A 279679-nucleotide genomic window follows, 5' to 3' on the forward strand; every position below is an offset into this window, starting at 1 on the left:
TAATGGTGAAGGGATTAAGTCAGCTCAACCCACAGGGCTTTTTGCTCTCACCTAGACTTGTCATATAGCTAAGGACAAATTAGTAAATATTTACACTATATGCTTTTGGAGTAGTCCACAATTTTGTCATGTTATGAAAACAACAATGGCTTTTCATTTCTAGAGGGACCCCTGACAAAAATATACTCCAAGTAGATGAACTTTCTGCTATTCTGCTACCATGACAGATTGCCCATTATTAACATTGAAGCCCATACCTGTAAAACTGAACCTGAATATAAAGAGAAAGCCCTAACAGATTTTTATGCTAAATCAGCTAGTGCTAAAACTGTTAGGATATGCAATTTGAACAAATTTCATGAGGTTGAGCCAAGTCAACTCCCTTGTGATGGCCTATTTAATAAACAGTGCATTTTGCAAAAAAACAAAACAAAACAAAACAAAACAAAACAAAAAAAACAAAACTGGTATCTAAAAGTGTGTAAATTGAATCTTAAGTGTGAATACACAGAGGGCCTGGATGGCCACCTGGTTCTTCCTGAGTCTCTGAAGGCTTCATTGTTAAAAGCTCTGCCTTCCACAGATCATCATGGAACAGAAAAATGAACCAAATTATAAAAAGAATATTAGCGAAGTGACTATTCCAAAACTGCTAAAATAGTTTATAACCAATGTTTGGTTTGTTAAACTCATAATTCTGGGAAAATAAAAACTTCAGGCAGTGTATTTCCACCACCTGGTGGACCATTTGAACACATACAGATGGACTTCTTTCGATTGCCACCATCAATGGCGTGTCAGTATTTTCTTGTAAGTTTGTATACTTTCTGGTTGGGTTGAAGCTTTCCCATGTAGGAAAGTTGATGCTGTGATAGCAGCTAAGAAATTATGAGAAAATATGTTTCCTTTATGGAGCATTGCTGGAGAACTCTCCAGTGATGGGGGAACTCATTTAACTGGGCAAGTTATAGAGCAGTTAAATAAGGTGTTATGGGCACAATGGCATGATCAACCTCAACCTTCTGAAAAGAATGAAAGAAAAATGGCATCTTAAACCTGAAACTGGCAAAGTTAACAGAATCAATTGGGCTGCCTTGGCCAAAAGCATTAACATTGGCTTTAATGGCAATGAGACCTACTCTCACTGGAAAACATAAGTTGACCCTTTTTGAAATAGTCACTGGAAGGCCTATGATCCTAATAATAGAACTTGATGCATCTCCTGCTATGACTAAATAATGCAAGGCTCTAATGCATTATGCCAGAGTGTATTTTCATCAGGTAAAAGAAGTTTTCGGTGCTCCACTGACTAAGGACGATCAAACTTTTTATGGTCTAGAAACCAGAGGTTGGGTCTTCTGGAAACCACATCAGAGGACGACTGCCTTTGAACCCCACTGGAAGGGGTTATACCAAGTTATTCTTACTACTTACTTGAAGTATTTATTTACTTGAAATAAGACTTCAAGGTCTCAAACTTTGGAACTACATCTCACAACTCAAAAAGGTATCTTCGGACTTCTGGAACTGTATGTCTGTTGGAAAATTTAAGGTAAAGCTGGCCAGAAAAATTTCCCAGAGGCAAATAGTACCCTCGATGTGGACAGCTTTCCCAAGATTATGGATCAAGACTTCTCTGTGATTAAAAAAGCCTTATCCTTTTTTCTTTTCCTTCTCATTTCCTGCTGTCCTAATCCTTTCCTTTTCCTTGCAGGAAAATCCATAGAGCCATAATCAGTGAATGGCTTTAGCTACAGTTTATGCTATAGTACAAAATACAGAGCAATCGATGGGTTTGTGGGCTAATGTCAAAACAAACAAACAACAACAACAACCAAAAAAAAAAAAAGCAGGAAACAATTCCATCAGTGCCAGTACCTCTCCATCTTCCCAATGAGAGTAATGCTGAAATTCCACAGGAAGTATGGAAAGCTATCTTTGATGTTCTAAACATCACTGTGACTTGCTTTCCTACACTCAATAGAACCAACACTCTAATCTTTCCAGTTAACCTGATGGTTACCAAATGTAGAAAACCTATCTGAATGGTGCATGCAAAAGATATACTGTGCTTCCAGACATCGTGCACTTAAGACCTTGGAATTACCTTTGTGGGTACAAGTAATTGTTTGTATAATGTCACTAGATTAAATTCAATAGGGTCTTTTATCATTAAATGTGATTATATTCCCTTACAGTATGTTATAATGGGGCCACCAAAAAGTAAATTTTCCACTAGGCCTTGTTTGGAAGCTATCAAATTTAACTGACCCCTGCTCAAACACAATTAGGTGGCCTTTTTTCCAACCCCCAAAGACCTATATCAGATCTTCAGAAAATCTGCTTATTCTGTTCTGTCTCCTTGCTTGTTTGGATCTTGCCATTTGGCGTAGCTCACTCCTACCTTTCAAATTCGTTCCCCTAGAAGTCTCCACAATAGCTCTTATAATCAGAGGCTAAAATGGTCAATAACCGAAATTATCATCAACCTTCAAACAGACAAAGTTAAGCTAGTTTCCACTGAGGAAAGATTCTAGTGGGATCTCTGGGGGTGCACTCTTGGTGGTAGCAGAGTACTAATTGTATGGAATTTGAAGCTAATCTGTAAATTGGGGAAACTCTTCAATTTTGTGGTCAATCACATCTACCAGGGTTTCAGACAAGTAGAAGCCACTCTCTAAAAGGTGAATAATAACATACATGTTCAATAAACACCACTTAATAAAATATCATAAAGCTTTAAATCTCCTTTTTCCCTCAATTTGGGGCTTATGATTGGTATTGAATAAAAATGTATGCTGTAACCATCTCTCTGATTTTGTTATTACAGAAAGCTTAATTTAAAAGGTGGTTGATACTGCTGTTTCCATAGACACTGCCACCAAATACATTAAGGAAATTTTTCAAGAGAAAGAAATATAGGATATGTTTACAAGAGCAACTAACATTTGGTTTGCAGGCATTCTAAATGGCCGATAATAGGCTTGGGTTTCCCAAGGTTTTCTAATCTTCGTATTTCTTCTAGTGGGTCTCCAAGTTGTTATGACTTGTGTTACCAGGCTAACAACTAAAGTCAATCCCTCTTTAAATCAGGCCATTTTACAGCAAACTATGGTCCTTAATCACCATAACACCCCAAAAAAGGACTATAACCACTTAGACGCAAATACTGTAGAGCTGCCTCTGTTGCCTGAACTTTGACTTGTTTGATTTGATTTGATTCATTTCATAAGGACTCTTAAGAAGTATGCTTTGGTCTTTTGGTATTATCTTCTTGATTGTCATCATATTAGTTCTGCTGGTATGCTATATCCTCTTAAGTCTTAAAAATTTTGTATGCAGCCATTCATTGAGTGTTGAATGGTCTCACTTTGATTAATTCAGTAAGAACATAATTATTCAACTGATGTGACACTGCGACTTATGAATTTCATACTGTGAACAAATAAGACTTGTGTATTCCACACTGAGACTAAACAAGTCCACCTATAATGGTGACAGAGGGTGGCATCAATGCCCAAAGTTTGAGTCAATCTCTCAAAATGGAGATGTTGACCAAAAGGAGAAAATTGTTAAATCAAACTAAGTTTGGTCTCAGACAAATCCTCTGTACTTGCATGCTTGAGTCCTTATGTAACAAACTGCAACCTAACTTTGTATGTAAATAAACTGAAAGCCTCATTTAGGAATATTCTTCTGTAACAAATAGCTGTGTCTCAGTCAATCACAGCAGTTTGACTTTAGTCAATCACAGGCGGCCAACTCTTCAAATCATGTTGAAATAAGCAAATGCCAAAGTGTAACCAAGCCAGCTGTTTCTATACCTCACTTCCATTTTTCATACCTCCCTTTTCTTTTTTCTTTTTCTTTTTTTTTTTTTTTTGAGACAGAGTCTCACTCTGTCACCACACCGAAGAGCAGTGGCGTGATCTCAGCTCACTGCAACCTCCGCTTACTGGGTTCACGTGATTCTCCTGCCTCAGCCTCCTGAGTAGCTGGGATTACAGGCATGCACCGCCACGCCTGGCTAATTTTTGTATTTTTAGTAGAGACGAGGTTTCACCATGTTGGCCAGGCTGGTCTCGAACTCCTGACTTCAGGTGATCTGCCCACCTTGGCCTCCCAAAGTACTGGGATTACAGAGCCACCACACCCAGCACATCACTTTATTTTTTCTGTCCAAAAATGGTGTATGACCATGTTACAGCCCCAGAGTTTCTCTGAACCTGTTCTAATTCTGAGGGCTGCCTGATTCATGAATTGTTCTTTGCCCAATTAAACTTAAATTTGTCTGAAGTTTTTCTTTTAACACTTATATCCAAAAATCATCATGACATTTTAACTTTGTTATTTACAGTTACCCATTTAAAAGCAGTATATATGAATTTTAAAGGTCCAGTGTTTTTATTGCACTTATTAGAGTGGGGGAGGGAGGAGGAAAGACAGAAGGTAGGAGAAAAGGAGAGAAGTAGAGGAGATTGAAATTTTTTAAATCTCAAGAGAATAACAATGAAATCATCAAATGCATCCTGCTAACATTTCTACAATGTGTGAAATGTGTGAAACATATCTAACGCCCATTTTTGTTAGCTAATGTGGAACAATACACAGTCTAAACTGAGTTAACAGAGACCAGTTTTCTCCAACAGTAACACAAAGCTCAGTGTGTCCCTGGCTGGATATCTGATTTGCTGCTGTCTTCACCTGTTGATCTTTTCTGGACCTTGACTCCCTACGAAGTGATCCTTGGCCCTCTGCCAGGAAGTTATTTGTAATTATCTCTCCTGCTGCTCTCTGCTTGTCCATTCTTTAAAGAGGTGTGAAATCATGACAGGCTGCTCAGGACTATATTAGGCAGTAGGACATTAACTCAAATTGCCTAAATGGTTAGGGTAGTTACACAAGACCCTCTTCTTAGTGGAATGCTTTTTGTTAAATATTTTAAAAACGTCCTCCACTTCACTATTGAGGCTTCTTATTCCCCTGTCTAACCATACAGACATGTATTTAGGTGCAATATCTATTGTCTACAATTGCCTAGAACGTGGTAGATACCCCCACTCCAATGGGCAGTCCTTGTCCCAATATTCAGGGTTACCCACGCCCCATTAAATCTGGTTTCTAGACATCCCCATTGTCTGGGAAGTATTCCCTTTCTGTTAGCTGAATAACAATTATTAATAAAACAGACCATTAATGAATTAGCCCTAGTCTTAATTGTTTGGGCAAGTCATGACTGACCAAGTCACTTCTCATATTTGTGACCCAACGATTCAGTGCCAAGGTGAAAGAAATATTTTCTCTTCTTTGTGGCTTTAGAACCTGCATTAGTCCATTCTCACATTGCTATAAAGAATACCTGAGACTGGCTAGTTAATAAAGAAAGGAGGTTTAATTGGCTCACAGTTCCGCAGGCTGTACAGGAAGCATGATGCTGGCATCTGCTTGGCTTCTGGAAACTTTCACAAGCACATCTCACATGGCCAGAGGAGGAGCAAGAGAAAGACGGAGGAGATGCCACACACTTTTAAACAACCAAATCTCACAAGAACTCACTATTGTGACAGCAGCACCAAGGGGGATGGTGTTAAACCATGAGAAATTGCCCCCATGATCTGCAATCACTTCCCACCAGGCCCCACCTCTAACACTGAGGATTACAATTAAGCATGAGATTTGGTGGGGACACAGATCCAAATCATACCAGAACCAAAGGCTTAGCCAACTGGAATATGAAGTGAACTATTGACAGAGATAAATTGTACATATATTTTCAATACCGATCCAATTTTTTATTTAAATGAAATTTCAAATTGTTATTGCTTATAGGCTTTTATAACTCTTCAACACTTCATTAAGGCTCTTCTTAAGGTCCTCCATGTCTCCCCCAACCCAACCTTACATTGGATTTTTATTCTTCCCAGACATTTCCCTTCTGCTCTGACACCTAGAATACTAAGCCATCTGGCCCACCTATCCAAAGCTACCCCAACACCAAGGTCCAATTCACATTACACGTCCTATGAAGCTCTCATTGATGTTTGCAGCACACATTGATTTCCCCTTTCTCTTCATATTTGTAATAGTTTCATGGACAGCCCCAGTCAATTTACGCCACTTTGTGCCACTCTCCAATGACACAGAAATCTTGGAAGAGTTTAATATCGTGAGCATATTTGCTTTGACCATTCCACCAAACCCGACATTCAATACCATACTAGGTATTTATGAAGTTACATTTAATCACATATTGGAACTGTGACACTGAGGTTGCTAGTTTCTGTTGATTAGAGAAACTGTGCTGCCATGCCCAGAGGAAGTTTCATATGAGAAAAGTACAATGTTCCTAGAAACAATGGCTAAGCCAAGAACAAAACCAGGTTACACAAGACTTGAAATTTATACAAGTTGGGTAAGTAGGCTCTCTTGGCCGGGAGCGGTGGCTCAAGCCTGTAATCCCACCACTTTGGGAGGCCGAGACGGGCGGATCACGAGGGCAGCAGATCGAGACCATCCTGGCTAACACGGTGAAACCCCTTCTCTACTAAAAAATATAAAAAACTAGCCGGGCGAGGTGGCGGGCGCCTGTAGTCCCAGCTACTGGGGAGGCTGAGGCAGGAGAATGGCGTAAATCTGGGAGGCGGAGCTTGCAGTGAGCCGAGATCGCGCCACTGCACTCCAGCCTGGGCGACAGAGCGAGACTCCGTCTCAAAAAAAAAAGAAAAAAGAAAAAGATCTCAAGCATACATATATAAAATTAGGTAAGAAAGCGAATATTCAGGAGAACAGGAACAACTAATTACTTGAGCCTTAGATATGCAAGTCCCTTTCTTCTAAGAGGGTTTTGGACAATTCCCCTAAAATATTTACATAGAAAACACTCCCTGGTTGCCACCTGGCTTCCATCAAGAACATTCTGTAACATGCAAATGAGGCTGAAGCAGCATTAGCTCATGGTAAGCTGGGTTCTGAGGCTGAAGCAGCATTAGCTCATAGTAAGTTGACCTCTGAGCAGAGAAAGGATTTGGCCTTTTCCAAAGCCTAGATCTCAGGCACCTCTTCCCAAGGGCCTGGTACAGTGTTCAGCACATATTACGGAGCTGTGCCTCTGTATGCTGTCCACCTTCCTCACTCTCTCTCATGCCATACACTTAATTTTCTTCATAATGTCTAATATTACCTACAATTATCTTACTTGCATGTTTATTGTCTGTTTCTCCCAAACTCCATGAGATCAGGGACCTTATCAACCTTTGTTCCTCATCGTATCCTCAACATTTAAACAGTGCCTAAGCCTAATTCACAGTATCAATGAAGATCTGTTGAATAAATGAAATAAATATTGGCTAAAGGAATACATTAAAATGCTTTTGGTTTAAGATAGATCAAAACTTAGGGAATTCATAACAGAAAAAGCTTTAATAACAGAGCTTATAGTATTTGATTTTGTTTTGAGGCAGGGTCTTACTCTGTCCACCTAGGCTGGAGTGCAGTGGCAGAATCATAGTTCACTGCAGCCTTGACCTCCTAGGCACAAGTTATCCTCTCACCTCAGCCTCCTGCATAGCCAGGACTACACAGGCATGCCACCAGGCCCAGCTAATTTTTTTTTTTTTAACTTTTGTAGAGACGGGTTCTCACTATGTTTCCCAGGTTGGTCTTGGACTCAAGTGATTTTCCCACCTCAGCCTCCCAAAGTGCTGGGATTACAGGTGTGAGCCACCATGCCCAGCCAGAGTTTACAGTATTAGAAACAATGAGTTCATGTAATCTTCTTTTTTTATTATTTTTTATTTTTCTTATTTTTTGAGACAGAGTTTCACTCTTGTTGCCCAGGCTAGAGTGCAATGATGCAATCTTGGCTCATGGCAACCTCCACCTACTGGGTTCAAGTGATTCCTGCTTCAGCCTCCCAAGTAGCTGGATTACAGGTGTGTGCCACTATGCCGGCTAATTTTTTGTATTTAGTAGAGATGGAGTTTCACCGGTTGGTCAGGCTGGTCTCAAACTCCTGACCTCAGGTGATCCACCCACCTCGCACTCCCAGTGGAATCTTCTTCGAAGCAAATTTACATTTTGTACAAACCATGCATTATATTTAGCTTGTTTTCTTATAAAAACGTTCAATATTTCGAACCCCCAGTGCAATGAATGAATAGTTCTTCAGCAAGATTTATTAACTTTTGCTTATAGTAACCATAATAAGGTTACAACCTAAAATAAAAATACTCAAGAATTATCTTTATTAGCATGGTAATCAAAAAGTCACACCCCACATGCTTTAGGAATCAACAGTCATCTAAAAAACAGTAACTTCTTTTTTCCAGTGGTAGTTTCTTTATATTTATAGAAATGTAAATTTTGTCCCTTCATGGATTATTTATCTTAACTTAAGAAACCACTGGGAAATCAAACAGGAGAAATGTTTGTTTCTAGGCTATGAATCATAGGAGAGAATTGTACTAACTCTGTTTTTTTGTTTTTTTTTTTTTTTCACATTGGCCTACTTGAAACACTATTTCATTTTTTGTCCTCATTTTACATTTAATGAACTTGATTAAAATTCAAAATAGTACAGTTTTGTTTCCTTAAAGTTACATAATTGTTTTTGAGGAAAAATACAAACTACATAAAGTTATTGCCTGAGATAAATATTTGAGGTTAAAACGTATTTTGTTTTCAGTTCTTCTGAGTATGGCAAAAAAAAAAAAAAGTCCTCAATAAAACCATAGTTAATGTTTCATTTGGTAATGGTTCACTTCCCTGTTGACTTTCCAAGCATCCATCTTGGAAAGAAGAAACAAGCCTCTGTTTCTGTTTCCTTTGGTTAACAAGATTTCCAAATCTTCATTCAGTCTTCTGTTAAGAGTGTACCTGCAGTATCAATTTATTTATATTGCTGTCAAATGTATGGGGTTAATATAACTGGAACAATTGACTGGCCATCTGCAAAAGATGTTAGATACCTCATTGTTTACACCAAAAAAAAAAAAAAAATCCAGAAGAATAAGAAACTTAAATAGAAAAAAAGAAACAATAAAAGTGCAAGAAGAAAATATAAGGGACTTCTACTTCTTGCAATAGTAGATTAGGTAATTCAACCAACTATCCTGTTTAGAACAAGGAAGGATATTTTAAAACATGTACCTGCCATATATGATACAACTATTCCATTCTCAGGTATTTACCCAAAAAAAAATAAAAATGTATTTCCACACAAAGACTCTTATACAAATATTCATAGAAATTTCATTTGTAAGAGCCCAAACTGGAAACAATCCAAATGCCCATCAACTGGTAAACAGATAAACAAATTGTGGGTATAGCTATACAACAGACTACTACTCAGTATTAAAAAGGAGGGAACTACTGATATATGCAACAACACAGATGAATCTTAATATAATTATTTTGAGGGAAAGAAGCCATACAAAAAAGAGTAAACACTGTATGCTTTCATTTACATAAAATTCTAGAAAATGCAAACTAGTTTATCATAACAGAAGGTAAGTCAGTGGTTGCATGGGGATGGAGACTTGTGATGGGGCAGAGGGTAGGGAAGGAGAGATGACCAAGGGCCATGAGGACACTTTTGGAGGGGTGGTGGATATGTACATTATTTTGATTGTAGTAAAGGTTTCATGGTTAAATACCTGTCAAAACTCATCAAATTGTAAATTTATATATGTACACTGTATGTGGACTACACTGTAATCATTACCTCAGCAATATATATAATAATGACTTCAATCATATATCTCAACAAAAAAAGTCTACTTGAAAGTTTTGGAGAGCCTAAAAAGGCACTAAAGAATGACATAGCCAAGATCCAGGAGAAAAGGAATCCCAGAGAGGTGAACCTGGCATTTGGGGTCATTTCTCCCTTTGAGAAGCCCTTTAAATGTTTACCCTAAAAAGAAGAAATACTCAAAATGAATGGGGAAGGTGTCCAACTTAAAGGCTTCAGAAGAGAACAATAGAGCAACCCCAAAGAAGTGTAAAGAATGAGAAAATAAAAATGAGAGACCAGACACAGTAGCCTGTAATCCCAGCACTTTGGGAGGCCAAGTCAGGAGAATCACTTGAGGCCAGGAAGTCAAGACCAGCCTGGGCAACATAACAGGAATTCACTGCTACAAAGAAAAATTGTTTTAATTAGCCAGGAATGGTGGCACACACCTGTAGTCTCAGCTACTCAGGAGGCCGAGGTGGCAGTATCACTTGAGCCCAGGAGTTTGAGCTTACAGGGAGCCATGATCGCATCACTGCACTCCAGCCTGGGTGATAGAGACCTTGTCTCGAAACAAACTAACAAAAGAGAACAAAAATTAATGAATCCGAAAACAAGAAATAACTAGTGCAACCAACAAAATCAAATGTTGATTTTTTTAAAGACTGATAAAATACATTCCAGTAAAATTTATCAAGAAAAAAGAAGAAAAGTAAAAATAAATGTGCTAGGAATACAAAAGGGGACACAACTACAGAGAAAATACATATATTAAAATAATAAGAAATAAATAACTTTATGCCAATATATTTTTAAATGACAATTTTAGAAAAATATTACCTATAAGGAGAAGTTTTTTAAAAAATAATAATAAACCAATAACCATGAAAGTGTTTGTGTTTAAAAATCCACCTCCTTGTACACATACACACAGGTGTGCACAGCATGCACACAGGTACCACAAATACCAAATCGAAAGGGTTTCATGGAAAAGTTCTAGCAAAACCTGAAGGAACAGAATCTCAATCTTATGTTCCAAAGCACTAAAAAAAAAAAAAAAAAAAAAAAATTCCATCAGTTTAATGAAGCTAATAGTCATTTAATGAAACTAACGTTAACTGTTATACCAAAACTAAATAAGACTACATAAAAGGAAGATTATAGGCCAATATCACTTATGAACATAAATGTGAAAGTCATAACTAAATAAAATGTTTCTTAAAATCTGAGTATATAAAAAATTCCTCTTCTCTAAACTGCATTTATCTGAGAAATAGAAATTAGAACAGTATATTAGAAAAAAATTAATGTAATTTACCACATTAACAAAGCAAATAAAGTTATGCGATTCAACAGTTGGAGAAAATACATTTGATATAACTCAAAACCCATCCATAAATTTTTTAATTGTAGCAAAATAGTAATAGAAAGGAAAGTCCTTAATCTGAAAATGGGAACCAGCCAAATTCCTAAATCAAACATTTTGTTTAATGGTAAATGTTCTACACATTCCCTTTAAAGTAGGAAAAGTAAAGGATGTTCATTGTCACTGACCAGTGCAGAAAAAAAAAAAGAAAAAAATTACATAAGGGTTTCAAATAAATAACAGAATTGTTATCATTAATAGATGATATGATTGTGAACACAGAAAATCCGAGAAAATTTACAGATAAACTCTTAGAGTTCAACAAGTTATTGGAATACAAGACCAATAGGCAAAAATCAATTATTTTTCCATATACCTGGAACAAACAAGTAGCAACAGTAAATTTTAATATCATGCTTTCACAAATAATAAATACTATATAGTACCGAGGACTAAATCTATAATTTATCTGCAAATTTTTTTGTGGTAAAAGTCACAAAATCTTGCTGAAGGACAGTATAGAAGACCTGAATAAATAGAGATGCATTGCTGTTCACAGATGAGAATACTCAATATCGTTAAGAGATCAAGTCTCTCAAAGTAAATCTATAAAGGCAGTGTAAATCCACTCAAACTACTTGTGCAACTTGACAAGCTGATTCTCAAATTCATATGGAAAAGAAAAAGCAAAAAATAGCCAAAGGTTGTTGAAGAAGAACATATTTGGATATTAAGCTACAGTGATTTAATACAGCATAGTACTGATGCAGGGATAGAGATAACAGAGCCTAGAAACTGAAGAATAATATAAAAAACTAGATAGTTGTCAGACATTGCACTAAATATCATGGGGAAAGACTCAACTAGTCAGTAAATTATATTGGAATAAGTGGTTATTCTTAAGGAAAAAAAGTAAAATTAGAATTATATTAAACAGCATAAATGAAAATAAATTTCAGATTAAAAATCAAAAGAGAAAAGCAAAACATTAAGTCTTTTAGATTAAAATATAGAAAAGTATATTTATGACTTTAGGGTCGGGAAGAAAGTTTTAACCAAAACATAAATGAAAACCACAAGGAAAGGCCAAATTTTAAAACGCTGTACCAAAAGACACTGTTAAAAAAAGAAAATACTAGTCACTTGAAAAAAGATACTTGCCATGAAACTGACAAAAGATTAGTATTCAGAATATATACCAAAAAAATAAGAGCAGGAGAAAGTCCAATGTTTAAAGTGGATAATTCTCAGAGGAAAAAGTCTGAACAGTAAATAAAAATATGACTGTATACTCAGTTGTGCTTATAGTTAAGAGAATGCAAAAAAAAATTAAGATACAATTTCACACTTACATAAATTGGCAAAACCACTTTGGAGAGTAATTTTCCCATAAACATGAGCATACCGTATGGCCAAGCAATTCCACTTCTAGAGAAAGTTTTGCCCGTGTGTACAGAGACCTGCGTAAGAATAAATTTGGGAGGATTGTTTGTAAAAGCAAAAAAATGGAAAACAACCTAAGTGTCCATCAACAGAAGAAAAAAAATGAATAAATTGTGGCTCATACAATTGAATAATGTTCAATAAATGTTCATAGAATTGAATGGAAAATTAGAGCTATGGGCCAGACACAGGCACGGTGGCTCATGCCTGTAATCCCAGCACTTTGGGAGGCCGAGGCGGGCGGATCACGAGGTCAGGAGATGGAGACCATCCTGGCCAACACGGTGAAACCCCATCTCTACTAAAAATACAAAAATTAGCTGGGCATTGTGGCGCATGCCTGTAATCCCAGCTACTCAGGAGGCTGAGGCAGGAGAATCACTTGAACTAGGGAGTCGGAGGTTGCAGTGAGCCGAGATCGCGCCACTGCACTCCAGCCTGGGCAACAGAGTGAGACAGCGAGACTCCATTTCAAAAAAAAAAAAAAGAAAAAAAGAAAAATTAGAGCTACAAGTGTCAGCATGGATACTTTGAAAAATATATGTAGTGTAGGAGCAGGTTGAAAGACTACAGAATTATAACACTTACATAAAGTTTTACAGCCTGCAAAACAATATTGTAAAAACTTTATGAACAGAAACATGTACAGTAATAGGATAAAAACATGCACGGGGATGATAAATACCAAATTTGGAACATTAATGATTCCTGGGTAGAGAAATGAAATCAGAGTGAGGTTCACCACATTTGTTAGCTTTCATTTCTTAATGAAAGAAAATGCAAAACAAACACAAGATGTTATGATTGTGTAAAGTTGTGTGATAGGTACACAGGTAGTGTAGGGGAGGCAAAATTTTATCACTACTTGCAGGGTTTTCCTGCTGAGCCTGAGAATTAAATTAACGTAAGGCAGATCAACAAAAGAAAGCATTCAATTTTTAAATTTTATTTTATTTAATTTTGAGACAGGGTCTTGCTCTGTTGCTCAGGCTGGAGTGCAGTAGCATGATCATGGCTTAATGCAGCCTCAGCCTTCCGACTCAGCATGCCACCCCCTGTCCCCAGGCCACCCAGTAGCTGGGACTACAGGCACTGGCCACCACACCCAGCTCAAATTTATTTAATATAAATTTTACATGGCACGGGAGCCTTAATGAGGAATAAAGACTCAAAGAAGCAGTTAGTTAGAGTTGAATGAACACTTATATACTGAACTGGACAAAAAATAGTAAATTATGAAACTGAGACAAGGCAAAGAGGCTTGGGCAGGGTAGTTAATTGGGTAGAGAAGCCCGTCCTTGATGATAAGAATATTTTCCTTCTTATGTGGAGAGAACATCTTTCACATGGGAATTGTGTCTCTTCCTTTAAAGAAACGGAAGGAAGGGCTGGGTGTGATGGCTCACACCTGTAATCTCAACACTTCGGGAGCCCAGGGCGGGAGGATCCCTTGAGGCCAGGAGTTTGAGACAAGCCTAGTCCACACAGCACAACCCCCATCTCTACAAAAAATAAAAATAAAAAAAAAATCCAGCTACTCGGGAGGCTGAGGTTGGAGGATTGCTTGGTCCCAGGAATTTGAGGCTGCAGTGAGCTATGATTGCACTACTGCACCCCAGCCTAGGTGACAAAGCAGACCCCTTCTCTAAAGAAAAGTTGAGTGGGGAAGGTCAGAGTGATCTTACATCTGCTGTTTTTCATGTGCCTTTAACTCAAAATGGTCAATGTACCAGGACAACATATTTTGGGGTGGCAGGTTGTTAATTCCTTCAGTAGTTACTATGACATTGTACTATACACTTCTTGTATGTTTAATGCATTTCATAATTTCAAAAAGAGAAAAACTTGCATAAACAGACACTGAATACTTGTCTGGCAATGAAGTAGTGTGGGGAAATAGACAATGACCCAAGTGATCAAGTCCTCAGTGAATGAGGAGGTATGAACTAGGAAGAGTAGAGGGCAGCAACAAAGAGGGCTATCTGGCACCATCGTCTAATGGCATGTGCTTCACAGGGTCTGGATGGAAAAAGGAGCATGCAGCCTGGTATCAACAATAAATTTAAACACCATTCTTTTCATTTACAGAAGTTTCTGAAGCCCAGGAACCATCAAAAGTCTTTACATAGGCATCAGTTAATCAACTTTGCTAGCTTGGGGCCCAAATAAAAAGATCTGTGTTGACATCTCTGCTCATGGCCACAGGGCATGGTAGTGCTCCTAAAATTGTGGTTAATGGTGCAGCAGCCTGAGATTTCCAACCTGAGTCAGTGGTGAAAGAGCACATTGTGGCAATGCTGTGAGGAGAAAATTAGATTCCGTTCTTCTGGGTTCGTTCCAAGGGAGACACGGAAATCCTCTCAGAGGGAATGAACCTGAGCCAATCTGATTATCAGAACACTTGGCCTTTTCAGTAGAGGCAAGTAAAGCTCTGAGTCCCAGAAGGAGAGCTCATTTCCAGTGCAGCACCCCCCAAAAATATAAGTTTGGTATTGGCTAGCAACATCTTGCCAGGACTTGTTTATATTTCCAGACTTCTGTGAATGTTATCCACATTATAAAGTGTGTTCCAAGCATCAGCTAAAATTACATTTTTTATTTAATGGAGGTAGAAGATACCAATGCTGACCTATACAGAAAATCCTGGAACACTTGACTTCTAAGAAGTAACTAAAAACAAACAAACAAATCCTAAGACACAAGGTAACCTCATCGGCACTTGGAAGGAAGGTAGAAGTTTTAAGCTTTTTTGTAGTATTTTATTTTTGTAGTATTTTATGGATCTGTACAGCTAGCAGGCCTACTAATGGCCCAAAGAGACAATTATAGGGTAATTATAGGGTAAGACAATTACCCTGAGAATTATGGCATCTCAGGGTAAAAAGAAACTTACCTCATTGTACAGAAAAAACACTCATCAAAGATGTAATGTCTCTCAGAATCAGTGATACTGTTTTACTCAAGATTTGGGAAAGATGTTGGCACGATATTAGTCTAAAGATTATGTCAGCTCAAAGGATCAAACAAAACATTATAACATGGTTTCATCCACTACGATTTGGGAGAAAGGTTGATGTGGGCCATTTTTAGAAAATCTATAATTAAACAGCGGCAAACAAAGATTTCTTGATATAATTCAGAACACTTGGTGGGGTTGAGCTGTTAAAAAATGTTCAAAGATTTACTGAAGCAGAAAGAAGAAAATTAAGGGGTCAGGGACAACAGTGCAGGACAAAGGAGGACAGGAGTAAGAAACTGTCCTAGCCAGGAAGAAACAACCATGCTTACTAGTAAAAATCAAAATTCAGGATGGAAAACGGAATCTAAGAAAACACACAAACACATAATGCCTTTTGGGGTGATAAGATCATCTTTTCAAATGTACTTTTACTACATTTTTATTACCATTAAAACTGACTAAAATAGAGAACAAGTAGCCGAAAAACAATGTCAATGATTCTTGTTAGTTTCACAGTTGAAATTCACTGTGCTCCAGCCTGGTGACAAAGTGAGACTGCGTCTCAAGAGAAAGGGGGGAAAAAAAAAGCCAAAGACCAAGAACAAGTGAGTACAAATTATAAGTCAAACAGCTAAGGCCTTCCACTCAAATATCAAGGCTTATTATAAAGTCATGCTAATTAAAAGAGTGTGGTATTTTGTCAGAGTTAGACTAATAAATCACTATTTTAAAAATACAAAATGTGGAATTTATCTGTCCAACTGCAGAAAATTGAAATACGACAGAGGTAGCGTTGCATTCCAGTCTGGGGGAAGGGATACATTTATTCAGTAAATATTATTAGGACAATTCAGCCGGGCGCAGTGGCTCACGCCTGTAATCCCAGCACTTTGGGAGGCTGAGGTGGGAGGATCACGAGGTCAGGAGATGGAGACCATCCTGGCTAACACGGTGAAACCCTGTCTCTACTAAAAAAATACAAAAAATTAGCCGGGCGTGTTGGCGGGCGCCTGTGGTCCCAGCTAATAGGGAGGCTGAGGCAGGAGAATGGCATGAACCTAGGGGGCGGAGCCTGCAGTGAGCTGAGATGGCGCCACTGCACTCCAGCCTGGGAGACAGAGCAAGACTCCGTCTCAAAATAAATAAATATTATTAGGTCAATTCATCATTCAAGCAGGAAAAAAATCCAGATTCCCATTTTATGTCACTTGGAACAATAAATTCCAGGTAAATTAAAGAACTAAGTATGAAATATAAAACTTAAGTTTTCAAAGAAACTATAGAATAATCTCTTTATGACTTCAGAGCAAGAAAAGATTTATTCAATAAATGAACAAATATATAAACAAAAAAATCCCATACTCTAAAAATATATACAAAAAAAAATGACTATATTAAAACTTAAGACATACATAAAAAACAGACTTCTGGAAGAATATATAATATCTGTATTAGTAATGAAATAAAAAATATTAAATTAATATTAACATTAAATATTAAAATTAACAAAAACTTTGAATTTATATATCAATCAGAGAAAGAAAACAACAAGGAAATGGATAACATAAATGAACAGGCAATTCACAGAAAAGGAAATCCAAATGACAAATAACACAGAAAAATATACTTATCCTAATTGGCAATCAGGAAAATTCAAAAATAAGGTTTCCTTTCACACCCATCAGACTGGAAACTGCAAAGTCTCTCAGAGTTAAGTGTTGGACTCATGTGGAGCAACAACAGTTCTCACATCTTTCTGGGAGGCACCTACTTCACAGAGCAAGTTGGCAACATTTGATAAAAATGAAGATGCACAGTCAATTCACTTCTGATATGTACTAGTATTTTCAGTGCAGCATTGTATTTAATAGCAGAAGAATAGGAAACAATCTAAATGTCCACAAACAAGAGAATGAATAAATGAATTGTGGTTTATTAGCCCAATGTCAAAATGAAAGAACTAGAGCTGGGCAGGGTGCAGTGGCTCACACCTGTGATCCCAGCACTTGGGGAGGCCAAGGCGGGTAGATCACAAGGTCAGGAATTCAAGACCAGCCTAGCCAAGATGGTGAAACCCCATGTCTACTAAAAATACAAAAATTAGCCAGGTGTGAGGGTGGGTGCCTGGAATCCCAGCTACTCGGGAGGCTGACGCAGAGAATTGCTTGAATCTGGGAGGCGGAGGTTGCAGTGAGCCAAGATTGGTACATTGCACTCCAGCCTGGGCAACAGAGAGAGACTCTGTCTCAAAAAAAAAAAAAAAGAACTAGAGCTACATATGTGAAAAAGAGGTGGGAAGGAACACAAGGAAAGGAAAGACATTGGTCAGTGGATACAAAGTTATAGTTAAGAGAAATAAGTTCTGGTATTCTATTGCATGGCAAAAGGACTAGAGTTAGTAATAATGTACATTTCAAAACAGCTACAAGAGAGGATTTTAAATCTTCTCACCACAAAGAAGTGATAAACATTTGAGGTAATGGATATGTGAACTACCCTGATGTGATCCTTCCATAATGTATCAAAATGTCACATTATACCCTATAAATATAAATAATTATTATTTGTCAAATAAAAATTTCTTTAAAAGACAATTTGCAAACACATATATGTATCACTTATTTTTATATACACATTTACCATGAAATTTAAAAATAAAAGCAAATAGTTCTAGTTATATTACATAAATGTGAAATAAAAGCATATGAACATTTATAAAGCTGTTAAACATTAAACCTCTAACAGTAATTCACTCAGAGAAGAAAAAAGGGTAATACGATTGGAGATAAATACAGAGCAGTCTTCAACTCTATCTGTATCGTTTTCTTTCTCTCCAAAAATCTATAACAAATATGGCAAAATGTTAACATTTGAAAGATACGAGTAGTGGGTATAATTTATTCAACAAATACTCACTAGAATGTGTCGGACACTGTTCCAGGCTGGGGATACAGCAATGACTAGGACATGAAAGTCTCCAACCACACAAAGCTCACATTGTATTGGGAAGATGGACCACATAAAAATAAAACAAATTTCTATGACAGATAGTAAGTGCTATGAAGAAAAATAAAGCGCAAAAAAAAAAAAAAAAAGTGATTGAGGGGGAGGATTCTGGAAAAATGGCAGAGTAGGGAGCATCAGAAATTTGTCTCCCCACCTGCACAACAATTATACTGGCAGAATGTGTCTGGTTTAACCATAGCTGAGAGTTGTGTACGTGTTGCTGGAGCAGCTTACACACAGCTTGTTGAAGCCAGAATGGGCAAAACAAGCCTTGTTCTCCAAATACTGGGGATCTGTGTTCAGATTTCTGACAGCTGCTTCTAATCACAGATGTGCAGACAAAGGGCAGGTGACCATTGCTATTTCACCCTTTCTCATTGTTGTGAGCCCCTCCCCCTCCAGCTGAGGTGACTTTCACTGGATTTAAAAGGCCAGCACCATTTTTTCCTCCTTCCTTCACTTTTCTTTTTTGTCTTTTTTTGGATCCAGACTTTAAAAGACTATGACTTTCAAAAACAACTGCTTGAGAAAAATGATAAAGTGACCACACATGTCCAGGGAAAGGTAGAAGCTCAGAAAAGACCTGAGAAAACCTTAAGTCTGATATTCAGGATGATCCTTGGTAAAGAGATGACCTACCACAATAAAAAAATAAATCAACAATAACAGAAAGAGCAAACCCTGGCAAAAGCAGTTTTCCAGAGAATCTGATTTCCAGAGTTACCCTATTATTAGATTCAAACGTCCAGTTTTCAACAAAAATATCACAAGAAATAGAAAGAAACAGGAAATTTTATCACATTAAAAGAAAAAAAATACATCAACAGAAATTGTTCCTGAAAATGACCTGATGGAAGAGCTACTAGACAATGATTAAAACAATTGTCTCAAAGATGCTCAAAAAACTAAAGGAAGATGTGGAGAAAGTAAAAAAAATGATGATAAACAAAATAGAAATATCAATAGAGATAGAAAACCTAAAAAGATACCAAAAAGAAGTGCTGAAGCTGAAAAGTACAATAACTGGAATAAAAAGTTCACCAAAGGGATTCAAAGGCAGATTTGAGCATGCAGAAAAAAGAATCTGTGAACTTGAAGATAGAACAATGGAAATTATCCAGTCTGAGAAACAGAAAGGAAAAAAAAAGTTTGAAGAAAAGTGAACAGAGCCTAAGGGACATGTTGGACACCATCAAGTGGATTAATATACACATTGTCAGAATTAAAGAAGAAGAAAGAGAAAAAGGAGCAAAGAGAATATTTGGAGAAATAATGGCTGAAAACTTCCCAAATTTGATAAAAGGTACGAATATAAGCATCTAGTAAGCTCAATTAATTCCTAGAAAGATGATTTCAAGACAGAGAGAATCTTGGAAGCAGCAAAAGTAACTCATCACATAAAATGGATCCTTAATAAGACTATCAGCAGATTTCTCATCTGTGACTTTGGAGGCCAGAGGTAGTGGGCCAATATAGTCAAAGTGCTAAAAGAAAACAACCTGTTAATCAAGAATCCTATATTCAGCAAAATTGCCCTTTAAAAAAGTTAGAAATTATTAGGTTGTTGCAAAACTAATTGCGGTTTTTATTATTCTTCAAAAAGAATAACAATTACTTTTAAAATGGCAAAAACCACAATTACTTTTGCACCAACCTAATAAGACATTCCTAGATAAACAAAAGTTATGAGAGTTAGTTACTGCTAGATCTGCCATACAAGAAATGCTCAAGTAAGTCCTGCACGGTGAAATTAAATAGTTCTATACAGTAAATCAAAGACATATGAAGAAATAAAGATCTCAACTAAGGTAAATACACAGGTAATTAGAAAAGCCAGCATTTTTGCATCAATGGTTTGTAACTTTTTTAATGTATTATTTAAGAGACTAAAGCATTTAAAATAATTATTAGTTTATGCTTTGGGGCACAAAATGTATAAGAACGTAATTTTGTAACATCAACAACTGAAAGGGCAAGAATGGAGCTATAAAGAAGCAGAGTTTTTATGTCTTGTTGAAGTTAAACTATAAAAATTCAAAATAGTGTTATAACTTTAGTATGTTAAATGTAATCCCCATGGTAACCACAAAGAAAATAGCTATAGATTGTACACAAAAGGACATTAGAAAGGAACTCAAAATTTTTACTACTAAAAAAACAAGTAATTACAAAAGATGACAGCAATGACAGAAATGAGACAAAAATGCTACAGGAAAATTGAAAACAAGTAGCAAAATTACAGAAGTAATTAATAATAATTACTTTAAATGTAAATGTATTAAACTCTCCAATCAAAAGACAGATATTAGCAAAATGGATCAAAACACATGCTCCAAATATATACTATCTACAAGAGACTCACTTTCAATCCAAAGGCACAAATAAGTTGAAAGCGAAAGTATGGAAAGAGATAGTTGATGCAAATAGTTACCAAAGAGAGCAGAGGGGGCTATGTTGATGTCAGGCAAAAGAGACTTTAAGTCAAAAAAGTTTACAAGAGAGAAATATATACATGTATGTATATATTCACAAAGCTTCAATACAATTATAAGCATTTACACACCTAATAACAGACCACCAAAATATGAAGCAAAAACTGACAGAATTAAAGGGAGAAATAGACACTTCTACAATAATAGTTGGAACTTCAATACTCTACTTTTAATATTGAATAGAACAATCAGGCAGAAGATAAGTAAGGAAATAGAGGACTTAGACAACACAAAAAAACCAATCTATTGAATATATATATATATATATATATATATATATATATGTATACACACACACACACACACAGTATTAGTCAATTCTCACATTACTATAAATAATGACCTGAGACTGGGTAGTTTATAAAGAAAAGAGGTTTAATTGGTTCACGGTTTCACAGACTACACAGGAAGCATGACTGGGGAGGCCTCAGAAAACTCACAATCATGGCAGAAGGCAAAGGGGAAGCAGGCACGTCTTACATGGCAGGAGCAGGAGGAAGAGTGAAGTGGGAGGTGCTACACCCTTTTAAAAACAACCAGATATCATGATAACTCATTTAGTCTCATGAGAACAGCAAAGGGCAAGTCAACACCATGATCCAATCACATCCCACCAGGCCCCTCCTCCAGCATTGGTGATTACAATTCAACATGAGATTTGGGTGGGAAAATAAATCCAAACCATATCACGCACACTATATATATGTTGTATTATACATAATATTATATTATCTATTAGATTAATAAACCAATAGATCTAACAGATGTATGCAAAATATTCTATGTAACAACAGCATACGCATTCTTCTCAAGTGCACATAGGACATTTCCAGAATAGACCATATGTTAGGCCACAAATTAAGTCTCATATTTAAAAAGATAGACATCATACTAAGTACCTACTCTGACTACAACAAGAAGTTAGAAATCAATAACATAAATTCATAAATTTGCGGAAATTAAACAACACACCCTTAAATCACCAATGGGTCAAAGAAGAAATAACAAGGGAAATTAGAAAATATTTACAGAAGAAAGAAAATAAAAACACAATATACCAAAATTTATGGGATGCAATGACAGCAGTGCTAAGGGAGAAATTTATAGCTTTAAACACTTACATTAAAAAACAAGAAACATCTCAAATTGACAACCTAACTTTACAAATTGAAGAACTAGAGGCCGGGTGCGGTGGCTCAAGCCTGTAATTCCAGCACTTTTGGAGGCTGAGGTGGGTGGATCACGAGGTCAGGAGTTCAAGACCAGCCTGGCTAAGATGGTGAACCCCTGTCTCTACTAAAAATATAAAAATTAGCCGGGCACAGTGGTGGTCGCCTGTAATCCCAGATACTCAGGAGGCTGAGGCAGGAGAATCGCTTGAACCTGGGAGGCGGAGGTTGCAGTGAGCCGAGATTGCGCCACTGAACTCTAGCCTGGGCAACAGAGCAAGAGTCCGTCTCAAAAAATAAAAAAGAACAAACTAAACCCAAAGCTAGCAGAAGGAAGAAAACAATAAAGATCAAAGCAGACATAGATAGAGAAGAGAAAAACAAAAGAGAAAAATCAATGAAACCAAAAGTTGGTTCTTCAAAAAGATGAACAAAAATGACAAATCTTTAGCCAAATAGACTAAGAAAGAAAAAAGGAGAAGACTCAAATTATAAAAATCAGAAATGTAAGTAAGGACATCACTACTGATTCTATAGAAATTTAAAAAGACTGAAAGAGAATACTGTGAACAATTGTACACCAATAAATTGAATAACCTTATATGAAATGGACAAACTCCTAGAAACACAAAACATACCAAGACTAAATCATGAATAAATGGGAAATCTGAATAGACCTATAACTAGTAAGGAGACAATCAGTAATCAAAAATCTCCCAACAAAGTACAGCCCTGGACCTGATGGCTTCAGGGGTGTATTCTATCAAACATTTAAAGAACTAAAACCAACCTTTCTCAAATCTTTAATTTTAAAAAATTTTCTTTAATTTTTAAAGAAAGATTTGAGAAGGAAATTAAAACGAAAGGAACACTTTCTAATTCAGTCTATGAGGTCAGCATTACTCTGATGTCAAAACCCAGACAAGGACACTAAAAGAAAACTACAGACCAATATTCCTTATGAACACTGATATAAAAATATTCCACAAAATATTAGCAAACCAAATTCAGCAGCATCTTAAAAGTATTATACGACATGACTAAGTGGGATTTATTCTTGGAATACAAGAATGGTTCAACATACAAATATTGGTCAATGTAATATAACACATTAACAGAATGAAAGAAAAACAACACATGATTATCTCAATTGATGCAGGAAAAAGCATTTGACAAAATTCAACACCATTTCATGATTTAAAAAAACACACACACACTGAAGAAAACTAGGAATAGATGGAAACTAAATCAATATAATAAAAACCATATATGAAAAACCTACAGTGAATATCATATTCAATGATGAAAGGCTAAAATCTTTTTCTCAAAGAAAACAAAGAGGCTGAGCATGGTGGCTCATGCTGTAATCGCAGCATTTTGGTAGGCTGAGGCAGGCAGATCACAAGGGCAGGAGATTGAGACCAGCCTGGTCAACATGGTGAAACTCCGTCTCTACTAAAAATACAAAAATTAGCTGGGCGTGTTGGCAGATGCCTGTAATTCCAGCTACTTAAGAGGCTGAGGCAGGAGAATTGCTTGAATCCGGGAGGGGAGGTTGCAGTGAGCCAAGATCGCATAACTGCACTCCAGCATGGGCGACAGAGTGAGACTCCATCTCAAAAAAAATAAAAAAGAAAGAAAACAAAGAAAGGATGCTTGCTTTCACCACATTTATTCAAATAGTAACATAGTACTGGAGTTCTAGCCAGACAATTAGGTAAAGAGAGAGAGAGAGAGAGAGAGAGGGAGAGAGAGAGATCAAAATTGGAAACAAGAAGTAAAATGATCTCTGTTTCCAGATGTTATGATTTTATCTGTAGAAAATCCTGAAGATTCCACAAAAACACTGTTAAAACTAATAAATGCATTTAACAAAGTAGCAGGAAACAAAATCAACAGACAAAAATCAGTTGCATTTCTATATACTAATAATGAACTAGTTAGTTCCTTTTGGAAAAGGAAATTACAAAACAATTCTATTTAAAACTGCATCAAAAAGAATAAAATACTTACGAATCAACCAAGGAGATAAAAAACTTATGCAACAAAAATTACAAAACATTGCTAAAATAAATTAAAGGAGACATAATAGAAACACACCTCATATTCATGGATTAGAAGACTTAATAAGATGTCACAATACTATCCAAAGTGATCTACAGATCCAGTGCAATCCCTATTATCCAATGACTTTTTTGGCAGAAATAGAAAAACCCATCCGGGAACATATTTTCCTCTATCCTCCCTAGGCTGGGGCTGTCTCAGGTCTTGGGACTCTGGCAGGGGACTGACGGGCAGAGGCAAAGGGATTGCAGCCTCTGCAGTTGGCCAGGCCAGGCTCTAGGGAGAAAAGCAAATGCTGGGCTAGGGTGGGGGGTGGGTGGGGGCAGATCTGGTGTTGCTGGCAGGAAGCACTTTATCTCTGACCTGGCCAAACATCCTCCAACCCCAAAAGAAATAAGCATTAGATGTTGGATGAATTAGCCAGTAAGTTTGCTCCTTGTACATCCACTGGTCCCTATAAGCTGAGAGTCTCTCATCATTTTCCTAAGGAACCGACTTAAGTATACCCTGACAGGAGATGAAAAGATCTGCACACAGCGGTTCATTAAGATTAATGGCAAGGTCCAAACTGATTTAACCTACCCTGCTGGTTTCATGAATGTCATCAGCATTGACAAGACCAGAGGGCATTTCCATCTAATCTATGATACTAAGGGTCACTTCGCTGTTCATCCTATTACACCCCAGGAGACAAAGTACAAGTTGTGCAAAGTGAGAAAAATCTTTGTGAGCACAAAAGGAATCCCTCATCTGGTGACTCATGACGCTTTCACCATCTGCTACCCTGATTCCCTCATCAAGGTGAATGACCCCATTTAGATTGACTTGGAGACCGGCAAGATTACTGATTTCCTCAAGTTTGACGCTGGTAGTGTATGTATGGTTACTGGAGGTGCTAATCTGAGACAGACTGGTGTGATCACCAACAGAGAAAAGACATCTTGGATCTTTTGATGTGGTTCATGTGAAAGATGACAATGGCAACAACTTTATCACCAGGCTCTCCAACAGTTTTGACATTGGCAAGGGCAGCTACTGCTGAAGAGACTGGCAGCCAAATCAGTGGGTGAAATGATCTCTAAGTTACATGTTAGAAAGGTCTTTGTACTTAATTAAAGATAATACAGCATGAAAAAAAAAGAAAGAAAACCCCATCCTAAAATTCAAATGGAAGCTCAAGGGTCCTGAATGGTCAAAACAATATCAAAAAAAAGAACAAATCTGGGAGACTCACACTTCCTGATTTCAACATGTACTACAAAGCTACAGTAATTATAACATGTGGTGATGCCACAGGATAGGTGTATAGATCAATGGACTAGAATTAAGAGTCCAAAAATAAACTTTCACATATATAGTAAATTGATTTTTAACTGGGTACCAAGACCATTCAGTGGGTAAAGAATAATCTCTTCAACAAACAGTGCTGAGATAACTGGATATCCACATACAAATGAAGGAATTTGGACCCTTCCTTACCTTATATTACTTACAAAAAGTAACTCAAAATGTATCAAATACCTAAGTGTAAGACCTAAGATTATAAAACTTTTAGAAGGGCAAAAGCTTCATGACACTGGATTTCACAATGATTTCTTGGACATAACACCAAAGGCACAGGCAACAAAAGAAAAAAAAATAAGACAAATTGGACTTCAAGAAAAATTTTAAACTTTGTGCATGAAAAGACAAAGAGTAAAAAGGCAACCTACAGAATGGGAGGAAATACTTGCAAACTATATATCTGACAGGCATTAATATCCAGAATATATAAAGAACTCCTAAAGCTCAACAACAAAAGATTCAATTAAAAAATGGGCAAAGAACTTGAATAGACATTTCTCCCAACAGAGATATATAAATGGCCAATAAGCAAATGAAAAGATGCTCAACATCACTAATCATTAGAGAAATGCACATCAAAACTGCAATGATATACTACTTCACACCCATTAGAATGGCTACTACTTAAAAAGAAAACAGAAAATAACAATGTTGGTGAGGATGTAGAGAAATCGGAACCCTTGTGCACTGTTAGTAAGAATGTAAAATGGTACAGCCACTGTGAAAAACAGCACAGCAGTTCCTCAAGAAATTAAAAATAGAACTATCATATAATCCAGCAATTCCACTTCTGGGTATATGCCCAAAATCATTAAAAACAGGGTCTTGAGATATGTGTAAACCCATGTTCATAGCAGTTACTCACAATAGTTAAAACATGGAAGCAATCCAAGTATCCATCAACAGATAAATGGATAAACAAAATGTGGTATACACTACAATGAAATAATATTTAGCCTTATAAAGGAAAGAAATTCTGACAAAACAGAGATGAACCTTGACAACATTATGCTAAGTGAAATAAGCCAGTCACAAAAAGACAAATGCCGTATAAGTCCACTTATATGAGGTACTTAGAGCAGTAAAAATTATAGAGACAGACAGTAGAGTGGTGGTTGCCAGAAGCCGAGGGGAGGGAGAAGTGGGGAGTTGTTATTTCATGGGTACAGTTTCAGGTTTACAAGATAAAAAGAGTTATGGAAGCCAGGTGTGGTGTCGTGTGCCTGTAGTCTTAACGACTTGGGAGGCTAAGGTGGGAGGATCGCTTGAGCTCAGGAGCTGGAGGATTTAGTGCACTATGATTGCACCTGCAAACAGCCACTACACTCCAGCTTAAGCAATATGAAACTCTATCTCTTTTAAAAGTTTTAAATTTTTAAAATAAATTTTAGCCTGGGTGTGGTGGCTCATGCCTATAATCCCAGCACTTCGGAAGGTCGAGGTAGGCAGATTGCTTCAGCCCAATAGACCAGCCTGGGCAACAGGGCAAAACCATGTCTCCACAAAAAAACACGAAAATTAGCTGGACATAGTGCTGCAAGCCTGTAATCCCAGCTACTTGGGAGGCTGAGACGGGAGGATCGCTTGAGCCCAGGAGGTTGTGGCTTCAGTGAGCCAAGATCATGCCATTGCACCCCAGCCTGGGTGACAAAGCAAGGCCCTGTCTCAACAAATGAGAATTAAATGAATTTTTAAAAAAATTTTAAGAATTAAGGAAATGGATGGTGGTGATGGTTACACAACATTATGAACATAATACCACAGAACTGTACACTTAAAATGGTTAAGATTATAATTGTTATGTGTATTTTAACACGATAAAAAATTACAGGTATGGTGGCTCATGCCTGTAATCCTAGCACACTGGGAGGATCACTTGAGCCCAGGAGTACGAGACTGCAGTGAGCTATGAGCACGCCACTGCACTCCAGCCTGGGCAACGAGTGAGACCTTGCCTAGAAAAAAAATGGAGGAAAATATTTATGCAGGGGTGGGCAGTATGCCATTCAAATAGCATGGATTCAGCCCAGCATACTGACTCATGCCTGTAATCTCAGCACTTCAGGAGGCCAAGGTGGGAGGATTGCTTGGGCCCAAAAGTTGGAGACCAACCTAGGCAACAAAGTGAGACCCTGTTTCTTAAAGAAAACAAACAAACAAACAAAACACAAAAAAAAAATAGTATGGTTAACGGTTAGGAAGGCTACTCTGAGGAGGTGATGACTGAGCACCTAGATGTAAACTAATTAAGGAAGCCAGTAATGTTTAGGAATGTTCTCTTCTACATGAAAATAACACATTTCCTAGAAACATAAAAGAAGACATGAATATCTAGACAGACATTCCATATTCCTGAATGAATACTCTAAATTATCTCATTTTTTCTCTAAATTAATTGACAAAATAATTCTAAGATTAATCCAGAAAAAAAACTGATATAGAGTAACCAATAAAATACTGAAAAAGAAGGATACTACAGAGGAATTTGATCTCCTAAATAATAATAAATCTTGAAATCCATATTAAAATACTGTTCAAGAACAGAAAAGTCAATAGGGAAAGAATGGATTATTTAAGTGTTATTACAATTGGGCAACTGTTTTCTAAAATTTGCATTCCTAACTCATTCCTCACACCAAAATTATAGATGACAGAACCTGCAGAAATGAAAGTAAGCATCTCTGAATTTCAGCGTTTTGTAAAAAACCTAGAACATCGTAAGTTCTCAAACACTGTATGGCAAATGAATTAATAAATGAATGAGATGAGACATAGAGCTTCTTACCGAGGAAATGAAAGGAGTTATCCTGCATTTTGTTATTTGTTTAATTCACTTGTTTATCCATTTAATTCACCTCTATCGAACACCCACTTGGTGCCATCAACATCTCAAGGTATAGGAATGACTGAAGTCTCAACGTGTCCAGGAAGGTCGATCATATTTTTCACAATAAAGGGCTCCACCCAGGTCCAATTTTCAAGCAGATCCCCTTTTACCCAAAAGGTACTTAGCATTCTGGAAGCCTCAGTATTGTTCCATCCATTAGAGGAACCCAGATGTGGTTTGCTGACACAGTACTAACAAAAAGAGTGGGTCTTTTAACTCATCTTCCTTAGCAGCACAAACTCTTCCCACCCTAGGATCAGAAACCAGGCTGAGATGTATGGAAGCCTCCACTACTAGGCTACCCAGACAGAAAGCAACATCCAGGTCAAAGCATCACTGTCTGACCACATGACCCTTCTACACCTGGGCCCCCAAGGCACTGCTAGGAGTCGACAGCTCCACCTAGTGACCAGAGTCTGGCCTTCATCAAAGGCTCAGGCACTGCAGCAGTTGAGAATTTCTCTTTATGGATATTTCCTCCGGCATAAATAATGCAACTAAAACATACGTTTTCATTTTCTACTACTTATGGAATAAACATTAATGTTTTGTGTTTTCAAAGCTATGTAAGTCAAAAAAAATCCTTTAATAATGTTTATGGAGAACTGAAAAATTGTTACCTGAGGTCTCGTAAAAAAATTCACAGTGAAAAAACAAATAATTCTGTGTAAAAGTCTGTTTATTAAACCTATATTCATCTTACAACAAAATCAGAAGTTAATAACTAAGGTGTCACTGATTTCAACAGACTATTTCCAACAAACTTTTAAGTTTGCTCATTTTTCATTTAATTAATAATTTAATACCCACCCCCCTCTACCAACACAACCCATGGGGAGAAAATAAGTGTAAAGCTCTGACAATATAAAATGCTGTGGAAAATAATCCTGTCAGTCATATTGATAGCTAGAATGATTTGCCAGTTTTTATAGCCATCATAACAGCAGCCTGTGATTTGAAATCTTATAAAAACAGGAAGCTGTGTGCTTAAAGACATGCCTAGAATTCCTGATGTGATGGGAGACAATTGTTGTGATCTGTTGCTGCCACCAGCAGGCCATTCTCACAAAATGGTAGTTTCCCCTTTGCTTTTTGTTTTGTTTCCAACTTATCTACCGATATTTCTTGACCATCACATTCTTTAATCAGGATAATTAGATAAAATAACAAATCTTTTTCATGGGTATCCTCAGTAACAATCACTTCTTTAAAATCTACCATATATAACCTTTTTAAAATTTATTTAACAAACAGGTCTAATCTTTCTGCCTATCTTTTATTCTTTTTTTTTTTTTTTCAAAAGCTCCTAAATCCTTGCATTTTCTAAATCAGGTTCCTGGTAAATATATCTTAATATGAGAACAAGTGATCCTGGCATAAAATGTAGAAGCCCACAGTTCCTCACACTGATGACTGCTATAAGATATTCTGCCGGGCGCGGTGTTTCAAGCCTGTAATCCCAGCACTTTGGGAGGCCGAGACGGGCGGATCACAAGGTCAGGAGATCGAGACCATCCTGGCTAACACGGTGAAACCCTGTCTCTACTAAAAAAATACAAAACACTAGCTGGGCAAGGTGGCGGGTACCTGTAGTCCCAGCTACTCGGGAGGCTGAGGCAGGAGAATGGCGTGAACCCGGGAGGCGGAGCTTGCAGTGAGTCGAGATCCGGCCACTGCACTCCAGCCTGGGCGACAGAATGAGACTCCGTCTCAAAAAAAAAAAAAAAAAAAAAAAAAGATATTCCTTAAATTTTCATTTAGCTTGTGAATTTAAGCCTGGTGCATACAAACAAGTTCTATAGCCACATCAACCCGGGATCAGATCCAGCTCTTAGCATTGTGCTCTTGGGAAGCGTTTAACCTTTCTAGGCATCAGTATCCTCCCTGTAAAATGAGGATAATAAATAATACCCATGTCCTAGGATTGACAAGAGGAATAAATGAAATGATGCATATAAAGCATTTAGGAAAATGTCTGGCACATAGTAAGCCATCAATGAATGACTCATTATTATTATTATTAAAGTGCAAAAATTAAGAATTCCGTATAATCAGAAGCCAAATCAATGGCAGAGTTCTGACTAGAACCTCCAAATCTGCTGATTCCAAGCCAAGGGCTTTGAACATCATATTGCAATGATGCTGACTTTCTATTTATCTAATTAAGATGAAGACTGTGGTTCTTTTGGGATAGGCCAAAATTGCTGCAAACATCACTTTTCAAATATGAAGTCCTTTTTAAGCCCAGAATTATACAAACCATTAGGTTCCACTGGACATCTCTCCTACATCTGAAAACAGCTTTCTCTCCCTTGGATGACAGAAGTGGTATTTTTATGGTAATATTCTCATAAGAAGCAAGTACACGAGATTCCTCTCTAAGCTCTGAAATTTCTTTCTTTTGCAGAGCTTCTGATAAATAAAGCAGCTCTCCATTATGTGTTTCTGTCTGGCAATGCTATTCAATATGTTCATGGTGGAGCACAGCCATGAGGGGCGCTCTCCAGCAGTTAGTGGAAATAATTTCTAGTCTAGTTCAAAGTGGTAACCAAAGCCAGGTTCCTTTGATGTCTTACTGAGAAAGCTGCCATGCAGCATAAGACAGGGCAGTCTGAATTCCAGTCTAGCCTTGTGGCTAAGTTTTGTGGTGGGGAAAACCAGAAATGCCAAAGGTCTACTTTGCTACACAGAAAATAAGTGAAGTGACCATGTCTCAATGGTAAGTCTTGCACAGGTACCTTTAAAACATTGTCCTATAATTAGATTCTTGTATCTCCCTTTCAACTTGAATGAGTAATCATTCTGGACTTGCTGTCTCATCAAATGTTAAAGTATATATTAATTATTCCTATGTCTGCAATGCTTTCTAAACAAGGATTTCTAAAAATTTGTCCACCCTTTGGAGGTTAACTTATTGCATGGAAACTAAATACTGGAGGTTACTGAGTTCCAAGATTAGAGGGGGAATTTACAGTGTTTGCATCCCAAATTAGCTTAATTAAAGGGACTAGAAAGTTTTATAAAGGGTATGGATTGTTAACAAGCAATAGAAAAATTTATTGATCTCAATCCCATCTCAATACACAGGCACCAGAGCCTTCTTTATTGCCCATTATATTTTTTAAGGCTCTAGTTCTGCATAGTCAATGGTGGTTCACAGTGTATGGGAAACAAATGGACAGCAATGCTCTTTGGCATTTGGTCAACCCTCTGAATCATGTAGCTCTTTCCCATCTTTTAAGGGCGTAACCACTTCTAAGAATCTTATCGCCAAAGACAATATGACAATATAACTAACTGATCTCAAAGCCACTTTTTAGTGCCTCCACTACAGAGAAAGTGTTTGTACTCATCCAATGGTCTTTCCCTGTCCCACATTTCCCTTTGTTTCCATAGAAAGGTTGGACACCACGGATCATTCTTCAAGCCCTCAACAACTTGCTAAGCAGGTACTCACCATGGGCCAGCCTCTAGGACACCATGGGAAAAACTGAGGCAGGAGCACACTCAGCATTTAAGGTATAGCAAGGGGGACAGTGGGAATGTTAGTGAAGGGGAGATGAGGTCAGAAAGATAATAGAGCCAGATCATGTTAGGCCTGGAGGCCACTGTGAAATTTTTAACTTAGACTCTGAGCGAGAGAAGACTGAGGGGAAAAGGTAATAAATAATTTTTTCCTTTGGTAATTAAGAGTAAAATTACCAAATAATCAGAAGTAGATACCCTAGTATTAGGTACCATGTTTCCATCACCCTAGGCTTTGCCAGAGGGCCTTCCACACACACACCCAGGCACCTCAGGATTGAGCCAGAAGTTCAGAGAGGCCCATAACCTGGTTTCATAAATCAGCCCATGAACTGGGGTCTGAACAGGGGCTTTGGCCACCCCATTCACCTTCCTCTTGCTTTCTTACACTTGCCCACTCCTAATTTCCCTAATCTCTGCCCCAGGAACTTCTCCTTAATCACTAGACTGAGCAGGATAGTGGCTGCTCTGTGTGATAAACCAAGTCCCTTATTCCAGCTGGCATGCCCTTGACTTGGCCAGAGCTGTGGCCCCTCCTAACTGCCTCTGGACTCTGGTGTAATGCGTGAGCCAGCTTAAGTTAGTTTAGCCACTGAGAAGAGAACATAAAGGCCAGGAAGGAAAAAAAAAAAAGCATCACTCACAGCTGCCTTAGAGCCACCTTGTTTGATGCCCCCTGAATTAGAAACTGATTTCCAAGGCCAACCATCGGGGGGAATCTGGCTACATTCCACCCTCATCGTGTTTAATGAGGCCTCATGATGAAAACACAAGGCTTCTCCTTGATGGTTCCCTCCTAAGGTAGAGGTCTGAATAAATAAAGGAAGAAAGATTAGAGCAGCTGGTTTCAGATAATAAAGCTAGCAGCGTATGCTTTGCTAGTGATTGAAATTTAAAATATGAATAGGATTCAGAGGATAAAGGTTAATGTGACACACTATTGCTACGGTTATTGCTAACAGTAGAAAATAGTCATTACTTGTTAACATTTCTAAAGCGCTGATATAAGCCACAGGCTATCAGCACTACTGCTGCTCTCATTATGACAGATTAAATAACAATCATATAAATAATCACTCAGTCCAAAACTTGATAACAAATTTGACAATGCCAAAAACAAAAACCAAAACCATAGCCTATAGGTACACCAATGTTCTTTGCAAAGCTCTTATAAACTACTTTTTCAAAGCTTATTAGGTACCACACTCCCCACCACACCCAGTATCTAGTGAATGGCTTTACATCCATTGGTGTCATTAAAATTGTGCTGACAGTCCATTGTCAGAGGGAAGTGCTTCTTCACCTTTCTGGTGAAGGGAGCTCAGTTTATTTAACTCCTGGCCTCCCTTTGCAACCTGTTTCACCCTTGCCCTTGGGAGATAGTGACTTCTCTGACTGGTAAATTTATCAAGAATATCTCCACCTTGCCACGTGGTTAATTTGATCAATGGGATGTAAATGAAAGTGTGGTATGCAATTTTGAGAATAAGCCCTTAAGAGGAAGTCTTCTCCTTCTCTTTTTTGTTGGCTGAAATGCAAATGTGATTGCTGGAACCAGTGCATAACACAAGGTGGAAGCTGCATAATAGGGACTGGGGAGCCACAACAAGCTAGGAGTTGGGGTCCCCAGCGACTGAAATTACCACACCAGCCCAGACTGCCGTCCCAGACTTTCACCTGAGAAATAAACTTCTACCTCACTTAAGCCCCCGTATTACAGGTTTTCTGACAATTACAGCCACAAAATAGGAGCAGGGAGTCCAAGAATGCTGGGAGAAAGGGAACAGCCCAGGAAAAAGTCATTAGAGGATACCCAGGGAAATAAGTCCAAATAAAAAGTTTAGTGACTGAGATTAAGCATGAACAAAAGGTATATAAATAAGAGGAAAAAACAAGTATTTGGTGAACCATACTAACAAGTCATGAACTTGTATTTATACACTAATATTTGTATTCAAGTACATATAATGGGTCCTTGTTAATAAGCATATATGTATATATTAAATGAATATTCATAAAGCACTTAGAAGAGTCCCTGGCACGCAATGAGTATTACACAGCTGCTATTAATTTAAAATAAAATAAATGAGAGTAAATGATGTGATGGTTAATTTTATGTCAACCTAGCTAGACTATGGTGCCCAGTTGTTTGGTCAAACAGTAGTCTAGAGGTTGCCATGCAGGTATTTGTGGATGTGGTTAACATTTACACTAAGTTGTCTTTAAGTAAAGCAGATTACCCTCTATAATGTGAGTAGCCCTCATTCAGTCAGCTGAAAGTAATAAAAGCAAAGACTGAGGTTCCCAAAAGAAGGAATTCCTCAAAACTGCAACATGGAAATTCTGCCTGAGTTTCCAGCCTGCTGGCTTACCCTACAGATTTTCAATTTGCCAGCCCCTACAATCCCTTTAGCCAATTTCTTAAAACAAATAAATTTCTAAGTATATAGATAGATATAGAGATACAGAGATATAGATATAGACATATAGAGAGAGACCTCATATTGTTTCTGTTTCTCTGAAGAACTCTGACTAATACAAACGGAAAGTGAAAACAGGCCTGCTGTAGAAGTCACTGGAACTCTTTGTTGACAACCAGCAGGTGGGATAAAGGACCTACTAGAACCTTGCTCAGTGCACTGTCACTCCCCATCCCAACCCTACTTTCATGGCCCTGAGGAACAACCTCTACAGAACCTCAAAAGTTCAGTCACCCTCCTTCCCTTGCTGCCGTTTTACAGCAGAAGATGAAAGGGACCTCGATGGTCACAGTTCATCCCAGAACTAGCAGTAAATGCTTACAGGTATGGGGTTTCTTTTGGGGGTGATGAAAATGTTCTGGAATAAGACAGTGGTGTTGGCTAAACAACATTGTGAATGTACTAAATTCTACTGAATTGTTCACTTAAAATAATCAATTTTAGGGTTTTCTGCGGTGGCTGGAGAGGTGGTCGGGGAAGTAGGAACCTCCTGCCAGGCTCATGGCGGCTTCTTTCCGCTCCGCGGCAGGAAGCACCTTCCCCACAGGACATCAATGCAAGCTTGAATAAGAAAAACAAATTCTTCCTCCTAAGCCATGGCATATCAGTTATACAGAAACACCACTTTGAGAAACAATCTTCAGGAGAGCCTAGATGAGCTCATACAGTCTCAACAGATCACTCCCCAACTTGCCCTTCAAGTTCTACTTCAGTTTGATAAGGCTATAAATTCTGCATTGGCTCAGAGGGTCAGGAACAGAGTCAATTTCAGGGGCTCTCTAAATACATACAGATTCTGCGATAATGTGTGGACTTTTGTATTGAATGATGTTGAATTCAGAGAGGTGACAGAACTTACTAAAGTGGATAAAGTGAAAATTGTAGCCTGTGCTGGTAAAAATACTGGCTCCAATACTACAGAATGAATAGAAAAAATATAGCTTTTTTATGCCATCTTCTGTTATTCATTGCTTTTGAAGAGAAGCATAGAAGAGACTTTTTATTTATTCTAGAACTGCAGAAATGACTACACTGTGCTATACCAGAGAATTCCAGTAGAAAGAAACTTACAACTCTGTAGCCTCTTACATTACCTTTATTATACAGCATGAAAAAAATAACTTTTTTTAATGACAAAAGTTGTTGCCTTCCTAAGAACCTTCTTTAATAAATTCATTTTAAAACTCTGAAAAAAAATAATCAATTTTATGCTACATAAACTTCACCTCAATAAATTATTTTTAATTATGATTTATAATATGTGAATTTTACCTCAATTTTTAAAAACTGCAAGATAAAAAAATTTTTTAAAAAAAGGGAAATATCTCCACCTTCTTCCTCCTGGAAGTGAGTTTGCTTGTAGAAAACACAAGCTCTCAAGGCAGGGTGCAGTGATTCTTGTCTGTAATCCCAGCATTCTGGGACACCAAGGTGGCTGGACCGCTTGAGGCTAGGAGTTCAAGACCAGCCCTGGAAACATAGCGAGAGCCTATCTCTACAAAAAATAAAATAAAGTTAGTCAGGCATGGCGGCACATGCCTATAGTCCCAGCTACTAGGTAGACTAAGGTAGGAAGATACCTTGAGCCCAGAAGTTCGAGGCTGCAGTGAGCTATGATAGTGCCACTGAACTCCAGCTGGGGCAACAGAGCAAGATCCTATCTCAAAAACAGCAACAAAAAGAAAACAAAAAACACAAGCTTCTTCTGTGCCTCCAAACCCTGAAGCTTACCTGGGAAGCATTTCCTCATGGGTAGGACAGAGCTCAGTATTAACAACCCACTTGGGTAACAGATGTAAAGTCAAGTCAATCAAGTAAGCTATTATAAAAAATGAAAGGGATATTTTGACCTCCATGTATACTTTTTGTTTCCCACCTTAACAGAGTATGAAAGCTGAAAGAATCCCAGAGCTGACAGCTCCCACTAATGGTGGTTTTCCACACACATTCAGTCTTGTCTCACATGACCACATGTATCCTCGGTACGGAGAGACTGAGATATTTGGAAGCCTAGCCTGGACTCGTAAGACTTCCACTCTGCTTTTGCAATCCATGCTTTCTCGTTGCTTGGTGTGTATGCTTTCTTAAAGATGAGTAAATCTAAAGCTGGATGCAGCCCACAGTGTCTTGTGACCTTGTGTTTTTGTCTTGTGAGTTGTCGGTTTGAGCAATCTGAGCAGAAAGGGTAGTCAATCAAATCAACTGCTTCGATATTAAAATACCATGTCTATTGTTCCGTGAAAGGATAAACATAAGATTCAGATCTCATGAAATTCACACACTTTAATCCAAAACCCAATTCTTTAATTAATTCACTTGAAAAGAGAACATGATATGAAACACTCATATTAGTTCATTTTTTTCTTGCATTTATATCTGTCTCAGGAACCTGGCATGGTGAAATCACAGAAAAGGCAGGTCAGTGCACTGGAAAGAGCTTCGGATTTTGAGTTAAAAGAGAGGCTGGTGTTCAAATTTCAGCTCTGTCACTGAATGATCTTGAATAATTATTTAATCTCTGTAAGCCTTAAATCTGTAAAACAGAGATAATAGAGTATTTGCTCTGTTCAACTCTCAGCATTGTTGTGAGGAGCAAACCACTTAACTTTAAAGAGATAAATAAATGTAGGTTATCACATGTTTCAAGCACCTGATTTTCACATGTTCATTTTGGTCTGCTTCAGAAAACCTTTGATCCTATCTTATCTCATTTATTTATATTAGTCCATAATGGCTATACTGCATACATAATAAACAGAGGTTTATAAATACTAAACTTTTACTTAGCACCATTATATTTATGTAAGAGATGGAAGCATTAGATTGACATTCCTATAGGTTTTCTTTAAACAAATGTAGCAGTTGTAATTTTGTTCCACTCAGATGCTAAACAGCGGTATATATCTGTATTGGTCAGAATTGTCCAGAGAAACAGACCAATAGAAGATAAATAGAAAGAGATATATAGATATATATAGAGAGAGTTTTTCTGGGAATCGACTCACATAATTATAGAAGGCAGGAAGTCCCAAAAATCTGCTGTCCCAGTCTGAGTCTGAAGGCCTGAGAAGGGGATAAGGGGTTGCTATAGTCTGAATGTTCGTGTCCTTCCCAAATTCATATGTTGAAACCACATTACCAATGTGATATTAGGAGGTGGGGTCTTGGGGAGGTGATTAGGTCATGAGGGCAGAGTCTCATGAACGGAATTAATGCCTTTATAAAAGAGGCCCAAGAGAGACTCCTTGTCCCTTCCACCATGTGAGGTCACAGCTACACGGTGCTATCTATGAAAACAGAGAGCAGGCCCTCACCAGACACTGGCTCTGCTGGTGCCTTGTTCATGGACTCCCCACCCTTCAGAACTGTAAGAAACAAATTTCTGTTGTTTATGAGCTATCCAGTTTATGGTATTTTGCTGTAGCACCTCAAATGAACAAAGACATGGGTGATAGTTTAAGTCCCAGTCTGAGTCCAAAGGCTCGAGAACTAGGAGCTCTGATGTCAGAGGATAGGAGAATATGGATGTTCCAGCTCAAACAGAAAGTACTTTTACCCTCCCTGCCTTTTCATTCTATTCAGGTCCTCAGAAGATTGGATGATACAAACATCGTTGGTAAAGCAAATCTCTTCTAGAGGTAAAGGCTAATCTCTTCTGGAAACACTCTCGCAGACACATCCAGAAATAGGAAGGATTTTGACTCCCAATTTCAAATTCTAACTTCATCTATAATTACTACATAAACTATGCATACCCCCAGAGATGAAATTTTTAATAATAAAACAGGGAATGGGTACAGTGGCTCACACCTGTAATCCCAATATTTTGGGAGACAGAGGCAGGAAGACTTCTTGAGGCCAGGAGTTTGAAACCAATCTGGACAACATAGCATGATCCTATCTCTACTTCAAAAAAAAAAAAAAAAAAGGAATACGTGAAAATAAATATGTTGCAGGTACAAAGGATTTATTTTTTATTTGTTTATTTATTTTTGAGACAGAGTCTTGCTCTGTAGCTCAGGCTGGAGTGCAGTGGCATGATCTCGACTCACTGCAACCTCTGCCTCCCAGGTCAAGCAATTCTCCTACCTCAGCCTCCCAAGTTGCTGGGACTACAGGCACATTCCACCATGTCCAGCTTATTTTTGTATTCTTAGTAGAGATGGGGTTTCACCATGTTGGCCAGGATGGTCTTGATCTCTTGACCTTGTGATCTGCCCACCTCGGCCTCCCAAAGTGCTGGGATTACAGGTGTGAGCTACCATGCCTGGCCGGAATTTTTATGCTGTAGATATCTATGATGTTGTTTTTTTTTTAACTACTCAAAAAAAAGTCTTCAGTATTTTGTTTACATTTCCTCAAAAAACAAAACTAAAGGAATTGTTAATTTTGGTCTGCTTTGGAATTTGATTACCTTCTTACTCAAAAAAATAATTTTTTAATAAATCTTAAAAAAATTGTAAAGATTAAATTACACCAAACACTTCAGGTTTTCAAGTAAGTGTAACAAACTCCAACAAACTATTGTCTGTCAAGGCACTTTTTTTTTTTTTTTTTTTTTTTTTTACAATTTTTACATCATAAAAGCTATATTCTGAATTAGTATTGGTTTTGTGAACAACAGAATATCTTAGGGATAGAAGTTTGTAATGGTTTGAAGCAAAGATCACAGGTTAGCTATAGAAAAGTGCCATAGGAAACTGGTCTAAACCAAAAACATTTATATCATACAAGGTAAGACAGAATAATATCCCTTTCTACCAAGTCATGTTGAAGCCTTCCTTGAATACCAAAATAGCATATCTACAAATCCCTCTAGGATACAATATATTAATTTGGGAACAAGTCAGAAAAACAAAGCCATATGCTAATTATACATGTTGTTTGCTGTGAGTCACAGTCAAAATTTTAATCTTGCCAACATAATATTAAGACACAGTTGCTCAGGCAATGTGACTGTAGGCCATAATTGAGCCACTCAAATGAAATGCCAGCCAGATTTTTTTCACTCGCTCCTTTGTCATACACCATTTTAAATGGATGGATAGACTGTCTAGAAGTTTAATTCTGCAGATCAGAGCTGCTCATGTTTAAATTCACCTTTAGTAATTCAATCCTAATGAGAACGTGATTGAAATGTATTTACATTGTCGTTTAGAGCCAGAACATTATGACATAAAGCTGTGTGAAAGGTGTATTTGTGTAATTAGAAATGAATTATGTATGTGACTTACATTATTACCTATTGCAGTGACAGCTCCTGTCAGCTCATGCAGCAGATTGACAGATTGCAGAAGCAAAAAGGGAAGTCTGGATGCTGTCAGATGCAAGAAAAAAACTGCTGGCTCTGCTTTCTTCAGTGTTGAGCACAGCTCCATGCTCAGCAGTTGGCCTAAATAAATACCTTGAAACTGAGATCTATGAGCAAGGAACATGATCATGGTGGTTAAAGAAGTAAAAGAGGTAAAGTCCCTCATTCATTCATTCAATTACTAAATAGCTATTCTATGCCAGGTCCCATACAAGGTCCTGAGAATATTAGGAAAAGGTTAAATCCCCATCCTCAAAGGATTCCACCGAGAGAGAGAGGGAGAGCGTGCGAGCGCATGAGCATATGGACTGGGAGCATAGAGAAAGGGAAAAAGGGAAAATTTTTATGAACAGCACCTCTCATAGAAAAGTTGCTTTATATGTGCAAACCAGGTGTTAAGGTCCTTTAACATGTGGATAAAATGAGTCTAAACCCCAACAAATCCCTGGCTTGTCGAAGTCCAAAGTCTTCCTCAATTCCCAGAGGGCTGTCTTCTATACTTCTCAGCCTCTGAGATCCCATGCCACATATGCTACCTTTATTCCATGTGACATGGGTTCTCCCATGAAATTCAGCCTCTTCTGAAATTTCTACTGCAAAATCACTCATGCAGGATACTGGAAGATTTCAGAGTAAGGCAGAGAGATGGATGGAAGGTTACTTCCCACATTACTTGGCAAACAACTTTATGGAGAACAGCAGCTATCTACTATAAAAATAGGGCCCAGCACCCTTACCTAAGGAGCTGAAATGGTCCTTTGACAGATTTGTCTTCAATTGAGATAAGGGTGCTGGGTCTTTCTACCCAGCATCCACCAGTCACCAAATGTCAGCCAACCAGGGGAGGAGCATAATCTTGGGTGAGGCAGATCCTCTCAGCTGAGGGCTATTCTTGGGGAAGATTTTGGTTATAGGTGGTCCACAGGTGATGCTTCTTCTGGCAGCTGGGGAAACACGCTCCTTGGTTCTGAAAGAGGCAATCTGGGCAGCACACCCTTGCATCCACCACAGTTAAGACAGGCAGCAGTTGCAGAGTGGCTGGAACTATGTGAATTAAATAAATAAATAAATAAATAAAGTTTAAAAAAAAAAAAAAAAAAAGACAAGCAGAATTACCTGTCCTTTATCAATGTTTTTTAAGTACTTTATGCCTGAAAAGAATATGATGCAAGATAGATATTGAAAGTTTAGTTCAGTCCAGCAACATAGTGAAACCCTCTCTCTTAAAAAAAAAAAAAAGTTATATGTAAAGCCTCATATATGAATTCTACACATGGGGCCAAGAAACACCATTTTTACTTATTATTAGTTGGCTACTTCCTCACTGACAAATTTGGTCCCAAACTGCCTGTTCATGAATCCTAGATGTATAGCTAGCTACCCAGGTATGGCACTACAAATTAAAAGAATTCATCCTTGATTATACATAATTGAGTATTTCACACCTCAAGACAACACAGGTATAACCCATTTTATTGTGGTTCCCAGGATTTTTTTAAATTGAAGGTTTCTGACAACTCTGCATCAAGCAAATGAGTGACACTTTTCCCCAAAACATGCTCATTTCATGTCTTTGTCACATTTTAGTAATTCTTGCAATATTTCAAATTTTGACATTATTATTATATCTGTTAGGGTTATCTGTGATCAGTGATCTCTGATATTACTGTTGTAATTGTTTTGATGCACCATAACTTATGCCCATGGAAGATAGCAATCTTAATCAAGAAATGTTGTGTGTGTTCTGACTGCTCCACCAACTGTTGGTTACCCCATCTCTCTCCCTCTCCTTGGGCCTCCCTATTCCCTGAGACATAACGATATTGAAATTCAGCTAATTAATAATCCTGAAATGGCCACTAAGTGTGCAAGTGAAAGGAAAAGTCATGTATTTTTCACCTTAAGTCAAAAGCTACACAGAATTAAGCTTAGTGAGGAAAGCATGTTGAAAGCCAAGACAGGCTAGAAGCTAGGACTCTTGCATCAGTTAGCCCTAGGACTCTTGCATCAGTTAGCCAAGTTCTGAATGCAAAGAAAAAGCTCTTAAAGGAAATTACAAGTGAACACACAAATGATAAGTGACGCAGCTTTATTGCTGATATGGAGAAAGTGTTAATGGCCTGGAAAGAAGTTCAAACCAGCCACAATATTCCCAAAGCCTAATCCAGAGCAAGGACCTAAATCTCTTCAGTTCCATGAAGGCTGAGAGAGGTGAGGAAGCTGCAGAAGAGTTTGAAGCTAGTGTAATATTTAAGGAAAGAAGCTGTCTCCACATCATGTAAGTGTAAGGTGAGCAGCAAGTGCTGATGGATAAGCTGCAACAAGTTATCCAGAAGTTATCCATCAATGATCTAGCTAAGATCATTGATGAAGGTGGCTACACTAAACAACAGATTTTCAATGTAGAAGAAACAGCCTGCTATTGAAAGATGATGCCAGCTAGGACTTTCATAGCTGGAGAACATAAGTCAATGTCTGACATCAAAGCTTTAAAGGACAGGCTGACTCTGTTTGGGACTAAAGCAGCTAGTAGCTTTAAGCTGAAGCCACCTTCCAAAAATCCCAGAGCTCTTAAGAATTATGCTAAATCTACTCTCCCTCTACTCTAGAAATGAAACAACAAAGCCTGGGTGACAGCACATCTGTTTAAAGTCTGGGTTACTAAATATTTTAAGCCCACAGTTGCAACCTACTGCTCAGAATGAAATATTTCTTTTAAAATATTACTATTCATTGGCAAGGCAACTGGTAATCCAATGGTGCTGATGGAGATGTACAAGGAGATCAATGTTGTTTTCATGCCTGTGAACACACCATCCATTTTGCAGTACATGGGTTAAGCAGTAATTTCAACTTTCAAGTCATATTATGTAAGGATTGCATTGTGTAAAGCTAGCTATGACCATATAGACAGTGATTCCTCTGATGGATCTGAGCAAAATCAATGGAAAACCTTCTGGAAAAGAAACACCATCTGCAATTCATGGTAGGATATCAATATAACAACATTAACAGGAATTTGGAAGAACTTAATTCCAATCCTCATAACTGACTTTGAGGAGTTCAAGATTGCAGTGGAGGAAGTAACTGAAGATGTGGTGGAATCAGGAAGAGAATTAGAATTAAAAGTGGAGTCTGAAGATTTGACTGAATTGCTATAATCTCATGACCAAACTTGAGCAGATGAGGAGTTACTTCTTATAGGGGAGCAAAGAAAGTAGTTTCTTCAGATGGAATCTACTCCTAGTGAAGGTGCTGTGAACATTGTTGAAACTACCACAAAGGATTGAGAATATTCATAAACTTAGTTGATAAAGCAGTGGCAGGTTTCAAGAGGACTGGCTCCAATTTTGAAAGTTTTTACTGTGGGAAAAATACTATCAAATAGCATCGCATGCTACAGAGAAAGTTTTTGTGAAAGGAAGAGTCAATTGATGTGGCAAACGTTGCTGTCTTGTTTTCAGAAATTGTCACAGCCGCCCCAGCCCTCAGAAACCTTCACCAGGTTCCTGATCAGTCAGCAGTCATTGACATCAGTGTAAGACCCTCTACCAGCAAAAAGATATCAGGCCGGGCATGGTGGCTCATGCCTGTAATCCCAGCACTTTGGGAGGCCAAAGCAGGTGGATCACCTGAAGTCAGGAGTCCAAGACCAGCCTAACCAACACGGTGAAACCCTGTCTCCACTAAAAATACAAAAATTAGCTGGGCATGGTGGCGGATGTCTGTAATCCCATCTACTTGGGAGGCTGAGGCAGGAAGAATTGCTTGAACCCAGGAGGCAGAGGTTGCAGTGAGCCAAGATCGTGCCACTGCACTCCAGCCTGGGTGACAGAGCAAGACTCCGTCTCAAAAAACAAAAAAAAGACATCAACTCACTAAAGTCTCAGATGACCGTTAGCATTTTCTAGCAAATTATTTTTAAATTAAGGAAAATACATCATTTTTCAGACATGATACTGTTGCATACTTAGTAGACTATAGTATAAACATAACTTTCATATGCACTGGAAAACCAAAAAAATGTGTTACTCGCTTTATTGTGATATTCATTTTATTGCAGTGGTCTGTAGCCAAACCTGCAATATCTCCAGGGTATGCCTGTATTTTCTGTCTAAAGGAAATTTTCCTAAATGGAAACAAAAGCTAATTACAGAAGCCCCAGTTGGAAATTAAATTAGTAACTCCTTTCTCTTTGCAAGCTTCAGTCTTCTAAAGCTTGCTTTGTACATAAAACCCCTTTTTTTTTTCTTTTAAAATGGGGTCTCGCTCTGTCACCCGATGGATATTGAATCATATCCAATCATAGTTCACTGCAAACTCAAACTCCTAGGCTCAAGCAATCCTCCTGCCTCAGTCTCCCAAGTAGCTGGAACTACAGGCATGTGCCCACCATACCTGGCTAAGTTTATTTTTTAGAGACAGAGCCTCACTATGTTGCTCAGGCTAGTCTCAAACTATTGGTCCCAAGCAATCCTCCTGCCTCTACCTACTAAGTAACTAGGATTACAAACTGGAGCCACTGTGCACAGCTAAAAAACACCCTTTTCAATGTCAAAAATTACTCCAGATAACCCTTAAATGATGGTATTTGAACGTTTATGCAGTGCATAAGCAATATTTGTTGGACATGGCTTTATAAACTGCCTTAAGTCTGAGGTCCCAAACTAGGAACTAGTACTCTAAAGTGTTCCCAAACCCTTCATCTCCTGCACTAACCTACTGACTTTTCTTACTCAAACTGCCCTGCAGCAACTATTACATCCAACATCTTTAGCATTTGCAATCCTAGCCTCTCATTCTCTTTCTCCTTTGAGCTACATTTTTAACTTACCAAGTTTTTCAGTTGTTTCAAACATCTGTCTAATATTTCTAATTAGATTAGTTTTCCCAAAGACAGAGACTAAGTATTTTTACCTTTTTATATTCCTCATAACAATTTCTCAGTAAATACTTAATGAAAGTATATTAATCAAGGAATTATTAACAATTATACAATGATAGAAGCACATCTTTAATTTTTCATTTAAACGTTTAATATTTACAAAAACTTAAACCACTCAATTTTGACTGTTGTATCAAAAGTAATATATTTTGCAACACATATTGTAATTTAAATAATTCTATTAATTTTCAAATAGTACATTTAATTACCATACTAATTTTCAAAAGAAGAGCAATGGAATGTCATGAAGTAATCTTTCATTATGTGCCAGTAGCTTGAGTGGTTATATTCTGAAAAATGAATGACACATTTTCTGTTATTCTTTCAAGAAAAGGATCTGTAAGATTTAAATGATCTCCAGAAAAATGTTTCCATTGCTTCAGCTGGGACATAGAAAGAGGTTTCAGGGAGTTAGATTTCTGGTGATGTGGACCAAGTTGACAATCTCTAGAGACAATGAATTTTTCCAACGAATCACCTGCAATAAGTAAAACAATGAGAAAATCCTTAGGCAAGCCAATATCCTACTAAATACAATACTTTTTTGTTTCATGATACTTCGTTTATGTGATTTATTACATTTGATCACCATGGTTCAAGTTAAGACAAATTCATTCATTCTTTTTTTTTTTTTTTTTTTTTTTTTTGAGGCGGAGTCTCGCTCTGTCGCCCAGGCGGGAGTGCAGTGGCCAGATCTCAGCTCACTGCAAGCTCCGCCTCCCGGGTTTACGCCATTCTCCTGCCTCAGCCTCCCAAGTAGCTGGGACTACAGGCGCCCGCCACTTCGCCCGGCTAGTTTTTTGTATTTTTTAGTAGAGACGGGGTTTCACTGTGTTAGCCAGGATGGTCTCGATCTCCTGACCTCGTGATCCGCCCGTCTCGGCCTCCCAAAGTGCTGGGATTACAGGCTTGAGCCACCGCGCCCGGCAATTCTTTTTACAAACATTTATAAATTATTTACTATGTACTGAGTTAAACAGTAAAGGTAAAATGATGAAGAAACACAGGCATGGTCTCTGACTTAAAGGACCTTACAGTCTAGTGGGAGAGATATATATTAAATAAATAATCATCCAAAAAAATGTATTACAAGTTCAAAATCCCTTGCCTAAAACCTGTGGGGCCAGATATGTTTCCAAATTCAGAATATAATTTGAACAATCTGGGTCAGCATTCCATAATGAAACTCATCAACATTCTGTAGCAAGTCACAGTCTTACAAAATGAGTTAAATAAAAACTATCGATAAACTCACATCAATTTAGGTAAGGTTTTGCCACAAATAATTTTGTCACAAATTTATGAAGAAAAAAAAAATCTTTTGAGCTTTCTAGATTTCAGAATTGAAGATAAGGGACTGTGGAGCTGAATTACAAACAGAGGTAAGGGTATGAAGGAAAGATACAGGGAACTACCTTACATATGACAAGAGAAGTTGACTTGGTCTGGAAGGTAAGTGAAGGGCACCCTGAGGAAATGTTCTATTAAGATCTGAAAGATGAGGAGGAAAGAACTAGATGGGGAAGAAAGATAAAGCATTCCACGATAAGCACATTAAAAAGCTATGAAAAGGAAGGGGCACTGGCATAGTCAAGCAATTGATAGGAGCCTATGCAATTAGAGCCTATAGAGTAAAAGCAAAGAATAATGCAAGAGAAGTTAAGTAATGCAAGGTGATGCAAGTATTCAAGGGCTGGATTATGCAAAACATGAATGGCAGAGGCCAGCCGTTATTCACCAAATCCATTTCTCTTCCTCCAGGGCACTTAGTCACCTTTCCCAGCCTCCCTTACAGTTAGAAACTGCCACTGTGTCTGGCCTATGGAAAGCAGCTATGTCACTTCCAGATCTGAACTATAAACATACTTCAAACTGAACAATTTTCTACTTTATCTCTTCTCTCATTGCTGACTGACAGATGCAGGGGAACCCAGCAGAGGACTCTAAGGTCCAAAGGGATGGAAGAGCTCCAAGTGGAAGAACCCTGGATCACAAAATTACTTTATGAAAGGCTGTCCACTAAATGCCCACAATGACCTGTTACACAAATGAGAAACATATTTCTATTGTGTTAGACCATTGTGCTTTTTTAGTTTGTTACAGCATTTAGACTGCCCTAACTTAGTATCTATCCTAAGAGCAACAGGAAGCTATTGGAGGTTTTATTTTTTTAACCTTTTAATTATGGGAAATTTCAAATAAATATAATATATATATAGCATGTATCATTTCACTAATAAACATTTCATTCTACATTTCTAAAAGATAAACACTTCTTTGAAATTTTATCACACCTAAAAGCCTCAAGTCATTCCTTAATATCATCAAATCCTTGTCAGTATTCATAATCATTGAGGTTTTAAGAAAACAGATGACAAGATTGCTTCAAAAATTAGAAGACAATAGAACAACACCTGCAAAGTACTGACCAAAAAAACCTCTGGCTAACTAAGAGCCAGTATTAGGCCCTTGTTAAAAATAAAAAATGAAAAGAGAGTAGAAATAAATAAAAATACCTTAATAATTATAAATGCAAACAAACTAAATATTCTCACTAAAACAAAATATCAGACTGGACAAAAAATAAAATCCAGCTTTATGCTGTTGACAATAGATACCTAAAACATAAGAACATAGACAGATTTAAGGTAAACAGATGGGAAAAAATAGACCAGACAAATCCTTACGATAAGAAAGCTAGTTTAATATGTTAAGACAAAATGAAACAAAAGGCATTAGGGATAAGGCAATCACTACATAACAATAAAATAGAGAAACCATAATGAAAAACAAATTTCACAAGGAAGATATAAAATATATAAAGCAGAAAATGATAAAAATAACAATAGTTTTGTCTAATCCACCATCATAGTTTCATATTTTAATATATTTATTTGAATAATAGATATATCTAACAAAAAATTAGGTTGTTAATGTTTTAAATGGGCAAACAATATAAAGAGATGGTTCACATAAAGGAAGTATGGTTCTCAAACTTAGGAAAAGCTCAGCTTCATTCATAATAAGAGAATAGCATATTAAAACTATACCAATATATTATTTTCTTACTATCAGATTGGCAAAAATACAAGCATTTGATAATCCACTAACCTGGCAAGGCTATGGGAAAATAGACATTCTAGTGTATTTCTGGGGGTGTGTTTATTGACACAACATCCAACAAAGGGCATTTTGGCAGTATCTATCTAAATTACAAATGTACATATTCTCTGACTCAGCAATACTAAAAATTTACCTTATAGGTATACTTGAAGATATTCAAAATGATACATGAATAAAATACACACCTATGGGAAATAACCTAATTGTACATCTGTGGATGATATGGTTTGGCTCTGTGTCCCCACCCAAATCTCATCTTGTAGCTCCCATAACTCCCACGTGTTATGGGAGGGACCCAGTGGGAGATGATTGAATCATGGGGGCAGGTCTTTCCTGTGCTGTTCTTGTGATAATGAATGGGTCTCATAAGATCTGAAGGTTTTAAAAATGGGAGTCGCCCTGCACAAGCTCTCTTTTTGCCTGCCACCATCCATGTAAGATGTGACTTGCTCCTCCTTGCCTTCTGCCATGATTGTGAGGCCTCCCCAGCTATGTGGAACTGTGAGTCCAATTAAACCTCTTTTTTTGGTAAACTGCCCAGTCTCAGGCATGTCTTTATCAGCAGTGTGAAAACAGACTAATATAGTGGGGGATAGATAAATTATGATATATCTATACACTGGAAGATTATATAGCTGAGGAAAAAAAAGAATGAGGAAACTCTGTAACAATACGGAAAGATCTCAAGATATGCTATTGAGTGAAAAAAGGTACAGAAATGTACGTATAACATGCTATAATTTATTGGGAGGAAAACTGGGCAAGAATATATATGTAGAGTGGCTTATATATGCATACATATATATCTGGAAGGATACACAAAAAAACTAATAGTGGTGGTTTCTTTTGATGTAGAAGGCTAAAAATTAGGGAGATAAGGGTAGAGTGGTAGGAAGAGTTTTCACCATGTACATTTTATATTTTTAAATAATTGAGTCATGTAAATGTATTACCAATTCAAAAGTTAAATTAGTCATTTTTGAAATCTATAAAAGAAAAAATGGATTATATAACAAAATCTGGCTAATATGACAGAATTCTGCACTTGGCAATTGAGAGGATATACATGATTTCCATGCACAAAAGAAACATTTACAAAAAATGACCACATACCAGATCATACTCCAAGTCTCTATAATTACCAGAGAATCCGTATCATGGATTCTATTTCTGACTACAGAGCATTAGCAAGAATTTGGTAACAAAAACTAAAATACATTTTAAAGCATACTTTTAAATAACTCATAAGTCAAAGAAGAAATCATAATGAAAAAACAAAATATTTAGAAATGAATAATGAAAGACTGTATATCAAAATTACGGGCAGCTTAGAGAAAAATGTATAGTCTTAAATATCCACTTCTTTGAAGAGAAGACTGAAAAATCATTAAGCTAAGTATTAACCTTAATTATTAGAAAAAGAACATTAGAGTAAATACAAGGAAAAAGGAGAAGAGAAATTATTAAAACAGGAAAAAATTTAATAGGGAGGATAAAGTGTTAATACTTTTAATTACCAAAATGGTTATGAAGAGAAAATCTGAAAACATTTCTCTGAAGTTTAAATTCTACCCACTAAAAAATAAAAATATATACATATTTTAGCTACTATAAATATTATATATTGTTATAATTATACATTGTGCATGATTATATTTATTATATTTAGTTATTAGTTATATATTTATATATAAATATGACACATAACTAATAAATATAATCATATATAATTTATATGACAAATAACTAATAAATAAGCTTCTATTGTACCTAAAGAGAAACATTTATATAAAGAAACATTTACATAAAAAAGAAACATCTATATAAAATATATTTTATGTTTACATAAAATCTAAATTCTTCCATCTTAGTCTTACATAGTCTAACTTCTTCAACCTATCTTAATATAATTTATCAAGTAACTTTCAACTACTAGACATTGATTGCTGAAGTCCTACTCCTGATTTAGTTCCTTTTTGAATGGTGTCTATTCTGGAGGGTAAATTTTCAGCTTTACTTAAGCAGCACTAGCAGTTACATGAAGTACTGAGAAGTATGGTGGCCCATGCTTCTGAGTGCCTCAGAAAATATGACCCCATTATGAATAAATTCTGTACAACATAAACAACAAGATTATTCTGTCAACTGCATTTTTTTGTGGAAGAGAAATAGGGATTAAAACTATTTTTCTGGCTGGAAGCGGTGGCTCACACCTGTTAATCCCAGCACTTCGAGAGGCTGAGGTGGGCAGATCGCTGGAGCCCAGGAGTTCGAGACTAGTGTGAGCAACATGAAGAAATCTTGTCTCTACAAAAAATACAAAAATTAGCCACGTGTGGTGGTGTACACTTGTAGTCCCAGCTATTCAGGAGACTGAAGCTGGAAGACTGCTTGAACCCAGGAGGCGGAGGTTGCAGTGAGCCATGATTGCGCCACTGTACTCCAGCCTGGGTGACAGAGCAACAGAGCCAGACCTTGTCTCGAAAAAAAAAAAAAATTCTAACTCCAAAGCCATTACATCAGGATTTGAAAGATTTTCCTAAATAAGTTCAATTTTTCACAAGTGAGTCAGAAATAAAAAGCTAAAATTGAGAGACTAAAGTTCTACTGAATATTTTCACAAATATCTCTATCTGGCAGCTGCCCTATGAGCTGAGAAAAAAATAAAACTAACATATGCAAATAGTAAATATTATAAAGTTATTCTTTAAATATTTTCAACTGCTAATGAGAAATAAATTAACTTTACTACATAGTTACAGAATTAAAATATAACTAACCTGTATGAACTTCTCCTGTACACTCACAGTCAAGCAGGTCATGAGTAACACAATCTGAACTTTCATGTAATGTGAACAAATTTTTAAGTTCTTCTACTGAAAACTGAATATGTTCAGATGTCTTGGTGAGGTCGACAACTGCCCCACAAAGACCTTGCTTACTGATCTGCCTTTGATAGATCTTTTCTTCTATTGTACCTAAAGAGAAAACATTCATCAGATTTCCTTCAGATCTTTATGTTCATTGTTTTTGTTGGGTAAAATGTTTATTAACATACTAATTAACAAAATAACAATATATTCCTGACACTGAAGCACAGGCTAACAAAAAATAATTTTAATTATTCAAAGGGTATACATTTTTTGTCACAATGAAGGGTTGTTACCTGTGGTGAGGAGTCTGTAAATATGTACAGGATATTTCTGACCGTCTCTCCATACTCTAGACATTGCCTATAGAAAATAAGTGCGAATTCTGAGAGTACAGTAGAAACTGATGGCCCTTTCCACATATGCAATTTGCAGAAATATGTTTTAAATAAGGAATTCTGTATTTTACATATAGCTTCAAAAAACATCCCAGGTGTGCCAAGTATGCCCTACTTCATAGCTTTTTCTTAGCAGAAAGAAAGGGATGAGTGAACACTTACTATGATACTGTAAAATAACTACAGGGGTATCATGCAACAGTGAGAGAATATATCTTCATCAATGGGACAGTGAGTATGGACAGCAAGAATGGAAAGAACCAAGTGTAGCATGGGCTTGGTGGTTCATTCTCAGTCCAAATAGCTAAAGATTTGCCCCTGAAAAGTACCTAGGATACAAGTAATCAGCTAAGGCTCTAGGTGGATTCCTGTGGTTTAAAGATTTATCAATGATACTGTGCAATAAAGTGTTGATGTTCAAACTCTGCACATTTCAAATAAAAATCTGGCCTTCAACCAACTTCTAAGAGATCATCTCTAGGCTTTTGGAATGTCCTGCCTGATATGAGTGTCTGTTTACCGGAAGCCTTGGGCCACACTAGATAGTTTATGCTAGCAAGGTGATATGGTGGGGCCTTAGGCCATGTAGTTCGATTTCTGGAGGCTAAAGACTGATTAACTAAGGTCAGTCATGCAGGTGTTCCATGTCTACAGGACTAACCCCAAACAAAATTCTGGACACCAAGACTTGGGTGAACTTCCCTGGTTGACAATATTCTATATGCACTGACACTCACCAATGCTGACAGAATTAAGTGTTGTCCATAAAACTCCACTGGGAGAAAACAACTGGAAGCTTGTGTCTGGTCTCTCTTGGACTCTGCCCTGGACTCAGTATCTTTTCCTTACCGATTTGAGTATCGCTTACTATAACGTAACGTAACTGTGAGTATAGCTGCTTTTCTCAGTTGAGTCCTTCTAGTGAATCATTAAACCTGAGGGTTGTCTTGGGATCCCCTAATGCACATATCGACTGAGGTGCAAACCTACAGGTAGAAAACTCAAGATACAAAAAGATGGTCTGTACTCTAAAGAAAACCAAAGGCTTCTCAAATATTTTCCTAAATACGTCACTTTTATACCCTCACTGTAGCCTGCATAAACACTAATCATAGCATCCATAACACTTTATTGTCTTCACCTGATGGTCATGAACATCCTAAAGGCCCAATTCTGCAGTAAACTAGAACCTGGAGGCATACAGGTTTAGGTCTGAATCCTGGCTCTGCATCTTACAAGCTGTGGGATCCATATCTTCATCTGTAAAATGGGACTACTAATATCCATCCTTGTAGGCTTGTTAGGAAGATTAAATAGATGGAAAGCACTTAGCAGAGTGCCTCATGCAAAATAAGGGCCCTTTATATAGTGGTTATTATATATCATCATCATCTTTGTATCCTCAATAGGCATTGTATCCTCAGGCATTCAATAATATCTATTTAATGCATAAATATTCCTACCTGAATATCAGTGGCTGGATTCCAATCAATGTCATAGAGAATTAAGTGAGATCCTCCAATAAGGTTAAGTCCTACACCACCAGCTTTCGAACTTAACAAAAAAATAAAAACAGAAGAGTGTTGACTATTAAAGCCATCAACAATCTGCTGCCTTTGAGAGATTGGTGTTTGTCCATCAAGTCTTGTATAAGCATATCCATGACGCTTACATACTTCTTGTAAAATATTCAAGGTTTGTGTATAGTTGGATACCAACACCACCCTGTCAATCAAAAAGAAAAATTCTTTAGATAAATTTAAAGGCAGCATTAGATTTTCTTAGTTGAAAGAAAATACCACAATATTATCACTGACATCGAGAGAACATGCAACAATGACCTAGTACAATTAAAACACAGGTACTCCTGCATATTCCATTTAAAGTCAATATCTAAACTTCCAGTTTTAAGATAGTGTGGCAAAGACCTTTCTGCCTTCTTCATCTCTCTGAGGTTCACTCTAAAAACTGCAAGAGAATGAGTAAAATACAAAAATGAACAGAAACTAACTCTGAAGATATTTGAAAAGAAAAAGCATAATGAAGCAATCACCTGCTTAGGAGTATACAGGTGATGCCTACATGCCCAAAGAGGGAGATTCCAATAAGAAACAAATGAAAGTTCATTTGCACCACAGAATCTTGCCAAGGTACCTTAGAAGGAAGGAGTTTAGACTGGAACTATTAAAACATTGGTACATAGAACCCAGGCCCTGCTCCTATCTGATCAGTTGACTTTTCTTTCTCAAATACAGTATTTATTATCTGGAGAAAATAAACCAAAGAAACTTAGACCAGGGAACTGACTGTAGAAGGCAGGAGAGCCAACGTAGTGGCTTATGCCTGTAGCCCCTGCTGCTCAGGAGGCTAAAACAGGAAGATCACTTGAATCCAAGAGTTTCAGTCCAGCCTGGACCCTGTCTTTAACAACAACAACAACAACAAAATGTGTTAATGAAAGACTAGATACTGAATAAGATCCCTCTACCCTTTTCCTGTCAACTCTCAGAATACCAACAGCCAGGCACCCCACATGCCAGTCCAAGGAAGACATTACTAAAGGATTCACCTATGGAAATACTTAAATGATTCCACAGAAAAGATCCACAGATAGGGAGTCCCCAAATTAAAAAGCCAGCTTGTTGCCTGATTACCCAATGATGGTTATTAGTCAATGAGCCCTGCCTATCCACAGTGTTCAATTAATGTTTTACTGCTTCACTGTTAACTGTGGACACCAAGGAACATCAGCTATTTGAAGTAAGCTTCAACATGAAAAGGAAAAATCAAAATAAACAAGAAACCTGAATTAAACAGAACAATGAAAAAAACAGAAGATAACTCTCTGAAAATAATTAATGTCCTCAAACAAGAGCTATCTATCATTCAATGGAAGAGGATGCAATTTTTCAAAAGGAACAATCAAGAATTAGAAAAATATCTTAGAAATGTAAAATGATAGACAAAATAAAGTTTTAACACGAGAGCTTTAAGATAATAATATGAGAGTTTGCCAGGAAATACATTAAGAAGAAAAAGTGATGACCAGTAGGAGAGAAAAAAAGAATTACAGAATCAACTCATGAGGTTCAATATCTGACTGACAGGAATTCCAAAGAAAACACGAAATTCTTTTAAGAGAGAGAAAGGATACTCCCCAGACATGGAGCCTTCAGATAAAAAGGACCTACTAAAAAGTTCCCAGCTCAATTAATAAAATGAAGACTCATATTAAGGCATATCAAGATTATAACTCAAAGTATGAAGAATAAATAAAAGTTGCTCAATGTCTGATGAAAAATAGGTCATATGTAAAAGAATCGAAATTAGAAAATCATCAGAATTCTCAAAAGCAACTCTAAAAACTAGAAGACAACATGTAAAGCAATGTCTTCAAAATTCTAAGGAAATACTATTTTGATCTAGAAGTTTATGACAAGGGAAGTTGTCAGTCAAGTGCTAGGGTAGAATAAAGACAGTTTCAGATGTGCAAGAAGTCAAAAAGATTAATCTTCCATCTTTCTTTCTTAGGAAACTACTGTGAGATGTGCTCCAGCAAAATGTGAAATTCAGAAAATAGAAAACCAACACAGAAGAGGAAAAAAGTGAATTTATAAGTTAATATGATTTGGCTCTGTGTCTCCACCCAAATCTCATCTTGAATTATAATCTCCATAATCCCCATGAGTTCAGCAAGGGACCAGGTGGGAGGTGACTAAATCATGGGGGCAGTTTCCCCCATGCTGTTCTCGTGATAGTGAGTGAGTTCTCACCAGAGCTGATGGTTTTATAAGGCAGTTTTCCCTGCTCTTGCTAGCTCTCTCTTTCCTGCCAGTTTGTGACGAAGGTCTTTGCTTTCCCTTTGCCTTCTGCCATGATTATTAAGTTTCGTGAGGCCTCCCCAGCCATATGGAACTGTAAGTCAATTAAACCTCTTTCCTTTATAAATTACCCAGTCTCAGGTATTTCTTTATAGCAATGTGAAAATGGACTAATGCATAGGTGATGGCTTTTTAAAAGTCCCAGGGTGCCGGGCGTGGTGGCTCACGCCTGTAATTCCAGCACTTTGGGAGGCTAAGGTGGGTGGATCACCTGAGATCAGGAGTTTGAGACCAGCCTGGGCAACATGGTGAAATCCCATCTCTACTAAAAATAAAAAAATTAGCCACGTGTGGTGGCATCTGCCTGTAATCCCAACTACTCGGGAGGCCGAAGCACGAGAATCACTTGAACCCAGGAAGCAGAGGTTGGAGTAAGCCGAGATCACGCCACTGCACTCCAAGGTCAGGAGACCATCCTGGCTAACATGGTGAAATCCTGTCTCAACTAAAAATACAAAAAATTAGCCGGGTGTGGTGGCGGGTGCCTGTAGTCCCAGCTACTCCGGAGGCTGAGGCAGGAGAATGGCATGAACCCGAAGGCGGAGCTTGCAGTGAGCCGACATCGCGCCACTGCACTACAGCCTGGGCAACAGAGCAAGACTCCATCTCAAATAAATAAGTAAGTCCAGGATGACAGCTGTGTAGCAAGATTAGAGATCAGTTCAAATCGTAGCAGGAAGACAGAGGACTCACAGAGGAAAGACAAAGAAAATACAGAGGCACCTAGAGACCACAGTGGTAACCCGTTATCTGCAGATCTGCTTTTCACTGTTTCAGTTACCTGCAGTCAACCTTGGTTCAAAAATATTACACACAGTAAGGTATTTTGAGAGAAAGAGAGAATGCACATTCACATAACTTTCACTGCAGTATACTGTTATTATTGTTCTATTTTATTATTGTTGTTGTTAATCTCTTACTGTGCCTAATTTATAACTTTATCACTGGTATGTATGTACATGAAAAAACAATCCATATAGGGCTTGGTAGTATCTGTGGTTTCAGGTATGCCTTCCGGGTCTTGGAATGTATTCCCGAGGATAAGATGGGGATTCCCAAGGATAAGATGGCCAAAAAGCACATTAAAAGACGCTCAATATCACTAATCATTAGAGAAATGTAAATCACAACAACAATGATATACCACCTCCCACCCACTAGGATGACTATTATCAAAAAAATAGAAAGTAACAAAGATGGTAAGGAGATAGAGAAATTTGAACCCTGTGCACTGTTAGTGGAAATGAAAATGGTGCAGTCCACTATGAAAAACAGTATGGCAGTACTTCCAAATATTAAAAATAGAATTACCATATGACCCAACAATTCCACTTCTGGATTTATACCTAAAAGAATTTAAAGCGGGGTTTTGAAAAGTTATTTGTACACCCATGTTCACAGCAACATTATTCACAACAGCCAAAAAGTGGAAGCAACCCAAGTGTTCATCAATAGATGAATGGATAAACAAAACGTGGTATATACACACAATGGGACATTGTTTAGCCTTAAAAAGGAAATTCTGACACATGCTACAACATGGATACACCTGGAGGACATTATATTAAGTGAAATTGGTCAGTAACATAAAGAAAAAAAAAACTATATGAATCCACTTACATGAGGTATCTAGAACAGTCAGAGTCAGAGAGTAGAAGGGTAGTTCAGGTGTTAAGGGAGGGGAAAGTAAGGAGTTGGTATTTAACAGATACAGCATTTCAGTTTTGTTTGCAAGATGCAAAGAGTTCTGAACACTGGTTGCACCAGAATGTGAATGTACTTAACACTACAGAATTACACATACAAAAATGGTTAAGATGGTAAGTCTATGTTATGTCTCTTTTACCACAATTTTTTTTAAAGAAAGGGCCATCTCTTCAGATAATGTGAAGCAACAGAACAAAGATCCAGCCTAAGCCACTTATGAAAGTGTAGCTTCTCCTCCAATGAAACATGGTAGGATTTAAGTTTCTTAGGGACCCACAAGGAGTCAAAATGACCATCACACCTATAATCCCAACACTTTGGGAGGCCGAGGTAGGCAGATTGCTTGAGCTCAGGAGTTAAGAGACCAGCCTGGGCAACATGGTGACCCCATCTCTACAAAAATAAAAAAATTAGCAGGGAGTGATAGCACATTCCTGTAATCCCAGCTATTTGAGAAGCTGAGGTGGGAGGATCACTTGGGCCTGGGAGGTCAAGGCTGCAGTGGGCCGAGATCGCACCACTGCACTCCAGCCTGTGTCCCAGAGTGAGACCCTGTCTCAAGATAAAGAGAAAATACCACCCCAACTTCAATCCCCGAATATTATTTTTATTTTTCTTAATCATTATATTTTTCTTTATTCCTTTCTTCCTTCTTGCCACAAGAGGGAACTTTCCCCTATGACATCTTCAAAGATACATTCTCACATCTATATTCAAACTGTATCTCTTCTCATTTCCTCTAAAACTCTTTCCACTCATTATCCTTTGTCCAATAACAACCAACTATCCCGCCCACCCTTCAGAGAAGAGAAAAAAAAAATCCAGTTAAAAAAATAATAATAAGATAATAAAAAGATATAAATAGAAGCTGAAGTGAAAGTTTGCACTCTTAAACTGAGTCACAATCTGCATATATACATCTCACATGTCCTTTTGCACATATCAAATATTATCTAATAAAACATGTGAGAAGAGCTCCATTAGAGGTAGGTACAGCATGCTATGAGAGTACAGAGGAGGGGAATCTAAATCTGAGACAGGAGAAAGCATGTGAGCTGAGTCTTGTTGTTGTTGTTGTTATTGTTTTGTAGAAAAGGGGTCTCACTCTGTCACTCAGGTTGGCCTCCAATGCCTGGCCTCGAGCAATCCTCCCAAGTTAGCCTCCCAAAGTGCTGGGATTATAGGTATAAGCAATCACACTTGGTCTGTTGAGCTGAGTCTTAAGAAGGAGAAAAAGTTGTCCAGAAGAATGAGAAGCAGAGGTAAGCCAGACACAGAAACCTGCAACATGTAAGAGCAGAGCAGAAGTGGGCAAACTCACAGGTTCTGCAGGGGGTTTGGTATGACTGGACCACATGGTATGTGTGAAGGAGTGATGAGAGATGAGGCTGGAAAAGGAGGCATTAACCATATCATGAAGAGTCTTGCCTAATGTGCTAAAGAATTTAGAAATTTCTGGAAGACAAGTGGGAGTCTTCAAATGATCTTTTAAGAAAAGGAGTGACATGTTTATATTTATATTTTAGAAATATAATTCAGGGCAATGTTGAGTATGTCAGGGGGCTGAGAGTAAGAGGAAGTAGCTTATAAGAGACTATTGTACCCCAAATCAGTAATTTTAAGAATCAAAACAAAAATCTTGGTACCAGAAAAATGAGGATGGATTCTTTAAATTAAAAAATAAAATCAACAGAATTTAGTGACTGACATTGTGGGATAAATGAAGAAGAAAAGTGAGTTTATAATAATTTCCAGGGTTTTTGTTTGCATTATAGTACCAAGGAATAATGGGACAAGATCAGGCTTGCAATAATGATGGTTTTGTCACATGGTTTTGGACATGGGAAGTGTGAAGTACTACAGGACATCAAGATAGATTTAGATGTCCATTCAACACTTAAAAATAAAGATGTAGAAATTAGAAGAGAGGACTGAAGTGATATAAATTTCCTTCAATATTATATGCATTTGGTATACAAGAAGATATAAAATATATAGTCATTCTAAAAAAAATACACACACACACAGAGGACCACATGGTATGGTCGTGTGTATGTGTGTGTGCAATAGTTGAAAGTACAGGGAGTAGAGCACTCAGGAAATAGGTTAAGAGTGAGAAAGTTAAAGAGAAAATCCTAAGGTGTATCAATATTTAAGAAACAGTAAAAGAAGAAAGGATTCTGAAGAAAATTGAGAAACAAGCATTACATATCGGAAAATATCACTAGGTTTTTAAACTACATATGTTTAGTTTTTCTTAAAACTTATAGACACATTGTTAATTACAAGTTTACGAAATACTAGAAGCTAACCATATTCCCAAAGAAGAAAACAACTTATTTTTTATGTTTTCTTATTTTAAAAGGGAAGTAGGAAGTAAAGACATAGGGCAAACTAAAACTCTATGAGCACTTATAAGTTTGTTAAATTGATCTTACTTTTCAGTAGGTCGAAGTTCGTGGATAACCGCTAAGAGCTTGGACAGCACCTGTAGTTTTCCTGACTCCTTTTCAGTAAACAGGAGAGGGTTATAGTCAGCAGGAAACACACTTAGCAAGCCTTTGTATAGACTCTTTTCTTCATTTTTATCACAAGTTGAGCATTCTTTTTCCTATTCAAAATGACGATTATTAATGCTGGCTCATGTTTTTTTTTTTAATTAGGAGGAGAAAATGCTAAAATTATAGAGGGAAAAAGGTGAAGATTAACAGCTATCTGAAAAGTCCAAGAAACTATTAGGAAATCTTTATAGGTCATGACTTGATCATTTTTGAAAAAAGTAACATGCATTCTACTGAGTTAGTTACAGAGCAGTTCTAACACAGTCTCATGATGCCTGCTACCTTCACCCTGCAAGTGTAGTATTAATATTTCCCACATGTAACTACAGGAAGTAGGAGCAGACAAAGAAAGGAGAGGGAAATAAAGGGCAAATGGTGATACAAAATCCATTCTCTCCAAACGCTAACATTTTGCATCTTTGATAAATCTTTTTCTCTTTTCCTCTTTTCCTCTCTCTCCTTCCCTCCTCATTAGTATTCTCTCCTGAATCGTGGGCTTCATACAACACCTTTATATCCAAAAACAAGCATGATTGTTTACTTAACCTTACCAGTTTCTTCTGTAAGAAGGAAGAAGTTCACCAATAAATTAACAGATAAATTTATTCTTACTTATAACAATACTTTTTGTTTATTTCACCAGTAGTTGTAGAATAAATTTATTCCAAGGTGATTATCAGCACCTCTGAAATTCCCCCTCCAAAACTGCCTAGCTGATATGTGATCATATAACTAGAGATCAGAGATATTAATGATTAAATCACTTTTTCGGTTAAATTCCTAGGATTGGCAGGTCTCTTAACTCTCTCCCATATTTACCAGATTTATCACTGTTTCTGAAACTTTGTTCAACCTATACCCCTTGTCTGGAATACTTTTCATTTTGCTGCTCAATTATCCCAATCCTATAAATTGCTGCTCAATTATCCCAATCCTATAAATCCTAAATAAAGACCCAGTGCAAATTCTGATTATTCATAGCCTTTGTTTGCACTGAGTTTTAACCTTTAAGGTTACACAGTACACTTCAGCTTTGACCTTATCTAATTGAGCAGTTAATGATATGCAGTTGACCCTTGAACACATGGGTTTGAACTACGCAAGTCTACTTATATGCAGATTTTCTCCCATCTCTGCTACCACCCCTGAGACAGCAAGGCCAACCCCTCTTCTGCCTCCTCTCCTCTTAGCCTACTCAATGTGAAGAGCTTTGTGAGGATCTACTTCCACTCATTGAATAATATATTGTCTCTTCTTCATGATTTTCTTAATAACATTTTCTTTTTATAGCTTACTTTAGTGTAAAAATACAGTATATAATATACAAAATATGTGTGAACTGACTTTATGTTACTGGTAAGGCTTCTGGTCAACAGTAGGCTATTCGTAGTTCAGTTTTGGGGGAGTCAAAAGTCATACAAGTTATAAAGGGATTTTCAACAGTGCACACAGGGGTCAGCACCCCTAATCCCAGGGTTGTTCAACATCGAATGACTTTTTTATACTTCACAAATGTTTTCCTTTGTGTTGCACCCCCCTCTTTAGTAATACTAGAAACACCTTCAGGGCAGTGAATCCTATGTGAAATGTATAAAAATGCTGGGCACAGAGTACTAATTTTAATTTGGCTTACTGTCAAAATACAGCAATATTTAGGTGTAGTCATTTGATTAAAAATACTAGGAACTTTAAAATATTTCTATCACTGGGACATATGAGGAGAAAGTAGTTGCTGGTTGCTTTAGGTTAGCTCTGCCTACAACTTGGAAAGATCATCAAAGGACCACAGGCCCAGGGTCTAGTACACAGTTTTTCATCTTCAGAAACTTGAATATGCTTAAACTGTAGGGAAATTATTCATATTAACCAAATTAAGAGACTGAATAAGTCAGAAAGAAAATTTATTGACCTATGAGACCTGCCTATTTAGACCAATTAGTCTATGCACATGCATTCTGCCCTATGAAAGAATGTCCCCAGGGAAAGTCAAATCGCTAACAGAAGGTGCCTGGTGAATATTAAATCAGAGTACAGGAAGATGGGTGATCTTTTTTTTTTTTTAAAGAGACAGGGCCTCACAGTGTTGCCCAGACTGGTCTCGAACTCTTGGCCTCAAGTGCATCCTTCCACCTCAGCCTCTCAAAGTGCTGGGATCATAGGCGTGAGCCACCACCCTGGCCAAGATGGGCGATCTTAATGCACAAGTTCTTAACAAAGAACACGTATTAGAATTACTTGAGAAGGCCTTTTTTTAAATGCTCATGCCTGGGTCCTACTCTCAAACAAAACTCTGAATTAATCCATATGTGTTGAGGCCTGGACTAATGTAATTGTAAGAGCTTCCCAGGATATTATAATATGTACCACTAATAATTGACTAATAGATAATATCTTTATACTGTGACAGCCTGATGCAGCATCTCCATCATAGAGATTTACCAGTTCGACTTCTCATATCAAGCTAATCAGGACACTGTCTCTTCTGACTCCATGTAACCCAACACACTTCAGTTATGAGTTATGATATTGTTACTGGTTACGTTCCACTCACATTTCCTAAAGAAAGACCTAACATCTTAATTGAACTTGGGAAACAATCTAGTTTCAATAGAAACACTTACAAGCCATTGCTTAAAGGTTACTTACACATGTAGAAGGCTCATTTCTGCCCTTTTATATCAATCCTTATTTGCTATGAAGTTAGAGAAAAGGCTTTTCTGAATAAATGTCAGACTATAAATTATGTACCCTATTTGAAGTATCCTATGCGTATTATTAGTGACTGCATGGCAACAATGGAGAAACACTCAGAGCCCCCTGCTGCTTTCTTCAAGAATGTACAAACATATTCTAAATTAACTGGTATATTCTGAGCCATTATAAGGTCTTCCTTTTAATGAAGAAATTTTTGGCTATTTTTACTGGGCTTCATGCCCAAAGCGTTTAATTTTTATCACTGTATATACAATTAGTTTTTTTAAAGTGGCGGCTGGGCACAGTGGCTCACACCTGTAATCCCAGCACTTTGGGAGGCTGAGGTGGGAGGATCACTTGAGCTCAGGAGTTCAAGACCAGCCTGGGCAATATAGTGAGACCCCATCTCTATTTTTTTTAATAACTTCTTTTTAAAAAATAAATTAAAAAGGCCGGGTGCAGTGGCTCACACCTGTAATCCCAGCACTTTGGGAGGCTGAGGTAGGCGGATCACCTGAGGTCAGGAGTTCGAGACCAGCCTGGCCAACATGGTGAAACCCTGTCTCTACCAAAAATACAAAAATTAGCCAGGCGTGGTGGCAGGCGCCGGTAATCCCAGCTACTTGGGAGGTTGAGGCAGGAGAATAGCTTGAATGCGGGAGGTGGAGGTTGCAGTGAGCTGAGATCGTGCCATTGCACTCTAGCCTGGGGGACAAGAACAAGACTTCATCTCAATAAATAAATAAATAAATAGCATCAAGTTTCTCTAGAATAAGATTATATATATCTATCTCTGAGCCCCTATTTCCCCACCAAAAAAATGGGGATGGTAATAATATTACTTATTCCATAGAGTTTTGTAAATAATAAATAAAATAACACTAATAAAGTACTTAGTGATTGGTACAGGTTGACCATCCTTTATCCAAAATACTTGGGAACAGAAGTGGTTCAGATTTCAGATTTTTTCAGACCTTGGAATATTTGCATATATATATCTTGGGCATGGGACACAAGTCTAAACATGAAATTCATTTATATTTCATATATACCTTATACACATACTCTGAAGGTAATTTTATACAGTATTTTTAATAACTTTGTACATGAAACAAAGTCTGTGCACACTTAACATCAGAAAGCAAAGATATCAGGTATGGAATTGCCTACCTGTGATGTCATGTTGGCACTCAAAAAGTTTTGAATTTTGGAGCACTTTGAGTTTCTAATTTCCAGATTAGGAATGCTCAACCTGTGTATAATGAGTGCTTAATAACTGTTAGCTAATATTATTAATACCAAAATGTGATTTTTCCATGGTTTGAGCTTAAGATGATTTTATTTTCTTTGTGATTTTCTGAATTTTCTCAATTTTATGCAACAATCATGTATCACTTTCAAAATGAGGAAAAAAAAATTATTTTTAATGGCAAATTTTGCATTTGTTAGCACCAAACAAACAAAACTGACAGACTATATTAGCATAAAATAGGAAGGGAGACCATGGCCAAGCATTAGATAAGGTACCAAAGGGGATTGGCCACAAACTGTAGAAGGCGGTACCTCAAACCCTTCTCTTCCCTACTTCAGCTCTACGAATGTGGACATGCTCTGAAGAACAAGTGAAAGGCTGGATAAGCTCTACAGCAGAACCATGCTAGATAGCCTGCAGAGCTTTTTGAAAACCCACAAATGCAACCTAAGAAATTAGCCCTATCTGCCCTCTTAGATTCATATACTATAGAACCCTCATATCCCTGACATAGTTTCAGACACTATGCACTTACCTTTATAGAGTTGAACAAAAGGCAGGGGTGATTGCACAGTTTTTTAAGAGCTCCTATACATATTAGATGGGGACTATTTTCCAACAACCCTTGAAGACAGAACCTGACAACCTGAGAATTTAACAGCTTTCGATAAAGCTCAATCTGTAGTGCTCCTGGTCGGCAAAAGATAACATTCTCTATTTTAGGTGGGAGATATTTATTTATAATTTCTTGGGTTCTTCTAAGGACAAAGAGTCCAGTGAGGCAAGCAAGTTCAGTTGCTCTTCTTTCTCCTAACTCCTTTTCTTCCTGTGGAAAAATAGCAGACTTAAATGAAAGTGTTATAGACAAAAATACACTTAAAATTAAAGATTTCATAATGATAAACCATTTACTAATTGCTTCCCAACAAATTTTAAAAGAAGAAATAAAATATGAGTATAGGGACAGAAAAACCAACCATGATCTATTTATATGTTTAGCATAACCATTTAATTAAGTGAAGTCACAGTCTCCTAAATAACATAAAATAATGATATATAATTGGTAGAATCTTAGATTCAATGAAATATAGTCTGTATACAACATGTAAACCATAATTTAACCATTGTCTTACCTTTAAAAATGTTTGTTTCCCATTTGTGTTTCCCTTAGTTTGCTTCTTTTTTTTTTTTTTTTTTTTTTTTTGAGACAGAGTCCCGCTCTATCACCCAGGCTGGAGTGCAGTGGCACGATCTCGCCTCACTGCAACCTCCACTTCCTGGGTTCAAGGGAACCTCCTGCCTCAGCCTTCTCAGTAGCTGGGATTACAGTGCACACCACCACATCTGGCTAATTTTTATATTTTTAGTAAAGACGGGGTTTCATCATGTTGGCCAGGCTGATCTTGAACTCCTGACATCAAGTGATCCACCTGCCTTGGCCTCCCAAAGTGCTAGGACTATAGGCATGAGCCACTGTGCCCAGCCTGTTTCTAATATTTTATCCTTACAGCTAAGTTTTTATTTCATTTTTTTTTTTTTGAAACAGAGTCTCACTCTGTCACCCAGGGCTGGAGTGCAGTAATGTGATCTCAGCTCATTACAATCTCCACCTCACAGACTCAAGCAATCCGCCCACCTCAGCCTCCCCAGTAGCTGGGACCACAGGTACATGCCACCACATCTGGCTTTTTTTTTTTTTTTTGGTAGACATAAGGTCACCCTATACCTTATAGCTAAGTTTTTAGTTTTGGGGGGTTTTTTTGTTTGTTTTTTGAGACGGAGTTTCGCTTTGTCGCCAGGCTAGAGTACAGTGGCATGATCTCAGCTCACTGCAACCTCTGCCACCCAGGTTCAAGTGATTCTCCTGAGTAGCTGGGACTACAGGTATGTGCCACCATGCCCAGCTAATTTTTGTATTTTCAGTAGAGACAGGGTTTTCACCATGTTGGCCAGGATGGTCTTGATCTCTTAACCTCGTGATCCACCTCAGCCTCCCAAAGTGCTGGGTTTGCCAACACACCGGCCAGCTAAGTTTTTAAATAAACCTACTATTATTTCTTTATAATAAATTCCTAAAAGGAGTATTGTCAGGCCACAAGATATACACAATTTTAATGCTTTTGGTATACATTGCCAAACTTTCCCCATGTTGTGCCAATGTACATTCCAACCATCTATTTACATTCCAAATAGGAGACTCTTGTCTACAATTGCTACTACTAGTAAATCCAAGTTGGGGAGGTGGTGTACACCTGCAGTTCCAGCTACTCGGGAGGCAGAGGCAAAAGGATCACTTGAACTCCAGGAGTTCAAGGCCAGCCTGGGCAACACAGAGTGATACCATCTCTAAATAAACAAACACACACCAATAGAAAATTACAAAAGTCACTTTGGTTATTTTGTTCTACTTTTTTCAAAACTAGTAAGGATGAACATTTTTATATGTTTATTGTCATAATTCTTTGTGAAGTTCCTATTCATGAATTTTAGACAAATGATGTCATATTCTAAAATAAGGAATGCAGGAAATGAAGGATTGTGGAGAAAAAGAAAGAGTTCACACTACTGATTTTTCTAAATCAAAATAATATGAAGTTATGGATAATTCCCTCAGACATACGGCTTTTTAAAAACTTATTTATTAGAGTAAATTATACCTCGGAAGCAGAAGGTTCTCTCGATAAAATGATGGGTTCTTCATATATTTTCCTATAAGATGACAAAGAGCCTAATATTCCTGGATTTACAAAATCAATTAATGCAAAAAATTCTTGCAGATCATTCTGAACTGGAGTACCTAAAGAGAGACAAAAATGAGGAAAAAGTCAAGTTTGTGTTTTACAATCACAATCTCAGGTTTATAACAAAACCACAATGGAAGTTTGGAGAAATTTATTCCCTAAAAGGAATAAATACAAGCAAATGGCCTAAAACTAAGAAAGAGCAGTCAAAGCAAGTTAAAAAAATATTAATCACCACATAAATTTTTAACTCTAGTTTTAGTTGCATACTAAATTCTTACATAGTAGTATAGCATAATGATTGAGTGCAGGCTCAGTGGAGTCTGACTGCTTAGGTTCAATCCTAACTGCATCATTTACTCCCCGAGTGACCCTGAGAAAGTTATTTACACCAATTTATTATCTGTAAAATGCAGATAATAATAGTCTTTCTAGGGTTGTGGGGATCAAAGTAGTCAATCCATATAATATACTTTGAATGGTGCCTAGAGCACAATAAATGTTCTATAACTTTAGTAATTGTTACTGTTATTATAGCTATGTGACTTTGGACAAACTGCTTAAGTCTTTTAAACTCAGGGTTTTTTTTCATTTATAAAAGTATGAAGATAATAAATTCCCAGAATAATTATAATGAAAAGTAGAGACAATGGATATGAAGTACCCAGCAAAATGCCTGACACTCAGGAGACACTCATTGAATGGCACCTATTATTACTACCTTTCAAAGTTATCAGATCAAATTAAGATCTTCACTGCCCAAAGGGTTAATACAGACTGTAATGGATTAATATACCCTCTATATATTACATATAGTATGCAATAGCTTTTGGCTAATTTTCAAAGAAACATTAGCATGTTTCAATAATTATAATAGTGCCAAAAGAACATATAAATCAGCACAAACAATGTAATTTCAGCTGGCTTTCAAATAACAGATTAGAAAATGTTGTCCAAAAATATAAATAATGTGAAAAGTAAATAAAAATGCATTTATTTCATTAAGATGGATGACATAAATTTTTTAATGTCAAGGAATTTAATAATCACTCCCCTAAAACTTAATGGGTCCCCTACCCCCAGGTTGGACCAACAATTGCTAATTTTTTAAAATTTAACACATCTAGTCAGTTTTAAATTTTTAGACACATCGTTGAAAGAGTTGGGAAAAATACATTTATGTTGGTATGTATTCAGTTAAGCCTCTAAAAGAATGTGCATGATGATGATAAACAAAGATTGGGGAGTATAGGAAAGAAGAGAAAAAACGGTAGAAGGATAACTGTGGTTGGCTTTCAGATATTCATCAAACCCCAAATGATTAAGTCAATCGTAGTAATTCTATCCCCTCCTTTGCAAATGACTGACATACGCAAGAGTTCTTGTCTCATACTGGGTTCACTGGAAGCAGAGCCTAAGACAGTGATTTGTTTGCACGTGATTTACACGTGTAATTTAGCTTCAGCTAAATTACAGGGAGGTCTAGAGCATAAACTGCACCATAACGTTGGTCCCGAAATTACTCTAAGGCAAGGGAGCTGCCATTTGCCGCTTACCCCTAAATCAGTCAATCGTTGATAGCAAACTATAGAGAATACAGCTCTCATTCAATCAAAGATAATTCTCCAGTAAGGGAAGGGGCTCCTCTCATTTGTTTAATCAATAGTACCAGCAGCTAAAGAATGGATACAATAGCCCAGAAAAGGAGAGCTAGAAAGGGCACCAAGAGGTTCCATCAGTAGCATGTGACCCATCCTGGCCAATGAGACATGAGAAGTCATCACAGAGGGGCTTTTAAACATAGAGAAACACTCTTAAACATAGAGAAACAAGAAGAGCCAGTCCTGTTCTCCTTTGCATATCATCACATCTAGCTGTGATGTCTGGAACGGCTGCAGTCACTTGCTACCAGCCTGAGGATGAAGCCAACACTAAATATGGCAGAGCAGAAGATATAAAGAACCAGAATCCTTGATGACAATGTTGGGTTGCTGTAGCCTGCCCTACCTTTAGACTTCCAGTTATACGGGGAATAAGCACATCTGATTCAGATCATCTGTTACCGGCATCTGAAATCATCCCAACTGATATATGAGGGGAAGAGGCAAAAGCAAAACTGGACAAAAGAAGAAAAGAAGAACACAAGAAGGGAATAGGAAAAAGGATTTAGGGCAGAAAAGAAGAAGAAAAAAGAGTAAGGAAGGGGAGAAAAAAGATGAGAAGGGAAATATGGCTACAAGACAGAACCAATAGTATAGTACAGCATCATTGTAAGAGTCTGTCACATTGCTTTCTAGTGATAATTTAGATCCCCATTTGCTATTTCAGTGCTCTAATTCTAGACTAGGTAAAACCTGTAGAAGAAAAATAGAAAAAACTAAAGATTTTTCAAGTCAAGTTGGTGTACTTACTAAGACTATGTTCAAGAGTATGGAAAAGAAACTTTTGAGAAAATGAAAGGATTCTTTATCTTCCCTACCTCTACCCTATCCCTACCAAAAAAAAAAAAGCTTTTTCTCTGTTTTTTGGTTGGTTTTTTTTTTTAAAAAAAGAAAGAAATCTACCACCCAACCCAACACTGTCAATAACCTACACCTATATCCTCCTATAACCTCCACAGAAAGTTCTGAGAGCTTTTTATACACATTTATATTTTTCTTTTAATCCTATAAGCCCACTTACACAAATCTATACAGAAAGAGTATATGCTTGTAGATATTCATCACCACATTATTTATAACAGTAAAGAATTAAAACCAACCTAATGTTAAACTGTAAGAATAGTTCTCAAGATTATGCGTTATAGAAAAATGCTTATATGAAAGATATTTTGATGTACACGTGTATGTGCAAAAAGATGTATTTTGTATGTACGTGTAAAGAATTTTAAAATTTGCATGTATGCTCTCTGTGTGTATGTACAAATAATAAAATATGTCAGGTGTTAACAATTAAGGAGGTGAGGTTGGAGGATGATTTCTGTTCTCCAGTTTCTAAACATTCGATAGCAGTATGTGTGTTTTTAAATTTTCAGTCAGTAAAAAGAATTTTGCTTCAAATCTCAGATTTATCTTTTCTATGATATAATGAAAGGGTATCTAAGATCTTATAATAATCATTCAGCTCTTATTGTGGGCTGAACTGTGTCTCCCTAAAATTCCTATGTTGAAGCTCTAACCCCCAATGTGACGGTTTTTGGAGACAGGACCTTTAAGAAGGTAATTAAGGTTAAATGAGGTCGTAAGAGTGGGGCCTTAATCCAATATGACTGGTGTCCTTATAAGAAGAGAGGGAGATACTCCATGAATACATTTGCACAAAGGATAGAGTACAGGAGGACATAGGGAGAAGGCAGCTGTCTGCAAGCCAAGTATGGAGACCTCAATAGAAACCGGCCGACATCTTGATATTGGACTTCCAGTCTCCAGAACTGTGAGAAAATAAATGTCTGTTGTTTAGTCTGTGGTCTTTTGCTATGGCAGTGCTAGAAGACTAATGCCCCTCTATCAGTCAAACTGAATCCTAACCATTTTCCAGTAAACGTTAACTCCAAAGCACTGGGCTAGATAATACAAGGAAACGAAATCAAAATCATTTTCATTTGATTCTTAGTTATTGAGTACCTATCAATTATATGTCACTGTACATAACTCCTATACAAACATGTACTTTCATAATAAGGAACAAATCATCTTGGGGTAAAATATCCTGCGCATAAAAGCAAAGACTTCATTCAGGCAATTCTAAGAAGATAGAAACCAACTATGAGTATTTCTAAATTTAAAAAGTTAGTTAGGGCTAGTTTTTACCTAAATTCATAGCTCAGGGGGTGAGAGTGATATGGATAGCAAAACAGAAACAAGCTAAGATTGACAAAGGACACAGAGGACAATACTAATGTCTCAAATGAAACTATCTCACTGGTCGCTTTCGAGACATTCTTGTTGAATGAAATCCTAGATCAATTTTCTACTGCAGATTAAATTTAATTTGGAATGTTAGTTAAATTAGTATTTGCTTATCATTGAGAATATCAATAAAATTATATATTTTTGCTACAAAAAATTATCTGATTTTCAAGTGAGGAAGGGAACTACTTTTATTTCTTCAGTACTTTCCAGTAAATTTTATTTCTCACTCTTCTTTTTTCTTTCTTTTTCTCCTCCCTTCTAGTGCTAACCATTTTTACTTTATATCTGCAACTATTATTTAAATAAGTAATACTGACCCCCATCTTAAGCAGTAAGAAGAAACAGTCGTTTTCTCTTCTAACTCAGTGTTACTAAATTCAGCTAACTCATTTTTTTTTCCCATTACTTTTCTGGCTCCAAGGATCTCAAGATCAAAGGCCAGTAAAGAAATCTGAACTGCACATTGGAAATCAAGTATAAAGAATCCACTCAGCTTCTCAAACAGCCAAAGATACAAAAATCATTCAGATTATTATGGTTCCTATTTCCCTGACTCATTTTTTCCCTTAAAAATGGCATTTTGTAAATATTCAACACCAGTTTTCCTATTCTTTGGTTTCCACTTCACTATTATTGACAAACATTTGTTGAGCATCTAGTAAATCCTGGGGGTATAACTATGAGATTTGACCCTAGTCCTTTTGTCTTTATCATTGTGATTAAACTCAAAAAAAAAAAAAAAGTCACTTAGCATTTCCCAAAATCATTTTTTTAAAGTATAGATCATTTTAAAAATCACTTTTGATAATGGTTAATACAATCCTCCTATACAAATTGGAAGTCAAATGAAGAGGAATTTCTTAAAGGTGGATAATCTTCCCCACCCCAACACAGTAAGAACAGAAGAGGAGTAGTTTTCTCCTCTCTGTTGTTCTGGGACATATTTCCACCTATCTGTATAGGAAAGAGGTACAAGTTGTTGGTCACATTCCTTCTCTCTCCTCATTTAACTTCAGAGGAGAGCTGTGACATGCATAAACAACACATGAAGGAAAAAATGATGATGACACAGTAAGAATAATTATATCCTGACCATTCCTTCCAAAAGGGTTGAAGATGGTAGGGAAAATGAAGCCCCAAGTAGAAAATAGGGTAATTTTAAATATTAGTAATGACTACAATTCTCTTCTTTCTTCTGCTGACACAATGGCAGATTGGAAGGGCCAGACAAAACCAAGATGAGATATGGGAGAAAAGCTACATTGCGCTAGTCTAGGCCTTAAATAACAAGGTAGAAGAGGATTCTTGTATTTACCATCCATCCCACCTTTCCAGACAGTTGGGTCCAGAAGCTTTGGTCAACAATAAACCATGCATATGTAGCACATACATATAAAAATAACTGATATTTATATTAAACACTCACCACCTGTCAGTTGGTTTCCCAAGAACTTTACATGGATTAACTCCTCTGACCCTCACGAGAACTTAAGTTAGATGGTATTATCATCCCTATTTTAGAGATTTTTAAAAACTGAGGCACAGAGACACTATATAATTTGCTCCAAGTTGTTACAGCTATGTCAGACTCGGGAACCAAGCACAAGCAATCCAGTCTGATCTCCGAAATTCCTTATCATGATATCATTGTGTTTATTGCTAAAAAACCCCCAAGTCTGGGCTACAAAAAATTACACATGGATTTGAAGATTCAGAATCCTACTAAGAATCAATTAACACAGGTTTATTAGTATAAATTCCATCCAATACCACCAGTTATTTGAATGTTAAGCATCATAGTACAAGTCTGTATGTTCACTAGGCAAAAATTCCAAAATATCTTCCCCAAACTGAATACTGACCAGTTAGAATTATTCTTTTCTCACAAGAAAGGCTAATGAGGGCTGCAGTTGTCTTAATGGCACTGTTCTTCAAACGATGCCCCTCATCACAGATTAGAAGATCAAATTTTATATTCTTAATTTGATCCAGGGAACGAAGTAACATTTCATAACTGATAATAAGAACAGAATAAAATATAGACTTGATGAATTCTTCAACTTTGTGGTCCTGAGGAAAAAAGATAGTATTTTAAAAATCAGGAAGAGAAATGATATGAAATCAAATTTAAGCAGCCTATTCCTGACAGTCACTTATTAAGAATCGGAATATGTTAACTCTTTCTGTCTTAGTCAACTGAGGCTGCTATAAACAAAATACCATAGATTGGGTGGCTTAAACAACAGACACTTATTTCTCACAGTTCTGGTGGAAAGTCTAAGATCAGGGTGCTAGCATGGCTGGGTTCTGGTGAGAGACCTCTTCCTGGCTTGCAGAAGAATGCTTTCTTACTGTATCCTCACGTGGTAGAGAAAGGAAGTTCTGGTGTCTCTTGCTCTTGTTACAGAGGCACTAATCTCATCACATGGCTCTACCCTCACCACCTCATCTAAACCTAATTACCTCCCAAGCCCACCTCCTAATACTGTTATACTGAAAGTTAGAGTTTCAACATATGAATCTGGGGGACACAAACATTCAGTTCATAACAACTCAAAACCAAAATGTAAGCTAAGACTCCATTTTTGTGCAAAAGGGTTAGGGAGTTAACAAGTAAAAACTGAATTACTGATTTGAAAAACTAGATTTTTTTTTTAAATGACTAAGGCTAAATTTTCAAGTTTCTTACCTGATCAACAGTAAATATCTTGATCCTTTCACTTCCTAGCCACTTTTGAAATTCTTTCTTCCAATTATTCACCAAGCTTCCAGGTGTGACAATTAGTGTCTTCTTTATTACTGGCTTGCCTCCATAGGGTCCCTGACACTGCAGGGTCCAGATGAGCGAAATACATTGCAATGTTTTCCCTAAACCCATTTCATCAGCAAGAATAGCTCCACATCTGCCATTCATTCTGTTAGAAATAATTTTACTTCCTTTAATCACAATAGAAAAATATTTTATGCCCTTAAAATCATCAAGAACCAGAAACTGGTATTTTTTAACGACACTGAAGACTCTTTTAGTACTTTATTAGCTGATTTACAACACATCTTTTGCATCTTTGATAATTATATCCATTACATATTGTCAACTAAATTACCAAAACATAAATCTGAAATTACAGAGTTGAATGTAAATCATCTGCTACTATTACATGTACATATTTAGAGGCTAGAAATGAATTCCAATTTTATATCGGCATATGGATAATTTAACTATAACTGTGTTTCTCATCGCTAAGAGTTGAGTGATTTTTATTGGTTTCAGATATCAAAACAGTTTAAAATACATTGTTGTATTATATTTAATCAGCAAGACCTACTGAGCTGTATTTTATGATTCTGTCAGTAAATGAAGTCCTCAACAAAAATAGCTCCCTGCATCATAAAAAAATTAAACACTAAACACTTGATATAATACACATAATTTAGTAAAAGTTGTTATCCTACAGACCTACTATGTTATATAATTTAAAATTAAATGTTATTAGGGATATTATTAGTAAGATCATGTATTTTTATGCCACTTTATATTCCTAAAGACCTTAACAGTGTATGTTTTATATTTTTAAAGTTAAGAAAGTCCAAGGGAATTAAGGATATTACAAAAATGCATAAGTATACAGTTGACCACTGAACAAGAAGAGTTTGAACTGTGAAAGTCCACTTATATATGGGTTTTTTCAATAAATGTTATGTGAGTGTGCCTACCTCTCTTGCCTCCCTTCTATCTCCTCCACCTCTTCCGCCACCTCTGCCACTCCTGAGACAACCAAACCAACCCTTCCTCTTCCTCCTCTTCCTCAGTCTACTCAACATGATAAGGATGAAGACCTTTATGATGATCCATTTCCTATTAATGAATAGTAAATACATTTTCTCTTCCTTATGGTTTTCATCATGCATTCTTTTTACTGGCTTACTTTATTGTAAAAATACAGTATATAATACATATAGTATATGAAATTATGTGTAAATTGAGTGTTTATGTTATCAGTAAGGCTTCCAGTCAACAGTAGTTTATTAGTTAAGTTTCTCCCAAAGTTATATGCAGATTTTTGACTACAAAGTGGGTCAACACCCCTAATTCCTGAGTTGTTCAAGAGTCAGCTGTAGTTTGTTAGCTAATTGCATTTCTTCTTAGTAGAAATTAAGAACCAATATGTAATTTTGTATTTGTGTTCCATTTCAAGGTATAGAGAAAAATATTACCAACATAAATTACAGCTACTATTTAGGTAGCTGTTTTAGATCAATAATTTGGCAACAAAGGACCAAATGTCAGTCAAATGAGATACAGTGAATAGCAAAGAGAAAATACAGATTCATCTTTTCATGGTAAAGAGAAGGGAGCAAACAGGAAGCCTTTATGGAGAAGACGTATCTTGAACAAAATTTGTAAAGGGTAAATAATTGCTACACTAATGAGGCAGTTGAATATAGTTGGAGCTTGAACTGAAAAATATGAAGCTACCATGGTAGGTAGAAGACAAAAGATGAGTATACTTATCCTTGAGAGTTTAGACTGTATCTTATAGATCAGCATCTCCCAAACACTAGGATTTCATGACTACTATCATGATTTGTTGCCATATCTGTGATACTATATGTTATTATTTTTCTTCAAATCAACTCATTTTTAACTTAAATTTGAAAAGAAAACTCATTCTAAGCATAATTTATCTGTGAAACCAAAAGTTTAATATGCTATTTTTCTTTTTTTTTTTTTTTCTCAAGACAGAGTCTTGTTCTGTTACCCAGGCTGGAGTGCAGTGGCGTGATCTTGGCTCACTGCAACCTCCGCCCCCTGGATTCAAGTGATTCTCCTGCCTCAGCATCCTGAGTAGCTGGGATATAGGTATCCGCCACCACGCCCAGCTAATTTTTGTATTTTTAGTAGAGAAGGGATTTCACCATGTTGGCCAGGCTAGTCTTGAACTCCTGACCTCAAGTGATCCACCTGCCTTGGCCTCTGAAAGTGCTGGGATTACAGGTTGTGAGTCACCATGCCCAGCCTATTTTTCTAATAATTAACTAAATATGCTACTATTCAAATTTTTTTAAAAGGCTTGTCCACTTGCCACCCCAAAATAGTCCCATATACTGCCAGTGGAGTAGGGATCACAGTTTGGGAAACCCTGTTCTAAGTTCTGAAAGTCTCTGAATGATTTTAAATAAGGGAATGCCACGTTCAGAACTGTTTTTCAGAGAAAACTCAAGATGGTGGCTTTAAGTAGAATACATCTGAGAAGCATCAGAAGCAAATATATAAGTTAGAAGCCATTGCAATAGTCTAGATAAAATATGATATTTTTATGATATCAGTTACTAGAGATGCTGCAGTGGAAGACAGAAAAGATTAGGAAACAATATTTAGTAGGTTAAAATAATTAAAAGTTCAGGTTTGACTAGATTCAGAATGTGAGAGAAAAGAAATCAAAGATGATTCTGAGACCAATTGGGATAAGACCTTCGAAAGAAAAAGCAGATTTGGGAGAAAATGTGAGTCTAGTTAATAGTTTCTGGAAGACAGTATTCCCTTAACTTGTCATCAGGCAAAGAGTTCTTAGAGTTGGGGAGAATTTCATTTCCAACTGCCTTTAAATGACAAATTTTAAAATCAAGGGGCTTGGCATTTAAAAACAAGGCAAAACAAAACCAAAACAAAAAAGACTGGAAGAAATGTTAGCAGGGGCCTTTGATTCTTTTTTTCTCCTGTTTTTTTGTGTCCTCTAGAATATCTTTAAAAGATGATACTACTATTCTTTAATCAGAAAATGCAAAAAGGAAGAAGAAACTTTCTTCTATTTTCAGATGTAGAGATAGGAAGAAAATCTTTTTCCAAAATTATCATAACCAAGCCAGGTGCAGTGGCTCATGCCTGTAATCCCAGCACTTTGGGAGGCTGAGGTGGATCACTTGAGATCAGGAGTTCAAGACCAGCCTGGCCAACATGGTGAAACCCCATCTCTACTAAAAATAAAAACATTAGCCAGGCATGGTGAAGCACACCTGTAATCCTAGCTACTCAGGAGGCTGAGATGCAAGAATCACTTGAACTTGAGAGATGGAGGTTGCAGTGAGCCAAGATTATGCCACTGCACTCCAGTCTGGGCAATATGGCAAGACTCCATCTCCAAAAAAAAAAAAAAAAAAAATTCTCAGAACCAGAATTAAAAGCCTCTTTCACTTGTTCTCATGACCCTTTACCATAACAGTAGTGAGCTTTTATTATACCACATTAAGGCCAATTGCATTTATCTGTTTACTCAAATACTTTAAAAGTTGCTTAAAAGTAAGACCGTGGTCCTGATTCCAGTATGCCCACCTCCTAGCAGTATGTTTGGCACATGGCATCTATCAAGAACTACTTTTGAAATAAATGCACACATTAAGCACTATTCACCTTTCCTACCAATTGAAATTCATAGTATACCCTCAGGACTCGTTTTATCAGGATCTTCTTAGAAAACCATTATTGTGTTACAGGTTAAATCAAAATTAAGATTAGATTAAACAAATGATTTATTTTCCTACCTCATTCCCATTACACATTCATAAAGGAATATGATTCCTTCTTTCTGATGTGGTCGAAGATGATATACAAGGTAAGGGTCAATCACTACATCCACAAGAGGGAAACAGTTCTTATTGAATACCCACTGGTGATTCTTATCTGGTCGTGGCATAACGAGGGAATCTTAAAAAATGGTAAAAGTACAAGTATTGTAATTTCACTTTTTCAGCAACCAACATTATCTTGTTTTCATTACCCTAAGATAGAACTGTTTGCCACCATTTGTGGCCAAAAAAAAGTCCAAAATTTACTCACAGTAATGTTACCCAAGGGCACAAAATTTAAAAAGAAAATCTCATGCCTTACTGATATACGATTTCATGCAAAGAATTATGAAGAGCCTTCCAAACTTCATATACCCAAAAGTGCTTCAAAAGCACTGAAATTCACTATTGTCTAGTAAGGAATTCAGTAAGCCATAACATTCAAATAGTTCAGTATTCAGAGCAAAGAGAACTATTTCCAGCTGAAAGCACAGGCTGGAATTTTGCCAAGATGCATTTGCCAATGTTCATAGCTTCTCATTCTGAAAAGGCTCCCCAAATTTAACATACAGGGTTTCTATCTTTTCAGTCCTAAACACACTAACAATGATCATTACTCCTATTAATTGGAACTGACAAAAAATGATAAATTTTCCATTGACTTAGCCACCATTATTTGCTTGAAGTTAATTACTACATGCATGAATATCAAGTTCATAAATCTTTTTTTGTTTGTTTGTTTGAGACAGAGTCTCACTCTGTTGCCCAGGGTGGAGTGCAGTGGTGTGATCTCAGCTCACTGCAACCTCTACCTCCCAGGTTCAAGCAATTCTCGTGCCTCAGCCTCCTGAGTAGCTGGGATTACAGGTTCCTGCCACCAAACCCGGCTAATTTTTGTGTTTTTAATAGAGGCAGGGTTTCACCATGTTAGCCAGGCTGGTCACGAACTCCTAACCTCAAGTGATCTTCCCACTTCAACCTCCCAAAGTGCTGGGATTAAAGACATGAGCCACTGCACCCAGCTTCATGAACCTCTTTAAAGGAGCACGAAGTCATCATAGAATAACAATGTAATTCTTCAAAACTGTGCTACACAATTTAAAAGATTTACTAAAATACCACCCAAAAAGGCAAAATCAAATATAACTAGAAGGCAGGTCTCAACTGATAAATCTGAAATTAGATAATAAACCCACCAAAATTATTTTGGGGATATATTTGCATGCCTACATCATGGTGATAAAAATTGAATTAGATAAAAAAAGAAAGAAGAATGAGGAGAAGAGGAGATAAAAAGAAATAGATTCCAGTCGACTATGTAAATATTCATCAGTGTGGAACTATATTTTCACAGGAATAAGAGCTTGGTCAAGTTTACCATCAACAAATACCTAGAGAATAAGTTTTCTGTGGATTTTCCTAGGGTTCTGAGTAATTGAAAGGAACTTTCATCTTTAAGGTCAATTCCTGTTAGGTAGCGGACTAAGAAGTAAAAATGGGAAATTTAGTCCTTGGCTTTCCTCTATATCACTGTAGCAAAGAGTGTACTCCTTGTGGATTTCCAATCAAGAAATGGCCCCATTATTTTTCTATCTTTTACAAAGGACAACAAGGAAAAAGAGAAGATAGAGGCGAAAAATCACATACTGCCCAAGCAAAAAGGACTATAGGATTATAAATCACCTAATAAAAGGCCCATCTTCAAGAAAGAGAACCCTAAACAGTCAAAATAATAGAACACTAGTTCAAATTTTAAGATGCTTCTTTATCTTCACAACGATAAAGATGATCATTTAACATTAACAACATGTCTCAGGCATTAAAGTCTATAGCCTAATTCTATCCTTTGCATAAGATAAATACATGAGAATAATTAACCATTTACTATTTACCCGAAGTGCTTTTATACACACACACACACACAAATATAATTCATTTACATCACATACAACACATAAATGCCACAATAAATTTACATTTATGGCCGGGCGCGGTGGCTCAAGCCTGTAATCCCAGCACTTTGGGAGGCCGAGACGGGCGGATCACGAGGTCAGCAGATCGAGACCATCCTGGCTAACACAGTGAAACTCCGTCTCTACTAAAAAATACAAAAAACTAGCCGGGCGAGGCGACGGGCGCCTGTAGTCCCAGCTACTTGGGGGGCTGAGGCAGGAGAATGGCGTAAACCCGGGAGGCGGTGCTTGCAGTGAGCTGAGATCCGGCCACTGCACTCCAGCCCGGGCGACAGAGCCAGACTCAGTCTCAAAAAATAAATAAATAAATAAATAAAATAAATTTACATTTACATATATATAATATATACATTTACATCACATACACACAACACAGAAATGCCACAATAAAATGTTTCATTCACTCACTCAACAAGTATTTCCTGGAAAGAGTATATACTAGACACTCTAAATCTCTATAGTGGTTATTAGGACCCACGTTTTACACATGAGTAGGCAAAACATTAGGAAGGTCAGTGACTACCCCCAAGGGGTCAAAGAACCAGTTAGTTCAGTGGCAAAACCATGATTCTAACTCAGATCTTTGAATAAGCACAGTATTCTTTTCAGTTCCCCACAGCCCTGTATTGTGTAATAGTAAAAGTACAAAGAGAAAGGAGAATAAAGAGGAGAGGGATTGTTAAAAGAGCTAGTGGGACAGACAAAATATTTGGACAAAAAGAGAAAATTCAGCTGCATCAGCTTCCACTCCCTATATTTCAACTAAGTCTTTGGGATAAGCTAATATAGAACTAGGAATTTTTAATTATGGGGTTTTGTTCCAACAATGCCGTTGATTATCTGTATTTAGGTAATTCGGTTCATCTTCCTAGGCCTCAGTTTCCTCCAATGCAAAGTGAAAAGACTAATCGAAATGATCTCAAAGGCCTCTTTACTTCGAAATTTATGTTTCCATAATACTTGCAATGGGGAAAAATAATCATTACTTTATATACTTGCTGTTGTTAGGAAAGAAGTCACCTCTATCTCTCAACTTTCACATCTACTACACTACACTTTCGGTCAGATTACTTGCCCTTCTCCTCACCAAATAAGCAGCTCTGTGATGACAGTTTTATCTTTAGGCCCAACCCATAAAAGGCAACCAAGAAATACCTGCTGAGTGAACAGTCAAATAAAAGAACAATCAGATACAAGCTAGGTTTCTTTTTTTTTAAATGCGATTTTTAAAATTGGATTCAGCAGTGTGAAAATTAACTGATTGAATGGAACTTTCACCAGCAAAATTTGGACTTTGCATGAAATCTTACCATTCAATATTTTTATACACTGATGCTTGTGATCAAGGCATACAGTCCTCAAACTAGAAGTATAATCGTAGTCCAGATTCATACATTTACTAATTTCTCTCCTTACTAAAAAGTCAGATTTTATTCAAAATTATACACATGTATGTGTAATATATATACATGTATGTATATACATACAATTCAGATATGTTTCCTTCAACACAGGTACAGTATTTTTATTACCATATTCTTGGGATTATTCATTTACATATGAAATAATTCCCAAACTATATTGTTATTTGACTTCAACATTATTCCTTATGTCAGATTACATATCTCAAGAATAATGTATACTTTCACCTAAAACTTTTAAAACAAAATTTAAACTTCAAATTCACACACAAAAAACATTTTGACAGTAAAAACAGAAAATTCAAATTATTTTTAAAATCTTACTTGGCGTATATGGGTCATGGCGTGGTTTGCAATTTTGGAAATCCTTCTGTCTATTTTCCTTTGAACTTGGTTTACAAACACTTTTGAAAGGGTTAGAGAAACATTTCCTGGCAGCCTGAGAAGAACGCGCAATAGCAGTACTTCCTCCTCCAAGCTGAAAACACCTGCCACTGCTGAAGTCATCTGGAGAGATTACACCCATGACTTCTATTTCTTTTCCACAAATCATCAGTGTTTGGCCCTCTTCAATCTTTTCAAGCTCTTTGAATTTATAACCAATGCCTTTAAGTTAAGAAAGAAAAAAATTAATTGACACTCTAAGATGATACCATGGTCACCTTCCCATAACTGTACAGAAAAACTGCACTTTGAATGTAAATAGTCTTGTATAATGCATTAGCCAAAATGGAAGCATAATTTAACATTTTGGTTAAAAAAAACAAAACACTAAAAATCAAAAGAAATAATACAGCTATAAAATTCACCATGCTTTAGAGAAACCAAGAATATTTTTACTATTGAAAATATAGATTATTGTACTCTATAGTTTTGCCATGTCTTGTCTGGAAAAATTAAGCCAAGAAAATAGTTTGATAAGCTATATGTATCCTCCTTTCTTGTACAGAAACACCATGGGTTTTTTCTCTATTTTCACCTCTATTTTCACTCAGAAATAGCTAGAAATGTGAAGGAGAACTAGCAATAAAAGCAACTGTTACCACAACTAGTACTGACTGTTCCACATGAGATAGCAAAGTTAAAATACAGTTGTGGCAAGAGGTCATAGATATTCCATGCTCTAACTCTTTAATAAAACATGGAATATTTTGTAATATTAAGCTTGTTTGAATTATTAATTTGATGAACATTTATTTAGTGTTGCTATGTAAAGGTGCTGATGAAATATAAGTATGAATAAGTCAGTCATAGCCTGCTTAAAATGAGTTCATTAACCACATAGATGGAATTTTAGACTTCCATGCTGGTCTATTACATGCATTAAACTATTAAATGTGTAGTCACTGTGCCATTACCAAGCGCAGGAGCTGTGTATACCAGAAAGTTTTAAGTCTCTAAAAACAATAATAAAAGACTGTCGCAATTTAGAAAATACGACGACCCTTTTCAAGTAGTTGAAAATTACTAAATTTTCTACTGAAACTGGCCTAAAATTTATAATCTGTGCCAATCTGTATTTAATATATAGTCTTAAATTATTTATGGTGGAATACTTTTTAATTTTAATGCTCTGATACAGGAAGAAATTACTTAGCTCAATGTCAAAGACCCATCACTCCATCCCAATTCAGTATTGGTCTTCACTTATCCAAATTAATGAAGATTATAGTCTTATCTTCACATAAAATCCAATTACTGTTAATCTCAGTTTTACATGGAAATGGAAGACAAGAATAACCTTTTAACTTTGAGGTACCTTTAAAGTAGCTCTAATTCCAAGATCTCTCATTTCATTTAGATCCATAGATGATCTTGATCCAAAGATGACTCTTTCAAACATCTCAGTCGCTAGATTTTCCTTTACTCTTAAACTTTGCTTCTCATACTGGTTTTTTGTTTGTTTGTTTGTTTTTAGGTATTATGCAACGATGGCCAACTGAGCCTGATGCATTATCACAAACTATTAGCAATTTTAGCATTCCAGCTTTCAGTTTTCTTAGCACCTCTATCTTTACATTAACAAATTTACATATTGTATATCCCAGTTATTTAAAAGAAAAACTGCTTATAGACAGTAACTTGCAAAATTAACTTCAGGTTCATACATTTATTAATGTTATAATTAAGCAACCAAGTCGTATGTTTGGATATTTTCATTTTGAAAACCCTAAAATATACCTATCTTCAGTCCCTCTCCCTACCATACAGGTCAAATAAATCAGAGTCTCAAAGAAAGGTCAGAGTCTGGGCATCGGCATTTCTTTTTCTTTTTCTTTTTCTTTTCTTTTCTTTTTTTTTTTTAAAGAGACAGGGTCTCTCCAGCCCAGGCTGGAGTGCAGTGGCATGATCAAGGCTTACTGCAGCCTTGATCTCCTGGGTTCAAGCAATCTTCCTACCTCAGTCTCCCAAGTAGTTAGAATTACAGATGCATGCCACCACACCTGGTTAATTTATTTTTTTGTATAGACAAGGTCTTGCTAAGTTGCCCAGGCTGGTCTTGAACTTTTAGCCTCAAGCAATCCTTCCCCCTCAGCCTCCCAAAGTGCTGAGATTATAGGCGTGAGCCACTACACCCTTAAAAGCAACTCAGGTGATTCTACTGGCATGGTCAGGGTAAAAACCCACTGTTTTAAGCCTAATTTTCATTTTTTGTTACTTGCAACTGAAAGATCATGTTATTATAAACTACACATATACAAAACCATGCATACTATACCTTAGGGGTAAAAGATATTCCAAAGTAATTGTGATAATTTTTTGTCTCTCATTGACTTTAGAATTTCACTAAAGAGCAATACCAATGCATGAACAAATTCTCCAAAAATCTAGCCCCAATCTAACTTAACCAACATAGAATGTGTACTATGTTTTTCTTTTTACTTCCTCTAATCACTATACAGTTGTTCCATACTTTCATAATAAATAAAACATTCTATTGTAGATAATTTAGTTTGTTTCAACTCTTAACACTGTCACAGCCTTTCATACACTACATTCCTGAAACACTGAACTAGTTTGAATTCCCTCCTGCTTTTGTGCCTTTATATGTGCTATTCTCTCTTGCACATGGCCCTTACCTATAACCTCCAAAACTATTCATCCTTCAAATAGTACTTTAAACGGTAACTCCTATCACGCTTACCCCTAGCCTCCTGGGCAGATTAAATGGTTCTTTTATGCTCCCACTGCATTTAGTAAAAATTCTCATTGAAACAACTGTATTATTGTTTCCTAATCATCAATTACTTTGCTTTGTTCCCACTAAATTATAAATTATAATCATCTTTGGTATTCCTAGTATACTGCCTGGCACATAATAGTTATTAAAAACTATATATTTTTAAGTAACTAAACATGTAGAACAGATTTTATAGTTACAGGTCACACTCAAAATTGAACTGAGACAATGCAAAGACACTGTAGTTGGTGTTAGCCATTCTTAATTTGTAGCCTAACTTGTATTACTACAAATTATGCTGGCAACACTTTGTAACAGAAACAATGGCAACCTCCAATTTCCATATGTTAATCTAGGTCAGGCTTAACCATTATCTCCTTGCTCTGTTTTTCAAAACATTATTGAGTAGTGCTGAAATTACATATCATTCAACTCAATATCAACATATTTTTCAATTTTAACCACTTAGCATTCTTCAAAAAAAAAAAAAGAGGGAGAGAGAGAAAGTATACCAAGTCAAATTTAGTGTTTAAGCTCAGAAAAGTACCAAAATAACTGTATATAGCTGGCTGGCCATTTTTGGAGAAAATGAAACCATAGGATAGGATACGCTTCACTGAGCTAGCATAAGCCATAAGATTAGCAGGCTCACTAATCATTATGAGATTATTTTATGTATTATACACAGTTGAAGCATGAACATCCATTAAAGAATACCTCATCATCTCTTTATAAAACCTAATTATATTTCATTTAGGTAGCCAGAGATACATACTAATTTCAGTCCAAATTGTAAACATTAGGTAGTATCACAATACCTCTTCCAATGTCTTTGCCTTCCAAATTCTTTAGTGTAAATGACTTTCCTTTTACAATAAGAACAGCATCACCTTCCCATTTTTTATGTTTTTTCTTTGAAGGCTTACACCAAACAACACTGAAATATTTAACTAGGCTATCAGATGTCTCTTCTTGTTCCTTGGACACTGCTACTTCTTTAGGAGTCAAATGAACTACAATTAAAAAAAAATTATTAAAAATGACTTTAATGTCTAAGTAGTAAGGTCATTCAAACACAAAAAGCACAAGAAAATTAGATTATATTAAGAAATAGTATGAATCATACTATTTCATACTATAGTATAGTATCATATACTATATATAGTATATGTATCATACTATAGTATGATAATACTCAATCATACTCATATTAGCATTTTATAAACTAAGAAATCCAAATATCAGGTGTTAATATTACCACAAGTACAATGACTGTAAATATCTTACTGTTCCAAAATGAAATAAACTCAATTGAAGTAGAATAACATAATAATCACTGTAAACATTTTAAAACTCTAAAAATTAAGATATTATTTCAATGTCATGGAAAAATATCTAAAAATCAAATTTTGACAAAACTGATTTAATTAAGTGACATGACAAGCTGAGGAAAGGCAAAGATTACAGAGTTCTCTGAAAGTAAAACCTGAAATTTTTATTTTAATTGATAAATAAAAATTATATATATGTAGGTGCACAACATTCTGTTTTGATATATGTACACACTGTGGGACGGCTAAATCAAACTAATTAATATTATCCATTACCTCACATATTTTCTGTGGTGAGAACATTTTTTAAAATGCTACTTTCTTAGCATTTTTCAAGTATATACTGTTATTAACGATAGTCACCATGTTATAAAATAGATTTCTTGAACTTACTCCTCCTTAACTGAAATTTCGGATCCTTTGACCAACATCTCCCCAGTGCTCCACCTCTATCCAACTCTAGGTAACCATCATTCTACTTTCTGTTCTAAGAGTTTAACTTTTTTGAATTCCACATATAAGTGAGATCACAAAATAATTGTCTTTCTGTGTCTGGCTTATTTCACTCAGCATAAGGTCCTCCAGGTTTATCCATGTTGTCACAAGTGACAGGATTGCCGTTTTTTAAGGCTGAGTAGTGTTCCACTGTGTATCTATACCAAGAAGTTTTTAATCCATTCATCCATTGATGGACACTTAGGTTGACTTCACATCTTGGCTATTGTGAAAAATACTCCAAGGAACATGGGAATGCAGATAGCTCTTCGACATACCAATTTGATTCTTTTTGTCTATATACCCAGAAGTGAAAGTGTTGGATCATATGATATGTTACTTTTTCAAATAAGAACAAGTATAAAACAACAAAGTAGAAATGAGAATAAATATTATTAAAATTATTTTGCCTCCTGCTTCTTACACCTAACTTGTACACACTAGATTTTCAGTGGTTGGATAAAAGGTGGTTTAGCTGAAGACAGCAAAATCTCATTCCCCCCATTACTGAAGAGCTCTTCCCTATGTCTTTTATCTCATATACACTTTAACCATGGAAACTGTCAAAACAATAAAATTCAAAAAACAAAATGAAGCAGTTTTTTTCCTTTTTACTATTTTCCTATTTACTTAAATAGGAATAAGGCAGTAAAAGCATACAAAGTAAAAAGATCAGAAAGAAAGAAAGAAAACGGGAGCATTTACAGATGTTGTAACTATTTACATAGAAATCCCCAGAGAATCTAAAAATAAAGAAGAATAAATTTAGCAAAGTCACAAGATCAAGGTTCATATGCAAAAATCAACTGTATTCTTATAGACTAGCAAGAAATAATCAAAAATAAAATTTTTTAAATTCCATTCACAGTAGCTCCAAAAAACAGACATATGAAATACTTGGGAAAATATCTAACAAAAGATAACCCAGATCTCTACATTAAAATTTAAAAGCTTTGTTGAAAAAACATTAACAAAGCTCTTATAAATAAGTACAGCTCCTATTTCATGAATTGGAACATCCAATTTTGTTAAGACAGCAATTTTCCCCAAAATGATCAATATATTTAACACAATACCAATCAAAATCCCAAGACACTTCCAGTAAAACTGGCAAGTTGATTTAAAAATTCATATGAAAATAAAAATAACATAGAGTAACCAAAGCAATTTTTGAAAAGAACAAAGTTGGATGTTTACAATAATGCTACAATAATCAAGATAGTTTGGTTCTGCCCCTCCTCTCCAAAAAAGACATATAGACATTCCAATGCATTGGAAGAGTAGCAAGAAATAGACCTGCTCACACATATACGGTGAAATTATTTTCAACAAAGGTGGGGAAGCAAATTCAATGAGGAAAAGAAAGTATTTTCAACAAACATTGCTAAACCAACTGGATATACATTTGGAAAAGATAAACATCAACCATTAAGTCAGCCCATATACAAAATTCAACTCAAAATGAATGACAGACCTAAATGTAAAACCTGAAACAAAAAATCTCTAATAGAAAACACAGGATAAAATATTTGTAACCTCGGGATATACAAAGCTTTCTTAGAATACAAAAGCAAAAAATATAAAAATCAAAAATTATAAATCAACTTTTATCAGAATTTGAAACTTTTCCTTTTTGAAAGATGCCATTAAAAAAACAAAATGGAAGCCACTGGCTGGGGTACAATATTCACAACATATGAATAAGATAAAGGTCTTGTGTCTGGAATAATTATTCTTTTTTTTTTTCTTTTTTTTTGAGACAGAGTTTTGTTCTGTAGCCCAGGCTGGAATGCAGTAGTGTGATCTCGGCTCACTGCAACCTCTGCCTCCTGGGTTCAAGCTATTCTCCTGCCTCAGCGTCCCGCGTAGCTGGGATTACAGGTGCCTACTACCACGCTCAGCTACTTTTTGTATTTTTAGTAGAGACAGGGTTTCACCAGGTTGGCCAGGTGGGTCTTGAATTCCTGACCTCAAGTGACCCACCCACCTCAGCCTCCCAAAGTGCTGGGATTACAGGCGTGAGCCACTGCGCCCGGCCTAATAATTCTTATAGTTTCAAAATAAGACAACAAACAAATCAATAGAAAATAGGCAAAAGTCTTAGACAATTCAGAAAATGATATATACAAACAACCAATAAGCACATAAAACAATATTTAACACCATTAGTTACCCAGAAAATACATATTGAAAACCTGAAACACCACTTCACAACCATTAGGATGGCTGGGATCACAAAGTCAGATAATAAACAAGTGTGATGAGGATGTGGATAAATCAAAACCCTCATACTCTGCTGGCAGGAGTATAAAATGGTGTAGCACTTTGGAAACCAGCATGACAGTTGCTCAAACAATTAAACAAGTTACCAAATGACACAGCAATTATACTCCTAAGTATATGCCCAAAAGAATAATAACATATGTCCACAAAAAAACTTGCATATGAATGTTCATAGCTAGGATTACTAATAAGAGCCGACAGGTAGAAACAAACCAAATGTGCATGCAACTGACAAATGGATAAACAAAATGTGGCATATGCATACAATGGAATATAATTTCATCACAGAATAAAGTACTAATACATGCTAAAACACGGATGAACCCTGAAAACACTTATGCTAAGTGAAAGAAGCCAGTCACAAAGGCCATATATTTTAGGATTCCATTCATATAAAATGTATAGAACAGCAAAATGTTACAGAGACAGAAAATAGATTAATGGTTACTTAGGCTGGAGGGTAAGGATGGGGTTAGGAAGCAAGAGGTTGGTAGCTAAAGGTACAAAGTTTCTTTCTCAGGTATTGAAAATATTCTGCAATAATTGGCTGTTCTGACGGTTGCACATGGGACTATATTAAAAAACAAAGAATTGTACATTTTACATGACTGAATCATATGGTATGTTAGCTGTACCTCAATAAAGTTGTTTAAAACACACACACACACAATGAAGTAACACCACACATTGATTAGATTGACTAAAATTTAAAAAAAAAAAAAACAAAAAAACTGACCACAGTAAGTGCTAGTAAAGATATAGAGCAACTGAAAATATCATATCCTGCTGGAAGGAATGTCAAACAGTACAACCAGTTTGGAAAACGGTTTGGCAGACTCTTTAAAATTTAAACATACACCTACTATAACCAGCCATTTACACTGCTAAGTATTCACCAAAAAAAAAAAAAAAAAAAAAAAAAAAAAAAAAAAAAAAAAAAAACACCACAAGAAGAAAGAGGAAAGAAGAAAAAGAAGACATATGTCTTGAAAAAAAAAAATTTGTACATCTCCAAGCCAAGTAAATCAACCCGCCAAAAGCCTGAAAAATCTATCACTACTAGAATTCAGATAAATGGTACCTTCATTACTGGCATTCATTGATTTACAAAGTGAATCTTGGCTATCTTCAACCAGTAAATTATACTCAGAACCAACAAAGTTTTTTTCTGAGAAAACAAATGATTCACACCCAGTTTGAGTCACCTCTGTCTGGCATGACCCAGTGAACTCTGATCAGTTCCTGAAAGGATTCAGACTGCTAGAACCCTGAGCAGGAACCAAGAAGACAAAAGACTTAAGTGCAGCTCCTCCAGTTTTCTGACCTTCCTTCCCTAATGAGGGTGTATGGGTAACAGGTCATTTTTCAGATACTTTTTTGGGGGAAATGTGCTTCTAATGTCCCAGAAAATGTAGTGGATAGGTTTTTACTCTCCTCTTTTCATATGTTATTGTGGATATATTTCTACATATTATTAGTCCCTTATTACTGGGCTTTTTTTTTAAAGCTCTATTATACTCAATCTGCGCATCTCTGGTTATTTGTAGAAGACAAAGTCCAAGAAATGAAATTACCAGTCCAATGAATTTAAAGATTTTCAATTCCTGATTTAGACTGACAAATTTTTCTCCACGAAAGGTTGTATCAGTGATATTCCCACCAAGCAAGGGTGTCCACTTCATTACACCTGCGTTAGCACAAAACTTCACCTTTATCCATTTTTAACTATTTTATTTTTTCAATTTTCATACAATAAAATAGACTTTTGGTGTACAGCTCTACAAATTTTAACACATGTATAGATTCACAGAACCACCATGACCACAATCAGGATATAGAATTGTTCCATCATCCCAAAAGACTTCCTCATGCTATTCTTTTATACTCACACCCTCTCCCTACCCAAAACCCCTGCAATTACTGACATGTTTTCCATGAATATTGTTTTCTTTTTGAGAATGTCAAATAAATGGAATCATACAGTATACAACCGTTTCAAAAATGATTTCTCCCATTCAGCATAATATCTTTAGGATTCATCCCAAATTGTTGCCTGTATCAACAATTTGTTCCTTATTATTATATAGGATAGTGACAGACAGTTGAGTTTTCAGCTTAATTTTGATAGCTTTGACTATCATAAAGCTTCTTTGAACTTTTTCTGTGAATTCATCTTTATCAATTTAGTTGGTAGAAATGGTATCTCCTTAATGCTGCAATTTGAATTTGATTAGTGATAGGACATTTTTAAATGTATCTTCATTTCCTCTTTGCAAGATGCTCCTAATTTCACATTACATGTAAAGAAGGTACCTGAGAAAAAAAGAAAAGATTCTCATCTCTTTAAAGTTTTAATCTGACCAGAAAACCCTCAACATTCAGTCAACATATTGCCAATATGTAGAATCTAAACCCTGAATTTTACTTAAAATATTTAAGTAAAAAATAGACATAAAAGAATTTCAATTAGTAAGAACTGTTAAAGCAAAAAGGTCGGGCATGGTGGCTCACGCCTGTAATCCCAGCACTTTCAGAGGCCAAGGCGGGTAGATCACAAGGTCAGCAGTTCGAGACCAGCCTGACCGACCAACATGGTGAAACCCTGTCTCTACTAAAAATATAAACATTAGCCGGGTGTGGTGGCAGGCACCTGCAATGCCAGCTACTCGGGAGGCTGAGGCAGGAGAATTGCTTAAAACCGAAGGCGGAGGTTGCAGTGAGCCAAGATCGTGCCACTGCACTCTAGCCTGGGCAACAAGAGCGAAACTCCGTCTCAAAAAAATAAATAAATAAAAATAAAATTAAAGCAAAAAATAAATCTACTGAATTTTAATATGTAAAATGCTAATAAAATACATGGAACATAAGTGTTGACTGTGCTGGAAGAATTAAGAATCCATTTAATATTTTCTTTAATAGGAGGTATTGACTAAGTTACAGGGCTGTTACAATATTTTAAATAAACCCATCTCATTTAAAAACTCCTCCCTCTTCTCTCTCAGCCTGGCCCCCACCAAAACAAAAAACAAAAAACAACAGCAACATGAACAATTTAACAGAGTGAAATAAAAGAGGTTGAAATAAGCCCACTCACTTACTAGAAATTATTAAACACTTTACTATACAGTCATGTACCACACAAGGTTTTGATCAACCACAGACCACATATATGATGGTGGTCCCATAAGATTTTAATACCATATTTTTACTGTATATTTTCTATTTCTAGATATGTTTAGATACACAAATACCACTGTGTTACAACTGTCTACAGTATTCAGTACAGCAACATGCAGTACAGGTTTACAGTCTAGAAACCATAGGCTATATACCACATAGCCTAGGTGTGTAGCAGGCTATACCATCTAGGTTTGAGGAAGTACACTCCACGATGTTCGCACAACGAAATCACCTAGCAATGCATTTCTCAGAACATATCCCTGTCATTAAGCAAGATGATTGTACTCTACATCAATATATCAACATGCTGTAGTAAAAGGGCCAAAGAAAACTTGATTTTTTTTTTTTTTTTAAAGACAGAGTCTTACTCTGTCACCCGGGTTGGAGTGCAGTGGTGTGACCTTGGTTCACAGCAACTTCCACTTCCCAGGCTCAAGTGATCCTCCCACCTCAGCATCCTGAGTAGCTGGGACTATAGGCGTGCACCACCAAGCCCGGCTAGGTGTTTTTTTTTTTTTTTTCGTATTTTCAGTAGAGAAGGGGTTTCACCATTTTGCCCAGGCTGGTGTCAAACTCATGAGCTTAAGCGGCTGGTCTGCCTCAGCCTCCCAAAGAGCTCTTAACAGGGTCACTCTTTGACTTCCTACTTAATAAACTCCTTTCTCCACAGTAAATCATGGGGAAAAAACATAGCATGGAAAAATAAGGTCAAGATTATTATGTGATATATTTCAGGGAGAAACATGTATTGCAGGAAGAAACACAAACATAAAAAGAGAAGTTTTTGGCCGTGCGCGGTGGCTCAGGCCTGTAATCCTAGTACTTTGGGAGGCTAAGGCGGGCAGATCACCTGAGGTCAGGAGTTCAAGACAAGCTTGGCCAACATGATGAAACCCCACCTCTACTAAAAATACAGAAATTAGCCAGACGTGGTAGTGGGTGTCTGTAATCCCAGCTATCACCTGAACCCTGGAGACGGAGGTTGCAGTAAGCCGAGATCACACCACTGCACTCCAGCCTAGGCAATAAAGCGAGACACGGTCTCAAAAAAACAAGAGATGTTTTCATACCATAAGAAGCTGTCTATCCCATTGTTTCAAGTATACAAACACTCCCACCCCCACACTGCCTCTGCTTCTTCAAATTCCCAATCATTCCTCAACTGCTCCAATCTGGCTTCCAGTAGTCATTCCCCTGAAACTGCCCTGTTAAAGGTTACTAGGAGCTCTTCGTCTATAAACCCACAGGTTGTTTTTAGTCCTAATCGAAGTTCTCAAAAGCATTAGACAATGTTGACTACTTCCTCCTAGAAATACTGAACTATACTTTTGTAGCTTCTCTAACATCCTTCAAATTTTCCTCTTACCTCTTTGCTTGCTTCTTCTTAGACATCTTTGCCAGTTCATACTTCACCTACCTTTTATTTATTGGAGTTCTTCAGAACTGGCTTCTAGGCCATGTTCTCTCACTGTGCACCTCTTCTCTTTAAGTAGCCCATCCACTTCAGTGGCTTCAATGCCGCCCAGGTACTAACAACCTTTTTTTCTCCAGCCCAGATTACAACTCTTGATCTGCATATCCAGTTGCCTCCCAGACATGTCCACACATCTCATAAACATCTCAAACTCATTATGTCCACGTATCTTTTCTCCAAAAATTGTTCCTCCTTTGGTTCCCCATGTCTCAGCCAGAAAACTGGAAATCATCCTTGACACTCTCTACTTTTTCAGTCCCACAGACAATCAACCACAAAATCCAGACAATTCCGCCCCCCACCAGGTTTTCAGAGTTATGTATTGTATCCTTCTCCATTGCCTCCACTTTTTTCAACTCATCTCTGATCTGAATTTCGGTATTACGGCAGGGGCTTCCCAACAAGTCTACTGAGAGCTTCTTTTGCCACCTCTATTCTCTAAAGATGTTTTCCAAATTGTAGTTATCTATTTTTAAATGTAAATCTGATAATGTATCCCTCTTGCTTAAAATCTATGAGTCTTAGTAATTTTGAAGGAAGTATGCTATTTCCAGCTATAGAGACCTTTTCCTGTCTTCTTCTAATGCCCTTATCTAAATTAACTTCTACTCTCTGTACAACTTAAATTTCCAATTGCCAAATTAGACCTAGCCACCCTATTACCTCAACATTATCTCAATAGTTATGTAACAAATTATTTAATGTCAGCCTTCCCCAGTTATAAAGTCCTGAGAGTCTGTTTCGATTTGTTCATCACCATACTCACAGAACAAGATACTTTTCAAAAACTGCTATTTTGACTCTAGGTACATTTTGACTAAATGTTTATAAAAACATCTAATTAAAATACAATTATCAACTGGGCGCACTGGTTCACACCTGTAATCCCAGCACTTTGGGAGGCTGAGGCAGGCAGATTACCTGAGGTCAGGAGTTTGAGACCAGCCTGGCCAACGTGGCGAAACTCCGTCTCTACTAAAAATACAAAAATTAGCCAGGCATGGTGGTACATGCCTGTAGTGTCAGCTACTTGGGTAGCTGAGACACGAGAATCGCTTGAATCCGGGAGGCGGAGGTTGCAGTGAGCCAAGAACGTTACACTGGCACTCCAGCCTGGGCAACAGAGTGAGATTTCGTCTCAAAAAAAAGAAAAAAAGAAAAATATATATATACACACACACACACATATGTATGTATATATATAATTATCTTTTAGTGTTATAGCTGTTTTAGAATTTTTCAGTTTTTGCCAATTCTAAGTCCAGTTTCAGAATTTTCTAGAAAGCCCCCTCACACACAAAAAATTATATATATATAATTGTTAGGGGTGGTTATTCTGGGACATAGCAAATTAGTCAATATTTTCATAATACAAGTAGTCTAGATATAGGAGGCTATGTTCCACTATCCTATGTTGCCAATGATCTTGTTTTTACCTTTTGGAGTTATTCACCCTCTCCATTCCCTGCTTTATGGCCTACATAATTTTAAAAATGGGACTAAATGGGAAAAAGAATATGTATCAATATACATATATATGTATTTATCTTAAAATTCATTTTCATTAAGAGTTGCACGTTAGAATATAACTCTGTCCTCATTTCCATTATTACCCAATTTTTTATTTTCATTGACAAAGACTTGTTACCGGCCAGGTACAGTGGCTCACCCCTGTAATCCCAACACTTTGGGAGGCTGAGGCGGGCTAATCACGAGGTCAGGAGATCAAGACCATTCTGGCTAACATGGTGAAACGCCATCTGTACTAAAAATACAAAAAATTAGCCAGGCGTGGTGGTGGGCGCCTGTAGTCCCAGCTACTCGGGAGGCTGAGGCAGGAGAATTGCTTGAACCCGGAAGGCAGAGTTGCAGTGTGCCAAGATGGTGCCACTGCACTCCAGACTGGGCAACAGAGTCAGACTCCATCTCAAAAAAAAAAAAAAAAAAACTTGTTACCATCAGGATCACTTTTGAAGTAAATTTATAACAAAGTTTCAGTCACTTGTTTATGTACCATATTATTCCATTGATCAGTGAAAACTTTTATGAACATGTTCTTTTATAACCATAATTTCTACCAAATGCAGTTTTACTGAGTCAAATTTTGCACAGCTAAATATTATCAGGATCGTATTAATCCAACAAGTTTTAGTCAAGAAAACTTACCAGTTTTTAGATAAATTTGTAGCTGTCATAGGTTAATCTTTGTTGTTTTACCAAGCCCAATCTTCCCAGATAAAGTTTTGAGGTTTTTAGCATTAACAAAAGACAGAATGCTTCCATTAGTTTTTGAACTCTAAAAAATTTTGCTGTGTGCAATTTTAGTCAATTTTAATTACTTCTCTTTTTGCATTATTTCTACCAGGAGCAGTCACTGTGCATTGAATTAAAAACTGACAAAATATTTCTGCACAGTTAAAATTTCTCTGCTTTTTATTAGGTTATCTAAGAGAAAAACATACTTCCCCTTTTGCCCTAAAGAGCGGGTAAAAAGAATGTCTTCATCAAAAGGCTGGGAAAAACATCCTGAAGTAAAATACTGTATTGTATTCCCAGGGTCTAAGAGAATAGCTGTTATGTCTAAGACCCTCCCTGCCACTATCCCACCAGCTCCCAGAAAAAACGATGAATGAGATAACTAAATTCTGATAATTCAGAAATTACTTACAAGTAACTTTGAAATACCATAAGATTCTCAGATATACACTTTTCTTTTGCAGAACAGTAGAAGGGCATGAACTATGGAGACAGATTGGCTGGGTTAGAGTCTTAAGTCTGCCTCTTACTAGCTCTGTGACCCGGGATAAGTTACTTAACCCCTTTGTGCCAGTTTATAAATCTATCAAATGAATATAATACTAACACTTACCTCACAAACCTACTGTGAGCAAGGATTAGTGAATATATGTAAAACACTTACAACAGTATTTGCCACAGAGTAAGTGCTCCCTTAATGTTTACACCATCGACGTTTGCCCTTGTCCCTTTCCCAATTACTCCCATTTTTAAAATTATGTAGGCCATACAGCAGGGAATAGAGAGGGTGAATAATTTCGAAAGGTAAAAACGAGATCGTTGGGAACATGGAATAGTAGAACATAACCTCCTATATCTAGACAACTTGTATTACAGAAAATACTAATTTGCTATGTCCCAGAATAACCACCCCTAACAATCCCACTCTGTAATTTCTTAACTGTAAACTGGGTTCTGATCTATTTTCCCCTTGACCCTGTAATGTGCTTGCCAAATCAATACCAAAAAGTGGTCAGCATAAACAAGAGACTTGAAAGGCCTATCTGCAAGATTCATAAGGCGGCTGGGCACAGTGGCTCACACCTATAATCCCAGCACTTTGGGAGGCCAAGGTGAGAGAATCACTCGAGCCCAGGAGCTCAAGACCAGTCTGGACAACATGGCGAAACTCTGTCTCTATAAAAAATACAAAAATTAGCTGGGCATGGTGGTGCACACCTGTGGTTCCAGCTACTCAGGAAGTTGAGGCAGGTAGATTGCTTGAGCCCAGGAGGCTGAGGCTCCAGTGAGCTGTGACTGTGCCACTGTACTCCAGCCTGGGTGACACAGCGAGACACCATCTCAAAAAAAAAAAAAATTTCGTAAGGGCAGGATGCTTAAAACCATGTTTTGATCAAGGGAAATAATGTCATTTAATATTAATAGTGGGCATTATCATCTTAATGAACAGTTCCTAAGCTTAGCCACTCTGGAGTTGAATGACTTAATTGTACATCTCATAAACCTAAGCCTTTAATATTCTTTTTTTTTTTTTAATTGAAATGAGGTCTTCAGGTTGCTCTCGAACTCCTGGACTCAAGCAATCCTCCTGCCTCAGCCTCACAAAGTGTTAGAAATACAGACATGAGCCACTGCATCCAGCCTAATACTCTTTTGTTTAACAATTCTAAATACATTGTTTTCAATGGCACAAATGAAATTTAAAATGTCTCATATAATCAAATTCAATAAAGAATGTAAATACTCTTGCAGCTCATGTTTTGAGTTTTAAAATTACCAAAACCTACCACAATGTTTAATATGCATTAACATATAACTTCAATATAAATTTAAGATTGAAAGTTTTTATTACACTAAAAAGCATACAAACATTAATATACAAATCCCTTCAAACTGATACTCAGTTTTCTTTATCTAATAAGAGATTGAATGTAACTAAATGTAAGTATCAATTAAGTATAAAGTAAACCTAGAAGATATTTCTTTGCATTAAAGATCATTTTCAGAATTGTTTTATAAGCATAGCAGAGACTACACATTTCGTATTTCTTCAATACCTCATGTCAAAGCATATATGCAACTAGTACTAAAATGAAAAAACAAAAAACCAATAAACTACAATATTCCCAGGTATCTAAATTACCTGCCCAGCATTTTGAATACACTTAAATATTACAAAAATTATTCGTCAATTTCAATTCTGACATTCCAATCACTGAACATGCAAAGGGGTTTTTTTTGTTTGTTTATTTTGTTTTTGAGACAGGGTCTTACTCTCTTGCCCAGGCTGGAGTACAGTGGTGTGATCAGGGCTCACTGCAACCTCTGCCTCTCAGATTCAAGCAATTCTCCTGCCTCAGCCTCCTGAGTAGCTGGGATTCCAGGTGCCTGCCACCACGCCCAGCTGATTTTTGTATTTTTAGTAGAGACAGGGTTTCACCATGGTGGCCAGGTTGGTTTCAAACTCCTGACCTCAAGCGATCCACCCACTGGAGCCTCCCAAATTGCTGGGATGACAGGTGTGAGCCACTATGCCCAGCCTTTTGCAAAGATTACAAAAAAAAAAAAAAAAAAAAAAAACCCTCATACCCTGTTGATGGAAGTGTAAAATGATATAATCACTTTAGAAAATGTCTGGCAATTTCTTAAAGCTTAAATCTATATGGTTCCCTAATCTAGTATTATGCCCATGAAAAACTTGCACAAGAATATTCATAGAATCTTTATACATAATAGCCAAAAAACATGGAAATTGCCAAGAAGTCCATCAAAAGATAATAGATAAACAAAGTGTGGTATATGTATATAACGGAATACTGCTCAGCAACAGAAAGCAATGCGCTACAAATAGGAGGATGGATAAACATGAATGAATATTAAAAACACTAAGATAGATGAAAAAAACAGAAACAAAGTATGCATATTGTACGATTCCAATTATATGAAGTTCTAGAATGGGCAAAACTTATCTATAATTTTTTTAAAATTAGGACAACGGTTGCCTGACGTGCAAGAAGACTAATTAGAAGCAGACAAGAGAGAACATTCTGAGGTGATAATGTTCTAAATCTTGACAGAGGTTTGAGCTACACAGTTGTGGATCAAAACTCACCAAATGGTGTATTTTAAATTTGTGCATTTCACTGTATGCAAATCTTACCTAAAAAACACACATGCCCAAATAAATAGTGAACGCTAGTAATACTCATGCTGAAGTACTTAAGGGTAAATTATTCTAATTCTACAACTTGTTTTGAAGTCACATTTTTCCTTTAAAAAAAAGAACTGATGGATAAATATGTGATGAAGCAAGTATAGCAAAACATTCATTGCAGAATCTATGTGGTAGGTATATGGATACTTATTGTAACTATCTTTTAAATTTTTCTGTATGTCTAAAGGGTTTCTTAATAAAATATTAGGGAAAAAAAAAAACTTTGTAACAGAGGTGAATTCACACATAAATTTTAAAACAAAAAAGACCAGCTAGCAAAGTGGAATTATAATGATATATCCTTTTAGTTTAAGTTGTCTGGACTGATATGAGCGATATTTTTATTTTTATTTTTATTTACTCATTTATTTTGCTTTCCACTATTACAAAGCAAATGGAAACTAAAAATAAATAATATGTTCAAATTATAACTACTAGCTTTAATCAATATAAAAGATATATAAAAATATATTGAACAATTTCTCAAAATCGTATACAAAGATTTTGCTTGACTGTTAATGTTTAATTAGGTAGCATATTCTAAGAACTTACTCTTGTTTAAGTAGGCAACCATATTTCATCTAATTATTTTTAAGTGTTAACAATCAAATTCACTGTCAAATATGTGATTTTGAGAAGTTGTGGCTCTTAACATTTGAAAAAAGAAATGAAATGTGATATTTAGATATGGTACATTGGCCATCTATTACAACATAATCATCTAAATAATGTATTTCAATTATACCTCATCGAAAAATTTTACCTCTACAGTACTGAATTATTTGTCTTAACGGCACACAAAAAAAGTACACAAATCAGTACAAAGCATTATCTTGTATTTAAAAGAACATGTGTTAACAAAGCATTTAACCATCATTATCTACAGTATATATTAAACACAATTTATTACACTCTAAGTTATTTAAACATGTGTATTTAAAAGTTGACATTACTCTAAAAGAAGGCACATTAAAAAAAAAATTCATATTTTAAACATTTTCACATAAGTAAACATAGAACAGGGTAGAGTGACTCCTTAAAAAATAAAACGAAATAACACCAAGTTGATATCTCATCATACAAAAAAGAAAAATACTTGACTATTTTAAGAAATCTGGTATTCATTGGAAATGAGTTTCATTGACTTTTCTCAGGATGTCATTATAAATCACAGCTAGTTTAGAAAATCATAAGTTGTAACAACATATCCATTTACATTCATATGGATAAGAGAAAGATAGGAAAGTGGCTATCCACTATCTAAATTACTAATGTATTGGATGAAATAATCTATTTACTTAGTATATTTCTCAAATGTAGTATATTTCTACAGAATCAAGTCTACATTTAAAAAACAAAATCACTCTTCTCTATGTTCTCCCAGCATTACATTTTGTAATGAAAACTCATGGCCCCCAAACAATTGTCTATGGTATGCAGGATGTTTGGTGGCTTAAGTGTATAGTCATCCCTCAGTATCCAAGGGGGATTGGTTTCAGGACACCCCCTTCCCCATCAAGATCCACAGATACTCAAGTCCCTTATATAAAATGTTTGTATTCACATACAATTTACACACATCCTTCCATATACTTTAAATCACCTCTAGATTACTTACAATGCCTAAAACAAATGTAACTACTATGTAAATAGTTGTTAGGATATAGGACAAGTGAGCCCCAAAACTGGGGCTTAGCCCAACTCCTACCTCAGTTATACTGTATTTTTAAATTTCGTATTACTTTTATTGTTGTATTGTTATTTATTTTTTTGCCTCAATATTTTCAATCCACAGTGGTTCAATGTGCAGATGTGAAACCTGCAGATAGAGAGGCAAGTGTATATTCCATTGTACTAGCAAACTTGCCCCTATATATTCTCCTTAATGAAACTTGTCCTCAACAAAAACTGCTAATGTTAGTTGGTAAGCAGTCCCCAAACTCAAAAAAGTCTCAATATAAAAAAGAAGAAAAAAAAGGTTTGGTTCCAAATTACCCTAAGATACTCTGTAAGATAATAAACAGCCTCCAAAAAGGATTCTATGGTCAAATAAATAATTTTCTTTATTCAGGAATTCTCATAAACTATACTATGTTAATCATGGTTGTACAGGAGGAGGTAGACAATGAGCAGAATTATATGCATTTAGACTTTTGCAAATTAAAAGCAAGACTGACTTGGAGAAAAACAAGATTGACTTGGAAAAGTTGCTGCAGTAAACTCAGAGTGTGATTCTGGTGTTTAAAAATACGTTAAAATAAGTTTCTTATTGTATACACAGCCCCTAAATGCTAATGAATTGTGTCACCTAACACACTAAAGAAAAAGCAATCTTAAACAATGCTGGAGAAAAATACGACTGTAGCAGACTATGTTTATGCTACTTTATGGGCAGCAAAGGAATTTTCAAGGGCTACCTTGTATATACATAATTTTTTCCTTCCACAATTATTTTAGAACCTAACCACCAAAACAAAAAATCTTTTTTGAACACAGATCTCTTTTCTAGAAACATCTCACAGAATTAACGTTCCACAGAACACACTTGGGAAAACTCTGATTTGCTGTAAAAGCCAACATTCAAATTGAACATTCATTATCAATTCTTAGTAGCATGCTGAAACTGTAAAGTGAATTACATCTCATATATGCGCTTTCAATAATTTAAAAAAATAAAGCTTACTACTGCCAAGATGTATTTAGTAGAATTATACTGGGAAACATTACCTCAAATTAAGAATTACAAGATTGATTAGACTCAAAGAAAAGTCATAGCACAGATTAAAGAGAAAAGGTAACAATGTCAAAAGGATATAATATATTATATATTCAGGGCATCTTTATAATTGAAAAAGTTAACTCTACCAGCTATAAAACACTCTTTTTAATCCAACCAATGAAATTAAGCAGTCAACATACTAAAATAGTACCTTAAAGAGTTCATTTTTTTCTATTTCTATAGCCATAACTTAAATTTCTGATTTAAGTTCTTCTCAATACAATGCCTGTCCCTAAATGCCACTCCTCCTAAATCACAACTATAATGAAATTACCCCCCTAATTCAAAGCATTCAATGGCTTCCCATTGTACATTAAGTCTGACTCATTAAAAATAGTATTTAGGCTGGGCATGGTAGCTCACGCCTGTAATCCCAGCACTTTGGGAGGCGGGCAGATCACGAGGTCAGGAGATCCAGAATACCCTGGCTGACACAGTGAAACCCTGTCTCTACTAAAAACACAAAAAAATTAGCCGCGCATAGTGGGGCGCCTGTAGTCCCAGCTACTTGGGAAGCTGAGGGAGGAGAATCGCTTGAACTTGGGAGACGGAGATTGCAGTGAGCCAAGATCGTGCCACTGCACTCCAACCTACGCGACAAAGCAAGACTCTATCTCAAAAAAAAAAAAAAAAAAAATTATATTTAATGTAATTCATAATCTGGTACCAACTATCACCCAAATTTATATCCCTCAGTTCACTTTGAACTACTCTTTAACAAAAATTTTGAGACTAGCATGATTTGGGCACCAAGCGAGGTTCCAAAATACTCTGTTTCACTGGTTCTCAAACTTTAGCATGCATCAGAATCTCTAGAGGGTTTATTAAAAGAGACTGCTGACCCCACCCCCAGGGTTTCTAATTCAGTTGAAATTGGATTTATATTTCTAACAAGCTCTCAAGTGATGCTGATGCAGCAGATCAGGACCCATACTTGGAAAACCATTGCTCTACTCCAAAAGCCACAAACTGGAAGCCCAATGGCTCAATGAGGCCCACTCACATGTTGTCTGTATAATGTTTTAAAAGCATTTTGTGTTATTTGCAAACATTTTTAAATTGGAAAATTCTGCATTAAAAATGCAGATTTCTGGTTTATTCCCGCATGTGAAATTCTGCTGGAGCTAAACAGCAGCTGCCCTACCTAGTCCAGGGAGATGTCCTTCCTAGTCCAGGATACCACAACCCAAACTGACTCTCTCTACATTCACTTAAAATTACTGGCTCACCACTGCATTTGTGCTTATACATTCAATCCACTTTTTCCCATCCCTCTTTTTTCCAGCTTCTCACTCTGGCTTCAAACATCCATGGTCCCCTTCACTGCTGAAATTCCACCCACTCCATTCTAAACCTTGGCTTAAAAATCTTTTCTCAACAAAGCCCCAGCAAAAATAGAAATTCTTAAGTAACATACATATTAGAGATTTAATATAAATTTAATATGTATGCTTTAAGAATTGAGGTTTTTTTTCCACGAATACTAAAATAACAATACCTATAAAAAACATAAAATTTTAATTTTGTTCATTCTGATTTTTACTGTGAAAGAAATTTTTTCCAGAACAGGACATTTAAAATGAATTAAGACATGTCTTTAAATCACACAGCCAAAATATATAATAGCTTCAATGGAATACCTTATCTATTTTGCTGGAACAAAAAGAGAGAGAGAATGGGGTAATTTATATAATTATTCTGATTTCACAACCTAACAATCTTTAAAGGCAATTTTACGAAACAAATGCTTCTAATATTTAAATCTAGAGAATATTTTGGTGGATATTTACTTCTATCAAATAGAGGGAGGGAAATTACACAAAGAAAAACTGAGTGCTGGTCTCTGCTCTGCCATAAATAGCTTTGTTACCCTAAGTAAGTCATTGAGTTCTCCCTGGACCTGTTTCATTACCCCTAAACTGCAGAGACGGAAAAAAGTGTTCTCCAAATATCTTCCATCTCTAAAATCCTAGGATTTACTCCTTCAAAAGATAAAAGCATAAAAACCAATGTCATACAGACAAGCTTCTTGGTATTAGGTTAGTATAGCTCCTAAATTAGACTGACTTAAAAATCTCTAATTACCGCTTTCAAAGTTCTAACTAAAAATGTTAACCAAAAAAAAAAAAGACTCAGACCTTTGAAAGAATATGTGTTTGTTTACGTATTTGTGTATATCTTAGTGATCAGAATAAAACATCTTTTGTAAGGTCAACAATTAAACTTACGGGGAAAAAAAAAAGAAGACAATAAAAACTATAACCATGCCAACCAACCAGTAAATTTTAATATCTCAAAAGAAAATAATTAGAAAATTATATCAAAAAAGTTTTTCCATAATAGAGATTAACATTTTTCAAGAACGTGTATTTTGTTTCAGGATATTCCCAAATTAAAGTAATTTGGCCAAAATCAAAATTATCAAATTGCAAGATTGGAAAAAAAACTTAGAGACTGTTATATTCAGGTAGATCATGCCGTAAGCGAATTGCTTTCAGCTTCTCCACTTCAATTTTTGCTCTTAGTAGCTCTTCCTCTAGCTGCTGCCTTCTTTTCAATCCATCCCTCTTCTCCTGAACATACAATCCAAAATTTTTTTGATTTTCTAAAATTATCTGATGCTCCTCTTTCAACATTTGCAGGATCTGAGGATCATACCCTAATAGTGACCTAAAGTGTTCACCACTCTCATGCCGAAAAAAATCATCTCTCCTTGGAATAGAAGATGGAGACGATGTCATTCTCATATCAACAGAGGAAAGTGAAGGCGACAAGGATCTTTCCATAACATGTACTAATTCATGTTCTTCTCTTTGCTCTAAAGTATCACTCTGTTGAGAATTTAAAACCAGTGGAGGAGGTGGTTTAATGTCTTCTTCTTGCTTCACCTCCACTGTAATAGCAACAGGATGGTGATCCAACATTACCTGTAGTGAACTGGTACCAGCCTGTGCCTCCTCATCCAAGTTTGCACTATAGCACACAAAAAAGCATTATAATATGTAAATCAAATGAAAAAAAGTATATTTATAGCATAATTTTATATTTAATATACATTAAATTATGAAGCTTTAAAACTATAAAGTTACAAAACAAAAAAAATCTTAACACTTGAAATACATTAAAGTGACTGAGATTGGGATTTCAATAATATATACTTAAAGATCTCCCCCATCCTTAACTTTAAAATTGTACTTTTAAGGGGCAGGAAATGACAAATATTATAGAAGGCCAATGAAGAAAATAACAAAGAAAAGTCAGTTTTAATGTTGTCAAACAGACAACAATCTTTCCCACAACCCTAAGGTTTTCAAATGGTGTAAAGAGCCATTTAATGCATTCTCAGTCTTACTATCCCCATACCTTAACCCTAGACTTCCTGCTTCTGCTCTCCTGGACTGATCTTAAAACCAGCAAGGCCCATAAAAAAAAAAAAAAAAAAAAACTTCTAAGAGGACAGTGAAAGGCCATCTATGGAAGGTACTATTTCTGCATTTGCCCAAAAAATAAAACATAAAGATTGTATATGGCTTTGGGATATGCTCAACTACTGGAGGTTATCCTTTCTTATTTCAGATGTTTTATCTGATAGGAAAAACTTCCCTTTTACCTATCCTGAACCACATGACTCAGTTGCTCTTTAAGTCTTTCAATCACTGGTCAGGTAAAGTTCACAAGAGCAATGGTTTTAATCCACAATTGCATACTCAGTACCTAGTAGGTACTGTACTTAGAACCTAGGAGGTGCTCATTATGTGCTGAATGACTGAAAAGAACAAACTAAATGATTGTTTAATAAAACATTTTTAATGGCCTATACAGATATTAAAGGTTTATTAAATTTACACATAATTTCCACCAACTATGCATTCCTAATGGAGACAACTACAGCTTTAGCATAATTTAAACTTTAATATAACAAGTTATGATATTATAAATGCAATAAACCTTAAAATTATGTTTTATAAACATAATTTTATGTATAATGTGAAGCTGTGAATTAAGAATATCTGCTCTTTGAGGTTTTTTTTTTAATTTATGCTTCTGCCTAATTTAAAAATAAAAGTTAGAAAGGGAAATTAGATTATTGAACATTAATGGAAATACTTTCTTTAATATTATTTAGAGAAGATTTTACATATAAGAAACATAATTAAAAGAATACATTCTACATGGATGATTAAAATGCTGGGACAAGTTCAAGTAGAATGCATAGAAAAAGATTAAAACTACTCATATATTACTTATTAATGGCATTAAATTGCCAGAAATATCAGATATTTATCTAAGAGACAAAATGAAACATATACATAGTATATAACAAAAAACTATTTGTAGATTATATAAATTCATTTTTGTTCTTGTCTCTGTTTGTGTCATTTTATGATTTCCAAAAACAAAACAATTAATTATAAATCTAATTCAAAGTAGCAAGCTCTGCTTCTATTAATAGCTCTGCTAAAACCTGGAATGGGAAAAGGTTAAAATTGCATATGAAAATTAAGTTTTTAAAATCACATAATTACTATTTCAAATTAGTATGTAAAATAAGAGTATAAACATAGACATTATACTCCCAAGTAAATTAAAAATATGCCTTATATCTGGAACATTCCATTCCATTTTAGCTAAAACATTACAACTAAGGCATAACAATGTAAAAAGGGAGAAAAAAAGGTTTAGAGCAGGTCACAAAAATGACAGACAAGGACTTGAGAATCAGAACTTTGAAGATCAGTTTACAAAAACACAAAATAAAAACTGATATTAGGAAGAGGTAAAAATAAAGACATAAGTCAATGTGAGTTACCGAAATAAATAGCCTTACAAAACAGGTATATATTTTTAAGTATTTTAAACAACGCAAACACTTGTATTTTCCTTATTAAAAAGGAAGAGTTTGGTAAGATTAACAGGCATATTTATGTAGAAGTATAGTTAAGATTATAGAATAATTATAAACTTCTGAGATTATTAAGATTCAAGGATGATGTCAATCAAATAAATATAAGCACATTAAATATATAGATTAAAGAAATAAGCTAACACAGAGAAAATGTCAATGTAGACACAGTAACACAAGAATTTAAGAGGGATGTTTCTCATATTCTTCCCTTTAAAATTTAACAAATTGATATTATTTAAGTCATAGGTATAGAAACGCACAAATCAACTCATTTTTATCAGAGAAATGTTGATATCCCAAAAGATTTTTTTGTGTGTGAATATTGTAAACATATACACACAAATGGTCAAAATGTAACCAGATACTTGTATATTTATATATTGTTTCTCTTCTATACTCACTGTATTTTTAAAATATGCAACTAATTAAAATTACAGTTTCTACATGTAGTTTTCAAATTATAAAAACCTATACCTACTAACCAAAGGGTACAGTTTTATACCTGCAATGCAAAAAACATTTTTCTCCATGGTTCAAGGGGGAGAAAATTCTGCATAAGTAGCACAGTATAAAACAATTTTACTGTGTAGTTTTCTGGATATCCAGCTATTGGGATTTCATCTTTTGTCATCACAGTGAACATTTTAACCAGTGGCCTCAAGAATTAATCCACTGTGCATTCATGTCCTGGATTCCCACTGGTGGTATTTTTTTACTGTGCTATCAAGTAGAAATAAGCAGTATCTGGTAAGAAGCTAGGCTCAAAAATACTTTCCTAGTAAATTACCAAAATAACATATGCACTTGGCTACAAAGTGGTTTTTTTCTGTTTCTCTCCTAATTTCAAAGGGATTTCACAGTAATCAATAATTTGCTTATATAATGCCTCTTCCACCAATAGAAAAGCACATTGTGTAAAGCTTTGTGTGACAGGCTCCTCAAACTAACAAGGAGTTTACAATTTGTTTAAATTACTCTAAATGGTTCAGAATAAGAATGTAGCTGCCATTTTTATATTTTGCCAGAGGTTACAACCTGAATTAGTGGCAAGATAATACTTTTGAAAATTCCAAGGCAAATAGTTACATAGAACACAAGTTTAACCAAAAAATTGCTTCTAACTCTAAAATAACCCAGTTGCTCTTAGGGGTATTTTAAAATTCATAATTTGATATTCTTGCAAAGCAGTAAGAGAAAGCTTACTCTTTCCTATATGATCCAAGATCAAAGTGAAACTAGACCATTAAGGAATAAAAACAACAAAAAACCTTAATTTTATTAAGTAAACTGAATCCCTAATTAGGCATTAACTCCCTTTAGTTGTGTTCATCTTTATTTTAAATGTGTTAGAAAAACAATTTAAACTGTCTTCATATACACAATCATGCCATTAACAAGTTTACTTATTGATTTTAGTTATATTTGTTAGTTAACACATATTCAGTAAGTGTAGACAATGACAATTCATAAAAAAGCAAAGGTTCCATTTCTCTAGAAACTGCTAACTTTATATAAATTTTATATAAAATTGAAAATTCCAGTGAAATGTAATATTAAAAGAGAAAAAAAGTATCTCTCAGAAGCAAACTAAATAATTTAATTTTAAAGCTTCAAAAGTTTATGAAGTGATGTCACAAATTTCATCCCACTTATTCCTCCCTAACCTTTACTTTTAGAAACTACAGGAGGGAAGGGGGAGGGGAAGACAGTAAAAAGTAGCTTAAATGCAACAGAAAAATTCCTCATAGCCTCACTTTTCTCTTTTTAAAAAATGCAAAACAAAGACACTATTCATTGCTCCCGTTGTGGGGATGCTTACTATGCATATCTCTATCACGACTAAGCCAAAGCCCAATAGATAGGAGGCGCCATAATTTTCCATAACAAAACAAAATAAAGCTTACCTTTGTATGTGGTTCCTGTCTCTTACCAGGCAAAAACTGGAAATCTGGGGAATCATCTCCATAACTTTCTTGGTTGGCTCAGAAATATTGCTTTTAAAATCTGATTGGGTATCTTTTTGCTGCAATAGCTCCTGTTTGGCATATTCTTTGAGCCTTTTGTAAAGGGTGCGTAGGCCCTGTGCTGTTCGAGGAGGGCGGTCTACTCCAATTGCATTATAGTTAACTGCTATGATATCCCAACATCTATTCTTTTCCACTATTACTGAATGTTTATTAGTGTGTTCTTCGAGAATTTTCACATATGGCTTCACAAGCTTTAGCAAATCAAGCTTTTCGGATAAGGTAAAATTGGAAGATCTAGCCTTTCCTACCATTGTTCTTTTCAAATTAAGTAGGCAGTTTCTGAAACCACCATGCAGCCTTCAGCTCTGCTCAGCTCTTTTCACAAACAGAAAAAGATCAGGCTTAACTAGGCTAGCCTCATTTAGGCCCACGCCTACAGGGGAGGGTTTATTAAAATTCCTCCAGCTTAAGCTGACGCAGGTTCAGGAAATCTGCTTAAGCCAAGCCTGACCTACATAAAGCTTCTCACTGAAGAAGACAGGAAGGCACAAGCAAAACACACTTGTGTATAAAGGGAACAGCTCGAGACAGGATTTAATACACAAAGGTCTAGAGATAAGCATGGAACACAGCTAAAAATTAGCTAATTTAGTGAGAATATCAAATTTCACACGTATGCCTAGCTGACAGACTGAACTGCATTGCAGTATCACTTTAATAAAAACAAAAGAGGAACTGTTTTGTGCTATTTGTTTGCAAATCCAGTAGACAGAAAACTAAAAGATATGAGTGGTGAATGCAGTAATTCCTAACAGAGCCTCTCATCACTGTTTCTGAGCTGAGTGTTCTCCCTTACAAAATCTGCATAATGCTGGACCTGCTGTCAATCAGGAATTGCATATCCCCTAGCTAGTTAGGTTACACCCAGACCCAGACTCCACGGTAAAGCTAAGCTTCTCCTTCATTTTACAGTCTACATTAGCCTCTGCATATTTTTTTCAGTTAAGAAAAAATTTTTATAGAACACTCAATCTAAAAATCAGGTAAAAATCATGTTTTTAGAGCAATGGATTATTCTAGCCGTAATGTATGTGAATATGCTAGCCTGCCTTATCATGTGTAAAAAATCACTATTCATGGTGAGAAACAGTATAATCACGCCTTAAGACTCCACACACGAAATCGCATTTGCTATTATAATAGAGCCAGATTTTTTATTTAGATATATTCACACAGTTTGGACTATGAAAGGAAACAGCTAGTATAGCCATTTTCAAGGCCACCAGTTTCAGTACTTAGAATATATTTGTTAACCCCAGTATGAAAATATATGATACATAATAATGTAAGCAAGACAAACCTATTTTCTCACAATATACATGTTTTTCCAGATAGGGGAATAAATTAGAACATACTTGAACATAGTTCTATCCAATCAAACTATTACTGAACAACTGCAAAGTATTAAGAGGTAGGAAAAATAATTTTTTTAAATTACTGACCACATATATAAATGCTCTCAGGCACTGTGCAAGACCCAATGAAATCAAAAGTGAATCTAGATAAAGCACCTACCCAGGGAACTGTATTTCCACAGAAATGCTATAAATTCTCAATTATCTTGTTTTTCATTCTTTTAACAACGGAGAAGCAAATTAAATTTCCTGAGCTCTCATTGCGAGCCAATGTGTTAAAAGTTTTAAATGTATTATCTTTCAGAAAACAGTGAAAGATTGCTGGATGTTCTATGGAATGCTAGGTGTTGTCTGGTATACCCTACTGAGTAATTTGATTCCATAATAGTTCTACCCTTTCACTGTCTTTGAGCAGTTTTACAGCTCTGTAAATTGTAGAAATCAGTAATGCAAATGATTCTTGTCCATAGAGATGCAAAAAGAAAATCGACCTGCCCCAACAACGACTGGACCACAAGTACTCAAAATCATTTTAGCCTTTTCTGAGCTTTTAGAATATTAAAAGAGAACCAAAGAAAGAACACAGGGTATATACTTTATTTAGATAATTATTTTGTTATTTTCAGAAGAAATACAGGTATTACAGAACACAGGGTATATACTTCAGATAATTATTTTTGTTATTTTCAGAAGAAATACAGGTATTATGTTAAGAATAAAATACTACTAAAATATGAGAAAATGTTCAATCTCACTAGTTATCAGGGAAATATATACTAAAAATGATTTTCATTCATAGATTGGCAACATTTTTTAAGACTTAAAATGCCAAGAGTGAGGCCGGGCTCAGTGCCACATGGGTAATCCCACAGTTTTGAGAGGCCAAGTATCGTTTGAGCACAGGAGTTCAAGACCAGACTGGGCAACATGGAGAAACCCTGTGACTACAAAAAATACAAAAATCATCCGGGTGTGGTGGCATGTACCTGTAGTTCCAGCTATTTCGGAACCTGAGGTGGAAGGATCACTTGAGCTCAAGAGGTTAAGGCTGCAGTAAACCATGATCATGCCACTGCACTCTAGCCTGGGTGACAGAGCGAGACCCTGCCTCAAAAAAATAAAAAAAGGAAACTCCAAGAGTGGATAAGGATAGAAGGGAAAGAGTACTCTTCTGTACCGTTGAAGGGAGTGTAAAATGACATTTTGGATGGCGATCTGGGAGTATCTACTAATATTTTACATGAGTAGGAAATCTTCTAAAATTGTGGTAATTTTATGTCTCAGAATCTACCTTAGAAAAATACTCAAAATGCACATGAGAGCAATGAAGCATTCTATGTAGTTGCATAGAGTGGAAGCAATCTAAAAGCACATCAGTTGGAGTTAAAAGCATACAATACATCCATATCATGGTCTACTCCAGGCAGCATTAAAATGAAAGAAACAGATCATAGTGTGTTTGAATATATCATGCTATTAACGAAAAGAGTCAAACTCTGTATAAAATATGTTTAGAGATTTATTCTGAGCCAAATATGAGTAACCATGGCCCAAGACACAGCCCTCAGGTGGCCCTGAGAACATGTGCCAAGGTGGTCGGGATACAGCTTAGTTTTACGTATTTTAGGGAGGCATGAGACATCAACCAAATACATTTAAGAAATACATTGGTTTGGTTCAGAAAAGCGGGACAACTCAAGGCGGGGTGGGGGTGGGGTGGCGTTCCAGGCTATAAACGTTTTCTGGTTTACAATTGGTTGAGTTTATCTGAAGACCTGGGATCAACAGAAAGGAAATGTATGTTCAGGTTAAGATAAAGGATTATAGGCACCAACTTTTATTGTGCAGAGGATGCTCTCAGATAGCAGACTTCAGAGAGAGCAGGTTTTATACTGTTTATTATCAGACCTAAAAGGGTGCCTGGCTCTTAGCTGATTATCTCCTGGATCTAGAAAGGAAGGAAGGAAAACAAGGGGAAAGTAGATTATCTATAGAATGTGGATTTTTCCCACAAGGTATGGCTTTGCAGGACCATTTCAAGATACGGCAGAGAAACATGTTTTGGGGTAAAATATTTTTATTTTCTTCCATGTTACGCCAGAGTCAGACTGGAAAGTAAGTCATGATATACAGGGTTAAATAAAACCCATCTGATGAGAATGTATGCTTTATAGAGCATGATTCCTCAGACCCCTTAGATAGGAATTTGGGCAAAATTTAAAAAACAAAAAAAAATCAGAGCTTAGTCCTCAATGCAGACAGCACAAATTAGTGATAACCTATGTAAATTGTAATTGATGATTAATCTGAAATATTTATTACTGTTTTGATCATATTACAATAAAATTATCTTCCAGTTTGAAAATAGAATGGACAAATTTTTAATTTAAAAAGAAGCTATACTACTGATGCAGAATTGAGTGGAAAATACTGTGCAGGACTTTCTAAAGCAGACTATGAAAAGGTGACATGGATATAGTTGTTAAAAACATTATGAATATGTGTGTAAATGCTATGAATCACTGCCAGTTTATGGAACTGGTGAAAGAAATTGAATAATTTTTTTGTTCTTTGCCAATGCTCGTTGGTGTAGTCATAGAGTTTTATGAAGAATCGTTGTGCTGTCTAAGAGTAAAAAACTCAAACTGTTTATACTCTGCTCTTACACCACAACAATCAACATGGAAGACTTGTGTGACCAAATGTATGGGAGTTTCTCCCCACATACCAAGCAAGAAATAAGTTCTGCAGTGGAGAGTAGCCAGGTGTCCTCTAATTCAACTCCAACGCTATCTACCAGAAGACAGTGTTAGATCTCAAAGATTAAGAGCTCAGTACCACAAACCCCATGGCCCCACCAGTCACAAGTCTGGGCCTCCAGAACATCTCACCGAAAAGCTTCAAGTTGGGGTTCCCACAATCCCCTCTGGGTTCTATTAGTTTGCTAGAGTGGTCACAGAACTCCAGAAACATGCTTACCAGTTTATTATAAAGGATATTACAAAGGACACAAATGAACAGCCAGATATAAGAGATGCACAGGGCGAGTTATAGTGGAAGGGACACAAAGTTTCCATGCCCACCCCAGGCACAACCCCCAGAAACCTCTACTTGTTCAGCTATCTCGAAGCTCTACAAACACAGGGCTTTTGGGCTTTTTATGAAAGCTTCATTACATAGGCATGAGTGGTTAAATCATTGGCCACTGGTGATCAATTTAACCCTCAGTATCTCTCCTCTCCCCAGAGATAGGGATGAGGCTGAACATTCCACCTCTCTAATGATGCCTTGGTCTTTCGGGTAACCAACTCACATCCTGAAACTACCTAGGGGCTGTCAGCCATCAATCAATCACTAGCACACAAACAGACATTACTTCGGAGGTCCTAAGGATTTTAGGAGTTGTATACCAGGGAAATGGGGTCAAAGGCCAAATATATATTCCACAATATCACATATTATTAACTTCAGTTGGAGATTTTTGTGAAACAAAATGCTTACAAAACAGTCAATAAACAAAGGCAAAAAAAAAATCAGCCTAAGTGTCCATCAACGCATATACACAATGGAATATTATTTAGTTATAAAAAATGAAATCCTGTCATTTACAGCAACATGGATGGAACTGGAGGACATTATGTTAAGTGAAATAAGCCAAGCACAGAAGGACAAATACCGTATGTTCTCTTTCACATGTGGGAGCTAAAAGGGTGAATCTCATGAAGTAGAGACTTGATTAGTGGTGGCCAGAGGCTGAGAAGGAGAGGTGGGGATTAAGAGAGGTTGGTTAATGGGTACAAAAGTACAGTTAAGCCGGGCGCAGTGGCTCACGCCTGTAATCCCAGCACTTTGGGAGGCCAAGGTGGGCAGATCACGAGGTCAGGAGATCAAGACTATCCTGACTAACATGGTGAAACCCCGTCTCTACTACTAAAAATACAAAAAATTAGCCAGGCGAGGTGGCAGGCGCCTGTAGTCCCAACTACTCAGGAGGCTGCGGCAGGAGAATGGTGTGAACCGGGGAGGCAGAGCTTGCAGTGAGCCGAGATCGCATCACCACACTCCAGCCTGGGCAACAGAGCAAGACTCTGTATCCAAAAAAAAAAAAAAAGTACAGTTAAATAGAAAGAATAAGATCTAGTGTTCAATAATGTAATACGGTGACTACAGTTAACAACAATTTATTGTATAGTTCAAAATAGAAGAATTGGGATGTTCCTAACATAAAAAATGTTTGAGGTGATGGCTGTCCTAACTACTCTTGTAAAAGAAAATTAAAATCTTAAGACCCTAAACTCATTATACCAAAGAGAGAGTTAAACCTAGAAAATTAGTCATGCAACGAGTTTCCTTCCTCCTCTTCCCCCCAGAGCTATAATTTCACAACCCTGTGTCACAGCATTACATGTTAAGTCAGGGTCCCACAACGGGAAAAGGACATATACCTCCCCCACAAATTTCTCACAAGAAAATCCCTTCCTAGTCACTAAACCTTTCAGGGTACATACCCACCTATAAAACCAGCACATGCCAATTGTAACCTTGGGTGTGCAACCTAAGTTTAACTCTTAAAACTGAGTTCTGTTAAATCTCACACTGACAATGTCAATTACAAGCTTACCTTCTTAGGTACAGAACAGAGACAAGACAAAAAATCACTCCTTTGATCATGTCTTTTGCAGGGACAAGGATGGAGTTGGAAGCCATTATCCTCAGCAAACTAATTCAGGAACAGAAGACCAAATATCGCATGTTCTCACTTATAAGTGGGAGCTGAATAATGAGAACACGTGGACACACTGTGGGGAACAACACACACTGGGGCCTATAGGGATGGTTGGGAGAGCATCAGGAAGAATAACTAATGGATGTTGGCTTAATACCTAGGTGATGGGATGATCTGTGCAGTAAACCACCAGAGCACACGTTTACCTATGTTAACAAACCTGCATATCCTGCACATGTACCCCTGAACTTGAAATAAAAGTTTAAGAAAAATAATAATAGTAATAATTCAAGGGAATAAAATGAAATTATTAAAAAAAAAAAATCACTCCTTTGGCTCCCCCAAATGGATGCATAACTGACTCTTTCCTCTACTCCATCTTTTCAAATGTTTACCTTACCTTGTGTAAAACACAGATTTACTGAGCACTAATGAGAGCCTCACAAAAATGTAACCATTTGTCTCACTGCCTCTCTTACCTTCCTTTGTCCCTTCTGCTTGCTCTTTATTCTTCAATACTGAGTTCCAGAAACCCTCTTTTGGAAAGCACAGGTTAACAGACGCTCCTGTGACTTGTGTTTTTCCCAGGTGCATCCTTAAACTTCGGCTTAATAAACCTCTACTGATTGAGTCACATTTTTGGTTAACACACACTGATTTGATCATTACACATTGTATGCATATATCAAAATATCACATGCACCCCCAAAATATGTACAACTATTATGTATCAATAAATAATAAAAATGAACTGTAAAAATAAAAAATATACAAGTTTACCCATTTTTGGGGTCTTCATTTACTTATGAAGGCTCCTGTATCATATAAAATGTATATTAAATAAATTTTATGCTTATGAAATATCATAGAAAAATGGATGTAGAATACAGATAACTTAATGAATAAAACATAAATGTCCAATATACAAAGAACTCAACTTCACAAGTAAACAGGGAGACACAAATTAAAAGATAACAGTAGGTTTTCCTCATTCAATTGGCAAAAGTTAAAAAAGTTTAGTAACATGGGTTGAAGAAGTTGGGAAAATAAATTCTCTCATACACTAATGATGGCAATCATTTTGGAAGGCAACTTGGCAGACCATATTAAAGTGTAATGCAAACACATGATGATCTGACAACTCCTGAGAAATACATGCATATGTTCACAAGACCACATGCACAAGGACGTTCACTGCAGAGGTTTTAATAGTCAAAAGAACACTAAAAACAACCTAAATTAACTATGATGTATTCATACCATTGTATACTTTGCAGCAATTAAAAAGAATAAGGTTCTAAAATGAAAACAAAAAACATCCAAGGCAAACTAATGAGAACTGTAAATAATTCTTGGCAAACAACAACTCCATCCAAATTCTTGCTCTAAGAGCCTTGACCAACTCTAACATGGCTTCTAGTAGCCTAGCCCACCTCCACTCAGTCCTGGAATACCCAGCCTTCTTTTGAGCTCCAGTCTTCTTTTGAGCTGGAGAAGTTCAGGGCTATCAAAAGAAGTTTACTGTTTATTCTAGCCAACACCTGACTATAGGCCCCTGACTTTCCTTTCTTAGAGCACTAACTAAGAAGAGTTTATAATTGTGAATTCTTCCTCTGTCCCTTTGAGATGTGTATGAATCTCCTACAACTCAGCAGTGTCTTTCTCAAGAACCAGAAAGCCACTCCTTCGAAATGTAATCACCAGGAAGGTTTGGATCTCTGTGTCCCAGTCTCTGTGGGAGGACAGAATCCTAATTTTGATAACTATCAGGTAGCAGGCACACCTGACCCACTCACATTTACAGTGACCAACTATCTTAACCTGGAGCTGCTATAACAAAGTATCACAAACTGGGTGGCTTATAAACAACACAAGTTTATTTCTCATGGTTCTGGAAGCTAGGAAGTCCAAGATAAAAACACCAGCAGATTTGGTGTCTGGTAAGGGCCCATTTCCTGGTTCTTAGATGGTGCCATCTCAGTATGTCATCACAAGGTAGAAGAAGCAAATGAGATCTCTTGGGCCTATTTTTAAGGGTACTAATCGCATTCATGAGGGCTCCACTCTCATGACCTAATTACCTCCCAAAAGGCCCTACCTCCTAATACCACCACCTTTGGGGTTAGGATTTCAACATATAAATGTGGGGGAAACACAAACATTCAAACCACAGCACCAACCCTTTGTAATTTTCACTTTCCTGACTCTACTTGAGCCCTCAGTTGCTCCACTTTCCATACTCGCTCATTCTCCCTTTAAAAGGCCCAGTCACGACTGCACAAATCATGGAGCTCAGCTCTTTCCCCTATTGCCAGTAGTTACTGAATAAATTTTGTCTTTACCACTTTAATGTGTCTTGATTTTTTTATTCACAAGTGTCAAAGATAAAGCTGTAGGTAGATATATACTGAATAACACCATTTATTTGAAGCACTGCACCCACAATAACAGCTGAGTTGTATGTGCAGTATTTTAGATATTTTTCTGAAGAGAATGTATTTAGGTACATTAATTTTTTTTTTTTTTAAGAGATAGGGCCTCACTATGTTGCCCAGGCTGGTCTTGAACTCCTGGCCTCAAGCGATCCTCCCACCTCAGCCTCCCAAAGCTCTGGGATCACAGGCATGAGCCACCACACATAGGCTTCAGTACATTAATCTTAATGAATTGCATGAATTATTTTGAGGAAAACATACTGATATCTGAAACTTGAGAATCCTTTTTCAAAATTAATATAGACTGATGGATAAATATATAATAAAGCACATATAGCAAAATTTTAATTGTAGACTTGAGATGGTAGGTTTATGGGTGTTCAATAAAAAATTCTTTCAACTTCTATATAAGATTTTTTAAAGTATCATAATAAAATGTTCAAAAATTATCATCAAAAAGAAAACACAGCAAGTAGTATATTTTAAATTCTAGCCCTCAAAAATGTGCAAAGTTTGAACAAGGTTAAATTTATAAAATAAAACTTAGATAATTAGATGTAATAGTAAAGAATAATTGTGGGGTAGTTTTTCCACAAACTTTAAGGCACAAAAAGTACAGTGATTACAGAAAATTTTTTTTATATTTTGGGAGGTAGTCCAAAAAAGTCCAGATAAGAATTATATGCCTTATTAATCTTTGTCTTCGCCCAGTTCTCTGGCAAACAGAGCCTGATTAAAATGCTGATGTTTCACTTGAGAGGTGCATACACAGGGCATCAAGGGTGAAGAGAAGGTAAACTGAGGCAAGAAAATATATAAAGCAAGGGAAAGTGCTGGCTACCATTTTACAACAAGCTATAAAAATATATAGTAGGTCACTTAACAAATGCATCCACTTGGAGTACTCTTTGTGGAATGTCTCCTGATAGACTACAAAAAGAAACCATACCTCAGAGTAGTCCATGTGGAAAAAGTAATTTATCTGGGAGGTTCCCTCCTGTCTCCTATTTCCCACTGGTCAAAGTCCATCCTGAAGTACACTGCACTTCCATTTTGTGTCATCTGGCCTTCACAGATGCTTAGGGTGCTACCTACAAGGATGTGGTGTGGTGTTATACCCAAGATTGGAAGTGGCAGGAGGAGCCAGACCCTCCCAGCGTACGGTTCATAAACTTAGCTAGATGGTGGCCACCAAGGCATAGGGCCCTCATTCCTCAGATGAAGCAACTGGCTAGCCTCCAGTGGCAGCAGAAAATTCTACGAGGCAGATGGTGCCAAGGGACTCTGAAGAGGCATATAAGATTATGTTTGATATAATCACAATGCAACGTGAGAGGAAGATAAGACTTAAAAAAAAAAATCTGCCACATAAAAATAGGGCAAAAACTAGGGTAAATCCAACCCCTAAGAGTTATTCTCAGTTACAGCATTTAAATATCTCACACTTCATCACTGTGCTTTGGTGGTGATATTCTGTGATGTTAAGCAGTCAAGACAATCAAAACCTGAGATTTAAGAACCTTGAAAACCCTCACAAAACCAAAGGAGTCAAATTATAAAATTTACTCCACCCATGCTATATGAATCACAGAACTACTCTATATAATCTAAATTTACATATATCTTCACAAAATAGCTCCCAGCTGTCTATTAAGGGTCTCTGTTTGGCCAAGTCTTGTCCTTGGTGTAAAAATATGTTGAGCTAAAGGAGCCTCCCTGTCTCAGAAGCTGGCCTGCCCTTTAGATGAATTTTGTATACTGAAAACATTGCTAAGCTACTCTTATTTATTTTAGCCATTCTTTCACTTAATCATTTTATCAGTATAGTTAACATTATGTTTGCTGGTGGCATCTCACAATATTCACTACACTGCTCACTCATTGTGTAGCAGCCAGAAAATTTGGGTGAAATAACTCTCACTTCTAGGGAATGACATGAAAAGTATGTGACTGTTTGGTACACTGAGGATTCTCAGAAACTAGTAAGGATTCCTCTTCAAGATGGCAAACTAAGACTGGGATTAGAAAAAAACCCTGGTCACAGGAAAGTGGTAACAGCACAAAGTTAGGAAATCTTATTTAGTGATTCTGAGTAGGAACCATCTGCCTGTCATCAGATGGATGAGAAAATGTGTGTGGCCACAGTAGTTGCTGGGATCCATCATTTAACATGAGTGGAGCCAGTCTAAGAATGCAACCAATCCTACAGATAACAGATGGAAGAAATAGAAAGAAATTGGGTTCATGATGATATCCTTTAAACTGCTAGACCAGTCAGCCCTGAAGCCTGGAATTTCCAGTTATACATGCCAATAAAAACCTTCAATTATATAAGCTAGTATTTTTATTGATACTTGAACCAAAAGCATATTAGCTGATATAAAAAATATATTCTTTTTGGTTATTTTTTCTTTCTTTCCCTTGTGTTTTCTTCTTTGCCTATGTTACCTTGCTCAAATTACCACTTCTCTGACATTTTGTTTTTAAATGAGGATTCAAATGAAAGACAAGATAGGAAGACAGTTTATTCTCCAAAAAGTAGAGGCTGAATGTCATTATTATTTCAACTATTCTATAGTTTTGGTTATTTTTTTGTCTTTCCATTGAGCTATGATTGTACCACTGCACTCCAGCCTGGGTGACAGAGCAAGATCCTGTCTCCTCCGCCCCACTCGCCCACCAAAAGAAACAGGAGATAACAAATGTTGGCAAGGGTGTGGAGAACAGGGAACCCTGTACACTGTTAGTGGGAATGAAGATTGGTGCAGTCATTATGGAGGTTCTTAAGGAAATTAAAAATAGAACTACCATATGACCCAGCAATCTCTCTTCTGGGCACACACCCGAAGGAGATTAAATCACCATGTCAAAAATCTGCACTCCCGTGTTCACTGCATCATGGGAGTGTCCACTCCAGATAAATGCATCCATTGGCAGATAAATGGAATAAAAAATGTGAGATGGTGTGTGTGTGTATATATATATACACACACATACACATACACAAAATGGAATATCATTCAGCCTTAAAAAAGGAGACCCTGTCATTTGCCACAACATGGAAGGATGTGGATGACATTATGCTAAATGAATTAAGCCAGACACAGAAAGAAAAATACTGCATCTCACCTTGTATGTGGAATGTTATTTAAAAAAAAAAAGGCCAAACATATAGAGATAAAAAATAAAACAGTGGTTACCAGAACAGAGAGGTGGGGTGGTGGGGGAGGAGGGAGAGGAAATTGGGAGATATGCATCAGAGGATACAAAGTAGTGGATATGTAGGATGAACAAGTCTAGGGATCTAATGTACAACATGAAGGCTACAGTTAATAAAATTGTATTAGGCATTTTGTTAAGTAGATTTTAGGTACTCTGGTCACACACAAAAAACAGTATATGTGATGATTAATAATTTGCCTCACTATAATTACCATTTTACTGTCTCTATATATATGTATGTGTGTGCACATGCATATACACACACACAGACACACACATATATATATATATCTCCCCCATAACATCATGTTGTAAACCTCAGTTATGCACAATAAAATTTATTTTTTAAATGTTTTAAATTGAGCTTTAATATTAGGTCTTATACCACACCCTTCCCCCCCACCCCCACCCCCCCACACACACAGACAACCCTCTAGAACCCATGTTGATTAACTACTGTTCAATATCCATATCATCAGGTTGTTGCCTCTTCCCTTGAGTGACCCATCTAAAAAATAAATGCTCTATATTCTGGCGGCCAGGCGCGGTGGCTCACACGTGTAATCCCGGCACTTTGGGAGGCAGAGACGGGCGGACCACCTGAGTTCGGGAGTTCAAGACCAACTGGCCAACACGGTGAAACCCTGTTTCTACTAAAAAAAACACAAAAATTAGCCAGGCGTGGTGGCGGGCACCTGTAATCCCAGCTACTCAGGAGCCTGAGGCAAGAGAATCGCTTGAACCCAGGAGGTAGACGTTGCAGTGAGCCAGGATCGCATCACTCACTCCAGCCTAGGTGACAAGTGAGACTGTCACCAAAAAAAAAGGAAACGCTCTATACGCTGGAGAGAATTTGATAATCCAACCTCCTAGAAATAGCCCTGGTAACACCTCAATAGTTTCAAACATCCTTCAAGATGATTTGGAAGGATGCATATGAGAGAATCAATATTCAAGTAACCAGGACCTTTTTTTAGTAGCCTGATTCTTATTCACTTCCATCCAAGGCAGGAATTCAAAAGAACAGTCCCAGTGTATAGGTTTCCTCAAAAGCCCTTCTTTATCCTGACAACTAGGATAAGAACTAGAAGGCAAATTAGTTAGGGGAGAATTATCTTCAATGGTGTATTTTTGAAAGGAAAAAAGATACACCTATCATGTTTCCCCCTCTTTAGAAGACTGGACTACTAACTGACTGTCCAATAGTGTGGATCAGAAACAATGCTCATACACCCAAAAGCCATAAAACCTATTTATTCCCTAACCCAAATCATCATAAAAGAGCCCTAAAGGACAAAGGATGATCTTCTCAATACTCAATTGTCTGTGGAAAATTTTCTATGGGGAAAAAGATACAGTGGCTCTGAATATTCAATATCTGATTCCTTGCAGTTATGTCTAGGTTGTTATATAAGGAAGTAAGAGTCACTAGAAAAGAAAACATATTCACCAATCAACTGGTCACAAGTTTTTAAAAATCAGTTTCTATTCAAATGTCCCTTAAACCTCAACCATAATATCAAAGTCTCTTTGAGACTGCATGACAATCAACTACAAAATGAAATAGCAAATTTTGCAAAAGGTTGACATGATAGGTACTTGGAAAGAGACTGACTTGAATATCAAAGAATTTTAGGCCCTTAAGAAAAGTTAAGCAATCCACAAATACTTTGCAAAAACCCTATTTATGATGGTGCTAAAAAAGTCAGATATAAACAAAAGAAGTTTTATCATGTCATAGTTTCTGTAAGAAAAAGTATAACTTTTATTCAAATAAGCACTTTTAATAAGGATATAAAATCTCAGCCAGGCTCGTGCCTATAATCCCAGCACTTTCGGAGGCCAAGGTGGGCAAATCACTTGAAACCAGGAGTTCGAGACCAACCTGGCCAACATGGTGAAACCCCATCTCTAGTAAAAATACAAAAATTAGCCGAGTGTAGTGGTGCATGCCTGTAGTCCCAGCTACATGGGAGGCTGAGGAACAAGAATTGCTTGAATCCAGAATAAGACTGTTTCAAAAAAAAAAAAAAAAAAAAATTTACTATTAAATGTGGTCCCTTTTTGAAAGACTGGTTAAACAGAAATGAAATTAATAGGTAAATATATTTAAGATAACAATAACCAAATTTTTCACTATGAAAGAAGGGGCTGCAAACTAAAATGAATCTTGGGGTACTATATCAGAATTGGAGGTATTGGTATGAGCTGGTGGTTTTTAATATTTATAGATAAATATAGATGTAATCATATATAGATTTCCTAGTTTTGACTGCTAGAAGAGATAAAAGCAACAACACTGCAGTATCAGTGAATACACCTAGTGGTCAGTTCCTGGTTTTTAAATACACTTCTCCACCAAAAAAGGACTAGGGCTCTTGAATGATTTCTAGACCTGGGACAGGAAAGATCTTATTGTGCCAGAAGCACAAAAACACTCAAAAATTGATGGGGATTGTCAAAAGGACACAGGAGCCCTGGTAAAGGGACTCCATTGGCCAAATCTGAGACAATCTGAGCATCATAATAAATAACAGATTATAACCCCCTGAATAAAACAGACATCTATGAATCCATCAAAATTAATTAACAAATAAATGGGGAAGAAGGGAAAGCTCTTCCTTGCAACAGAATGCCAACTAATAAATATAGATGGAATGAGAAAACTAATATTTGGCAACAATTATAGTACTAAATTTCAGGTAAGAATCAGCAGTTTCAAAGTAACTCTCCATAGATACTTACTAATTTCAAAGGTAAAAATAATTTTACAGTGAAGAAACCCTGCTGCCACCAATTTATCCAAATAATCAAACTTATTATCACCAGTAATAAGATAAACTGACATTATGTGCCTTCTGATGATATACTAAGAACTATTTCTGTGATATTTCTGCCAAAAATGTGTAAACTAAATCTAATTAAAAGGAAATATCAAACAAACCTAAACTGATAAGCATTCAACAAATGACTGGCCTATACTCCTTAATTTAAAAAGTCACAAAATATAAGCAAAGACTAAGAAAATGTTCCAGATCGAAGGCAACTAAAAGACATGATGACTGAATACAACACATACCCTGGTCTGGCAGGAAAAAAAAAGTTTATTCATTTTTAAATTCGTTTCTGCCATAAAGGATACTGTCTTAGTCCATTCAGGCCGCTAAAACAAAATACCATAAACTGGGTAGCTTATAAACAATAGAAATGTATTTCTCACAGATCTAAAGGCTGGGAAGTCCAAGATTAAGGTCCTGGCAGATTCAGTGTTTGGTAAGGGCCTCCTTTCTAGTTCATAGATGGCACTGTCTCCTGTATCCTCACATGGTGAAAGAGGAAAGGCAACTCTCTGGGGCCTGTTTCACAGAGGAATTAATCTCATTCATGAGGGCTTCACCCTCCTGGCCCAGTCACCTCCCAAAGCCCTCACCTCCTAATATTAATACCATCGCATTAGTGCTTAGGTTTCTACATATGAATTTTGGGGAAATAGAAACATTCAGGCCATAGTACTGTATCAGTGTTAACATCCTGATTTTGACTGTTGTACTTCTATACTTTATTATACAGTAGCCTGTCCTTGTTTAGGAAATACATACTGAAAAATTTCAGGTGATGGGGCATCATGACAGTATCTTATTCTTAACTAGTTCTGAAACATTACATATATACATACAATACACACAAAAATGTTAAATTTGTGGAAGTTTTTTATACTACCCTTAATTTTTGCTTTTTATTTATTTTTATTTTTTATTTTTTTGAGATAGAGTCTCGCTCTGTCACCCAGGCTGGAGTGCAATGGTACGATCTCGGCTCACCACAAATTCTGCTTCCTGAGTTCACACCATTCTCCTGCCTCAGCCTCCTGAGTGGTTGGGACTACAGGCACCTGCCACCACGTCCAGCTAATTTTTTGCATTTTTAGTAGAGATGGGGTTTCACCATGTTAGCCACAATGGTCTCGAACACCTGACCTCATGATCCACTCGCTTCGGTCTCCCAAAATGCTGGGATTACAGGTGTGAGCCACGACACCCGGCCTACTAACCTTAATGTTTTCTGTAATTTTTAAATAATCTTTAACATCAAAAAGTTTAAATTGAAAGCACAACAAAATAAGATTGTTTAACTTAGATTGTCAAATATCAAAAATATAAATACATACTTACATATAGATTGAGCATCACAATACATAATAAATGCATTCCTCATGCATTGCTGATGAAAGTATAAACCTGTACTAACCTCTGTAGAAGGCAATTTATCATTATCCATCAAAAAGGTAAAGGTACATACCTGTGATGAGTATCCTACTCCAAGGTATTTATGAATATAGTCTCCTATATGTATATATTATATAAATATTTATTGTAGCTTTGTTTGTAATAACAAAAGATCCCAAACAAACTAAATATCCATTATTAAGACATCGGTTAAGTACATTTGGCACATCCACACAATGGAATTAGTTTTAAAAATAAGATAGTTCTGGCCGGGTGCAGTGGCGCACGCCTGTAATCCTAGCGTTTTGGGAGGCTGAGGTGGGCAGATCACTTGAGGTCAGGAGTTCAAAACCAGCCTGGCCAACATGATGAACCCCTGTCTCTACTAAAAATACAAAAAAATTAGCCAAGTACAGTGGTAGGTGCCTGTAATCCCAGCTACTCAGGAGGTCGAGGCAGAAGAATCACTTGAACCCAGAGGTGGAGGTTGCAGTGAGCTGAGATCACGCCACTGCACTCCAGCCTGGGTGACAGAACAAGACTCCATCTCAAATAAATAAATAAGGTAGTTCTAAATGTATTGACAAAAAGATTTCAGTGATATACTGTTGCAGTAAAAACACAATGTATGGAACAAGGAAGCTAGTAAACAATTATTTAGAAGGAGAAAAAAATATATATATACATATATGTTTCCAAATATGTAGAATACTTCAAAAAAGACATACAAAAAACTAGTAACTGGTTACCTCTGGAGAAGGGAAGTAGATAGCTAGGTAACAGGGAAGGGAGACTTTTTACTATATTCTTTTTTTGTTTGTTTGTCTGAGATGGAGTGTTGCTCTTTTTTGCCCAGGCTGGAGTGCAATGGTGCAATCTCGGCTCACTGCAACCTCTGTCTCCTGGGTTCAAGCAATTCTCCGGCCTCAGCCTCCCAAGTAGCTGGGATTACAGGCCTGCATCACCACACCCAGCTAATTTTGTATGGTTTCACCATGTTGGCCAGGCTGGTCTCAAACTCCTGACCTCAGGTCATCCTCCTGCCTCAGCCTCCCAAAGTGCCGGGATTACAGGTGTGAGCCACCACACCCGGCTGACTTTTTACTATATTCTTAATGCCTTCTAAGATTTTTTACCATGTGCATGCATTACCTTTTTTTTAAAAAAAAAGTCACAATGGATTACACATTGTATGATTCTCTTTACATAGTATATCCAGAATAGGTATATCCATAGAGACAGAAAGCAAATAAAGGAGAGTGACTGTTTAATTGATCTGGGGTTTCTTTTTAGAGAAAAATGTTCTGGCACTAGATAGAATTGACAGTTGTACAACACTGTAAATACGCTAAATGCCACTTAATTGTATACTTTAAAATGATTAAAATGGTGAATTTTATGTTATAAAACAACATAAATGTTATTTATTGTATTGAAACATTAAACTATAATGTTCCAATAGCCTCTTTGTGGCTACTTGACTTCCCTGAAGCACTGTGAAGCCAAAGACAGCCAAGGGACTCAACTACAGAAAACTATAAGTTTCTCAGGATCTCTTCATTCAATCACAAAATGTTTTTGAATCCATGCAGTTTGATTTAAAACCTTAACAAAAGAACATTCCTGCCTTTGTACGTCACAGTTTTGTGAAGGAGATTCAGGTAAACAGGTAACAGAAGATGGCATAGTCTCCTCTCATAGTTCTTCAGAATGAGAAACAATCAGAAAGAATAAAAAAACTTTCTCTTCTTCTAAAGAAACTATATAGCTCTGAATATCCAAGAGATCTGGGGATTCCTGTATTCATTTCGGAGACTCCTGTAACAAACTGGGTGGTTTTAAACAACAGAATTTATTTTCTCACAGTCTGGAAACCAGAAGTCCAAAATCAAGGTGTCAGCAGGGCCATGCTCTCTCCGAAAGTTCTAAGAGAGAATATTTCTTTGCTTCCTTCTAGCCTCTGGTGGTTGCCAGCAATCAGGGGTGGTTATTCCAATCTCTGCCTCCATCATCACATGGCCTTTTTCCCTCCGTGTTTCTATCTCTTTCTTCATGAGGACACCAGTCATTAAATTTAGGGTCTACCTTAATCATGACTTTATCTTGATTATATCTGCAAAGACCCTATTTCCAAATAAGGTCACATTCATAGGTACCAAGGCTTAGGACTTTAACATGTATCTTTAGGAGACACAATTCAAGCCACTACATTTCCCCTCTCCCAGAATTTGGTTTTTGAAAGCCCAGGCTCAAAAACTAGATTGTTCATGAAAAGAAAGACCTGTGGAGCTTGGATCAAAAAAGATAGAAGTGGGCCCTATGGCCCTTCTACCACAAACCCCAAAGAAATCACATTCCCTAAGCTTTGGGGGCAGTCATTAGTGGTAGACCTACATCTTCATTTTCACACAAAGAACATTATCTGCAAACACATAGCATTATGAAGAGACTCAAAGTGTCCAGTGAATTCAAGAAAGTGAAAATGTATTTATCAGGGCTCTTTCAGTTGAAAGAGAAACCAAACTCAAACTAGCTTAAGCAAAAATGATATTAACAATGAACTAAATATTATGAATTACTATTAATCCTGTTTGGTATAATAACAATGTGTGGTTATGCAGGAGAAAACATTTATTTCAAGAAATACATGCTTAAGTGGCTAGAGGTTAAGTGGCATGACATATGCAACTTATTTTCAAAAGGTTGAGGGGAGCGCATCTACACAGAGAGAAAGAAAGAAAGCACACAAATGAGGAAAAATGTTAGTAACTGGTGAGTTTAGGATGTTAATTGGATCATTCTTTCAACTTGAGAGTATGTAGGCATATTTCAAAATAAAAAGGTGATGGGGAAAAAGACATATTTTATTGAACTGGGACATACAGATTTGTAGTTCATTTCAAGGTGGATTAGATCTAGAATGAAAAAGATGTGAAAGGGTGAGTAGATAGATACTAAACAGGTCTCTCATCTCTATGCTTTTCTATATACTACATCCCTCTCCAACAATCCACCATAGAGAACAAAACATTTCAAACAAAGCTCTTTTCCCCAATTTAACCTCTCTCTGAACAAGAAACAGGAGGGTATCAGGAAGTTGGCACAGGTTCTCCAGTTCACTAAATGTACTAATCAGAGAAAGGATTAAGGGATTAGGAGTTGAGTAAATTAACTCCCTCTTTATTTTATCTTAACTCTTAACTCCCTTCTCAAATTTAGCAGGTAAGAGAATGAGAAACTACAGTAGAACACAAATAAAGCCCAAGATTAGTAACATAAAAGGTATTATATTCCAGAATCTAAATGTTATTTTCTGATGAAGAAATTAGAAAAGAACTGGGCATACATGGATCATTATCTACCTCGGGCTTAAAGTAGAAAAGAAAACCTGGGAAAACAGAATAGTCACCTAACAAGGATAGAAGCAAGGAAAGAATAAGTGTGGAAAACAGGGAGGAAAGAAGGGAGAGCAAGTCAGTAACATAAAGCAGCAGCTAAACTGCCATGCCCAGAGCTGTTCCTAGGGATCTTCCTAGGAGCAGGTTTCTCGACCCTATTTCTCAACTTAAGTCTTTCTCGACCTTGTTCTGACACTAGTTACAGCTTTTGAAAAGTTATGAGGAGCACATCAATGGCACCAAGATAATGGTCAGTTAGGTAAATACAGAATTCCTTTCTGTCCCAACAAGATACAAACCCATTCACAGTAAAATTCATTAATCATCAGAAAGTCCAAGAACTTCCTTCAAAATGGTTAAGTGCTTAGGGCACTTTGTTGATTTGCACTGGTACCAAAAGGATGGCAGTTACTATTCTGTAGCCCAACAGATGGGGCCGGCTGGCTGAATCTGTTCATTCAACCAAAATATGAAGAAAATGTAATTTGGAAAAACACAGTCCAATGATGGCTTTCACAAGACCAAATAAACATCTATGAACCATCTTTATTATTTTTTTTAGTTATCTAACAAATAGTGATCTCTCACAGATACAAAAAGAACCATAATCATTATTTTAACTCAGTTCAGCAATATAGGGATGGAGCATTTGTTAAATGCTTGCTTTTCATGCAAGTATGTGTCTTAATAATTCAACTCTTATTTGGAGTACTCCAGACTCTAATGAATTAACAATTAACTAATTTCAAGTTCAACTCTCCAATTTTAGTCCTATTAACGTGCTTTTTAGAAAAAAAATTTTTTAATACTATCTTTAAACACAATCTTGGTGCCTGAGGAAAAGATCACATTTGACCAAGCTTATAATAAACAGTCTTAAGCATACATCTACTATAAAGTACACTTCAATCACACAGTTATTAATCCAATCACTAAAGATAAATTATGAAAACAAAAAACCTGAACTACCAACAATCTAGTGGTATTACATCAACAATTTTCTAATATAACATATTCATTCTTAAATCATCATTTAAAGAATACTATAATACTGTTGGTTAAGCATAAACCTTATCAATGAAAAGCAGTCTTACCTGTATGAGGTGGATCTAATGTTGCCAGTGTAGGTGCTTCAAAACAGTATTTTCCACTGCAATCATCTGTGTAATTAATTTCTCTAGTACTTTCTTCATTAGGCAGATTTAAACTGCATATTCTAGGATCACTTTGTGATCGGAGAAAGGTGTTATTATTTGCAGCACCCTAAAAGAAACAAATATATATTTAAATCAGAAATCAAACCTAATTTTCTGTATTTTCTGTATTTTTACATAAAAGATTCTAATTTAAAATATGAGCTACCAGTTACATACATACATATATATACATACATACATATATATATATATATAAATTAGAACTAGATATTTAAAAATAAATTAATATCTGCCGGACATGGTGGGTCACACCTGTAATCCCAGCACTTTGGGAAGCTGAGGCGGGTGAATCACTTGAGGTTAGGAGTTTGAGATCAGCCTGGCCAACATGGTGAAACACTGTCTACTAAAAATATAAAAATTAGCCTGGCGTCATAGCAAGTGCCTGTTATCCCAGCTACTCGGAAAATTGAGGCAGGAGAATCACTTGAACTCAGGAGGCGGAGGTTGCAATGAGCCAAGATTGTACCACTGCATTCTAGCCTGGGAGACAGAGCGAGATTCCATCTCAAAAAAAATAATAATTAATTAATTAATTAAAGTCTAATTTTTATTGCTTGTTTTTAGAACTATTTTAAATTACGCTACTAAAAACTGAAAGATATGACAGAATGAAAAATTATGCTTATAGTGTATTTTAAACAACATATCAGAAGTTTCTAAATCGTAACATGCCATTCTCATAGTAAAATACTTTTTCTTGTTAAATTTCTCAATACTAAAATCAATACTCAAATATTTTTAGGTGAGATAATGGTAATGTCACTATGTTGGGTTTTGTTAACAAGCCTCTACCTCTTTTTTTAAGAGATGAGGTCTCAGTCTGGTACCCAGGCTGAAGAGTGCAGTGGCACGACCATAGATCATTGCAGCCTTCTCAACTCCTGGGCCCAAGGAACCCTTCCATCTCAGCCTCCCTAGTAGCCGGAACTACAAGCATGTGCCACCATATCCAGCTAATGTTTTTTACTTTTTGTAGAGATGGGGTCTCACTATGTTGCCCAGGCTGGTCTTGAACTCCTGGCCTTAAGCGATCTTCCTGCCTAGGCTTCCCAAAGTGCTAAGATTACAGGGGTGAGACACTGCAGCCGGCCTTAAAAAGCTCTTATATTTTAGAGACATATTCTAAAAATTTACAAATGAAAACATATTCCTGGAATTTGCATCAAAATAAGTAGGGAGGGACTCGAGCTGGAGTGGAAAAATAAAGATGAAACAAGAGGCCGGGCGGGCGCAGGGGCTCATGCCTGTAATCCCAACACTTTGGGAGGCCGAGGTGGGTGGATCACTTAAGGTCGGGAGTTTAAGACCAGCCTGGCCAACATGGTGAAACCCCGTCTCTACTAAAAATACAAAAATTAGCCAGACACAGTGGTGCACGCCTATAATCCCAGCTGCTCAGGAGGCTGAGGCAGGAGAATCACTTGAACACAGGAGGCAGAGATTGCAGTGAGCCAAGAATGCACCAGTGTACTCCAGCCTGGGTGACAGAACAAGACCCTGTCTCAAAAAAATAAAAAATGAGGCTGGGCACAGTGGCTCACGCCTGTAATCCCAGCACTTTGGGAGGCTGAGGCGGGTGGATCTCGAGGTCAGGAGATCGAGACCAACATGGCTAACACGGTGAAACCCCATCTCTACTACAAATACAAAAAATTAGCTGGGCGTGGTGGCGGGTGCCTGTAGTCCCAGCCACTCTAGAGGCTGAGGCAGGAGAATGGCGTGAACCCGGGAGGCGGAGCTTGCAGTGAGCCGAGATCGTGCCACTGCACTCCAGCCTGGGCGACAGAGTGAGACTCCGTCTCAAAAAAAAAAAAAAAGATGAAACAAGATCAGTCACGGCCAAGTGTGGTGGCTCACACCTGTAATCCCAGCACTTTGGGAGGCCAAGGCAAGCAGATTCCTTGAGCACAGGAGTTTGAGACCAGCCTAGGCAACATAGTGAAACTTAGTCTCTACAAAAAATACAAAAATTAGCCAGGCACGGTGAGGTGTTCCTGTAGTCCCAGCTACTTCGAAAGCTGAGGTGGGAGGATGGCTTGAGGCCAGGAGGCCAAGGTTGCAGCGAGCTGAGATCACACTACTGTACTTTAGCCTGGGCAACAGAGCCAGACCCTGTCTCAAAAAATAAAAATAAAAAAAAAGATCAGTCATGCATTTTCAATTGTTGAAGTTAGGTAATATGGACAAGGAAGTTCATTATATGCTATTTTCTCTTTTTTTGTATACGTATGGGTTTTCTATTGCTGCTGTCTCAAATTACCAAAACTTTGGTGGCACAGAACAACACAAATTTATCATTTTATAGTTTCGTAAGTTAGAACTCAGGCTTAGGTGTTACTGCATTAAAATCAAAGTTATCACCAAGGCTGCATTCCTTTCTGGAGGCTCCAGAAGAAAATATATTTCCTTGTCTTTTAAAATTCTAGAAGCCACCCAAATTCTTTGACTCAGCCCTCTTCCTCCATATTCAAAGTCAGCTATGTTACATCTCTCTGCCCCTGCTTCCCTAATCACCATCTCTTTTTCTGATCCTCTTCCCTCTCCCTCTTCCACTTCCAAGGACCCTTACGATTATATTGGGCCCACTCAGATCATCCAGGGTAACCTCCCCATCTCAAGGTCCTTAACATTAATCACATCAGCAAAGTCTCTTTTGCCATGTAAGGTAACACAGATTCCAATGATTAGGACATGAACATGTTTAAAGGGCCATTTTTTCTGTCTACCACAGTAGACAGAAATTTTTAAAAATAATAGAAACTCACAACAGGCAAAGTTGTCATGTTACTATAAATACTCATCTTAATAAACTTCATGGCTAGTAAACAAACATTCCAAAAAAAACCTATCTGATAAAATCTTTTTTTTATTTTTTATATCTGATCAGATTTTAAAGTAAGTCAACTAATGAAGGTCATGAATTTTCTTTTTTGCAACATTTTATTTTGACATAATCTCAAATTCATGGAAACATTCCAAAAATAGTATTCCCATACACCTTTACCCACATTAACCACTTGTTTACATTTTCTTCCATTTCCCTCTCTCCCCCTTTGCTCTTTCTGTGTATATGTGTACACACACACGTGAGAGTAAACTGCAGACACTATGCTCCTTTGCCTCTAAATACTTCAAGGTGTGTTTCCAAAGACTCTCTTCCATAACCACAGAAAAATTACCAAAATTGATCATTTAATACTGGTACAATACTAGTATCTAATCCGCAGTCTATGTTCAAATTTGGTCACTTATCCCAATAATGTCTGTTATAGATTTTTCCCCAAATCAGGATCCAATCCTAGATCACACATTACATCTAGTCACTACGGTCCTTTAGTTTCCTTTAATCTCTAACTTTATTTATCGTTTCTGGTCTTGAAATTTCAAAATTACAGGCCAGTTATTTTGCTGAATATCCCTCAATCTGGATTTCTCTGATGTTTCCCTATGATTAGTTTCAGATTGTGAATTTGGGGCAAGAATACAACAGTTCATCATATTAGGAGGCACATAATATCAGTTTGTTCCATTACTAGAGGTATTAACTTTGATCGCTGATTAAGGTGGTGTCTGCCAAAGTATTTTTCCCTTTGTCATTTTTTTAAGTATGTTGTGAGGAGATACTTGAGTATATTCAAATATCCTATTTCCTCATTGAACATGTACCCACTAGTTTCGGCATCCACTGAGACTCTCTAACACCATCATTACTTCCATTTCTATGCTTCAGCATTCCACTATAAGGAAGAGCTCACTCTTCATTTATTTATTTATTCATTTATTTTCATATATTAGTATGGATTCCAACTCCTATATTATTCAATGGGTTATAATCCTTTAGTATATTTCTTTGATGTTCAATTTGTCCCAGATTTTGTATTTATCAGACCAATCAAGTAAAAACCACTGAAGTCACCAAAGCAATACTTTCTCTCTATAGGTTAATTCAAACTAAGATAAGAAATAATTTAAGAACAAAAAGTTAAGAATGTAACAGACAAAGTAAAAAGATGGCAGAGTTGACTGCTAAGCCTAATACTTTTAGGCTTCTCATGTTACCTTGCTTAAAATTGCTGTATAACTTCAAAAATGCCCACTTCAGTTTTAAAAAGTAAAATGTTTATTTATAGAATTAAAAGAAAAAATAGTAAATCAGAGTTTTTATCTGGAATTAGTCCTTAGACCCTACATCAAAAAACAAATCTTGGCTGGGCATGGTGGCTCACGCTTGGAATCCCAACACTTTGGGACACCAAGGCAGGCGGATAACCTGAGATCAGGAGTTCATGACCAACCTGGCCAACATAGTGAAACCCCAACTCTACTGAAAATACAAAAATTGTGTGGCAATTTTTGTATTTTCAGTAGATACAGGTGTGGCAGCGGGTGCCTTTAGTCCCAGCTACTCCAGAGGCTGAGACAGAAGAATCGCTTGAACCCAGGAAGCAGAGGTTGCAGTGAGCCAGGATCGTGCCACTGCACTCCAGCCTGAGTGACAGAGCAAGACTCCATCTCAAAAATAATAAATAAATAAATAAATAAATAAATAAATAAATATTGGCTGGGCTCTAGTGTGGGCGAGAGAGCGAGATTTCGCCTTTAAAAAAAAAAAAAGACAGCTCTCCAAAGAGATACACAAATGGGTAATAAGCACACATAAAAGTGCTCCATATCGGCTATCAGAGAAATGCAAAGCAAAACCACAGTGAGGTACTACTTCACTCACTAGTATGGCCGTCATCAAAAAGATAGTAAGTGTTGGGAGGGATTTGGAAAAATTAAAACCTTCATACACTGATGGTAAGAATGAATGGTGCAGTCAGCTTGGAAAAGAGTCTGTCAGTTCATTAAGAGGTTAAACATAGAATTATCATATGATCCAGCAATTCTACTCCCAGGAGTACACTCAAGAGAAATGAAAACATGGCCAAGAATGGTGGCTCACGTCTGTAATCCTAACACTTTGGGAGGCTGAGAAGAGGACTGCTTGAGTTCAGGACTTAGAGACCAGCCTGGGCAACAAAGGCAGAACCCATCTCTATAAAAAAATTGAAAATTAGCCAGGTATGATGGCACACGCCTGTGGTCCCAGCTACTAAGGGAGACGGAGGTGGGAGGATCACTTGAGCCTAGTAGGTGGAGGCTGCAGTGAGCCATGATGGTGCCACCGCACTCCAGCCTAGGCAACAGGGCAAGACCCTATCGAAAGGAGGGGAGAGGAGAGGGAGAGGAGAGGGAGAGGAGAGGGAGAGGAGAGGGAGAGGAAGGAAGGAAAGGAGGGAGGGAGGGAGGGAGGGAGGGATGAAAACACATATCCACACAAAAATTTATACACAAACGTTCATGAGCATTATTCATAATTGCTAAAAAGTGGAAACAACCCAAATGACCATTAACCAATGAATGAATAAAATGTGGTATATTAAAACAACAGATTATTCAGTGTGGTAGGCAGAATAATGGCTCCCAAAGATGTCCACACCCTAATCCCCAGAATCTGTGAATGTATTGTTATGTGGTAAAAAGGACTTTGCAGATGTGATTAAGGACCAGGACCTTGAAATGGAGAGATGATCCTGGATTAGGCAGTTGGGCCTAACCTAATCAAATGAGTTCTAGCTGCAGAAAACCAAAGAGAAGGAAACATGAGAACTCAAACATGCTTCCCTGGCTGTGAAAAAGGAAGAAGGGCGCCACGAGCCAAGGAATGTGGTGATCTGCAGAAGCTGGAAAAGGCTAGGGAACAGATTTCCTCTAAAATCTCCAGAAATGAATGTAGGCCCCTTGCCAACACCTTGATCTTAGATATGTGTTGAACTTTTGACCTACAGAACTATAAGATAATTCATTTGTGTTGTTTTAAGCCATTAGATTTGTGGTAATTTGTTGCAGCGGTAAGAGAAAACTGATATTTTGGCAATAAGAAATAAATTACTGATAAAAAGTTTCTTTTGGTGTCATGAAAATGTTCTAAAATTGACTGTGGCGATGGCTGCACAATTCTGTGAATATACTAGAAACCACTGAGTTGTAGTAAGTAGACTGTATGGTATTTAAGTTATATCTGTATTAGTCAGTTTGCATTGCTATAAAGGAATACCTGAGGCTGGGTAATTTATAAAGAAAAGAGGTTTATTTTGGCTCACAGTTCTGCAGGCTGTACAGGAAGCATGGTGCCAGCTTCTGCTTCTGATGAGGGCCTCCAGAAGCTTATAATCAGGGTAGAAGGTAAAGGGGGAACCTGTGTCTCAATGGCAAGAGGGAGAGCAAGAGAGGGAGAGGGGAGATGCCACACTCTTTTTTATCATGTGAACTCAGTGAGAACTCACTCATTACCATGAAAACAACACCAAGCCATTTATGAAGGAAACATCCCTTATGACCCAAATATCTCCCATTAGGACAACCTCAAACACTGGAGGTCATATTTCAACATGAGATTCTGAAGGGACAAATATCCAAACTCTATCAATACCTAAATAAAGCTGTATTTTCAAAAAGAAAGAACGAAAAACCTTATTAAGAAAAAAAATAAGGTTTTCTCCTTACAGTGTGCCAGAATTTTTACAATGGTAAGTGCTAAACAATCTACTTGGTAAAGAAATATAGGATAAAACAAACACATACAGACCAAAAAAAGCAGAGTCAAAAATTAGAAGGTTTTTTCAACAAAAAAAGATACCATTAAAAACCAGGCAAAGGCCTTAAATAGACATTTTTCCAAAGATATACAAATGGCCAATAAGCACATGAAAAGATGCTCAGCACCACTAGTAATTAAGGAAATACAAATCAGAACCACAATGAAATACCACTTCGCACCTACTGAGATGCCAATAATAAAAAAAATTTTTTAATGGAAAACAACAAGTACTCCTGGGGATGTAGATACTACAACCATCACACATTCCTGGTGGAGATGTAAAATGGTACAGCTATGAAAAACTGTTTGATGGTTCCTCAGACAGCTAAACACAGAATTACCACATTACCTGCAAATTCATTTCTAGTTATAACCCAAAAGAACTAAAACAGGAACACAAACAGAAACTTGGATGCCAATGTTCACAGCAGCATTATTCACCATAGCCAAAAGGTGGATGGAAACTGCCCAAGCATGCATCAGATAGATTAATGGATGGATAAACAAAATGTGGTAAAACCACATAATGATTATTCAACCATACAAACAAATTAAGTTCTGATACACTCTACAACATAGATGAACCTTGAAAACATTACGCTAATGGAAATAAGCCAGACACAAAAGGACAAATACTGTATGATTCCACTTCCACGAGGTACCTAGGGCAGTCAGATTTATAGAGACAGAAAGTACAATAGTGGTTACCAGGAGCTGAGTGGAGAGAACAGGGAGTTAATGTTTAATGGGTACAGAGTTTCTGTTTGGGGTAATGAAAAAGTTTTGGAAACAGATTGTGGTGATGGTTACACAGCAGTGTGAAAGTCATTAATGCCACTTAATTGTACACTTAAAAATGGTAAGATGGCAAATTTTATGTTATATATGCTTAACCACAATAAAAAAGAAGAGGGAAAAAATTAATAGACTTTAATCCCTATAGCATAAAAGGATCAGGGAATTGCAGAGTAGTAGGTAGTGTGAATTCTATTTTATATGCCTTCTTTATACTTTATATACCTTTCATATATACTAACACCTTTGATCTTAGACCTAAGACCAAAACAATCCTTTTTCTTAATAGTAAATGAGACACATTAAAACTGCTTCCAGTATTCACTTTTTTTTTTAAGGGAGGATGGAATCTTGCTCTGTCACCCAGGTTGGAGTACAGTGGCATGATCTCAGCTCACTGTAACCTCCACCTCCCAGGTTCCGGCAATTCTCCTGCCTCAGCCTCTGGAGTAGCTGGGATTACAGGCGTGCACCACCATGCCTGGCTAGTTTTTGTATTTTTAGTAGAGACGGAGTTTCACCATGTTAACCAGGCTGGTCTCAAACTCCTGACCTCAGATGATCTGCCTGTCTTGGCCTCCCAAAGTGCTGCGATTACAGGCGTGAGCCACCGCACCCAGCCAGTATTTTTTTATAGATAAAAATAAGAAGAAATGTTTGAAATAGTGATATAAATCATTATGTATCTTTTCTCTTTAAATCACCTTAAACAAGTTTTCACTTACTTATGTACTAACTTTAAAAAGAACAGTGATAAGAATCTCCACCCCTTCCCTCAAAGAGGTACTTACTTACCATCACCAAAAGTTTATTTTATAGACCCAAGTACATGTTATTCCACTGACTGATTGAATGAGACAGGGTCTTGCTGTGTTGCCCAGGCTGCAGTGCAGTGGCACAATCACAGCTCACTGCAGCCTCGACCTCCCAGGCCCAAGTGATCCTCCCACCTCAGCCTCCTGAGTAGCTGATACTCCAGGTGCACACCACCACACCCCGCTAAATTTTTATTTTTTGTAGAGATGGCATCTCACTATGTTACCCAGGCAGGTCTTGACGTCCTTAGCTCAAGTGATCCTCCTGCCTCTGCCTCCCAAGATGCTGGGATTACAGGCATGAGCCACTGTGCCCATCCTGTTATTCCTTTTAAAAAAAAAATTATGTAATCTTCATTTCCAAGGTTTTCAGAAGATGTTTTCAGAGATACTGAAAATTCCAACAGGGAGAAAATATTGTTAACTCTTTAAATGGCATTTTCTTAAACATACATGCTTCTCTATATTATCTATATTATAAGCCCTTTTTTGTCTTACCTCAAATAGTTTTATATCTGGATTCAGTTTTGTAATCTCTTCATTCAGACCTGGATTACTTCTTCCTGGAGGTATAAATTTTGGTTTTTTGAAGGAATTTCCCTGCAACTGACTTGGCGCTGCAGATCGTCTCATATTCAGCAGTGGTGACCTGAAAAATACCCAAAACAGTAACTATGAATCTAATTACAATCACCCCCAAATATAAAAATAGCTCAAAACTACAACTGAGATGCAGCAGGAACCCCTCTTAGGGGCCTGCCTGGCCCCCCAAGCATAGAAACAAAGGAAAATCTTCAGTTCCTTCAAAGGAAATTCCAGGCACCTAGCTAGCCCTGAGAAGTATATGAGCAATATGATTAGCAAGAAGGTAATAGCTTAAAATAATGGTGAGGGAAGTTAGAGTGACAAAATGTTTGGTTCCCTATAGAAACTAAAGGTAACATCTTAACATATGTCCTTGAGTCGTTTTTCAGAAATCCAGACCCCCACCAAATGTGTCTACTGACACACACACCCCTCACATTAGGGGAAACAGGACTAAACTCTGCTATTCTTTTTTCTAAATTTCTTTGATTCAGAGGCCTGGAGGAAGTCATACCCACAGGCCAGAGCTCAACATTCCTTTCTGCTGACCCCAAGTTTTTAGACAAAGCTTCACTTCCTTAACCAATCCCAAATCAGATAATCTTTTAATACACCTATGACTCATAAGCCCCCACTTCAAGATGTCTCGCCTTTTTAGGCCAAATCAATGATGCACTGATTTATGACTTTGCCTGTAACCTCTGCCTCCCCATCTTTAAAAATGCTTGCATATAAGCCATCACAGAGTTTGAGTCTTAACCATTAGCTGCCCATTTCTCCTCGCTTGGCACCCTGCAATAAATGTCTCACTTTCTCTTGCTGCAAATCCCAATGTCTGCGGACAGCTTTGCTGTGCCAGGCAGGTAGACTCAAGTTTGGTGTGGTAATACAGCCATGACATATGTAAAAAGGTAAAAGGGGCCGACGTGGTGTCTCATGCATGTAATCCCAATCCTTTGGGAGGATGAGGCAGGAGGATGAGACGGGAAGATCCCTTGAACCTAGGAGCTTTGTCTCTATTAAAAATAAAAATTAAAAGAAAAAAGATAAGAGGAGCTTGGCGGTGCATGCCTGTAGTCTCAGCTACTTGGGAGGCTGAGGTGAGAGGATCCCTTGAGGTCAGGAGTTCAAAACCAGTCTGGGCAACATAGCGGCAAGACTTCAACTGAAAAAAACAAAAATAAAACATAAGAGAATAAGCCTGAGAAAACAACTTCAGGCTGGGCAAAGTGGCCCACACCCTTAATCCCAGCACCTTGGGAGGCCAAAGTGGGAGGATCGCTTGAGCCCAAAAGAGCCCATCTCTTGTTTTTTTTTTTTTGTTTTAAAGAAAAAGAAAACAAGTTCAATAGCTAGTAAGATTTTATTTTTCATCAAGGGCTATTGAAAATAATTTAAGATTTAAATTGAACGGTGATATGGTTTGGCTGTAACACTACCCCAATCTCACCTTGAACTGTAATAATCCCCACGTCAAGGCCAGGGCCTATTCTCATGGTAGTGAATAAGTCTCACGAGATCCTATGATTTTATAAATGGGAGTTCCCCTGCACAAACTGTCTTGCCTGCTCCCATGTAAGATGTGGCTTGCTTCTCCTTTGCCTTCTGCCATAATTGTGAGGCCTCCCCAGTCATGTGGAACTGTGAGTCCACTAAACCTCTTTCCTTAAATTACCCAGTCTCAAGTATGTTTTTATTAGCAGTGTGAGAACAGACTAATACAAATGGTGTAAATTTAAGTACATGTCAATTTGTCAAAAATTTAAGTATAATCATGGTATCTTCTTTAAAGCAATTTAAATAAAAATTTCAAAATATAAGGAAATACAATTCACATACAAATATCAAACATGTTGCTTTTTTTCTATTCCACTAATCCATAAACCACATGAGGGTAGCAATCTCATGCTTGTTTTCTCCACCAGTAATCACTATAATGTGTCTGGCAACAGTGACAGATACATTACCATCACTAACAAATATTTTGAATGAATGAAATCTGATAATTTAAAAGATATTTTTATAATTCAATTTGTTTTTACTATCCTATTTCATTTGAAAACAGTGGAATTTTTAAAAATATAAATCAAGAGACTAGAACCAGGTTTCCCAACTTTTGCTCAATCTTATTTCTATGAGGACTGGATAGGGGAACAGATAGAAAACAAGGACATTACATACATACATCATGTTTCTGCAATGGATAGAAGCAAGTACTCCAATTCAAAACAACACCACAAAACACTATTTAACATAAGCCATCAGCAAGGATGAACATGACTACCAACGTTATCTGTTTCACCCAGAAATTCCAATTCTGGCAACTTAACCGAAGGAACTATCAGAGATAATACTAAGTAACCATGTATAAGAATAATCAGCTGGGCAGGACACAGTGGCTCGAGTGTAATCCCAGCACTTCAGGAGGCCGAGGCAGGTGGGTCACCTGAGGTCGGGAGTTTGAGACCAGTCAGGCCAACATGGCGAAACCCCATCTCTACTAAAAATATAAAAATTTGAGGCCGGGTGCAGTGGCTCACACCTGTAATCCCAGTACTTTGGGAGGCTAAGCTGAGCAGATCACGTGAGGTGAGGAGTTCAAGACCAACCTGACCAACATGGAGAAACCCTGTTTCTATTAAAAATACAAAATTAGCCAGGCGTGGTGGTGCATGCCTGTAATCCCAGCTACTCGGGAGGCTGAGCCAGGAGAATCACTTGAACCCAGGAGGTAGAGGTTGTGGTGAGCTGAGATAGCGCCATTGCACTCCAGCCTGGGCAACTAGAGCGAAACTTCGTCTAAAAAAAAAAAATTAGCCAAGTGTGGTGGTACATGCCTGTTACCTCAGCTACTCAGAAGGCTGAAGTATGAGCATCGCTTGAACCTGGGAGGCAGAGGTTGCAGTGAGCCGAGATTGCACCACTGTACTCCAGCCTGGGTGACAGAGCGAGACTCTGTCTCAAAGAAAACAAAGAAAGAAAAAACAATAATCATGCTAGTATTAATTACAGTACGGGGAAAAAGGAAAAAGAATGTCTATAATGAAGTACAAGATAAATTATGGTACACCCACACAACAGAACACACCGTCTTCATATACCACCAAAATTGAGTCAGTACTATTCCCCAAGCTAGCCATGTTCTCTTTTTCTCTAGGCTTTGAACAAACTTTCTCTTATATAATGTTGGGAATGCTTTTTCCGACTTTTCTTTGCCTGATTAATTCTACCTTATCCTCTAGAAGTCTTAACCACGAGCCCTCTTCATCTCCCAAAGACTGGACTGGAGGACCTTTCTGCACATGCACTACCCAAGCACTTTTCATACTGCAATGAAATTTGCCCTATCATTCCCCCTGAGCTATTAACTCAGGCATGAAATCTTACATACAATTCATCACTATATTGCCAGTACCAAATACGCAGAAGGAGTTCAGTATTTGTTATGTGAACGATACCATTAATTGGGGCGGGGAGGGGGCAGGGAACAACACTTTAAAAAAATGTTTAATGACATGAGGAATATTTTTTGATAAATCAAAGGAAAAATGGCGACAAAACATGTCCAGTCTCATTCTAATTTTTAAAAAGAAAAAAGAAAAAGGATAACATGTATATGTACATTTAAAAGACTAGAAAGCAAACGAGCATGAGAGAACTTGTTTGAAGTGACAGAAATAATCTATATAAGATTGTAGTGTGGTTACAGGAGTATACATACATCTCTATATCAAAACATCAAAATGTACACATCTAACTGCACACTGTAAATTATACTGCTATAAAGTAGATATATATGTCATATATTAAAATATACAATTGTTTTTAAAAACTAGAAAAACACATGCCACAATATTAACCCTAATTATTTCTAGGTCTGGTTAGAATAACCAGTAATTTTTATTCTATTCTGAGTTATGTTCTGTATATTTCAAATTTTTTACAATGAAAATATTACCTTTGTAATAGGGAAAAATATCATGAATTAGATTTCTTAAATTACCATATTTCATCAAATCTAAAATGCCATCAATTGTAAGATATACTCTTGGTTGTTAGTCCATATAAAAGAAATGTTTAAAAGTAAATATTTTAAAAATAAAAATTTTTTTAGTTGTAAGATGTACCATTATTTTATGTATCCAAGAAAAAAAGTGTAGCCAATTAAACTATGATACACTATCATTGATGGTTAGACATTTCCTAATTTCATCAATGTTAAAATGATGAAACATGTAAATATTTGATATATAACCAGCCTTTACAAAGTTTGAGGAATGAGTAGTAGAGGTCACTCTCTTCCATTTCTTATTCAACAACAAAATAGATCTCTATTAGTATAATCTTTAATTTTAGAGCAAATTACGAAACAGATGGTTTTTGACTGCTTTAGAAGCAGTATTTGCCAATGCCAGAAGTAAATACAAATTCTGGCCAAACAAGTCATGCCAAAATAACTTCATTAAACTAATTTCCTTTTTATAATAGGTAAGCAGAATACTACAGGTCTTTAAATATATAATTGACACAAGTTTGAAATTGATTAATAGCAACTGTCACAAGAGGACATGGATGTTAGGCCTTGCATTTAGACTCAGTTACTTAATGGTCAAATGAAATAGAACAATAGAAGCTGAAATTTAAAACTAAAGATTTTAGTGACTATAGCTCAACTGAAATAAGATAATGAGCCTTCTTAAACTAATAAATTCTAGATAGCATTAATAAAAATATGATGTCCACATCATTCTGTTCTCTACATTAATCAGACTCCCCTTTAATACTGTGAAAATTCTGACACTTTTTCAAAAGGAACACTTAAAAAAATACAGTAGTTAGAAACATCAACAGTAGAAATGAAGGAAACCAGAGTGTAGTTCAGATTCTGCTATTTCAGGGATGCTTAACTTTGGGGAAGCTATTTAACTCTCTAGACACCAATTTTCTCATTTATAAAATAAAGAATGAACTAGATGCTGAAATTTCTTTCAACACTAAATGTGAAGAATTACTACCCTAAACCCTTCTACATCTAACACATGATTTCTGATTTTTCAACCTTCCTATTTTGTAAACTAATAAAAATGATAATGCAAGCATACAAGCATCATCACAGAGCAGTGATTAAGAAAACAGACTGACTCTGGAGCCAGCCAGGCTGCCTGGCTAGAATCCAAACTGTGCTATTTACATATGACCTTAGGCACCCATCAAGACATTTAATTTGTTGATGCATTTCAAAGTAAAATGCAGAAATCAGTACATTTCCCCCCAAAAGAGTACCGCACCCTTATAGCTTTTTAAACTAGTTCTGTATGTTCATGTTGTCCTGTCCATAATAAATTAATTAATTAATTAGTGCTGTCTGAGCCCTTTTCCCAGGTCCTAGAAATAAAGCCATTTGGTAGCCTTGATGTGATGCTACAACTTCTATAACACCTATTAGCTTCAGTCCTTCCAGGTAAAATGGTAAGGCCAGGCTGACAACTGCAATACACCAGATAGCCACAAGTACTTGGCACTACACTGTCGTAAATAAGAACACAACTTTGAAAGCAAATGCCTGAATATAAATACTGACACTTCCCAATGGTCTTGCACAGTTTACTTAGGCTCCATGTGTCTCAGTTTCCTCATCTTTAAGAGGGGGTACCATAATCATACTTACACACCGGACTGTGGGGAGGATTAAATGAAATATGTAAAGCACTTAAAACTTGACACACAGTAAGCACTCAATGTTATCTGTAATATTACTATCTATAATTAGTACTATTGGAGAATAGAAATGACGAAGGTCCTGTGGGGGAGATAGAGAAGGGGTAGTTCAACATACAGGACAATGACCAGAATCTTTGGGTTCGTCTGGGCTTTAAAGAGAGGTATGTGCAACCACCAAACGTCTGGGATGCAAGAATGTAAGTAAACCAACTCGACCAAGAACCAGCAACAGTCTTTCCCTGCTGTTTCTGCTTTTCGACTTCCAACTACATTAGGTAGTAATTATCTCACTTCATGCCTTAAGTTGCTCCTTTGAGACTCCGGCTATACAGATGGTTCCTAATTTAGGACGGTTTCACTTAGAATTCTTCAACTTTTAAGAAAGCCATAAGCATTTAGTAGAAACTGTGCAAGTAACCACATAACTGTCTGTGGTCATGATTTTGCCCAACTGTAGATTAAGGTAAGTGTTCTGAGTATGTTTAAGGTAGGCATGAAATCATGTCCTTTACAGCAACATGGGTGCAGCTGGAGGCTATTACCCAAAGTGAATTAAAGCAGAAACAGAAAATCAAACATTGCATGTTCTCACTTATAAATGGGAGCTAAACACTGGGCATCCATGAACATAAAGATGGCAACAATAGACAGTGGCGACAACTAGAAGGGGGAGGAAAGGAGGAGCAAGGGTTCAAAAACTATTGGGTACTATGCTCACTACCTGGGTGACAGGATCAATCGTATCCAAACCTCAGCACCACGTAATATACCGATGCAACAAACCTGCACATGTACCCCCAAATCTAAAATAAACTGCTGAAAATTAATTTTTTTGATAACAAAAGTAGGCTAGGCCAAGCTTAGTAGGTTAGCTGTTTTAAATCCATTTTCGACTTAGGATATTTTCAACTCCGTAGTAAGTCGAGAAGCATCTGTACCTACCTAGAAAATCTTTCATAAGGTAATCGATTAAAAGGTTTTAAGGAAATACAAGAAAAACCTGACCAGCGAGGAGGTAAAAGTCCCTAAAGAAGGCGTATCGACACTCTCCAGGGCATTCGCGGAGCCTTCACCCCGTGGTCCTGGGGAAGGGGCTTCCCTGTGCAGGAGTGAGGGAGAGACCCAAACGCCACAGAAGCCTGAGCGAAGCGACAGCAGGGGCGGCCCCAGGGGCCACTGCCCAGAACCATCCCTCGCACACAAACGCACACCCCCACACCCCCACCACCCGTCCTTCGCTCCTAGCCCCCCGGGGCCAGCAGCCAGGGCGTCCCTCGCACTTCAGACCAAAGTCGCAGGCCCGCAGGAGGCCACTTCGGTCGCTCCTGCCGCCTTCCCGCCCTCCTCCCTCGGAGGCCTGCTCCGGCGCCACTCCCTGCTTTGTCCCGCACAAGCCTACAGGCTGTCGCAGCCTCCCGAGCTTCCCCCTCCAGGACGCACCGGCGAAAATCTGACAGAAACCACTGGCCCTGCAAAGAAGCACTTCTGGTAACCAGCGCTCCCCTCGCCACCGGAGAAGCTCAAGGCTCCCGCCTCGGAGAAGCCAATCGCGGACGAGCCCGGTGCGCGTGCGCACTACCTAGCCGCTGCACTGTCCAGTCCTGCCCTACTCTGATTGGACGACCCTATTGCATCACTGCGCATGTACCTTTGCGTTTCCCTTTAAAGGCTTCCAAGTTTGATTCAAGTTTACGGTTCAATTAAAAAAATACCGGTTTCGTGCCTACTTTCAGACACAGTGTAGATGCCGAGGCTACAGATCTCACCATCTGCGTGGATAAGTAATAAATAAGGTATGATTCGGTGTGTGCGATAATAGAAATGCGTGCATCGCAGAGGTATACGATATCCTATTGGTTATTCATTAATCCGAAAAAACATTGACCTAGTGTTGCCTGCAGGATAATTTTCAAACTTTGTTAGGTTCTGGGAATATAGAAATGAATACGTGATTATTAGGCTCTCAGAAAAGGGAAGCCGCCCCCGGACTTGGAAAAGCATTAAAGGATATTAAGTAGGAAAGTTACATCATTCAATGACTATTTGCTTAGCACCTTCTAAGTGCTAGGCGATGACACAGTCAGCTATCCCTGAAAAAGGGTATTAGAAAGGCTAATCTGAAAGGATAGAGAATGGCTAAAGGTTGTTTACTGAGTTTTATCCAACAGTTTGACAAAAAGTAAAAACTAAAAAATATCGAGGGTGAAATGAAGATGTGAAACAATGAGAACTCTTGGGCTTCTGGTAGGAGTGTAAATAGGTACAGCTATTTAAAAGAGTAATTTGAGGCTGGGAGCGGTGGCTCAAGCCTGTAATCCCAGAATTTTGGGAGGCCGAGGGGGGCGGATCACTTGAGGTTAGGAGTTCGAGACCAGCCAGGCCAACATGGTGAAACCCGATCTCTACTAAAAATATAAAAATATAGCTCGTTTTGGTGGGGTGCGCCTGTAATCCCAGCTACTCAGCAGACTAAGGCGGGAGAATCGCTTGAACCCGGGAGGTGGAGGCTGCAGTGAACTGAGATGGCGCCACTGCACTCCAGCCTGGGTGGCAGAGAGATACCCTGTTTCAAAAAAAAGAAGAATGTGCTTAAGGAGCTTTTATCCTGGGGACTTTTTCCAGTCATAAAGAGCACCTCATAGGTTGAGTTGTGCTTTTGGCAGCTCCCGGAGCCAGGGTTACAAGAATTTGAAATGGGGACCTACCAAGGTTGGGCACCTTGGTAAACTGCACCCCCGTTGTCTTTGGACTGGGACACGTAAAGAGTAAGGGTAACCAGAAAACAAGCTAGCTCTCGTAGTGTCTGCAGCCTACCTTAATATCATCTGGGAAGTTCAGAAAATCTACAACAGATTGGCTAAAGGTGGCCTGGGACATTCCTCTTGCAGATTTGCGTCTGGTTTGCTTGTTCACTTCAGATCATTACTCACATATCAAGTAGTCAAATGGCCTTATCTGGCAGTCTGTTACTCTCTTGTCTTATCTTCTATCTCCCTTACCCTGTTTTACAGATTTTCATCACATTTTCCATTCCCTAACATACACTTACTTGTTTATTGTTTTTCTACTACTCTCAGAATATAAGCTACATGAGGGCAAGATCTTTGCTTTATTCTCTGCTGTACCCATGTGTTTAGAACAGTACTAGTCTTTTTTGCTTTGTTTTGTTTTGTTTTTTGAGACGGAGTCTCACTCTGTCACCCAACTGGAGTGCAGTGGCATGATCTTGACTCACTGCAACCTCTGCCTCCTGGGTTAAAGCGATTCTTCTGCCTCAGCCTCCCGAGCAGCTGGGACTTCAGGCATGAACCTCCACGCCCGGCTAATTTTTTTGTATTTTTGGTAGAGACGGGGTTTCACCATATTGGCCAGGCTGGTCTCAAACTCCTAACCTCGTGATCCACCCACCTCGGCCTCCCAAAGTGCTGAGATTACAGGTGTGAGCCACTGCGCCCAGCCAGAACAGTACTAGTCTTACAGACTGCACTCAATAAATATTTGTTGATATTTATTTGGAGGCCAAGGCAGGAGGATTGCTTGAGGCCAGGAGTTTGAGAAAAGACCAGCCTGGGCAACATAGTGAGACACTGCCTCTTAAGAAAAGAAAGAAAGCTGAAAGAAGTGTACACATGAACTCTCTGTTCTGTTTTTGCAAGTGTTCTGCAAGTCAAACATTAGTTCAAGTAAAAAGTTTAAAAAGGCCAGGCATGGTGGCTCACGCCTGTAATCCCAGCAGTTTGGGAGGCCAAGGCAGACAGATCACTTGAGGTCAGGAGTTCAAGACTAGCCTGGTGAACATGGTGAAACCCTGTCTCTACTAAAAATACAAAAATTAGCTGAGCATGGTGGTAGGTGCCTGTAATCCCAGATACCAGGCAGGCTGAGGCAGAAGAATTGCTTGAACCCAGGAGGCAGAGGTTGCAGTGAGGCAAGATCATGCCATTGCACTCTCCAACCTGGGCAGCAGAACGAGACTCCATCTCAAAAAAAAAAAGAAGTTTAAAAAACAAGATTTCCGTTATTCAACAAATACTAAACATGAAGTACTTGGTAATGCAAAGGACACTATAATGTGTAGTTCAAAAGTACTTTTCTGCAGAAGTGTATAGTCTGATTTTGGATTATCTCTAAAGGAAACTAATAAAATGCAATTTAGGCCTAGGTGTGGCAGCTCATGCCTGTAATGCTAGCACTTTGGGAGGCCGAGTGGGGAGAAACGCTTGAGTCTAGGAGTCCAAAACCAGCCTGGGCAACATGAATGAAACCCTGTCTCAAAAGAAAAAATCAAAGTCTTTGTCCAATTATGTGGATACATATATCTTTGGAAATGAATATATTGGTATACACCAATATATTGGTATTCATTTCATTTCCTTCTTTAATCATTAAATGCCAAGTATATCACCCTAAACATTTTTATAAGGACATTATAGTGTGCCTTGGGGTTAACAGTAACAAATATTGGAGGTAAAAGTCTCTGTAACTAACACATTAATTGGTTATTACAACCAATAAGTAATAACCAATTAATGTGTTAGTTACAGAGACTTTTAATGTTGAACTAACATATTAATTGGTTATTACTTATTGGTAATGTTAGTTAATTGGTTAAGCAGCATCAACATTATAGCTGGGGTGGGAGGAGTGGGGAGGAGAAAAATAATTTGGACACCTCCTTTTAGTCTGATTACCCTTCTTTTTCAGTTGTGATCCCACTTGTCTCCTAGCCACTACACTTGATCAATTCTGGACTGTTATTTTTTACTTTATAATAAATATATGTAGTACATTTCTCTTTTGATTCATATTCACCTCCCCACTACACACATTCCTACTTCTATTTCATGTTTCAGAATATGAGAAAATAATGCCCACTAGTGATTTGTTCATATCACACAGAAGTTAATGAATGGCAAAGGCAGGATTAGTACCTAGCTCTATTCGTTACTAATTTCTTACTTTTTCATCGAAAGAAGTTTTGGAGGGAAAATTATTGAACAGTTTTTTAAAGTTTCACATGGTAGCTGGGTGTGCTTGTGCGTGCCTGTAATCCCAGCTACTTGATAGGCTGAGGCAGTAGGATAGCTTGAGTTCAAGACCAGCCTGAGCAACATAGTGAGACTTCGCTTCAATAAAAAAATAAATTAATAAGTTTCACATGGTAATAGAGCAGTTGTGGATAATATTTATTTTATATGACTTGGGCTTTCAGGTGAATTATTTTTGATTCCTTATTTAGCTTAAAGAGAACAGTGATTCCAGAGGACCCTAACTTGTTCTGGAAGGGCCAGGGGAAATGTTTCATCAGAGTAAGTAGCAATTCTACCATTCCAGGATTACCAGAACATCTAAAAGCATCCTTCCTAGAGGAAACAACTGAAAGCAGCTGCAGACTTAAAGAGGACCAAAGCTTTACCAAAATATGTCCAAAGTATCTCTTAGCAAACCAAGAGACTTTCCGTGGGGAATACTACACAGTTTGTCAACTCAAATAACTCGTTGAGATTTATTAACTTGAAAAAAAGTTTAAGAATTTTTATTTAACTAATATTTTTGTTTTGTCTATTGCTTTAAAATGAAAATCATGTAATTCGGCATTTTTTTTTTAAATGAATACCTCAAAACCTTATTCCATTTTAAGCTCAAGAATATGTGGCTGGGCGCAGTGGCTTCCAGCACTTTGGGAGGCCAAGGCAGGTGGATCATCTGAGACCAGGAGTTTGAGACCAGCCTGGTCAACATGGTGAAACTTCGTCCCTACTAAAAATACAAAAATTAGCCAGGCATGGTGGCGGGCACCTGTAATCCCAGCTACTCAGGAGGCTGAGACAGGAGAATCGCTTGAACCCGGGAGGCAGAGGTTGCAGTGAGCCGAGGTTGTGCCACTGCACTCCAGCCTGGTGACAGAACATCTCAGATGTGAAATTAGACATAAGAACTCAGAACACAATAATAAGAAATGGAATTTCAAAGAAGTCTGTAGTCAAAAGTGTGAAAGCCCAAAAAACATAACTAGACTCTGCAGATACAGTCTAAGGCCACATATCCAAAGTCAATCATTATATGTAAACAGTTGAGGAGCAGATGGCTTTGATACATATAGTTTTTAGCAATCTCTCTTCAGTTCGCCATCAAATTGAAAAAGTACCCATCACCTATACTTTCATTTCTCAGTCATGCCAACAAATAGCATTACGGATTCTGCTTACCTTACCTTCAAATTCTCATTCCAATAAAGTTGCCATCACAAAGGTTATAAAATCTTCCAAACTGCCAAATCTAGTTGTCATTTCATCTTCATCTTCACCCTCTGTGATCCATTTGGAGCCTGTGACACTACTTACCACATCCAGAAACCTCCAGACGTTTGAACTTCAATTCTGCTGTTACAAAATGCTACCTACATTTTCCTCATTCTGCTCCCAAGCACCTGCCCCTCTCTTCTCCCACTAGAAAGTTCTTTCAGAACATAACTGCTTTATTGAGTTTTATGCCATCATGGCCTAATATAATTCTAGCAGTATTACAGTATCTGACAAATATCTGTTCTATGTAATCCCATCATTTCCATTACCACTATCCTAGCTGAGGACATTACTTTCATTTAGGTCACTGTATCCAAACAGTGAATCTCCTTAGAAGAATTATTAGAATCTCCTGAGAAGCTTTTTAAAGAGAGATTTGTAGGCCCCTGAAACTTGCATTTTTAAAGACCTCCCCAGATGATTCCTAAATTTTAAAACCATTGACTTGTAATCCCAGCACTTTGGGAGGCCGAGGCGGGCGGATCACGAGGTCAAGAGATTGAGACTATCCTGGCTAACATGGTGAGACCCCATCTCTACTAAAAATAGAAAAATTAGCCAGGCATGTTGGCAGGCTCCTGTAGTCCCAGCTACTTAGGAGGCTGAGGCAGGAGAATCACTTGAATTCGGGAGGCAGAGGTTGCAGGGAGCCGAGATCGCGCCACCGCATTCCAGCCTGGTGACAGAGCGAGACTCCGTCTCAACAACAACAACAAAAAAAAAAGAAAGTGAAAAAAGAAAAGAAAACCATTGATATAGATCAGTGGTTCTCAAACCTTAGGGTGCCTCAAACTTTAACAGAATTGTTTGCAGGACTTGTTAAAGCACACACACATTGTCAGCCCCTCCCCTCTTGGACCTGGGGTCGTGTTTAAGAATATTCATTCTTTTTTTTTTTTTTTTTGAGACAGGGTCTCCCTGTGTTGCCCAGGTTCAAGTGCAGTGTCGCATGATCATAGCTTACTGAGTTCAAGGGCTCCTCTTGCCTCAGCCTCTCCAGTAGCTGGGACTACAGGCACATGCCACTACACTTGGTTAATTTTTTAATATATATTTTGTAAAGACAGGATCTTGCTATGTTGCCCAGGTTGGAGGAATATGCATTTCTAACAAATCCCCACATGATGCTGAGCTGCTGGTCTAGGGACTGCTCTTTGAGAATTGCTCATAAAGAACTTTGCTGTAACTTCTTTATTGGTCTGCCTTCAGGCTCTTCCCTCTCTAATCCTTCCTCTATGCTGCACCAAAGTAATTATCTTTTAATCTTTGTATTTTTTCAATTTTTATTTATTTAGTTTTTGATACAAGGTCTTGCTGTGTCACCCAGGCTGGAGTGGAGTGGCACAATCACAGTTTACTGCAGCCTTGACCTTCCAGGCCCAAGCAACCCTCCCACCGCAGCCTCCTGAGTAGCTGGGACTACAGATGTGCACCACCACACCTGGGCTATTTTTACATTTTTTTTTTAAGAGATGGGGGTCTCACTATGTTGCCCAGGCTGGTCTCTGACTCCTGGGCTCAAGTAGGCCTCCTGCCTCGGCCTCCCAAAGTGCTGGGATTTACAGGCGTCAGCCAGTGCCCCTACCAGTTCCCTTTTTCAAAGAATACTTCTGATTGGGAGTCACATGAAAACATTTTTCATAGTGACTGACTGATAGAAGCTCATAAAAGTGTACCAAATCTGAAAATGCCACTCACATTTAAAAAGTTCAGTTACTCCCTAGGGCTTAGCATAGCAAATAAGACCTTTGATAATTTGACCCCAGTTTCCAAATATACTTTCCCTTCCATCCCCTCTACACTGTCCCTACATTCCTACACTGGCCAAAGTAGACCACTCACTGTTCCCTGCAATTACCACCTCCTTACATTTAAAAAATATTACCATGTGCCCTGAATATCCTGGAAATTCTGCTTAGACAGAAACTGGACTATCCTCACTTAGAATCTATGTCCAAAAAACCATTGTAAAAGTGTCCCCAAACTAATAGTCTCCCTGAAACCACATCAATATTGTTCAGTAGAGCTATTAAACATTAGTATAATTCTACTTACATAATTTCCACTTATTTATCAAGCAGGCACTAATTTCTGGCTTCAGAAATAACTTAGCAAGTAAGGCATATTAAGTATATTTTTGTCTAGGTAGTGGAGGATCTAATTTACAGTAATAATGCTCTATATGTTAAAAAAAAAAAAATCAAATACAAATCTTATTTAATCCCCATAACCTACTGATGTAGACAGAGCAGATAAAGAAATTTAGGATAGGCCAGGAGCGGTGGCTCATGCCTGTAATCCCAGCACTTCAGGAGGCCAAGGCGGATGGATCACTTGAGGTCAGGAGGTGAAGACCAGCCTGACCAACATGGTGAAACCCCGTCTCTACTAAAAATATAAAATTTAGCCGGGCATGGTGGTGGGCACCTGTAATCCCAGCTACTCGGGAGGCTGAGGCAGGAGAATCATTTGTACCCAGGAGGCGGAGGTTGCAGTGAGCCAAGATTGTGCCAATGCATTCCAGGCTGGGTGACAGAACGATACTCTGTCTCAAAAAAAAAAAAAAAGAAAGAAAGAAAGGAAAAGAAATTTAGGATAAGAGGAGCGATTTAAAGTTGCATAGCTAGTTAGTAGAGCATAGAACTGGTTCTCAAAACCAGGCTTTTTGGTCACAAAGAACTTCTCCACAACATCATGTCCTATCACAAATATACCTGGTAAATTTCACCTTCCCAAATAAAAATAACTCTTTATAGAAATTCCATTGTGATTTCTAAAACAGACGCTATCATCAAATTCTTCAGGTTGAAACTGCGGGCACATTTTGTCCTGCATCATTTTTTGTTTTGCTCACAAAATGTTTTTAATTTTTAAATTGAATTAATTGCATATCTGAAAACTGATTACACATTAATCCAGATTTTTGGCTTCTCCCTAAAAGTCAGAAGCACAACCATTAAGAGAGCTATTATGAAAAGCAAAACAAAACAGAAAATAACAAGCATTGGCAAGGATGTGGAGAAATTGGAACCCCTTTGCACTGCTGATGGGAATGTAAAATGGTGCAGCTGCTGTGGAAAGCAGTATGATGGTTCCTCAAAAATTAAAAATAACAGAATTACCATATCATTAGGCAATTCCACTTCTGGATATATACCCCCCAAAATTCTAAGTAGGGTCTTGAAAAGATATTTGTACACTCATGTTCATAGCAACATTATTCACAGTAGCCAAAATGTGGAAGCAACGCATATGTCCATCAACCAATGATGAATAAACAAACTATGGCATATCCATGTAATGGAATATTATTCAGTCTTTTAAAAAAATTCTGACACAGGCTACAACATGAATAAACCTTGAGGATATTACGCTAAGTGAAAAAAGCCAGTCGCAAAAGACAAATTTATACGGTTCTACTTACATGTGGTATTTAGAGTACTCAAATTTACAGACAGAAAAGGAGAATGGCAGTTGCCAGGGGCTGGGGGGACAGGGAAGTGAGAGTTGTTTAATGGGTATAGAATTTCAGGTTTGAAAGATGAAAAAGTTCTGGTTGGGCACAGTGGCTCACGCCTGTAATCCCAGCACTGTGGGAGGCCGAGGTGGTAGATCACTTGAGGTCAGGAGTTTGAGCAGAAATTCGAGACCAGCCTGGTCAACATGGTGAAAACTCATCTCTACTAAAAATACAAAACTTAGCCAGGCCTGGTGGCGTGCGCCTGTAATTGTAGCTACTCAGGAGGCTGAGGAAGGAGAATCACTTGAACCCGGGAGGTGGAGGTTGCAGTGAGTCAAGATCATGCCCATGCACTCCAGCCGGGACAACAGAGCAAGACTCTGTCTCAAAAAAAAAATGAGTTCTGGAGATTGGTTAACACAATAATGTGTATTGCTAGTACTTTAGTTTGCAACCCCTTCTCTAGATTATGAAGTTATATGACCCTTAAAAGATCCTACCCATTAACTCCTAACTGTCCTATGAATTTAAAATAATAAAAATTAAAATTGCATAGATAATCTTTTCTGCTTAACTAGTCTTTAGGCCAGGCACAGTGGCTCATGCTTGAAATCCTAGCACTTTAGGAGGCCGAGGAGGGCAGATCACTTGAGCTCAAGAGTTCGAAACCAGACAAGGTTTGGCCAGCATGGCAAAACCTTGTCTCTACTAAAAATACAAAAAACTAGCCAGTCATGGTGGCTTGTGCCTGTAGTGTAGTCCCAGTTACTTGGGAGGCTGAGGCACAAGAATCACTTGAACCTGAAAGGCAGAGGTTGCAGTGAGCCAAGATCAGGCCACTGCACTCCAGCCTGGGTGACAGAGTGAGATTCCATCTCAAAAAAACAAAACAAAACAAAAAAAGTCCCCCAAAAACTAGTCTTTATACAAAAGCAATTCCAAAAAGATTTTATACAATTGTAATGCCAAGATTTCCTTTTCTTAAAATACTATTTTAAAAATAGTTACTTTTAAAAACCCACAATAAAATCAGTTGGAAATGTAATGATTGGATTATTCAAGAATTATGAATTGTTCCATATACACTGCATACACTTAAGATCTCATTAACTTTTGTTTTAAAAAATGATGTGGCCAGGTATGGTGGCTCATGCCTGTAATCCCAGCACTTTGAGAGGCTGAGGAGGGCAGATCACGAGGTCAGGAGATCGAGACCATCCTGGCTAACATGATGAAACCCCCGTCTCTACTAAAAATAGAAAAAATTAGCTGGGCCTGGTGGCACCCACCTGTAGTCCCAGCTACTCAGGAGGCTGAGGCAGGAGAATCGCTTGAACCCAGGAGGTGAAGGCTGCAGTGAGCCGAGATCACACCGCTACACTCCAGCCTGGGTGAGAGCGAGACTCCGTCTCAAAAAAAAACAAAAAAAAACAAAAAAAAACAAAAAAAAACAAAAAAAAAACAAGATGTTTACATAATTGTTTCCTTTATTAGACTGTGAGTTTCCTGAGGGCAAAAAATACATCTTAGTCACCCTTATATTCCCCACACTGTACTAGGGTATATGGAACACAGAAGATGCGTAGGAGACATACTTTAGTTCCTACATTCTCATCCTGCAGGTTTTTGCAATTACTTTTTAAAAAAGCAATAAAGCTAATCTAACTGTGCCTACTACTCCTTCACACAGAATACTACCTGCAACATTCTTTTTAAATAAAGCATAACAATATTTCATAGTATTTCTTTTTTCTTCTTAGGAAATAAACACAAATCATTCTATCAACTCCTTTTCTACAGATTAAACTTGTCCTCAAAGGAATTCTGCATCTTTCATTAATTTCTAAATGCCACTCAAAACTTTCCCTGAAATAGGCCGGGTGTAGTGGTTCATGCCTATAATCCCAGCACTTTGGGAGGCAGAGGCAGGTGGATCACTTGAGGTCAGGTGTTCAAGACCAGCCTGGCTAACATGGTGAAACCCAGTCTGTACTAAAAATACAAAAATTAGCTGGGCATGGTGGTGGGTGCCTGTAATGCCAGCTACTCGGGAGGCTGAGGCAGGAGAATCACGTGAACCCAGGAGGCAGAGGTTGCAGTGAGCCAGGAAAGCACCACTGCACCCCAGCCTAGGTGACAGAGTGAGACTCTGTCTCAAACAAACAAACACTTTCCCCGAAATGTCTTGTTTGAGGCTCACTTCTGAAATAACTAAAATACAGTGTTGAGTCTCTGAAACTCCATTGCCTTAGGATGAATTACTAATTTTGATCTCTAACACACTTAACCTGAAAAGTCGCTTCTTCTCCAAGATGGAGACGTAAGGAATTAGGAGCTAGCCAACCTGATTTTGTTATTATTTCTTAGAGATGGGGGTCTTGCTCTTGTTGCCCAGGATGGACTTGAACTCCTGGGCCTAACCAATGCTCCCACCTCAGCCTCCTGAGTAGCTGGGACCACAGGTGCCCCACTACTGTGCCCTGCTCCAATCTGATTTTTTTTCCCCACCCTGTCATTCAGACTGGAGTACAGTGGCGCAATCATGGCTCACTGCAGCCTTGACCTCCTGGGCTTAAGTGATCCTCCTGCCTCAGTCTCCCAAGTAGCTGACACTACAGGCATGCACCACCACACCTAGCTAATTTATTATCATCATTTTTTGAGACAGAGTCTTGCTCTGTACCCCAAGCTGGAGTGTAGTGGCTCGATCTCTGCTCACTGCAACCTCCACTTCCTGCAACCTCCACTTCCTCCATTTATTATTATCATTTTTTGAGACAGAGTCTTGCTCTGTACCCCAAGCTGGAGTGTAGTGGCTCGATCTCTGCTCACTCCAACCTCCACAGAACATCTGTGCTATAGGCAAGAAAAATACACTTTCAAGCAATTCTCCTGACTCAGCTTCCTGAGTAGCTGGGATTACAGGTGCATGCCACCGTGTCCAGTTAATTTTTGTATTTTTAGTAGAGACAGGGTTTCACTATGTTGGTAAGGCTGATCTCAAACTCCCAACCTCAGGTGATCTGCCCGCCTAGGCCTCCCAAAGTGGTGGGATTACAGGCATGAGCCACCATGCCTGGCCTCACTCAGCTAATTTTTAAATTTTCTGTAGTAACACAGTCTCACTATATTGCCAGGGCTAGTCTCAAACTCCTGGGCTTAAGTGATCCTCTTGCCTTAGCCTCCCAAAGTGCTAGGATTACAGGCATGAACCACCCAACCTGATTTTAAATCCTGTTTCTACCATGCTTGAGTCAAGCTCCAGCTTTTTCCATCTGTAAAATTAGGTAATACCACCTATGCTGGATTATTACAAGGACTAAGTGATTTTTGCATGTAAGGGCTGCTCAACATGGTGGATTCCTTCCCTTCTCATTTATCTGGGACTTGTAGTCACTCAAGACATTTTAAATTTGCCTGGCATTAATTTGTTTCTACACTAATAATTTATTACCTTCACTGGTCTGAATTACTGGGTATTAACTTAAACAGCAAAAACAGCTTTCTGATATTTCTCAAAGATTATATCCCGGTTAATGCTAAAAAACAAACCAAGAAATTACGTTTCTATATATGGCCATGTTCTTATTTAGAAACATAGTTATTTAAGAAAAATTAACTATTTTTTACATGTATTTGTGTCAGACATTGGGGCAAATTTCGAACTTTACCTAATGTGTAAACTACATCTTTGGGGAAAATGAGCCTATTAGGTTTAAGGATCAAAGGGGATTTAAGTTATCTTGACACAATGAGCTGAGTCTTGTGTTTCCCCAAATTCGTATGTTGAACTCCTAACCCTCAATGTGGTAGTACTAGAAAGGGTGGGACCTTTGGGAGGTACTGTGATTTAGATTAGATCATGAGGATGAGATGTTCATGATGGGAATAGTGCCTTTATAAGAAGAAAAAGACACAAGAGCTCTCTCTCTCTTTAAGCAAGCACCAAGGAAAGACTATGTGAGCACTTAAGAAGGTAGCTGCATACAAGCCAGGAAGAGGGCCCTCACTGGAACCCAACCATGCTGACACCCTGATCTTGGACTTCCAAGCCTCCAGAACTGTGAGAAATAAATTTCTATTGTTTAAGCCACCCAGTCTATGGTATTTTCTTACAGCAGCTCAAGACACTTGGGTTTTTCAAGGCCACTAGTTATGAAAAGATTGCCATAACCTTTCACCTAAACATCTGATTCTTTACAGCTAAGCTTTGCTTCAAGGTGTTTTCTTAATGAAGATTGTATTCAGTCACAAATAATTCCCCAAAACAGATTGATAAAAGGATGGATGAGACTCATACACTCCTTTTCTGATTAAGAGAACTCTGTATTTTATGCCACTTACATAGACTCAGTGTGTTAAGACATTATCTTGGGGAAAATATGGCTACTTTCTCAAAGTTGTAAGCTTTATTTCTATATATAAAGTTCAGCTTTTATTAGATGTTTCTGATTCCCAAAATAATAGTATTAGGACATTCCTTATTTTAAGCTTTAAATAATTTGTATAATAAAATACTGTCAGTAGGTCCAAAGCTGAAATGCAAAGTTCAGATTTCTAATACAAAGGAGAGGAGTATTTTGTTTCTTTTGGTACAGCCATGGTTCCCGAACTGTGTACCAGGGCACCTTAGCAAATTAACATGGGTGCCACACAATATTTTTAAATTTTTGAGAAAAACATAGCAACACCTGTTGGACATAACATAAACTACTACTTCGAGGTAGTTTACATTTTCAACATTAAATAGCATTATATTCCTTTCTATAACAACATATCTTTACAAAACTGGGTTTTCAGCAGTTTGATAAAAAGTACTGTGCAAGAAGCAGAGAGGAAAAGAAAATGACACTGATTCCAAGGTTTGAGACATGCAGTGTCCACAGTTACTAGTGGTGATGATGTACATTCTTATTAAGCTGTTGTACCTAACTGCTTAATAAACACAAGTATTAGATAATTCTTTTGGACCAGGTATGCTGTGAAAAAAGTACTGAGGCACTAAATAGTGTCATGAGCTGAGAAAGTTTGAGAACATCTGTGCTATAGGCAAGAAAAATACAAAACGTCATTCAGTTTTTCTACCTAGAAATTTTCTAAATAAATAGTCATACAAAAAAAGGGAAAATATATAGAAACGTACATACAAAGTTTGGATTTTTATTGAAATCTTGTTAGGTATCAAACAAAATCTGCTTTCTTCAGATAAAAATATTCTCTCAGATGTCTCCAGATAACTGCTAAGTCTAAATTGGTCCTTCAATGTCTTATTTTTATTGTCCTCACAAAATGTTCATATACAGTTAAGATGTTCCCAAAAGGATTCTTATCGTGTAAAGGAGCGTACATGACGACCTCTACCACTTCCTCCACTAACAAACTTTCCTCTTGAGCCTCCACTGCCGCTATTTGCACTAGCCCAGGAAGGTCCAAGTCCCCCACGACCTCTAGAAGCACGGTCCCGAGGACTTGGGCGGTAACCTGTAAAAGAAAGAATATAGTTTTTAGTTCCAATGTCCTTTCTTTTCCAAGCATGTAAATACTAATCTACGACACTGAGCTCAAACCAAGAATTACTCTTTTCTCTTTTAAAACTCATGTGCAAGCACTGTGAACGGGGTGAAGATTGTTGAATTATACATTTTAAACAGGTAAACTGTATCGTATATAAGAATTATATCCCAAATAAAACTTGTTATTTTTTTAAAATGTGCATTTGAAACCAAAAGCTACTTCTGATGAGCAACATTCTGGACTAGATACGGTAATGTTTTTTAAAAAAAAAAAAGTTATGTGCTTACACACCTAAGACAATAAGCAAAAAAAAATATGCTATATAAAGGTATCTCTGTTATTAAAATACTTTGTGGTCAGAAAGGTACCTTAAGCATTGACTTTCATTACTGAAACATAAAAATAAGAGCACAGCACCATGAAACTATTCAGATTATACAAACAGTTCAGAAACTAAAAATTTGATTATTTTTATAGAAGATGTATATTGGGCATTTATTCAAGGATATAAACGTTAGAACTTTAAGTCTATACTCTAAAATATTCTCTCCCAGAATGAGAGTACAGCTGACCCTTGAACAACATGGGTTTCAACTGCCTGGGTCCAGTTATATGTGGATTTTCTTTCACCTCTGCTACTCCTAAGAAAGTAAGACCTCTCCTCCTCTTCCTCAGCCTATGGAATGTGATGACCTTTACGAAGATCCACTTCCACTTAATAGTAAATGTATTTTCTTTTCCTTAAGATTTTCTTAATAACATTTTCTTTTCTCCAGCTTATTTAATTGTAATACATTATATAATATATAATATATAAAATATGTGTCAATCAACTGTTTATGTTATCTGTAAGGCTGCCAGTCAACAGCATACTATCAGTAGTTAAGTTCTGGGGAAGTCAAAAGTTATACTTAGATTTTTGACTGCGTGGGGCAAGGGGATGGGGAGTTTAGCACCCCTAGCCCCCTCTGTATATATCAACAATTTAAAAAGGAAGAATTCACTTCCCTTCTCTCAGCAATATCAAGTAGCAAGGATGTATACCTGTAGAACTAAGGGGTCGTAATGGTGGAAGAGGGCCTCTGTTAAAATTGCTCTGGCCTCCACGACTTTCATTGTAATTTCCTCGAGGAGTATTCTGAGCACTCCAACTGGAGCCTCTTGTTCCTTCCCGACGACTGTAGTTTCCTAAACACAAACAGCACAATCAAAATCACTTTTTTCACAACTTCAGTTGGATTCTTTTAAATGACAGATTTTTCTTAATCTTCAAAAGAATGGAAAAGAAACTGAAATTTTGTAAATTGACTGTACTATATATAGTGGCAGCATCACAGTGGTTAAGAGCAGAGACTCTAGAGCCAAACTGCCAGGGATCAAATACTGGTTCTGCCACTTGTATTTATGTGCCCTGGTCAGCTGACTGACAATTTTCTCTTCCGCAAATTAGGGGTACTAAGAGAACTTGCCTCATGGGGTTGACGTGAGGTTATAATATGTAAAATGCTTATAAAAGTTCCTGACGTACCTAATCCAAGTGTTTGTTATTAATATAAACACAGATTCTCTTTCACTCTCACCCTCCTAACTCAGCAGGTATGAAAATATGGTTATCAATCCACTACTAAAGTATAATTTCTGTAAGTATCCCTAGTTTCTAAAATCTTGTAAGGCCAGGTGCAGTGGCTCATGCCTGTAATCCCTGCACTTTGGGAGGCCAAGGCGGGTGGATCACCTGAGATCAGGAGTTCGAGACCAGCCTGGCCAACGTGGTGAAACTCCATCTCTACTAATAATATAAAAATTAGCCGGGTGTGCTGGCACATGCCTACTCAGGAAGTTGAAGCAGGAGAATCGCTTGAACTCAAGAAGCAGAGGTTGCAGTGAGCTGAGATTGTGCCACTGCACTCCAGCCTGGGCAATAAGAGTGAAACTCTGTTTAAAAAAAAAAAATCCTGTAACAATTTCAAACAAACTAAATGTAGCATAAGAAAGCAAGCAGATTAGGCAGATCAATGGTGAACTGCACAGAACAATCTTAAGAAAACTGTTAAGTATAATTGTGAAAATAATGTAAGGGTATTACTCAGAAGATGTATAATTCTCAATGTAAAAAGGAAAATAAGGCCGAGCACGGTGGCTCACACCTGTAATCTCAGCACTTTGGGAAGCCAAGGTGGGTGGATCACTTGAGGTCAGGAGTTTGAGACTAGCCTGGCAAACATGGCAAAACCCCATCTCTACTAAAAATACAAAAATTAGTTGGGCACGGTGGGGCATGCCTGTAGTCCCAGATACTTGGGAGGCTGAAGCAGGAGAATCACTTGAACCAGGGAGGCAGAGTTGGTAGTGAGATGAGATCACACCACTGCACCCCAGCCTGGGCGACAGAGCAAGACTCATATCTCAGAAAAAAAAAAAAAAAGGGAAAATAATTAGCCAAGACTTCTAAATTCATTCTTAAAAGTACAATGTATGAAAGGTTCATTGAAAAAAAAAGTTTCTTTCTTCTGTCCAATAGAGTACTCTGCAAACAGTACCACTAGTCCAGAGGTGGCTCAACTGTAGCAACAGGAAAACAGTTTATCTGAATCTCTTCCATCTAAATCACTTTCATTCAATATTTTAACATTCCAATATTCTAACCCATTAGAGAATACATACTAATTAGTTACCTTTTGAAGCAGGTGGTGTGAAAAACCTATTCTGACTGTGGAAAGCACCCCGTCCTCCTCTATTGCCTGAAAACCCACCACGGGAAGAAATCTTCTGTGAAACTTTGAGTGGCCGTTTTGGTGGGGGTATTCCATCTTGAGGAACCACTTCTTTACTTTCAGCAGCAACAAAGTCATCCACATGCATAGATGGTGGTCTACTTGTGTTCTGTTTTCTCTGACGAAAAATATCATGAGGTCGTATACCCTGTCCAAATCCTCCCCTGCCCCTTCCTCTTGGTGGTGGCACAACATGAGCTCGTTTGGCAGGTTCGATGTATTCAGATTTTCCACTATTAAAACAAAAACATGCCATAAAACATTTTTCTTTCAGATTTCTGCAAAAACAATCTTTATAATACTCAAAATTATATTTCAATTTTTTTGTACTCCAATTCTGTTAACTTTGCAAGGATCTATCATACTTCTGGGATAATACAACAAACTAGCTAAGAAAGGTACTCACATTTCATTGTTATGAATAACAATGTTTTAAAATAATCCAGTTCACTTCTTATTCAGACCTTCCAAAGTCTTGTAAAAAAACAATATAACAAATGAACTGGGTATATACTGGCCAAATTATTATGTTTAAATAAAAAAATCCAAACAATGTTCATGATTCGAATGTTATGTTAACTTCCTTTCCAGTTTAGCAGCACATGCGTATCTTTTTTTTTTTTTTTGGAGACAGAATCTTGCTCTGTCACCCAGGCTGGAGTGTAGTGGCACAATCTCGGCTCACTGCAAGCTCCACCTCCTGGGTTCACGCCATTCTCCTGCCTCAGCCTCCCGAGCAGCTGGAACTACAGGTGCCCACTACCACAACCAGCTAATTTTTTTTTTTGGTATTTTTAGTACAGACGGGGTTTCAACGTGTTAGCCAGGATGGTCTCGATCTCCTGACCTCGTGGTCCAACTGCCTCAGCCTCCCAAAGTGCTGGGATTACAGGCGTGAGCCACCATGCTCGGCCGCATGTGTCTATCTTAAAATACACTAAAATACATAAGTTTATATGACCAAAATAGAGATCTTCAGTGGAATAAATTTTACCTTGAAGTTATAAAGGTCTCATGCTTGTGCTTCCCAAGTTTGAATCCTTTAGTAGTCTTGGTTCTTCCTGGAGATGATGGTTCTGACAAAAATGAGCGCTCTAATTCTGAGTGCAAATCAAAGTCACTACAGCATTTTTCAGAGAGTTCAATTAAGTCAACCTTTACCTGCAGTCATAATAATGAAACAAAATACATATTAAATGTAATTATTGGCATAATATTTGACTATAGAAATTCTTATTACCTATAAATTATATTTGCCTCTCATAAGAAATAAATTAAAGATCTACCTCTTTCCCTCATCTTTTTAAAAAGCAAATGGCATTGGTACTTTAAAAACAAACACACACACACATCGTAGTAATGCTACTTTTTTTGTGTGTGGCATTCTTCAAAGCAGGCCTATTAATCTAGGAGACTTTTGATGCCTGAGCAGGAAACTCAGTATTTGTTTATATAAATTAACACTGTAATATCTCCTGAACTTTTCCAAAAAAAGAATCTGAAAATAACATACTCTGCCAGTCTTACATAGTCAACATTTCTGTCACAAAAAAATTCTATGCCACAGATTCCCAAAAGCTCTATGCATTTAATGAGGTTCCCATCTAAGTTTACTTTCAGGGAAATCAACATTCAGTTTACTTAGGTTTTATTCAAATTTATCAAATGTAAGATACCTAAAATTTCTCTAATCCAGAGGGTTACAATTATCATCACAAGACAGTTGTGATTCAACTTAAAGTTATGAAATTAGTAACTTTTAACAAATATTTTATACCTGTGCTGCCCAACATGGTAGCCACTAACCACATGTGCCTATCTAAATTTCAATTAATCAAAATTAAATCAAAATAAAATTCAGTTCCCTAGTCATCCACATTTCCATTGTACAACATGCACATGAGGCTACTGTTTTGGACAGGGCAGACTACAAAATATTTACATTATTGCATAAAATTCTACTGGAAAGGACAGTTTTAAAGAATCACTGAACAGCTTGCACTAAAAAGAAATTAATTTTAATGCACTTCTAATTGAATTGTATGTGGTTTTTTTAAAAAAGGAAAAGCAGCTCTCAACACACTGAATACAAATGTGAAGCACATCATTCTTTTAGTTTTATTGTACATGATGAACACCAGTATGTTTCTTTGATAAAGAAAAGGAACAATATGCAGTATATTAAGATGTGGCTAAAATAATTCTCCCTACGACATCTCTGAGAAGCATAAAACAGACTGTATTAAATTTTAAGTAGTTAATTATACTCTTACCTATTCAACATTATGTTTAAGAATGTCAATTCCCATTCATACTATATCATAACAAATCTACTCTTTACAAATTTCCAAACTGAGAGCCACACCATAGCACAACCGTTCCTCATCTTAAAACCAAATGCAAGAATAAACTGTTGTTTTGTGGGATACTTTTCTCTATTCTATACCCTGTCAATGTAAGAAAACAAAGTGCTTCATAGAACTTATGAAAAAGTGTGATTTTTCCCTTAAGTCACATTCTCTGGCCAAATGATTGTAATCTGGTTCATGCCTGTAATCCCATCACTTTGGGAGGCCAAAGAGAGAGGACTGTTTGAGGCTAGGAGTTTGAGACCAGCCTGGATAACATAGTGAGACTTTATCTATAGTAAAAAAAAATTTTTTTTTGGCTGGGTGTGGTGGCTCACACCTGTAATCTCAGTACTCTAGGAGGCCAAGGCAGGCGGATCACAAGGTCAGGAGTTTGAAACCAGCCTGACCAACATGGTGAAACCCCGTCTCTACTAAAAATACAAAAAAATTAGCCAGGTGTGATGGCACACGCCTGTAATCCCACCTACTCAGGAGGCTGAGGCAGGAGAATTGCTTGAACCCGGGAGGCAGAGGTTGCAGCGAGCTGAGATCGCACCACCGCACTCCAGCCTGGGTGACAGAATGAGATTGTCTCAAAAAAATAAAAATAAAAAATAAACAAAAAAGTCACAACCTCAAAATACAGATCACTAACTAGAAAGAAGCAAAAAAGAAGCAGAAAAAACTTTCTGGATGCCATAAAGTGGGCAAGTGGCATAAAAATAATGTAGAACTGGCCTCCAAGTAGATTTTAACAGCCATAAAATATAGAAACTACTATAATGCTAACAATATACAAAGAAACAGAAAAAACTAAAATTTTTCTAAATATTTAGTAATAAAATAATTTATATACCAAATCCAGATCTGTATCAATCTCTTCAGCCTGAAATGGAGTGAACCACATAGATTTCAACTGATCATCCATGACATCAGCAAGCACATAGGCAGTCCTGGAACAAGAAAAGTAGCTGGTGAAAAGCAGAATTCCAAAATCAAATTTCGCCTTTTTTTTTTTTTTTTTTTTTTTTTTTGACGGAGTCTCACTCTGTCACCCAGGCTGGAGTGCAGTGGTGCAATCTCAGCTCCCTGCAAGCTCCGCCTCCCAGGTTCACGCCATTCTCCTGCCTCAGCCTCCTGAGCAGCTGAGACTACAGGTACCCGCCACCACTCTAGGCTAATTTTTTGTATTTTTAGTAAAGACAGGGTTTCACTGTGTTAGCCACGATGGTCTAGATCTCCTGACCTTGTGATCTGCCCGCCTTGGCCTCCCAAAGTCCCAAAGTGCTGGGATTACAAGCGTAAGCCACCGCGCCTAACCCTTTTTTTTTTTTTTTTTTTTTTTTTGAGACAGGGTCTTGCTCTGTTACGCAGCTGAAGTGCAGTGGCACAATCACAGCTCACTGCAGTCGTGATCTCCTGGGCTCAAGTGATCCTCCCACCTTAGCCTCCCTAGTAGCTGGGACCACAGGTGTGCACCACCACACCCAGCTAATTTTTAAAAAATTTTTTGTAGAGATAGGGTCTCTATGTTGCCCAGGCTAGTCTCAAACTCCTGAGCTCAAGCTATCTTCCTGCCTCAGCCTTCCGAAGTGCTGGGATTATATCGTGAGCCAACACGCCCAGTCTTTTAGCTTATCGTCAAGTAAAATCTGTGGAAGGTACAATTAAAATTATTGCTTTCTGAAGTATTAAAAGTAGCACCTAAAAAATAAACTCCAAACGGCAATTAAAAACTAAGTATCCTTAAAAACAAATAACTTGAAAACTAATTCTGCTGTAACAAGTTTTGACCTTTCAGTAAAATAAAACAAAGCCCTGATTTTATCTGCTAGCTTGTTTCTGTACAGCCTGCAAGCTAGCATGGTTTGTATAAATTAAAAAAAAAAAAAAAAAAAAAAAAAACTACAGAAGAATACACAACAGAGGCTATATGTGGCCTGCAAAGCCTAGAATTCTTACTATCTGGCCCTTTATAGAAAAAAAAAGTTTGCTGGCCCTCCCTAGCCTACAGCCATTATAAAACCAACATCTACTCAATTATAAAACATTGTGTATTTTACCTATTGTTAAACAAATTCTGAAGAGATTCTGGAGCTGAAAGTACTGGTTCCACATCCTGGTCACTAAGAGGTAAAGGGTCACCTGATGACTCCAGCATCTGCTTAAGTCCAACTACATTGTCCAACAAAGAATCCAGATTGTCATCATCTTTTGAATGTTCCTATATATAAATAAAAGCAGAATAAGAAGGTGCAGGTAAAACTTATGTCTGTAAACCTACTGACTCTTTAGTAGAAAAGGCTATATGTTTTATTACTAAGAAATTTGGAACACTGTCCAGAAATTATTAACATTAAACATATTAAAATAAAACAAACACCAAAACACTTGTCATTTTATTTCTAAACAACAGCAGCAAGAGGGTACCCTGCATCCAAGGAACAGACAATTCAAAAACTACTGTCTTCATGTACTCCTTAAAATTCATAACAGGATGGAGGACTTCACTTCAAATTGTTAATTCAAAGAGTTATTTGAAATGGTATAAATACCCAACTAAAGGTTCACTATTTTAAAAAACGTCACTATGAAATACTTGTACTAGTCAAACTGAGAGGAAAATAAGCCTTAGGAATGCTCTGTTTTTGTTTTTCTTTTTTACCAAAACAAGCTTCTCTAGTTCAAGGAACAAATTTTCTGGACTTTCTTCTTTGCTTTGTAGAAGCTGTTTTAACTCTGCAGCATTAATACTCATCGTCCGTGATGGATGAGCTCCCTCTACTTCCATGAGACCATTATCATCTCCACAACATCCCTGTAAATGTCACACATAAGTTAAATTTGAGAGCAGAGAAATTTACAAAGAGGCATCCACACTTACTCATATTATCTAAGCCATATGCTGCAATCTTTCTTTCAATGTTTTGATTTTTACATCAGTACAAATGGCTAGTTTTAAGAATGATTTAGATCAAAGGTGAAGTATGCTTTCTTTGAGTAAGACTCAAAATATTTAAATTGGTAAACATATATTTTACTGGCATCAAGATTTTTCAACAAAATACCCAATGGCAAATACACTGGCAGTTGCAGGACATGTGACACACTGATTGATGCTCAAGAATTAATAAAATGCTTGTTATAACAAAGAACTGATGAAACCTGAAATTATCTTTCTGAAGATAACACAGACAAGTAAAGAACTATCATATTTAACTAAAGAACTATCATATTTAAGACTATATTCTGTCACATAGAAAAGTTAATATTTTCTGCTTTAAAAAGTATGCTACATAATAAAGTGAATTCTGGAGTGATAACATTTCAATACCAGAAAATCCTTCTAGGAAAATAAATCTTGCTTCATGATAAGAAAACCATTTATATTGTCACATACACTTATGGTAGAGAGCCGTATGCCTACCTAAACATTGTATAAAATCTTTAACTTTGTTTTTTTGTTGTCGAGACAGGGTCTCACTATGTCACCCAGGCTGCAGTGCAGTGGCACAATCATAGTTCACTGCAGCCTCAACCTCTTCAGGTTCAAGTGATCCTTTCATCTCATCCTCCCAAGTACCTGGGACTGACTACAAGCACGTGCCACCATGCCCAGCTAATTTTAAAATTTTTCATATAGATGGGGTCTCACTATGTTACCTAGGCTGATCTCAAATCCTGGGATCAAGCAATCTTCCCACCTCAACCTCCCAAAATGCTGAGATTACAAGTGTGAGCCACCTTGCCTAACCTGTCTGCCTTTCTTTCTTTCTTTTCTTTCTTTCTTCCTTTCTTCTCATCTTTTTTTCTTTCTCTCTTTCTCTCTCTTTTTTTTTTTTTTTTGAGATGGAGTCACACACTGTTGCCCAGGCTGGAGTGCAACAGCGCAATCTCAGCTCACTGCAACCTCTGCCTCCTGGGTTTGAACGATTCACCTGTTTCAGCCTCCCAAGCAGCTGGGATTACAGGCGTCCACCACCAAGCCCAGCTAATTTTTTCTATTTTTAGTAGAGACGAGGTTTCACCATGTCGGCCAGGCTGCTTTTGAACTCCTGACCTCAAGTGATCCACACCTACCTTGGCCTCCCAAAGTGCTAAGATTACAGGCGTGAGCAACCGTGCCCGGCCTGTTTTTCTTATTTTAAGAAACAGTGTTGGCCAGGCATGGTGGCTCATGCCTGTAATCCCAGCACTTTTGGAGGCTGAGGCAGGTGGATTGCTTGAGCCCAGGAGCTCAAGACTAGGCTGGGCAACATGGCAAAATCCCATCTCTACTAAAAATACAAAAATTAGCTAGGTATGATGGTGCACATCTAAAGTCCCAGCTACTCAAGAGGCTGAGGTGGAAGGATCACCTGAGCCTAAGGAAGTCAAGGCTGCAGTGAGCCATGATCATGCTACTGCACTCCAGCCTGGGCGTCAGACGGAGACCTCATCTCAGAAAAAAAAAAGAGAGAGAGTGTCTCACTCTTTCACCCAGGCTGAAGTACACTGGCACAATCATAGCTCACTGCAACCTTGAATTCACAGGTTCAAGTGATTTCCCCGACCCCGCCTCCTGAGCAGCCAGAGGCACATGCCACCAAACTAAGTAGGGCAGGCATATTAATGGCTTCTGGAATTGTGCTCATAATATACCATAACTTTGGAAAATATTAATGAGAGAAATCTTTATTTTAACAATAAGATTTTAGAGTGGGGACAATAATCTTTAATTCATGTTTGTATGACAGACCAAAAATACTAAAGCATAATAAACTTTACAGTTACCCCAAAATCACATCATCCAAAACAATCAGTAAATTAAGTAACAAAAATTAAATAACTAAGAGACTAACAAAACTTCATTATTCTGAGTTGCCCCAGCAAGGTAACTCAAAGTCATAAATTTTTTTTTTTTTTTTTTTTTTTGTGAGACAGTGTCTTGCTCTGTCACCCAGACTAGACTGCAGTGACACAATCATAGCTAACTTCAGCCTCCAACTCCTGGGCTCAAGCTATCCTCCAATCTCAGTCTCTCAAATAGATGGGACTACTGGTAGACACACCACATCTGGCTAATTTTTGTTGTTTCTAGAGACAGAGTTTTGCTGTGTCGTACAGGTTGACCTCAAACTTTTGGGCTCAAGCAATCCTCCTACCACAGCCTCCCAAAGCGATGGGATTAGAGGCATGCACAACCATACTCATCTAAGAATTATTTTAAAATGAAGGCACTTGGCCAGGTGCGGTAGCTCATGCCTGTAATCCCAGCACTTTGGGAGGCCAAGGTGGGCAGATCACCTAAGATCGGGAGTTCAAAACCAGACTGGCCAATGTGGTGAAATCCCATCTCTACTGAAAAAGTACAGAAAATTAGCTGGGCATGGTGGTGGGTGTCTGTAATCCCAGCTACTCAGGAGGCTGAGGCAGGAGAATCACTTGAACCCAGTATGTGGAGGTTGCAGGAAGCCGAGATCGTGCTACTGCACTCCAGTCTGGGTGACAGAGCAAGACTCCATCTAAAATAAAATAAAATAAAATGAACTAAAGTGATCTTTTTTACATTGGATATTTGATATATAAAGTGATTTAACTTATGGCAAAGTATTTCTCTTTTTTTCAAGACAGGGTCTCACTATTTTGCCCAGGCTAGTCTCAAACTCCTGGCCCCAAGAGATCCTCCCACCTCAGCCCACCAACGTGCTGAGATTACAGGTGTGAGCCACCGTACCTAGCCAAAGATTTCAAATTTAAGAAACACCAAAAACATACATACATATATACACAAACACACACATACTTACAATTGTGTCAGAGTTAAGAATTTGTCTCATAAATTCTAAAAATGAAGATGCAAGCTCTCCTGTGTCCTTACTAAATGTGCTGACCACTCGTTTCAGTAAACTATGCAGAGCACTACTGTTTTTCCTTAAAGAACTGTAAATAAAGAAAATAAAGAGAAGATATTATCTTAAAATATGAGCGTATAAAACTGGTATGAGAAATGAACTCGGTTCAGACAGAATAAAACTTACTCCATCATTTTTAAAAATGTTAAGAAGTACTTTGATGTGTCTTTGAACACAAATATAACAAAGAAGCATCAATAGTTACCAACTCCTTTTAAAGCTAAGCTTCAAGTTCTTAAAAAAAAAATTTCCCCCAAATAATACATTTATAAAATTTAACACAAGAGGCTGGGTGTGGTGGCTCAAGCCTGTAATCCCAGTGCTTTGGGAGGCTGAAGGGTGTGGATCACTTGAGGTCAGGAGTTTAAGAGCAGCCTGGCCAACATAGTGAAACCTGGTGTCTATTAAAAAAAAAAACAAAAATACAAAAATTAACAGGGAGTGGTGGCACATGCCTGCAATCCCAGCTACTCAGGAGGAGGCTGAGGCAGAAGAATCACTTAAATGATTGGGAGGCAGAAGTTGCAGTAAGCCGAAATCATGCCACTGCACTCCAGCTTGAAGGACAGAGCGAGGCTTCATCTCAAAAAAGAAAGAAAAACTTAACACAGAAAACTTGCCACTTCCCTATTTATAAACCTTTTGGCCGGGCGCGGTGGCTCACACCTGTAATCCCAGCACTTTGGGAGTCCGAGGCGGGAAGATCACGAGGTTAGGAGATCCCAACCTACTGTGTTACTGGCTAACACAGTAAAACTCCGTCTCTACTAAAAATACAAAAAATTAGCCAGGTGTGGTGGTGCATTCCTGTAATCCCAGCTACTGAGGAGGCTGAGGCAGGAGAATTGCTTGAACCCAGGAAACGGAGGTTGCAGTGAGCCGAGATTGCACCACTGCACTACAGCCTGGGCGACAACAGAGAGAAATAGATTAAATTCAAAAATAAAAATGTTAATGGAAAAAGCATGGGTTCAAAATCGAACTATACCAATTACTAACCACTACACACAATCTTTAAGTGAGTCATACTTCCATGTTCTATCAAAAACTAGGGCCCTATTAGAATGCCTAACATTTTAAAACTTGCAATACCAACTTCTGGTGAGGATGAGGAGCAACTGGAGCTCTAATACCCTGCTGGTGGGAATGAAAAATGGTATCTCTACTTTGGAAAACAGTTTAGTAGTTTCTTTTAAGGTTAAACATACACCTACCTTACAACCCAGTAACCCCACTCCTAAGTGTCTACCCAAGAGAAATGAAAACTGAGATTCACACAAAAACCTGCATGCAAAGCTTTATTCATAACCACCAAAATTTGAAAACAATCCAGATTGCTAGAAAATTAGTCACCAATAAGAACAAATTACATGACTCTAAGCATCTGTCAAAACACATAGAACTGTACACCATAAAATATAAATTTGACTAGATATAATTTTTTTATATCTGTAATGCCTGTAATCCCAGCACTTTGGGAGGCTGAGGCAGGCGGATCACGAGGTCAGGAGTTCGAGACCAGCCTGGCCAATACACTGAAACCCTGTCTCTACTAAAAGAAAAAAAATACAAAAAATTAGCTGGGTGTGGTGGCGGGCACCTGTAATCCCAGCTACTCAGGAGGCTGAGGCAGGAGAATCACTTGAACACAGGAGGCGGAGGTTGCAGTGAGCCGAGATGGCACCATTGCACTCCAGCCCAGGTGACAGTGCAAGACTCCATCTCAAAAAAAAACAAAAAAAGAATGCAGACTATGACCAATGAATCCAACTGTATTACAAATGAACCATATAACCAAACTGAAGGAGACAGAGAAGAAAGAAGCTGACATAAGTAACTTTGAAAAACAGCTTTTTGACTGGATATACAAAGGCTACAGACAAAAAGAACCGTATACAAACACTGTACTCCTGTTGCTCAATTTGTTTCCCACAGGAGTATGGTTTAGTAATGAGTTTGAGACTGCTACTTCATTTGTAAACTAGGGCTAAACAAATAAGCAAATATAGATAATGAGAGCTGAATTTCTCACTGTTAGAGAATAAAATAATCAAGAAAGTGAAAATGCTAGAATTCACTTCTGGTACTGGATCAAAGTTAAAGTATTAGTATAGGCCAGGTGTGGTGGCTCACGCCTATAATCCCAGCACTTTGGAAGGCAGAGACAGGTGGATCACTTGAGCCCAGGAGTTCAAGACCAGCCTGGGCACCAGCTGAAACCCTGGCTCTACAAAAAATACAAAAATTAGCCAGGCATGGTGGCTTGTGCCTGTAGTAGTACTTGGAAGGCTGAGGTAGTGCATAAAATTTCCACACACTATTCAGTAGAATGTATATTCTGTGGTTTTTGGATGGAATGTTCTGTATCTATCTGTTAAGTCCATTTGTTCCAGGTATAATTCAAATCTATTGTTTCTTTGTTGACTTTCTGTCTTGATGACCTCTCTAATGCTTTCAGTGGAGTATTAAGGTCCCCCCCCCCCACTATTATTGCGTTGCTGTCTATCTTATTTCTTAGGTCTATTATTAATTGTTTTATAAATTTCAAAGCCCAGTGTTAGGTGCATATATGTTTAGGATTGTATTATTTTCCCATTGGACAAGGCCTTCTATTATTATATAATACCCTTCTTTGTCTTTAACTTTTTTAACTTGCATGAAATGTCTTTTTCATGCAAATGAAGGAGGATCAGGAGAAGTGCTTGAGCCCGGGAAGCGGAGGCTGCAGTGAGCTGAGCTCACGCCACTACACTCCAGCCTAGGTAACAGCATTAGAACCTATCTCAAAACAAAGAGACAGACAAAAAAACCCACCAAGTATTAGTATTAATTCACTTCCTCAAAAACATATATAAATTAACACATTTATTGTTTTAAATTGTTTCTCAGACATATGAGGCGTGCTTTTTGCAATTGTTCTCTCCAGGATATTAGCATGTTTTGTTCCTCACCTCTTTCAGGTCTTCATCTTTGTTCAAGGGTCACCTTTTTAGCAAGTGCAAGGAGCTCCCTGATCAAGTTCCCATATTTCAAATGGCAACTGCCATCCTCACCTCTGACCCTTACTATCCTTCTGTATTCTATGTTTTTTCTGTAACATACTATATATTTTATTTATTTATTTATTGTCTTGTCAACCCACAGTAGAGTGAAAGCACCAAGAAGGCATGGATTTTTTTTTTTTTTAACTGAATTCCCAGTACCTAAAATCAGTGCCTGGTCCAAAGAAGGCATTCAATAAATGTCTGTGGACTAGACGAATCTAGTGTGTATTTTCATTCCTTCATAGTGCCTACTAGGTACCAGGTTTCTAGGTGCTGGGGAGTGTGGTCAATGTAGCTTATATTCTAGTGAGGGAGACAAGCAAATAAGAAATGAATCCATATAATGTGATGTATAAATCCATATAATGCAGTGGAAAATATGAGCAGGGACATAAAGGGCAGGCTATTTAGACAGGAAATATATTCATACAGATACCAGAATGAAGTGATAAAATAAGTCATCAAAGAATCTAGGGGAAAAACGTTTTAGGACAAAACAAACAAGCCTGGAGATAGGAATAAGCCTGACAAGGGAACAAAAAGTGAGGATAAAAGGGCTATAAGATGACTCAGGGCCAGACTTTATAAAGCCTTACAGATCATTATAGAGAGTTTGCATTTTAATTGAGGTACAATAGGAAACCATTAGAAGGATTTCAGCAGAAATCCTGTTTTAAGTTTTAAAAGATTACTCTGGCTTCTGAGAGAATGAATTTTAGAAAGCCAAATGGTGGAAGCAAGGATACCAATTAGGAGGCTATTGCAATGGGCTATGCTAGAAATGATAGTGGCCTGGATAAAGGTAATAGCTACAGAGGTAGAGAAGAGGGATCAGATTCAGGATGTATTTTGGAGAAATAATCCACAGGACTTAATGAGATGCCATTAGATAGTCAAGTAGAACTATCAAGTAGATTAATGGGTTACTTGGAGCTTAGCAGAGAGATAAAGGTTAAAAGGGAAAAAGGGAATAGGTTAAGAGGACTCAGGACAAGGTTACAGATATGAAAAAAGGACCAGAAACATTAAGTCTAGGAAACCCAACAAAATCATAGATAATACAACAGCACAGGTATACGAAGAAAATTTGTGGGAGTACCTAACCCAACTAGGAAAGCTTTTTGGCTTTTGTGGAAGTGCTGTGTATGAGGTGAGTTTCAAAGGACATGGAGTAAGTATCTAGGCAACAGGAAAAAGGTTAAAGGCTTTGGTGAGAGACTGGATGGGGGCAGAGCATGAGGAATGGATGTGAAGCAGGTGCCATCAACTGAGAGCAAATACAGAAGACACAGGTATGTCAGGACAAGGAGATGGAGAAAGGAAGAGCCAGCACCAAACACAGTACTTGCAATGTAAGTTTTCAACCAGTGCTGCAAGAATTAATGAGAAAGAGGCAAAAGTATGTTTCCTCATCCTTACTATCTCATAATCCCATGTAGTTTAATAAATCTAAGTACTAGCCGGGTATCTTCCCTCTTCCTTCTCCTAACAAAGAAAAACATCAGGGCATGGACAGAAAAATTAGAGTAGAGTAGAAATTATACTTGACAGTGAGCAGTCTGAGGTTTATATCGTTTCTTTTTCTTTTTCTTTTTTTTTTTTTTTTGAGACAAGGTCTTGCTCTGTTGCCCCGACTAGAATGCAGTGGCATGCTCACTGCAGCCTTGACCTCCCAGGCTCAAGCAATCCTCCCACCTCAGCTTCCCAAGTAGTTGGGACTACAGGTGTGTGCCACCATGCCCAACTAATTTTGTAAATTTTTTTTATAGAGCTAGGTCTCCCTATGTTGCCCAGGCTGGTCTCGAACCACCAGGCTCAAGTGATTCTCCCACCTCAGTCTCCTGAAGTGCTGAAATTATAGATATGAGCCACCATGCTCAGCTATTTATATAAGTTCAGATTAATTTTGTCCCAGCCACTCCTCTAGAAAACAAAATATGGTCAGCTCTCCATACCCATGGATTCTGCATCCACAGATTCCACCAACCATGGAATGAAAATATTATAAATAAATAAACAACAATATGAATAAAAAATAATACAAATTTTAAGATACAACAAATTATTTACATAAATTATTTACATAACATTCACACTGTATTATAAGTAACCTAAGGTGATTTCAAGTATATAAGAGAAATACTGTACCATTTTATATAAGGGACTTGAGCATCTATAGATTTTGGTATCCAATTCCCCATGGATACTGAGGAACTGTACACAGAATCTGCATTTTAGCTTTAAGGTCTATAAAATCCCTCTAGCATCCATCACCTCTGAGGATACAACAACGAAACAAAGACCTTAAGGCATGAATTACCATCCCTGGAACAGTGAGATTTCCTTCCAAATACCGTACCATGCCCACAGTAATTTGTGTATCTATTCATTTTATTATCTTTAATCCAAAAGATTCTATTATTAGCATGACCTTTCATTGCTAATTAATCTTTTCCATACACACAAAATTTCTCCCATGAAAGAAATCATTTCTTCAACTTTCTACAATAGGTATGAATTAATGTGGGGTGGGTGGGCAGTGACAGAATAAAAAAATTAAATCTAAGAGTATATTAAATTAGACAAATCATTACCTTTTTAAATGAAATAATCCATAATCATGCTCTGCAAGAAACATCATTGTTCTGACACAGGTCAGTAAACAGTTGTAACTGCTCTCAGAGTTAGCCAGCGTAGCCAACAGACAGTCACAGATTGAGGCCATCAATTCTTTATTTGGTAGAGAGTTGGAGAGCTGCTCCAGTTCAGTAATAGAACCTTCAGAAGAGCTTGGTAAAATAAGTGCAATGTCCTGTGGGGAGCAATGAGAAAAAAATCAATTTTTTAAATGATTATCACCATCACTTAGCACTTTTGAGAAATACATAGCAATTAATATTCAATAACTATCTCATTAAAATATTGTTGCTACTGTTCCATCCCAAACATACACTTAAACACATTAAGAATAATGAAATTGCCGGGCGCAGTGGCTCAAGCCTGTAATCCCAGCACTTTGGGAGGCCGAAACGGGTGGATCACAAGGTCAGGAGATCGAGACCATCCTGGCTAACATGGTGAAACCCCGTCTCTACTAAAAAATAAAAAAAACTAGCCGGGCGAGGTGGTGGGCGCCTGTAGTCCCAGCTACTCGGGAGGCTGAGGCAGGAGAATGGCATGAACCTGGGAGGCGGAGCTTGCAGTGAGCTGAGATCCAGCCACTGCACTCCAGCCTGGGCCACAGAGCAAGACTCCGTCTCCAAAAAAAAAAAAAAAAAGAATAATGAAATTACTTTTCCCTTTTAAAAAAGTTAATACAAGGATATACACCTAAAGGAATAAATATTTAAATATTTTGATTTACTTTTAAACAACATCTTTAAAAATTTTTTTTCTTTCGGTATTGCAGTAAATATGTTTCTGTTTTCAAAAGGTTAAAGGTAAAAAGTATTTTGTACTAAAATAATTAACGTACTGTATTATTTATTCATTTGTATCTTTTTTGGTTTATAAAGAAACTTTTCAGAGAAATAAAGCTTTTGTTTTTTTTTTTTGAGACGGAGTTTCACTCTTGTTGCCCAGGCTGGAGCGCAATAGCACAATCTCGGCTCACCGCAACCTCTGCCTCCAAGGTTCAGGCAATTCTCCTGCCTCAGCCTCCCAAGTAGCTGGGATTACAGGCATGCGGCGCCACACCCAGCTAATTTTGTATTTTTAGTAGAGACAGGGTTTCTCCATGTTGGTCAGGCTGGTCTCAAACTCCCGACCTCAGGTGATTCACCCGCCTCAGCCTCCCTAAGTGCTAGGATTACAGGCATGAGTTACCACACCTGGCCAGAAATAAAGCTTAGTATACATTAATACTGCAATTTTGTGTATTACGGCACAGTGGTTCACACCTGTAATCCCTGTACTTTCGGAGGCCAAGGCAAGTGGATTACTTGAGGCAAGGAGTTCAAGACGAGCCTGGCCAACATGGTGAAACACCCTTCTCTACCAAAAATACAAAAATTAGCCAAGCATGGTGGCACATGCATGCAATCCCAGCTACTGGGAAGCTGAGGCAAGAGAATCACTTGAACCCAGGAGACGGAGGTTGCATTGAGCGAAGATCGTGCCACTGCACTACAGTCTGGGCAACAGAACTAGACTCCATCTCAAAAACAAGCAAACAAAAAAACAAAAAAAGCCCCCTACAATTTAAAATATCACAAAGTTGGATGGATAGAGGAGATGAACATTTAACCACAGTCTTTCAATCAAATAGTTCCCTCTACTTTTTATATATATGTATATACTTCTAAATTCAAGTTTTCCAATGCTAAGCAAGTTTAGCTAATGATAACTCTAAAAACTCTCACTACTCTTTATAGAAGTAAACTGAATTTTTTTTTGAGATGAAGTCTCCCTCTATTGCCCAGGAGTGCAGTGGCGCAATCTTGGCTCATTGTAACCTCCACCTCCTGGGTTCAAGCTGGGACTACAGATGCGCGCCACCACGCCCAGCTAGTTTTTTTGTAGTAGAGATGGGGTTTCACCATATTGGCCAGGCTGGTCTCAAATTCCTGACCTTGTGATCCACCCACCTCGGCCTCCCAAAGTGCTGGGATTACAGGCGTGAGCCACCATGCCCAGCCAGAAGTAAACTGAATTTTATAAGAGCATTTTGGATTATGTTTTATCATCTTTAACTACTTCAACATACTGCAAACTCATATTCAACTTGGCTTAAAACTATAAAACAAGGCTTGAATCAGAAGGAAAACATGGCAAAGTGAGGCCATGAATGAGATTCGTGTGACCAAGGCAGCTAGGATGCCATAGCACTATTCAATGTAGTCATGCAACCCAAAGTGGATTACATAAGAAATACCAATCAAGTGGACACTTTAAGGTACAAGCACTCAGAATACCCTTTCTACCAGGTCCCCTTCTTTGTGAAAACAAGTCACACACACACACACAAAAAAGTTCTTTCTTGACCTGGGTCTTAAAGGTAACCAAACTGAGAATCTGTTAAGGTAGAAAAATAGTCTTCTAACGTGGGACTCTATTCTGCCTGAAATAAAAAATCACATTTGATGACCACTTAGCAAGAGCATTCTGACAAGCTAAAATGGTATTAGGCATAGAAATCTCCAAAGATCTCAATCATAATGGGCTTTAAAAGTTAAAACAGGCCAGGCGCGGTGGCTCAAGCCTGTAATCCCAGCACTCTGGGAGGCCAAGACGGGCGGATCACGAGGTCAGGAGATCGAGACCATCCTGGCTAACACGGTGAAACCCCGCCTCTACTAAAAAAAAAAAAATACAAAAAACTAGCTGGGTGTGGTGGCAGGCACCTGTATTCCATCTACTCAGGAGGCTGAGGCAGGAGAATGGTGTAAACCCGGGAGGCGGAGCTTGCAGTGAGCCAAGATCGCGCCACTGCACTCCCTGGGCGACAGAGCGAGACTCCGTATCAAAAAAAAGAAAAAAAAAAAAGTTAAAACAATTCTTAGTAACCCATGAAACTATAAACTGCAAGTCAATAATATAGACAACAGGAAAAAATAGTAGTACTGTTAGCCAACATCTATAAGCAAAGTACTCTGAAACACACTAAAAGTGTAGTAGCCTTCAAAGGTTGCCCTAACAAGAGAACATATTAATTCAATCAAGCTATGAAATTTAAGAATGACTTGGCGTAGCCAGGCATGGTGGCTCTCGTCTGTAATCCCAGCACTTTGGGAGGCTGAGGCAGATGGATCACCTGAGATCAGGAGTTCAAGACCAGCCCGACAAACATGGTGAAACCCTGTCTCTACTAAAAATACAAAAATTAGCCAGGCATGGTGGTATGTGCCTGTAATCCCAGCTACTCGGGAGGCTGAGGCAGGAGAATCACTTGAACCTGGAGGGGCAGAGGCTGCAGTGAGCTGAGATCGCGCCATTGCATTCCAGCCTGGGCGACAGAATGAGACTCCATCTCAAAAAAAAGAATGACCTGTGCAATGCAATTGGAAGGAAAATGAATTAGACCCTAAAAAATACCGAAACAGTGGCACATAAAGCAATTACCCAAGGTTATGATCTTATAAAGGAAAGAAAAAAGCTCTTCAGAGAAACCCATGAACAATAGCAGGAATAATAAAACATAGGTGAGAGCTGTTCATTCACAGCCAAAATTTACATCAAGATGCTTAAATACACACACACACACACACACACACACACACACACACAGAAACTTTATAAAATAACTATAAATACCTGATCACAGAGAGACTGCAAAATGGATGTGACATACTCAACACACTGTTGGCGAATAACACTGTCTCCAGGAGACCGCACCAAAGCTAAAAGATCCTGGAATATCTCTGCGTATCTTTCATCACCTTTAATAGTTCCATTAATTAGATGCAAAATAGCTAATTTACAAGCTTTGTTTGAAGCCAGAGCATCAAGAAGAGCAAGCAACCTGGTGGTTTGGCTAGTATACTGTTTTTCTTTATCTTCTGAAGTGCTGAAATAAAATCAATACATTTAGTAAACAAAGTTCTTGATCTTAAGGCATTGTTTAACTAATATTTATTTCTCAATACACATCAACTTACACAAATTTTGCATAAAACATTTAATTCCTTGGGTATAATGACAAATTCTCTGGAATTTTACAATGACTGCAAAAATTTTATAAATTCAGGTTTCCAATAAAATATTTTCTTAAATCAGAATACTTCTTTAGGATTTACCATTTGAAAACCCCAAATCAAGACCTTCAGGATATCTTCCACATGAAATGATGAAATAAAGCTTTCTCATTTTAAAAGTCTGTTAAGTATTCATATATACATATGTGTGCATATGTAGGTATATGTGTATATTTACATGTATATATGTTATCTGGGCATTACAAACCCTAGTTTCCAAATTGTAAGGGAAAAATACACGTGTCAAAAATAACTTGAGGAAAAAATTTTTAATGCAAAATGAAAATACCTTTGCAAGTCTTCTACAATCAAATCCAACACAGTTCTCATAATCAGAAGTGCAGTTGGTGAGGCAAGGTCACACAATTGAACACAAATACGCCGTAACATATGTTGAATGGGCTGGCAGGTTGTGCCAGAGAAAGAGCGAACTATTTCTTGGAGCAACTTTGCTTGAACATGAAGGTGCATGCTCCACAATTTTCGGGTGTTGAGTGCCACTGATATATCATGTGGCTCAATAACCTGTTAAAAAAGTATAATGTGTGTGTACGTAGATTTTTTAATATTTATTTATAGTCACAAAAACTGTTCAGGAAGAAATGTTATGAAAAGAACATTTTTACTGCATGCTTAAAACATTTAATTTTCTATTATACAGTTAAACATTTGCTTCAATTCAATGAGTCTAAAAAATCTTATTGTTCTCAGGTTAGCAGTTAGTTGAGTAGAGTCCATTGGTGAAGCAACCTAGTTATTGGCAAATTCTAACACATGGTAAGGAGGGGGAAAAGGATGTAAAATAACAGAAATATGTAAGTACAAACATACATAACAGCATAAAACTCACTTTAACAAAAATTTATTTAAAATGTTACCCCCATATTTCCTCAATGACCAACTTGTTTCAGTTTTATCTCCCCCTCATCAGGTTATTTTATGTCTTTTTGGGAGGAAGGGAGATGAGGGTTTTTGTTTCTTAACAAAATCACTGGCTTTTTAAAAAGTGTTACTGCAGTCATTTATAAGATGCATGTTATATGGAAGTGATACCTGAGTTGTTTGCATGGGCAATGGAAGAGGCAGCAGCTCTGAAAGGAGTATGAGTCCAGAAAAAAATCCTTCAGGAACCTTCAAGATTGAAGAAAGAACTTCTTTTAACATTAAAGACCAAGTATTATTGGCCAGAGTCTCTTCTGAGATTGTGAGTTTTTCATTAACTCCTTGTGTAAAAGTCAGTAAAATATCAATGATATCATTCTGAATTTTCTGTTCATCACTATCCAAACGACCTGAGAGGGGGATAGAGCACAGGAGCATATGTAAAGTAACAAGCGCTGAAGGAACACGCATGTCCTTAAACTCAAACGATCCACCTCTCAGGAGTTCTGTTAACATAGTTTTAAGAAGAGTGAGTGTGCAGCGAGCCATCGAAATAGTAGTAACTCTGTGAAGGGTAGTCCCCATGTTGACATGGAGCCTCCAAGGCTGAGTCAGAATACTGTTCAATTTTTGCAGAACTCGAATAAACGTGTCCATTCCTTCAGCAGAAAAAAGCTGAATAACGGCAAGATTCCATTTCAGATCTTTCTGTTGACCTTTATATAGGATAAGGAAAAGAAACAAAACTAATTACATATATGTTAATAACTGATTAAGAATTATTAAACTAAATATTTAATATTTAATTATTTATGATAAATGATTTTTATTACATTTATAATAAATGATTTTTATTATGATAAATATTTACTTATATTTAATTAAAATGATATTTATCATTATTAAATGATGTTTAATAATTATTAAACTAAATATTTAATAAATGATATTTATTCTAGGCTTAAGAATCATAGTTTTTAAAATACAGTAGCCACATTACCTTCAACAGGAGGTGGTGGGCATGCAACATTACAGAGAACACGTAAGGCAGTGGTAAGGCCAACTCCTTCTGGGGTCATCAAGTTATCAATATTCTTTAAAAATAAAAATGAACAGAATATTACATTTCTTAGTACCCACGAGATCAACAGAAAATTCCAGACAAGGAATTACTTAAAAATATGAGCTTCAAGTTAAGAACATACAATATTTTATATTTATTAAGTAAATTTAAAACATGAATAAGGCCCTAGAGTTAAATTAATTTATCAAGATTATTTGATCTCTGGCACATGTTGTACTATATGCAATATTATGTAAATAAAAAGAACTGTAATGCACAAGTTCATTGAAAAGAACCAACTAGAACAAAGATAACATAAAGAAATGTATGAAACTCCCTGTATTAAGAGTTTACAATGGCTACTTTCTATATACTCTTTTCATACATCTTCTCTGCCAAAAATGAAGCAATAACTATATTTAAAAAGTCCTGTGGAGGCTGAGTGCAGTGGCTCACACCTGTAATCCCAGCACTCTGAGAGGTTGAGATGGAAGGATTGCTTGAGCCCAGGAGTTCGAGACCAGCCTGGGCAACACAGTGAGACCCTGCCTCTACAAAATATTAAAAAATCATCCAGGGGTGGTGGTGCCTGCCTATTGTCCCAGCTACTCAGGAGGCTGAGGTGGAAGGGATCACTTTAGCCTGGAAGGTCAAGAGTAGAGTAAACCGTGATCATGCCATTGCACTCCAGCCTGGGCAACAGAGTGAAACCTCGTCTCTAAAAAAATAAAAACAAAAAGCCCTGTGAGTACTCAACTTCCTTCAAAAGTGAGGAAGCAGCAGGGAATGTTTTTGGCCTACATAGCATACATTTTTTTAAATGCAGATACCACGGGAGTCTAATATACTGTAGCCAGGTGGGGCACAGGTTAAAGGAAAAACAAATACAATTGCCTATGTCTTTAGCACCTGCCTATGCTACGTTTCTAGGTAACAAATAGTTAGGTTTCAGTTTTCTTAGCTTTCACAGAACAGCATTATCAATCATTTAAAAACTTGGGGCTGGGTGTGGTGGCTCATGCCTGTAATCCCAGAACTTTGGGAGGCTGAGACGGATGGATCACCTGAGGTTGGGAGTTTGAGAACAGCCTGGCCAACATGGTGAAACCTCGTCTCTACTAAAAATACAAAAATTAGCCAGGCGTGGTAGCACGCGCCTGTAATCCCAGCTGCTTGGGAGGCTGAGGCAGGAGAATTGCTTGAATCTGAAAGGTGGAAGCTACAGTGAGCCAAGATTGAGTCACTACACTCCAGCCTGGGTGACAGAGCAAGACATCATCTCAAAAACAAAAACAAACAAAAAAAAAAACCTTGGAAGAAATAACATTCAAAAAACATTACTATCTCTTAGCTCATAGTAGTCTAGACCAAAAAAAAAAAAAAAAAAAAAAAGGTTACTATCTCAATTTAGCTTTTCTTTTATTCTAATCCTTTTCCTTATAATTCCACAAATTACATAAAGCAGCAGGAAGACATAGAGTGAAGTTTCAGTCTTGGATCAACTTTTTATAGTCCATGTTGGGATGAGAGCCACTTATGATAATCATAATTAATGGGATGAAGGTTTACATAAAAATCAACTCTTAACTACAGCATGTAATTCACATTTCTACATCTAAATTTCTTACTGATTAAACAGTTTTACTCAAACCATTGCCATTTATTGAACATCTTGTTAATATTCACTCAACCATGCACAAGTACCCAGAATACATGACCATCTAAATTTACAGGATATTAATTGTACTTCTCCTGAATAAAAGAAAATGTAATGAAAAGTTCTAGATGTCATTTGAGGTTCAGATTAAGAACACGGAAGAATATGACGGCACCACAGGAAGTAAAAGTACTCTTAGGAGAGTTGGAGTACAAGAAGACAAAGACAGAGAAATCAGTAAAGAAAAATCTGAAGCAGATAAACCCAAACAACACTTTGCTGTGGGTCCCAACAGCAACAAATTAAATATATGAAAATTATTTTAATAATATACACTGCAATTCCAAAACCAAGATGGCTTACATACTCTCTCTCTCATACACACACACGCAAACACACATGTATATGCATGCATGTGCACACACACGCACAGATTTCACCTGCTAAATGAGAGTGAGAGTTCAAGATCCGTTCTGCTCTTCTAACTTGAAACTTTTTATGCATATATGAGTGCTGTTAACTTTCCTTCCTATGCTACACAATGATTCGACTAAGGAACAGAGATGAAAATTTTGAATGTAAAATTTTAAAACTGCATTATGAGTTTTATGAATTTTAACTGTTATGAATTATCTCAACTGCAGATTTAACTATCCCAAATTAACAAAGAGAACCAGCCTCCACTGCAACTATCTGGAATGGGCCCTATCAATTTTTACGTAAATATTTTGAGTGAAATTCTTTTTCGGAAATAACATTTAGCTAAAACAGTTATATGTTACGTGACTACAGCATTTAAAACACTTATAAATGTCATCAAGATTGTAGGTGATACTATTTCCATTTCAGAGGGAAAAAATAGGACAGAATCCAGTAGTGAAAAGTAGTACAGTACACAGGGTTATGTGCACGTGTATTCACATATGCATATAATCACACATCCATCTATATGCATATACCAATCTGTACCTACAAAGTCTAATAAATCAGTCAAGGACACTTAACAATATCTACATTATCTACACAAGTGATTCAATGCAGTATCACCATATACTACCACACAGTTTCAAAAAGTCAAAGCACTTTTAAGTTTTACACTTACCTGCTTAACATACTCAATTAAGTTTGGGATGCAGTTAATTTCAAATCTAAGGTTTTTCAGAGGTTCAAGCCACTTGCCAAGTTCTTAAAAAGAAAAATAATAATTTATGATATTTCAAAATAGAAGGCTTTATAACAAAGAAAGTATTTCTTCCAAAGAAAAACATTATTAGGTCCATGTTGATTTCAATCATCTAAATTTCATACAGGGATGGACTTGCACTTAATTCTTTTTCTTTTCTTTTTTTTTTTTTTTTTTTGAGACAGAGTTTCGCTCTTCTTGCCCAGGCTGGAGTGCAGTGGCGCAATCTGGGCTCACTGCAACCTCTGCCTTCTGGTTGCAAGCAATTTTCCTGCTTCAGCCTCCCGAGTATCTGGGATTACAGGCACCTGCCACCACACCCGGCTAATTTTTGTATTTTTAGCAGAGATGGGGTTTCATTCACCATGTTGGCCAGGCTAGTCTCGAACTTCTGACCTCATGATCCGCCCGCCTTGGCCTCCCAAAGTGCTGGGATTACAACTTGTATCTAATTCTTTAGACAAGTTTTTCATTCTGTTGCCCAGGCTGAAGTGCAGCAGTGTGATCATGGCTCACTGCAGTCTCAGCCTCCTGGACTCAATCAATCCTCCTGCCTTAACCTCCAAAGTAGCTAGGACTACAGGTGTGCATCACCACACCTGGCTAATTTTTGTATTTTTTGTAGAGATGGGGTTTCACCATGTTGCCCAGACTGGTCTCAAACTCCTGGGTTCAAGTGATCCACCTACCTCAGCCTCCCAACTGTTGGAATTACAAGCATGAGCCACCGCGCCCGGCTTAAACAATTTAGTTTTAAAATGAAAGAAGTGCCTACTCTTAGTTATCTGATTTCTGCAAATTTAGATGTTTAAATGCTTAAATAGTCTATATAATTAAAATTAATTTTTACAATTTACAACATTAAAAAATTACAAAATAGGGTCGGGCATGGTGGCTCACACCTATAATCCCAGCACTTTGGGAGGCTGAGGCAGGTGGATCACAGGATCAAGAGACTGAGATCATTCTGGCCAGCATGGTGAAACCCCATCCCTACTTTAGTTCCTACTAAAAATACAAAAATTAGCTGGGCGTGGCAGCACGCACCTGTGGTCCCAGATACTAGGGACGCTGAGGCAGGAGAATCGCTTGAACCTGGGAGGAGGAAGTTGCAGTGAGCCGAGATCACGCCACTGCACTCCAGCCTGGTGACAGAGCGAGACTCTGTCTCAAAAAAATGTATATATATACAAAATAGACTGCTTATAAATTAATGTAACATAGTGTTTATTCACCTATCTTTGCCACTGCCTCTCACACCCACCCAAAAAAAGTATAAACAAAATTTATTAATTTCTAAAGGAATCAAACCCAAGGGGAGATATTTTGCTGAGTGCCTTTTCCTCTAACATGAAATTTTAATTTTGTCAACTTCCAAATTTGCCCTTATAAAATTATTATCACCCCAAAATAATGACAGCAAACTTTGTTTATAGAATAAACACAAATAAAATCTACCATTTACTGCAAACAAACTCAAAACTCTCCCAGAAGCTATGCCATAACTCCTATATTATATCACCAAAAATGTTTCTAGAAAAGCACTCTAATGTAAAAAGTGAAATACCAGTTCCAGATGCCATATAGGAAATAGAAAATAGTAGCCAGGTCTTTCCTTGGTTCTACACTCCTCCACAAGAATTACAGCTGTACACAATTTTCCCCATGCATTTTAAAATTAACTCTTTCTTATATATAGAATATATTGCTCAAAGATATAAGAAATAATAATAAAACATATACCAGAATACCCAACACCCTGAAAAAGTACTAAAGTACTAATAATACCTTTGAAGACACTGTGTGCCCTCCTTTTATAAATGCATTCTTCAAGGAAAAAAGCTATTCCCAGAATGGGAAGTTGAGTTTACTATCCAACTTTTACTGGAGATATCACAAGTAAAATTTAGGATTAAAAATAAAAGAAGAGGCCACATGCTATTTTAAACCTTTTTTACAGTATTTACTCAATGTTATCAAATTTTCTACTTGATAAGGTCAGAAAATGAGGAACCAAAATAAAATAATTTAAAACTTATAATTAGGTATATTAAACTTTTCAAGGCTGCCCACATAAGGTTTCCCATAAATGTCATTCAATATACATTTATATACTTAAAAAAATAATAATCATATTTACTATTCTTTACTTCTGAGGATAGCACAAATGTGTTACTCCACAATTAGATTTCTAAGTTGCAGTTTGTGTTTTATGTAGAAATACATACACAGCAAAACACACAGAGGAAAACTACCCAAAAACTGAACTTGAGTCTTTTTTTTTTTTTTTTTTTTTTTGAGATGGAGTCTTGCTCTGTTGCCCAGGCTGGAGTGCAGTGGTGTGATCTCGGTTCACTGCAACCTCCGCCTCCTGGGTTCAAGCAATTCTCTTGCCTCAGCCTCCCGAGTAGCTGGAACCACAGGCGTGTGCCACCACGCCCAGCTAATTTTTGTATTCTTAGTAGGGATGGGGTTTCACCATGTTGGCCACGCTGGTCTTGAACTCCTGACCTCAGGTGATCCACCTGCCTTGGCCTCACAAAGTCCTGGGATTACAGGCATGAGCCACCGTACCCGGCCTTGAGTTTGTCTTTAAACTACCTCTTCCATTTTGATTAGAAATTTCAACAAACTACCAATTTTCATGACTTTCCAGGAAAGGTAGTTGTAAAAACTACTTTGTTTATATACTAAAACATTTTATCAACCTTTAGTTTGTAAAAACTATCTTCATAAAAAGTAATTTCAGGAAGTTAAAAACAGTATTACTATGTATATTATCAAAACATGATGAAGGACTAATCACAGATATTCAAAGGTTTGTTCCTTCACATATTACAAATGCTTAAAATAACTTAGATACCATACCTTGCAATTTAGCATTATTTTCATCTGCTTTACAAAGCTTCAAGAGAGATGCTGCATGTTGTTCTAGCATTTGAACATCACTGGAAGACTGAACCACCACCAAAATAAGTATACATGCATAATTATAAGCTACTGACTTCTTAGATTTGGAATCACTGAAACAAAATAAGGTTTTTAAGTTTTGGATACAAAAACAATTTTTTAGGAACAATTTTTAAAATATTTTCTTCTACTTGGCTTTAAAGAGATCAAGGAAATTTACAATAAAACATGACTGAAGACAAGAAATCAGATTTTACAGTTCATATCCAATGCAACTGAAACCATTACTTAAAAGTATATAAAAAAGCATACATATCACTATGGAAAGTAAAATTCTATTAAGAAATAAGATCAAAAAACAATGAAATATTAACAAGTATACTTCATTAGCAATGAAAGATTAGGAAGTATACTTCATTAGTCTCCTTCAAAATATTTGTCCAATCTGGATAAATAGGAAGGAGTATGATTACCTGCCTTCAATACTCAGTATTCCACTATAAACCTGTTAAGATATAGCTAGGCATGGAAGTCATTGCTGTTTGCTTTATGTAAGCACCCCACAAAAGATCCATCACTCAAGGAATTATACACCAAGTCCTCACCGTGAGGGCAGTTATCTGGATGCCATTTGCCTTGTGTGACGTGAACCAGAAATAAGGCACGTCTCTCTTCTCATACACTAAAACCCTCTGCCCTACCAAGAAGGCTCTTCAAACCATTATAATTCTCAATTTACCCACCTAGTCAAAGCAATTCTGAATCCAGAGCATGGTTTAGAATGCAAGGGCAGGAGCCAGCAAGAGAGTGTAAGAGGAATAAAAGGAATATATACCTTAAGGTACATATTCCTGTGCCTTAGAATTTCCCTCTACATAAAACAGCAGAGGGTACTACAGTTGCAATCTTTAACACCATGGGTTAACTGAAGGAAGGTGCTAAAGAGTCCATTGTATTACTTTATAGCCACATCTTTTATTTTAGAGATTTCTGTCACTCTAACCTTTAATTAACAAGTTATGTGTTACATCAAAACTATAGTTTTTTCCCTCTCAAAACAACACTTTCTTTTAAGAAACTAGACCATTAGTTAATCTGATTTTCTAACATCACAGAAAATTTAAGGAGTAAGCAGGAAATTACCCTAAGGCTTCTTTGGAATAGTACTCCATTAGAGTAATAAGACTTTGGAGATTTTTCTCCAGACTAAAAACATGGCCAACAGCTGATCTTCCCACAGGATTAAAAGTAATCAAATAAAGATTGTGCAGGGTTCCCAAGAGATCCGAATGGTCAGTTTCTTCACTGGCTGTACAACGCTGAAAATGGCTGAACAGTTCTGTAATACATTGCAATGTCTGTGTTGAGTCCTGTAGCCACAAGGCAAATGCATCATCAATAACACCATCAGATTGGAGACCTTCCTCCTCATCTTGATCATAAAGGTGACACAGAGCTCGGATCAATAAATTTGTTGCTTCATATTCCGACATAAAAAAAAGAAGACCCTTCTGTGACTGTGCAAGAAACTTCAAAACATCTTTTGTGGCTTGCAGCACACCAGGGTGAGCACTTGTTACTGGAATTGACAGAAGCAAGGTAACCAACTCCAAGAAGTGATGACTGTGAAGATATCTGTGGAAGAGTTAATTGATATATGTCAAGTCAGTGCAAAGCACTCTTCATTTACTCTATATTCAGACAAGACACCCATAAAAAATTTTAATGACCATAATCCTTATCCTTAGTAATATACTGCTTTAACTGAAAACATAATGTGACTGGCAAGTCTTCTCTAGATGAGGCCAAACAAAAGTAAATGTTCTATGAGGCTTTGTCCTAGTTAGCACTCAACAGACGTTAAATAAATAATTATTGACAAGTTTTTCCTTTAAATTTTGGGCCTTCTTTCCAGGATACTTATCAAATGCTCCTTTTTCACCATGGTCCCACTTTATTCATGGCATATCGGTATATGCAAATTCGTGCGTCTAGGAAAAATACAGTATATACACAGTCAGCACTCCATATCTGCATTTGTGGATTAAGCCAACTGCAAATTGAAAATATTTTTTAAAAGTGCATCTGGCGCCAGGTGCAGTTGCTCACACTTACAATCCCAAGCACTTTGGGAGCTGAAGCAGGCAGATCACTTGAGGCTAGGAGTTCAAGACCAGCCTGGGCAACATGGCAAAACCCTGTCTCTACAAAAAATACAAAAATTAGCCAGGCATGGTGGCACATTTCTGTAGTCTCAGCTACTGGGGAGGCTGAGGTGGGAGGATCGCTTAAGCCCAGGAGGTTGAGACTGCAGAAAGTCAAGACCATGCCACTGCACTCCAGCCTGGGCTAGGTGAAAGAGCAAGACTCGAAAAGAAAAAAATGTATCAGTACTGACCGTGTACAGACTTCTCTCTTACATCATTCCCTACACAACAGTAGTATAACAACCATTTACAGAGCATTTATATTGTACTATGTATTATAAGTAACCTAGACATGACTTCAAGTATACAAGAGGATATGCATAGGTTATATGCAAATACTACATCATTTTATATTTTATATCAGAGACTGGAGCATCCTTGGATTTTGGTATCCAAGGGAGGTCTGAGAATAATTTCACAGACAGTGAGGGATGACTATACTATAGAAAAATATAGTATACTCAGAGTTACTACAGTAGATCTGAATTAGTATCTCCAGGGAAAAAACTTTCGAATTATCAATTTTTAACATTTAAGTAGTTAGTATTACCACACATAGCACTCTTTTATCAAATCTAAGAATTATTCTTTAGCATACATAGTCTTAAGGGGAAAAGACCGAATTTACTCAACACTTCAAAATAGACACAAATGCTACTGACAACTTCTTTGGGCATCCTTATCTGTATGGATTTTCTTCCTTGCCTATAGGCCATGCCAGATGTAAACTCTTTAATTTTTTTTATAAGACGAGATCTAGCTATGTTGCCCAGGCTGGACTCAAACTCCTGGCCTTAAGTGATTCTCTGGACTCAAGTGATCCTTTTGCCTCATCCTCCCTAAACTCTTTTCCAAATTTTATCTCTCTTTTCTTTTTAATTTTTTGGTTCTGGAGTACATGTACAGAATGTGCAGGCTTGTTACACAGGTTAACATGCGCCATGGTGGTTTGCTGCACCTATCAACCCATCACCTAGGTATGAAGCCCAGCATATATTAGCTACTTTTCCTGATGCTCTCCCCCAACCCCCTGTTCCCCCTTAACAGAGCCCAGTGTGTGTTGCTGCCCTCTCTGTGTCCATGTGTTCTCACTGTTCAGCTCCCACTTATAAGTGAGAACATGAAGTATTTGGTTTTCTGTTCCTGCATTAGTTTGCTGAGGATAATGGCTTCCAAATTAATCTATGTCCCTGCAAAGGACATGATCTCATTCCTCAACTTCTAAAAAATGAAACTTAATCAGACTTTAAAGAAAAAAGAACCAAAACATTGCATTTTTTCAAATACTCAAAAATGGGTTAAAAATCTGTCAAAACATCTCTTGACTACAAGATAGAACCAGCTTAATGAAAACTTAATTTTTAATTAGTAAGATATCATTTTTTCTGAATGTTAAAAAGAATAAAAATTATTTATAATTCTGACTCATTCTCTTCCATTTTAGTCACTGCAAATGGCAACACAATAGCTTTCATAAACCCCTGTCAAAATACAACTAAAAAGTAAATGACAGGCCAGAACTTAATTTTCTCAAAAGCTGAAACTGCCTCTTCAGTCCTATTACTATTTAAACCCAGGCTTCTACTTCACAACAATAAATACTCACCAGTAACTGCTTACTACAAAGGCAAACAGAACCCTCAAGAAGACAAAACTCCAGAATTACTATGCTCTAAGAGCATTCTCCTTATGGACCATTCGGAATGGTTAAAATAGCAGGCCTCAGACTGCACATCCTTAGAGGTCTGCTTGCAAGGTTGGCCACTGGCTAACTTCTGGGAACTTAGATTTCGAGAGGGTTCCTGTGCCCCTAACTGATAAGAATGGTGCCTTGTGCCTAAATTATTTACGCAAACAATATGGTTATGCTGAACACCTGCTTTCCTTCTAGGAGTCTGGAATTCTGGTAGAAGATAGGCAGTGAGTGCCTACCTGACTACTCACAATAAAAAAATTTGCATGCCAATTAGCTTGATATAATTATTCCACAATGTATACATGTATCAAAACATGTCATCGTTGCTATTTAAAAATAAAAAATAAAAAAGCCTGGGTGCCGAGTTTCTAAAGAATTCCTCAACAGGCAACACTTCACACATGTTGTCACAACCTGTTGCTGGGAGAATTAGGCAGGCACTATGTGACTCCACTGTGAAAGGATTCTGGAAGCTTGCACCTGGTTTTCCCAGACTTCCTCCCATGTACCTTTTTCCTTTGCTGAGTATTATATGCTGAGTTTTGTGAGTCCTCCTAGAGAATCCTGGTGCTCTTGGGGACCTGACATAGGACAATAGTCCTCGCCAACACTTCAAAAAAAAGACCCTCCAAAGTACAATTATTTTCCCTTTCAAAATTCACTCTCCTTCCTAATTCACCAGTTTCTGTCAATAAAACCACAGCTCCAATTGCTACCCTGGCTAGAAATCTCTAGCTCCTTCTCACTTTCCTTCGCCTACTAGGTCCTGTTGCCAAGTGCCAGTACTATTATACAATACAACGGCTATCTCACAATCCCTGTCAATATAAGTACAATATTTGCCTTTCCATTACCTGTTAAGGGCAAAGTACTTAAAACCTAGTACCTAGAAACTTCAGATTATCTTATCTTCCTAATAACTCTAATTTCTTTTCCATTGCAATACATATTGCAACATCTGAGAATATTACTCTGATCACATCAGATCTGCTACTCCAAAATATTCAATACCTTTCCATATTCTAAAAATAAAATTCAAATTCCTTAGCACAACGATTCTGGGCCCTTTATTTCCTCTTGTCTGATACCCAAATGTACCTCCTCCATATGGTGAGGAAAAAAACACTTAGTATTTAATAACTAGCTTCTTCTCAGTGACTGAAAGCATCACCTATTCTACTAAAAATAAAGTTGTTAATAAGAAGTATCTAAATTTCTCTACAATCTCCAAGACTACAAATGTATCTATATTTGCATACTTAGAAGACTTCCTTTCTCCTGCCCAAAACCAAACTCCTACACTTGTACTCTTGTCCTCATCTCCCATCAAGCCTTGCTCCAGCAATTGTTATTGTTTACTCCTACATCATAAACATCTCCCTCTCCACTGACTTTGTAAATGAGTCATTATTCCCAGCCTACAAATATGCTCAAGCCTCTCCTTTTTGACCCCAACATCTCCCTCTAGCTGCTGCCTTGTTTCTTACTTTTCCTCTTAGCCGAATTTCTTGTTCTGAGACACGGTCCCACTCTGCTGCCCAAACTGGAGTGCAAAAACCTTCCTTTTTGACCCCAACATCTCCCTCTAGCTGCTGCCTTGTTCCTCACTTTTTCTCTTAGCCAAATTTCTTGTTTTGAGACACGGTCTCACTCTGCTGCCCAGACTGGAGTGCAGTGGCACAACCACAGCTCAATGCACCCTTAACCTCTCAGGCTCAAGCAATCCTCCCACCTCACGGTCCTGAGCAGCTGGGACCACAGGTGCACGCTACTATTCCCAGTTAATTTTTTTTTTAATTTTTTTATTTTCTGTAGAGATGAGATCTCCCTATGTTGCCTAGGCTGGCCAAATTTCTTTTTTTTGAGATGGAGTTTTGCTCGTCGCCCAAGCAGGAGTACAGTGGCACAATCTCGGCTCACTGCAACCACTGCCTCCTGGGTTCCAGCGATTCTCCTGCCTCAGCCTCCTGAGTTAGCTGGGATTACAGGCATGCGCCACCATGCCTGGCTAGTTTTTGTTTTCTTTTTTCGAGACAGCATCTCACTCTGTTGCCCAGGCTGGAGTGCAGTGGCCCGATCTCGGCTCACCAGAACCTCCAACCTCCCAGATTCAAAGGATTCTCCTGCCTCAGTCTCCCAAGTAGCTGGGTTTACAGGCGCGTTCCACCAAGCCTGGCTAATTTTTGTGTGTGTGTCTTTGTTGTTACTTTTTTTTTTTGAGACAGAGTTTCACTCTTGTTGCTCAGGCTGGAGTACAAAGGTGTGATCTCGGCTCAATGCAACTTCTGCCTCCCAGTGTCAAGCAATTCTCTGCCTCAGCCTCCCAAGTAGCTGGGATTACACCCATGAGTCACCATGCCCCACTGATTTTGTATCTTTAGTAGAGATGGCGTTTCTCCATGCTGCTCAAGCTGGTCTTGAACTCTCAACCTCAGGTGATCCACCTGACTCGGCCTCCCAAAGTGCTGGGATTATAGGTGTGAGCCACCATGCTCGGCCTGTTTTGTTTTTGTTTTTGTTTTTTTGGTTTTTTTCTGAGACAGAGTCTCACTCTGTAGCCTAGGCTGGAGTGCAGTGGCCAGATCTTGGCTCACCGCATGCTCTAACCTCCAGGTTCAAATGATTCTCCTGCCTCAGCCTCCCGGGTAGCTGGGATTACAAGCACCCACCACCACACCCGGCTAATGATTGTATTTTCAGTAGAAACGGGGTTTCACCATGTTGGCCAGGCTGGTCTTGAACTCCTGACCTTAGCTAATCTGCCTGCCTCAGCCTCCCAAAGTGCTGGGATTACAGGCAAGAGCCACCACACCCAGCTCTAGTTTTTTATTTTTAGTAGAGATGGGGTTTTGCCATGTTGGCCAGGCTGATCTCGAACTCCTGACCTCAGGTGATCCACCCAAATTTCTTAAAACAGTGGCCTACACTGTTTCAAATCCTTATTGGCCAATGGCTTCTCATCCACACTTCCTCTCCCACTGCTACATTAAACTACTTTTGCCATAGCCCCAGTTGCAATCTATGTTACAAAATACATGATTTCCTATCCTTATCTTCTGAACCTCTGCACAGTATCACAACAAACCATTCACTGGTTCCCAAAACTATTTGCTTCCTGGGTTTCTATTTTCTCCTACTTGTCATTTTGTCTTTCTATTCCTTCTAAGTATCCTGCCTAAATGCATACTCTGCCCACCTCTTACATACTACTGCTCCCCAACCTCCCATCACTGCCCCACTGATTTCCCAGTACCCAATCTGTGAGGGTTGCCAGTATCCAGCCTCGAGTGTTCACTTTGGGCCTCTCTACCTTTCTTCCTCAGGGTTTCTCCCAAAGCCATTAAAGGGTGCTCAAACCACAAGCAAGAACAGCTCAGAAGCATAAGAGTTAAAGTTTCTTGTGGGCATCCTTGAACCAAAGGGGAGAGTTGGTAGATAAATACCCCAGCCTGAATGTTTTAGGAGGATAAGCAGGAGATACACTTTAACCAGTTCTTCGGAGGGTCCCCAGTAGGATGAGCCCCAGCTGTCCACAGCAATAATAAGCATAATAACACTTCCTTTACTGGTTTTTCTCCTCTTCTTATCTTACTCTCTTCATGCATTTCTGCTTTGTAGGATAATCTTTCAAACAAAGAACCTGCACCTAAGACTTCGACTCAAGTTATCCTTTTAGGGAACGCAAACTAAGACAAGGTCTGATAGTTTCAGCTAAAAACAGGAATTTGGATAAGTGGAGGTTTTAGAGTGGACACATATCCCATCTCCTGGTAATGCACTATGCTTCAAATCAATGAAAATATTAATCACAAAAATAAGTAATAAAATAACGCAAATGCCATTTTTCCATTTTTATGTTAGGAAATTATTTACAGGCAAATGGGAAGAAAGAAAGTCTCAAAACAAAATAAAAAATCTACTATGGATGGTGGTCCTAACAATGGCAAAACTGTATCAACAGATAACAAGAGAGGTAGATGGCAAAAACAAGTAGTAACAGAACCTTAAAGACATCTTTAACCAGGACAATAAAATTAAGTTAGTAAAATATAATTTTAACTTACAATGTATTAAGAGTAATAAGTACGGACAGGTCCACATAGAAAAGCTCTCCTTCCTACACCATCCCTTTGTACCACCTTCCCAGAAGCAAGTCAGCAGTTTCTCATTTATTCTTGCTCATAGACATGCTTATACAAACATCACTGTTAATTATTAAACTCTTTCACTAAGTTCCCAATTTTGCTTTAAGAACTAACACAGGCCGGGCGCAGTGGCTCATGCCTGTAATTCCAGCACTTTGGGAGGCCAAGGCAGGCAGATCATGAGGTCAGGAGATCGAGACCAGCCTGACCAATATGGTGAAACCCCGTCTCTACTAAAACTACAAAAAAAAAAAAAAAAAAAAACAGCTGGGCGTGGTGGCACACACCGAGGCAGGCGGACCATGAGGTCAGGAGTTTGAGACCAGCCTGACCAATATTGTGAAACCCCGTCTCTGCTAAAAATACAAAAAAAAAAAAAGAACTAACACAATATAAGCTCACCCAAAGTAACATATTTCTCAGTTCTACTACTGAATAACTGTTTTGAAATATCAAGTATCCTTACACATAAATAAGTTACCTACAATCAGATAAACAGCAAAATCAACCACATAAAATTGTCTCCAATGATTTGTGACATTTATTTCCCAAAAGACAAACATGTCTTACCTAAAGAGAACAGGGTATGGATCATCCCTCTCTGGAGGTCCAGTAATTCGTGCCATCGTTGGGAAAGACTTAACAGGAGGTTGGATCATTGTATGAGGGGCAGTTTCCATTAAATGAAAAACTTCTTCTAGGAGGTTAATAAGCCTTTCTATTTCCACTTCACTTATATTTGAGGATTCCAAAAGATCCATATCCATAGAAGCTTCCACCTCATTTTCATATTCTGGGTTTGTTCTCTCAAGTCCAGCATCTGTGTCGTGATCAGGTTCACTGTGGTTAGGAACAGATGACGTCTTCTCTGCTAAATGGTCACCAAGTTTTTTAATCTCTGACAAGATTTCATAGAAATGGCATTTTTGGAGAATAGCTGAACCAGCAGTAACAACCCTCACAGTCTGATCTAAAAGTATGAGTTCCAGAAGCTTTTGATAACCACTTTTTTCATTTTGCCTACCTCTTAAAAAAGCTTCCATTCCTTCTGTCATACTAATGACACTGTCCAAAGCTTTAAAAGCATTTAACTTAAGAGAAGATGATACATGATCAGCAAACAGAAGCTCAAATAATCCATTGATCACTCCTGCTTGTAGCAGTTCCGTAACTCCTTGAGCCCCACATTCTGCTAGTGAGGTCACTAATTTGGTCCCAGCTTTGAGCTGTCGAACATTTAAGGCAATAGGTTGGCGAAGCGCTACTTGTAAATTTAAAGCTTGCATGGTCCAGTCTACCAACTGGCCAAGGGAGTCTTGTTTTGTGTTTTTCAATTGCAAATAGCTTAACCCTTTTATTATTAAACTTGGAATTTCTTCTAAAGCTGTTACCCATTTTGCACCTCTGTCTTCTCTATACAAATCTAAGAGTTCTGTTAACTTCACTGAGGCTTCGATTGCCCCTGAATTTTCTTTATCTGGACCTTGATCCTTCATTCTACTGATTTCAATTTCAAAAGTAGTCTTGTATGGACAACTGAAGTATAAGAGTGGTACAAGCTCCCTGTCATATGGATCATATGTCATAGGAGGAACTGAAGCTAAGTCTTCAGCAGTGTATTCAACATCAAAGTTTGGATACTTAAACGTTTCACGTTCCAAGTCAGCAATTCCATCTTCATCACTGGAAATTTGTTCATAACCATCATCCCCTGAAAATTAGTATGAATAATATTTAAGTATTACATCATCTTTGTCTAACGCATAAATTCCGATTGATCAAAAAATAGTTTTAATAAAACATTAAAAATGATTTCCTCAACAAAACCAACTTCTGCCCCAACATCTTATCCACAATTTTATAACATTTTATAATTTCTAATAGAATAATTACGGACAAACTTTCTTTTTTCCTGAAAAGGGTGAGACCTGAAAACTGAACAAACATTTTAAGCAAATTCCTCTGTATCCGTTCAGTTTTACAACTAACTCTGTAACAGATACTTTTTCCTCACAGAAATAAAATTAGAAATGCCTCAAAGTAACAAAAATATCTCAGGAGGAAAGAAATTATGCTTGTCCTCTTGAGAGATTGTTTTTAAGACAAACAAAAACTGGTTATATTAAAGTTAAATAAGAACTAATATCATAAGGTTAAACCAAATATTTTCAGCAAAACCATTGTAGATTCTTTTTATAACATTAATTTCACATTCCTGAATTTTTATTTCTCTGCATTTACCTATCACACAGTTGTGTAGATCTCCATTATATTTTGATGGAAAATTTGTTAATTTAAAATATGGCTGGGCACAGTGGCTCATGCCTGTAATCCCAGCACTTTGGGAGGCCAAGGCAGGCAGATCACTTGAGGTCAGGAGTCCGAGACCAGCCTAGCCAACATGGTGAAACCCCAGTCTCTACTAAAAATACAAAAATAACCCGAGCATAGTGGCGGGCGCCTGTAAGCCCAGCTACTCGGAAGGCTGAGGGATGAATCACTTGAACCCTGGAGGTGAAGGTTGCTGTGAACCAAGATCGCACCACTGTGCTCCAGTGTGGGTCTGATGGAATGAGACTGTCTCAAAAAAAAAAAAAAAAGAAAGAAAGAAAACTGCCTGCCTAAAATTTAACTCTTTTGCCAAATACAGTAAATCTAAAAAGAATTATTTGATAATCTGGGAATGGGAAAAGCTAAAAAAAAAAGTATCCCATGATAATCTAGTTGTTACTTTGTAAAAGAGCCCCTGTGATTCTCAAATGACACTCATTTTCACTATCTGCAGAAAAAAGCCAAGCCAGATTATCTGTTATTTTGCATAAATGCTTCAACATTACATGCCATTTCTTGGGCAAATTAGGAGCCAGTTAGCTTGAATATCTTTCACTTTTTGCTTTCAAAGGAAAAATAAAGCCTAATTAAAGGACTGTATCATACTGCCACATGTACTTGTGCAACTGAGATTTTTCCCTTGAATTGTTAAGAAGATTGTAGCATTTGCTAAAATATCTAAGTGGTAGACATCTTTAGGAATTCCACCTAGCTTTACCACTCCTTACTCTGAAAACAGCCACCAAATCCCTAACCAACATGTATTTGCTACATGACCCTGTTTTCCTGGCAAAAGCTGATGCTGTCAAGGGGAAACTCATTGTAGCAAGTCAAACAGAAAACTGAGATACAGTCAGGCAGTTTAGGCTGGTTGGTTAAACAGGGGAGATTAAAGTAAACACACAAAGCAGAGGAGAGACGGAAATCTCATTTCTAGTCATGCCTTGAGGCCTAGCTACATTCTGACCCGTGGGTTTCTTGGAACCCATTTATCTTTGCTAGAAATTCTTTTGCATTTTTCAAAGCTGCATCGAGTTAGTTTCTAGTACGTAAACCCCAAAGTCCTAGCTAACATAACCCACCTTCACCTTCTTCATCCTCTTCACCTTCTTCCTCTTCATCTTCCTCTTCCTCCTCAGGGATACTGTCTACTGTATGTCGATCATCCTCATCCTCATCCTCTTCTTCCTCTACATCCACATCATCTTCATCATCATCTCCTTCTTCTTGTTGTTCCTCTTCTACTTCTCCTTCATCAGAATATTGCCCTTCCTGGGGAACAGAATTCCGATCAGGAGAAATGGGCTCAAAGTAATCTTCTCTATGAGGAGCATCCTCTTCCTTGTCACCAGACACTGAAAAATTGAGATTTGAGGAACAGATTTTTTTTATTATTATACTTTAAGTTCTAGAGTACATGTGCACAACGTGCAGGTTTGTTACATATGTATACATGTGCCATGCTAGTGTGCTGCACCCATTAACTTGTCATTTACATTAGGTATATCTCCTAATGCTATCCCTCCCTGCTCCCCCCACCCCACAACAGGCCCCAGTGTATGATGTTCCCCTTCCTGTGTCCAAGTGTTCTCACTGTTCAATTCCCACCTATGAGTGAGAACATACAGTGTTTGGTTTTTTGTTTTTGCAATAGTTTGCTGAGAATGATGGTTTCTAGCTTCATCCATGTCCCTACAAAGGACATGAACTCATCCTTTTTTATGGCTGCATAGTATTCCATGGTGTATATGAAGGTACAGATTATTTTAATGGTTTAAATGACACAAGGCAGTAAGACTGGATATGGCAACTACTTAATGATATTTTGGATGATGTAGTTTATAAACACCCCTTAAAAAAAAAAAGAATTACTCACCGTTTCAAAAATATTGAGTATACATTGTACAACTTCTACAATGAGCAATAATAAAGTATACTGTTAAGCCATTCCCTTTGTTTTTAGCTTTTACGCAGCTATACAGATTTTTATCTTTTCCAATACATACTACTTATTTTTATTTTATTTTATTGAGACAGAGTCTCACTCTGTCAGCCAGGCTGGAGTGTAGTGGCATGACCTCAGCTCACTGCAACCTCTGCCTCCTGGGCTCAAGCAATTCTCCTGCCTCAGTCTCCCGAGTAGCTGGGATTACAGGTGTGTGCCACTACACCTGGCTAATTTTTGTATTTTTAATAGAGATGGGGTTTCACCATGTTGGCCAGGCTGGTCTTGAACTCCTGACCTCAAGTAATCCACCCACCGCGGCCTCCCAAAGTGCTGGGATTACAGGTGTGAGCCACCACGCCCGGCCTATTTTTATTTTATTTTACTTTTATTTTTTTTTTTTTTATTTTTTTTTTTTTTTGAGACGGAGTCTTGCTCTGTAGCCCGGGCTGGACTGCAGTGGCCGGATCTCAGCTCACTGCAAGCTCCGCCTCCCAGGTTTACGCCATTCTCCTGCCTCAGCCTCCGGAGTAGCTGGGACTACAAACGGTCTCCGTATGTTGCCCAGGCTGGTCTCACACTCCTGGGCCCAAGAGGTCCTCCTGCCTCGGCCTTCCAAAGTGCTAGGATTACAGGCATGAGCCACCACACCCAGCCCACTACGACTGATTTTTAACTGGTACTCTTTTGTACATGTCACTACAGCAGAGTAGTAAGGTGGGAGCATTTCTTGAACCCGGGAAGTCAAGGCTGGAGTGAGCTGGGATGGCACCACTGCACTCTAGCCTGGGTCACAGAGCAAAAACCTGTCTCCAAAAAAAAAAAAAAGAAAAAACAAAAAGAAAAACACAAGGAAATACTGCACAGCATGGGGAGAGACTGCATCAAGATTTGATTACTAGCGCCTAATTTCTTTTCTTTAATCAAAAAGCACTATTAGCCAGGCACAGTGGCTTATGCCTATAATCCTAACACCTTGTGAAGCTAAGGCAGATGGATCACTTTAGCTCAGGAGTTCCAGCCTGGGCAAAATAGTGAGACCCCATCTGTACATATATTTTAAAAATTAGCAAGGCGTGGTGATGCACACCTGTAGTCCCAGCTATTAGAAGGCTAAGGTGAGAGGATCACTTAAGCCCAGGTGGCCAAGACTGCAGTGAGCCACTTACTCCAGCCTGGGCGACAGAGTGAAACAATCTCAAAACAAAAACAAAAACATACTATTAACTAGGGGGGAAAACCTTAGCACTGGTTTTATTTATACCTGGCAGAGGCACAGGATCATCTTCATCATCATCAGGTGGAGGGGGTCCTGGAGGAGTTCTTGGTCCCCTTGGCTGCGGTCTTGGAGGGCTTCCATTAAACTGATCTTCTTTCTCCCCATCAGCTAGTGTTTTATGGGAGACAGAAAAAGAACTTTCAAATTACAGATGGCCCCCAAACAACATGGCTTTGAACTGTGTTTCAAACCAGTTACATGTGATTATTTTTTTAAAGCAAACACAGATTTAAAATACGGTATTTGAGGATGTAAAATCTGCATATATATAAAGGGCTGACTTTCTGTATATGCAGGTTCCTCAGGGCCAATTTCAGGACTTGAGTATGCACAGATTTAGGTATACACAGACAGTCCTAGAACAAATCAATCCCCAAGTAGAACAAAGATAATCATGTTAAAGTATAAGGAAATGAATGGGTGAAAAAATATCTTTCATCACTTGAGATTTTCATCTTCAGAATTAACTGATAATAAACTTTTTCTTCCTGGTGTCTTAGAAATTTTGCTAATTAATCTATATTAATAACATTAGAATTTCTAACTTCCCACATACTGAAAAAATACTTTTCATCATTTGAGACTTCTATCTTAAGAATTAACTGATGATAAACTCTTCCTTCCTGGCATCTTAACAGAAATTCTGCTAATTAATCTATACTGGTAACATTAGAATTTCTGACTTCTCACATACCAAAATATAATGTACACACTCTTAGGCTTGGACATAATCCCAGAGAATGAAGATTTTATTTTCATGCAAAAAAAATATGGGAATGTTCAGCTTTATTTGTGATAGCCAAAAAATAGAGACTACCCAAATGTCCTTCAACAGGTGAGCAGTTAAATAAATTTCGGTACATCTATACTGTGTAATACCACTCAGCAATAAAAAAGAACAAACTATTCATATATAATAAGTTGAACTTCAATGAAATTATGCTGAATGAAAAAAGTAAATCTCACAAAGACACTGCACAATTCCATTGATGTAAAATGTGTAAAATAATATAACTATAGAGATGGTGAACAGACCAGTGGCTGCCAAAGGCTAGAGATGGGTGGGATGAACATGGCTATAACGGGGTAATAGGCAATCTTGGGGCAATGGTGTAGTGAAGTTTGGGGTTTTCTTTGTTTTTTTGTTTTGTTTTGTTTTGAGATGGAGTCTTGCTCTGTTGCCCAGGCTGGAGTGCAATGGCACGATCTCGGCTCACTGCAGCCTCCACCACCAGGGTTCAAGTGATTCTCCTGCCTTAGCCTCCCAAGTAGCTGGGACTACAGGCATGCACCACCACGCCCAGCAAATTTTTGTATTTTTAGCAGAGATGGGGTTTCACCATGTTGACCAGGCTGGTCTCAAACTCCTGACCTCAAGTGATCCGCCCTCCTCAGCCTCCCAAAGTGCTGGGATTACAAGCGTGAGCCATGGCACCCAGCCCAGTTAAGTATTTTGATCATGGTGTTGGTTATGCAAGGCTGTACACATGACGTAAAAATGCAGAGTTACACGTACACAAACAAGTGCATGTCTAACTAGTGAAACCTGAATAAGCTCCACAGATTGCACCAACACCAGTTTTCTGGTTTTGATATTATACTATATTTATAAAAGATGTTATCACTGGGGGAGGTTAAAGAGTGTACAGGACTTCCCTGTATATTTCTTTGCAACCTCCTGTCAATCTATAATTATCTCAAAGTAAAAAGTTAAGGGGCCAGGTGTGGTGGCTCACACCTATCAACCCAGCACTTTGAAGGGCTGCATTGGAAGGATCACTCGAGGCTAGGTGTTTGAGACCAACTTGGGCAACATAGTGAGACCTGATCTCTACAAAAAAATGAATTGGGACAGAGGGTGGCACACGTCTGTAGTCCTAGCTACTCCACAGGGTGGGGTGGAAGGACTGCTTGAGTCCAACATTACGAGGTTATATTGAGCTATGATCAGGCCACTGCACTCCAGCCTGGAAGACAGAACAAAATCCTGTCTCTAAAAACAAAAAAATTAAATTAAAAAAAATTCTAAATAAAAAGTTAAAAACACATGTATATATGTACTTAAGTGTCAATTTTAAAACAAATCAGTAAATTGAACAAATTTTTAGAGTAACCACTACATACGTCAGACACTATGATAAGACTGAAAACACAAATATATGTAAAACATACTTTCTATCCACAAGGAGCTCACGGTTCGGTAAAAAAAAAAAAAAAAAAAAGATATAAGTACAGTGTACGACCACCATCAGAAAAAAAAGAGCTGACACCACATTACTATATCAGGATTCAGAAAAACAAAGGTCATTTATAGTCACAAAAATGCTAATTATAAAGCAAAATATTATTCCTTAGTGACTTTAATTACAATTTCAAAATGCATTCTTGAAACTCCTTTTATTTATTCATTTTGTGTGTGGGTTTTAGTTTTTGTTTTTGAGACAGGGATTTGCTGTGTTGCCTAGGCTGGAGTACAGTGGCACAATCATGACTCATTGCAGTCTCAATTTTCCAGGCTCAAGGGATCCTCCCACCTCAGCCTCCAGAGTAGCTGGACCACAGGCACATGCCATCATGCCCAGCTAATTCTTTCTTTTGTTTTTTTTGATAGGGGCAGGTTCTCCCTATGTTGCCCAGGCTGGTCTCACACTCCTATAGGTTCAAGCAATCCTTCCATCTCAGCCTCCCAAAGTGTAACGATTACAAGCATAAGCCACCATGCCCAGCCTATTTATTTATTTCTACAGATGGGAGTCTCACTATGTTGCCCAGAATGGACTCGAACTCCTGGGCTCAACTGATCCTTTTGCCTCAGCCTCTTGAGTAGCTGGGACCACAGATGCATACCACTGCAGCTGGCTATGAATCTCATTGTGTCAACTGTTTTTTTTTAAAATAGACATAGGGTCTCGCCATATTGGCCAGGCTGGTCTTGAATTCCTGACCCCAAGCAATCCTCCCACTTCAGCCTCCCAAAGTGCTAGGATTATAGCCATGAGCCACTGCACCCAGCCTTGTGGTCAACTTCTCACAGTGATTAACACTGGAGTGAGAAGAGATTCTAAGAAACGTGAGTCCAGCTGCCTACCTTCTGAAAGAAAGCCACTGAAGTTCTTATTTTTCTTGTTTCCAGTTAAGGAGCAAAAGGTTCTCAAAAGAGGAAGAAATCTACATTAGTTAAGATGTATATACCTAATCAAATTTTATATGCACTCTTGAAAAAAAAATGTCATTTATATAAGTACTCCGGGAATACACAAACTCCCTGCCTATTTTTCAATTCATTTACAAATAATTTTAATAGTAAACCATGAATAGTCACTGGATTGCATTGTCATTAAGATATTTTAAATGGGAAAAAATTCCCTTGGGTCAGTTTTAAAAGCTCTCTAGGAAAACAGAGGAAGAAAATAAAATGTCACCACTTCAACATAAAAAAGAAACTCTTATAGACAAGAATGGGAGACTAACAGATAGCTATCTTGTCAAGTCTTAAGCAAGGTTCAAAAGGTGAAAGAGGTGTGCTTGCTCACTCTCTCCCACCAGTCCCTCACTTTCCCTCCCCTTCTCTCTCTTGCCTCCTCTTCTTTCCTTCTCTTCCTCCTATCACCCCCTCTTCCTCCCTCTCTCCCTCTCTGCCCCTCTGCTTCTCCCTCTCACCTCCTCTCTCCCTCTCTCCCCACTTTTCCCCTCTCTTCTTCCTCTCTCCCTCTCAAAAAATAAAACAAAACAAGAACAAAAGGTAGAAAAGCACTCTTCGAATCATTTTTTTTTTTTACACCACGGATATAAGTTTCACTTGCAAAAGCAAATTTAAAATTCTCACCATGTTTTGGATTCCTTTTCAAACTTGGTTGTGGCTGGGGAGGTGGTGGAGGTGGAGGTGGTGGTGGTGGAGAGTCTCTGTCATGGCTTATCACTCTATCCACTGATCCATATATTGCCAGTGTCAGACAGTTATACCAGCCTCTTAGCACCAGACCATCAGTATTCACCTGATTTTTAGGGAGGGAAAAAAAAAAATCTTTCAAAGTCATGTTTTAAAATGCTAGAAGTTAGCTGATATCAAATTAGATTGTGGTTCAACTAAAGTCTTTAAAAGTATGCTGAAAATGCAAAGTCAACACAAAGTGAAATTCACCCAGGCACAGCTTTTAATGTGACTCTCCAGAGTTACTATAACTACACCCACACCTGTCCTAAGATTGTATCTCCCAGTCCAATGCTTTACGTCAACCTTGTTCAAAAGTATAACCAGACTCCAATCCAGGAGAAAAGAAATAAGAATAAAATTAAGTAGGAGTTATTGCTAATTAATAAATTAAACCCCAATAGGTACAGGGGTGGTAGAAGGGACCAAAAGCACAAATGATGCTCAGTCTCAAGAATAATAAAGTCCATAAAACTGCACAGCATTCTTCTCATAAGCCAAATTCATACATGCAGGTATATTTTATGTACCCACATTGTACATTAAAAAGTAAGTGAACTGGCCAGGTGCAGTGGCTCACGCCTGTAATCTCAGCACTTTGGGAGGCTGAGATGGGTGGATCACAAGGTCAGGAGTTGAAGACCAGCCTGACCAAGATGGCGAAACCCCGTGCCTACTAAAATTACAAAAATTAGCCGGGCGTGGTGGCGGGCACTTGTAATCCCAGATAATCAGGAGGCTGAGGCAGAGAATTGCTTGAACCCAGAAGGTGGAGGTTGCAGTGAGCCAAGATCACACCACTGCACACTCTAGCCTGGGCAACAGAGCAAGACTCGGTCTCAAAAAAAAAAAAAAAAGTAAGGGAACCCAGAGGCATTATACAAATGGTTTTTGCAAACAAACTTTCTCCTAAAAAGATTAAAGACTTTTGCCAATGCCATTAACCTTCAATATTTCCCTATAAGATAAAAATAACTTTATGCTTTTTAGAGTTTACCTACATTAATAGCTAGATCTTCATAATTAAGAGAGCAGATATTGTCATTCCCTTTCAGGAAATAAGAAAACCAGAGCATGTGAAGAAGAGCCTGCAATAGAAACCAAAGGCCCTGACTTCAGAATTCTGTTTCCACCCCACCATGTTGGATAAACATGAAGTTATAAGTGTTACCAGGGCCCCTTCTGGAGGCACAATAAGGAAAAAAAGAAATTAATATTTCTTTGTTAGACTATACAGGGAAACTGTGGACCAGAAGAAGGTTTCAAAGACCGGCCAAGGATTGACAGACTGAACAGAAATCCCACTGGAGGCCGGGCGTGGTGGCTCAAGCCTGTAATCCCAGCACTTTGGGAGGCCGAGACGGGCGGATCACGAGGTCAGGAGATGAGACCATCCTGGCGAACACCGTGAAACCCCGTCTCTACTAAAAAATATAAAAAACTAGCCGGGCGAGGTGGCAGACGCCTGCAGTCCCAGCTACTCGGGAGGCTGAGGCAGGAGAATGGCGTAAACCCGGGAGGCGGAGCTTGCAGTGAGCCGAGATCCGGCCACTGCACTCCAGCCTCGGCCACAGAGCGAGACTCCGTCTCAAAAAAAAAAAAAAAAAAGAAATCCCACTGGAAGGAAGATAAACAGATAACAAAGACAATTTGCAGTCTAAACAGGATACAAATGATATAATACCCATCCCCCCCAAAACCAAACAGCAAGCTGAGTAGCACCATACCAGGTCATAATTATGTTTGCATTTCAAATCTGCCACTAAATGCTTCCAGCATGGCATCTGGCATATCAAGAAAAAAGGCATACATTTTATAGGAAAGGAAAAATATGAAATACGTACTTTTAAAAGAAACTTTAATTAAGGCACAGTAGTGTCTAATAACAATTTGCCTGCCTGTCATCTTCTGAACTTGCCTATCTAAATGAAAGATGGTAAAGCACAAATGCTGGCCTCTTCTTGACTCGAAAGAGGAAGAAAGAGCTTTATAGGTAAAAAAAAAATTACGATGTCTTTACTGCATTATAAAATAGTGTCTAGATGCTAGAAGAATCAGATAAGAGATGACATTCTGCAACACTGATTTATATGGATCAAAAACTTTAAATGGAGTTGAGAGCAAATAGTAATGACAAGTTGAAAACTGACTTCCATAATTACCTTTGAGTTAGGTCTAAAGATGATGGAAGTATTCTCATCATATTCCAGGCTGTCAAGAGAGTAGAAATAAATATGTAGGCTCAAACACTGAACATCACAGTTTACGAAGATGTCTTTCTAGATTCAAATATTTTAATATAATCAAATGCTAGATTTTTGTTTTGATTCAATAAACCAAAGTTTGAGTTTAATGTACTACCCCCCAAAATGTGATAAAGAAAAAAATAAATCAATCCCAGATTCTGAATTAATTGCTTTGGGGTTAGTATGGACATCAGTAAATTTTTAAAAGCACACCAGGTAATTCTAATGTACAGCCAGAGTAAAGAACCACTTTGCATTACAGTCATACAAAAATGTAGACTACAACCAAAATTTAAGAAAAGCACCTGTTTTTATTAAGTAGGTACTGACATAAAAACACCCCCAAATACTAAAAATTACCTGCTTCAAATTATCTAAGGTTTCCCTTCACTTACAAAAAGAGTTAAATTATTAACATAATTTAATAATAAATGAGAAGGATCAATAACAGAATGAGTGATGTCTAAGAAACTGTTAATTCCTGACAGGAATAGACATTTTCTCATTTTTAAGCTGCCTTTAATTTTTTTTTATTTTATGAGTTCTAAGTAAACCCATTTGTTTGCAGACATCATAACAACAGGTTTAATAATACCTAACCTGAAAAAAACTACGTAGCATGTACTAAATAATCAAAAAAGGGGCTATCTACTTACAAAAGTTTCATTTTATAAAATGTGGCTATGGAATTATAAATTGCACAGTAGTGTGATGTGAAAGACACATATAAAATATTAGCTCTCAATGTGTCTATATTAGAATCGAAAATATTTTCCAAATTAGAAGGTTACTATCATGTGTGAAAGTATCATGTATATAAGAAAGGCATGCATGAGTAACAAGTTAACAAACAATGTCTGTTTCACACATTTAAATTTTTACTTTATAAACTCAACATCTCCTTAGGAGTTCGACATTTCTTTACTACAGCCTTGACACAATTAAACCCTGTGTTCTTGGGTCTACCAGCAGATATATCCTTTTCTTCTATCTAAAGAATCAATTAAAAGGTGTTGCTTACTAACTCATGAGTTCCGGTGAAATTACCTAGCAGGTACATACCTTCCCAACCTATCGAAAACAGGGGCACTTGGTTTGCTTACATTGTTGAAGAATAAGTCTAATTGAAATGTATGCGGAGATGTCTCTCTGTGAATAAAACAAAGTTGAAATATCAGCCTTTGTAACAAACACTTCCTAAATTAAAACAAATAACACAGTAAGTACAAAGTTAACAGCAATTCTAGAATTAGAATATGATATTCCTAAGATTTAAATAACAAAAATATAGTTAACTATGATATTGTATGTAATTTTATTTACATCCAATCTCAAGTAGCCAACAGCTCCTTTTAAGTATTATTGAATATCAAATTTTAATCAAGTATATTTTGCATGCTATCACTATTCCTTTTTTTTTTTGAGACGGAGTTACAGTGTTTCGCTCTTGTTACCCAAGCTGCAGTGCAATGGCAGGCACGATTTCACGATCTCCATCTCCGCTCATGGCAACCTCTGCTCCTGGGTTCAAGCAATTCTCCTGCCTCAGCTTCCTGAGCAGCTGGGATTATAGGCACGCACCACCACACCCAGCTGATTTTTTTGTACTTTTAGTAGAGATGGGGTTTCACCATGTTAGCCAGGCTGGTCTCAAATTCCTGACCTCAGGTGACTCACCCGCCTCGGCCTCCCAAAGTGCTGGGATTATAGGCGTGAGCCACTGTGTCTGGCCTCCCCTTCCTTTTAGAGACAGTCTTGCTTTCTTGCCAGGCTGGAGTGCAGTGGTGTGACTATAGCTCACTGTAACCTCCAGCTCCCAGACTCAAACAATCCTCCTGCTTCAGCCTCCCAAGTAGCTGGGACTACAGGTATATGCCACTACACTGGTCTAATTTTTTTTTTTTTTAAGTAGAGACAAGGTATTACTATGTTGCCCAGGCTGGTCTCGAATCAAGCTCCTAAACTCAAGTGATCCTCCCACATCAGCCTCCCAAAGTGCTGGGATTCAGGCATAAGCTGCTGCACCATGCCTGTGACCTTTCATTATCAAAAGAATCAGGGATTAGCTAACTTCAAGTTGTATAATTACAATTTCAACTTAATCCACATTAATACAAGACTATAATAGTAATGTTAGCATCAGAGCCCTAAGTTGTGACTTAAAGCCAACTGATATTTGTACAGCAGCAATTTACAAAAATATTTCAGGGTTTCTAAAAATAGATTATTTGGTTAATATCAGAGCTTATTTAATTTGCACTAGACTAAAATCTTGCTACCCTTTATGTAAAAGATATTATACCATAGCACCCTTGGTTGAAATTCCTCAAATTCAACTAAAATCTTGACTTTGAATACCATATGCTTTATTCTTGTTCACTTATATAAAAATCCAAATGTTAATAACTATAATGTCTAGAATACCATCAAAGAGTTTCCTGTATGCACTTCTGGTAGAAGCACAAACAGGCATAATCGTTCTGAAAAGCAACGTGGCAATAAAATTCAGTAGACTAAGAAAATGTTGACATCAAGCTACTATTTGAAAGTATCCCACAAATTTCATGTACTGGAAATTTAATCCCCAATGCAACAGTGTTGGGAGGCAAGCCTAACAAGAGGCGACTAGGTCATGAGGACTCTGCCCTCATGAATGAATGAATGCTGTTATCTGGGGAGTGGATTAGTTACTGTGACAGTATGCTTGTTAACAAAACAAGTGCTGCTCCCTTTTGCTCTCTTGGGCTCTCTGGCTCTTGCCTTCCACCATGAGATGAAGGTGCAAGAATGTTCTTGCCAGATTGCTGGCACCTTGATACTGGCCTTCCCAGTCTCCAGAACTTTGAGATAAAAATTTCTTTATAAATTATCCAGTCTGTGGTAGTCTGTTAAAGTAATACAAAATGGACAAAGACACACCACTTGATGTACTTTTTTCTAGAAAGTGTTTCTACAGAAAACCTTGATATTTGAACAGATTTTTTTTAAGAGGATATTCATCATACTATTACTTGTAATTTGAAAACTAAAAACCATCTAATGGTCCCCACATAGGAGACTAATCAAATATATTTATAGTATAGTCATTCATTAGACTATGTAGCTATTAGAAATCATAAAATCAAATAATAGTTAATGATGTAAAAGTACTCCTGATATATTATAAATGAAATAAAGGAATACATAAAACACTAAAAAGTAACAGCAAAATAACAACATACATTTGCCTTACCCAAATTCAATCACAAGCGCCCAACAACTCTAGTCTCTTCCTCTTACCCTTCTTTACTACTTTTTCTTTTCTTTCTTTCTTTTTTTTTTTTTTTTGAGAGGATTCTTGCTCTTGTCACCTAGGCTGGGGTGCAGTGGTGCGATCTCAGATCACCACAACCTCCGCCTCTCAGGTTCAAGCGCTCCTCCTACCTCAGCAACCCAAGTAGCTGAGACTACAGACACTGCCTTCAGGTCTGGCTGATTTTTGTATTTTTAATAGAGATGGGGTTTTACCATGTTGCCCAGGTTGGTCTCGAACTCCTGACCTCAGCTGATCCACCCACCTCACCCTCCCAAAGTGCTGGGATTACAGGCATGAGCCACTGCACCTGATCCCCTCTTGGCCCTTCTTTAAACTAGACCCTGGGCTTCAGTATCTCCAGAAAAGGAAAAAGAGCTAAAATACAAACTCTTTCTTTACTTTTGAGACCCCAAAGGCTCAGGTCCTGGTCACTGAAAAACGATTTAAAGAATCAAAGGAAATCTGACTGCATTAGACAGTCATCTTACAACTCGGCGACTCTAAAAAACCTAACCTCATGTAAGGTATCATATTTGCAAAAAGTAATAATAAAATAGATATACAAGCATACATATATATATATATATGTATGAACACACACACACACAAAAACACACATTAAAAATATACATCAAATGTTAAGATGCTCTTGGAATAGAGGAATTAAAATTATTATTATTATTACTTTTTTTTTTTTTTTGAAACAGTCTTGCTTTGTCACCCAAGCTGGAGGGCAATGGCACAATCCCAGCTCACTGCAACTTTGAACTCCTGGGTTCAAGCAATCCTCCCACCTCAGCCTCCCAAGTAGTGAGGACTACAGGCATGAGCCACCACGCCCAACTAATTTTTAAATTTTTTGTAGAGATGGGGTCTCCAAACTCTTGGTCTCAAGTGATCCCCCTGCCTCGGCCTCCCAAAGTGCTGGGATTAGCGGCCTGAGCCACCCACCCTACCAGAATAAAAAGATTAAAGGGATTTTAATTTTATCTAAGCATTTCTAAATTTTATAATGAGAAAAAACACTATTATAAAGTATGCCCACAAATATTACTTGATCTCTAACACTGCTTTCAACTTTCAGATTCTGGTCTTCCTGGCTCTTTTTTCTTTCTTTTTTTTAAGATGGAGTCTTGCTCTGTTGCCCAGACTGGAGTGCAGTGTTGCGATCTCAGATCACTACAACCTCCACCCCCCAGGTTCTGACGATTCTCCTATCTCAGCCTCCTGAGTAGCTGGGATTACAGGTGCGCACCAGCATAGCTGGCTAATTTTTGTATTTTTAGTAGAGACATGGTTTCACCATGTTGACTAGGCTGGTCTCAAACTAGTGACCTCAAATGATCTACCTGCCTCAGCCTCCCATAATGCTAAGATTACAGGCATAAGCCACCATGCCCGGGCCTCACTCTTACATTTGTTTTATTGCATTAATACTTTATTTTACTGTTCCATAGCATACTATTCATGTATAAATTTGTTTCTGATACTTTATGTTTAGAGTTATTACAACAGGAAAAGCCACACATCTCCAGCTAAGAAAAAGGAAGAGGATTAGGATAACAGAAAATGAAACAAATAATCCTACCAATGGCAGCTAATTGCTGAAATCCAACTTGTCTGCTATGGTAGCCAGCCCCTAAGATGGCCCCAATGACACTTGCTTCCTGGTATTCACACCCTATGTGGTAGGGTATACACCCTATGTAGGCCCCTCCCACACTGTAGCAGCAGAATATGTAACCTACAGAATATAGTAAAGATGATAATACGTCACCTTCTGATATTAAGTTATAAAACACACTGCCTGTGGCTTCTTTCTTGGGCATGCTCTCTCACTCTTAGATCACTCACTCTGGAAGAAGCCACGTCATGACATGAACAAGCCCATGGAGAGGATCTCCTGGCAAAGAAGTGAAGCCTCCTGCCAGCAGCCCCATGAGTGAGCTACCAAGCAAATTCTTCAGCCCCAGTCTATATCTTGACTACAATTTCACAAAAGAACCTGAGCCAGCTAAGCAACTCCCAGAATCCTGACCCTCAGAAACAATGTGAGATAATAAATGTGAAGTTTTAAGCTGCTAAATTTGCTATACTTTGTTATGGAGCAATAAATGACAAACTTTCTTTGGCCAAAAGCAGTACAATTAGAGAAGACTGTTGGATATACTATCATTATCCAATCTTTCTCATTCTACACAAAGCTCCCTTTATAGGAAAATCAGGAAGAAACATATAGGAAAACATGAGTCAATTTTCTTAAACATGGAAAAAAATATATGAAGTCAATTATAACGATCCTCCACTATAAACATTAAAGATTTTTCTTGTTGTGTATCTTTTAATTTTTGAATGGCGCCTATGAAGACTTCATACCTATTTCTACAAACAATGAACTATTTTCCACAATTATGAAGAAACAAGCCCTTAACTTTGAATCTGTCCCATAACACGCATCACAAAGTAGCTAGTTTAACTTTTTTTTTTTTTTTTTGAGACACAGTTTCATCTTGTTGCCCAGGCTGGAGTGTAATGACACAATCTGAGTTCACCACAACCTACACCTCCCACGTTCAAGCAATTCTCCTGCCTCAGCCTCCCAAGTAGCTGGAATTACAGGCATGCACCACCATGTCTGGCTAATTTTGTATTTTTAGTAGAGACAGGGTTTCTCCATGTTAGCCAGGCTAGTTTCGAATTCCCGACCTCAGGTGATCCTCCCGCCTCGGCCTCCCAAAGTGCTGGGACTACCAGTCCCAAAGTGCTAGGTCAGACCAGTCTGACCAATATTGTGAAACCCCGTCTCTACTAAAAATACAAAAAATTAGCCAGGTATGGTAGCAGGGTAATCCCAGCTACTCAGAAGGCTGAGGCAGGAGACTCGTTTGAACCTGGGAGGCAGAGGGTGCAGTCAGCCAAGATCACGCCATTGCATTCCAGACGGGACAACAAGAGCAAAACTCCATCTCAAAAAAAAAAAAAGGTAGCAATAACGGTAATAATAGTAAAATACACTTGTAAATATTTCAACTAATTCCCACTTATTTTCAAGAGAAAAATCAGGTTAAAAATACTTCATCTACCTGGTTATACCATCCCAGAATATTTTATAAAATGTAAACCTAACACCATCAGTTAAAAAAAAATGAATAAAGAAAAATCTTACCTAGTACACAGGTCAAATAATTACTGTTTTCAGGTTTAAGATGATATATGCATTATACAGAAAATATAGACCTAATTACAATGCAGCATAACCATAACTGAATAGTTTCAGGATTTTATTACTTGTAAAATATTCCCTTACATTTTTGCATTTAAGAATATGTTTCTAAGACAATCTCTTACCAAAAAATACTTTTAAAAAGAGAGTTGACTTACCCATATGCTCTATTGTCTGGCAGACTGCTATGGGCTCTTACTCCTGGGGGTATGACTCGGACTTCATTGATATAAACCACACATGGAAAACGAACCACATCTATATGAGAACTTTGCTGTAACAAAAAAAAGGCCGGAGGGGGAAGGGTGCGGAACATTCTGTAAAACAGTTTCTCCATTCAAATTTTATTCATTCACAATGTCACATATAACCTTAATATTCCATTAAATATTCCATTAAATATCATTAAATATATTATATTATTTACAGTGTTGTATAAATAGCTGATAAGATGTACCTACTTAAGTTTCTCGATTTGCATAACATTTTCTGCCATGCATTTACCTCCCTGCTGATGTTTTGCTTAGACTAATATAGACGCAGAATCCCTTATCTGAAATCTCTGGAGCCAAATGCCTTTTAGAATCCTGACTTTTAGATTTCTAGAAAGATAATATAATCCAAATACTGCATATTACTTTAGACCCCCCAGTGGCTTCTGCAGCAGCATCCTGTAATCAAAACACCAATATTTCTGCAGCCACACATATCAACATTCACACTAAATAAAGATTATAACAAGCACCATATCAGTTCAGATTAGACTGCACGGCCAAATGAATTCAGGGCAGGGTTTTTTTGTTTTTGGTGGAGTTTTTTTTTTTTTTTGCCATTTTTGAGTTTCTGAATTATAGATAAGAAACTGTAAATCTGTACATAGATCAGCTTACTTTGTTAAACTTATATACCAACCAATATCAAGGGATCAGGGAAAGCATTTAGGTACTGAATAGTTGAAATAAACCCCTCCTAAAATTTAAAAAAAAAATCACAAACTAACAGTTTATTATAAAAAAAAAAAAAAAAAAGAGGCAGAAGTGCATGCCTGTAGCCCTAACTACTCAGGAGGCTGAGGTAGGAGGATCACTTGAGCCCAGGAGTTTGAGGCTACAGTTGAGTTATGATATGATTGCCTCACTGCACTCCAGCCTGGGTGACAAAGTAAGACTCCATCTCTGGGGAAAAAAGAAAAACAAACAAAAAAAGAAACAGCATAAACTATATCTAGTATACACTTACCTCTATCATTTGACACAGGATTAGGCAAATATAATTCTTATTTTCAATAATTAAAAAGAGAGTTTTCGCATTGTTTTTGGACAATTTTATGTCAACTTTTCCTAGTACTTCAGTCAACTGTCATTACCTAGTGGTCAAAGTTCATCATGAGAAGAATGGCTCACATTATTTGCATCTAGAAAGACTGAGTCTCTCTATAAAAAAAATCATGCTTAACAACAATGAATTTAAGGATTTACAAATAGCCATTCAAAATCTATTTGTATATAAAAGAGTTTATATATCTATTTGTTTGTATATAAAAGAGTTTCTGTATTTGTTGCTACCAGTTCTATTAAATATTTATTTCTAAATATTTATTAAATGTTGACTATGTTCCAAAGTATGCTAGTTCTGAAGCTACAAAGACAAGACACAATCTCTGCCATTATCGAACAGACAATCTATTGTGGTAGACAAGTGAATTGCCATGATATAGGCTCACAAAGGACGCTATGAAAATTCAGAGGGGTATTTAGGTCCCCAGCCCAGGTTGTAGGCAAACAAGGAGAAAGCATGCACAAAAGGAATGCAAATAAGAACTTGGAAGGTTCACAAAAGTGCAGGCCAGGAGCCATGGCTCACACCTTTAATCCCAACACTTCGGGAGGTTGGGGCAGGAGGATCACTTGAGGGCAGGGTTCGAGAAGATTAGTCTGGGCAATATAGGAAGATGCTGTGTCTATAAAAAATTTAAAAATCAGCTGGGCATGGTAGCACATGCCTGTAGTCCCAGCTACTCAGGAGACTGAGGTGGAAGGATCACTTATGCCCAGGAGGTTGAGGCTGCAGTGAGTCGTGATAGCACCACTGCACCCCATCCTAAGCAACAAAGTGAGAATCCGTCAAAAAAAAAAAAAAAAAAGGAGAAAAAGAAATTGCAAACATAGTTCATCATAGCTAGAGGGCAGAATAGCAAAATAGGGGAGGAAAGCAGAGAAGAGTAGCTAAGGACAACCAACAGAATTACAAAAACAAGATTTTCATCCACAGTCAGAAGACAATTCCAAATCTGTATCTCCAACTAGGACCTCTCTCCTGAGCCCCAGGCTACTATATCCAACTGCCCACTCGGCCTCTCCATTTCAATGTCCCTCGTGCACTAAACTCAACAAATCCAAACTGAATTTCTCCTACATCAGTGATGGCATCACCATCCACATATTGCCCAAGACATTATCATCCTGGACTTCTCATCCTCTCTCATCTATATCATCTATCTATTCAAACACCAAATCCTATTGATTAAAGCTCTCCTCCATTCTGGCTGTCACTCCTTTAGTTCCATATACTACACCACTCCAATATGAATTACAGCAATAGGAACCTAACTGATTTTGTGCTTCTTTTTTAAGTTTTGTTTCTTAAATTTTTATTTCAATACTTTTTAGGATACAGGTGGTTGTTTACATGGATAAGTTATTTAATGGTGATTTCTGAGATTTTAGTGTACCCGTCTCCCAAGCAGTGTGCACTGTACCCAATATGTAGTCTTTATCCCTCACCCCCATCCCAACCTTCCCCCTCCGAGTCCCCAAAGTCTAGTATATCATTCTTATGACTTTGCATCCTGTGCTTCTTTCTTGCCTCCCATCAACCCATTCTCCTATTGAAGTATGGTCTTTCTAAACTATACATGTACCACTCCCCTGATCCTTACTGCCACCAAGCAAAATTCCTAGGTCTTAAAACAAGACTGGCTTCTTTATCACTCCAAACTTACATCCCTAGCCTACCATGCTTTTTATCATTTTCATGCCCTCACTCATGATGTTCTCTCTGCTCAAAATCCATCACATCCCTCTGCCCCAACTCCTTGTACAAGTAAACTTTCTCTTGAAGGCTGAGCCAGATCAAATCTAGATAGGTACCTCTCCTCCTAGTGCCTAAAGTCCTTTATCTAGCTGAATCGTAACTGCCTCTTATCTCTCCCATTAGACTACGTGTTTAAAGAAGACAGACCTATGTCTTAGTTTACTGCATATTCATAGTGCCTAGCATATTCATTTAATAAATGAATTTTTAATAGGCACTTGATTAATAGTTATTGTGTTTTCAGAGAAATAAAAACAAAGCCTAGGAAAACAGGTTGACAATGGGAAATCATGGAAGGTTCATGATCAGGAAAGTAACAGGAATATGAAGACTGGTCAGATTCCACAACTCTGAGCCACAATTATCTTTGGAAGGAGTCATTTACCTGCATGTTTAAAGGTCACAGCATAACTGTTTCCCTTCCTTATTCTTCTATCCCTGCAATTATCTTCTCTTTCTACCCTCTCCTTTAGCTATCACATCTACTGCTACCACTTCCTTTTCCATTTCTGCAGATGAGTTCCTAATTGGTTTCCTACAGTCATTTTTAAATGACCTCTAAAATACAGGACTTTCTAATATTGACCTACTCTCCTAGGACTCTATTTTAACCCAGCACTTCCACACTTGAAAGTAATATTTAAAAATTAACTAAAAATGTATAAAACAATTTAGCTTCAAGAATATTACACACCACTGTAAAGTCAGAAACCTATATATATGAGAATATATATATTCTCATATATTTATCAAATGTATGAGAATATATATAAATAGTAGCATTAACATCCGAGCACTTTGGGAGGCCAAGACAGAAGGATCACCTGAGGCCAAGAGTACAAGACCAGCCTGGCAACACAGTAACACCCCATCTCTACAAAAAAAAAAACTTTAAAAACTAGACGGGCATGGTGGTGTGCACCTATAGTCCTAGCTAATCAGGAGGCTGAGGCAGGAGGATCACTTAAGCCCAGGAAGAAGTTGTAGTAAGCCATAAGCACACCACTGCACTCCAACCTGGGCAACACTGCAAGACCCTGTTTCAAAAAATATATATAGCATTACCACTTAAAGAATATTACACAGCCAATAAAAAAGAATATTATATAGAATATCTAAGGAGAGAAACAAGATGGTTAGGAGAGAGTGATGAGAGAGACTTACTTTTTACCATATACCCTTTTGTACCTTTTGTATTTGTACCTCATACATGTATTACCTAGTCAAAAAAAAAAAAGAGAAAATTTTTAAAAATAAGCTTACTTTAAAAATATTATATAAGTATACTACTTCTTGATTCACAAAGACGTACAACACATTGTTAGGTGAAAAAAGAAACCACAAAACAGTATTACAGTATTGTAATATTAACGTGGGCAATGGGTGTATACATTTAAGTATAATAATCACTAGAGGATTTGGAAAAACGTTAATATAAAGACAGTTGTGAATTACAGCTACAAAATACAAAGAAAAAGCTGATTACAACAGGGAGACATACAGAAAGGAAATTAATTCACTTATCAACAGGAATATACAAATACAATAGCTTTCCACTAATAAACTTGTTTATCAAATAATCTTGCTTAAATCTGATTTTAACTTAAACAATTTTTTCTAACATTGTATATGTTAACATTAGAGAGATATTTTGCTTTTTTATTTTATTTTACTTTATTTTTGAGACAGAGTCTCGCCCTGTGGCCCAGGCTGGAGTGCAGTGGTGCAATCTAGGCTCACTGCAAGCCCCACCTCCCAGGTTCACGCCATTCTCCTGCCTCAGCCTCCGGAGGAGCTAGGACTACAGGGGCGTGCCACCACACCCAGCCAATTTTTTTGTATTTTTAGTAGAGACAGGAATTCACCAGGTTAGCCAGGATGGTCTCGATCTCCTGACCTTGTAATCCACCCACCTCGGCCTCCCAAAGTGCTGAGATTACAGGCATGAGCCACCGCGTTTGCTATGTTGCCCAGGCTGTCCTCCAACTCCTGGGCTCAAGCGATCCTCCCACTTCAGCCTCCCAGGCTGGGGCTACAGGCACACATGTCATGACACCTGGCTTATCTTGCATTCTTGATTTGTAATGTTAAGTGTTTTTTCATTCACAGGAACACTTTTCCCTCACAATGAAATTGTCTTTTAATAAGTTTAACTGTTTATCTTCTGAACTCAGTAGATTGGCCTTATAAATGTGTATCAGTTCTTTACGTGGGGAAGACGAAATTATTGGTAAAATAAGTACAATACCAAAAAAAGAGCTGTTAATGGTAGCTGGCAATAAGGACTCCCTGTGTGAAACTAATAAATGTCTCTTCTCTACCATATTACAAATTCCTTTGAAATCAAGGGCAATGGGTTTTGTTCTGACTTGTATTGCCCCTCCAAAAGCCATACCCTCACCTCCAAAAGTGTTTTTCATAAATAATTGTTAAACAGATTCTCAGCTTCCTATGGGGCAAAGTAATCTGGCTAATTATCCCATTCCCATCAAACTCACTTCCACACTCTTACCATCATTAGTCCCACTAGTTCTCCTGTCTCTAAAACTAGAATTCTACCATTTTTAACTACCCTATCTCCTTCACACAATCAGTTGCCATCCTGTCAATTCTATACCCGAAATCTGTATATATCCAAAAGATGTATAAATCCTCTCCTATGTAGTTCCACTGGGACATAGCATAGCACTGATTTAGAGCCAGAAAAATGTGTGATGGTGGATCTTAATCTAGCTATGTTATTTTAGGAAAGTCACCTAATCTCTCAGGCTCAGTTTCCTTATCTACAAAATATAGATGACTACCTTTGAAAACAGCGTGGGCCCTGCAGTGGCTCACGCCTGTAATCTTTGCACTTTGGGAGGCTGAGGTGGGAGAATTGCTTGAGCTCAGGAATTCAAGACCAGCCTGGGCAACATGGCAAAACACCACCTCCACAAAAAAATAAAAAAATTAGCCAGGCGTGTTGGTGCACAACTGTAGTCCCAGCTACTCGGGAGGCAGAGATGGAAGGATCGATTGAGCCCCGGTGGCAGAAATTGCAGTAAGCCGTGATCGCAGCACTGCACTCCAGTTTGGGTGACAAAACAAGACCTAGTCTCAAAAAAAAAAAAAAAAAAGAAGAAAAACTGATGGAAGGACCAGAGATGATTTACTTAAGTTATCAAAGCCCACTGTGTCTGGCACAAATTAGGCATTCAATAAATGTTAAACAATGATTGCTGCCCATTGGCTAACTCAGGTTTTCATAACATCTCACTTTTTCTCCCTGATTTTGTCACCTTACGTCTATTTTCTCTGAACCATTTTAAGTATTATTGATCAAGTAATTTACCCAATGTATCTTACTAATTGTATGATTTGCCTGCTCAAAAACTACCCATTTCCTACCAAAAAAAGTCCATAATTTTTATTTTTTTTTTTTATTTATTTTTTTTAAGAGACAGAGTCTTGCTCTGTCGCGCAGGCTGGAGTGCAGTGGCGCGATCTTGGCTCACAGCAACCTCCATCTCCCGGGTTCTAGCAATTCTCCTGCTTCAGTCTCCTGAGTAGCTGGGACTACAGACGCATACCACCACGCCCGGCTAATTTTTTGTATTTTAGTAGAGACGGGTATCACCGTGTTACCCAGGCTGGTCTCAAACTCTTGACGTCAGGCAATCCACCCGCCTCAGCCTCCCAAAGTGCTAGGATTACAGGCTTGAGCCACCGCGCCTGGCCTAAAGTCCGTAATTTTTTGTTGAGCATTCAAGGAGCTCCATGATCTGTCTCTGAACTGCCTTGGGTGCCACTTCACACTGCTACTTCAAGCATATCCTAACAGATGACTGACTACTCCAATAGAATGTCCTCCTTTCCTAACTACAACCGTGAAATATTGCCCCTTTCACCAAAGACCAAGTTCATAAGCCAAACACCTTGATGAAGTCTTTCCTGATACTCTCAAATGAAAAGTTATCTCTGCCTCTTCTGAAATCATGTATCCTTTATTTATACCCACAAAGACAGCTAGTTCTAATATGTCAGATACTGATGGGCATTTTGTAAACAAAGATGATAAACCCCAATGAATTCACACTGTGTTTCTTTATGCAATCATCACATTCTAACTCAAATCACAATTTTGTGGATCTAATCTCCAACACTGGGTTATAACTTCTTGAAAACAAACATTTCAATATTTCATATCACCCACAAACCCCTACTTCCTCCTTCAAGACTTGATTCAAATGTGATCTCTACTAAGCCTTCCCCAATCACCCCAGAAGAAGGCATTTACCATCTGCCCTATGCGCTCAAGGTACTCAAAGTTTACCTAAGAATGAATAAAAGAATAGATTAAATATATGATAAACTAATGAAGGCAAGTTTCCTAAACTAGAATAGTACTAAACTAATTCATCATATGCCTCTTTCTCTTTTTTTCTCTTTCTCTTTCTCTTTCTTTCTTTCGAAACAGGGTCTCACTCTGTTGCTCTGGCTGGAGCACAGTGGCGTGATCTTAGCTCACGGCAGCCTCGACCTCCCAGGCTCAAGTGATCCTTCCACTTCAGCCTTCTGAGTAGTTGGGGCAACAGCATCAAGCCACCACAGCTAGTTAATTTTCTTTTGTAGAGATGGGGGTTCCACTATGTTGCCCAGGGTGGTCTCAAACTCCTGGACTCAAACAATCCTTCTGCTTCCGCCTCCCAAAACGCTGAGATTACAGGCATGAGCCACTGCGCCAGGCTCTTTCAAATTTAACTGTCCATTTCTATACACATGATAAGTTTGATCTGATCCAACTACTGTCTCCATTGAGGGTTTTCTAAATCTTGGCTGGAATGTCAGAGAGATATAGTCATTGAACAAACAGTGCTAACTGACACTGACCCACATGAAATGTGAAACCATAAATTAATTGTCAGTAAGAAATGCTAACTCGAAGTTCTCCAAATTTTGACTTTTACAAACCTATAAACCATTCGTTAAATTAGATCACAGCTGTCAGCTTTCTATTTTGCCAGGTAAAGCATTATGATACAACCACTACCCACTATCATTACTATCTTACAAAAGAAAGAACATTTTAAACATTTTCCATTCAAATATTTATTGAGCACCTACGTTTTGCTAACAGAGGCACTTGAGATACAACTGAGAAGAAAACAAATTATATGTATCCTCAAAAAGCTTGATACAAGAACACACTTGACACAAATAAAAGGAAAAAAATAATATCCAAAGAAAGAACAGTTCTCTAAATTGATTAAGCTTACAATAAGACAAAGAAATGTGAAGTCCGCTTTTTTTTTTTTTTTTTTTTTTTTTTTTTGGAACAATTTCTCCGTAGACTTCATTCGAGTACATTTTTGGTCTGCTTTCAGGAATCTTTAGTTAACCAGTTATGTTTAATTTACATATTGCTGGGTCAATTGTACATTCAGGTGCGTTCAAATAATTTTGTACAGAAATATTACTCCACAACATTCCACCCCCGCCCTCAAAAGACATGTCTGCTAATGAGTTTAACTATACTTCTCTCAATGCTCCCCTCTTCGCAAGTATTCTCCGTGAATGCATCTCATTCCTAATGTGTGAAATCTTTCCGAGAGACAAGTATTAAAGTTTCAGGCCAAATTACAGAGCACCGTAATCCTAAACCGAATGAGTGTCACAACTGCGGAACATAACTCCCGACAGAAAAGGGGCCAAAGAGAAAGGATTTAGAAACATCGTGATTCGGAAACCACGAAGCCAACGTAAGCTGCTCAGACTCCGGCACTACTGTCAAACACTACTGTCAAATCAAGACCCCTCCCAAACGCCATCTGAGGTAAACCTGAGAACCCTGATCCTTCTCACGGCCCAAACCTGATAGGAAAAATAAAAAATAAAGCCATGCAAGCAGAAAAGCCAACTCGACCAAACACACGGAAGGTCCAAGTTAAAGCAAGGAAATGAAGAGGCTGCTGCAGCCCTCCCTCAGACGCGATGCTCACACCGCTCGGGGGAGGGTGTCTGTGTGTAAGCGAGAAATTAAAGAAGTAATCTGCAGAGGGAAAAGTCGAGGACGCCCAACGGTTTTTTTGTAAAGGTCCCAAGTCGAGAAGCGGCGTCAGAATCAAGTCGCCAAGCCTCACCTCAGCGCTCGGGTGTTTAAAAGTATCTAAAAATAGCAGCTCCATCGCCGAGTCCACCGCCATGTTTGCCGCGGGCGGGGAACAGGGGGGAGAACTTCCGGGGCAGCGCTCCAGCCTCGGCGACAGCGGCTCAGGAGAGGGAGAAACAGCGGCACTTCCGGTGACCAGAGCACTAGCGCCGCAAACCTCGGCCTATCCCATCGCATCTTGTTGCCCAAAGTTGCCGGCCCCGCCTTTTCCAGCGCGGCGGAGGGCGCCCCCAGACGCAGAGGGGAAAAGAGGGAAGCGAGATGTGGACTACGGGGTCTCCAGTGGTTCAAACCCTGTCGTTCCGCCGCTTTACAGAGCCACAGCTGTCCCCGGGTGGCGAAGTGCGGAGACAGGGTTTTGGAGAGGGTGGAGGAAGGGGAGGGAAAGCTGCCAACTTTGGATACCAACCCCGTACACCCACCGAAGGGGATGTCCCACTTTTTCCAGCGCTGGGAGCAAAAAGATAACAGTGAGCGAGGTTTGATAAGTAAGACATTGATTTAAATAGAAGAAAAACTGTTGTCTCAACAAACGAAGAGATTCTTTGTTTTCTTATCTGTAAAATGTGAAAAATCGTACTTAACCCACAGGCTGATTGTGAGGAGTAATTGAAATAAAAATCGAGGAATTGTATAACGTGAAGTACCAGGAACAATAAAACAGGAGGCAGAATGAAAAGTAAGCCTCTCGTGTCAGGTATTGAGCTTTTGAGCAACGAGATAAACACAGCGGTTTGGTAGTCTAAATGGCACAAACCCTTAGCAGAGCAACTAGGAAATAGCTTGTAAAATTACACGTGCCTACCCCTCTTCTAGGAAAATTCTCGCCCACATATCTACAAATACAAGAATATTCATAGCAAACTTCGTAAGTTGCAAAAGAACAGGAAACATAAGTGCCATTGACAGAAGTAATAACTAAACAGTGGCGTATTTATATAATAGTATATAGCAAGTACGAAGAATGAACTAGTACTATATTTACTAGCATGAAAAATCCCAAAAAACAGGGTTGGCGGGCGCGATGGCTCACGCCTGTAATCCCAGCACTTAGGGAGGATGAGGCGGGAGGATCGCTTGAGCCCAGGAGCTGGAGAACTGCCTGGCAATATAGCGAGACCCCGTTCTTCACAAAAAGGAAAAATGAAAAAGACAAAAACCTAAACAAAACAAGTTTAACACACCTCATCGCAAGCCGGGTACGGTGGCGTGTTCCTGTGGTCCCAACTTCTCGGGGAAGCTGAGACAGGACAATCTCTTAAGCCCAGGAGTTGGCGGCCAGTGGGGACACCCATCTCTTAGAAAAGGAAATAAAAAATATATAATGTAAAATAACATTTATATAATTAACGTGGAAAAGAATATAAATGTTTAGGAGTGTACATATGTCATGAAATTATAAAGTCATACATTGGAATGACTAAATTTTCAAGGTAGTGGTGAACTGGAGGGAGATATAATGGAGAAGAACAGAAAGGCTTCACATGCCTTGGTAATGTTTTATTATTTAGGTTAGTGTTCATTTCACAAGCATGCCTTACATTATTGTTTGTACCTTCTGGTATGTCTGAAATATTTAATAATAAATGAGTTTCTAAAGTAAATCTCCTATCCACATCCTCAGCCATCCAGTTTCCTCTATTAGCTAGCTATAGTTTGTCTTTTATTATTTGTTGTTGCATTGATATTTGTTGTTTCTAATATTTTTCTGTTTTCTGATTCTTGCTTTTTTTTTTTTAGAAACCAGGTCTTGCTTTGTTGCCCAGGCTGGTCTCAAACTCTTGGCTTCAAGCAATCCTCCTGCCTCAGCCTCCCAAAGTGCTGCAATTATAGGCGTGAGCCACCCTGCCCCGCCCCTTCTTCTGTGTTTAGGCTTATATGCTGTTCTCTTTCTAATTTCTACCACTGATGTTTATTTTTATTTATTACTATATGTATTTATGTATATGAATTTTCCCCTAAGCTCTGCCTTAACCAATGTACTATATAGTGCTTTTATTGTTGTCATTTTACAGTCTGATTTTCTTAGCTTTGATACCCGTTTGTTTTTACATTTTTATTTTTATTTCAATACTTTTGAGGGAACAGGTGGTGTTTGGTTGCATGGAAAAGTTCTTTAGTGGTGATTTCTGAGGTTTTGGTGCACCCACCACCTGAGCAATGAGGGTGCTCAATGCACCCTCTGCCTCCCTGGTCGAAGCAATTTTCCTGACTCAGCCTCTTGAGTAGCTGGGACTACAGTCGTGCACTACCATGCCCAGCTAATTTTTGTATTTTTAGTAGAGATGGGGTTTCAATTTTAGCCAGGCTGATCTTGAACTCCTGACCTCAGACAGTGCCCACCACCATGCCTGGCTAATTTTTTGTATTTTCAGTAGAGAGGAGGTTTCACCATGTTAGCCAGGATGGTCTCAATCTCCTGACCTCATGATCCACCCGCCTCGATATCCCAAAGTGCTGGAATTAGAGGTGTGAGCCAACCGCACCCAGCAAAAATAGAATTTTTACAGATAAGTAAGAACCAAGGAGTAGAGAAAAGTTGTATAAATAACTTTTCAAAAAACTTTTGTTGCCTTCCTTTCCAGTTTGGGCCTGGCAGAATGGCTCCTGCAAAGAAGGGTGGCAAGAAGAAAAAGGGCAGTTCTGCCATCAACAAGGTGGTGACCCGAGAATACACCATCAGCATTCACAAACACATCCATGGAGTAGACTTCAAGAAGCGTGCCCCTCGGCCGGGCGCGGTGGCTCACGCCTATAATCCCAACACTTTGGGAGGCCGAGTCAGGCTGATCAGAAGGTCAGGAGTTCGAGACCAGCCTGGCCAACATGGTGAAAACCCGTCTCTACTAAAAATACAAAAATTAGCCGGGCGTAGTGCTGAGGGCCTGTAATCCCAGCTACTCGGGAGGCTGAAGCAGGAGAATCGCTTGAACCCAGGAGGCAGAGGTTGCAGTGAGCTGAGATCGGGCCACTGCACTCCAGCCTAGGCGACAGAGCGAGACTCCGTCTCAAAAAAGAAAGAAAGAAAAAGAGAAGCACGCCCCTCCACTCAAAGAGATCCAGAAATTTGCCATGAAGGATATGAGAGTTCCAGATGTGCGCATTGATACCAGGCTCAACAAAGCTGTCTGGGCCGAAGGAATAAGTAATGTCCCATACCGTATCCATGTGCAGTTGTCCCAGAACGTAATGAAGATGAAGATTCACCAAACGAGCTCTATACGTTGGTTACCTATGTACATGTTACCACTTTGAAAAATCTACAGTCAGTATGGACAACTAACCACTGATCATCAAACACATCAAATAAAGTTATAAAATTGCAAAAAATACCACAAACTTTTGTTGCGTAGAACAAAGAAATGTGATGCTTGTTGGAGGAAGCCTGTCAGGTCAAGAAATAGTATTTTTAAGATGAGGGATAACAGTGTGTAGAATTATGGGAACAAAGTAATGAGGAGAGTAACCATGATGATGAAGAGACAGAGGGGACATCTGAGACAGCAAAGTGTTTAATAGGTAGAAGTGGTACCTGGTGGCCAAATAAAGAGTAACCTTTGCTAAAAGAAACACCTACTCTCTGGTAACTAGGGGAAGAAAGAGTCCATGGGTACAAATGCAGATGAGGATATACTATGTGGAAAATGAGGGAGTTCCTCTCTGATGGTTTCTGTTGTCTCATTGAGGTCATTAGCTTGTCAAAAATAGATGAGGTAGGCTGGGTGCAATGGCTCACGCTTGTAATCCCAGCACTTTGGGAGGCCAAGACGGGCAGATCACGAGGTCAGGAGATCGAGACCATCCTGGCTAACACATAGTGAAACTCCATCTCTACTAAAAATACAAAAAAATTAGCTGGGTGTGGTGGCCTTCCACCATGTGATGCAGAAAGAAGGCCCTCACCAGATGTTAGTGCCTTGATCTTGGACTTCTGGGCTCTGGAACTGTGAGCCAATAAATTTGTTTGTTATAAATGAATCATTCTTAGATATTCTGTTATAGCAGCACAAACAAACTAAGACAACAACCTACAGAATGAAAGTATTTACAAATTATATATCTAATTAGGATCTACTCTGCAGAATATAGAAAGAACTCTTACAACTCAACAACAAAAAGACAAACCCCCCAATTTTAAAATGGTCAAAGGTCTTGAACAGACATTTTCCAAAGAGGGTGTACAAATGACCAACAAGCACATGAAAAGATGTTCAATATCTTTAGTCATTAGGGACAGGCAAATCAAAACCACAGTGAGGCTGGGCACGGTGACTTATGCCTGTAATTCCAGCACTTAGGGAGGCCAAGGCAGGTGGATCACTTGAGGTCAGGAGTTCAAGACCAGCCTGGCCAACATGGTGAAACTCCATCTCTACTAAAAATACAAAATTAGCTGGGTTTGATGGTGCATGCCTGTAATCCCAGCTACTCAGGAGGCTGAGGCAGGAGAATCTCTTGAACCCGGGAAGTGGAGGTTGCAGTGAGCCAAGATCGCACCTCTGTACTCCAGCCTTGGCAATAGAGTGAGACTCTGTCTCAAAAAAAAAAAAAAAAAAAAAAAAACACAGTGAGATACCACTTCATATCCATTAGGATGGTTACAGTTTTTTAAAAATAACAAGTATTAGCAAGGACATGGAGAAATTGAAACTCTTGTACATTGCTGGTGGGAATGTAAAATGGTGCAGCCACTGTGGAAAGCAGTGTGATGGTTCCTCAAAAAGTTAAGCATAGAATTACCATATAACCCCAAGTCCAACTGCTAGGTATATATTAAAAGACTCAAAAATGGGTATTTATTTATTTATTTATTAAATGAGGCAGGATCTTGCTCTGTTGCCCAGGCTGGGGTTCAGTGGTATGATCATAGTTCACTGCAGCCTTGAACTTCTGGGCTCAGACGATCCTCCCACCTAAGCCTCTTGAGTAGCTGGGACTACAGGCACATGCCACCATGTCTTACTGATTTTTTAAATTGTTTAGAATGGGTGTGTGTGTGGGTGGGGAGATCTCACTATGTTACTCAAGCTTATCTCTAACTCCTAACCTCAGCAGTCCTCCTGACATGGCCTTCCAAAATGCTGGGATTACAGGTGTGAGCCACTGTGCCAGCCTGAAAGTAGGTATTTAAACAAATACTTATATGCGCATGTTCATAGCAGCACTATTTACAATGGTCAAAAAGGTACAAACAACTCAAATATGCATCAGCAAATAAACGCTTAAACCAAATATGGTATATACGTACCTACTTCCCCCCAGTGGCTCCTCCTACCCCTCAGGAGACTTGATATTCTCTCATTTGTGAGAGTATATTCCACAGCTTAAGCTTTAGTACCCAACTTGTTTGTGGCTAGAAGAGGTCAGTGTCCTTCTTCTAGCCTCTGAGCTGCTTCCCATGTAGTGACTGTATCTTGTTCATTAATACATCCCTAGTACATGGCACATACTAAACACTCAAAAATACTTATTGAACAAATTAATTTATTTTGTCCTATTTCAGATCCCATATAGAATTATATATGGCACATCATTTATATGTCAAATGCTTATATTGTACTTTTCTGTTTTTGTTCTTTCATTTTTGTCTCTCTTGCTCATCAGATTATAAAGTCTCCCAGGACGGTGCTCTGTAACCAGCCCATAGTAGCTACTGCTATTTTACCAGCCACTGTATCTTTCCTTCTTTGATTTCCAGCACCTGACAGTGGAAAGAGCAATTTGAAGAAAAACAAAATTTGTCTTCAGTGTGAAAAGCAATATATAAAAGTCTGAATACTTGCCAGGAACAACTTGAGAAAAAAGACAAAGGTGGTGGGAGAAATGTAACCAGCCCACAATTCCAATGTTGATAACAGATGAGCTCCCTTTCAAGGTGACTGACATTTACACAAGTATACAGAGCAAGAGGAAGGTCTGAGTGAACTGCCAAGCATTTTAACTTCTCCTGAGACCGAGCACATCAACAGTTCTCTTGGAAAAGAACGACTGATTTGGGAGTCCGGCAGACTGCCAGCTGCAAGACATTCATCCGGCATCAGGAACACAATGGGCCTTCATTTGCCTGCCTCTCTGAAGGCACCAATCAAAAGTAACAGCTGCCCCCTTTTTCTATGAGACTTGATTATGATTTTCCATGGCCAAGGGTTTGCTGTGACACTTCCATATCATTCTTCAGTATGTAGTCCAGAGATTACCTACAGATTTAATAAACAAACACAGACTGTAAACTATTATATACAGATATATCTCAAAATAAGCATACCCATTAGTGCCAGTTGTTCTGAAAGATTGAATGACCCCAGCTATTTTCCAAATGTATTTTCAGAAAGTCATGAATACACCTTTCTGGGATCCCACCTATTTCAAAGACAGGCAAAGCTCTGTGGTTCAGTTCCACCATCCAGTACCAGGCCCATAGTATGCGGACCATATGCCTTACACATGGCCTTTTCTCTTTATGTAATTGTTGTACCATATTCAGCAGATCTAGACTGTCTGGAATCATGTTCCCTCAAGAAGCCCCACAGAAAAAAAAGGTTTCTGTGATCAAAAATCATTTGGGAAATGCTGCAAACCCTATCTCCCTCTTAGAGCTTAACCATGCATGTTGGAGCATAATATAAACCTTTTCCATCCTGGGCCACAGAGTGAGACCTCACCTCTAAAATAATAAATCAATAAACTCTGAGAAATACACAGAAAAGTAACTTCTGTAACTTTTAGGTCTTAATTACAAGCAATTGTAGCTTAATCTAAACTTGCTCTTCACTTTATTTCTGTACTCTTGAAGACTAGTGACATAAGCCTTATGAATTATTCTCTTTTTTCTTCTTTTTTTTTTTTTTTTTTTTTTTGAGACAGAGTCTTGCTCTGTCACCCAGGCTAGAGTGCAGTGGCGCAATCTTGGCTCACTGCAAGCTCCACCTCCCGGGTTCATGCCATTCTCCTGCCTCAGCCTCCCGAGTAGCTGGGACTACAGGCGCCGACCACCGCACCTGGCTAATTTTTTGTATTTTTAGTAGAGACAGGGTTTCACCGTGTTAGCCAGGATGGTCTCGATCTCCTGACCTCGTGATCCGCCCGTCTCGGCCTCCCAAAGTGCTGGGATTACAGGCGTGAGCCACTGCGCCCCGCCTTTTTTCTTCTTTTTTTTAAGAGAGAGACAAGGTCTCATTCTGTTGCTCAGGTTGGAGTGCAGAGGCACAATCAGAGTTCACTGTAACCTTGAATTCCTAGTCTGAAGTAATCCTCCCACCTCAGCTTCCCTAATAACTAGGACTACAGGCACATACCACCACATTTGGCTAATCTGTGTGTGTGTGTTTGTGTGTGCGTGTGTGTAAAGACAGGGGTCTCATTATGTTGCCCAGGCTGGTCTTGAACTCCTGGGCTTAAGCGATCTCCCACCGCAGCCTCCCAAAACTTTGGGATTACAGGCATAAGCCACTACGCCTGGCTGGATTATTCTTTCTTTAAAAAACAATTTTTAAGCATAAATACAAAGGTTAGGTAGATTTGAAGATGGCCAGTAGCATGAAGTGAGCTGTCTAAAAAGTTGCTTTTACATAAGAATTTTATGTTACTTGATGAGCAAATATTAATTGGGCTCTCCTCTCTGTCTCTTCTCTCTCCCTCTTTCTTTCTCCCTCTGTCTCTCTGTATCACTTTCCCTCCTGTATCAGGGAGTCTACTCCTATGTAAATCTTCTGCAGGTTGTGCAGTGGACTTCACCTAGTCTCCCATCTCCAGCTAATTTGGCCAAGAATAGTCACCTGGCACAAGGTGGGGAGGGAGCTCTCAATTGGCCAGCAACTTCTGATGTGTGGCCTGACTGAACAATGAGAGGTTCAAGTGAAATTACCAGCTGGTAGTAGTACAGAGGATATAGATACATGGAATGGAGCTGAGCCAAATTAACGACAAAGGACTAGACAAGAATGACTGTTGATGATCACCTATACTGAGATGACAAAGCTGCCCTGAGTCCAGAAGCAGGTTCACTGAGGGATGCCCAACCATGTTACTGATCTTGTTTGAGATTAATGTTCTTTGTTGTAAACCCCAAGTCTGTTTCTTGCAACCAAACCATTCTAAATTGAAACAACTACTTAGAAAGTGCTCCTATGGGCTCAGTGGGACATTCAACCAAATGAAATATGATAATGATCTTAAATGAACCACCAATAGTGTTGCAGAGATAAAAGACAAATATCAGAAAGATAGCCAGGCACATGGCTCATGCCTGTAATCCCAGCACCTTGAGGGGCCGAGGCAGGAGGATCCCTCGAGGCCAGGAGTTTGAGACCAGCCATGGCAACAAAGCAAGGCCCTGTCTCTATAAAACAAACAAACAAAAAAAAATTCAAAAATTATCCAGGCACAGTGGTGTGTGCCTGTGGTCCCAACTACTCCAGAGGCTGAGGAGGGAGGATCACTTGAGCCCAAGAGTTCAAGGCTGCTGTGAGCCATGATCACACCACTGCACTGCAGCCTGGGCAACAGAGTGAGACCTTGTCTCTAAAAAAATACAAACAAAATACAGATTTAACCAACTCATTGCCCAGCTTAAGTACAGAGTTTAAAAGTGTGCATTTAGAAACTTCTTAAGTGTTTAGAATGCTTGAGTGTTTTATTTTGCTTTAATTTTGGTCTTCATATTCAAAGTTTTTTTGTTTTTGTTTTTGTTTTTTGAGACGGAGTCTCGCTCTGTTGCCCAGGCTGGAATGCAGTGGTGTGATCTCGGCTCACTGCAAGCTCCGCCTCCCGGGTTCACGCCATCCTCCTGCCTCAGCCTCCCGAGTAGCTGGGACTACAGGTGCCCGCCACCACGCCTGGCTAATTTGTTGTATTTTTAGTGGAGAAAGGGTTTCACCGTGTTAGCCAGGTTGGTCTCGATCTCCTGACCTCGTGATCCGCCAGCCTCGGCCTCCCAAAGTCCTGGGATTAGCAGGCGTGAGCCACTGCACCCGGCCTCAAAGTGCTTTCTTATGCTTCTCTGCTTCTAATCGTGTTCTTTTCCTCATTTTGAAATACCCTTGTCTCCTCTTTGCCAGCTAACTCTATTCATCTTTCAGGACTTGGAAAAACTTTCCTGTTCACCACACCCAACAGGAGATAGGGGTTCCTGTATGCTATTACTGTATATTTTATCATGTCACTTATTTTTGTATTATAATTAACCTTTCCTCAGAAACTGCAGACCCTTTGAAGGAAGAGACTACATCATTTTCATGGTTGTATTCCCTTGCCTAATAGTAGCTGGATATGACAGGCTTTATGTATTTGTTGAATGAGTGAATAATGAGAATTGGGATGGTCAGTGACTCCTTATGGAAATGGAATTTGTTGTTTTCGTGTGGGGGGTGTTTTTTTGTGGTTGCTTGGTGATTGTTTTTTGAGACAGAGTCTCACTCTGTTGCCTAGACTGGAGGGCAGTGGTGTGATCCCAGCTCACTGCAGCCTCGATCTCCCAGGCTCAAGTGATCCTTGCACATCAGCCTTCCAAGTTTCTGGGACTACTGGTACAGCCATACACCTGGCTAATTTTTGTATTTTTTTGTAGAGATGGAGTCTTCCTGTGTTGCGTAGGCTGGTCTCTGACTACTGAGCTCAAGCGATCCACCCGCCTCAGCTTTCCAAAGTGCTGGGATTATCTGCAAAAGCCATCTTGCCCAGCCTGGAAAAGAGTTTGAACTAGATAGTTTCTGAAGGATATATAAGAATTAAGATGGTCAGAGAAGAGGAGAGAGAGTTCAACACATTCAAGAGTATAACAATTTGAGCCAAGGCAGAAAGACTAGTATGTTCAGTGAGTGGATAACTTTAAATGAAGGCACTAAAGACAAAATGAAAGAGGTCAGTTGAGGTCAGATGGAGGAAAGCCTTTAATTCCACTGTGGAATTTGTCTTGTGACCTGAGAATGAACTGAAGAATTGAAACTGAGCACTGGCCAGGCGCGGTGGCTCATGCCTGTAATCCCCTTACTTTGGGAGGCTGAGATGGGCAGATCACTTGAGGTCAGGATTTCAAGACCAGCCTGGACAACGTGGTGAAACCCTGTCTCTACCAAATAATACAAAAATTAGCTGGGCATGGTGGTATGCACCTGCAGTTCCAGCTACTCAGGAGGTTGAGGTGGGAGAATTGCTTGAACCTGGGAGGTGGAGGTTGCAGTGAGCCAAGATCGTGCCACTGCACTCCAGCCTGGGTGACAGAGTGAGACTTTGTCTCAAAAACAGAAACTAAAAAGAAATAAAGAGGCCAGGCGTGGTGGCTCATGCCTGTAATCCCAACACTTTGGGAGGCCGAGACGGGCAGATCACCTGAGGTTAGGAGTTTGAGACCAGTCTGGCCAACATGACCAAGCCCCATCTCTACTAAAAATACAAAACTCAGCCAGGCATGGTGGCACGCACGTGTAATCCCACCTATTTGGGAGGCTGAGGCAGAAAAATCGCTTGAACCTGGGAGGCGGAGGTTGCAGTGAGCCAAGATCATGCCACTGCACTCCAGCCAGAAAGACAGAGAGACTCCACCTCAAAATTAATTAATTGAATTTTGTTTAAAAAAGGAAACTGAGCATTGACTATTTTGAAAGAAGAATAAAATTAAAGAAAATATTTATCAGAAAGTTTACTCTTCCCATGGTGTTTACAACTAATTGAAATGAGAGACTAGAAGCAGAGAGCATTAGAAAAGTTACTAAAATAATTCGGCCGGGCGCGATGGCTCACGCCTGTAATCCCAGCACTTTGGGAGGCCAAGGCAGGCGGATCTCGAGGTCAGGAAATATAGACCATCCTGGCTAACACAGTGAAACTAAAATGCAAAAAGTTAGCCGGGCGTGGTGGTGGGTGCCTGTAGTCCCAGTTACTCAGGAGTCTGAGGCAGGAGAACGGCGGAGACTGCAGTGAGCCAGAGACTGCGCCCCTGCACTCAGCGGCAGAGCAAGACTGCGTCTTACAAAAAAAAAAAAAAAGATAATTCATAAGAGGGGGCTAAAAGTCTGGATTTGGATATTTGACGGTGGAAATGGAAAAGAAAGGAATGAGAATACATATAAGGAAAAAAGTTATGAAATTTTGGTTACATAATGGTCTAATGATTAGCATGAGCATGTAGAACTCAGTATTTACTGATTATTTGACACTCTAAAATTCTGGTCCATACCCATGACAGAAATAAATGGTGAACAAGATGATGAGTTTAAAAATTCATCTATTTTAATGAAGTTCATTGTTAATTTTCTTTTAAGAAATGAGGCCACTTTGGGAGGCTGAGATGGGCGGATCACGAGGTCAAGAGATCGAGACCATCCTGGCTAACACGGTGAAACCCTGTCTCTACTAAAAAATACAAAAAACTGGCCGGGCGAGGTGGCGGGCGCCTGTAGTCCCAGTTACTCGGGAGGCTGAGGCAGGAGAATGGCGTAAACCCGGGAGGCGGAGCTTGCAGTGAGCTGAGATCCATGGCCACTGCACTCCAGCCTGGGCGACAGAGCGAGACTCCATCTCCAAAAAAAAAAAAAAAAAATGAGGCTTTCAGCCAGGCGCTGTGGTTCACACCTATAATCCCAGCACTTTGGGAGGCCAAGGTGGGCAGATTGCCTGAGGTCAGGAGTTGCAGACCAGCCTGGCCAACATGGTGAAACGCCGTCTCTACTAAAAATACAGAAAATAAAAATAAATAAAAATTAGCCGGGCCCGGTGGCACAGCCCTATAGTCCCAGCTACTCGGGAGGCTGAGGCAGGAGAATCGCTTGAACCCGAGAGGCAGAGCTTGCAGTGAGCCGAGATCATGCCACTGCACTCCAGCCTGGGCAACAAAGCAAGACTCCATCTCAAAAAAAAAAAAAAAAAAAAAAAAAAAAAGGGGAAATGAGGCTTTCAAAAGTCATGTTGAAACTTTATAATGAGACCTCATTTCTCCAAAAAAAAAAAAAAATTAGCCAAGTGCAGTGGTGCACACCTGTAGTCCCAGCTACTTAGGATGCTGAGCGGGGAGGATTACTTGAGCTGCAGTGAACTATGATCTCATCACTGCACTCCATCCTGGGCAAGAGAGGGAGACTTCGTCTTAACAAAAAAAAAAAGAACATTTAGATGCCAGGCAAATGTTTTATTAGTACAAGGCCAGAAATGAAAATCTCAGGCAATTTCAAGGCCCGGTTGCAATCTACCGCCACCTGCTGGGGAGTCCATTGCAGACTGGAGGAGAAGTGTATACTTTATTAATTATTAATTGCTAAACCTGTTATACAAACTTATAGTTTCATAAGGTCATCTATTCTTTCTGATCTTTACTATAAACTGGAATTGCTGTATCACTGCCAGATCATGGGCCCTATAGCTTTATTACTGACTGATCAAGCTTGATGCCTTATCCCATTTTAATTCTACTACTTAGTGAGTGGTTTTAGGATTTCCTTAGGTAAAGAATTTCTTCACTTCTTAAAACAGCAGCCAGATGCAGTGGCTCATGCCTGTAATCCCAGCACTTTGGCAGGATGACGTGGGAGGATCACTTGAGCCCAGGAGTTGAATACCAGCCTGGGCAATAGGCAACAAAGCAAGACCCCGTTTTATTTACCAAAATAATAATAATAATAATAATACACTGGGCACGGTGGCTCACGCCTGTAATCCCAACACTTTGGGAGGCTCAGGCGGGTGGATCTTGTCAGGTCAGGCATTCGAGACCAGCCTGGCCAACATGGTGAAACCCCCTCTCTCCTAGAAATACCAAATTAGCCAGGTGTGGTGGTACAGGCCTGTAATCCCAGCTACTCGGGAGGCTGAGGCAGGAGAATCACTTGAATCTGGGAGGCAGAGGTTGCAGTGAGCAAGATCACACCATTGCACTCCAGCGTGGGTGACAGAGTGAGACTGTCTCAAAAAAAAAAAAGAAAGAAAGAAAAAGAAAGAGAAAAAAGAAAAACATAGTCATGGTGGCATATACCTGTGGTGCAGCCTGGGTGACAGGGCAAGACCCTATGGGGAAAAAAAAAAAACCCACAGCAAAACTTTACTAGTTACTTTTACAAGGATGTTGTAAGAAACACTGGCAACACCAAATGTTGGTGAGGATGTGGGGCAACAGGAGCTCTTATTAATTGCTGGTGGAAACACGAAATGGTACAACCATTTTGGAAGACAATTTGTCAGTTTCTTACAAAATTAAACATACTCTTACTATACAATCCAGTATTCATGCTTATTAGTATTTACCCACAGGAACTGAAAATTCCTATCCACATAAAACCTGCAGATGGATGTTTATAGCAGCTTTATTCATAATTGCCAAAACTTGGAAGCAACAGAAATGTTCTTCAGTAAGTGAATGGAAAAATAAACTGTTATATCTAGATAATAGAATATTACTCAAAACTAAAAAGAAAGAAGATATTAATCCATAAAAAGACATGGAAAAAACTTTGATTCATGTTTCTAAGTAAAATAAGCCAATCTGTAAAGGCTACATACAGTATGAGTTCAATTATATGACATCCTGAGACGCTAATGGCTCTCCTAGACGGGAGGCTCACGAGAGTGGTAGGGCTAAAGCCTAAAACCATGCAATGTCTGGGGTTTCCTCTACTTTTTCAACTCATGATCTTGTTCACCCTTTATTTCTGTCATTGATGTGAACTAGAATTTTAGACTGTCAGATAACCAGTAAACATTGAGTTTCAGGCACTCATGGTAATCATTAGAGACCATTATTTAACCAAAATTTCATAACTTCTTTCCTGTTAATGTCTCTTCTCATTCCTTTCTTTTCCATTTCCACTGCCAAAATTCAGACTTTTAACCCCCTCCTATGAATCATCTTAATAACTTTTCTAATGAACTCTTTGCTTCTAGTCTCCTCTTATTTCTTTCATTCCTTTTTTTTTTTTTTTTTTTTTTTTTTTTTTTTGAGACGGGGCCTCATTCTGTCAGCCAGGCTGTAGTACAATGGTGTGGTCATGGCTTACTGCAGTTTTGCATACCTGGGCTCAAGCTATCCTCCCTCCTCAGCCTCCAGAATAGCCAGGACTACGGGCATGCACCACCATGCCTGGCTAATTTTTTAAGTTTTAATTTTGTAAAGACAGGGTCTTGCTATGTTGCTATGGCTAGTCTGGAACTCCTGGCCTCAAAGGATCCTCCTGCCTCAACCCCTCAATGTGCTGAGATTACAGGCATGAGCCACTGTGCCTGGCCATCTTTCTTATATTTGTATTTTATTTCTGCAACACTATTGTTGGTTCATTTAAGATCATTATCATATTTTATTTGATTGACATGTCCCACTGAGCTTATAGGAACACTTTGTAAGTAGTTGTTTCAATTTAGAATGGTTTGATTACAAGAAACAGAGACCCACTTTGCATCATTTTTTAATACTATTGATGTCAAACCCAGTTCTTAATAGACAAATCTATCCAATCTTAATCAGTTTGACCATGAAGTAAGATTCTCATAAACATTTTATAATTTTTTTGTTTTTTTGTTTAAGACCAGATCAATGTTCTAATAAAACTCTGTTGTGCTTTTATCCAAATATTTAATTTACAGATAAACTGAATAATACCTCTTTACTTTTAGCCAATATGTTTACACAGAATTTCTTTTACAAGATTAATCTTTCACAAACCTTCCACAACTTGCTTAAACCTTCAGCTTTTTTCTATCTAACTTAAAACAATCATTTAGCCTTCTAAACTAAGCAAAAAATCCACATTCCCATGCCTTCGTATACTCTTTTACCAAAATACATTCTACTTTCCCTACACATCTTACATGTAAAACTGTTTTTCCAATACTCTCAAGTACATGTTACATTGTTAATGCTTACCAACTTTTACTTTTGATGAAAAACCTGGTAGGTACCAGATGTGGAGCCTAGGATGCTAGACAGAAGTGCAGATAAGGTCTGACTCTTTGCAGCATAGCTAGGGGGCATGGCTAATTCTGTATGTCCCCAGGCCTTACGTAGCTTTAAAGCAGGCAAGTTGCACAGTTAAGAGTCATAGTAGCAGTTTATGAAGCATTTAGCAGGCCTAATGCCCTTTAAAATTACATTTTAAATAAATTCCCTTTCACAAATCTTCTTACAGCTTACATAGACCATCCATGACATGCCTGGACCCCCTAACGTATTCCAAGCATCTCCCCCATTTAAAAACTAGTCATTTTACTTTAGGACAAGAATGCATCATACAAGATCCTCTCTCACACAAAATATCTTTTCTTTATAATGTTCCTTACCAAAAATACCTTTACCTTTATAACCTTTAAAGTAGACAAGAGTCATTTTCTGACCAGGTGCAGTGGCTCACGCCTGTAATCCCAGCACTTTGGGAGGCCAAGGTGGGCAGCTCACTTGAGGTCAGGAGTTTGAGACCCAGCCTGGCCAACATAGTGAAACCCCATCTCTACTAAAAATACAAAAATTAGCTGGGCATGGTGGCACATGCTTGTAATCCAGCTACTTGGAAAGCTGAAGCAGGAGAATTGCTTGAACCCAGGAAGTGAATGCTGCAGTGAGCAGAGATTGTGCCACTGCACTCTAGCCTAGGTGACAGAGCGAGACTCTCTCAAAAAAAAAAAAAAAAAAAAAGTGATTTCCTTCTGTTGGGAGGTTATGGTTTCACTACATGTTGCTGTGCAATTTCTGTTGTGAAGGGGAGCAGATAAGGAGGTTATCTATATATGGTAGAAGTTATCCCCTGCTCAAGAGATTGCTCGGTTAGATTTTTTTTTTTCTAGAACTTGTCTGAATAAGTGTGGGCTATTTCCAAACTTCTGAAGTAGAACTATCTAGGTTGAAATTATTGGTTAAAGATTTAGGTAGCTTTCCCAGGAGTAATAGGGCTATTAGAAGGAAACATGAATTTAGAGTTCAGGTAAATATTAAGCAAGCACCATCTTGACCCAAAGGGTTGTGAATCTTTTCTTTTGGAGAGAAAGGGCACCATTTGCCCCCATTACTCAAAAGGATTTGGAGGAAAGTTGCTCAGAGAAGATTAGCACACACAGAGTAGGCAACTTTTTTTTTTTTTCTTTCTGAGATAGAGTTTCACTCTTGTTGCCCAGGCTAGAGTACAATAGTGCAATCTCAGCTCATCAAACCTCTGCCTCCCAAGTTCAAGTGATTCTCCGGTCTCAGCCTCCAGAGTAGCTGGGATTTCAGGCACGTACCACCACGCCCAACTAATTTTTGTATTTTTAGTAGAGACGGGGTTTCGCCGTGTTGGTCAGGCTGTTGTTGGTCAGGCTCCTGACCTCAGGTGATCTGCCCACCTCGGCCTCCCAAAGTGCTGGGATTACAGGCATGAGCTACCACACCTGGCCGTAGGCAGCTCCTGAACCCAAAAGAAAAATTTATCATTTTACTTGCTGCCTCCAGAGTTTCCCTTGGCTTTCTTTTTTTGATGGTGATGTCTGATTTGGAAGTCAGCCAGAGCAGAGAGCCCCTTCAGCTCAAGGTCATCAGGGGTTGGGATTCTGCCCCAGGGACTGTTTGGCCCTCAGGGCAGTCCTGTTTCCAGTGCCCGAGCTTGTAGCAGAGGGGGCAAGCCATGTGGGGTTTTTTTCCCATTTACCCCATTGGGGCAGTTTGCCTTCTAGTGCCCGGCTTCCTGCACCAATGGCGGTGACCTGGGAGGGTATTCTGAGGGCAACCTGGAGGGGGCTGGAGAGCTTGTGAAGCAGCCAATAGTTGAGTCTACCTCTGGTCCCTGCTCTTTTTAGCCCTGTCCTCCTTGTTGGACATGGTTATAAAAACTGCGGAGGCAAACTTGAAGATTTCCTGCATAAGGGCACGGAGTTCTAAGGCTGACTTTTGTAATTTTCTCCCAGTCTATTTTTAGGCCAAACAGTATTCCAAAGGAAAATTAGTTTTTTTTTTTTTTTTTTTTAATTTTAAGGTTTAGGGGAATCAAAGTTTTCCTGGTTTTTGGGAATGCATCTGAGAGGCATGTCCTGTAATATGGAGATGTGACTACCCACCTGCAAAGAGAGAACAGAGGAGGAAAAAAGGGGAAAGAAGATGCCCCCTCTTATTTTCCTGTTATCCTGAATAATGTCCCCTATTCATCCTTCGGGTTCTGGAATGAACCAGTCTTACTGTGTACTCTTAACCTTGGTCCCATCTCATCACAGTTACCCACTTGAGAACAGAGGAGATACTGGAGTGAACAGTGGGCCCCCTGTCCATCCTTGGGGTTGTGGAATGAACCGGTCTTTCCGTGGATGCCTAACCTTGCCTTCATTTCTGTTCTAATGAAAATGCGTTAGCGTGGGACCAACTTTCACCTCTGTCCTATGGGGTCTCTTGTGCCTGCAGCCTTGGGCCAACCTATATCCTTGTCTCCATGACCTTATAGTGGCTCTCGCTTGGAGCATTTCTGTAAAAATGATTATGTCTGTCCTCAGATTCCCATTTCCCATGCTCATTAAGTAGACAAGCAGCCTGTTTTTCAGCTAACTGCCAAAGGGGGCTGGACTTCTCTCCCTGCTTCCTTCTAATATGGCGTTGAAGGTCTTGATGCATGTTGGGAAGGGCATGGAAATGATTAGAGAAATGGATTCTACAGGAGGAAGTGGGAGGAAGCGAGAGGAATACTCATGGAAAGCCTTTGTAAAGGGAAAATAAATCTTGGGGCCTCAAAATCACTAAGCTAAAGTGAAAAGTCAAGATGGGAGCTACTTAGGGCAAACCTGCCTCCCATTCTATTTGAAGTCACCCCTCTGCTCACTGAGATAAATGCGTATCTGATTGACTCCTTTGGAAAGGCTCATCAGAAACTCAAAAGGGCTGGGCGCAATGGCTCACACCTATAATCCCAGCACTTTGGGAGGCCAAGGGAGGCAGATCACTTGAAGTCAGGAGTTCAAGACCAGCCTGGCCAACATGGCGAAACCCCATCTCTACTAAAAATACAAAAATTAGATGGCATGATGGCATGCACCTGTCATCCCAGCTACTCGGGAGGCTGAGGCAGGAGAATTGTTTGAACCTGGGAGGCAGAGGTTGCAGTGAGCCAAGATTGCACCACTGCACTCCAGACTGGGTAACAGAGTGACACTCTGTCAAAAAAAAGAAAGAGAGACACAAAAGAAGGAAGGAAGGGAGGGAGGGAGGGAGGGAGGGAGGGAGAGAGAGAGAGAGAGAAACTCAGAAGAATGCAACCATTTGTCTCTTACCTACTTATGACCTGGAAGCCCCCTGCCTGCTTTGAGTTGTCCTGTCTTTTCCAGACAGAACCAATGTTCATCTTACATCTGTTGACTGATATCTCATGTCTCCCTAAAATGTGTAAAATCAAACTGTGCTCTGACCACCTTGGGCACATGTGGTCAGGACCTCCTGAGGCTGTGTCACGTGCGTGCATTCTCAACCTTGGCAAAATAAAGTTAACTGAGATCTGTCTTAGATTTTTCAGGGTTCACAATAATAATCTAACCTGTTATAGTGCTGTGTATGATTTTTTGTTCTTTTCCTGACTTCACACCCTAGCTTCCTCCTAATTCTCCCCATTTTGACACCTTGGTCTTCAGTTGTACATTCATATAAAACTCTAATTTCACACTAAACTAGTTGCATGAACTCTTCAAAACATCTTGCAACAGATCAATCAACAAGTATTTATTGTGTGCATACCATGTACCCAGCAAGGTATTTAATCTTTTATAGGCAATGACAGCTGCAGATTTGCTTATTTCCTGCACTGAGTGTTACTTAGTTGATAGGCCATCTGGCTTCAGTTTTTTGTTTTTTTATTTTTAGTTGCAGTGATTGAAAACAACGCTTTAAAATCTATATTCCAGCCAGACACAGTGGCTCACACTTGTAATCCCAGCACTTTGGGAGGCCGAGGCAGGCAGATCACCTGAGCTGAGGAGTTCGAGACCAACCTGGCAAACATGGTGAAACCCCATCTCTACTAAAAATACAAAAAATTAGCTGGCCATTGAAGCACATGCCTGTAATCCCAGCTACTTGGGAGGCTGAGGCACAAGAATCCCTTGAACCTGGGAGGCAGAGGTTGCAGTAAGCCGAGATTGTGCCACTGCACTCCAGCCTAGGTGACAGAGCAAAACTCTGACTCAAAAAAAAAAATAAATAAATAAATAAATAAATAAAATAAAATCTATATTCTTATCCAGATCTCTTGGTCCAGGAAAAAAGCAAAGTGTGGGAAAGAGCAATAAATATTTGTGGAATGAATTATTATCATGTTAGATTTTCTAATTTATTTTATTTAGCACTATATATACTTTTGCTATATTTTGTACAAAGTACTTATGGAATCATTGTCTAGAAGCCCAGTATGCATTAAAATGGTCACTAGAAGTGTGATTCTAAAGCCAAAAGATGGAGATTTCATTAGAGTGTAGAAGAGGAAACATAAATTTAACTCAATTAGTAAATATTATTTTAGCTCATTCCTTATACTAGAAATTATAGCTGGCACTGGATATACAAAGATGAATATCACTGGCTTCATCAAGTTCAATCCCTTCTCACATTTTTTTTTTTTTTTTTTTTTTTTTTGGTGACAGAGTCTCGCTCTGTAACCCAGGCTGGAGTGCAGTGGCATAATCTCAGCTCACTGCAACCTCCGCCCCTCAGGTTTAAGCAATTCTCCTGCCTCAGCCTCCAGAGTAGCTGGGATTACAGGCATGCACCACCATGCCCAACTAATTTTTGTATTTTTAGTAGAGATTGGGGTTTCACCATGTTGGCCAGGATGGTCTCAAACTCCTGACCTCGTGATCCACCAGCCTCAGGCTCCCAAAGTGCTGGGATTACAGGCATGAGTCACCGTGCCTGTCCCCTTCTCACCTTTTCATCAGATTATTTCATTAGTCTCTTGACTACACTGCCTCCCTCCAGTTTTGTCCCTCTTTAAGCCATCTACCACCTCACCACAGTAGACTATCTAAAACCTAGTACTTTTTACTTTTTTTTTTAGAGACAGGGTCTCGCTCTGTTGCCCAGGCTGAAATACAGTGGCACAATCATGGCTCACTGCTGCTTCAACCTCCTGGACTCAAGCCATCCTCCTTCCTCAGCCTCTGAGAGTACCCAGGACTACGGGCACATGCTACCACACCTGGTGCTTTGTTTTGTTTTGTTTTGTTTTGTTTTGTTTTGTTTTGTTTGAGATGGAGTTTCGCTGTTGTTGCTTGAGCTGGAGTGCAGTGGCACGATCTCACGTCACTGCAACCTCTGTCTCCCAGGTTCAAGCGATTCTCCTGCCTCAGCCTCCCGAGTAGCTGGGATTATAGGCCTGAGCCACCATGCCCAGCTAATTTTTGTATTTTTAGTAGAGATGGAGTTTTGCCATGTTGGCCAGGCTGGTTACTCCTGACCTCAGGTGATCCACCTGCCTCAGCCTCCCAAAGTGCTGGGATTACAGGCGTGAGCCACCACGCCTGGCCTCACCTGGCTAATTTTTAAAATGCTTTTGTAGAGACGGAGTCTTACTATGATTCCCAGGCTGAACTGGAACTCCTGGGCCCAAGCAATCATCCTTTCTTGGCCTGTCAAAGTGCTGGGATTACAGGCATGAGCCACTAGACCTAGCATCTAAAATATTTTTCTTTTTTTTTTTTTTTTTTTTTTGAGGTGGAGTATCGCTCTGTCACCCAGGCTGGAGTGCAGTGGTGCAGTCTCAGCTCACTGCAATCTCCATCTCCCGGCTTCAAGCCATTCTCCTGCCTCAACCTCCCAAGTAGCTGGGATTACAGGCATGAGCCACCACACCTGACTAATCTTCATATTCTTAGTAGAGATGGGGTTTCACCATGTTGGCTAGGCTGGTCTCAAACTCCTGAGCTCAAGTGATCCGCCCACCTCGGCCTCCCAAAGTGCTGGGATTACAGGCATGAGCCACCACACCTGGCCACCTGGCTTCTAAAATCTAAATCCAATTTTGCTTAAAACCAACCCCAGCAGAAAGTCCAGGTTCTTTAGCATCATAGATAAGACCATCAAGACATTCCTCCCTCTTTTTGTCTCCTATCACTCTCTCTGCCTTGACATTTATGTTCTAGTTCTATCCAATTTCTTAGGCTTTCTGCACACATACCATATTAATATATATTATAGTGATATTCAGACCATATTAGTTTACACCTCTGAGCCTTTGCTCAGGACCTGAGCCCCTGCCAGCCTTGCATTTCTTAGTGTCTTTGTCCAGCCCAATTTTATTCTTTCTTCAGAGCTCAACTCACTTCCTCCCTGAAGGCTTTCCTGAATTTGCTGGGTAAGTAATGTAAGTTCTTCCATATGTCTGAACTTACCTCTAACATTGCACCTAGCATATTATATTAAAAGGACCTGTGTATGTGTCTTTCCTCTCACCACTGGCTCTTTTGAGAACAGAGACCATGTCCTTTTCGTCTTTGTACTCCCAGTATCCATCAGGGTCCCTGGCCCATAGTTTATCCTTAACAATTTTTTATTGAATCGAATGAAACCGAGTTGATTTTCTTTAAGACATTTACCCCTTCTTTGACTTTTATATTTGTCAAATGAAATTAAATTTTGCTAATACATTTTTACACTAACTAATACAACCTACCAAGTCTTGGAAAAGATGTGTCATTTTCATCTATTAATATTATTTTTTAATGTTGGCCAGATGCAGGTGGCTTATGCCTGTAATTCCAGCACTTTGGGAAGCTGAGAAGGAAGGATCACTTGAACTCAGGAGTTTGAGACCAGCCTGGGCAACATGTCAAGACCCTGTCTCTACAAAAAATACAAAAATTATAGGGGCATGGTGGTTCACACCTGCAGTCCCAGCTACTTGCAAGACTGAGGATGGAGGATCGCTTGACCCCAGAAGGTCAAGACTGTGGTGAGCTGAGATCGTGCCACTGCACTCCAGCCTGGGCAATAGGGTGAGACTCTGTCTCAGAAACAAAAACAAAAGAAAAAACAAAATAGCAGGAACATGGTGAATTTGGGACAAATAACCCGAGAAGGAGGGGAAGGATCAGGAGAGAGGAGGTGGGCCATCTAGCATTTTTGACATCACGAGTGGGTTTTTTGTTTTTTGGTTTTTTGGGTTTTTTTGAGATGGAGTCTCACTGTGTCGCCCAGGCTGGAGTGCAGTGGCGCAGTCTCAGCTCACTGCAACCTCAACCTCCAGGGTTCAAGTGATTCTCCCACCTCAGCCTCCCAAGTAGCCGGCATTACAAGCACCTGCCACCATGCCTAATATTTGTATTTTTAGTAGAGACGAGGTTTCAACAAAGTTTCACTATGTTGGCCAGCCAGGCTGGTCTGGAGCTCCTGGCCTCAATTGATCTGCCTACCTCAGTCTTTCAAAGTGGATCATTTTTAATTATCAAGAAATGAAATAGGTCAGGCACAGTGGCTCATGCATGTGTAATCCCAGCACTTTGGGAGGCTGACGTGGGAGGATCATTTGAGCCCAGGAGGTCGAGGTTGCAGTGAGTCCTGAAATTGCACAGCTGTACTCCAGCCTGGGTGACAGAGCAAGACCCTATCTCAAAAAAAAAAAAAAAAAAGAAATGAAATAAATGACTATAATGACCAGAGAAGAAATAGAGACAACGAAAAGTTATCTTTACTGAACTTTATATATATGTATACTAGTATAAAAAATAAAAATAAATATTATAGTACAAAAAAGGAAAACAGCACAACTGTTTATTCAAAAGATCTCATACCTACCTACCAGTTTGAACTTTGATCCATTGGTTACATACTGATACAATAACATTTTATGTAAATAATTGTCCAGTAACTAATAAACACATTTGAATAAAAGCAAACCACCTGCAAAAGGTACAATTTAGGCAACTACTAAATTGTACCACTGATGTAACTTTGGATTTTCTTAACTCCTTTTCTAGATTTAAAACTATCAAAAATTTTAAAATAATACTACATTTAATTGCAATGATGTATTCAAATTTGGTAAAATACTTCATATATGAACTAACACTTGTACTTACCAAATCAAAATATCACAACTTGCAGTTTATATTCCATCTCACTGTTTTTTTGTGGGATTTGTGTGTGTGTGTGTTTTTGGTATTTTTGAGACAGAGTCTCACACTGTTGCCAGGCTGGAGTGCAGTGATGCAATCTCAGTTCACTGCAACCTCCACCTCCTGGGTTCAAGCGATTCTCCTGCTTCAGCCTCCGGAGTAAACAGGACTACAGGTGCGCACCACCACGCCCAGCTAATTTTTGTATTTTTAGTAGAAATGGAGTTTTAGCCTGTTGGTCAGGCTGGTCTCGAACTCCTGACCTCAGGTGATCTGCCTGCCTCGGCCTCCCAGAGTGCTGAGATTACAGGTGTGAGCCACCACACCTGGCCTCCTATCTCACTGTTTTAAATTTTAAACACAAATTTAAAAGTCAGATGGTCATACAGAATGTCAGAAATGAAGTAATTCAAATTCTGTTTCTTCTATACAAGAAACATCACTGTGCTATCATATCGTATTACATATTACTATACTATCATTGTTTATATCAAATCTGCTAAAACTCAAACATATGTAATAGCACAAGAGTCGGAGACATGAACTATGCCCTAAGTGAGCTTGAATCATTGTGAATCTTCATGAACTTATTCCTAAAATGAATGTGTATAGCTGAGTTCATGTGTGACAGGAACCAAGTGTTTACACTGGAGCTCTGCCAATTAACTTCCAATTAGAATACCATGTTTATTAAAGGATAACTAATAAAACTGTGTCAATTTGAAAGTATTAAAACTCTCAACAATCCACGCACAGTGTCGTCGTACACTTGCAGTCCCAGCTACTCGGGAGGCTGAGGCAGGAGAATTGCTTGAGCCCGGGAGGTTGAATCCAGACTGGGCAATACAGCAAGCCCTCATCTCTGAAAGATAAAACATTTAAAAAAGAAAAAACACCTCTTATGACCTGGCACAGTGGCTCACGCTTGTAATCCCAGAACTTTGGGAGGTCGAGGTGGACGATCAAGGTGGGCGGATCACTTGAGCCCAGGAGTTCGAGGCTAGCCTGGGCAATATAGTGAGATCTTGTCTCTACAAAAAAAAAAAAAAAAAATTAGCTGGGCATGTTGGTATGTGCCTGTAGTCTCAGCTACTCAGGAGGCTGAGGTAGGAGGATTGCTTGAACCCAGGAGGCGGAGATTACAGTGAGCTGAGATGGTGCCACTGCACTCCAGCCTGGGCAACAGAGCAAGATCCTGTCTCAAAACAAACAAACAAAAACACCTCTCAACAGTAACTGCAGCGGGATTCTTTAGGCATGATTTTTTTTTTTTTTTTTTTTTTTGTAGCTAAAAGGCTGAGAAGTGATTAGCAATGCTCTACAACTTAAAGTAACAAAATATTTTTTTCTAGAAGAGGAGAGGGTTATTGCTCAGATTAGTGTATTAATCCATTTTTTGTTGCTATCAAGGAATACCTGAGGCTAGGTAATTTATAAAGAGAAGAGGTTTGTTTGACTCATGATTCTGCAGGCTGCATGAACAGCAGGTGCTGCCATCTGCTTCTGGTAAGGGCTTCAGAGAGCATCCAATCATAGCAGAAGAGGAAGAGGAGCTGGCATTCACATGGTGAGGGGGAAGCAAGAAAGAGGAGGGAGGCCGGGCACAATAGCTCAAGCCTGTAATCCCAGCACTTTGGGAGGCCGAGGCAGGTGGATCATCTGAGGTCAGGAGTTCAAGACCAGCCTGGCCAACATGGTGAAACCCCATCTCTACTAAAATTACAAAAATCAGCCAGGTGTGGTGGCATGCACCTGTAATCCTAGCTACTTGGGAGGCTGAGGCCGGAAAATTGCTTGAACCTGGGAGGTGGAGGTTGCAGTGAGCCAAGATCACTCCGCTGCACTCCAGCCTGGGCAACAGAGCAAGACTCTGTCTCAAAGTAAAAAAAAAAGAGGGAGGTGCCAGACTCTTTAATAACCGGATCTCCTAGAACTAATAGAGCAAGAGCTCATTATTATGGGGTGGGGTGAGCACCAGGCCATTCATCAGGGATCTGCCCCCGTGACCCAAACACCTCCAATATTGGGGCTCACATTTCAACATGAGATTTGGAAAGGACAAACATCCAAACTATGTCAATTGGCTAAAATTTCCGGCACATAGTGATAATGAAAATCATACCAAATTTGTTTTATTTAGCCAATTTTTTTGCAAACAGAAGTAGAAGTAATAAAATTTTAACTTGTTTGTTCTATTGTACATTTAAGCCTACTCACTACAAAACCTTTACCAAAGATTTAAGAGCAACAGTTGGGAAATAGAGAGTACACATAGCTAGAGGGTCTACAGAATCTCTGAAGCGCACAGCACACACTTATCCAGCTCATCCTCTGCACCCATGGTGAGTTCCTCCTCTGCCCCAATGGAAACGGTGGCTACAATCAAGGGGGCTATTTGGTCTGTGGCAAGGAGAGCAAGGACTTCTGGGATGGGAGATGGCTGTGGACCTGGTGAGGTGGACTCTACTGAGGAGAGGGGCATGAGAGTAACTCCTATACTTCCGTGCCAGCTTTTCCTCACCCCCAATTTACAAACAGGTCTCTATGTGTGACAAGACCACATCTTGTCATTTTACTATGCTCCAAGTCTCTTTGGAATTCAGACTTTTGTTTTGTTTTTGTTTCTGTTGCCCAGGCCAGAGTGCAGTGGTGCGAACTCGGCTCATTGAAACCTCCACCTCTCAGGTTCAAGCCATTGTCTTGCCTCAGCCTCCTGAGTAGCTGGGATTATAGGCATGTGCCACCATGCCTGGCTAATTTTTGTATTTTTAGTAGAGACGGGGTTTCACCATGTTGGCCAGTCTGGTCTTGAACTCCTGACTTCACGTGATCATCCTGCCTCGGCCTCTCAAAGTGCTGGGAGTGAGACACTGCGCCTGGCCTGTTTTTGTTTTGAGATAGGGTCTCATTCTGTTGCCCAGGCTGGAGTGCAGTGATGTGATCTCAGCTTACTGCAACCTCCACTTCCCGGGCTTAAGCAATCCTCTCACCTCAGGCTCCCCAGTAGCTGGGACTACTAGGCACTTGCCATCATACCAGCTAATTTTTTGTATTTTTTTTGTAGAGACAAGGTCTTACCATGTTGCCCAGGCTGGTCTTGAACTTTTGGACTCAAGTGATCACTCGTCTTAGCTTTCTAAAGTGCTAGGATTACAGGCATGAGCCACCATGCCCAGCCAAGACATTTTAAGTATATTTTAAAGTGAGTATCAGAAAAATGAAACAGGAGGCATTAAAGAGAATAGCCATAAAAACAATCAGAGAAGGAAAGCAGAACAGAAAGAAAAGGGAGCAAATTAGAAGATAAGAAGAAATGTTGGCAGAAACACAGAGTAAATAGTGTAAATTCCCTACATTCACATCAATTGGCAACAGGAGAGGTGACTAAAGATTCAACAGGGTCAAGAAAAATTCAACTAGAAATTTTTTAAAGTTACGTTAATTTTCATTGGGAGAAGTTGAATAATTGGGAACTCAGTACTGTTTTTGCAACTTTTTGTGAGGCAAAGTATTTCAAAACAAAAAGTATATGCATATTGTCTTAGCCCATTTGTGCTGCTATAAAGGAATAACTGAGGCTAGGTAATTTATAAAGAAAAGAGGTTTTGGCCAGGGCTGGTGCCTTGCACCTGTAACCCCAGCACTTTGGGAGGCTGAGGTGGGCAGATCACTTGAGCCCAGGAGTTCAAGCCCAACCTGGGCAGCATAGCAAGACCTCGTCTCTAATTTTAAAAAAAATTAACCAGGTAGGGTGGCCCCCACCTGTAGTCCCAGCTACTCAGGAGGCTGAGGTAGGAGTGTCAATTGAGCCCAGGAGGTCAAGGCTGCAGTGAGCTGAGATCAAACCACTGCACTCCATCCAGCCTGGGTGACAGAGGAGACCCTGTCTCAGAAAAATAAGTAAATAAAAATAAAAATAAAAATGTTAAGTTAATTGTAAAACAGTCTGAGGCAGGTCCTTCCGGAGTTTTTCCAGAAGAAGGCATTGTTACCATAGGAGATGAGAGTTCCATGTGTGTTATTTCCCTTGGAGACCGTCAAGTGATATAAAATATGGAGGAGAAAGACAGTGATTTTGATTATTCAGACCCTGTGTGGGTCTAGACTAATGCATGTATTTGTGTCTTAGTTTTTAACAAAAAAGTTTAAAAAGAAAAAAAAAATTTGTAATAGAACAAAGAATCAGGATATAAAGAATAAGGTAAGAAAAAAGGATAATAAGGATATAAAGAATAAGGTAATAAGGCTATAAAGAAAGAAAACAGTTTTTAGACAGCTGTATAATGTGTTTATGTTGTACGTAAGAGTTGTTAAAAAACAAAAAGTTTTGTTGGCCAGGTGCAGTGGTTCACGCCTGTAATCCCAGCACTTTGTGAGGCCGAGGTGGGTAGATCATTTGAGTCAGGAGTTTGACACCAGCCTGGCCAACATGGTGAAACCTCGTCTCTACTAAAAATAGAAAAATTAGCCGGGCAGGAGTGGCATGTACCTGTAATCCCAGGTACTCAGGAGGCTGAAGCAGGAGAATAGCTTGAGCCTGGGAGACGGAGGTTGCGGTGAGCCAAGATTGCACCACTGCACTCCAGTCTGGGCAACAGAGTGAGACCCTGCCTCAAAAAAAAAAAAAAAAAATTAGCTGGGCGTGGTGGCAGGCATCTGTAATCCCAGCTACTGGGGAAGCTGAGGCAGGAGAATGGCTTGAACCCGGGAGGCAGAGGTTGCAGTGAGCCGAGATCACGCCACTGCACTCCAGCCCGGGCAACAGAGGGAGTAGTACTCTGTCTTAAAACAAAAGAGTCAAAAAGGTTTTTTTTTTAATTAAAAACTTTATAAAGTCAAAAAGTTATAGTAAGCTAAGGGTAATTTATTATTGAAGAAAAAATATTATTTAATAAATTTAGTGTAAACTAAGCATACAGTGTGTATAAAGTCTACAGGAGTAGAATATCCTAGGCCTTCACATTCATCCACCACTCACTGACTCACGCAGAGCAACTTCCAGTCCTGCAAGCTCCATTCATGCTAAGTGCTCTACACAGGTGTACTGTATTTTATCTTTTACACTGTATTTGTACTGTACCTTTTCTATGTTTAGATATGTTTAGGGCCAGGTGTGGTGGCTCACACTCGTGATCCCAGCACTTTGGGAGTTTGAGGTGGGCAGATCACTTGAGTTCAGGAGTTCGAGACAAGCCTGGGCAACATGGTAAAACCCCATCTCTACAAAAAATATAAAAATTAACTGAGCGTGGTAGCACGCGCCCATAGTTCCAGCTACTAGGAAGGCTGAGATGGGAGGATTGCTCGAGCCCAGGAGGCAGAGGTTGCAGTGGGCTGAGATCACACCACTACACTCCAGCCTGGGTGACAGAGCAAGACTGCCTTAAAAATAAAAGTAAACATATTAGATACACAAATGCTTACCACTGTGTTACAGTTGCCTGCAGTATTCAGTACAGTAACATGCTGCACAGGTTTGTAGTCTAGGAGCATAGGCTCTGTGTAAATTTGATGTTTGTACAATGACAAAATCACCTAACGACACATTTCTCAGAAAGTATCCCCATCGTTAAGCAAAGCATGACTGCATTTCTTTTCCTGCAGAGCTGCCATTTCTGTTTTGGTTCATGTTTATCCATTTATTGATTAATATTGGCATCATTTGTTTTTTTTTTTTTTTTTTTGAGACGGAGTCTCTCTGTCGCCCCAGGCTGGAGTGCAGTGGCCGGATCTCAGCTCACTGCAAGCTCTGCCTCCCGGGTTCACGCCATTCTCCTGCCTCAGCCTCCCAAGTAGCTGGGACTACAGGCGCCCGCCACCTCGCCCGGCTAGTTTTTTGTATTTTTTAGTAGAGACGGGGTTTCACCGTGTTAGCCAGGATGGTCTCGATCTCCTGACCTCGTGATCCACCCGTCTCGGCCTCCCAAAGTGCTGGGATTACAGGCTTGAGCCACCGCGCCCGGCCTTAATATTGGCATCATTTGTAAATGCCCAAACTGTTAACTATGTTTTATTCACTGAAACCTATAATTTTTCTTGTATTCTTGTTCATTCTGCTTTCAAATTAAGGTGTTAACATTATTCCCACTTTTAGGACAGAATTCTTGAACCAAAAACAAAAGTCTCAAAGCTCTGTACTCTAGTTGTATAAAGAACTCCTCAAGAAGCTGCCTACGTAAAGGGCAGGGAGGGAGGACAGAATTGTAATTTGCAGATTACTCTACTGACTATATGTGGCCACTAGGGGGAGGTTAAATTGTGAGGCTCAGTTTTAGAGGTGGAGCCCCCTGCAACATTTTTCTTCAGGTGTAATCTTTGCCTTTGACCTGCTCCAAACCCAAATATGTATCTCAGTTAGAGGACCAAATTGGTTAGACAGTTCAGTGCTGTTTTCCTTATATAATGTAATGCCTGGGGCCTTTTTCCACTTATTTGTTGCTTCACCAAAGTGGTTAAGAGGCCAGTGTGACAAAGCAAGTGTTCTAAGCAGAAGTGAGGTCCTGAAGATCCCAATTCTGACCATTACTTTTGTGCCCAGGAGCTCTAGTAGATCACATAGCAAAAAAACAAATTGAACTCAGCTTTTCACAAAGATGTGTGCTTCTGTTACAATTCAAATAGATCACTCTTGGCCGGGCACAGTGGCTCACGCCTGTAATCCCAGCACTTTGGGATGCCAAGGCAGGAGGATCACTTGAGGTCAGGAGTTCGAGATCAGCCTAGCCAAAATGGCAAAACCCCATCTCTACTAAAAATACAAAAATTAGCCAGGCGTGGTGGCATGCGCCCTGTAATCCCAGCTACTTGGGAGGCTGAGGCAGGGGAATTGTTTGAACCTGGGAGGCAGAGGTTGCAGTGAGCCAAGATCCCGCCACTGCACTCCAGCCTAGGCAACAGAGCAAGACTCTGTCTCAAACAAACAAACAAACGTAGATCACTCTCAAAGGTGGTTGACAAAAAACTTTGGGGATCCTGGATACTGAAAAGATAACAGGATCTCCACCATGACATAAGCTACACTACAACCATGAAGTAAGAAGTCCACCACAATCTGAGCACTACTTGTCCATTTCACAGATGAAAAATTGAGAGGATAATCTCATAAACAAAAGATCCAGTCAATATTGCAGTCATTTGTCACTGATAGGCAACAGGAATATTCCAGCGTTTATAATTTATAAGATACAGAAGTGGGTCGGGCGCAGTGGCTCACACCTGTAATCCCAGCACTTTGGGAGGTCGAGGTGGGTGGGCCACCTGAGGTCAGGAGTTCAAGAGCAGCCTGGCCAAGATGGTGAAACCAAGTCTCTATTAAAAATACAAAAATTAGCCGAGCGCAGTGGCAGGTGCCTGTAACCCCAGCTACTCGGAAGCTGAGGCAGGAGAATCACTTGAACCCGGGGGGGCGGAGGTTGCAGTGAGCCGAGATTGCGTCACTGCACTCCAGCCTGGGTGACAGAGTGAGACTCTGTCTCAAAAAAAAAAAAGAAAAAGAGATACAGAAATGATAGGTCCTTTCATAATGAGCAGGTAACCAATTTCATTGAAATTGCCTCTATTTCATATCTCTGTTGCTAAAATTACTCAAAGAAATATGTCCAAATTTTTCCACCAACTTAAAGAGTCAATTTGATTTAGTGATCTTCTTTTCCTTTTATCCAGGTCTTTTGGATTCTCTTGTAATGCTCCCAGGTAGAAGTAAAATTGTTTGGACATGGATATTACTCAATAAATTCAGTTTATTGCCCTTTGTGTGCTATGAAAAATTTGGTCCTCTCAGTCCAAAAGGGACTCCATGAAAATATATTTCTTTAGAGTCAATTAAAAAATAGTTGTTTAGTAAGCAAGGTTATCCAAAGGCTATTCCATCCTTCCCATCCCTCTAACTTATCTTCACCCAAAATAAAACTCTGAAGGGTTTCATCCATTTCATTACTGGTCTGCTCCCTATGCTTAACAATACCATATACTTCTTAGGCCAGGCACGGTGGCACATGCGTGTAATCCCAGCACTTTGGGAGACTGAGGTGGGTGGACTGCTTGAGCCCAGAAGTTTGAGATGAGCCTGGGCAACATGGCAAAACCTCATCTCTACAAGGAATACAAAAATTAGTCGGGCATGGTGGCACTCACCTGTAGTGCCAGGTACTTTGGAGGCTAAGGTGGGAGGATCACTTGAGCCCAGGAGATTGAGGCTACAGTGAGCCATGATCATGCCACTGTACTCCAGCCTGGGTAACAGAGTAAGACCCTGTCTCAAAAATAAACAAACACCGGCACAGCAAACACCAGGACTCCAAGATGGTGTCAGTCGTACCAGTGAAGGACAAGAAACTTCTGGAGTTCAAACTAGGGGAGCTGCCAAGCTGGATCTTGATGTGGGACTTTAGCCCTAGTGGCATTGCCAGAGCGTTTCAAAGAGGTTACTACCAGTACTACAAGTACATCAACGTGAAGAAGGGGATCATCTCGGGGATAACCATGGTGCTGGCAGCCTACATGCTCTTCAGCTACTGACTTTACTACAAGGAGCTCAAGCACCAGCGGCTACACAAGTACCACTGAAGAAAAGGGCACGCACGCTCTGCACTCCCCCACATGACCTTCTTGGCCCGAGTCCCTCCGTAAGGAACACAACCTCGATCGTTGCTGAATCCTTTCATATTCTAGTGGGAATTAACCTCAAAGTAAAAGATGACTGGTACGTGAAAAATAAATAAATAAATAAACAAACGGATAAATAAATGTGTAATACCATGTACCTGCTGTTGACCTGACTTTTCTATAACATTACTCTCAACTTCATTCATTCATTCTTTAGGAAAGATTTACTTGGAAGATGTTCAATTTAGTGAAAGAGACAGATATAAAACAACAAGGCTATTTTTGTGGGTAAACACATAGAAATATCATTGTGGAAACTTTCTCAGAATTAAAAATCCAGTATGAAATTCCAGATCCACCTTTTTTTTTTTTTTTTTTTTTTTTGAGATGGAGTCTCACTCTGTTGCTCAGGCTGGAGTGCAGTGGCACAATCTAGGCTCACTGCAACCTCCAACTCCCAGGTTTGGTCAAGTGGTTCTCCTGTTTCAGCCTCCCGAGTAGTTGGGATTACAGGCACGTACCACCATCACCAGCTAATTTTGTTGTATTTTTAGTAGAGATGGGGTTTCACCATGTTGGCCAGGCTGGTCTCAAACTCCTGAGCTCAAGTGATTCTCCTACCTCGGTCTTCCAAGGTGCTGGGATTACAGGCGTGAGCCACCGTGCCCGGCCAGATCCACATTTTTAACAGACATCAGTTGCAAGTGCCACAATATATGTGTTATATCCAATGGCATTTAATATTTAAATCAAAATAATAATACATGATTATATGTATTTCTTTATATACTTATAATAATAAATATAATCATACTTTTGTCAATGTGTAACTCTTTTGCACTTCTCCTGAGTCTTGTGTTAGGTCAGTCTATTTCACAGTCATCACATTTGGAAAAGATCAGAAAAAAAGAAGAAAGGGGAAAGCAAGTAATTTGATATTTCTTAGTCTGTCATACTAAGTAGCTAAATGGTAACTGCCAGTCTAGGGCAAAATAGAACAGATTATTATTAATTTCTCAATGTCCTGAATACCTAGTTTGGGAGTGTGTGTGTCTGTGTGTATATACAAATTTACATATATTTATGTATATATAAATTTATTATATATTATATATAATTATATATAATATATTATATATTATTTATTATATTTATATAATAAATTTATATATACTAAATATATGTTTTTATATATATACTAAAAATGTTTATATATAGTATTTGTTTTTTAAATAGAGATGTGATCTTGTTATGTTGTCCAGGCTGGTCTTGAACTCCTGGGGTCAAACAGTCCTACCTCAGCCTCCCAAAGTGCTAGGATTACAGACATGAGCCACTGTGCCTGGCTGGCAATGTGTATTTCGACAAATATTTATCCTTATATTCCTGTGATTCTCAATCTTGGCTGCACATCAGATTCTTAAGCAAACTAAAATGTTGTTCAGCCCAGCCTTCTAACATTCAGATTCTGAAGGTAGAGGGGATTTGGGCTCAGACATCTAACTTTTTTTGTTTTTTTTTTCTTTGAGATAGTCTCACTCTGTTGCCCAGGTTGGAGTGCAATGGCACGATCTCAGCTCACTGCAATCTCTGCCTCCCAGGTTCAAGTGATTCTCCTGCCTCAGCCTCCCAAGCAGCTGGGATTACAGGCATGTGCCACCATGCCAGATTAATTTTTCTGTATTTTTAGTAGAGATGTGGTTTCACCATGTTGACCAGCCTGGTCTGGAACTCCTAACCTCATGTGATCCACCCACCTCGGCCTCCCAAAGTGCTGGGATTACAGGCGTGAGCCACCATACCCGGCCAGACATCTGAATTTTTAAAAAGTCACAGAGATGGATTTGATTCATAGTCAGACCTGAGAAATAAGGATGTAATCTGTGCTGTAGACACACTGAACTTACAATCCCTGAAAAACTCTGATCTTCCCACCTCCATGTGTCCGAGCCTAGCCCACTTCTTTCACTAAGCATTTCCAGCCTCCTGAATGGACTCACTCTAGCCCTGTGTTCCTGTCTAATATAGTTCCAGTCATTTGCCCTGTGCTATTGGGGTTATATACCCATATCACCTCTCTTAGTAGACTGAGAACTCTTTGGGAGCAGGGCTACAACTTCTTTATTTTTACACACTCTACAATATCCTGAAAGTATTAGATATTGTAAAAAATACTTAAGTGCAATGTGGTATCTTATGTTGGATCCTGGAACAGAAAAAAAGAGATTAGTAGAAAAACTAGTAAAACTCAAATAAAATTTGCAGTTTAGGAACACACCAATATAAATTCCTTATTTTTGATAAATGTGTCATGGTTATGTAAGATGTTAACATTGGAGGAAGCTGGGTGAAGGAGATATAGAAACTCTCTGTACTATCTATTGCAACTTTTAGAATTATAAAATCCTAATTTTATAATTTTAGAATTATAAAATCCTAATTTTATAATTTTAGAATTATAAAATCCTAATTTTATAATTTTAGAATTATAAAATCCTAATTTTATAATTCTAAAAGTATTACGAAATAAATTACTTAAAGCCAAAAAAAAAAAAAACTCTTGATAAAACAAATTTAACTCAATAATCAAAAGTTTTATCCAAATCTTTCCTCACAAAAGTGGCCAGGCACAGTGGCTCATGCCTGTAATCCCAGCACTTTGGGAGCCAGAGGTGGGCAGGGCACTTGAGCCCAGAACTTGAGTTCAGGCTTGAGTCTCGAACTTGAGTTCGAGACCAGCCTGGCCAACATGGTGAAACCACATCTTTATTAAAAATACAAAAATTAGCCAGGCATGGTGGCACGTACCTGTAGTCCCAGCTACTCGAAAAGCTGAGGCAGGAGAATCACTAGAAAGAATCGCTTGAACCCAGGAGGCGGGGGTTGCAGTGAGCTGAGATCATACCACTGAACTCCAGGCTGGGCAACAAGAGCAAGACTCCATCTCAAAATAAAATAAATATAGCCTGTACAACAGAGTGAGACTCCATCTCAAAAAAAAAAAATGTAATAAATAAATATTTCCTAACAAAAGATATTTTAACGACAAATGATAAATTGTTAAAGGAAGTCTTATATACATATATATTATATTATGTATTAGATTATATATAGAATTCATTGAAAGGATACACACCAAAATGTTAAAGTGATTTCTCTTCGGGTGATAGAATTATAGATTATAGGTGATGTTTATTTCCTGATTACCTTTATTTTCTAAATTTTCTATAGTAAACAGGCGTTTTTTGGTAATAAATATATTTTTTTAACTTAATGTTCTCCAATATGATAACTCTAGAAAGTGCCGTGTCTTGAACAGTTACAATACACAGTTGTGGGCTTTCTCCAGGGTTCCGGCTCTTATAAAGTAGGGCGTTTCTAGGAACTGCTCTGCTTGACAGGAATTCCCATTTCAGGCAGAAGTCAGGGAAGACAGAGTCAGTCTCCTGTGCATCCTAGAATTAGGGCAGATACACAGCTGTTCAGAAAGCCCAAAGCTGGCTCTCGTCAGAAGATGCTCTATTTTATGTTTTTAGAGACAGGGCCTCACTCTGTCGTTCAGGCTGGAGTGCAGTGGTCAATCACAGTGCACTGTAACTTTGAACTCCTGGGCTCGAGCCATCCTCACACCTCAGCCTCTCGAGTACCTAGAACTACAGGTGGGTGCCACCATCACTGGCTAATTTTTTTTTTTTTTAATTATTTGTAGGCTAGGTGCAGTGGCCTGTAATCTCAGCACTTTGAGAGGCTGAGGTGGGAGGATCACTTGAAGCCAGGAGATGGAGACCAACCTGAGTAACAAAGTGAGATCCTGTCTACAAAAACTTGTTTAAAACTTACCCAGGAGAGGCGGAGGTTGCAGTGAGCTGAGATCATGCCACTGCACTGCAGCCTGGGTGACAGAGCAAGACTCCTTCAAAAAAAAAAAAAAAAATTATTTGTAGAGATGAGGGTCTCACTATGTTGCCCAGCCTGGTCTCAAACTCCTGGCCTTAGTGATCCTCCTGCCTTGGCCTCCCAAAGCAATGGGATTACAGATGTGAGCTACCACATCTGACCAGAAGATACTTAAGTGGAACCAAGTCTGGGCTGGCAACAAACCACTTACATAGTGTGTGTGTGTGTGTGTGTGTGTGTGTGCACATTAAAATAACACAACATAAAACTTATCCTTGCGATCATTACCAAAAATTATTTTTCTTTTTACAACAACCTCTTGTCCAACAGACCTTTCAATCATTTTTAAATGTACAATTTAGTGACATTAAGTAAGTACATTCACAATGTTGTACAACCAGTACCACTCTGCACTTTCAGAATTTTTCATGATTCCAAACAGAAACTCTGTATCCATTAAACAACAACTTCCCATTTTTCCTGCCCCTGGTAATCACATTCTACTTTCTGCTTTTATGAATTTGACTACTCCAAGTACCTCACATAAGTGGAATCATACAATGTTTGTTCTTTTGTGTCTGGCTTCTTTCATTTAGTACAATATTTCCAAGGTTCATCCATGTTGTAGCATGTATCAGAATTTCATTTTTTATGGCTGAATAATATTCCGTTGCATGCATATGCCACATTTTGTTTACCCATTCATCTATAAATCGACATGGGCTGCTTTCACACTTTTGGCGATTATGAATAATGGTGCTATGAACATTGATGTACAAGTATCTGTTCAAGTCCCAGTGTTTAATTTTTTGTGGTATACACCTAGGAGTGAAGTTGCTGGTCACAAGGAAATTCTATGCTTAACTTTCTGAGGAGCCACCAAACTGTTCTTCATAGTCACTGCATCATTTTACATTCCTACCAGCAGTGCATGAGGGATCCATTTTTCTCTACATCCTTGTCAACACTTGTTATTTTTCTTTTTTAAAAAAATAATAGTCATCCTGGCAAGGTGCACTGGCTCACACCTATAATCCCAACACTTTGGGAGGCCAGAGCAAGTGGATCACTTGAGGTTAGGAGCTCAAGACCAGCCTGGCCAACATGGTGAAACCCCATATACAAAAATTAGCTGGGCCTGGTTGTGGATGCCTGTAATCCCAGCTACTCAGGAGACTGAGGCAGGAGAATCACTTGAACCCAGGAGGCAGAGGTTGCAGTGAGCCGAGATTGTGCCACTGCACTCCAGCTTGGGTGACAGAGCGAGACTCTGTCTCAAAAATAAACAAATAAATAAATAAAATAGTCATCCTTATGGGTGTGAGAGTCACCCACATTTTATACGTCCTCTGTATTCTTAGCAAGCACACTACAAACACTTGTACTTGTTTGTTAAGATTTGCCACACTGGCCGGGTGCGGTGGCTCATGCCTGTAATCCCAGCACCTTGGGAGGCCAAGGCTGGCGGATCACCTGAGGCCGGGAGTTTGAGACCAACGTGGTCAACATGGTGAAACCCTGTCTCTACTAAAAATATAAAAATTAGCCAGGCATGGTGGTGCGTGCCTATAATCCCAGCTACTTGGGAGGCTGAGGCAGGGAGAATCGCTTGAAGCCAGGAGGCAGAGGTTGCAGTGAACCAAGATCATGCCATAGAACTCCAGCCTGGGTGACAGAGCGAGACTCCACCTCAAAAAAAAAAAAGAAAAGAAAAGAAAAAAAAAAAAGATTTGCCACACTAATGGATATTTGACCCAGAGCAATTGAAATGCAAATTTGCTCTGTTTTCCTTTCCCAACCCAGGACACCTCCTAAATACTTTACATAGAAAAACAGGCGTGGAACTAGAGGGCCATGGGAAAGCATGACAGTGAGGGCAGAAAGAGTTCTGAGGGAGAGGCTGGGGAGGGCAAGCACAGAGTCCGAGGAAACCAAGCAGAGCCAAAGGACAGAAGAAAGAGATGAGGCCGGGCAGGGTGGCTCGCACCTGTAATACCAACACTTGTAGAAGACCAAAGCAAGGGGATTGCTTGTGCCCAGGAGTTCAAGACCAGTCTGGACAACATAGGGGGACCACCCCACCTCTACAAAAAAAAATTTAAGCAATAGCCAGACGTGGTGGCATGTGCCTATAGTCCCAGCTACTCAGGAGGCTGAGATGAGAGGATAGCTTAAGCAAGGGAGGTTGAGGCTGCAGTGTGCTGTGACAGAGTGAGATCCAGCCTGGGTGACAGAGTGAGATTCTGTCAGGAAGGGAAAGGAAGGGAAGGGAAGGGAAGGGAAGGGAAGGGAAGGGAAGGGAAGGGAAGGGAAGGGAAGGGAAGGGAAGGGAAGGGAAGGGAAGGGAAGGGAAGGGAAGGGAAAGGATCTGTCAGAAAGGAAAGGAGGGAAGGGGAGGGAAGGGAAGGGAAGGGAAGGGAAGGGAAGGGAAGGGAAGGGAAGGGAAGGGAAGGGAAGGGAAGCGAAGGGAAGGGATCGGATCTGTCAGAAAGGAAAGGAGGGGATGAAAGGGAAGGAAGGAGAGGGAGAAAGGAAGGAAATAAAAGGAGAGAAAAAAATTAAAGAGTTAAGGGGTGGGAACAAGAGACCAGAAATTCAATGGACATTTTACCCAAATGGAAATACTGCCAACTGTCACTCATCTGAACAAAGCCTGCCAGAAAAGCCAGTTTGGCAGCTCAGAAGAAGGAGAGGGTAAAAGTCAAAGCTTCTGACTTGAGCCTTGAAAACATATCTGGACATGACTCTTACCTTTTGATCTTTTTGGGTTACTTTGCTAATCCTCACCTTGATTTAAGTGATTTCTGAAATTAACTTCAGCATTACATAATCACAAAATTATTCAGGCCTCTACGATGAAATGCCTTTCACTAGCTTTTGAAAATAGATGTCTGGGTGTGAGCAAGCAAGCAATTACCAAACTGGCATATCTTGTATGCCATTTCACCCCACAAAGCATTTTGTGGATCAACAACAGTCTTTAATTGTTAAAAGAAAAAAATTATTTCCATTTTTTAATTTTTGCTAGAATTGTTAGATTTTATCAGAAGACTTATATTTTAACTTTTTTTTTTTTTTTTTTTTTTTGAGACAGGGTCTCGCTCTGTCACCCAGGCTGAAGTGCAGTGGTGTGATATAGGCTCACTGCAACCTCTGCCTCCCCGGCTCAGGCAATCCTCCTACCTCAGACTCCTGAACAGCTGGGACCACAGTTGCATGCTACGATGCCCAGCTAATTTTTATTTTTTAATTTTTTTATGGAGACAGTGTTTCACCATATTGCTCAGGCTGGTCTCAAACTCCTGACCCAAGCGATCTGCCCTCCTCGGCCTCCCGAAGTGTGGGATTACAGCCCTGAACCACTTCACCTGGCCGTAACTGTTTTTTGTTTGTTTGTTTGTTTGTTTGTTTGTTTGTTTGTTTTGAGATGGAGTCTTGCTCTGTAGCCCAAGCTGGAGTGTACTGGCATGATCTCGGCTCACTGCAAGGGTTCAAGCGATTCAAGTGCTAGGATTACAGGCAGGAGCCACCGTGCCCAGCCCTGGCCTTAACTCTCAATAATTAACTTCTGGCCGGGCGCGGTGGCTCACGCCCCTAATCCCAGCACTTTGGGAGGCCGAGGAGGGCAGATCACGAGGTCAGGAAATCGAGACCATCCTGGCCAACACAGTGAAACCCTGTCTCTACTAAAAAATACAAAAAAATTAGCCGGGCGTGGTGGCGGGCGCCTGTAGTCCCAGTTACTCGGGAGGCTGAGGCAGGAGAACGGAGGGAACCCTGGAGGCGGAGCTTGCAGTGAGTGGGCACTGCACCACTGCACTCCAGCCTGGGTGACAAAGCAAGACTCCATCGCAAAAAAATAAAATAAAATAAAATAAAATAAAATAAAATAAAATAATTAACTTCTAAGCTTCGAATATAAAAATTTAAAAATTGTACTTTTTTTTTTTTTTTTTTGCTTATTGTTGCTAACATTAACTCCTATTCCTAAAGATGCATTTCTTCAATTTCACATCTAGGCTTGGTGGTCTGAAAGATACAACAAAATAAAAAAATAAAAACCTAAAAATTGAAAACAACCCTTGTGAAAAATATTAATATTCTTCCTAAGAAAAATATTTTAATTTCTCTTGAATTTTTTTTTTTTACAAAAATGAACATATTTTTAATAGAACTCCGATCCATTATGCCACTCTCCCAAACTAATTTCATTTCTGGGCATGACTAACTGGATGTCTTTGGAGACCTTCAGGGAAACCCTTGTGTGCTCCGAGACATAATACAGGTGACTAAGACAAGTGTTCGTCTGAGTCAGTGCTGAGGTGATATTGTTTATACAACATTTAAAATGACACACACTGCTGGGTGCGGTGCTTCACACCTTTAATTCCAGCATTTTGGGAGGCTGAGGTGGGCAGATCATCTAAGGTTAGGAATTCGAGACCAGCCTGGCCAACATGGTGAAACCCCGTCTCTACTAAAAACACAAAAATTAGCTGGGCATTTTGGCGCGCGCCTGTAATCCCAGCTACTCAGGAGGCTGAGGCAGGAGAATGGTTTGACCCCAGGGTACAGAGGTTGCAGTGAGCCAAATTGCATCATTGCATTCCAGCCTGGGCAGCAACAGTGAAACTCTGTCTCAAAAAAAACTAAAAAATAAAATAAAATAAAATGACATATATGACATAGCAGGGATTTCAGGCTGAAATTTTAAGGCTCCAGGTAGTCATTATCTCAACTGTTGCTGTACGACATTTCAAGAATCTATGTACAAGCCATCTTCTCTCTCTCTCTTTTTTTTTTTTTTTTTTTTTTTGAGACGGAGTCTTGCTCTGTCGCCCGGGTTGGAGTGCAGTGGCCGGATCTCAGCTCACTGCAAGCTCCGCCTCCCGGGTTTACGCCATTCTCCTGCCTCAGCCTCCCGAGTAGCGGGGACTACAGGCGCCCGCCACCTCGCCCGGCTAGTTTTTTGTGTTTTTAGTAGAGACGGGGTTTCACTGTGTTAGCCAGGATGGTCTCGATCTCCTGACCTCGTGATCCGCCCGTCTCGGCCTCCCAAAGTGCTGGGATTACAGGCTTGAGCCACCGCGCCCGGCCCATCTTCTCTCTCTTAATCTCTGCTGAGGCTCCTTACCTGTCAATTAATTTCTATATACCAGAGAGTCAACCAAATACTTATTGAGCTTCTTTCGTAAACACCACATGACAGGGATCATGAAGGGTGGAGATGAGGTGGAGCATGATTCTTGGTGATTCTTGGTCTTTAGAGAAGTGACTTTTTTTTTTTTCTTAGAGACAGAGTCTTGCTATGTTTCACAAACTGGGGTACAATGTGCGAGCTGGGCTTACTGCAACCTCTGCCTCCCGGGCTCAGGTGATCCTCCCACCTCAGTGTTCTGAGTAGCTAGGACTACAGGCATGTGCCACCACGCCTGGCTAATTTAATTTTTTTTTCTAGAGACAAGGTCTCTCTATGTTGCCCAGGCTGATTTCAAACTCCTGGGCTCAAGATATCCTCCTGCATCAATCTCCCAAAGTGCTGGGATTACAGGTGTGAAATCTTATTTAAACCAAAAAAAGTCACTTCGTCAGGCTCAGTGGCTCATGCCACTGTTGGGATTACAATCCCAACGCTTTGGGAGGCCGAGGCATGAGGATTGCTTGAGCCCAGGAGTTTGAGACCAGCCTGGGCAACATAGTGAGACTTCATGTCTACAAAATAATTTTTTAATTACCTGAGTGTGGTGGCACGTTACTCCATCCCAGCTACTCAGGAAGCTGAGGTGGGAGGATTGCTTGAGTCCAGGAGATCAAGGCTGCAGTGAGCTGTGATCAGGCCACTGTACCCCTGCCTGGGTGACAAAGCTAGACCCTGTCTAAAAAATTTCACAACATACCCTCCTTCTTAAAAAAGCTGTGTTTATATACATATATATACACACATATATAGCCCTGTATCATAATTAGTTATTTAAATGCCTGTCTCACTCAAAAGAAATATATAAATACAGGAGGACAGGAATAAAAACTGTCCAGGAAGCAGGTTTTATTCTTCCATGATCTCTCACAGTGCAATACATATTTGTTGAAGTATATAAACTGCAGGGCCACAAGAAGTATCATACATTTCTACAGTTAATTCATTTTCAAAACTCAGCACAAGATTTCCAATAGAAATTCTTTTAAATTAGTGGTTCAATTTTCAAGCAAGTGGTCCAAACTAATAAAAATGGTGGTTTAATCACCAAACCCACAATACTGGAAGTTGAATTTTTAATGCTATATTGGTCTCTCTTCTAGAAAATGGGGTCTAGGAGAGCAGGAAGCATATGTATCTTGGTTTATCAGTAAGGATACTTTTGCTACAAGCAACAGGAATCAGCTCTGGGGAGCCTGATGTGTAGAGTTTGGTCAATGAAGCAGTATGACAGAGGAGCACAGAGTATACTGTAGGAGCACAAGATGGGGAAGGGAGATAGAAGGTTTCAAAGAGATTGTTTCATTTAAGGTGAATCTTAGAGAACAAGCACATTTCCAGGCAGACAAGAAGAGAAAGGATCATTCAAATGGAAGTTGGAGCCCGTGCAACAAAGGCTGGGAAATGTGAGATGTCTTAGTCCACTTGGGCTGTTAAAACAAAATACACGGCCGGGCGCGGTGGCTCACGCCTGTAATCCCAGCACTTTGGGAGGCCGAGGCGGGCGGATCACGAGGTCAGGAGATCGAGACTATCCTGGCTAACACGGTGAAACCCCGTCTCTACTAAAAATACAAAAAAATTAGCCGGGCGTAGTGGCGGGCGCCTGTAGTCCCAGCTAATCGGGAGGCTGAGGCAGGAGAATGGTGTGAACCCGGGAGGCGGAGCTTGCAGTGAGCCGAGATCGCCCCACCGCACTCTAGCCTGGGCGACAGAGAGAGACTCTGTCTCAAAAAAAAAAAAAAAAAAAAAAAAAAAATACACTAGACCAGGTAATTTACAAACAACAGAATTGATTGCTGACAATTCTGGACGTTGGAAAGTCCAAGATCAAGACACTGGCAGATCTGGTATCCGTTGAGAGCCCATTCCTCATAGAAAACATCTTCTTGCTGTGTCCTCACATGGCAGAAGGGGCAAACAAGCTCTCTCTGACCTCTTTCATAAGGATATTCATCTCATTTATGAGGGTGACCTAATTACCTCCCAATGGCCCCATCCCTAATACTGTCACATTAGGGATTAAGTTTCAACATATGAATTTTGGGGAGAACAAACATTCAGCCCATAGGAAGAGGTTATTTGAGGCATCCAGTGAATGGCTGTAGTTTAGTACAGTAGGAAATAAAAATTTTGGGTATTCATTCATTGATTCACATGTTCGATATTTGTTGTTTGCTATGTAACCAGTATAGTAGTTGTTCTCGAAAAATTAATTGAATAATTAAAAATAATTGTTTTTGAGACAGTCTCACTCTGTTACCTAGGCTGGAGTACAGTAGCATGATCTCAGCTCACCACAACCTCCACCTCCTGGGTTCAAGCGATTCTCCTGTCTCAGCCTCCCAAGCAGCTAGGACTACAGGCATGCGCCACCATGCACAGCTAATTTTTGTATTTTTAGTAGAGATGGGGTTATGCCATGTTGGTCAGACTAGTCTCGAACTCCTGACCTCATATGATCCTTCAGTCTCGGCCTCCCAAAGTGCTGGGATTACAGGCATAAGCCACCGCACCCAACCTAAAAATAATTTTAGGTAGCAGTATTATAGGACCTGATTTATATTTAGTTATATAACTGTAGACTATTGAAGACAAATGGAAGGGAGGAAGGAAGGAAGGAAGGAGAGAGAGAGAGAGAAAAAGAGAGAGAGAAAGGAAGGAAGGCAGGAAGAAAGGAAAGAGAGGAAGGAAGGAGAAAGGGAGAGAGAAAGAGAGAGAAGAAAGAAAGAAAGAAAGAAAGAAAGAAAGAAAGAAAGAAAGAAAGAAAGAAAGAAAGAAGAGAAGAGAAGAGAAGAGAAGAGAAAAGAAGAAACAATGACCAATCCAATAGCAATAAACAACTCTAACATCCAAACAGTGGTCTTGGAAACCATTGAGTAGGAGAAAATCTTCACAATCTATACATCTGACAAAGGACTAATATCCAGAATCTACAGTGAACTCAAACAAATTAGCAAGAAAAAAACAAGCAATCACATCAAAAAAATGGGCTAAGGACATGAATAGACAATTCTCAAAAGAAGATACACAAATGGCCAACAAACATAGGAAAAAATGCTCAACATCACTAATTATCAGGGAAATTCAGATCAAAACCACAATGCCATACCACCTCACTCCTACAGGAATTGCCATAATCAAAAAATAATAGATGATGACGTGGATGCAGTGAACAGCGAGCTTCTACACTGCTGGTGGGAATGTAAACTAGTACAACCACTATGGAAAACAGTGTGGAGATTCCTTAAAGAACTAAAAGTAGAACTACCGTTTGATCTAGCAGTCCCACTACTGGGTATCTACCCAGAGGAAAAGAAGTCATATGAAAAAGATACTTGCACACACGTTTATAGCAGCACAATTAGCAATTGCAAAAATGTAGAGCCAACCCAAATGCCCATCAATCAAGTGGATAAAGAAACTGTAATATATATATAAAATATATATTATATATAATATATATATATATGATGGAATACTACTCAGCCATAAAAAGGAATGAATTAATGGCATTTGCAGCAATCTAGATGACACTGGAGACTATTATTCTAAGTGACGCAACTCAGGAATGGAAAACCAAACATCATATATCATCATATGTTCTCACTCATAAGTAGGAGCTAAGCTGTGAGGATGCGAAGGCATAAGAATGACACAATGGACTTTGGGGACTCAGGGGGAAAGGGTGGGAAGGGGTTAAGGGATAAAAGACTACAAACTGGGTGCAGTATATACTGTTCAGGTGATCGGTGCAACAAAATCTCACAAATCGCCACTAAAGAACTTACTTATGCAACCAAACCTGTTCCCAAGCAACCCATGGAATTAAAAAATTAAAAAAACAAAACAAAACTGTGGTCTTGGAATACCATTTCCCTCTGAAAGAACACAAAACTTTTTTGGGGAAAAAAAAGCTGGGGATCAAGGCAGGAATTGTATAAGATGAATCATGTCATACCAGAGAAGGGGAAAAAAATCTACCAAAAACTAATAGACGCTGGGTGTAATAGCTCATGCCTATAATCCCAGCGCTTGGGGAGGCTAAGGCAAGAGGATCACTTGAGGCCAGGAGTTTGAGACAAGCCTGGTCAACATAGCAGGACTGTCTCATTAAAAAGAAACAAAACAAAAAATGGGTAAAATGATGTTGAAAGGGTTTGGGATCAAAGGTAGACTGAATGAAGAAAATGTGGTACATCTACATCATGGACTACTACGCAGCCTTAAAAAATAATGAGATCATGTGCTTTGCAGCAATAGGATAGAGCTGGAGGCCATTATCTTAAGCAAACTAACACAGACACAGAAAACCAAACACCACCTGCTCTCACTCATAAGTGGTAGGTAAATAACAAGAACACATGGGTATTAGGAGGAGAACAACAGACACTCGGGCCTCCTTGAGGGTGGAGTGTGGGAGCAGGGAGAAGATCAGAAAAAATATCTATTGGGTACTATGCTTATTACCTGGGTGAAAAAAATTATCTGTACATCAAACACCTGTGATATGCAGTTTACCTATATAATAAACCTGCATGTGTACCCTGAACCCAAAATAAAACTTAAAAAAAAAAAAAAAAGAAAACGATTTGGGAGCTAATTTGAAGATGTTGCCATTGGCCATTGATGAAACAACTTGACTGTCAATAAAAATTAACATATGTCCAGGTGCAGTGGCTCACACCTGAAATCTCAGCACTGTGGGAGGCTGAGGCAGGCGGATCACTTGAGGTCAGGAGTTCAAGACCAGCCTGGCCAACGTGGTGAAACTCTATCTTTACTAAAAATCCAAAAATTAGTCAGATGTGGTGGTGGGCACCTGTAATCCCAGGTACTTGGGAGGCTGAGGCAGGAGAATTGCTTGAACCCGGGAGCTGGAGGTTGCAATGAGCCAAGCTTGAACCACTGCACTTCAGCCTGGGCTACAGAGAGAGACTCCATATCAAAAAAAAAAAAAAAAAAGTTTAAGTTCATATGTTCATAATGATATCAAGGAAAAATTTGATCTTCATGGCAGGATGCTTGGAAATCAACTCTATATTTTGAAAACTGGTAAATGAAAGGAAAGACTCAATAATTTATCTTGCCTTTCCCATGAATATACCATGGAGTAGTCAAGTAACTGAGGGGAACTTTCTTCTTATGGAAGCATTCCAACAATAAATGAAGAAGGATTGGTAGAATTGGAATATCATCATTTTGCAACCCGTGATGAATTGCACTACAATGGAGGCTAGCAACACAAAAAGAGAACCAGCCAGATATTATATGCTTCTCGATAAAGAAGACAACACCTATGCAGGAGTCTTCCTTTCAAAGAAATCAAACCTGAATCTGATAGAACCTCTGGATTCCATTATCAATTTGCAGGAAGTACAGCAGGCAGAGAATAATGATAAACAAACTATATTAATAAGGTTGCAGTCAAGCTGGGCATAGTGGTGCAGGCTTGTAATCCAAGCACTTTAGGAGTTCAAGGCAGGTGGATCCTTTGAGCCCAGGAGTTTAAGACTAGCCTGGGCAACATGGGCGAAACCCTGTCTCTACTAAAAATAAAGAAAAAAAGTAGCCAGGCATGGTGGCGCACACCTGTAGTCTCAGCTACTCAGAAGCTGAGGTGGGAGGATAGCTGGTGTTGGAGAGATCAAGGCTGCAGTGAGACATGATCCTGCCATTGCACTCCAGTCTGGTCAGCAGAGCAAGATCCTGTCTCAAAAAAAAAAGAAAGATTCAGCCAACGAAATCATGACTCTGGGAAACTGTATAGGACAAATGACCCAATTCCTTCAGTAAATAAATTGCAAAGGGGAAAAAAGGTAGAGGGAGAACCTATGAATTTACAGGCCTAAAAATATATTTTAAAAACCCAAACCTATAGTAAGTAGGGATGCACAGTCGGATAATAAAACTGCAAACTAAAAGAAAGAAGGGCCGGGCACGGTGGCTCACGCCTGTAATCTCAGCACTTTGGGAGGCCGAGGTGGGCGGATCACGAGGTTAGGAGATTGAGACCATCCTGGCTAACACAGTGAAACCCCGTCTCTACTAAAAATACAGAAAATTAGCCGGGCGTGGTAGCAGGCACCTGTAGTCCCAGCTACTCTGGAGGCTAAGGAAGGAGAATGGTGTGAACCTGGGAGGTGGAGCTTGCAGTGAGCTGAGATAGCTCCACTGCACTCCAGCCTGGGCGACAGAAGGAGACTCTGTCTGGGAAGGAGAGGGGAGGGGAGGGGAGGGGGGAGGGGGAGGAGGGGGGGAGGGGGGAGGGGGAGGGGAGGGGAAGGAGGAGGGGGAGGGGAAGGGAGAAAGAAAGAAAGAAGGTAGCAATGAACATAAAAGTCAGGATAGCAAATCGTTTTTGTGGTGAGGGGATTTCTGTTTGGGATAGGTATATGAAAATATGACTGGCTTCTGGAGTGACTTGCAAGATATTGTCTTCTTTCATGCAGAAAGAAAGAAGAAAACTAACATACAGCTTAATAAATTATAAAGCAAAATGTTTGCCTTATTTCTGTATTTGTGTTATGTTTTAAAAATTAAAAATTAGGGCCGGGCACAGTGGCTCACACTTGTAATCCTAACACTTTGGGAGCCTGAGGCGGGCGGATCACCTGAGGTCTGGAGTTCAAGACCAGCCTGACCAACATGGAGAAACCCCATCTCTACTAAAAATACAAAATTAGCTGGGTATGGTGGCACATGCATGCAATCCCAGCTACTCAGGAGGCAGAGGCAAGAGAATCGCTTGAACCCGGGAGGCAGAGGTTGCAGTAAGCCGAGATCACACTACTGCACTGCAGCCTGGGCAAAAAGAGCGAAACTCCACCTCAAAAAACCCCAAAACCAAACAAAAAACAAACCCAAAACAAACAAAACCAGTTTAATAAGTCTCCCAAAATGTAAAATGATACAACCACTTCAGAAAACTGGCAGTTCCTAATGAATTTAAATGTATGCCCTATGATGCAACAGTTCTACTCATCAAGTAATTTCCCAAAACAAAATAAGAGTTGTACACAAATGTTTATAGTAGCTTTATTCATAATAGCCTGAAAAAAATCTGGAAACAGTCTAAATGTCCATCCATATGAAAATGAATAAGCAAATTGTGATATATTCAAACTGTAGAATACTATTCATCAGTAAAAAGAACTATTACATGCAACCAGGTGGATAAATCTCAAAAATATGCTAAACAAAACAAGCCAGACACAAAAAAACACATATTATATGATTCCATTTATATGAAGTTCAACATCAGGCAAATCTAATGGATGGTATTAGTACTCGGGATAGTGGTTAACTCTGGATGGCAAAAAAATTTATACTTCCCACGAAGTTTGGGGGCTTGGAAAATTACATTATAAATCCCTTAGTTTGAGTCATTTTTGTTAATAGAAAACTACTTTCTCTTCACCCTCACTAAGCAAATGTTAAACAAACACTGATAGTATAGCTGTTAACTAGAAGGGGTATCAAATTTTCAATCTGGGGCCAGGCACCAGGGCTCACACCTATAATCCCAACACTTTGGGAGGCCCAGGTGGGTGGATCACCTGAGGTCAGGAGTTTGAGACCAGCCTGGCCAACATGGTAGAATCCCATCTCTACTAGAACTACAAAACTTAGCTGGGTGTGGTGGTGGACTCCTGTAATCCCAGTTACTTGGGAGGCTGAGGCAGGAGAATTGCTTGAACCCTGGAGGTGAAGGTTGCAGTGAGCTGGGGTCATACCACTGCACTCCAGCCTGGGTGACAGAGTGAGACTCTGTCTCAAAAAAAAAAAAAAAAGAAGAAAAAATTCTATCTGTCCCCGGGATTATCTGTCGTGAACACAGGCTATGGAGAAAACAAAGGAACATACCGTTTGAGGGAGTGAGGTGCTGGAAAGTGTGTCTTGAACACAGAAATACCTTGCCTTCACCATGCCACAGTTCTCTTTCTAGCCAGTTCTCCTGAACTCCCTTGAGTTAAGAGACTGTTCACCATCTAAGTTCCTCCTGAAAGGGTAGCTGAGGAAGGAGGCAGCAGCTAGGGGAGTGTCATCTTTCCAGTCAGAGATGTGTCTTTCTGTATTATTTAACTTAATTAATTAATTATGATTTTTATTGTTATTATTATTATTATTTTGAGATGGAGTCTTGCTCTGTCGCCCAGGCTGGAGTGCAGTGGCAACTTGGCTCACTGAAACCTCCACCCCTCAGGTTCAAGCCATTCTCCTGCCTCAGTCTCCCGAGTAGCTGAGATTACAGGCATGCGCCACCCATCCTGGCTAATTTTGTATTTTTAGTAGAGACGGGGTTTCACCGTATTGGCCAGGCTGGTCTCAAACTCCTGATCTCGTGATCCACCCGCCTCGGCCTCCCAAAGTGCTGGGATTACAGGCGTGAGCCACTGCACACAGCAATTATTAATATTATTATTAGAGACAAAGCCTTACTGCAATTGTCCATTATGGAGTGCAGTGCCATGGTCTAAGCTCACTGCGGCCACGACATTCCCAGTTCAAGCGATCCTTCGACCTCAGCCTCCCAAGTAGCTAGGACTAAGGCGCGCACCACCACACCCCGCGAATTTTTAAAACTTTTTGTCGAGATCGGGTTTCACCATGTTGCCCAGGCTGGTCTCGAACTCCTGGGCTCAAGTAATCCTTCGGTCTCCGCTCCCAAATTGCTGAGATTACAGGCGTGAGCCACCACGACCGGCCATGTTTATTGTTATTATTTTTAGAGATATGGTCTCTCTCTGTGGTCCAGGCTGGAGTGCAGTGGCGTAGTCATGGCCCACTGCAGCCTCGAACTGCCGGGCTTAAGCGATCCTCCCGCCTCAGCCTCCGGAATAGCTGAGATGAAAGGCTCCCATCGCGGCTGACTCAGACACGTGCATTTCCAGTTTCAGCTACTAGAGGGCAGAAATGTGGCAGCAGCAACTGTGAAATGTTTCCAGAAATGGAGGCGCTGGAGGTTGAATTAGGCATCTCGCCAACTAAAAAGCAAGAAAAAATACGGGCCAGAAAAGGTACGGAAAGCAAGGGCTGGGCACAGCTGGTAGGCGGAATAAGGGTGTGGACAGACCGGGATCATAGCGCTGAGGTGGCAGCAGGCTACTGAAAACTGCTGAGCTGCCGAATGAGAGAAACTCAGCCTCCACTCCCACTTCCCCCACACCCTCCCCACCCCCGACCCTGACTTTGCCTCTGACAAGGATATCCAAGGTGTGACTACTGCAAAATAGGATCTGTAAGCCTGGACATTTACACATCTCCCAGAGCCGGGTGAATCCACCCAGTGAAGAACAGTCTATGGAGGGATCCTCCCAGGAAAGTTGGAGGGAGCCCAGAAGCAAGTACAGACAGAAAATGGGCGTGGCCTGTAGAAATGGAGGTATGATTTTTCAGGGGAGTGGTGGAGAAATTCTCCTCAGTCAGTAAATTAATGTTTAAAATCTTACTAGCCTGCGCTTTCCTTACCTTAAAACTTTGATGCCAGTTAAAATGAAATGCCTAAGAAAAATGGAATACTGACTGGGCACGGTGGCTCAGGCCTGTAATCCCAGCACTCTGGGAGGCCGAGTGGATCACCTAAGGTCAGGAGTTCAAGACCAGCCTGACCAACATGGGGAAACCCCATCTCTACTAAAAATACAAAATTAGCCGGGTGTGGTGGCACACGCCTGTAATCCCAGCTACTCAGGAGGCTGAGGCAGGAGAATCGCTTGAAACTCGGGAGGCAGAGATTGTGGTGAGCCGAGATCACACCATTGCACTCCAGCCTGGGCAACAAGAGCAAAACTCTGTCTGAGAAGAGGGGAGGGAAGGGAATGCCCACAGCAAAACTCTGTCTGAGAAGAGAGGGGAGGGGAGGGGAGGGAAGGGAAACTGAATACTTGGAGTCATTTATTCTGTGGTGTAAATGAATGACTTATTAAATACATGTTAATAGAGCATGTGCTTTGTGGAGATGGGGTTTGATGCTAGTGGGGCTAGACCAGCAATAAACAAGCAAACAAATACATCAGTGAAAAATCTCAGATAGTGAAAGGGCAATGAAGAAAATAAATCAGGTAACAAGAGAGAGAGTCTTTCAGGTTGGTTGGAGGACTCTTCAGATTAGAAGCTCAGGAAAAGTCTCTCTCAGGAAGGGTGATGTTTGAGCCAAGGCTCAACAGCCTTGAAATGCCATGGAGTCTGCAATGCAATGATCTGTGGTAAGAGGGGACAGCACTGTGGGGGCCCAGAGATCATATTGTTTAGACTTTGTAGGCATCAAAATAAGGGGCTGGGCTGGGCTGGGCCCAGTGGCTCATGCCTGCAATCTCAGCACTTCAGGAGGCTGAGGCTGGAGGAGCACTTGAGCCCAGGAGTTCAAGAACAGCCTGGGCAACATAGCAAGACCTTGTCTCTATGAAAATAATTTTTTTAAATTTAAAATAAAAAACAAAAACAAAATAAGGGCTGTATCTTATTCTATTTGCTATGAAAAGTCATTAGAGGGTTTTAAACAAGAGAGTGGTCTGACCTCATTTATATTTTTTTCCTTTTTTAAGAGACAGTGTGTTGCTCTGCCTACTCAGCCTGAAATGCAGTGGCACAATCATGGTTCACTGCAGCCTCCATCTCTCAGGCTCAAGCAATCCTCCTGTCTCAGCCGCCTGAGTGGTTAGGACTACAGATAGGTGCCACTACACCCTGCTAATTTTCTATAGAGACAAGGTCTTGCTTTGTTGCCCAGGCTGGTTTGAACTCCTGGCTTCAAGTGATCTCCCTCTTTGGCCTTCCAAAGGGCTAGGATTACAGGTAGGAACCACCACACCCAGCCTACATTTTAAATAGTGCTCAGTGGAGCATCAGCTCTAAGGAGGCAAGAATGGAAGCAGAGAAACCGATTAGGGAACAATTGTAATATTTTTAATGAAAGATGATGGTGGCATGGACTTGAGAAGTAGCAGAAACATGGTGAAAAGTGGAAGGAAAATAAGAGTTACATTTTTCTCTTGAACAACTGCCTGGATGGTGGCGCTGTTCAATTAAATGAGGAAGACTGTAGAACCAGGCTGGTGGTGTCAGTCGGGGAAACGAGTTCTATTTTTGGGCTGGGCCTGGTGCCTCATGCCTGTAATCCCAGCACTTTGGGAGGCCAAGGAGGGAGGATCGCTTGAGGCAATACCAGCCTGGGCAACATAGCAAAATCCCGTCTCTTAAAAAAAATAAAATAAAATAAAAAATAAGTTCTATTTTTGTTGTTGTGTTTTTTGTTGTTGTTGTCTTTTGTGTGTATGTGTGTCTTTTTTCTTGAGACAGGGTCTCATTCTATCACCCTGGCTTCAGTGCAGTGGTGGGATTATGGTTGACTGCAGCCTTGACCTCCCAGGCTCAAGCAATCCTCCCACCTCAGCCTCCCAAGTAACTGTGACTATAGGCGCATGCCAACACGCCCGCTAATTTTGTTGGTTTCAGTAGAGACAGTGTTTCGCAATGTTGCCAAGGCTGGTCTTGAACTCCTGGGCTCAAGCAATCCATCTGCCTCAGTCTCCCAACATGCTAGGTTATAGTACTTTGCCAGAAGCCACCATACCTGGCTAAGAGTTCTATTTTGAACTTGTTCCATTTGAAATGCCGAGTAGATATCCAAGGGAGACATCAAGCAAGTAGCTCTGGTGGAGGTAGAACTGTAAATGCTGTTAGCATATGGATAGTATTTAAAGTCAACCTAAACAGGAGCACCTAGGAACAGAGTGCAGACAAAGCAGAAAAGAGCCCAGCCAGGGCTCCAGGATCCAGGACCCTGAAGAGTGAGGCAGGGGAGGTAGGGCCAGTAAAGGAGCTGAGAAAAAAGAATTTGAGAGGTATGAGAGTCTAACATTTCAGAAATAAGGGTTGAAGGTATTTCAGGTCAAGAGGATATAGTCAACAAAGTCAAATGCTGCTGTGCTGTTAGGAGAGAGAGAAGTGATCATGACCTTGACAAGGGTGGTTCCAGGGGAGGAAGGAAGTTGAAAACCCAATGGAACTAGGTTTTGATAGAAAGGAAAACTTCCATAAGGACAGATTTTACAGGAAAGAGAAATACCCAGATATGTCAGGAAAAGTCCATGAGGGTGCACTGAAGAAATATCTCAAATAGAAGTTTCCAACCTGGCCAACATCAGAATGACCTACTGAACTTTAAAAAACAAAAACAAAAACAGTTTCCTGGTCCTATCCCAAACCTATTAAATTAGTAGGAGAGGAAATTGGAATCTATATTGGAATTCTGAGATAATTCTGGTTTGCCTGAATTTGAGTAAAAGATGAACCCATGAGGCAGAGGTTGCAGTGAGCCAAGATCATGCCACTACACTCCAGCCCGAATGAGACCCAGTCTCAGAAAAAAAAGGATGAACTAGGCAGAAACACTCCCACCAGTACCTTCTCCTTGTTTGAGAAAAGGAAAAAAAAGGTTAATAAGTAGAATTTTCTGATTTTAAGTTTATCTCCCCTAAATTTTTTCTTCAATCTTTAGAACTTATTATCACTTGTCTTCTAGTGAGCTCTAGTAGGACATAAAATGAATATTTACAGAAAAGCTCAAAAACAGATAACCACACTTAGACATTCTGCTCTTTTTCACAGATATGTGTGTTTGTGAATGTGATTTTAGGCTGCACACACAGAATTAGAGGGATTTTTTTGCCATATAAATTGGTTTTTTATGTAATAGTGGAGTTGTTTTGATCAATTTGGATGCTGTTGTGCAAATTGCACAGAGTATCCTGCAATCAGAATGGGTTTGAGAATAATGGAAAAGAGCCCTGAAAGCTTCATGCTTTCTCTCTCTATTTCTCCCTGCAGCAAGTAAGCAGTTTCCTCAAGGGAGGCCCGAAAGTCAAATCCCTATTCCCCTTCTGTTTAGCTGGCTGGAAGAAAATCCCAAAATGGGAGGAATTTGATATGTCTGGAAGAAGCATGGAAAACAAAATTTAAAACAGGAGCTTCCTTTATGGAAGGACCCATAATAAGGCCATTATCATAACATTCTATATGTGTAGTGCACAGTTCACAATGCATCATTATGCTTATCATCTCATTTGATCTTTATATCAATCCTGGGGAAAACTATACTATTGTCAATTTCCCATCATTAAAACAACAACAACGGCCGGGTGCAATGACTCATGCCTGTAATCCCAGCACTTTGGGAGGCCGAGGCAGGTGGATCACTTGAGGTCAAGAGTTCCAGATCAGCCTGGCCAACATGGTGAAACTCTGTCTCTATTAAAAATACAAAAATTAGCCAGGCGTGGTGGTGTGCACCAAGTAGTCTCAGCTACTTGGGAGGCTGAGGCAGGAGAATCACTTAAACCCAGGAGGTGGAGGTTTCAGTGAACCAAAATTGCACCACTGCACTCCAGCCTGGGATACAGAATGAAACTCCATCTCAAAACAAAACAAAACAAAAAACAACGAACAGATGAATAAATGGAGGCTTACGTGGGTTAAGGTAACTTCAAAGGCCCTACAAGTAGAAAAGCACAAACTCCAAAGGTAGTTGTTTACAATCACAGAATAAAAAAGTGAATGAGGGCCGGGCACTGTGGTTCACGCCTGTAATCCCTACACTTTGGGAGGCTGAAGTAGGAAGATCACTTGAGCTCAAGAGCCCAGAGACCAGCCTGGGCAACATGGCAAAAAACCATCTCTACTAAAAATACAAAAATTAGCAGGGTGTGGTGACACACACTTATAGTCCCAGCTACTCACGGGGGGCTGAGGGGGGAGGATTGCTCTGGCCCAGGAGGATGAGGCTGCAGTGAGCTGTGATCGCACCACTGCACTCCAGCCTGGGCAACAGAGCTAGACCCTGTCTCAAAAAAAAAAAAGCAAATGAACTTAGCAATGAAATGGAACAAGCTATCCATACATGCAGCAATTTGGATGACTCTCCAGGAAATTATGCTGAGTAGAAAAAGCCAATGCCAAAAGGTTCCATATGCCATGATTATTATATGTATATACAATTTTTGAAGTGACAAAATTTTAGAATTTGAGTGCAGTTGCCAGGTGTTAGGTATGGTGGGAGGAGGTGGGGCAGGAGGGAAATTCGTATGGTTATAATAGGGCAGCACAAAGAATCTTTATGGTGATGGAACTGTTCAGTATCTGGACTTGATGGATACATGGACCTTCACTTGTGATAAAAAGTGCATAGATCTGAATAAACACATACATACAAATGAGTACATATAAAACTGGAGAAGCCTGAATAATGGATTATATCAATATTAATAGCCTGCTATGATATCGTACTACAGTTTTGCAAAATGTTACCACTGGGAAAACCTGGATAAAAAGTACACTAGATTTCTTTGTATAACTTCTTACAACTGCATATGAATCTGTAATTATCTCAATAAAAAATTCTATTTAAAAAATGAATAAGTCAGGTTGTATCTCTGGCTCCTGGTTCCTGCCTGTGCATTATAAACTTTTCCAAAGGTAATATGGTTTGGCTGTGTCCCCACACAAATCTCAACTTGAATTGTATCTCCCAGAATTCCCACATGTTGTGAGAGGGACCCAGCGGGAGGTAATTGAATCCTGGGGGCCGGTCTTTCCTGTACTATTCTCGTGATAGTGAATAAGTCTCATGAGATCTGATGGGTTTATCAGGGGTTTCCGCTTTTGCTTCTTTCTCATTTTCTCTTGCCGCCGCCATGTAAGAAGTGCCTTTTGCTGCCCACCAAGATTCTGAGACCTCCCCAGCCATGTGGAACTGTAAGTCCAGTTAAACCTCTTTTTCTTCCCAGTCTCGGGTTTGTACATCAGCCGTGTGAAAGCAAACTAATACTAAAGGGTAATGAAAAAAGATCCAGCCTTGCTCTTACAGTCCCCAGGTTGATTCACTGTGCTTTGAGTGAGTGAGTTAGAAATGGAGTAAATCTATATTTGACCCTGAAAGGTTTAATTAAATCAGTCAAGCAACACATTCCCCAAAATAAAATCTCAAGAGTGTCTCCTACCTTGAGAGGCAGTAGAACCTAAATTCTACACGGAACATTGCAACATTTTTATATTTCTGAGCCAACAATTCCAACACAGATTCACCCTGAGTTTTCCCTGACTCTTTTGGACTCAGCTATTGATGGGGGACAGTATTAAATCCAGCACCTGTAATCCCAGCACCTTGGGAGGCTGAAGTGGGTGGATCACTTGAGGTCAGGAGTTCAAGACCAGCCTGGCCAACATGGTGAAACCCCATCTCTACTTAAAATATAAAAATTAGCTGGGCATGGTGGTGCATGCCTGTAATCCCAGCTACTCTGAAGGCTGAGGCAGGAGAATCGCTTGAACCAAGGAGGCTGCAGTGAGCCAAGATCATGTCACTGCACTCCAGCCTGGGTAACACAGCAAGACTCCATCTCAAAAAAAAAAAAAAAAAAAAAAATGCGGGGAGGAAGGAAAGGAGTGAAGAGTACTAGTGCCTTAGGTCTGTGGGGTAGGGCAATTGGGATTAATGGTAGGGATGATGAGGTTCTCCACATGGTTATGGCTGCGACGAACCAGATGGTAAGGGTGGCCTTTGACCAACAAGGCTGATACACATGCTTATGCATTCCACACCTCAGATTTTATTGCCCTTTTTCTTCCCTTTTCTTGTCACATACTTTTGGTTGCTTCTCTACCCCACCTTCTTTTCTGTCCCTTTCTTTTGATTTTTCTTCTTTTTAAAAATTTTTTTATTTTTATTTCTGAGACTGAGTCTTACGCTGTTGCCCAGGCTGAGTGCAGTGGCAAACCATGGCTCACTGCAACCTCCACCTCCCGGGCCCAAGGGACCCTCCCACCTAGGCCTCCCGAGTAGCTGGGACTACAGGCACATGCCACCACGCCCAGCTAATTTTTGTATTTTGAGTAGAGATGACATTTTGCTGTGTTGCCCAGATTGGTCTCTTACTCCTGAGCTCAAGAAATCCAGCTGCCTCAGCCTCCCAAAGTGCTGGGATTACAGGCATGAGCCACAACGCCCAGCCCCTTTTCTTCTTTTTCTGTATGTTCCTACTATGATCACATTTTAATTAATACACAATCTTTTTATTTTATTTTATTCTATTTTATTTATTTATTTATTTAGAGATGGAGTCTCACTCTGTCATCCAGGCTGGAGTGCAGTGCCTCAATCTCGGCTCACAGCAAACTCCGTCTCCTGGGTTCTAGTGATTCTCCTGCCTCAGCCTCCTGAGCAGCTAGGATTACAGATGCGCACTACCACACTGCCCCTGGCTAATTTTTGTATTTGTTTGTTTGTTTTTGTTTTTTGTTTTTTTGAGATGGAGTCTCACTTTATCACCCAGGCTGGAGTGCAGTGGCACGACCTCAGCTCACTGCAACCTCCACTTCCTGGGTTCAAGCGATTCTCCTGCCTCAGCCTCCCAAGTAGCTGGGACTACAGGTACATGCCACCACGCCTGGCTAATTTTTGTATTTTTAGTAGAGACAGGGTTTCACCATGTTGGCCAGGCTGGTCTTGAATTCCTGAGCTCAGGTGATCTTTGGCCTTCCAAAGTGCTGGGATTACAGGTGGGAGCCACCGCGCCCAGCCTGTTTTTGTAATTTTTAGTAGAAACGGAGTCTCAACATGTTGGCCAGGCTGGTCTCAAACTCCTGACCTCAAGTGATCTGCCTGCCTTGGCCTCCCAAAGTGTTGGGATTATAGGCATGAGCCACTGCACCTGGACAATTTTATTTTATTTTATTTTATTTAAGAAATAAGGTCTTGGCCAGGCGCAGTGGCTCACGACTGTAATCCCAACACTTGGGGAGGCTGAGGCAGGCTGATCACCTGAGGTCGGGAGTTTGAGACCAACCTGACCAACATGGAGAAACCTTCTCTACTAAAAATACAAAATTAGCCGGGTGTGGTGGTGCATGCCTATAATCCCAGCTACTGGGGAGGTTGAGGCAAGAGAATCGCTTGAACCTGGGAGGCAGAGGTTACAGTGAGCCAAGATCATGCCATTGCACTCCAGCCTGGGCAACAAGAGAGAAACTCCATCTCAAAAAAAAAAAAGAAAAAAAGAAATGAGATCTCACTATGTTGTCCAGGCTTGTCTGGAAAACCTGAGCTCAAGCAATCCAGCCACCCTAGCCTCCCAAAGTTCTGGGATCACAGGCATGAACTGCCACACTCAGGCCAATAAGCAATTATTTTCTTAATTAATTAATTAATTTATTTATTTTTGAGACAGAGTCTCGCTCTGTTGCTCAGGCTGGAGTGCAGTGGTGTGATCTCAGCTCACTACAACCTCTGCCTCCTGGGTTCAAGCTGTTCTCCTGCCTCAGCCTCCCGAATAGCTGGAATTACAGGTGTCTACCACCATGCCCAGCTAATTTTTGTATTTTTAGCAGAGACGAGGTATCACCATTTTGGTCAGGCTGGTCTCGAACCCCTGACCTGAAGTAATCTGCTCGCCTTGGCCTCCCAAAGTTCTAGGATTACAGGTGTGAGCCACTGTGCCTGGCCAATACACAATTTTGAAATATTAACAAATATAGGCTGGGCATGGTGGCTTATGCCTGTAATTCCATCACTTTGGGAGGCTAAGGTGGGAGGATCACTGGGGCCCA

At 38.7% G+C, this 279679-nt stretch overlaps 4 protein-coding genes and 2 pseudogenes across 9 annotated transcripts; 3 read left to right on the top strand and 3 right to left on the bottom strand.

Moving 5' to 3' along the window:
* The first annotated feature begins 24630 nt into the window (after positions 1 to 24630).
* On the top strand, positions 24631 to 25271 carry LOC103237143 (small ribosomal subunit protein eS4-like; annotated as a pseudogene).
* A 9649-nt stretch (positions 25272 to 34920) lies between these two features.
* On the top strand, positions 34921 to 35546 carry LOC103237144 (transcription initiation factor IIA subunit 2 pseudogene; annotated as a pseudogene).
* Positions 35547 to 44840: 9294 nt separating this feature from the next.
* Positions 44841 to 143644, bottom strand: RAD54B (RAD54 homolog B). 5 transcript variants are annotated; one of them, XM_073018211.1, is made up of 15 exons: positions 143525 to 143644; positions 136277 to 136427; positions 127400 to 127568; positions 83817 to 84011; positions 80142 to 80423; positions 76400 to 76562; positions 72549 to 72774; positions 71722 to 71929; positions 65865 to 66004; positions 63743 to 64033; positions 59139 to 59206; positions 52576 to 52837; positions 51011 to 51077; positions 50625 to 50822; positions 44841 to 45199 (listed from the first exon to the last, which is right to left on the bottom strand). In XM_073018211.1, the coding sequence occupies exons 2-15, from the start codon at positions 136409 to 136411 to the stop codon at positions 44982 to 44984; spliced, it is 2622 nt and encodes an 873-aa protein (XP_072874312.1). In that variant the 5' UTR covers positions 136412 to 136427; positions 143525 to 143644; the 3' UTR covers positions 44841 to 44981. The 5 variants fall into 5 exon arrangements, with proteins under 5 accessions (XP_072874312.1, XP_007999297.1, XP_072874313.1 ...); XM_008001106.3 differs by having other exon boundaries at positions 59139 to 59311; XM_073018210.1 differs by lacking the exon at positions 44841 to 45199 and adding an exon at positions 49708 to 50151 and having other exon boundaries at positions 59139 to 59311.
* Positions 97561 to 107509, bottom strand: FSBP (fibrinogen silencer binding protein). Its single transcript, XM_008001110.3, has 2 exons — positions 106821 to 107509; positions 97561 to 102983 (listed from the first exon to the last, which is right to left on the bottom strand). Exons 1-2 carry the CDS (start codon positions 107192 to 107194, stop codon positions 102458 to 102460), a joined length of 900 nt encoding a protein of 299 aa, XP_007999301.1. The 5' UTR covers positions 107195 to 107509; the 3' UTR covers positions 97561 to 102457.
* A 13349-nt stretch (positions 143645 to 156993) lies between the features above and the next one.
* VIRMA (vir like m6A methyltransferase associated) lies at positions 156994 to 221454 on the bottom strand. Its single transcript, XM_008001112.3, has 24 exons — positions 221327 to 221454; positions 212270 to 212385; positions 206656 to 206742; positions 205510 to 205558; positions 203243 to 203411; positions 199402 to 199524; positions 197275 to 197547; positions 194432 to 195572; positions 186957 to 187448; positions 185772 to 185926; positions 182823 to 182905; positions 180001 to 180094; positions 179172 to 179716; positions 178408 to 178643; positions 177679 to 177931; positions 174021 to 174238; positions 168278 to 168410; positions 165154 to 165306; positions 164552 to 164712; positions 163345 to 163441; positions 161132 to 161298; positions 160039 to 160370; positions 158408 to 158551; positions 156994 to 157330 (listed from the first exon to the last, which is right to left on the bottom strand). The coding sequence occupies exons 1-24, from the start codon at positions 221387 to 221389 to the stop codon at positions 157176 to 157178; spliced, it is 5439 nt and encodes a 1812-aa protein (XP_007999303.2). The 5' UTR covers positions 221390 to 221454; the 3' UTR covers positions 156994 to 157175.
* Positions 221455 to 252424: 30970 nt separating this feature from the next.
* On the top strand, positions 252425 to 252942 carry LOC119624798 (ATP synthase subunit f, mitochondrial-like). Of its 2 annotated transcripts, XM_037999876.2 has the most exons (2): positions 252425 to 252799; positions 252914 to 252942. In XM_037999876.2, exons 1-2 carry the CDS (start codon positions 252679 to 252681, stop codon positions 252940 to 252942), a joined length of 150 nt encoding a protein of 49 aa, XP_037855804.1. In that variant the 5' UTR covers positions 252425 to 252678. The 2 variants fall into 2 exon arrangements, with proteins under 2 accessions (XP_037855804.1, XP_037855803.1); XM_037999875.2 differs by lacking the exon at positions 252914 to 252942 and having other exon boundaries at positions 252425 to 252894.
* Positions 252943 to 279679: the final 26737 nt, after the last annotated feature.

The sequence above is a fragment of the Chlorocebus sabaeus genome, chromosome 8 (genome assembly GCF_047675955.1).
Source record: "Chlorocebus sabaeus isolate Y175 chromosome 8, mChlSab1.0.hap1, whole genome shotgun sequence".
NCBI lineage: Eukaryota > Metazoa > Chordata > Mammalia > Primates > Cercopithecidae > Chlorocebus > Chlorocebus sabaeus.

Excerpts from the sequence above, each read along its gene's own strand:
- VIRMA (XM_008001112.3), bottom strand. The coding sequence starts at position 221,389 with ATGGCGGTGGACTCGGCGATGGAGCTGCTATTTTTAGATACTTTTAAA. Across the intron at positions 195,573-197,274 it reads AGAGGATGAAGAAGGTGAAG|GGGATGATGGTTATGAACAA; the intron begins GTGGGTTATGTT and ends ACTAATTTTCAG. Across the intron at positions 164,713-165,153 it reads AACTAGAGAAGCTTGTTTTG|GAACATTCAAAAGATGATGA; the intron begins GTAAAAAAGAAA and ends ATTTATATATAG.
- LOC119624798 (XM_037999875.2), top strand. The coding sequence starts at position 252,679 with ATGGTGTCAGTCGTACCAGTGAAGGACAAGAAACTTCTGGAGTTCAAA.
- FSBP (XM_008001110.3), bottom strand. The coding sequence starts at position 107,194 with ATGGTAGGAAAGGCTAGATCTTCCAATTTTACCTTATCCGAAAAGCTT. Across the intron at positions 102,984-106,820 it reads GACAGGAACCACATACAAAG|TGCAAACTTGGATGAGGAGG; the intron begins GTAAGCTTTATT and ends TGTGTGCTATAG.
- RAD54B (XM_008001106.3), bottom strand. The coding sequence starts at position 136,411 with ATGAGACGATCTGCAGCGCCAAGTCAGTTGCAGGGAAATTCCTTCAAA. Across the intron at positions 127,569-136,276 it reads CAGATATAAAACTATTTGAG|GGTGCTGCAAATAATAACAC; the intron begins GTAAGACAAAAA and ends TGTTTCTTTTAG. Across the intron at positions 64,034-65,864 it reads GAGAACCTTCTGCTTCCGAG|GAAGAAAAGGAGTTAGGAGA; the intron begins GTATAATTTACT and ends ATTTTTCCACAG.